The sequence below is a fragment of the Ammodytes marinus genome (genome assembly GCF_949987685.1).
Source record: "Ammodytes marinus genome assembly, chromosome: 2".
NCBI lineage: Eukaryota > Metazoa > Chordata > Actinopteri > Uranoscopiformes > Ammodytidae > Ammodytes > Ammodytes marinus.
The window spans coordinates 2,077,972-2,366,329 of NC_137231.1; the positions used below are offsets into that span (position 1 = coordinate 2,077,972).

At 42.0% G+C, this 288,358-nt stretch overlaps 6 protein-coding genes across 10 annotated transcripts; 3 read left to right on the forward strand and 3 right to left on the reverse strand.

The window, feature by feature from the left end:
* Positions 1 to 22,791: 22,791 nt before the first annotated feature.
* On the reverse strand, positions 22,792 to 58,776 carry ccdc125 (coiled-coil domain containing 125). 2 transcript variants are annotated; one of them, XM_080040320.1, is made up of 12 exons: positions 58,605 to 58,776; positions 55,547 to 55,781; positions 54,734 to 54,792; positions 54,556 to 54,642; positions 54,099 to 54,176; positions 50,311 to 50,396; positions 50,151 to 50,233; positions 49,919 to 50,028; positions 34,628 to 34,732; positions 29,242 to 29,392; positions 26,955 to 27,073; positions 22,792 to 24,232 (listed from the first exon to the last, which is right to left on the reverse strand). In XM_080040320.1, exons 2-12 carry the CDS (start codon positions 55,779 to 55,781, stop codon positions 23,846 to 23,848), a joined length of 1,500 nt encoding a protein of 499 aa, XP_079896446.1. In that variant the 5' UTR covers positions 58,605 to 58,776; the 3' UTR covers positions 22,792 to 23,845. The 2 variants fall into 2 exon arrangements, with proteins under 2 accessions (XP_079896446.1, XP_079896445.1); XM_080040319.1 differs by having other exon boundaries at positions 54,734 to 54,795.
* A 653-nt stretch (positions 58,777 to 59,429) lies between these two features.
* Positions 59,430 to 89,217, reverse strand: rad17 (RAD17 checkpoint clamp loader component). Of its 2 annotated transcripts, none has more exons than XM_080045334.1 (17): positions 89,035 to 89,217; positions 88,603 to 88,691; positions 88,018 to 88,236; positions 85,850 to 85,924; positions 82,062 to 82,200; positions 81,573 to 81,706; positions 77,098 to 77,150; positions 76,625 to 76,750; positions 75,121 to 75,190; positions 68,204 to 68,315; positions 67,869 to 68,063; positions 65,408 to 65,511; positions 64,420 to 64,566; positions 62,710 to 62,838; positions 62,135 to 62,255; positions 61,509 to 61,566; positions 59,430 to 61,291 (listed from the first exon to the last, which is right to left on the reverse strand). In XM_080045334.1, exons 2-17 carry the CDS (start codon positions 88,642 to 88,644, stop codon positions 61,108 to 61,110), a joined length of 1,908 nt encoding a protein of 635 aa, XP_079901460.1. In that variant the 5' UTR covers positions 88,645 to 88,691; positions 89,035 to 89,217; the 3' UTR covers positions 59,430 to 61,107. The 2 variants fall into 2 exon arrangements, with proteins under 2 accessions (XP_079901460.1, XP_079901459.1); XM_080045333.1 differs by having other exon boundaries at positions 68,204 to 68,318.
* Positions 89,218 to 89,283: 66 nt separating this feature from the next.
* Positions 89,284 to 107,082, forward strand: ak6 (adenylate kinase 6). Its single transcript, XM_080051069.1, has 6 exons — positions 89,284 to 89,387; positions 89,467 to 89,542; positions 97,755 to 97,847; positions 98,555 to 98,613; positions 102,203 to 102,348; positions 105,738 to 107,082. The coding sequence occupies exons 2-6, from the start codon at positions 89,506 to 89,508 to the stop codon at positions 105,925 to 105,927; spliced, it is 525 nt and encodes a 174-aa protein (XP_079907195.1). The 5' UTR covers positions 89,284 to 89,387; positions 89,467 to 89,505; the 3' UTR covers positions 105,928 to 107,082.
* Positions 107,083 to 107,463: 381 nt separating this feature from the next.
* On the forward strand, positions 107,464 to 186,432 carry ydjc (YdjC chitooligosaccharide deacetylase homolog). 3 transcript variants are annotated; one of them, XM_080051043.1, is made up of 6 exons: positions 107,464 to 107,580; positions 157,365 to 157,540; positions 159,083 to 159,242; positions 174,747 to 174,846; positions 182,960 to 183,137; positions 184,749 to 186,432. In XM_080051043.1, exons 2-6 carry the CDS (start codon positions 157,377 to 157,379, stop codon positions 185,047 to 185,049), a joined length of 903 nt encoding a protein of 300 aa, XP_079907169.1. In that variant the 5' UTR covers positions 107,464 to 107,580; positions 157,365 to 157,376; the 3' UTR covers positions 185,050 to 186,432. The 3 variants fall into 3 exon arrangements, with proteins under 3 accessions (XP_079907169.1, XP_079907168.1, XP_079907170.1); XM_080051042.1 differs by lacking the exon at positions 107,464 to 107,580 and adding an exon at positions 109,270 to 109,389; XM_080051044.1 differs by lacking the exon at positions 107,464 to 107,580 and adding an exon at positions 109,304 to 109,373.
* Positions 186,433 to 188,431: 1,999 nt separating this feature from the next.
* Positions 188,432 to 201,729, reverse strand: ube2l3b (ubiquitin-conjugating enzyme E2L 3b). The gene is made up of 4 exons (XM_080041041.1): positions 201,677 to 201,729; positions 193,045 to 193,140; positions 192,776 to 192,962; positions 188,432 to 189,749 (listed from the first exon to the last, which is right to left on the reverse strand). The coding sequence occupies exons 1-4, from the start codon at positions 201,701 to 201,703 to the stop codon at positions 189,595 to 189,597; spliced, it is 465 nt and encodes a 154-aa protein (XP_079897167.1). The 5' UTR covers positions 201,704 to 201,729; the 3' UTR covers positions 188,432 to 189,594.
* Positions 201,730 to 211,435: 9,706 nt separating this feature from the next.
* pias2 (protein inhibitor of activated STAT, 2) lies at positions 211,436 to 249,732 on the forward strand. The gene is made up of 14 exons (XM_080045352.1): positions 211,436 to 211,472; positions 226,945 to 227,116; positions 228,593 to 228,680; positions 228,797 to 228,847; positions 230,032 to 230,122; positions 230,198 to 230,332; positions 231,577 to 231,682; positions 239,494 to 239,567; positions 243,059 to 243,219; positions 243,559 to 243,692; positions 244,018 to 244,204; positions 244,481 to 244,617; positions 244,718 to 244,755; positions 245,541 to 249,732. The coding sequence occupies exons 2-14, from the start codon at positions 227,005 to 227,007 to the stop codon at positions 245,703 to 245,705; spliced, it is 1,479 nt and encodes a 492-aa protein (XP_079901478.1). The 5' UTR covers positions 211,436 to 211,472; positions 226,945 to 227,004; the 3' UTR covers positions 245,706 to 249,732.
* The last annotated feature ends 38,626 nt before the right edge of the window (positions 249,733 to 288,358 follow it).

Sequence of the window (288,358 nt, forward strand, 5' to 3'; positions counted from 1 at the left end):
AAGATGTTGTCTTATTTGATCTCCTCTTCTTTTAGGCTTTACTCCTATGTTATTATGAGTACTCTACCTTTTTCTTTTCATTGAGATTGTGCAGTTTCGGGATATCCATTCAGCAAACCGTTCCAGATGTTCGCTTTTGAAAGTGCATGTTCATTAGCTTAAGCCGATCACTTTTACAATGGTTTGTATTTCTTTACGGCAAGAAATGTGAGTGATATCACACACATCTCCTAACCAAATCAGTGGAGTGCTTTTAAGATATCGCCTTATTCTTTTCATGTGAAAGCAGCCTGCACTGTTTGGTATTGTGTCTGACTGTGCCCTCATGAGACATACAATGCTGTGAAAGTCCAGCTATTCGTAAGAAGGTAAAGCTCCTAGATAGAAATACCTCAATGCATTCTTGAAATACTGTGCTCACAATATTTGAGGTCACAGTGACCTTGACCTTTGAGTCAGAGTGGACATTTTAACAAAGAACAACAAGAAAATCCCTCAAAGCGTTCATGAGGTATTGCGTTCACAAGAATTTGGCCAATGGACAACCTGATAACATAATGTGTTATCAGGCGCCAAGGCATATAAATATAAGTTAGTCTTAAATTAAGTTAAATTAATAGGATGTCGAAATACATCAATAAGATCAAATCTAAAAAAAATCTGAGATCAATATAAATAAAATTATAAAATGAATAACTTCATTTAAAATATTGCATTACTATTAAAATCAAAATATATACAGTAAACATTTGAGGGATTTTTAAATATTTCATTGTAATTTTTGTTCAACAAATTTGTGCGTGTGTGTGTGGTGTGTGTGTTTGTGTGTGTTTTCTACACATCATGTTGGTTGAACTGCAGATTAGGGAGCTGCTCCCATTCCCATGTCCGATCTTAAGCAGCTATAAGAGGCCCCGGCAGCTATAAGTAGGGCCCTGTTAAAGTGGCCTGCTGATAATACAGTCAGTGTATAGCATGGAGCAAATCTTTCTATCTCCCTCCCCCCTTACACACACCCTCACACACAATCATACATGCGCCACACACCAGGCAGCAGCCATTTGTTGTTCAGGCTGCAGTGGCCAGCGCTCTCAGCTAACATCTTTATCCTTCCAGCTCAATCTGGCCTGCATCTGCCACGGGAGGAATTACACTGATCTACTGTGACACAGTCTCGCCTCCATCCCCTCCTCCACCCCACCCCCAACCCCCAACCCCCTATCCCCCTCACTCAAACCTCTCTCCCTGCTATTATAGCCAGAGAAAAACACTACTTAGAAAAGACGGAAAAGCCAGGTACATGCTTAATCACAATATACAACTAAATAAAGCTTTAACAATAGCCATGGGGGATCATTAACACATAACAACCAGTAGGATTAAATATAGAATTTAATAACATATAAAATAATAAAGCCAAACTCTGTGACCAACAAGTGTCACTTTAATATTTCATACTTCGAACAGAAGTGAGAAAAAAATGGACAAAAATATGAGTTGCATCAGGAAAGGAATGCAAAAGAAATATTGAATATAAATTGGTATTGTGTGAAAACACATGACAAACACATTTAATTTGATAGTAGATTTTTTTTTAAATAAACCTTCATGTACTCAACTTGTTTTGTTTTTTTAAACAAGTTAAGCATTATCTTCAGGGATGTAAACAATGGGAGAATATATGCAACAGCCATCTAGACTTAAGAAAGTGTTTGTGGTACTGGACAGAGACAGGGGAAAAGGTCTCACAAATTCAAAAAGAACATAAACAAACAGAGCTCAAAATGAAGATTAATTGAAAGGAAAATGAGGTATTTTACTAATCCTGTTAACATGTTAAAATAGAATGACTCATCTAGTGCTGAAGGCGGGGCTTAGTATTTGAAAGGGACACTGCTGTACCCATTTGACTCTGAACACAGCACATCTGATATTGGGCTTCCTGCCTGAAAACAAACCAGACCAATATTGAGCAATAGAGAGAAAGGAGTGTAGAATCAGAAAACAGAAGTATGCAAGGAGCACTAGTTGCTCACTCACACCTGAGCTAGCAGTACATATGGGAGCTCTTTTTGTATTATTCTATTGATTTATTGGACATTAGGATGTTATAACAAAAAATAAGTTAGAAAAAATGCGGTGGTAAGAAATAGTAAAAGGGTTCATATAACCCCAAAATAATTAGCAATACAAATATAACAGTTTGAGCACAAAAAACAATATATATATATATATATAGTTTTTATATATATATATATATATATATATATATATATATATATATATATAAACTATATATATATATATATATATATATATAAACTATATATATATATATATATATATATATATATATATGTATATATATATATATGTATATATATATATATATATATATATATATATATATATATATATATATATATATATATGTATATATATATATATGTATATATATATATATGTATATATATATATATGTATATATATATATGTATATATATATATATATATATATATATATATATATATATATATATATATATATATATATATATATATATATATATATAAGCCAACTATCAGTCCTAAATGATTCTCTCATGCATTCAGTGTCTGAACTTCTTAAGGATAAAGATAATGGCTGTTTTTTTGCAGGGGAAAAAGTAGAAGTGTGATTTTGATTGTGAGAGAATGTATCATGTCCAGATTGAGCCATCTGAGATGTGAGGGATTGGGGTTAGTTTTGAGGAGCTTTTCTTCCAGCCCGATATGAGCCGGGGATCAGGATAAATACATCCACACTTTCCCTCTTCGTCTCAGGCTGATAATGCACCAGCAGCTCAGCCATTTAGCAGCAGCACAGGACCTCTCAACCTGAGGACGCAACAGGGGGCACAGCACAGTGTGTGTGTGTGTGTGTGTGTGTGTGTGTGTGTGTGTGTGTGTGTGTGTGTGTGTGTGTGTGTGTGTGTGTGTGTGTGTGTGTGTGTGTGTGTGTGTGTGTGTGTGTGTGTGTGTGTGTGTGTGTGTGTGTGTCTGTAAGCAGGGGGAGGGGGGTAGTTGAACAGCTGCTTGTGGAACACGACTCCGCACGCACACACATGAACACATACACACACACACACACACACACACACACACACACCAGCCCCATATGGCAAGGGGCCAGATGACAAAACCTCAGCCAGGGTCACAGTGGATACTGACTGATCTGCTTTCAGTGGTCCACTCACCAAAGGATTAAGACCAAACTGTTTTGACAGTGTTTTTGTATTAAAGTGTTTTTTTTCTCTTTCAGTTTTGCCTGTTTGCCATTGGGTTACTTTAAATAAATAGAAAGAACAAATTAAGTCTTTGCCACCGAAAAATACAATTCCAAATGACCAAAAAAACTGTTACTCTATTCCTACTAGTAGCAAATGATTAAAATAAATGTCATTGATATAGGTTATGTTTCCTAATAGTTTACAGTAATGGGTGCATGTGTAAGTGTGAGCCCTGGTGGGTTATGTCTGGACGTCTGCTTTCAAAGCCAATGACGCACTGGGTCAAAGGACCACGCAACCCCTTCAATCAGCCTTCATTCTTTTAACGTCTTATTTCTTCTGTGATTAATTCATTGAAATGAAAAAAGTTATTTTGACAGCGGTGATATATATAAATAAATATATATACAGTATATGTATTATATTATAATCAATATAATATTAAAGCTCACAAGTGTTGAAGAGAGAGTGGGAGACAGAAGTATAGAAAGATTGCGTGACTTTAGTACATAAGATTCATACTCTGTTACTGCTCCAGTAAAACAGCCTATTACAATTACCGCTGGCCTTTGAGGATACGGTGCTATATGCAACAAGGCTTAGTTGCACATGAATGGAGCAATGTTGCACTGGGTTTTGAATATTCCCTCATTTAAATACATTCAAATGAGAGAGACGCTCACTCAGTCTGCTCACTGGGCAGTTTCAGTGCAGTCTGCGTGCATGTCTGCGTTCCGCCTTGGCCCGTCCTCTGTGGATAGGGCGCTATATTTTTATTATTTGTTATTTGCACCGGTTTAGCGTCAGCAAAAAGCGGCGCAATCCTTTAGTGGATGTGGCTCTTATTCTTCATGTTGACTCTGGCAGTATATGTGTAGACTTTACTAGGCTAGGCTCCTAGGCTTCACATCTTGCTTTCTTGAGCTGTTCTAATGTATTGTTGTATGTCTGGTTCGGTTGGTTAGCCAAAGACAACAAAGATATATTCTATTCTGTTTTATTGTTGGAAATGCTTTGCTGCTGTGTTATAGCTGAACATCACTAAGTGTTAAAGGAGCTTATCTTATCTTATAACATATTATGCAAAGAAATGTATTCTATTTTTTTTGGAAAAATGAGTCTCCGCTGTTTTTGGAACAAATGTCCAGTTTTTTACCGTTAGTTAACCCTGGAAAAATGTGATCGCGGCCATATCTTTCACGAATTTTGGATTCCATTAATCAGTTGCTTAGAGGAATTTTCTATAGTAGGTTGTCAACAATGATAAGGAAATTATGTTATGATTTCTAAATTTTTTTTTTGTTATTATTTTTTATTATTTTTATTATTATATTATTATTAGTATTATTATTATTATTATTATTATTATTATTATTATTATTATTATTATTATTATTATTATTATTATTATCATCATTATTATTTTTATTTTTTTGTCTTATCATTATAAGTAGTATTATTAGTATAGGATTGTTTTTCTTGCTTTTGTTGTTTTTTGATTGTGTGTTGTATATGTGCCTGCATGGCCTATGTAATGTTGGTGCAAGGAAGGGTTACATGAACATTATGTGATAAGTGTATTCATCAATGTATACCCATCCCAAATAAAAAGATGTTGAAAAAAAAGGAGCTTATCATGTAACCTTTATATTAATGTGTCTAAACCAGAGGATGTCTTCCCACATTGTGATGTTTGCGCTTTTTGACTATGTCTGAGTTCTGACAGAAACAGATCTAAATATCTCCTCTAACCCTGATCCCCTAAACACACAGTACACACCCCTGCATTTCTAAGGCAAAAGTTAGGCTGGTCTGTCAAATCAGTCCAGTAGCCACAAAACTGATCTGCTGATCCAACCTGGGATTTCATTTAGTTTGAACATTCACTGAATTCTTGCAACTTTAACATGGTCAAAAATATTTCAGAAACTGTGTATGTTTTTAGCATTATATCAGAAGATTGGAAATGTAGTGTTCCTTAACATCATTGAAAAACATGTCAGTCTTACTCCATTCCAATGCATTCCTGTGACATTATGTACTTGTAGTGAATTCAAGACTACAATTTATTTTTATTAAATACTTTCCTTTTTGAAGTTATTATTATTATTATTATTATTATTATTATTATTATTATTATTATTATTATTATTATTATTATTATTATTATTATTATTACATGGTGAAACATTTTTCTCTTTCCAGTATTTGTGACACTTCACCCTACTGTAACCACAGCATAGACATAGACAGCTTCAGTGCCCCTGACTCCTGGAACAGCACAAATTAAAATGAATACCATGATATCCTTTAACCAATTTAAACATACTATCTTAAATCTACCAAACTCTAACTGTAACTGTTTTAATTAGGCTGTATTGTACTTTTACCAATTTAATTAAATTTTCAGCCACTCTACACCTCTGTCTAAAATGTTTCTCTTTACCAGCTTATTGTGTAGGTCTATTTGCATTGTATATTGTGTATGTATTTAGTTGTTTTTGTTTCTCGACATCATTGCAAATGATGGTCACCCCTCAATGATATCTCCAGTATAAATAAAGGTTAAATAAATAAATAAATTGTATTTTGTGTATTAGCAATGTATTTGTCCACACATAAACAAGTAAGAGACAGTGTAAGACCTGGTGTCATCCAGAGTGCTATCAAAGCAGCTCTTCAGAGGAAGGACAACTTGTCAGTGTGAGCGGATGCTGTATTACTGGTCAGGAGGCTGAACAGAGCATGCTGCCTGTGGGCACAGTGCACTGGGAGTGCTGCCATCACTTTGATCTTACAGATAAGTCCTGGACAAAGAGCAGCCACCAGCAGCCACGTGTCCCTCCGTTATGACAGGCAGATTTCTATTGGGATTAATCACTGCCTGTTAGCGGTTTGAAGACAGACAGACAGACAGACAGACAGACAGACAGACAGACAGGCCCCGTTTGTCTCTGTGCAGGATATTACAGATTACGTCTACAACAATAAGAGATAAATACACACCATACATTAATTCATCTCAAGTTTCTATTGGAGTGTTTTCTGTACAATTGATAATATAACAATATTGACAATACAAGGAATCACTCACATTCTACATCTTGAAGGTGAAGTAAGCGGTTTATATATGTTAATATAAGTGTTAAATCGCTCTTTATTCATACAGTGATCACTTATATAGTGTGCGCGTTTCATAAAGACGAACTCTCAGTCACTCACTCTGCAGGTAATCGGCAAATACTTTTCGGGGAACCCGAAACTGGTATCCAATCAGAAGAGAGAACGCTACAAACCGGCACCCGTCTCACTGCCGGTGCACGTGCAGTGCGACAGATGGGTGAATGTGTATGCGCCTACAATGGCGGAGCAGGTAAAAATCCTTTCCCAATGTCTGTTTTGATGGTTTTTATCATGTTTTATCACACTTATGGATCTGAGATGATGCTAGATAACTCACTGCTTGAAGACCGCAGTGCATTAATGTGGTGACGTAGGGACGAGCGAGGGGACTGCTAACTGCAGTAACTGACAGGAAGTTAGCTAAAAGAACCATTCCGCTTACTGAACCTTTAAAGAATAAAAATATCCCAGTACAGGATGTTCTGGCCTGACTTGTCCTCTTCTTGGCATGTGTTTTTTTTTGTGTGAGTGGCTTCTTAAGTCTCTGTATGTGCTCTCTCTGTGAATGTTGTTGAACCTAAAAAAACAGCTGACTAGATTTTTCAAGGATTTCTTTGAAAAACAACAGCATTGGTGGGTTTGAATGTAAGATACACCACTATGACAAGCTATGAACACAATTAGTCAAGTAATGATATCTGGAAAAAAAGTTTAACTATAAAACAGAAATGTGTTGCTAACGGTCTCTGTTAACTTTCTGTAGTGAATAATTACTATCAAAACTCTCACATTTCCACTGTCAGGATGTTCAATGGAGCAGGGTTCTGATCCTATGTGCATAGGATATGTCACTGTGGTGGGTTAGACCACATCCCCTACTGCCAGATACTGTATATATTTCCAGACAGAGCATAACATGATTGCATGTTATGTGTTTTGAACTATGGAGAAATAAATTGTAAGGAATAGAACATTTGAATTCCAGTATAACTTGTGTTGTGACAAAGCAAAAGCTTGAATATTCAGTATAGATTCCTGGTAAAGGTCTCAGCAAGTCAGCAGTGCCAAGCAAAGGAAATACTTTTGCAAAATGCATAAATAGGAACTGTTGCTGGAGCTTTCATAAATAGACAGGGGTGCACTAATGGAAGTGTTGTTAGTCCTGCCACTTTTATTATTATTAAATTCCGTATATTATTATTTTCTTGTATTTAGGCAAGGTCTCAGGACACCCACCATTGATTGTATAAGCCAACATTATTATTAAGTGTACATCCATATTTGTTTATTAATTTTCATTCATTGGATTAATCCAGATTCAAAATGTTATCCCATGTTAATTATGACCACAACTGCTCTTTCACCACCTCTCCATCATGCTGCACAATGTGCTAGTTGTGTTTCTGAGGGATGTTGGTGGAGGAGCCTTGATGTGAGTCTGTCTAAGTGACTTCCAGTCAATCATTTCTGACCCTTAGGTTGCGTTCCGAATCGCATACTCTTTCTTTTTTCTATTCTACATACTACATCCGACGATAAAAATAATCTAGTTAGGATGCAGTAGGCATACTATTGGGACATACTTTACTCTCTTATTTCATCATAACATTGCGCCTTGATCTTGCCTCTTGCTTTTATATCCGTTGCATCCCCGTTTGTTTTCATATGGAGGCTTCGTCGATGTGACGTCACTTCACTTGCGCACTGGATTGTGGGTCAGAATCGCCCAAATAGGATGCACTTTTCAATAGTAACAATCTTGGCCGCATGAAGTAGGACATCCGGGTACTTCTAACCATCCTAAATCTGGCCACAAGAATCGGGACATCCTAAATCTTTTTTCTACATACTATATAGTAGAAAGTATGCGATTCGGAACACAACCTTTGTTTTTCCTGTGCTTCAAGCTTTTAGTAAAGTGCTAAAGTCCAAGGAGTCTTAAGTGGAAACAGGTGTACTGAAATGTACAATATTTTCATCTATTCAAAGAAACTGTATATAAAAAACCCTTTATAAGGACAGCTGTGGTTAACTGTCAAATCTGCCCACAGTGATATTACATGATTTGAAGAAAGTGATCAGAAATGATGGTGATTATTAAAAGATACACAAAATATAATAGTTTAAATACTGAGCATCACAGATAAAATAAAATTAAAATTAAAATGCGTATTTTGACATTGGAGTTGAGTTTTTATTAAATATTACTTTAATTGTTATTTGTTTATATATACATCTCTCTCTGAGGGTTTAATTGTTAACAGACCTTTCTATCAGCCTATTGTATAATAATAATAATAATAATAATAATACATTTTATTTATATAGCGCTCTTCTCTCACTCAGAGCACTAAAGTGTACACTGTGACTTGACAAAGAACCAACTGGGACTGGGATTTAAATGTTGTCCATTCAAATATATGAAGAGTTTGAGTTTTTATTCTTTCCTTTTCCCCTTTTATCCACCGAAAACTAGTAGTCTGTGTGTGTGTGTGTGTGTGTGTGTGTGTGTGTGTGTGTGTGTGTGTGTGTGTGTGTGTGTGTGTGTGTGTGTGTGTGTGTGTGTGTGTGTGTGTGTGTGTGTGTGTGTGTGTGTGTGTGTGTGTGTGTGTGTGCGTGTGCGTGTGCGTGTGCGTGTGTGTGTGTGTGTGTGTGTGTGTTCTTCGTTACACCAGAAGCTTCTGCAGGGATGAATAATCTCATCCTTTCACGACATGGACATTCTAAAAAGACATGCCTCCACGCCTCCGAGGGATATGTTTAAAATCCACTCAAACATACTCTGATACATTAGATGATAAACATGTGGCAACCATCTCTGTTCCGTGGCCTCTCAGTGTGTAGGCCTCATGTGACACCAGCCACTAGGAGCGTGGCTTGCTACTGCCCCCTCTTGGCTAAAGGTGCTCCTGTTCAAAAGGTGAGCCATTTGCTGCTGAACAAACAGCATGTTCCCAAATTGCACCTTCCCCCTGTATACATGTGCCACTTGGTTTCTCTAATTACTCTGTTTATTAGTTCTCTCGCTTCAGCTCTTCTGAAAGCTTCAACAACAGCAGGACATGTCAAGGAAAGGCACAGCCAAATAATCACTCAACACCAACTCCATTAAACGAATAACCAACGGAGCGTCTGGGCTCCGTAATGAGGGTACACAGGTACATGCAGGGGGCCGCCCTGTGTGTGTGTGTGTGTGTGTGTGTGTGTGTGTGTGTGTGTGTGTGTGTGTGTGTGTGTGTGTGTGTGTGTGTGTGTGTGTGTGTGTGTGTGTGTGTGTGTGTGTGTGTGTGTGTGTGTGTGTGTGTGTGTGTGTGTGTGTGTGTGTGTGTGTGTGTGTGTGTATTGAACTGTGGATGAGAATTTACCAGTTCAGCCCTATTTGGGTTAAAGTCTATTTGAGATGTGTCCGTTCAAACAATATCATCCAGACATTCATAATGCATATGGAGTTTCTGTAGATCATGGCAGTTTTCATTTCCGTAGGGCTTAAGACATATTTCTGGGCAGTGTTGATGTTAATGGTGCCAACGTTCCTAATTAAAAAGGTGATTGGGTCATACAGTACACTTCAATCTTATGTAAATCACACAGTGGTCGGGCCAAGTCCAACACAGTGCTCTAAACCCTGTGGTGATCCTTCATGTGCACACACACTGATGACATATGGACCTGTAACACTGCAGCCATCTTAATATTCAGTACTAGTCACCAGCTCTGTTTTCATTATGAACCAGAAGCAGCAGATGTTAAACAGTGCAGGGCTCCAGAATGCTCCTGTTTTGGGCACACACATGCGCCTAAATATCTGTGGAGCGCGCCAACTTCCGCCAAGATATTTGAACTGGTCGCACCAGTGCACCTGAAATTTATCACGTCATATCGAAAACGCTCCAGAGATAGATGCAGGATGTGTGTCCCGGGCCTTAGAGAGAGTCAAGTCTGAAGTAAGTCTCTCATTCACTTCAAAGGGCCACACACTGCCTTCATCTGCCATTTTAAAGCAGCAGAAATGACATTAAACCCACACATTAGAAGGAGGTTTTGGGAGATTTTCATTTAATTATGAGGTGAGAAAAGTTTTAGTGTTGGGGAATAACTGAAATACTGCAACTGGATCACATCAGGCTCTCTCTGGGTCACACTTCAATCTGAGAGTGTTTTGAAAATGTCTGTGTGTTGAACGTGTGTTTGGAGTTTGTAAAGAGATGAACATGATCAGAACATGTGTGAAAGAGCTGACAGACAATGATTACAGCTATTAAAGTCCTAGTTTAAATGGCCATAGACACTTAGGATACAATTAAGATGTCTGGGCTTGATAAAAGAGTATGCCAAGAATCAAATAAACTCAACATTCTCTGAGGAGCACAGTGGAGAGAGTGTGCTGACGTGTGGTGACAACGTCTATCCACCTCTCAAGCCTCTGGAGAGTCACGATTCTCTGTGGATTCTCTTTGACTCACTGGACTTCTCTGCCGCTCTTATTGATGTATTAATCACTCCACCAATGAACAAACAGATACTGACCTTTTCCTGTCCCAGCCCCCCCCCCTCTCTCACACACACACACACACACACGCCAAAGGGAAAAAGCAAACGCTGAATCGATCTTTTAATGGAACATCAAGGCCACAGTGGTTCTTTGTCAGCGTTTTGTCATGCATGCCTCCATATCTAGATATGTCAATACATTGACCTTCCCTAAGCAGTGTGTAAACAACAGCAGAATGCCAACATTAACCTCCGTCACCACATTTAAGAGCTATTTAGACTGTAAGCTAATGACATCAGACTGCCTAGGAGTGTTTCTGCTCCATTACTGTACAGCTGCCTTGGCTCTGTGAATATGGAACCACTTGGCAACATGTTTTTTTTACCCTCTCTCTATCTAAATATGTTATTGTTATTCCCCAAAACAAACACTACAGAAAATAGGTGCTCTCATATTTGAACTATATTGCTATTATATTTTCTTGCAAAATGGTTCGATACTAATTTGTGCATATTTCTCAAGAAACCTACTGACTCGGTTCTATCTTGCTATGATTACTTTAGATAACAAAGTTACTTTATTGGAAACGGCTTAAGAAATAAATTAAGAATGTATCAATAACAATACTGTCAGAATTATCCACATTCACTCAAGTTATGTTTCATGTGTTTTTTATAAGGTTGATTTTATTGTTTCCTAATTTCTCTTTTTTTGTAATAGTCAATTGTATTGAACATGTTGAAATAACACAGGATCTTCAGAATCCTCGGCAGCAAATAAATAACTCAAATAATATAGTTCATGTTCAATAGGGATAGGACCAAGTGAAAAACTTTTCTGGTCCTACCCCCTCTTATTTTAAAGAATTATTCATAGAAAATAAATAATACATTTGCCTCCATCAGTGTCCATGATTTATTAAAGATGGAGACAGAACAAGACAGACCACATAGGAAGTTCCATCTCATTTATTGCAGTTATTACATGCAGTTATTTAAACCCAGAGCACTTCACTTGAAAGAAAACTTAACCAAAGCTCAAATATATATGTATATATACACTATATATATTTGCCATTTACTTGAATGTATTTCTCTTTCCAATGAGATTAGTGATATGAGGCAGCAGGTGAGGCTGGGGACATCTCTGCTCTATTCTCTCTACTAACACTCTCTGTTAGGGGGGCTTTACATTTAAAACGGTAATGGCACAAGCGCAACAGTATTTTTACGTTTGTGTTATCATTCACATGATGACAGCGTTTGCAGTCTTGGAAACGTAAACTTTTGAAACCAGGTTCCAGAGTGGAATCTTTTCAAAACACAACTCCAGCGTCACCATGTGAATATCAATGCTGTTCACTGTGATAACGATGACATCACAGCTCCACTCTGCACATGCTGAAAATCACTGTATAGATCAGCGCGTAGTTACTGTTAATACAAACAGACAATTAAGGCTGTGGCTCAGGCCCGGTTCTAGACAGTTAGATTAGGGTGGGCCTGTAGAAATTTTAGGTGGGCACACTGGGCAGAGAGGAAGATGCGAGCGAGCGCTAAGCGTGCAAGCAATAATTTTTAGCCCTTGTAAGATCTCTGCGTCTGCTTTTTTGCACATTTACTGTGAATTGTGTAGAACACAATATGCGAATAAACTTTGAGTGTTGCTGTGTGGGAGATTTGATTCTTGCATGTTTTTTTTCCAAAATGTTTATGAATACCATATAATATACATTATATACAACATAATGTATCTTTTTTTATCGCAGTATTAACTGTAGGCAGCCTGAGCTGATAGAAGAGAAAGCCTCAGCACTTGTGGTCAGGGCGGAGAGACTGGAGGAGACGGCAGTCGCAGCCCTCGCTAGGGACTTTAACACTAGAACCGCCACGGTTCTATTCAATTTTACCCGTGGTGGTTTTTCATTTGCCCATAACAATACTTTTTTTTTAAATATTGAAGCCCCCCCCATTCTTTGACTTTTCCTAAAATGGTGTTGTGATGTCATCCTCATAGTTAAATAAAGTCACAATTAATCTGGATTAAAAAACAGGCAAAACCGGAAAGGGAAATATTTTCGAGCAAGTTGCTAGGCAACGGCATTGTTTGGGGTCCGCGATCTGACAACTTTACGTGCAGTCATTCATAAACACCATGATAAACAGTTACAATAGATAAGATATGAAGATAAATGCCGTACAACATTAGAGTTACTATGTGAAATGAGTGATGGGGAGTCTGATAGCGGGGACACAGAACTGATCGCTGTGTTCCACACACCGGCTCATCTGACAGCTGAGGTCTGTCAGATGAGCCGGGCAGAGAGCGTCGCAGGGATCCTTCGCCTCAAAACATGTAAACGTGTGGAAAAAATGAATTAATAATCAATTAGAACTTCCCTAAAAATAAGTGTGCTATGTTACCATTTATTGTATATAGGATCATTTGGTCACTGTTTTGACCGTCTGTTTTCATTGGCGATATTATATCTACTTTCAGTTTCATTGCGAGTCGCCACGGTTTGAGAGGTCAGCTACGGCCGGCGAGTAGAATTTTTAGCATTCGAGAATGTATGTCATCACCTCCTATCACCGTAGTCAGAGCGGGTCAGAGCCATATCCCGTCCGTTTACAACGGCGGAACTGAGTTCTTGAAATTGTGAGTAGCCTGGCTACACCAACTGCAGCAGTAGCCACTGAGTTGCAAGGTGAGATTGGAAGCTATTGGAATATTTCCCCGACACCGGAGCCCTCCCTTAAACGTTGCTGTTTAAAGCCCTGTATCAGTGACTGCTCTTGAGAAACAAGCCCAAAGTCGCTTATAAAAAGCGGACCTGGCAACGCTGACCTGCCCACCCAATTAAGCAATGCATGGTGATGGTATAGTATTCATTAATTGGCTGAATTTTATTTGCCATTTTCTTGGACAGCAAATGAACATTTCCGCCCGATAGTGGGTCTGGACTTAAAAAAAATAAAAAAATCTTCAATTTTGATTGGGTGGGCACAGCGCACATTTGGGTGGGCCGTGCGCACCCTTGCCTCTGGCTACCGCCGGCCCCGCTGTGGCTTCATATTAAAAGCATTTCACTGTGGGCGCTACAATGGCGTAGTGGATAAAGCGCATACCATATTGGCTCAGGCCTTGTTGCAGTGGTCGCGAGTACAAATCTGTCCTGTGGACCTTTACTGCAGGTCATCCCCCCTCTATCTCTGTCTCCCCATTTCAACTCTAAACATGGCCTTAGACTGCTTGTGGTTTAGGGTTAGGGTTAGGGTTAGGGTTAGGGTTAGGGTTAGGGTTAGGGTTAGGGTTAGGGTTAGGGTTAGGGTTAGGGTAAGGGTCCTTTAACAACTGCTCAAGACACATCTCCGGGCAACGAGTACAGTACATCAGCATCACATCACAGCCTGGACACAACCATAGATAGTATAATAAACACACAACCTGTTCCTGGTGCAACAGAGCGCTGTGGCAATCAGTCTGATCAACAGTTCCATCAGTCATACAGTGTCAATAACCTTCCAACATCAAAACGTCCACTGAGTGACATAATAGATTATATTGTTATTGTATAATTGCACTTCAAAATGCTTGCTGTTAAAACTATATATATACTTGATATGCTTATCTGTATATAATGATGCAATCCCATTATAGCCATTTAAAAGGCTTTTTTGTGGGCATTTTTTGTAATCATATATTACTGGTTTGCACATACTTGGTCAATAAAGCCAATTTTGATATGTTCTTTACTGTTGACTCTGAAGTTCCTTTCCCTTTGTGTCATGTTATTTGTCTTACAAAGTGTAAATATAACTACATTCAGCTCATATTATTCTCTCAACATGACATGAACAGTAAATCCTTTTCATAGAGGTAATCCAAGTCCATAGTGTCCTAAAAAAACAAAGTGGAAACAGGCCAGCTGGAGCTCACTGTGGAGCACAATGGCTGCTGTGAGGGCTTTCAGGTTGCAGCAGTATTGTCCCCCGATTACTGCAGGCATGAACTACACTGGATGCACAAGAAAAAGGAAAAGGGGGGGGGGGGGCTGGACACAAAACAACAATGTGGCTGGCTGTATCCTAGGACTAGCATGCCACGCTGCCCACTGTCAGACAGCACTGGCTTTCTCAATGGATGTCAGTCACTGCTCCACTAATGGCGGATGACATGGAGCATAATGCACCAACTAGAAACCGGGCCGGCAGGAGTAATAGCTCATAAATTCAGCGAGCCCTGGAGCATGGATCTGTCAAAACTCAGCAGAGCATTGTAGGTTAATGTTTTTCATACACCCTCCCCTCACCCGTCAGCCAATGCAGTGTGCTAATCAGCCTGTGTCAGTATGTGTGTGTGTGTGTGTGTGTGTGTGTGTGTGTGTGTGTGTGCGCGCATGAGTGTGTGTGTGTATTTGTCATAGATTTGTCTATGTGTAATACTGCCCCTCCCCCACCCCCTCTCACTGCGGCCGCCACTCTTCATGCAGCCAGCCATAGTAAAAACCATTTTCTTTTTAATTAATCACGCCAATACTATGGAGCAGCCTCAGTCAGGGTCCAGCTGTGAAGCTTAAGCTCCGATCAATGGCACAGGGCCCAAAGCTGAGGGAGTGTCAATATTTTCCAAAGTGCAAAAAAACAAAAGTCCCGGAGGCTCACACTGCCCCAAATAATGAGCCCCGGGGACGCAGGCGGCCCAAAAAGCCCATGACTTCAGCCTACATGGCCCAACATGCAACACTGCTCTTTTGTGCCTGTTAGCTGGGAGTAGTGGAGAGGGGCTGTGACCCCACAGAGCTGGACCAGGTCGGCCTGTGGCATGCCATCCAGTGTGTATATTTTATATACTATCTGTGGTATATACCCATCTGACACAAAGCACATGACAGAACACACCTTAAAAAGTTATTCACTTTCAATGATGATGCAGAATAATTCAACAAAAATTAAATGTCAAACTCTCAATTACAGCATTTCAAAAATTCATTAACAATACATGATTAAATGCCAACCTCGTAATTTGGGGTTGATGAGTAATTCTCTTTTTACTGATGGACTAATCAATACAAAAATCACAAATCATTATTTATTATATTATAGTATTTCATATATGTGTGTGAGTGTGTGTGTGTGTGTGTGTGTGTGTGTGTGTGTGTGTGTGTATAAATATATATATATAGTATATTTAAAATGATACTGCATGTATGTTAAGTAGGGGTAAAACCCTTTACCCTCAAGGTGTGGATGTAGTTTGCCCTATTTCGAGAAAGCTGAAGTACAGAAGTTGTATTCTCTTTAAACTGCAACATTAAATAGCTGCATATGTAACCGGTGTATAATTATATTTCACCAAAGCAGCAGCAGGCCGGCTACACATACACATTAATGTTCCAATAATTTAACAAATATTACAACCCCTATCACTAGACAAGAATCACGACAGTGCTCTATTATGGAAACCCAATGATAATGTTTAATGATAACGGGTTTCACAGTTCAAAATGAATATTTCCCAAGTGATTTATTCTTACAAAATGTGCACATTGAAATGAATGTATGGCTAGGGTTGGGAGTCTGGGACACCTGCTCTCTCTATCTTTTGACTACTTTCTTTAAAAAGAATGGAGAGAAAACTGAGAAAAAAATCTAATTCAACCATATGTTATTTTTGGTTACAATATAGCCACTGAGCGCTCAGTTTAAAAGAGGCATATGTTAAGGAAGGAGTGTTGATATGAGAGGTAGTCATTTCAAACTGATCAGATTAAAGCCCATATACCTGGTTATTATTACATTTTAACTTGGTATGAGCAGTCCTAAGTGCCGACTCCTAAAACGCTTCAGATTCATGTGATCATCAGCTATAGGCCTAATTATTTGTAACAAACAATTAAATAAAAAAGGTGTGACATAGATTAAGGGAAATGAGGCCTGCAGAGACTGGTTATGTAATGGGCCAAGAGTGTTGTGCTACGGCCCTGGATGAGAGTCAGAGCCACCACCATTTCCTGGGGATAAATAAAGTTTTCTTGAATCTTGAATTTCATTCTCCACAATCGTACATCTTATCACACGAAGTACACACAATTTTTAGAATAGGAATGTCCACATTTGTCCATAATAGTATTTAATTCATATTATAATCAATGGACGATCTTTCCAAAGATAACAAACACCAAATGTAAAAAAAATTAAAGTTGAGTTATAGATTTTTTTGTCTATTCTAATGTTGCTTTTTTTAACATATATCGCCCAGCTTTTCTGGTATTTCAGTGTATGTTCAAAACGAATAACAGGGTTCACTAAAGTTGGGATTCGGAATGTATAGGTTTGTGTTTTGTAATCTGTTTTTCTTACTTTAAAGCATCTAAAGGAGAAACCTAATGCAAAGCGGTTGGGATGGTTAAATGAAGGACTAAGGAAAGAGGTGGAGAACTACTTATAGTCCAGCCACATAGTGACTTGCAATGAAACACAGCTACTGATACGTTTTCCTCCTAAAGACATTAATGAATTTAAACTAACAATCATCACATCAGTCACTTCTACTTAGAGTAAGAAAAGTCCCTGAATGCTGCGACACTCTCAGCCCTGTTCCCATTGGACTAGATATTACTTGCACTGAGCATAAATTGCTATTTTAGAACCTGTTTGGTCACTGGCATAAGCTCTTATTGCTATTTAAACTTCCATTCCGTCTATCTGCTCGCTGTCAGTCCAATTCCCAAAATGCCCGCAATCAGTGATGCTTAGCGCTTCAAGGCCTAAAGATGCAAATTGATCAGATTGCTTGTGGGCCATCCGAAGTGTGAAAAGCTTTGCCATTATCTAAAGCTAATGGGGCAGATGTGAGCACTGAAAATGATACAGTGGCTCTGGTAATAGAGTTCAATTCCTGGTTATCAGTTAGGGAACTATGTAGCCACAAGCTGATTAAAGGAAGTAATTTCTTCTGGAACTGGTGACCTGTGATGACTGACATTTATCTTATTTACTGCACTAGCTGTAGCAGACGGCAGAGTAAATCACATATCTAGCTACAATTTATATTACAGCAATTGGTGTTTGATTGAGTAGCTTTTTTGTGATGTCTTAAGTAGAGGAAAGTCTGCTTGTAAAGAGTTCATCTGTTCAAATGTATAAACATGTCTAAGAACAACATGATGCTCAGAGATGGGAAGGGATTTCCATATTGTGAGTTGCAGATTTTTGCAATGCAGTTTGGAGTAGAGACAGATCTAACCATGGAATCACCCACAAGGATGTAATCGAGGAGTGGACAAATGAGGTGCTAAAATAAGCTGAATTAGGGCCCGCCTTCCAGAGGGGTCCTCCCTCTATCACTACTATATATTTATTTATAAGGCAATACTTGGTGTGCTACCTCACTACTTATGCTCCCTTACTACAAGGAAAAGTGCTGGTCAGTACTTCTTATGGTCACAAGACATAAAAATGTCTGTCCCACAGAACAGGAAAAAAAGGCTTTTGTTTAACCAATTTAAACATACTATCTTAAATCTACCAAACTCTAACTGTAACTGTTTTAATTAGGCCATATTGTACTTTTACCAATTTTATTGTATTTCCAGCCACTCTACACCTCTGTCTAAAATGTTTCTCTTTACCAGCTTGTTGTGTATTGTTGTTTTTGTTTCTTGACATCATTGTAAATGAAGGTCACCCCTCAATGATACCTCGAGTATAAATAAAGGTTAAATAAAATAGTTTATATAAATAAAAATGTAATAGTTTACTCTGACCCATCTGTATGGAAGACGCTGCAGAAAGACTTTAGACTTGTTGAATTAATGTTGTTAAATTCTTTTAAATCCAAAATGAAAGAAGGTGAAGCAGACTCTTTAAGAGTGTTTTTCAATATGTTTTTCCGGTCTTTTAAATTGATGTAATGTGAATAGATTTTCTTTATTTCAGTTCTATTAACTCTGTCCTTGTGTTTTTCATGTCTGTAACTATGTGTTCATTATACTGCTGCCAGGTCACCCTTGAAAAAGAGATTTTTAATCTCAATGAGTTTTCTCCTTTCCCCTCTCCTTGCCCTCCAGTCTCCTCTCCTCTGATTGGTCCGTTACCCTATCTTGTCCTCTGATTGGCTAATACATTTGAAGGAGCCAAAAAGACATATGGAAGAATAATAATAAGTCAAAGTGTTGAAGAAAGATTTGAAGAACAATAGTGTGAAGGCTGGAATGCATTCACCCTAAATATACAAATAACATTGACATTTTATAATACAAAATATTAGTAGACCGGAACATGTTCAAAGATCTTGAAAAGGGAAGAGGTTTAGGCGACCAATGTGCAGAAATCTGGTCTGTTAGCCTGTAGCTAATGCATGTAGCTAATGACTGCCATCTTGTGTGTATGCTCTTCTGATCAAACAGTATAGTGCTGAAGCAGTGATGTATGGCTGAATCACATAGGTCCACTGAATGGTCTGTGGTTGCTTAAGAAGGCCTTACATACTTCCCAGAGGAGAGTGTAAAATATGATAAGGCATGTTACTAGCACATGGAGGAAAGCTGGTGTGCTGTTTATATCTCAGCAGGACTTTCGTCAGGTTGATGTTTATAACATTTCTGTCCACAATAAAAGCAGCCTACAGCTCCAGCTAGCTCTCTTTAATGTCAAGTGGTGGAATGTACACAGCTGTGAGAATGAATGCTGCAAATTCCCTAGAGAAAACAAGGGCAGCATCTGATTAGGGTGCCATCATTTAAGATAACAGCCTGTTTAGCATCATGGATGGAGTCCCTCTGGAACATTGGTCTAGTCTGGGGTTGGGGGGGTTGAGCCAGGGCCTTACAGCTCTGTCTTTCATTGTCTTTTCAGTTTCCCAGGTCCTGCAACCAGTAATCCAAGTAATGGATATATTCCTGTATAGCTCATAGTAACACTACACCCTCAAAATATCGTAGACTCTTTTTTTTTTCAACTTTCTTACAGATTATGGCATAGCCTATGTGCACTGACTGCAACCATTCCGTTTGTGACAGGGATATGGGTAGATAAACACTGCCATCAGCTGGGCTCTTCCTGTGCAGCATGCTCTAATTCAACCTAACCATCATATAGTAAAATAACACAAACACAAGCCACATATTCTTCTCCAATATGATACAGGTGGATGAAATAAAGTGTATGCTAAATGTACACATACAATATATGCAAGAGCCCCATCTCCTTCCAAAAGCAATGCCCAAGTTACTCAACATGCTGGGAGCAACTGTCAATGGAAAATGTTTTACGTTACGTAAGAAAGTTGTTAAGATTACATTTTTTTTACAGAGAGATTGGAGTATTAACCAGAGTAATGGCTCTTGTTAGCGCTACATGACCAAAATGAGTGTTGCAATTGTATTTGATTTAAGACATTGAGGGGAAATTGTATTAATAATTTATTATATTAGAATACAAAAAGATACCGTCTAATTATTTCTGCAGTGTTTATACAAAGGTAACTTAGTTGATAACGTTTTAAGTTTTAGTGAACACATTCTAATGGTTTTTTTTGTTCTGAAATGCAAAGTTTGCTTAATTTATCCCAAATGCCTGAAAAAGGGGCATGGTGGAGTATTAAAGAAGTCTTTATTATTTTACATTTACAATGTTGTAGTTGACATAAAGTTATGTGCAGCTCCTTGTAGGATTATTAAAAACATGTGCACTGTAATACAGTGGTGGAATGTTATACTAAGTAGGCTACATTTACTCAATTAACTATTTGAATGTACTTGTCATTTTCATAATGTACTACTGTACTTAAAGGTGAAGTAAGCGGTTTATTTATGTTAATATAAGTGTTAAATCGCTCTATATTCATACAGTGATCACTTACATAATGTGCACGTTTCATAAAGCCGATCTCTCAGTCAGCTGCTCTGCATGTAATCGGCAAATAAACTTATTGGAGGATCCCGAAATTTTTATCCAATCACAAGAGAGAACGCTACAAACCGACACCCGTCTCACTCATGGTCTCACTGCCGGTGCACGCCAGAGCAACAGATGGGTGAATGTGTATGCGCCTACAATGGCGGAGCAGGTAAAAATCCTTCCCAATGTCTGTTTTATTTCTTGTGCATGCTTGTGCATGCTGCCCGCAAAAAGAAAACAGATTGTAGAATCCATTTGGTTCGTAGACGTTTTATGAGATGATGGGCCACTGGGTGCAGACTCTGAAAGGCCTCCCCCCCCCCCACTCCTACCTATCCAGTCAGGTACACTGACTTTTCCGCACATATACAATTAATGGTAAAAACATATTAAGGAAGTCAGTGTTTCCCACAGGATTTAGGGATACTGTGGGAGGGACCCTGGTCCTTGTTGGGGGGTCCGGGGGGATGCGAAGAAAATGTGTGCCTTTTGAATTAAAATGCATCAATCTGGTGCACTTTGAGGGGAACATTTTGAGGCTATATCAAATCCTGAGATGCAGAAGGAACATTATTTTTCAGATTTTTCAGGCAGCACTCTTTACTATGCAACTGGCCCCATTCAATTGAATGGGTTGAAACATAGCTAAGGCCGCTACTGCTTGTGATGGGTGTGGCTAAGGAAGTAGAGCAGGCCATCCATTGGCTGCAGTGTTGGCGGGTGGTTCCCCACCTTCGCCTGTTCACATGTTCACGTGCCATTGGGCAGAACAGTAAACCTTTAAAATAAAATAGCTCCCAATTGTTGGCTAACAGCTTGCTTGGTAGCTGCGATTGGTGGGATTATGTGCGTGCCTGGGTGAATGAGCAGCAAAAACCTTGTTAAAGCTGGGGTATATGATTTCTGATTGGTCAAAGTGAACATGAGCGGTACACTTTGACAAATCAGAGCGAGGCTCCGATTCTAAAAAAAGTTATAATAATCTGATTCTGTTCTTTTTGGCTGTTCAGACTGTCCATTCACTTTGGCACCGACGTTGTTGGTGTAGAGCGTGTCAGGGAGGGACCATAGGGGAGGGACCAAAGAGAACAAGTGGAGGTATTTGTATTCGAATCTCTATCCCAACTGCTATTTTCTCCCCACATCATATACCCCAGCTTTAAGTGTTTTGTATAAAAGTGCTATGTATAAGTGACCATTTACCATCACCCTTTAACTGTCCCTAGGTAGATACATGTTTGAATTGTTACACTAACTAATACAATAAAAATCTTGCTACATTTTGACAGGGCCTATTTTTGTGAGGCTGAGCTGGATATCCCAGGCATATCTCATCTAAAGGCATCACAGCTATGTGGAGCAGCGGGACCTGCACTAGAAGTATTGCTAGCCTTTCATTGAAACTGCCGTCTCCTATTGGATAATAACTTTGACTGACGTGTCTCATCAGCCAATCAGATTTTGATGTGTAGTGACAGCCCACCCCCAGAGCCCAGCAATATCTCAGCCGCTAGCCCCCCGTGATGTCATCAGCGAAGTTTGAAACTTCAGCGGGCTATTAGCATTGTGATGATGTGAGTGAACTACTATGGCCATCGCTTTCACACAACCTACTGCTCCCGCTGCCAATCTAGCGTGGCTATTTAAAGGTGATCGTTTAACATAGTTTAGATATAGTTTCGACAGGAATACTACACATAAGCTGGATGGGCTGGCAACGTTTTTTTGCGGCACTTCACTGACTGTAACTACGACGCTATGACTGGCTAACAGCTAGCACCGAGCGGGACAAGTTACCGGTACGTTGCTGGCTGTGTCTGCTTTTTAAACCTGTGAAGGAACATGGCACATCACGGATTTAGTAAACTTAAAACATGATATGCCTATTACTGTAATAGCCATATCATGTTTTAAGTGTACTAGTAAAGAACCCACATCTTCAAGTATTACTCTTTTATTTTTAAAGTTACAGTTCTGCATCAGCAAACAAGTTGTAGACAAACTATGCCAACACTTCTATGTACAATGTAGCATTTTCACGTACACAATTATTCAGTTTGATCAGTTATGCTTGCTAGTGTTTGCACACAGATTAGTATGTGCTCATTTTGGTGTAATGATGTATTGTTAAAATCAACTGGATGGTTATGATTTCTATATAAAAACAGTTTTAGCTGTGATTTATGAAAAGCTTTGTGAATGGTGATTTCCCAGAGACAGATGTTTCTATTTAAAAAACAAAGGCCACAAAGGTCATGGCTGGATTTTTTTTAAGTTTTCATGACTACAAAATATTTACATCATGATGTCTGTGTTTCTCCAGTTGAATTTGGTTACATAGGAAATGATTAAAGTTAAATCTAACTCTAAAGCAATGCAAAGTGTGTGTGTTTGTGTAAGTGTGTTGTATGAAGTTTTGCTATTTATATAAAGCTTTACGGTTTCCAGAATCTGCATTTTCAATTCAGACTGAAAGCAGGTGATATAAGTCTTTAAAAAAATGTAATGCTAGATATTAATTGTAGTACAAGCTAAATGAAAGCACAGACTGTCAGGCTAATAACTGAGAACAGTAAAATATCCAATATGCTGTACTTTATCACATGTACTTATCCTGTGTTATAAAATATTCTTCAACAATCAAATAGGGCTTTCACAATGTATATAGTCTGATTGTCATTCCGTTATGTGTATGCAGCAGGAGACAGGTCACTCAAAGATAAGTAATAATATCAACATCAAGTTATTTTAACTGTCAATTACTGAAAAACCAGCTGGGAATGTACATGTCTGTTCTTCTACCGCATGGAGTGCATTCACTTTGAGCATGCAACTGTTGACATTGTCTTTCTAACCGTTCCTTCATTAGGTTGTTCTGGCTCCAGTCTCTGTTGGAACAGCAGTGAGCAGTCAGTGCACATAGCACACTTTCATACCATTAAGTCAGATACAGCCCCTATGTGACATCACAGCTGCTACATCCACACCTGCCTACGCTCTTATAGAATCCAACAGTGACTGGTGTGTCTTTGACTCAGGCGCAAAGAACCTGGGGGGTGTCAGGAATCCGACTCTTCTGATTGGTGGTTTTGAGACTCATGCCTCTTGTGATTGGACAGTGACTGGATGTTGATCTGCTGTGGATGTGATAGCTGCTGTGGGTCAGTCCTGGGCTCAGGTTGTACTGGCTGTTGCTGTGCTTGGATGTTGGACTCTGGTAAAGCTTGTGGTTGTAGCTTAGACTCTGGTCTATCAGTTGTGTGCTGACACTGGCTCTGAGCCTCTAGTGGGTCTTGTGGTTTCATTGATGGGATCCTGGCCTCTGATTGGTCCGACGGACGACAGTGTGAATCTAGATGCAGCTGCCTCTGTAGCTCCTCTGCACTGTGGGCTAACATGATGCTAACCTTCCTCTGGTGGGCCAGGGCCTCCTCTTTATCGTTCAGCTGGAAGAGGCAAACAAAAGATGAATGAAAATCAATCATTCTAGAGACAAAGAACATTTAAATAACAGTGGCCCTCATTTACTGTACTGTACTCATTAAGTGCGTGGAAACGTTCTTACTTGCTGCAACAACAAAAAAATGTAGTACGCAATATCATCGTCGTATTTACGAAACGTGCGTACCAGCAGATTTAGTTCCTAAAGGACCATGAGTATGTTAGTAAATCAGAACCACTGACAGGCGTGTGCCTGCTCTCTGCTATCAGCCTACAGAAACAACCTCATTTCTCTTTATAAGGACATCAGTTTGCAGAGGTGTTGAGAGGAGCGCATGATCCCTACAGTTAAAAAGAAGCATTTCACGTCTGAAGAAAAAGACACAGCTGTGTCCGAGGTGGGAGACAGAAAAGGACTGAACTTTTCCCAGCGTTTCTGTGGGGATGACGATGGGGTGGGGGGGTTAATACCGGAGTTGGTAAACGTTAAACGTTGATTCGTCTGAGATATGTGGCTGAGGTGAAAAAGAAACTGTTCGATATCAAAAGCAAAAAAATAAACCAGTGGAGGACAGTTCAATGTGAAAGAATGACAATTTGACAGACGTCCATCAGTGGCACTTAAGGCTCATTTATGCTCCAATTCCGTGCGTAAATAGAGACGTACGTTTACAACGTTATATCCGTCACTGCCCTCATACTTCCATGCGTCCTTTATGTTGGAATGAACATTAAGCAAATCAACCGTTAGTGGGCAGCAGCGCCGCTCAGAGTAAAAAGTTACTCAAATAGGAAGAAGAAGAGTCAAACAGTCGAATCAACTAGAATAAATAGTTTATAATAGGTCCATGGAAGAAACAGCTTTAGGGATATAGGCCTACTACCGTAGCGATGGAAGAGGCTAAACTAGATGCTGTGTTATAGATAGCGGGGGTCTGTGAGGACATCACTTCTCTATTGCTGCCGTCAGCCTCCCGTCTAGCTGACATTCTTCCCCGTGCGATCCCCGCTCATGCTGCTCTGTTGTAGTTGTATGTCCCTGTGCCCCGGCCGTGTAACTTCATAGATAGATAAATGTATATGTAATTTCGTACCAACTCACACAAACCTCTCCTCAAAAGTTAAGACATTTTCTAAAGTATTATGTCTTTCGTTTATGTTTGTAAACCAATGTACAGTAAGTGAAAGTGAACTGTTGGCTATGCGCCCCCGTGATCTCCGGTAGTAATGCTCCGTTCTGTCCGTTTGGTACGCATCCGCAAGCTTGCAGGATACGTGCAGAATTACGGACGTAATGTACGCAGAGTACGGACAGAAGGCTCCATCCGTATCCGTATGCATATGTAACGTAGAGCATAAATGAGCCTTTAAAGGGAATTTATAGGGAATTATACTTTTCAATTACTTATGTTTTCTTAATGAAAAACCACAATGAAATCAGTAGGCTTACATTTTATTTGAAATAAAATAGCAATGCAAACAATAAAAAAAACGAAACTATACGGTTATATTTTAATGTGGAAATTCTCATAATTTAATTTAAAAAAAGTTAATTCGATATTCAGAGCGCAGGACTTCCTTTAGTTATTTGACCAGCTTTATTTGCTGATCTCGTCCCCCAATAACTCTAACTCCTAACTCTAAATGTGACGGTAAAGTTTTAAGGTTGCACAGTTGTCAGCCTGGTTCTCCAGCCGAGGCTGCTAGGTAAAAGTGTCCGAAAAAAGTGCCTCACTGGCGGACACAGGTCGCGACTAATGCCGCTCCTCCTGCGTCGTGTTTGGTGCTGGAGAGAGTGTGACAATGTTCACGTCATTTAGCTTGAGCCAACCCTTTAAGACTAGCGATAATATCAAACATGTTTGATAATGTCAGAACGTCAAGACGGGATGAAGACTGGCTGAAATCGGGTCAGAAGACCACCATACACCAAACGACTGAGATTACGGGCACGCGCCACAACTCCAGCAAGACTCCTCTTGATTTCAGTCCGACATTGGAAAATTGTCTGCGCCTGTCAAATCAAGTGAAAAGTTATGTATGTGTAAGCCCAGCATTAGCCATCAATTTGCCCAGGCTAAATTGAGCAAGTTGAAGAAAAGGCTGAGGAAACAGCTTGATCAGCTTTGGAGGGCTACACATGAGTTCCTGTCTGTTAACAAGCCCTTCCCTCTCTGTGATGACAGGATCGCCTTCAGGTGTGGCAAATAAAAACTCTTCTGACTTTAGATAGACAACATCCCTGAAACTGTTCCGAATCGCATACTCTTTCTTTTTTCTATTCTACATAGTACATCCGACGATAAAAATAATCTAGTTAGGATGCAGTAGGCATACTATTGGGACATACTTTTACTTATTTATTTCATCATAACATTGCGCTTTGATCTTGCCTCTTGCTTTTTTATCCGTCGCATCCCAGTTTGTTTTCATATGGAGGCTCCGTTGATGTGACGTCACTTCAGGTTCGCACTGGATTATGGGTCAGAATCTCCCAAATAGGATGCTGTTTTCAACACAAAAAATCTTGGCCGGATGTAGTAGACATCTTTCTAACCATCCTAAAGAATCGGGACATACTAAATCTTTTTTTCTACCATACTAAATAGTAGAAAGTATGCGATTCGGAACGCAGGGTGAGTGGGATGAACCTGTTTGTTTAAACACATTTGGAGTTGATGTCGACGACACAATGAAAGATCTACAAATCTATATGGAGATACTCACCAAGTCCAGCAGTCTGTAGAGAGTCTCTAAAAGATCATCTGATATGTTCTCCTCCAAACTGGAAGGCAACAGCCCTCTCAACCTCTGGCCTACGCTCATGAGAGGACTCCTGTTAGCACCTGGAAGGACAAAACGCATCATTTGGTAATGGTTCAAATACACGAGAAGTATACAAGATCTGAATCAACCAAGCATTGAATGTTGGGAACACATTTAAAAAAAGATGATTTAAGGGTCATCTAAATCCCTTTTCCTTTGTGTATATGCTAGTGACATATCTCAGTGATCCATTCACATTTGGTGACTAGAAAAAAAAAACGTTTTTACACTAGAAGAGTGATTTTTGAAGCACATTTTCTGAAACCATATACACTTGTATAACACACTTCTTGCATCAGTGGTTTAGTGTCAGGTTTTGAGGTTAGTGTGTGGAGTTTCTAATAATGGACAAAAGTTTCAAAGATAGTGCCTGAACAATCAAAGAAACCTGTAATAAATAAAATCCATTACATTTAGAGAACTTGGGTTTCAAGGGTGTGTTATATTGTGGTTAGTCTGAGATTTAAATAGAAATAAAAAATGTCTTCTCCCATCTGGAAGAATACCATGTTTCACAACAAACTACACAGCTCTAAAAACTACAACACAAAAAAAATCGACAACCTTAACATAGCTCTGTACTGGTACGGGTGCTACATCAGGTTTGGAAATTCACAAACTATGGGCAGGACCATAGATAGTAAATAATATGGATGTAGCATCCGGGCTGACCTCAGTTATTCACACGGCATCCAATAATCCTGGTTTGTGCGCGTCGCCATCTTGTGAGATTTTTACTCCGCCTCACTCCTCTTGCCGAAAAGGGGAATCGACGTCACGTCGGGGGGAGGGAGATAGCTGACGTATACCTCCGAGGCAAAGTGAGGGACAACGGGCGGAGAGCTGTCACTCAAGAGATCGCGCCAATACATTTTAACCTCCAAAAGAATAAAAACTAGCATGGGCCAAAAAAATTCACCCCCCCTCAGTGTTGTCATGGAGATATGACCTAAACATACAGACTAAAATGGTTTTGTGGCCCAGGCTGTAAATAGGTTTAATAAGACTTTGAAAACGGCCTATCTAACAAGTGAGTCAAAGAAAAACTGCTCGTCTTGGCGTCTCCATTCCAAAAAAATAAATAATTGACTGGCTCGTGATAGGCCCCTGACCCTTGCAAGGAGATCAGGGGCCTGCGCATGACTAAGGCATGTGTGCGGGAGAGTAAGCAGGAGCAAGCCAACATTGAATTGAACTGGTGGCGAAAATAAATGCAGCGATGTTTCTATGGGGATATTTAGCTGTACAGAAATAAGTGCTGGCAAAGCTAGATCAGTTTAAGACTCCACATCACTGTGGCAACACAACCTATCTATCCGCTCAGACAGCGCAAAGAAAAGTCTGATGAATACATGAGAGTGATGGCCCCTGCAAGTTTCAGTAAGTTTACAGAAGTGCCACACTGTTACTGTCTTTGAAATGCATTTAGACATTTTAAGGGGAAAACACATTGTATTTATTATTTCAACTATTGAGTTATTTGTAGAACAGCATGCTAGTGTAGGCCAAGAAGATTTATTTTATGAATTTTCAATGCTGCTTTATTTTTATGTTTTAAATTGGGAAAGACATGTTCCAAAACGACCTGTATTTAAAAAGAAATCAAGCTAATAATAACCATTAATGAATTACAGGCTATTGCATCACAGTAGGCCTATTGTCCACAATAATCACAGCCCCCCATCCATAAAGGAACTTTAAAAAGTTGAATTTGCACTTGATGTGCCTACACAAGTGTATGGTCTATTATTTGTATTTAGTGTGTCTGCATAGTATTGCACCATAACAGTAGAAGTTTTCTTTAATTGTGTTTTGTACTGTCTGTAAAATTATACTTGCGCATAGCAAACAAAATTGCACAACTGTATTCAAATAAACAGTTGCCCGGCGCCGCGCCTCCTGTGGCCCTGGCCAGTGACCACCTTGACTAAGACATATTATGGGGGAAACACCGGTAAAAGTAATGATTTGGTCATTCATCAAATGAAATATTGTGGAGTTGTCTGGCTCAGAGAGCCATGTGTAAGACCGCTTTTCAGGGGGCCCATCAGGACTTTTTGTATAGGGGCCCAGAATTTGGTGCTACGCCCCCGGACGAGCCAATACGTTTGTTTGAGTTGGATTGGAGTCTGCTCAGTGTGTTAACTTTGAGCATGTGTCTGTGCGTGGTCCTGGATGGAACACTTGCCTTCAGCTTTGCAGTGATGGGATTTCACCATGTTGGCCTCCGCCAGCAGCAGGAAGTGCTCACTGCGTTTCCTCAGCTGCTGTTCAAAAGCAATACGGAAAGCATCTCCCACCATCAAGGCCTCCTCTCTCCTCGAACGCTGAGCATCCAGCTGGAACACACGCACGCACGGACGCCCATACACACACACACACACACACACACACACACACACACACACACACACACACACACACACACACACACACACACACACACACACACACACACACACACACACACACACACACACACACACACACACACACACACACACACACACACACACACACACACACACACACACACACACACACACACACACACTTTAAAAACATTTTTATAAAGTAATAAAGTACATCATCAATCATAAAGCTATGGAACTCATCAGACCAGGGGTCTCTTACAGTCAAAATATATGCTCTCTCCCTGAGGGCAACTTGAAAACTTACAAGTTACAAAATAAAGCCACTGAAGCTGATCAACCTCTCCCTGTACCTCTCTTCAGACTGTATTCCTGGAGAAATCTCTTCCAGATCCGACTGTTAGTCACAAAACAAATTACAGACCACTTTATTAGGTAGACCAGTTCAATTTCTTTTTAGCACATATAACTTGTCAGCCAATCACATGGCAGCAACAAAATGGGTTTACAGAGAATGGTGTGAACAAAAGAAAAAATATCCAGTGAGCGGCAGTTGTGTGGACGGAAATGCCTTGTTGAAGTCAGAGGTCAGAGGAGGATGAGCAGACAGGCAACAGTAACTCAAATAACCACTCGTTGCAACCAAGGTATGCAGAATACCATCTCTGAACGCACAACACGACCAACCTTGAAGCAGATGGGCTGCAGCAGCAGAAGACCCCACCGGGTGCCACTCCTGTCTGCTAAGAACAGGAAACTGAGGCTACATTTCGCACTGGCTCACTAACATTGGGCAATAGAAGATTGGAAAAATCTTGCCTGGTCTGATGAATCTCGATTTAAATTGCGAAATGCAGATGGTAGGGTCAGCATTTGGTGTAAACAACATGAAAGCATGGATCCATCCTGCCTTGCATCGACGGTTCAGGCTGGTGGTGGTGGTGGTGTGGGGGATTATTTATTGGCACACTTTGGGCCCCTTAGTTAGCCTGGAAACTAACTCCTCCAGACCTACATCTAGAATGATATAGGGTATGGCCACGATCAATAGACCTTCCCAACTCAAATATTTAGTCAAATACGCGTGCATTTCAAATACCACTGCACGCAATTGGATAGCACTATGACCAATCAGAGCAATGAACAAGTTGACGTATTAAGCCCTTTTAGTTTAGCGAACAGCAAGATTAACTGGTAAATTAAACTTTTGCAATGGTCGGTCGGCAAAACAGAACATTCCTCTTTCTTGCTAATGAAAGATTTGAGTGCCGTCTTCCAAATTGTAAAGTAAAGTGTTGAGGCCAAAGTCGTCTCAAACACAAACAACATATCCGCATCCATCTTTGCTGTTTACTATCACAGCTTCGACGAAGCATGCCCAGCACTGTCGTCATCCGGTTACGTCCGCCCCTGTGCCCCATACCTAGGGCTCTGGTCCGGGAATACAGGAGAGGGCTCAGCACACAGCCCTGTGCTGAGGGTCAGGGTGGAGGAGCAGGTGGTGCCTACCTTAACAGTTTGAGGGCGGTCAGTCAGGAAGTTCTTGATACAGGCACAGATGGAGGGGGGGAGTGCGATGTTGGTCAGCTTGTCCACCAGGATAATAGGAGAATAGTAGCGAATCGATGGCGTCCTCTGTCGATCTGTTAGCTCTGTAGGCGAACTGATGTGGGTCCAGATTTGAGGGGAGACAGGTCTTGAAATGGTGCAGGATGAGCCTCTCAAAGCATTGCATCACTACTGATGTTAGGGCAATAGGCCTGTAGTCGTCAGGGCACTTTTGAGCAGGTGACTTTGGGACTGGGATGATGGTAGCTGACTTCAGGCACAGGGGGATGGTAGCCTGTGACACTGACAGGTTGAACAACCTGGTTAGGACTCCCACAAGCTGGTCAGCACAGGCGCAGAGCACTTTCCCCAGTACCGGCTGCTTTCCTGGTGTTCACAGTCTTCAGCACCTGCCACACCGGGTGTTCCTGGAGTGTGAGTGTGCTGTGACTGGAGGTCTGTAGTGGCCGTGCAGCTGTGTGTGGAGCCTCAGTCTCGAAGCGGGAAAAAAAATATAAAATTTGTCAGCGGTGGTGGTTTTGGGTTTGGAGCCTTTGTAGTTGGTGAAGCTCTGTAGCCCCTGTCCGGACATCTGAGCTCATCCATGGTTTTTGGTTGAGGTAAATCCGGATTTGCTTCTCCACAGTAACACTGTCAGTGCAGTTTTTAATGTAGAATAGAACAGTCTCCGTGTGCTCCTGTAGATCGAGATGTTCAAATATGCTCCACTCAGGGCGCTCAAAGCAATCTTGAAGCTGGGAGAGAGAGCTCCGTCAGGCCAGATTTTAATGTTCTTTGTTGAAGGTTTAGATTTCTTCCTGAGGGGGGTGTATGAGGGGACCAGGAGCAGTGAGAGATGGTCAGAGGCCTGTTTCAGGTAGCTGGTTTTGAGGCAACCCAGAGTTTGTTCGCTCCGAGTTAGTGGAAACTCTGGGCTTTCCGTTTCAGGTAGCAGGTTCAGCGCAACCGAGAGTCAGTTACTGCGGCAACATATGCCATGGCCTGCTCGGGAGGTGGTTAGACCTACCCTGAGTTTGTTTTCACTTTACGCTGCAGCTCCGACTGAAGAAAGAGTGTCACTGTCACACGCGTCCCTGTACAGTTTGAAGCAAAATCACTCCATAGAAATCTCCATCAGGATGTTTTTATCATGTACTGATGATTTTACGTTTGACCGATCATTTATCTGATCAGTAGCCTTGTTCTCAGCTCGGTCCGTTCATATGGCGGCCACCTTACACATCGTAACATGCTCTACATTCAGATTAATGAACCTATTTCTATTGTATGGTTTTTAACATCTGTGCCACTGAACAGATTTATGTCAGGTGGATTCATGTTACGCTGCGGCTGCACGCGATCGTTACTGTTCACTTTTGTCACTTCCGCATTGGATGCTGGTAGAACTCGCTGTGGTTGGGGCAGTGAAAAATATGTGAACACAACGATCGATTTTCGACTTGTGCTCAAGTCGACTCTAATAAAAGAAAAAAGAAAATCGGAAATTCGTGGCTTTTCACGTTTTCTTTTAACATTTTTAATGGAAATGGGAGATGCAACCTTAAATGCGAGTAAGCATCTGGTCGTAAGCACGCTGCAGGAGCTTCTCTTCTGCAATATGCGCGCATTTTAATAGGGCCGCTGTGGGATTTTTTACCAGAGGTGTGCAAAAAATAAAGAGCAATAAAGCACTCGTGTACCCGGATGTTAAATCACCTTAGAAACACTCAAAGCCTTTGTCTGAGCGAAGCAGCGCGTCACCCGGTGAAACGCTGTGATGTGACGTTCACAGTTAGGCCTTTCACACCGCCGCAAAATCGGAGCTAGTTCCGGGCTAGTTCGGAGCTAGAGCCAGTGTTTTGGTTTCACAACGCCAGATAGCAGGCTCCGGGCTGTAAAAACCGGTTCAACTCAAACCCCAGGATTGAGCAGGGTTTGAGGTAAGAACTGCTTGCGCCAGCGGCTGGGGGAGGGATTATCCTGACCAACCAGACCAACTCAAACCTCATGCCCGCCATATTTAAAAACACCGCTACTACGTGATGTAAACATAACATAATTACCGAACGTAGCGATCAAATTGACCGGCGAAAATACGCTGTATGGGTCCTGTTTGCAAAGTAGGGTGACCAGATCCCAATTCACCAGATGTGGGACAAAGACTACGTTTGTGCGGGACAATGTGCCGTTTTTTTTTTAGCAAAATAAACTTGTGTCACCACCGGTAATGCCAGAGACACGGCTTTCTATATTGAAAAACACTATCTTTAGATCAGCGCGCAGCAGTTAAGTTACAAATAGAGCATTAAGACTGCGGCTTCACATTAAAAGCATTTCACTGGCTTCACATTAGCATTTCTCTGGACAAACGTTAGTTGGCTTTTATTTTGAAGTAACATGAAAGTAAACACTGAAGCAGGCAGCACCTTCACAGCATGGACATATAAACACAGAGCCCACTGAGCCGAGCAGCGCGACAAACGGAGACACACACACACAGATAAAGTGAGAGCCAACACGTGTAAAAATAAGACGTATTCGCCGCTGTTGTTGTGCTTAAAGCTAGCGCTAGCTTTAGCGTTAGCCACGAGAGCAGCGGCGTCGGGCGACGTACACACACGTTTACAGTGACGTCATGACGTTGCTCTCTTGCCGGCTCCATGGCTGGCTCTGGTCGTTGTGAAACCAACCGGTTCATAACTGGGATAAGGCTGTAATCTGATGAGGCAGTTTAGAACTGGCCCCAGCACCAGCCCGGAACTGGCTCATGGTTCTTTTTTGTGTGAAAGGCCTAAGTGAGACCTTGTGAGCCGCCGTGCTGAAAAACTCTGTGGTTTAAGACTTAAATGATCACCAGGGATTCCTGCACGGTGTCGAGGGACAAAGGCTTCCGCGATCCGATTGCATGTCCTGAGCCTGGATACACACAGCCATCCGTTAGTTTATGTCAACAGCCGACAATGTTAATAGCCATCATCTGCGCATGGACAAATGATTACATCTGAACATTACGCAGTGGTGGTGCGTAAAAGGACAGCGCAGTTGGCAATCTCTCCTCAGCACAACATCTGCCGCAGCTAAAACGCCACAGTAAAAGTCGATCGCTTTGTCGATTTATGACACATGGACTCGCAAAATATGAGTCGAGCCCCCCCGGACCCTCCCCCGTATTTCGCACACTGCCCATAGCTACAGCTTGTCAACAATCAGCTCTAGTAAACAAAGGAATACAAAGAGGAAAGGACCCTAAACGTGCCCCGGTGCCCGTAACACAGTCTATATGTCCTTCAGAATGCATTTATCATAGTGTTTTTATCTAACATGGTAGGCCAACGTTGATGCATAAAGCAAATGGTAATACAAATCCTACATATGCTTCACAAAAGAACAGACAAAGCAGTTATCAAATCAAAGTTGTTTTTAAAAGTTTGCTTGAAGTGTATCTAAAAGAAAAAGATTTAGGCATTTTTTCAGTAGTTGGTTTGAATGCATACTATAGTTTACATACTCAACTGTACACGTGACCAAGCAAAGTAAAAAGACAGATCAGAAAAACAAGGAGTTATTTTACATCCGATGGACAACAATAAGGGTTTTATGTTAAAAGAAGGAGAACGAGTTCAAAGATTAAAAAGAAGAGGCTGGTGTAGTTACCTCCTGTTGGAGCTGGATGAGCTGTGTCCTGCTAGCAGCAGCAGTGCGACTGCATGGGCAGGCTTCAGGAACACCAATACACCTGCAGGCCCCCAACACTGCCAGCTGGGAAACACAAAGACATATGGGATAATAAACAGCTGAAAATGTTCACTCATTCTTACTTGTACACCCTAAAACTATACTGGTTTGTAAATCTAAACTATACGTTTGATAGAAATTATTATCGGGTGAATTAATCGCACAAATAAAACGCGCTCGGTGTGCAAAAGCCTTTACTGCCGCTGCTGTCTGTTTCTCTCTCCGGCCGTCCGGGCATGAGCTGCATTTCATTAGTAGTTAAGTACGGGCTCTCAATGTATTGAGGGCCCGTAATTATTACTCTCCACCATACTTATTCTTCTTACTTCTGCCGCAAATTTCGAGCTGCTACTCCTCCCACACCGTTTCACTTAGAAACGCAAAAATTTCACAGAACGTCCGTCCCTACCCCGAATGGTGTGCTATTATACAGTTTTTTGAATTTCCGCTAGGGGGCGCTGTTATTAAGCCCCGACTGAAGAAAGTTTGAGAGGCCACGCCCCTCACACCGTAACTCCGATTGACTTGAAATTTCTCACACAGGTGTATGTTAGGGTGCTCTACAAAAAAGCCTCTGGGAGCATATAAGTCCGCCAGGGAATATTTCCCGCTAATTAGCATAAACTGAAAAACAGGGTGTTATACCCTTTACCACGTTAGACTCCTCCCCTTTACAACATTAGGCTCCTCCCCTTTACCACATTAGGCTCCTCCCATTTACCACATTAGGCTCCTCCCATTTACCACAATAGGCTCCTCCCCTTTACCGCATTATGCTCCTCCCCTTTACCGTGTTAGGCTCCTCCCCTTTACCACGTTAGACTCCTCCCCTTTACATCATTAGGCTCCTCCCATTTATCCCGTTGGGCTCCTCCCCTTTACCACGTTAGGCTCCTCCCCTTTACCACATTAGACTCCTCCCCTTTACCACATTAGGCTCCTCCCATTTATCCTGTTAGACTCCTCCCCTTTACCACTTTAGGCCCCTCCCCTTTACCCCGTTAGACTCCTCCCCTTTACCACATTAGGCTCCTCCCATTCACCCCGTTAGGCTCCTCCCCTTACCCCGTTAGGCTCCTCCCCTTTACCACGTTAGGCTCCTCCCATTTACCCCATTAGACTCCTCCCCTTACCCCGTTATGCTCCTCCCCTTTACCCGTTAGACTCCTCCCCTTTACCACATTAGGCCCCCTCCCGTTACAGCATTAGACTCCTCCCCTTTACAGTGTTAGGCTCCTCCCCTTTACCACATTAGGCCCCTCCCCGTTACAGCATTAGGCCCCTCCCCTTTGTCCAGTTAGGCTCCTCCCCTTTACAGCATTAGGCTCCTCCCCTTTACATCATTTGACTCCTCCTCTTCACCGTGTTAGGCTCCTCCCCTTTACATCATTAGGCTCCTCCCATTTACCCTGTTAGACTCCTCCCCTTACCCCGTTAGGCTCCTCCCCTTTACCCTGTTAGACCCCTCCCCTTAACCGTGTTAGGCTCCTCCCCTTTACCCTGTTAGACTCCTCCCCTTTACCACGTTAGGCTCCTCCCCTTTACATCATTTGACTCCTCCCCTTTACCACTTTAGGCTCCTCCCCTTTACATCATTAGGCTCCTCCCATTTACCCCCTTTAGACTCCTCCCTTTACCCTGTTAGGCTCCTCCCCTTTACCGTGTTAGACTCCTCCCCTTTACCACGTTAGGCTCCTCCCCTTTACATCATTAGGCTCCTCCCATATACCCCATTAGACTCCTCCCCTGTCCCGTTAGGCTCCTCCCCTTTACCATGTTAGGCTCCTCCCCTTTACATCATTGGGCTCCTCCCATTTACCCCGTTATACTCCTCCCCTTACCCCGTTAGGCTCCTCCTCTTTACAGCATTAGGCTCCTCCCCTTGCAGTGTTAGGCTCCTCCCCCTTACCACATTATGCCCCTCCCCTTTACAGTGTTAGGCTCCTCCCTAAGCTCCTCCCCTTTGCCGCGTTAGGCTCCTCCCCTTTACCTTTATAGCCTCTCGGACCATAGGGGTCAGCCATGATTATTTTTTTCGCCGCCATTGCCCAAAATGTTTACGCAGGGGCGGGGCTTATTATCAAATTGGCCATAACTCCTTAACCATAGATCCTCATCATCATCAAACTTGCTGGGTATGTGCAGAAGTCATGTGGTAGCATGTCCCTTGAAGCTTATCGAGATTAACCCATAGGCGGCGCCACAAATGCCCCCCGACTCTGATTGCCCTGTATTACACTTGTACAGCTCATGGTGCTCTACAATATAGCCTCTCGGACAGTTTTTTGAATTTCCGCTAGGGGGCGCTGTTATTAAGCCCCAACTGAAGAAAGTTTGAGAGGCCACGCCCCTCACACCATAAATCCGATTCACTTGAAATTTCTCACAGAGGTGTATGTTAGGGTGCTCTACAAAAAAGCCTCTGGGACCATATAAATCCGCTTGGGAATATTTTCCGCTAATTAGCGTAAACTGAAAAACATGGTTTTAACCACAACTTTCTCAAATTTTTCTTTATCAACACCAAATTTCTCATGGAGCCTCGGGGGACTATGACACACATGCCCGTAAAAGATTAGTAAGAAAACTTGAAAAACATGGCCGCCATTGACCAAAACGTTTACACACAGGGGCGGGGCTTATTAGCAAATTGGCCATAACTCCTTAACCGTAGATCCTATCATCATCAAACTTGCAGGATATGTGCAGAAGTCATGTGGTAGCATGGCCCTCTAAGCTTGTCAAGATTAACCCATAGGGGGCGCCACAAATGCGAAAACCATAATTCAAAAATGCAATGTTTGACAGGCCACGCCCCTTTCCCACTGACTCTGATTGACTTGACATTTCTTACACATGCACAGCTCACGGTGCTCTACAATAAAGCCTCTTGGACCATAGGGGTCAGCCATGATTATTTTTTCTTCCCTAATTTACATGACCTGAAATTCAGTCAAGTGACATCTACTTTGTGGATTTCCCAACCTATCATCACCAAATTGTGTACACAGCATCAGGGGACCAACATACACGTGTGTATAACGTTTTAGCCAGATAGCTCAAAAAACACGGCCGCCCTTAACGAAAACGTCTTCGCTAAGAGCGGCCATTTTCCTGACGTTTTGCCACGATTGCGACCTTCGATCGGCCACAACTCGGGACTGCAGTTCGGAAAGCCCGCGGCGGAGGTTCGTAGAAGCTTTCGGGCCCGGCCGACGGGTGGGGCGCCGCCGACGCGGGGATTGGCGGCCTGCGCAGGGCTGCCCGTACTTTCAAAATCTCTGCGGGATTTTCTAGTTCCACTTACCCTCCTTCACTTACCCTCAGCCCTTGGTATGACGTAACAGCATACGTCGCACCGAGAGAACTTGGAGTGCGGAAGGAAAGTGGGCGGGGGAGGAGCGGGGATTTAAATGGAACCCACTTGCTCTTGTAGTCACAGTGGACCGTCAGTTACATAGGTAGTTCTGAATGCAAATAATACAGAATTATAACATTCCTCTACAGTAGCCTATATTGCAGAAAGCCATTTCCATAGCATAACAAACATTGAATTTCGACATGGTAACTCAGATTATCAAGATATTGTTACGACGCATTTTCTTATTTCTGTTAGTTTCAACCAAAAACATTTGTTTTAAAAAGTCCTGTAATTGGCAGCCATCGGTGTTATAACAGCAATGTGTAAACTGCAATACATTCACTGGATTGTTCCTATGGAAATAGGATAGGCTAATTGAGGCGTTTTGGAACATATTTCTATATTTGTCCTGTGGGTGGCTGCAATGTCCCTAAAGGCATACCGTCTACCGGAAAATAAAAGGAGAAGAAGAAGTAGATGAACTGCAATGCACTGTGGGTGATATCCACCTCTGAGTGACCATCTATGTTCACTCGATCACTCAGCCCTCCGAGGGTCTATCTCACCAAGATCACTTCAGTTTCCAGACAATTGGAACGACACTTGTGATGGCGGCGGGGATTCCCCCGAGGGCAAGTGAACGAGGGCATGTTGAACGAGTAATGGAACGCAGCGATGCTCTTCACGTTGACCAATTAGAAGCGCTGTGTCAGTGTTGTCTTCATATTGACCAATAAAAAGCGCTGTCAGTGTTGCTAGGATACTTCAGTGACACCACGACTTTTAAACATCACGGCTGACGCTCCGCCGGCAAAAAAGACAAAATGTCTGTGTAACCCAGGTTATGTTCTGTAGTTCCAAAGTTACAGGAATTCCCTAAAAGCATAATTTTCAGAAAATAATCAGTAGATACTGTAGTTTACGATGCCCCCTAAACGCATCACAGGCACATGAGCGGCAGACAGCCGATGACGCAGAACAGAGAAACTGCGAGACACACATGCAACTACTAGTGATTAGACTAAGATAACAATATTGATAAGATACCTAATGTGAGAAACTACATTTGAGACACTTTTGAGATAAGGAAAACTACAAGCGGTTGGTTCGGGAGAAAGCTCCGGAAGGGTGTTTTCAGAGTGAATTGACGATTTATCCTGGCTGGTTTTTTTCGAGGGACGAACTGTTTCAACTGGACTGATTCGACTGCTTTCACCATCATCGCTGTTACTGGATCCATCATCTCTCATCGGACATCGGTTGCATGCATGGACATTGTGCTCAAATCAAGGTGGTGGTAGGAACGAAATGAACAAAGCGGATTGAGGATTATTTTGTTTTGACACTTTTTCTTTATTCTACTCAGGGGTGTTGTTTTTTTCTTTTGGTTCTTGGGCCAAAGACTAAACTGACAAATTGATTATACAGTTGATAAGGTATATTTGAACACTGTTAAAGGTACAATTAGAAGGAACTAAGATTCCTAAGCAGTGATAATTTTGTGTTTTACTTTTTTCTAGTCCCATGCGGGATATATTTTATTTATGTTAAGTACTTAGTGCTGCTAAGGTACATTTTTATTTCACTTTTTGTTTCATTATTCTGGGTCAATATTTCTACTGTTTTTCTACATTGCTGAGAGAACAAGTGCAACTTAGTTTTTGAAGATATCTTTATAAATACAAAACTTTTATTCTCTCAAGTCGTGGTCACGTGTTATTGTGTGGGTTGGAGGTCTCATTAATCTTACAGTGTATTAAGCTACAATCAACCCCCTTACTAGGGTTGCAAAGGGGTGGAAAGTTTCCGGTAAATTACCGGAAACTTTCCGGAAACTTTCCACGGGAACTTTCGCTCGGGAATTTTGGGAATATTCGATTTTTGGGAATTGACTTGAAATTGGGGGAAATTTAATGGACTATCATATTCAAACTTAAATATTTACATTTTGCTGTGTCATAGGTAGTCATCCATGCAAATAATACACTTAAAAACCATTTAATTTCAACAGTGTAGAACTTTATTAAGTTTTAACAATTGTATTGAACAAATAAAAAAAAGAGCCCCCGCTTCCTCTTAAAAAGTCCCATTCTGAAACAAAGTCCCAATAACAAAAAGCATCTTCCCTCAAGGTTCTCAAGCCTAGCTTTTGACATTTTGCCAAACCCTTTCAGGCAATGGCCCCTTACTGGGCTTCCTCAACATCTTCCATGTTTTCTTCCTCCACATCCACATCCAACTCTGATTCGACCTCTTCAGTGTCGCTGTCCAGCCTTGTTGAGGATGACTCTGTGTCAGGCTCAAAGAGCCTTAGGTTTGCCCGAATTGCAACCAATTTTTCCACCCTCACATTTGTGAGCCTGTTGCGAACCTTTGTGTGAGTGTTCCCGAACAGTGACCAGTTGCGCTCGGAGGCAGCTGATGATGGTGGGATTTGAAGGATAATAGACGCTACAGGTGCAAGGGCCTCAGATCCACAAAGTCCCTTCCACCAAGTGGCTGCAGATATGTGCTGGCATGACTGCCAGATTCCATCCCCTTCCCAAAGGCCTTGCTTGGTTCTGTACTTTGCTAAACTGCCTAGAACTTTGCCTTTATCAAGGCCCAGGTGGTCAGACAGGGCTGTGATAACTGCATAGGCACCGAGAGTATGGCCCTGTCACATGTTGGATCTAGAATGTATGCTGCTGCATGCACAGGCTTCATGCAGAACTCGTGCCATTTTGCCAATGACTTCACCACAGCTGTTTCCTCTGCTTTGTGTAGTAGGGAAGCGGGTAGGACCGCCTGCATTACTTCCTTGAGGTCAGCAAAAAGACACTGGACGTCTGATAACATGGCATCATCACCCTCTATCTTGGCTATTGCTGCTGCAATTGGTTTGATGATTCTCAGACTGCTAGTCAGTTTCTCCCAGAACATATCTTCCAACAGGACTTTCTTGATGTCACTTTCGATGCCTGCAGTCTGGGATATGGCCATTTCTTGCAGAGACTCCTTTCCGGCCAGTAGACTGTCATACATGATGACAACGCCACCCCAGCGTGTGATGCTGGGGAGCTTAAGTGTGGTATTCTTGTTTTTTTCCTTTTGCTTTGAGAGATAGGTTGCTGAAGCTACTTGTTTGCCCTTCACAAACTTCACAACTTGCTTCGCTCTCTTGTATAGAGTGTCCATTGTCTTCAGTGTCATGATGTCTTTAAGGAGCAGATTAAGAGTATGGGCAGCACAGCCAATGCTTGTTATATGAGGGTAGGTCTCCTTCACTTGTGCCCAGGCAGCCTTCATGTTTGGTGCATTGTCAGTGACAAGTGCAAAAACCTTCTCTGGTCCATTTAACAGCTAGCTGATAGGTTAGCTTTCTACTGTAAATACATTTAAATGAGATATTTGGAAGTTAAACATTAATACCATACATCAAATATATTTACTCCGTCAACTATGGGGTAAATATATTGGCCATAATATCATCAAAACTTACCTCACTTTATGTAGTTCAAATGCTCAAATGTGTGTCTTAAAAAGTCTTGTACTCTGGGCTTAATGTAGCCTCAATGCTCCAGGGTTCTAGAAATCATCTGTGCATGTGATGGAGGAATGCACAGTGCATGCAGGGGGCGTGGCCTCAATACCAGTAAGCAGTGTGCTGTGTGCATGTGATTGAGGAAAAGCACATATTCTCAAGTGTGAGCATGAAAGCTGGTTTATTTAGTCAAGAATATGCTAAATATACATTTCCCCCAACTATATTTAAAATAACTGTTAAGGGCAAACCTTAAATTTGTTAAATTTTTGGTTTATTCCCGTTAATTCCCGTTAATTCCCAAAATTCCCATTAATTCCCGTTAATTCCCGTTAATTCCCTTGGAAAGTTTCCAACTTTGAAAATTCCCGGAATTTTGCAACCCTACCCCTTACCAATCGAATGTGAACTTAGAATCTTTAGTAACCTGATATAAACTTAGACATAGACATTTAGAATAGATACCCCACCTCTAGGGGTCACCAGAAGGCTACATCTGCAGAACTATAGATCAGAATGGCAAAAAGAAAACGAATGGCTGGTAAAAGTTGGAGATTATAAGGCTAACTGCACCATCTGCCACCGACAATTTTCCAACAGTCAAGGTGGAATGACCAATGTTAAACAACATGGATCAGGAGAGAATCACAAGAGGAACGAGAGGCTTAGGAGGAGCCAGGGAGCTGTCTCAAAGTTTTTTTGGTTAACCAGACCTCTCTGGAGGCTGATATGGTAGGTATTTAAAGGTACAGTGTGTAATATAGTAGTCTTTTGTCGCCATCTAGTGGCTGAAGTTTTAGATTGAAATCATACTACTAATGCCTCGTTTCCACCGAGTAGAGCGGGTCGGGTCGGAGCGGCTCAGAGTGGGACAGCTCACTTTTAAGGCCAGGACACACCGGCCCGATAATCGCCGTCGTAGAGTCGGGAGAGGGCGGGGACACGAATCTGTTTGGTGTGTGCCGTGAAATCGGTCATCGAAGATGTCGTCGGGCTTCTTTTGGCGGCGGGCAGTCTTTCAGTTGGAGCAATTTGATTTGTGGAGGGCTAGCGAATCAGTGAAGCCCGGAAGTGAGGCGGGTAGCACAAACAGCTAACAACAGTTAGCCATCGTTTTAATGTGTTTGTTTGTTTCGTTCAGCGAGTACTCACATGCATCAACCCTTGTTGACTGCTCGACACCATGCTCGACACTCTCTGCTAAAAATTGTGCTCTTTATGGTCCATAAATATAAATACGTATTTCTATCTATGTTTATGGTCTAGAGAGCCGTCCCATCATTTCCGGCTTCCGTATTTTTTCGGGCCACAATACAGATTAGCGCCGCCTGCTGTTATGGAGACATTACGTCCCGCGCAAGCGCAGAGCGTACGGAAAGTCAGCAGTCGGTTTGGTGTGTTCTTTGCACTTTTTCGGCCGCGACAGACTGAAGACTGAAGACTGGAGGTCCCTGAATCGGCAGTCTCCATTTTCGGGTAGTCGGACTGGTGTGTCCTGGCCTTTAAGAATCTAGGTGGTGTTTCCACCGCCGACCCTACCCTTACTGGTAGGGCGGGGTTTAGGCTGGACTGCGATAGCCGCCGCCAGAATGTGGGTCAAACTATCGGGCTGTGGAAAAACTGTGGTCAAGCCAGCGGTCTCTCGTTTTTGCTTGGTCAAACCAGACACTTTTATTATAAACAATTTATTAGTTTAATGACACAATTGAGAGTGCCCGCGATCGCTGCGGCATCGCCAGAGACACGGACGCCCAGACTCTCTTGAGATTTCCTTCCGTTGGACACTAGAAGCAACCTCCGTAAAACGGACACGAGTGACATATGTATGTGGAAACGAGGCGTTACACTTTGGCATCTTACAAGCAAGGGGTGTGTACGTGTAACCGTTTAGTATATAACCGTTTAGGAAAAATCAATAAACAAAAAACGTTTTTTTTTTTTTTTTTTTTTTTTTAAGTTTGGAAAATTATTATTTTTTCAATGAGTGGTGGGTGATGTGAGCTACTGTAGGCTACTAAGCAGATAAACAATACATTATTGTGTTTGGTTACAATATTTATTCATTCAACTTATTAACTGCTCCACCTTCAATTTCACTTTCCTTTTCATCTCCGTCTCAAACAGCTGATCCAATCAGCTGGTCGGCTCGCGAGCCCAACGGCCCCGACAGCGGGACTCAGTTTAATCACAGATGATCGCTAGGCAGTTATGATCACGTCGAAGTCCAAAAGCTAAATTATGAAATAAAGGCCTCTCTGCCTCTGTCTGTCTGTCTATCTGTCTGCCTGACTTTCTCACTGCACAGTCACTCCAACAGCATTGTCAAAAAAAAAATATTTTAAAATTAAAAATTGTTTCTCCTTTCATTAACAATCGTGCAAATCTCCTTCCAATTCCAATGACACAAACATGTTCAACTGTCATTATCACAAAAGAACACGCTCACAGATCAAAGTAATAATAACCACAACAATGTGTTATGCACAGGAGATGAACCAACCACCTGTTAAATGCTGCAAAAAATGTGGACGATCCCTGAAGGGACACAAGCTGCTGAGGAACCTCCAGGCTGGCCCTGGATGCAGCCTCAGAAATGGGACCAGACTCACAGTGGTCCAAATGATGGACAGGGCAGTGGAGTGCAAAGTCCATGTCGGCCCTAACAGGGGATTCCGGGTATTCCTTCCAAGGATACCGCATCATGACAGGGCCCAGGAGTTCCCCTTTACAGTGGTCCGCAGACAGTTCCCCCTTCGCCTGGCATTTGCTGTTACCATCAATAAAGGTGACATAAACTCCATTTTGCATTTCCACGTTTTCACTTTGCAATTTAATTTGATTAGTAATTACCTGAACCCATGTCTTCTGCAGGACAAGGACAGGAAAATGATAGAGTTGGAGTGTTCCTGCCCCAAAGTGTGTTCGCGCATGGCCAGCTCTACACTGCCTTCAGCAGAGGCAAGCGTGCCAGCGGTGTGAGGGTGTTCGTTGGAGACCACGAGGACGGCCTGACGGACAACATTGTGTATACAGAACAACTATAAGTCATGATGACACAATTAAGGCTGCTGGACTGATCATCAGTGTCCTACTCCCTTCCCTCCTGGACATCTACTGAATCCACATCACCCCCAAAGCAACCAGCATTGTGGGTTACCTCGGCCACTCCTCACACAGCCTCTGAAGTCTCCTGCCATCTGGGAGAAGGTACCAGAGCCTCCATAGGCTCCACCAGCCTGGTAAACAGCGTTTTCCACCAGCCTTTCAGGAAGCTCCACTATCTCTATTGATATATTGTTTTGTGTCATTGCTGTAAGTGTTTTTTAATGTGTGCTGTTGTATTTTAATGTATTTGTATTTTATGTAAAGCACTTTGGTGAATTTAGGTTCTTATAAGGTGCTATATAAATAAAAGTGACCTTGACCTTGACCTTGATCTCCCCTCTCTTCCTTCCCTCCCCACTGCCCCCACAAATTCTAGATTTTTAAACCCCCTCCCATTTGCCCCAAAGATTCCTGGACTCTGTACCTATTTATACTCAGTCTGAACATTGCAATACACATATAATGTACACTTTAGCTTTCCTCAGTTTACTGCATATTGCACATATTGTAAATAATGTTCATCATATTGCACATTTTAATTTATTTATTTAATTTGTAATGTGTTATACTGCCTTACCTTTTGCACTACTTAAAACTGTATTTATTGTATATTTCATCATCTCTTATTGCCACCTGGTAACTTGCACAACATGTTATTTCTTCATCGCGCAAACCGTATATATTCACGTGCTATAAAATAACTGAACTTTCACTACAGCATCACAGCTAGGTGATATTACCCTGTGAAAATTGTGCAATACAATGTTACCAATTCACTTATGTGTGGTTGGGTTTACTTTATTTTGTGCTTTTATCTCACACTTCATTGTTTGCGTACACTGAGAGGAGTTGCTATAGATTCCATTGTACATGTGCAAGGACAATAAATGGAATCTTAATCAAACTCCTGACACACTAGGCCCCAGGACCCGACGGCATCCCAGCAAGGGTGCTGAAGACCTGTGCCGCTGAGCTGGCTCCAATCGCCCACTTCCTCTTCTGTGAATCCTACTTTACAGCCACAATACCCCTCCTCTGGAAAAGTGCAACCATAATCCCGGTACCCAAAAAAACACGACCCACCGAACCAAATCACTACCGCCCCATCGCCCTCACACCCATAATCATGAAATGCTTCGAAAAACTGCTGCTCAGGACAATCCTCCCATTTGTCAAACCTCATCTGGACCCCCTTCAATTCGCCTACAGGGAAAAAAGGGGCACAGAGGACGCTGTCGCCTGCCTGCTGCATCTTCTCCTCCAGCACCTGGACTTCTCAGGCAATTTCGCCAGGATCTTATTTGTGGACTTCAGCTCCGCCTTCAACACCATCCAAAGACACCTGCTCATCCAGAAGCTTCACCACCTCAACACTCCACCCATCCTGATCCATCTCCTGCACAACTTCCTCAGCGACACACGGCAAACTGTTCGGGTAGGCACAACCACATCACCCACACTCACCACCAACACCGGAGCCCCTCAGGGCTGTGTGCTTAGCCCTTTCCTCTACACCCTTTACACTAATGACTGCACCAGCCCCTCCCACACCACCACCTACCTCAAATACTCTGACGACACTGCCATCCTCGCCCTCCTATCAGACAATAACTCTGTATCAGATTACCACAACACTATCACTCACTTCTCCCAATGGTGCACACAAAACTTCCTCCATCTCAATGTAGAAATACCAATAGGTACCCCATCAGCCCAGCCCCCCACTCTCATCAACAATGACACAGTAGAAACAGTTGACAGCTTTAAATACCTTGGACTCACACTGGACAATAAACTCACTTTCGACCAGCACACAACGGACATTCAAAAAAGGAGCCACCAAAGACTGTATGCCATCCGTAAACTCAAAGGACTCTATGTTGCCCCCCATCTCCTCCTTCTGTTATATCAAAGCATTGTCCAGCCCATTCTGCTCTACTGTTCCACCTGCTTCTTTAACATGCTCACTGTCAAAAACCGGGTCAAACTTACGCGTGTCACAAACATAGCTGCCAAATTAATCGGTCTCCCCACACCCACACTGTCAGAGCTCAATGTCAAGGCCATCACACACATCGCATCTACAATAGCCCAGGACAACACACACCCACTCAACTGCCACTTCACCATCATGCCCTCTGGACGCAGGTACAGGTCCCTGTTGTGCAGGAGGGCTCGCTATGGCAAAAGCCTGGTACCTGCAGCCATAGCAACACTTAACAGAAGGCCAAGATAAAACACCCCAGTCCCACTCTGTTTATATATTGTGTATGCATGTTTATTTTGTTGTGTTTGTTGTCCATCTGTCTACTGTCTGTCGGCGTGCAGCCCTTAAATGTAATATGAAGTGGAAAAGAATTTCCCCTTGGGGACAATAAAGTCTAAAAGTCTAAAGTCTAGAGGTAGAGCGCGCGCAACGCGTGCGCGAAAACTCTAGTCATATTAAACCCAAATCTGATTAATAGGCTAGCAGTGTGTGCTCCTGAGAGTATAGATAGCATGTTAAAGTTGAACCACAGAGCGGTCCACACCATCATGATAGACCTACTATTCATGGCAAGGCCTACTGCAACATGTTTAATTACATGAAGATCACTACTCCCCAGCACTGATACTGTGATTATTTTTACTATAACAGTTAAAGTAATATACTATACAGTGCTGCTTGAAAGTATGTGAACCCCTTGAACCTTTTGGAATTTTATTTATTTTAACCATTATTAATTAATTTTTCTCAATAATTTTTATCAAAATTTTTTTATATGAAATAACAAATGTTTGTTTATGAATTCAACATGTTTCTTTTCCGGAAGTCAATTGTTAAAACATATAAAACAAATTATTTGTGCAAAGGCTTGTTTTGTGAACCCTAAGCTGCATTGCTTAAATCGAGCAGGTAAACACAATAAGGTGGGCCAAATAGATTGATAAAATGGACCAATGTAATGAGAGATCTTTTTTTTTTTAAGATATTTTTTTTTTGCATTTTTATGCTTTATTGATAGTGTAGAGACAGAGGTGAAATGGGGCAGAGAGGGGAGTGACATGCAGAGCACGACCGCGGGCTGGAATCGAACCTGGGTCCGCTGCTGGCCGAGGCCCATGGGGGGGACGCCCTACCAACTGAGCTAAGGGCGCCCCCTATAATGAGAGATCTTTAGGGAAGAAATTGGGCCGAACTAGATAAAACAGAGACACAACCAGGTGAGTTTAGGCTCACCAAAGTGAACCCATACAGGTCAGACATGCCAAAAGGGAAAGAAAATCTCAGAGGATCTCAGAATAGAGATGTGATATTGCACATTTGTCTGGGGACAGCTATAAATTAATTTAAAAAAAAAAGTTTGAGCTCCATCATTCCACCGTGAGGCAAATCATCCACAAATGGAGAGCTTTACGAGTGACTGAACATCTGCCTAGAAGTGATCTTCTAGAATTGGACTTCCTTCAAAAATATCCACAAGCGCGACAAGAAAAGTGATCTTTCAGTTAAAAGCCAACCCAAACATTACATCTTGTGATTTGCAGACCTCTCTTGCAGCATCTGGGACAGATGTGAATGGTTCCACAATAAGAAGAAAACTCAGTCAACATGGCTTTCATGGGAGGGTTGCTGAAGAAGCCTCTGCTCTCAAAAAAGAACATAACTGCTTGTCACAACTTTGCCACAGAGCACCTGGAGATATCTGAAGTCTTCTGGAAGTCTATTCTGTGGACAGATTAGTCCAACATTTTACTGTTTGGTCATAACCAAAACCACCATGTTTGGCGAAAACGCAACTCTGCCTACCACCAAAAGAACCTTGTCCCAAGTGAAGAACGGTGGTGGCAAATGGTAAGCATTGGCAAATCTCCAGATGTAATGTTTGGGTTGGCCTTTACCAGAAAAATCCCTTTTCTTGTGGCGCTTGAGGATATTTTTGTCCTATAAGTCCACTCCTAGGCAGATGTTCAGTCACTCTTAAAGCTCTCCATTTGTAGATGATTTGCCTCACGGTGGACCGATGGAGCTCAAACTTTTTTTGAGCGATGGATCCATGCTTTTATGTTGTTTACGCAAAATTCTGATCCTACCATCTGAATGTCGCAACTGAAATCGAGACTTATCAGACCAGGCATGATTTTTCCAATTTCCTTCTATTGTCCAATTTTGGTGATCCTCTGTGAATTATAGCCAGTTTCCTGTTCTTAGGTGAAATGAGTGGCACCCTGTGGGATCTTCTGCTGCTGTAGCTCATCTGCTTCAAGGTTGGACGTGTTTTGCGTTCAGAGACGGTATTCTGCATACCCTGGTTGTAACGAGTGGTTATTTGAGTTACTGTTGCCTTTCTATCCGCTCGAATCAGTCTGCCCATCCTCCTCTGACATCAACAAGGCATTATCGTCCACATAAATGCCGTTCACTGGACATTTTTTCTTTTTCGGACCATTCTCTGTAAACCCTAGAGATGGGTGTGTGTGAAAATCCCAGTAGATCAGCAGTTTCTGAAATACTCAGACCAGCCCATCTGGCACCATCAACAATGCCACTTTCAAAGTCACTTAAAACCCCTTTCTTCCCCATTCTGTTGCTCTGTTAGAACTTCAACAAGTTGTCCCGTCCAGGTCTACATGCCTAAATGCGTTGAGTTGCTGCCATGTGATTGGCTGATTAATTATATGTGTTAACAAGAAATTGAGCTGGTGTACCTAATAAAGTGGCCGGTGAGTGTACATACTATGGCTATACAGGTAGTTTACTTACTTTTCTTTTTGTACAGGTGACTACTGCTGAGCTTGCACATGTCTACCATACTGTGAAACACAACCTTAGCTTCAACAGTTCTGACTGTGCCATGAAGCTGACTCTCCCAACACCGCTGACATCACTGAAACGTCAGCGGTGTAAGGAAGTACAAGCCATTCTGAAGGTCAGGCCCTGAAGCTCGGCCCCTTTCAAATGAGCAATATTGAAAAAAAAACATCTGGGATATAATGCTACACCAAAAATATTAGGGTATATGAGGTAAGGTGGAAAATTGGCGAAGGTTCCCTTTAACAATTAATACACAAAATTCATCTTGAATTGAGGAATCTGCCACTCCGCTCAGTGGAAATGAGGCATTACTTTGAAAGAAGGATATGCTTAGTGGTATGGACAATACACAGTTTATTCTTGATCCAACTTTAAATATCTCTCTCTCTCTCTATCTCTCTATAATGGTTACTGATGCTCACTCACCTCCAGAATACTGGCTTCTCTCTGGCTGGATTGAGGTTTGCTTCCTTGGTAGGCTCTTTGCTCTTTCACGTTCAACATGGAGATAAGCTCCAAGCACTGCTGACTTAGAGCTGAAAACACACGCGCACACACATGCACACACACACACGCACACATAAATCCACTTCAATTGAGGGATGTGGCTGATGTGTGCGGAAATGTCTGGGACATTTTTACATTATTCAGTATTTACCAGAATGTTCAGCTCGGAGCTGCTGGATTTCCTTCTCTCTCTCCTCCCGGTTGTCAGTCATAGTCTTGTTCTCACTCAGAATTCTGATAAAAAAACAACATAATGTTTACAATGCAGACCAATGAAAATACCACAAACCTTAATGTGAAGTAAATAAGACCTGTTGTATTTCTGCTCCCAGGAATGCTGAGACTTCTTCAGCTGGACCTGGTTGAAGCTGAGTTCCCACTGCAAGCTGTTCACTTCCTGCATGAAATGGAGGCAGCAGATGATGATACGCATTTTTAACTGACTTTTATAATTATCCAATTATCATGTAAGACCAAGCCACATGCATTTAGTTTTATAAAAGGTTAAGGGCCTTCCAGATGAATGCGTTAACGCAGGGTGATTCATTTCTGGAATTAATGCATACATTTTTTTAATGCAATCAACTTATGTTCAGAATGACCCGCCCAATATATCCCACCCGCTCTGCATTAGTAGTCGCTCTAATGTTATGGCTGACCTAGGATCAGCACTTTGCATGAAAGCGGTGCGCAGCGCCTGGACACAATGGCCATGTGCAGCGGCACGCAGCCAGCGGAACATAGCAGCACGTTATGTTTTGACTTGCTAGTGTCCACCTGTGTGTCGCGGGCGGCAGTTGCTGTCAGAAGCAACATGAGGAGCATCGTTGTCTGCTGTGTTCAGAGCTCGGGAGGACACAAACGTCTGCAGTTTTCAGAGATGTGTGTGATTAATACGGGACATCAACATAACGTCGGCTTTCTGGCACAATTGAACAGTCCCCTAGAACTTGGGTGCGCAAACACACGCATGTTAAATGTATATATCCACCTTCTGTCATGTATCTTTCTGTTCCTACAACAACATACAGAAAGAAAATAGAATTATTTGTGCTTATTTCGATTAATTGTGATTAATCCACAGCTACCCTGTGATTAATCTGATAAAAATGTTAATCCTTTGACAACCCTAAAAAGGTTATATACAAGCACGGATGTAAAGTCCTATGACTGATGATAGTTTCATGGCCAGACTATACATTGTTCTGTCACTGGTCTCTATTCTCATGTCTTTATCAAGCCAAACTAAAAGTTGACTGTTCATTCTTATGCAGCTACCTGGATCTTCACACATAGAAACCAGATACAAACGTAGTTCTAGATTGTTTCTTTGAAATAACTCCCTACTAGGGAGTTATTTCGTTCTCCCCTAGGGAGTCCCTAGGGGAGAACGGGGTAAGTAGGCACACTTTTTACTCTAGTGAGAATTGCTCATCACCTAAACATCTTTCAATAGTCATTCCTACATTAAATTGAAGCTTAAGGTGTTGGCTTGAAATGTGTACCCCTCACTTTTTCTATCTTATTGTAATAAAGAAGAAATTAATCGTCAAAGACACCCTTACACATTGTGACAACCAACCCCATCAAGGGGTCGGTTGTCACACACTATGGGGTTGTTTGTCACAATGTTATCTTAATGGGAATAATCTTAAAAAGAAGACGAGAAAGCAGAACTAAATTTGAACGTGTAATTGCATTGTCAAGTTGACAAATAGGCCTACATAACTTACTGTAGCCTTGGCAGCTGGTCTAGTTTGGGATGCACTGGGTTGTTTTGATTTTGTTGCCCTTTTTTCTTTTGCATGCTAGCTGCCTTTTCCTGCTCTATTCTCTCCTTCTCTGGGGTGTCAGTGAGGACACAGCTTGACAATTTCTTTCGTTATTGTGTTCCTTTTCTGGCTGCAGCTTTGGATAACATGTGACAACCAACCTCCCAAAAAATTTGACGACCAACCCCAACTTGAATTTCTTGCTAGCATCAAGGCCAACAACCATCTGACAACTAATTAGCTTGCTAACCACAATCTAAACTATAGTTTACCCTTCACACTTTTTATGGGTAACAAGTGTTTTGTTATAAACCCATTGTGTAAAAGCCTTGAAGAAAAATACTGAGGAGCTAAATATTTTCAATTTGACATGAAAAACACAAACAGTCCTCTTACCTCAAATTCAGCAGTCTAACTCCAAGGAAGACTATGTAGGTGACCTCTGACCCCAATTGTGGATATTTACATACCAAATTTTCACAGACAGCGCCTTCTGGTTCCGAGATATAACGATTGTGACAACCAACCCGTGTGACAAATTACCCCGTTCTCCCCTATACTATATACTGCACATACAGTCAAAACAGAAACTATTCATCCGTCTGGAATTCACCTCTGGCTCTGAACAGTTGAAATCAGTCAGAATGGGCCTCATTTATCAACCGTGCGTAGACCAGAATAGTGGGTGTACGCTCATTTAAACGCAAACCTCCGCATTTATCAATTTGGACGTGAGCGTAGGGTACGCTCAAATCCCACGCCAGCTCTCAGCTCGTGTACGCAAGTTTGTAAACAGCATGGACTCACAGTGCAGGCTGTGCCGGGTAGCCGATGACTTTGTTGGACAATTATTAGAAGATAATACAAATGCAGTGTTTGCTCAGACCGAAATAAAGAAATTAATCACTTAAAAATGTGCAGTTTATGGTGTGAAACTGCGTAGGACTGCTGATTCAATAGTGCGCACACCAGCCACTTAGGAGCGCTGCATGGGACTGCGTAAGGGCAGTTATCTCTGACTTGGAGCAGCTGGGGGAAACCTGAGGCACGGAGGCTGCATTCTTTCATCGCTTCTAAAATGTTAGCCTAAGTATTAAATATGTAGGCTATGCAAGTAGTACGCTGCTCTTGATGATAAAAATACAATGCACAACATTCAGCTTAACATTTTATTTATTTGACAAACTTTTGAGATTTTAGTTTCTCTTTTAATGTGTCATGTATCGCTAAAGTGAGCGATTTATTTCCATCATAAGCCGGCACGTTTCGGCTTGTTTTTCTGATCCTGGACCTCAGCAGTAATGGGTCCAGTGGGCGCTCTCACAGCTGGTGGTTACCGGGCCGGCTTGTGCAGCTGAGGGCTGACCTGTCTTGCCAAGCGCATCTGTCAACCCTTTAGAGTAGTCCTATCTGAAAGGGCCAATAGTTTCTAATCATTCAAATCTCTGCAGACGTGTATTTATTTCATGGGGGAAAAACAAGAAGTTAAAGGTTTAATATACCTAACGGACAGTTGGTGCGTCTTTTTCTCCTCCACCACTTATATTATGCCCGCACCTCCAGTTGGTGTTGCATTTCAGAGCAGCAACACGCTTTTTTTAGTGGCGATTTTTAAGTCAGAGCACTTTGTCTTCACCTAGGCTATGTAAAGAAATTGCGACATAAAATTGTATTTGCTATTTTATATCATTTGAGCGACAACACTGATGTAAACCTAAAATTCACAATCCTCAGCTGGAGATCGTGTGTCAACAACACCAACGCTGTTGACCGCAGCAGTTATTTCCTTCCTAACTGCTGCCTTCTGGCGTTCTGTGATATTGCTTTTAATGCTCCGAAATTAAACTTTATTACATTTTTTCTACTTTCGCTGTTATGCTGTCAATTTCTACTTCAGAGAAGTTCCTCTTCTGTGCCGTAATGCGCATATCCATGTTGTAAAACCTCTGGGCAAGGCCTCTAAACTGAGAAAATATAGGGGCGTGATATTCAAATTACGATTGTTTTCAGCCGCCGTATTTATCAATAGTGGTCTGGCGTACGCTGAGATTGGCGAGATACGACTGTTTGATCAATCCCACGCGATACCTGGCGTAGGGCTATATTTGCGCCAGAATCTGCACCAGTTTCCACGCAAGTTTGTTAAATGAGGCCCATTGTGTGTAAACAGAGAACATTTTCTTTTTTTTACCACCACATCTCATGGTATTATCATTTGCTAAATAGGACAAGACCAGTTAGTTCCTGACAGTTAAAAGCTGCAGTAGAATGTTAAAGCAAAGTGACCAAGCCCTCTCAGTACTTGAGCAGCCTGCACTTATGCTTACCTTCTCCAGAGCTTTGACCTTCTCCTCACTTTTCTGCAGCAGACTTTGAGTGTGGCTTGTGGCTTTGTCAAGAATTGCCTATGTGAAGAGGAGACATTTTTAGTTTGTCTGTTTTTTTCTAACCTGAAGCTCACTCTCACAGTTTTGTCCATTATCTCAATCATAAAGCTTTACTAACTCTCCTCTGACAGCAGAACACATAGAAGAAACATGATGGGGCAAGAGTGAAGGAGACGGCAGGAGAGAAAAAAGATGAAAAAGTGCATTTTGAATAATAGGTGACCTTAGAGGGTCACATGAGAAAAACATTGTCTTAGACCACTAGTTAATAAGGATGCACAAAGCATTCTTGATGGATACTTGCTTCATCTGCCGTCTGGTTACTCTTCGTGGTTCAAAGTGAACTGCAGAACAGTGAGGTGTAAGATGCATTCCTTCATTGTGTGTGTTGCTCTACCTTCCCTTGTAGGATCTTCAGGGCTTCATATTTGCCTTTAAGATAACGATGTGTCACTTCCAGCTCACAGCACAATACTTCTATCACCTGTCAACACAGGAGCATTAGTTAGAGTTTGCCTGGCTGAAGTCGAATGGACAAAGTTATATCAACTTTAGTTTGATTTGACTTGTCCTACCTCAGATGCTTCCAGTAGTCTGTCTCTCAGCTGCTCTTTGGACAGGTCCACCAGGGAGCCTGCTGATTGACAGAAAGTGTACTCTGTTGTGTACTTTAAAAATGCATTTAATTCTATTTGGCTCAACGGCCAATTTTACAATGTGATAAATCTAGTCTGCTTCTCTTGGAAGGCAGCTAAGTGAGTGACGGCTAATGCTGGAGTGCTAAGCATTAGATTTCATTATATCGAAGGATGGAATTCAGGGTAATGTTGATGAATTAGTCCATTTAAACTATGTTTACTGTAACTATGGCCTTATGATGTGATATTTATGCTGAACCCATTAATGCATAGAGGGTATTGGTAATTAAGCCATTAAAATCACAGCATTACACTGATACTTAATTTAAATTTTGTGCAAAATACTTGCATCAAAGTGAATCACAGCTTGATAGTAACATCTAATATGTCACCCAAACACAGGGTTTAAACATGTTGTAGGTCAAATGCATCGAGTTATCCCTCATGACAAAATCACATTCTTTAAGTGCTGCAGGTGGTTAAAACTTACATTTGAACTTTATTTTGTTCATGCTGGAGAGTCTGAATCAGTCAGGTCATATCACTGCTTTATAAAGTTGGTGTGGATAATGTGGACCAAGTCAGTTAAAAAAGATCTATTTTCATATTGTTGACATGGTAAAAATCACTTCCTGGCTTTAGATTAAAACACAAAATTGCTAAAGAATGTTGCTATGTATCTTGCCTTTATGACTGATTCTTGTTCAGCGACCTTGCTACAGTAACAGGTCAGTTGACAGACATTCTTACATGGCAGCTTCCAGCAGGCTCTTTGCTGTGTGTCTGCAGTGTTGAGTGTGGGGCTCCAGGCTGCCTCTCGGAGCGTGCTGCTCAGCCCGAGCCTCTCCGCTCTGGGCAGGGGGCTGTCGGTCACACCACCCCGGCTCTGGCTCTTCTTCCTGGAGGAGCTGGGTGCTGCTCCGTCTCCCAGGTCACCCTCCAGCATGTCATCCTCCACGGTGCAGGCCTCACTCACCTCCTGCATCTGTACAAGGTCAAACCTTATGTTACAATCACCACATTGTGCCTCTGTTCAACCTGCAAACTTCCAGATATTGATTTGCTCAGACTTAAAAGTTGAATCCAAAAACTAGTTAATAAATCATATAGGGGAGAGTGGGGTGAGTTGTGCCAGCGGGGAAGTAGTGCCACCCCTTGTTTCTAGAAAACCATAGAAGAAATTGGAATTGTGAATTGGAGTGCTTTAGTATGCTACACTATGAGTCTATACAGTTAGCACAATGTTAGCCCTGAACTGCTGCATCATGCTAGTTTTTCCAAAATGCTGGGGTTGAGTAGCCTGGAAATCCAGACCTGCCGCTAGGCGCTGGCAAATTAAATTTGTTGCTTTCAATAGCAAGTAAGAGGAATTCTTTGTTTTGCCGACCGACCACGCCAAAAGTTTAATTTAACAGTTAACCCGCTGTTCGCTAAACGAACGGGGCTTAATATGTCACCTTGTTTATTGCTCTGATTGGTCGTAGTGCTATCCAATTGCGTGCAGTGGCATTTGGAATGCTCGCGTAGGTGCCGCCCCTTGAGTTGGAAAGGTCTATTGATCGTGGCCAGACCCTGTATTTATAACACATTTATAACAGTTCGTACTGACCAAAGTGCTGTAGGCCTACATAGTGCATTCAGTAGGTAAAAAATTAAGGTAAAATAACAATAAGAAAATTAAAATAGAAGGCATAAAACCCAGACATCCACATATAAACAAAGATAGTAGTGCAAAGGTAAGATAGTTAATGGGGAGGAAAAGCCAGGGTGTACATATGGGTTTTGAGCCTTGATTTAAAGGCAGAAATTAAGGGGGCATCACGTATGGTTCCACAAGCACTGAGCAGCTAGTGCAAAGTAAATTTCTGAGAGTTGTGCCAGTGGCATGGCTGTATACGCTGGTCACCAAAAAGAAAGTGATTGTCTACTGTAGCTCAGAAGAGACCGACATCTCCATTCCACTTAACAACCCCACTGATGAGAGTTCAGATGACCAGAATGATGATGATAATGATTATGGTGACTTTGTCATTGTGAGCTTTGCAGGTAAAACCACCAAGACCTGCTAGGCCTTGTTTAAGAAAATTGACCTTCAATCTTTGTAAAATATTTACTTTACATAAACCTTAAATGAGTAATTTTCTAATGGATTTGTCTTGCTTTCATATAGCATTATATTTTATGAGATATATATCAATGGCCGAAATGTACCCCAAGGTATTCTCTCTCGCCACGAGACCACATTTTTACAGAAAGCAATAATTCTTAAACTGTTTATTTCAGATCCAAAGTTGTTGTTGCCGGGGATGCACCACATCCTGAAATATACATACATATTTTAATAGGAGACTTTAATGTCAAGGCCTCACTTTAAAGTCACTTAGAGTAAAAAGTGGTTTGAAGATTAGCTACAATTTCCTCATATATCTCTTCTTGAATTAGTGGACCAGTGTGGACAGGACTGCTTCATTATCCTGGCCTGGGTGAGACCAGTCTGATCTTACATGAGTTTCACATCTGTTTCTCTCTCGTAGATCAGTCTGGACTTTCTCCAATCTCCATGCGGAAGAACCCACCAAAAAACTGCTTCTGATTGGTTCATGAAGCGCTCCGTCTCCTTGTGAGAATAGCCATATCTCACATGCTCATTCGTAGATCTTGTTGATGTCACATCTACAATATTAACCAACCAGGGGCTGCCTTCCACTAACAGACGGGACCGGGCTCCTCCTCACGAATATTGGAGAAAGTCCAGACTGAGCTGTGGGAGAAACTAATGTGAAGATTGCGATAAATCAGGCTGGTCTCACTAGGCTACTGCTTCATGGCTGTATTTTATGCATTTAGCTTTGTTTACTGTCAATAACAATAAGACAGACCCTCATCAACACATGTAACACATGGACTTCTGGGCTCCCTGAGACCCCAAGAATAAACTACTGGAAACAACTATCATCTACCTACTCTAACATTATGAGTTATGTAACTAAAGTGTTCCATTGTGGCCTATCTCTGTAGAAAGCAGCAGATTATTAAGTTATAGTTCATTTGCACAATTGTGTAAAAACACTTTTTGATCTTATCTGTCTCTTGATACAACAATACATATGGACTTCGGTCTCAGTGTGGCACTCAAAATAAAGATTGAATAAATAAAATTCAACTTTAGATTTTTCAATCTCAACTCAATAGTTCCATTGATTCAAACTGCACAGGATGAATTGTGTGCTTTTGAATGACCCTAATACATTTTTTTTTTAAAGCACCAATTAAAAGATAAACAGAAAGCCAAGACAGGAAGTCATTTGGGACACAATGATCGACACCCTCAAAATGATAAAGCATTGAAGCATGAAAAAACACCTGTAAGATGTTTTCTAATAGACTATGTATTTCATGAGGTGAAATAGTTGTGAAATTTCAGGATGAGTGTCTCGTAGGCCTAGGTACATGTACAAGTGAAACATTGTATTGTTATTAAGTGCTGAAAACATTTAGAGATAAGATGTCACAATATTGCTCCACAGATTATAGCACCAAACCTCATACTGTCATAGCCTAGCCTACTATATGGAACAGTCTAATTTACCACACAAGTTTCCATTTGAAGCCATCATGTAGTGTTGCTGTCACCTGCTATGAAGTGACGTCTCTTCAGGTGAGAACACAGTCTGATATATTAAAAAAGCACAAAGCCTGAACTACAACATTTGATCGCAACACAAAGCTGCATGTCCCTTTAATGTTAATCCATTATTTTTTTTATTAATTAGCCTACTGTTTTTTTTTAATGGTTACTTCCTCTTACCTGCCAGAGTAGAAAGAGTAGCCTAGTAGTTAGGCTTATTCCTTTGCGCGTTACAGGCTCAAGCGACACGCAGACAGCTTTGTCAACTCTTATCAAAGTGTTACTAACGAACGGAGAGAGCAAGGACACGTTTCACAATGCTTTCGGTGCCACATTACCACCACTACTAGGATACTCCCTCCCTTCCTCCATCGACCGCGGAGACGTCAAAATCTCCAACAGGGTCAAGCTAACAGCGCTAATACCACTACTTCCGTCCATCACCCTCAAAAGAAAGTCCAGACTTACAGATCAACGCTAAAAACTTCTCATGTCCTCACCTTAACATAGCCTATTATTTTTTAAGTTAGGCTATCATAACTTAAAAAATAAAATAAAAAATCATGTAATGCAGAGGGTTTTTTCTTGTAAATTAAAATGATGTAGCCTAGCCTACTATTTGCCTGTCATTTAAAACTGCTCTGCCTTACTTGGTAGGCTATCAATAAATATACAGTTTCCGGTCATAGGCCGTTTAAAAACGTAATTCTTCTTTTATGAGTGCATTTGAGCGTTATTGGAACAGGACACCTAGTATTCAAGGTATCTAACGAAGAGTCATTGCTCGAATTTAATTTGAAAGTATTTCGGAGTTTGTGACAGTTAATGCGTCAGCGTCACCAGACGGAATATTTAAAAGAGCTTCATGTGAAACTGTTGAGTCAATATTGGATGAATGGGTGTGTGTCGGGAGAGTGTAGGAACAAGATATGTTCAAGGAAAGAAAGAGACTAGTAGTGATCTGCTTTTCAAGGATTATTTTTTATTCACATGTGTATAGGTTGAAACAATGTATTCCTCTATACTACTTCTTTAAAAAGCAGTCAGTTAAAGGCTGGCCTTGTTCCTGAACATCTTCATCCAAGTAACAGTTATTCAGCAAAACAAAAAGATGTGAAGTACAAAAAGTGCTAAACATGAACTTAAAAACAAATAAATAGACAGCATTTCAAATGGGAGACCTGGGGCCGTATTCACAAAACATTTTAAGGCTAAGAGTAGGTCCTAATGTGCTGATTTAGGAGTAACTCTCAAAAATAAGGGGCGTTTCACTCCTACTTTTAGGACCCCTAACTTTTTAAGATAAGTGTAATTCACAAAGCATTTTAGCGCTAAAACTAGCTCCTAAATCTATGAAAAGCTAGGAGTCCTAAGTCACTAAAAGTAAATTACAGACAACCATTTGATGGCATTTTAGAGAGATTTAATGCTAGTGAGCTTTACAAAAGGTACCTTAATAGCTGTAAGGGTTTAATGATCTTAGTAAAGCTATATTTAGAAAGTGACACATTTATATTTATATAAAAAAATATTTATTAAGTTCCTTTTCCTGCAGTTGCTTTGGGTTTACGATGCACTGAAAGTTACCGTTGGTGTCACGTTTGGGTTTAATTTGTTACTAGAGTATATCTCCTCCGTTCCACAGGTCTGCTACTGTATAGTTGCGCGTCTCGCCTTTTCCCTTCCGCATGCACTTTACGATTTCGCCGGCTGTTGTTTCTAAATTGTGAATTTCCTGGTTTGTCGCTGTCTGATTATTGCTGCATAGTCCGCCGTTAAGAGAAATACAGTGAGAGTGCATGTTGTGCAGCTGTTCAATGAGGATATTTTTTCCGATTCAAATCATTGTAAAATTTAAAATGAATAGACCTATGTAGCGCTATTGTAGGTTAATTGTGAACGAATGTGTGGGAAACCCTGCAGTATCTTGGTTTCATGTTAAATCAGTGTCACTTGTCAATAATTGTATATAAAACCTCTTTACTTTAATACAGCGACACGATATGGATATCTCCCACAGTGTTTCTATCATAAACTCACTCTTAGCTCTCATTCCCTCTCAGCCAATCACTGTGGGCATAGAAGGTATGAACATGACGTCATCCATAGCAACAGGGTCAACACCGCCCTCTAGTCTTAGTTTAGGAGTTCCTCCCATTCCTTAGTAAAAGTTGGTCTTATCAGCTTTGTGAGTAGGTTTTAAGAAATTACTCCTTACTAAGAACTTTTAGTGCTCCTTCGGAGTGCTCTTAGCGCTAAGATAAAATGTTTTGTGAATACGGCCCCTGATCTGGTAAGTCACTTTTATTACCATTGGTCTGTTTGGAGCAACAGATCACATTGAAGTCAGGGTCTACTAGGCTACCAACTTGGCTGACAAATGATCAAGTCTTGACACCTCAATGGGGCAAAATACTGGTAATACCAGAACTATTATCGCACTCATCAACATACTATGGAGGAGATATAAAATGTCCAAAATCATTTGAGTTCTGGGAACAATCTCACAATTGTGAAAAAAATTGAAATTCTCAAATGATTTAAATTAGAAATCTGTGGCCAAATTAAATGATAACAACTTTTTTAACAGTAAAAGTATGTCTTTCCTCACATGTCAAAATGGAATCTTAGAAGTCATTTAATTACTTGATGTTGTGCTAATCTTTTCCCCACCCCATGTGTGTCAGTCACTGGTATACTCCTCTATGGTCAGGTCCTCCTCTTCTAGAAGGACTTGGCTGGTCGTAGGTTGGGGCTGACTGGCTGGCAGACCCTCATCTACCCCACCTTCACCTTTCTCCTTCTCCTCTTCCTCCTCACTGTCCAGCTGGCCCGACTCTTTGTCCGTCAGAGCCTCCAGTTTTAATCTACACACAGACACACACAGAGAGGCAGACACCGACACACAGACAGACACAGACACACACACAAACACACACACACACACACACACACACACACACACACAAGTCGAAATGTAGAAAAGTACAAATGTAAGGTCTACTACAGTTTACACCTTTGCTGTGATCATGACAGGGCCTGCAGACTGTGGGGACTCATGATGGGATGGAGTGTGTGCTGTACCTGCCGGGGAACCTCCTCAGTGACATCTGACCCACGTCCTGGATGAAAGCAATCTGAGCTGGGAGGCAAAGTGGAGCACAGAACATCTCCATTAATCAAACTGTAGACATTTTGGAATGTAAGCGTCATAATAGCACAATCTTGTTTGACATACTGGAAGCAACGCAGAGCACACGTGTGTCAAATCCGTAAGCAATAAAGTTAGATAAAATATAGGCCTTGATATATTGCTTAGCAGGCTATGAGAATCTGTGATATATTTTGTAAGAATTACAACTGAAATAAGTTGTGTTTTTCATATTATTTTTCACTGGCTTTTTGTCCACAGTAACCATTCCACTTCAATCTGTTTTATGACCTCTCCTCTAAATACAGTGTCTGTCCCCTACTTTACAAAATGCTGGATTTTTTTGCAGGTGAGACTTGGAGTTTTGAAAGGATTTCTGGGGATTGCAGTAGGGAAAGACACAGCATTGGGGTCACAAAATACACTGGAAAAAGCAAAGGTTGCAGAATAAAGCTTTAATTATCATTCATAATCAAAGCCAGAAGCTTGTTTGTGTGTGTGTGTGTGTGTGTGTGTGTGTGTGCGTGCGTGTGTGTGTCCACGTGCGTGCGTGCGTTACCTGGGTTCCTCATTGGGTTGGTGAGTTTGGCCAGGTAGGGCAGCAGCTCAGTCTGCAGGCTGACTGGTGTGAGACAGAAGCTCCTGAACAGGGACTGTGCAGCCAGGCAGTTCTCCTTGTGCTGACAGGGACAACTATCGCATTATTTAAAATTGACTTCTACGCACAAGACACAAATAACAAGCTGAAAAACAACATGATCCACTCATGGTCAAACTGTCTAATCTGAGAAATGTTCTATATTTAAGGATGTTTAAAGTAATATTTTTTTTTTATTTACAAAGGACCTTTGTTGTTTTTGCTTTATTTGCCAATTTTTTGGCTAACAATAAAACCCGCTGGAGACTGATGAACATTAAAAACAGAAAGACAATCATGCCAAGACGGAAATAAAGGCATATACTACTTGCTTTGAGAGTTGATTTCTGTCTGGATTACAGTGGAGCCTGTTTGAGTTAGTCTGGCTGATATCAATGGACAATACTGACTTAACACAGTTCATCAACCTTGTTTGTCCCGCTTTGTCAGAATGGTCCTCTGTTTGCTGTTCTGTTTGAAAGAGCCTGAGATCTTACCTTCTTGCTGATCAGAAGCCAGTTGGGTTTGTGCAGCGGTCTGAAGCCAACAGAAAGCTGTGTAGAGTTGGAGTGAAGGAGCCCCCTGGTGGCCACTGAACACCCATAATCCCCCATGGTGCTGCGACTCTGTAAACAGCACAGCACCACTCCTTATACAGATGGCACAAATTAATGTTCACCATAGACCATTTTGTTAATACACAGGCCATATCAATAATTAACTGACTCTACCACTTACAATACACTACAGTACACCGGAAGTTGCTAGAACTATCAGCTACCAGCTAACATTGTTAACAGCACCAGTTCTTGGTTCATAATATTTGCTTAGATGTTTGTTGGTAGGGACATGAAACCGGTAGTAGGCCTGTGCTATACAGGGGTCATACAAGAGTCAAATGCAGCTTTTCCAGCACTGTCATAATAAAATAACTAGATTTGTACAGTCCTGTGTTCATCATCTGTGTTTCAGACCTCTTGTTTTATAATCTAAGTAGAACTATCTTTAAGAACACTAACCACGTTTCGTGGCTACTCAGTAATGAAACTGAAAGTAGATATATTATCGCTAATAGCCTTGAAATGAAAACAGGTCCAAATGAGCTAAAATCCTAAATACAATAAACAGTAAAATGGCACACTTATTTTTAGGTAAGCTCTAATTGATTATTTATTCATTTTTTCACACGTTTATGTTTTGGAGGCGGAGGATCCCTCCGACGCTCTCTGTCCGGCTCATCAGACAGCACTCATTTTAGTAACTCTAATGTTGTTAGGTATTTATCTGCATCTCTTATCTATGAATGACTGCACGTACAGTTGTCAGATCGGGGACCCCAAACAATGTCGTTGCCTAGCAACTTGCTCGAAAATATTTCATTTTCCTGTGCGGGTAGAATTGACCCAGTGCATTGTGGGGCGGTTGAGTAGGAAAAGTATTCAATCGATCCATACCCAAAATCTTCCCGGAAGTTAGTATTCATCCGGGAATTTCTCGCATACCCAAACTCGCATACCCAACCGTCACATACTCAAATTGAAGTCAAAATGAGTAGAACGTTAGTATGGCTTTCCGAACACAGCCAAACAGTCTGTGTACACCTGTGTGATGTCACATCCTGGCATTAAGGTGCTGGGAAGTGTAGTCACTAACATAACACTCATAAACATAGCTACAGCATGTCAACGATCACCCCTAGTAAACAAAAGAAAACAAACAGGAAAGGACCCTAAACGTGCCCCTAACATATTGAAAAACACATGGATTTTCCATAAAATGTGTTTCTCATTTGTGGCTGATTTTGAGTCAATGGGTCTAAAATAATGTGGAGGCTAATGAAGAAGCAATATTATTTTATTTGTTTAAATAAATGAAATATATAATTTTCAAAATGAGTGAGATAAATGAGTCGAATCAAGTATTTGTTATATTATAATTTTCAATGATAAGGCTGAGTTAGCATTAAGGTATTGGAAATGTTTTGTGTAAACTAGACATTACTTTATTGACTAAGTCAATCTGGTCAATATGGAGAAACTCTTCATGCACATCAACCTTGAATTTACAATTATGCATTTCCAAACTTTTCAGCCTCTGTACGAAACCAAGGGCTATATGAATGTGGCAGCTAGGGTACTGCTTTGGTTCAGATTATTCTACACATGAAATAATTCCTTTTAGGTTTGAGTGTTGAGTGACAGACTGACCGTCCAATCGGCAGTGAGGAGGTCAGCATCAGACAGATAGTCGCTGGCCCGCTCCACATCCTCCACCACAGAGAAGAAGTCAAGGTAGTTCTGGTGCAGGTACAGGCTGAAGAACTCACCAGACATGTGAGAGCGCTCAACAACCAACTGCACAAAGAGTCAAAGGGCCATTAGTGTTCTAAGTGTTCTCACAGACTAAAGAGGACATTTATTATACAGTGCATACAGAAAGTATTCACAGCGCTTCACTTTTTCCATATGTCGTTATGATACAGCATTGAATCACGCTGGATTGCATTTTTTTCCCCTCAAAATTCTACACATACCCCATAATGACAACTTGCAAAAAGTTTGTTTAAGATTTAGCAAATTTATTTAAAATAAAAAACTAAGAAAATCACTTATAGATATCAAAGGAGTGGCTTCAGGACAACTCTGTGAATGTCCTAGAGTGGCCCAGCCAGAGCCCACACTTGAATCCCATTGAACATCTCTGGAGGGATCTGAAAATGTCTGTGAACCAACACTACCCATCCAACCTGATAGAGCTTGAGAGGTTCTGTAAAGAGGAATGGGTGAAACTGACCAAACATAGGTGTGCCACGCTTGTAGCTTATTATTACTCTTCATCATTGTAAATAAGGGTCACCCCTCGAATGATCTTTCGAGGATAAATAAAGAAAAAAATTTAAAAAATATTCTCAAAGACTTGAGGCTGTAATTGGTGCCAAGGTGCCACAACAAGTATTGAGCAAAGGCTGTGAATACTTTTGTACATTTTGTATTTTAATTTTTTTAAATAAATTTGCAAAAACCTCAAAACAAACTTTTTTAAAGTTGTCATTATGGGGAATTATATGTAGAATTTAGAGGAAAAAAATTATAATTTAATAATTTATTCCAGGCTCTTACATAACGAAATATGAAAAAAGTGAAGCGCTGTGAATACTTTCCGCTCCCCGGTTAAAATAATAAGGCCTGTCTGTACCTCTGGGTCTTCTATTAGTGATTGTCTGAGATGGTGAGACAGGTGAGATGGTAGACTCAGTCCAGGGGAACGCTCCACTGCTTCAGCTCCTTCAGGATCCTCTCCTGTTGATGACACACACAAAGCAGACCCACCATCAGCCTCTGGGTCAGTTACTACTTACTAAGTCATCTTCTTCAGTGATCTGAAGCTTGCTGCTGTAAACTAGTCAGCAGCTCAACCAGCAATGAAGGAATGTGGAACCAGTGCTTCTTCTGCTCTTCATAATCTACATGGTGGAAGAAATAACTCTGCATGAATCTGGATCAACTTGATTTCCTCTTAAAAAAAAAAAATTCAAAACTAGAGTGGTCCTGTCACGCAAACAAGCGACATGTTGTAGATATATATATATCAGATACCTTTTCTTGCTTAGAGTTGACGGCCTGCTCTGAAACCAAGACTTCAAAGGATGAGACTATTATTATGCTATATTTTCTTTTTTAGTTAACAAATCCCATCAGAAGACGAAAGCAACAGTGCTAAGCCTTGTTTCCACTGAGCGGCAAGGTTCGGTTTGGGGGAGTGCGGTACGCATTTCCACTGTCAAAAGTTGGAAAGGTTACCAAAATGAGTGAACCGTGCCCTTCCATTGACGTACCAAATGCCCCAAAGGGTGCCAAAAGGATAGAAACGAAGTCTGTCCCTCACTTCTTTCTGAATTCTGTAGTCTGTCCGTGGCTCTTAGCCACACGTAGATTGGTTCCAAAACACTCTCACTGTCATATTATATACACTCACCGGCCACTTTATTAGGTACAGCGGTGTAGTGGCACTCTGTCTCGTTCTTCCTCCTGCGTACCACTTGTTGGAGTCAACTCACAGTATTTGCAACGCGAGCGAAAAGACGAGACAATGTTCTTTAGTTTTGAAATGTTTACTTGAAAGTCTTCAAAATAAAATGCCATGTCTTCACATGGTAAAATGGATCGTCTTACGCACGGTCTTACGTACAGTCAAAAAAACTGTGTAGCTTCCGTCAAAGTCAAACTCCAAACTGAATTACGTTACAGCAGTTACCGTTATAACTACACAGTGATGTCATCACGTAAAAATCCCAAAACATAGAAAATAACTTATTTAACATATTACATAATAAATTATGCATTTTAACAGTTGTTACACATTATGAATAATCATGAAATTATTGTTAGCAGTTTTTAACCATTTTAAACTAAATATTTATTCCAAACCAATTATTGGCATATTGGCTCTTACAAGCGGTTAATTTTCTTGTTAACCCATTTAACTAATCAGCCAATCACATGGCAGCAACTCAATACATTTAGGCATGTAGACCTGGACAGGACAACTTATTGAAGTTAAAACCGAGAAACAGAATGGGGAAGAAAGGGGGTTTAAGTTAATACGAACATGGCAATGTTGATAGTGCAAGGAGGGCTGGTCTGAGTATTTCAGAAACTGCTGATCTACTGGGATTTTCATGCACAACCATCTCTAGGGTTTACAGAAAATGGCCCGAAAAAGAAAAAATACCAAGTGAGCGGCATTTGAGTGGACGTAAAATGCCTTGTTGAAGTCTGAGGTCAGTGGAGGATGGGCATACTGGTTCGAGATGACAGTAAGGCAACAGTAACTCAAATAACCACTCGTTACAACCAGGGTATGCAGAATACCATCTCTGAACGCAAAACACGACCAACTTTGAAGCAGATGGACTACAGCAGCAGAAGACCCCACCGGGTGCCACTCCTGTCAGCTAAAAACAGGAAACTGAGGCTACAATTCTCATAGGATCACCAATATTGGACAATGGAAGATTAAAAAATCATGCCTGGTCTGATTAGTCTGGATTTCAGTTGCGACATTCAGATGGCAGGTTCAGAATTTGGCGTAAACGACATGAAAGTATGGATCCATCCTGCCGTGCACCATCAACCATGCCATGTTCAAAGTCACTTTAACCCCCTTTCTTCCCCATTCTGATGCTCGGTTTGACTTCAGTACATTGTCTTGACCACGTCTAAATGCATGGCTGATTAGCTTTTTGTTTTTCTAAGCCATTGAACAGGTGCACCTAATAAAGTGGCCGGTGAGTGTATATTATAGTTCCATTTAAAAAAGAAAAGAAAAGGGGGTCAGTATTTCCCTTAAACAGCTGGCTACTGTAGTTTTAACACTCAAACAGGAGGAAATAGTGCATTTGTTGAGGATTTTCTTTTTAAGAGATTGATGAATCCACTATGGTGCTGTAGTGAGTATTAGGGCAAGCAAGATGGTGTGTGTGTGTGTGTGTTTATGAGTGATGAAAGAACATGTCACAGTGCAACAGTGTGGCTAGTTGGTGTGTATTTAATGTCTATAAGAGGAATAGATATCAGGATTTGATACATTCATAGCTGATCGGGGTCTTTCCATTGGAAATATTGTAAAAAGAGACAGAGAGAGAGATAGGACTGACGTTTGCAGTAGAGGATCTTCCCCAGCGCTCTGAACAGAAAGAGAGAAGCATCTTTCCCTCCGATAGCCTTCTCCTCTCTCTGCTCCTTGGTGTGTCTGGCCTTCTTCCTCTGGTTGGGTTTGGAAGCAGCTTTACTCAGTGAGGCCAGTGCTGGCTCCTTCTTCATGCTCCACAGACCCTTCTCTGATGACGAGTCTGCAAAGGAACAATGATAGGAAGAGATGTTCTGAGGAACCATGGGGGCATTCAAATCCAATGGGATTGTATAGCAACATTTCATCGTATGCATGTAAACACCGCAGTGATGTGCTGTGATGTGTGGACTGATTCCTGACCTGGGTGGGAGGAGAACTGGAGGCTGTTGATGGCACTGCGAATATCTCCGGAGCTTCCTGAACACAGCGACTCCAACACTGCCTGGTCTGATAAGCACATCTTCCCACTTCCCTGCTTAGAACCAGGGGAACATATAGTGTGTAGAAAGCAACTCAACAACTTGTTCCAAAATAATAATAATAATAATTATGCATTTTATTTGGAGGCACATTTCAAAGCTCTCAAGGATCCCCGTACAATTCAAAAACATATACAGTTTAAAAGCAAGGCAGGTACACAAATATAATTAAAAACAGTTTAAAATAAGTACACAATGGGTGGTGAGGTGATGAGGAAGGTAGGTTCAGGTGGGGTATGCAGATTTAAAAAGGTGGGTTTTGAGTTTGGATTTGAACTGGGTTATGGATTCAGTGTTGCGGATGTCGGGGGGTAGTGCATTCCAGAGCAGGGGAGCAGAGCGGCTGAAGGCTCTGCTCCCCATCGTCTTGAGACGGGCAGAGGGGACAGTGAGGTGAACAGAGGAGGAGGAGCGGAGTGCACGGGAGGGAGTGGCAATTTGGATGAGGTCTGTTAGTTATGGGGGAGCAAGGTTATGGATGGTTTTGAAGGTATAGAGGAGGACCTTGAATTGAATGCGGAAGTGAACCGGGAGCTAATGAAGCTGGTGCAGGACAGGGGTGATGTGGTGAGAGGAGGGGGTTCTAGTGATGATTCTTGCTGCAGAGTTTTGGACCAGTTGTAGTTTGTGGAGGGTTTTTTGGGGGAGACCGAAGAGGAGGGAGTTGCAGTAGTCTAGTCTTGAGGTGACTAGACTGTGGACCAGGATGGCTGTGGAGTGAGGGGTGAGGGAGGGCCGGAGACGGTTGATATTGCAGAGGTGGAAATAGGCAGTGCGTGTTTAGTGTTTATGTGTGATTGAAAAGACAGTGTGCTATCGAGGATGACACCCAGAGTCTTAACCTGAGGGGAGGGGAAAACGGGAGTTTTATTGATGGGGATAGAGAAGCTGCTGAGTTTGGCGAGTGTGGATTTGGTACCAGTGAGAAGAAACTCAGTTTTATTGAAGTTGAGTTGCAGGAAATTGGAGGAAAACCAGGTTTTTAAATCGGAGAGACACAGAGAGGTGTGATGGTGGAAGGGCGGAGTCAGGTTTGGTGGAGAGGTAGAGCTGGGTGTCATCCGCATACAGGTGGAAGTGGACGTTGTAGTGACGGAATATATTGCCGATGGGGAGGAGGTAGATGATAAAAAGCAGGGGCCCCAGGACTGAGCCCTGGGGAACACCTGTGGTGACGGGGGAGGGTTGGGAAGTGAAGGACTTGAGTTTGATGAACTGAGTGCGGCCAGAGAGGTAGGATAGGAACCAGTTGAAGGTGGTGTGGTGAATGCCTATGGATGCCAGTCTATTGAGGAGTATGGTGTGGGAGATGGTGTCGAAGGCCGCAGTCAGATCTAACAGGATGAGGATGTTGAGGAGTCCGGAGTCAGCTGCCATGAGGAGTGCATCGGTGATCTTGAGGAGGGCTGTTTCAGTACTGTGGAGGGGGCGGAAACCAGATTGGAAGTGTTTAGGGCTGCAACAACGAATCGATAAAATCGATAAAAATCGATTACTAAAAGCGTTGGCAACGAATTTGGTCATCGATTCGTTGAGTCGCGCGATTAATACGTCACTCGTAGGCGCGGCACTGTTTACATCAAGCCGCTGACAGGTTCATGCACGCCCACAGCGAGCCTTCCGCACGTGAAGCGGTGCGAGAAAGCTATAGTGTGAGCGGCCACAGCTTGTATTTTGGTCATATCTAACACTGGACTGTAGGCCTATATAAAAGTGTTGTACCTTTGCTGTCTTTGGGTTAAAAAAAACTCCTTCAACTCAGTATCCGTCTAGTCCAAAAAAACTGTCAGCTGCTGCTGCTGCTGCAGACGGTGTGCAGACGGGCTCGGAGAGTCGGCATCGGCGCATCAACAGTCATTCAAAGCAGCGGCAGTAATCACACAACCGAACGGTGAAGAAAGTCCCGTCAGCTAAAAATAGTAATCCAGTTTTTAAATCCATGTTAAAATCGGAAGGATATAGAGCTAGCTAGCTTAAAAAAAAGTAGCAAACATGTCAAATGTGATATGTTCAGGCCGGCTCAGTAATATGATTGATGTGTTCAAATGCAACACAAAAAAAAAGAAATTTGATATTTTGGCGAATATAAAATAGATAGTAAAGATGGAATTATGACCTGTTTAATGTCCTATCTAGAGCTATGATCATATCGGCAATTAAAGCAATAATACAAGTTCTGTTTCAACAAAATAATAGAAAAGTATCAATAGTGATATCAATAAAGACCTGGATCGTTAAGGAGTCTCGAAAATGGTATCAATATCAATAAAATATATTAACGATCTCCTGTCATCTGAGAGAAATTAAGATGATTTAATTTTTTTAACCGTTAGTATTTACCGGTTAAAAATCTTATCGGTTGACTGGTTTACCATGGACATCCCTTATATACTGTATAAATGTTTATCATACATTGTATGTTTTTTTTGTGTTATCACAGTTAAGTTTATTTTAAATTTTTTATCATTTAATATTACTTTTAATAGTTCCGGGACGTTGGAGCAATAACCTGGTATTTTGACACTTCAGTCTGCACTGTGAATTTGAAGTAATGTTCAGTTTTTGAATAAAGATGCAGCATTTATAAATGTTTTTTTTTATCCGATTCATCGATTAATCAAAAAAATAATCGACCGATTAATCGATTATTAAAATAATCGTTAGTTGCAGCCCTAGAAGTGTTCATACAGATTGTGGTGGGATAGGTGGGAATGGAGCTGAGAGGCGACTATTTTTTCTAATATTTTGGAAATGAATGGAAGGTTGGAAATGGGACGGAAATTGTTGAGGTCGTTGGGGTCAGCTCCAGGTTTTTTAAGAATAGGGGTTATTGCAGCCGTTTTGAAGGGGGTGGGAACAATTCCAGTGGTGAGGGAGGAGTGAATGGTATCCGATATGAGGGGGAGCAGAGAGGGAAGGCAGGCTTTGACGAGGACTGTGGGGAGGGGGTCGAGGTGAAGATTTGGATTTATGAATGAGGTCCTTGATTTCAGAGGGAGACGGGAGTGTGAAGGCAGAGAGAGACTGGGTTGGCAGTTGGAAATCACAGGGTATGTGAGGGAGGGGGTTGGTGGCGAGGTGGGGGTCACTGGTGAGTTGGCGGTGGATGATGCTGATTTTGTTATTGAAAAATGTCATTAAAGAGTTGCAGAAGGAAGTACAGTAGAGATGGGGGGGGTAAGGAGTCCGGGGGTCTGAGAGTTGTGTTGACGAATTTGAATAGGAATTTAGAGTTTCCTTCTTGTGAGCTGATGATGGATGAAAAGTAGTTTGATTTGGTGTGGTTGATGGAGTCCTTGTAGAGTGTGATGTGGTTGTAGTACATGTCTTTGTGAATGGTTAATCCGGTTTTATTGTATAGACGTTCCAACTGCCGTGCTTTGGTTTTAATTTGCCTCAGTTCCGGGGTGTACCAGGGTGCAGAGTGGGTGAATGAGACAGTTTTTGTTATTTGAGGTGCAACAGTATTGAGTATAGTATGGAGACCGAGGTTGTAGTGGGAGATCAAATCATCAGTGTGTGAGAAGGTGTGTGGGTACAGAAGGCTATTGATATGTGAGGAGACAGTGTCTGGGTTGACATTCTTAATGTTGCGAAATATGATGGTGCGTGGATGTTGGTAATAGAAAGGGTGAGATTGACATGGAATGATAACAGGAAATGGTCAGAAAATGGCAGTTCAGCGGCGGAGAAATTGTGTGGGAGAAGACCAGAGCTTCAAACCAAGTCTAAAATATATCCTTTGGAATGAGTTGGAAAGTGGATGTGTTGTTGAAAACCAGCACTGTCCAGACAAGAGGTGAAGTTTTTGGTGAGTGGGTTGTTAATATTGTCCATGTGAATATTAAAATCTCCAAGAGTAATGATGTTGGGTGAGAGAGCAGTCAGATGAGAAAGGAAGGCAGCAAAGTCATTCATAAAATCAGGATTAGGCTTGGGGGGGCGATAGATGGTGGCAATGATAGTGGGAATAGGTCCAGAAAGTTGACAGACAGTGGATTCGAATGAACTGTAGACAGGGGCAGTCACAGGCTGAACTCTCCAGCTCTCGATCAGCGCTAGACCACCCCCACGGCCGGTGTCACGTGGTTTTGATTTGTAAACAAACCCGGGAGGAGTGGATGCGTTGAGTTGTGATGAATCGTTAGGCTGTTGCCACGTTTCGGATAAACATAAAAAGTCAAGCTTACGGTCTGAGATGAGATCCTGGATGAGTTTGCCCTTGTTGGTGAGAGATCGGACGTTCAGCAGAGCGAAGTGAGCGGTGGTGTCAGACTTAAGGCCAGGACACACCAGTCCGACTCGTTCCGACTACCCAAAAAATGGAGTTTCAGGAAGCTCCAGTCTTCCCGTCGCGGCCAAAAAACACACCGAGACGACTGCTTATTTTCCGTACGCTCTGCGCTTGCGCGAGACGTAATGTCTCCACAACAGCAGGCGGCGCTAATCTGTATTGTGGCCCGAAAAAATACGAACGCCGGAAATGATGGGACAGCTCTCTAGAGCATAAACATAGATAGAAATACGTATTTATATTTATGGATCAAAACAAGCCCGACGACCTCTACGTCGGCCGACGTCACGGCACACACCAAACAGATTCGTGTCCCGACCCCCTACCGACACTACGACGGCGATTATCTGGCCGGTGTGTCCTGGCCTTTAGCCGTAGCGTTAGCGGTAGCCCCACGGGCTAAGTTGGCTAGCACGCTGCGGTCCACAGCTCTGCTGGTGGTCCTGTTGGATCTGCGTGAAGTGGACCAGGATGACTTTATGGCAGGGTTTTTCCTGGCTCAGAATGGGCCTTTGGGGGGTCAGTACGCGACCGACTTTTTTTGGAGTCGCGACTATGTGCAACAGTAAAGGCAAACAGTTTATGTATTTTAAGAGGGTGTGGGGTTGGGAGAGGGGAGTTTCTGTCCAGCTCAAGAGCATTTCAGTCAGCCTGTCAATCACTGCATAACCATGGAGCTCACTGACTCTTGTGAAATCACAATAAACAACCTGTAGATATGAAGTCAAAATACTAATAATGACTAGGCCTACCTATTTAATAATTTAATTGTTTCTATTTGATCTAAACCATGGAAATTGCAAGAAGAAAGAAACAATCATAATCATGATTATTTTGAGAAATCACATTGCGTTATCACGATTATTAAAGACAGTAAATCATTGATTTAAGAACATTATGCATTTGTTTTACTTTTAACAATGTTTTTTTCTAATAACACCATGACTTTGGACTTTAAACAAAGGCCTAATTGAACTGAAAACAGGGAGAATAGAAATAGGCTAAATAAGTGAAAAATATTTTTAATAATTGAATAAAATAAATATGTCAAAATAAAAATAACCCATTGTAAATGGTGTTGATAGCATTAAATGTAAGGGCATGATTTATTTATGTCAAGGCAGTTGCATTGTAGTGTTGACAGTTGTGGTGGCAGGAGTCAAGGAGCTTTAAAAATCCTATGTTTTCTATTCATTGATTGCTTGGTCATAGACCACTATGATTCGACTTAAAGTGAATAAACAAATTGGTCGGGATGTTTAGAGGTGCAGATCAGGTCGTATACCTTTTTTTTTCTCTCTCGCGGTCGCGTATGTCACGTTACTCGCGTGTCCGCGCGTGACAAATCTTGCACATTATTTTAGTTTGTTGTGAATCTGAATAGTTTTCAGACAACACAATTAGTTTTACCTTTATTCTCGTCATCTAGATGTTTTTCAAAACAACCGGCAATGCGCAACATCTCCCTCGTACTCTCTGGATCAGCCGATATAACTATCAAGTGAGGGAGGAGCTTGAGATGAAACTCAAGTTATTGCCCAACCCCTCAAGAAGGATTACTTAAATTGGGCTGAAATTGGAGAGGTTTTAAATAGCTATATTTATTCTCAATCTTTATCATTTTGGCGCTCCTGATTTTCCTTTGGCGCTGGATAAATCCGCTTTGGCGGGCGCCAAAATTTTCTCTATGCAGGAAAAACCCTGCTTTATGGGTTTGGAGGAGTCAGTGTGATGAGTCCGGCGGGAACCACGGTGGATGTATCTGGGTGGAGGGATGTAGAGAATGCTCGGGTGGAGGAGAAGTCCTGATGGAGGATCTGACGGGCGAGACCGGAGCCGGAGGAGTTCTTCGGCGGAGTACTGGAACAGTCCAGCCACAGGTCGGAGAACAGCCGACAGAAGGATCCAGGCGAGCACCGACCAGAGGTAAATCCTTGTGGACCACATTGTGTCCCGTGGTCGGGAGGTTCAGACAGCGGCAAGACAGGTAATCCGTGCAGAGCCGCAGGCGAAATGTTTGTTATGTCAATTATGATGTAATGTGAGGCAGTCGACTTTACTCTTCGCCAGAGAGCAAGCTCAGAACCCAGATAAATAACGCAGATACAATATAAAACATTAAAAACAAGGTAAAAAGGTACAAAGGTACCGGTGAGCAGCGGCAGCCAGACGCGCCAGCGTTCACTCAACCGGACGTGTTGTAATCACTTGAGGTGCAGCATCACAAGACGTGGCTCTCAAACTCTGCTTCTCTTTACGACGGTAGTCATTCATCAGGAAGTGGCTTTGTTTTTCTATTTAGCAGGCTATGGAGTATAGGACACAGTCAGGTTCAGTAGTGTTATCTTCCATGAAGGGTTTTCACTGTCAAGCACATCCTTGTGCGTGCTCATACGCCTTCATTCATATCAGGCTGCTGGCGATCACATCAACGTTGACATGACTCAATCAGAAACAGCCGCGCAAAATCTAAGTGTTTTCAACAGGCAAGCTTTCCCACTCACCTTTCCTGCCTCCAGAGTTGAGATGCGAGTCAGGACCTTCATCATTGTGGTTGGAGCCACCGGGTTAAAACTGCAATCAGAACAAAACACATAAAACAATGTTCAGCCCCTGATTAGAGACCTTTAGTGATCCACAGAGGTCAACAGGGGTAGCAACAGCTACTCAATATCTGTTAAATCCATGGAGAAAAGCTAGGGAAAAGGAGCTCTTCTTTTAAGTGTTGGGTGGAAAAATATCTATGGAACAAAGTGCTCTTTGGTGCAGGGGTAATCCCATAGCAGCAGAACAGTGTGAACATCAAGGCACATGTTTGAAAAACCTTTATTAAAAAGGTGAAGTAAGCGGTTTATTTATGTTAATATAAGTGTAAAATCGCTCTTTATTTATTATGTCATGATGAAGCAAGGTAAACTTTGTTTTAGTACCGTTCATTCACTTAGGAGTAAACATAGGACCTATTATACCTTTTGACTTTTATGACCTATAAACGTTGTTATAATGATTTATAGTCATGTTTAACCATACTAGAGTATCAAATAATTACGTACATGCATTAAGATGTATTCCCTGCTGACCGTCTGGGGTGGCTGTGCAGAGCACTAAACACTAGGGCAGCCGGTCGAGAAGTCACGTGTTCAAAGCAGTTCAGAATTTCCGGACATTCTTTTCGTCACACGGACATTCTTTTCGTCACACAAGCGGATGTTTCCATGTATGGTAATGCTGCCACCTTCCTGCTCAAGTCTGCCTCGCGCCACTGAAAGTGTTCCGGAAGGAAGGTAACCAATCACAACGGAGTGGGGTTTGCAGGAGGGGGGGAGGGAGCGGAGAAGCACAAAGCTGAGTGTTGAGAGAGTCTGCAGTGCGCGCTAGGGTGAGAGGAAGAGTGTCCCGAAAATCTACATGGTTTTTTGTGATGTGATTCGTGTCAGGTTGCTCTATAGCAGTTGATAGGAGACGCCCTATCAACTGAGCTATGGGCGCCCCCCGACTTATTTCATTTGTAATTGAAGTGTATGTGGCTGCTTTTAGCTCAGCATTAACATCAAAGTAACCCAGACTTCTACCACCCCCTGCTGCTCTCTCTCTCCACACTCGCAGACTGTGGGTGTATTGTTCTGTTCGATTTTTTCTCTCAATGCTTGATTCCAAATCTTTATCACATCATAATTGTAAAGCATATTTTGAGTTTTTCAACCAGTAGAAGATGATGTTACACTGCCAGACGAAATATTTGGAGAAAAAAGATCACAGCACTATCATTTTGTTTTCTGAGTTTTGTGCCTATGAGCGCAACCAGGTTCAGCCCACAAGCTGAATAGTGTCTATAATGCTCTTATTTTCAGGTGCTCAATACATACAGATTGCAACCGCAAACTTGATGGAAAGTGCAATACACAATTGCAATATCCATATTTCTGCATAAATCTGTCCATTAAAGTACAATAATAAATCATCAGTATCTTAGATGGCTCTACAGTGTAGCAGTGTGTGTGTATGGACCTGATGCTGCCCATGTCCAGCTCCTCCTGGGTCTCTCTGGGAAAGAGGAAGCGTGAGCTGCTGTCTCCACTCTGACTGTCTGACACGATGAACACCAGAGGACATCGACTGGTCTTTACAAAGCGCCTGGAAGACACACCGCAGGGCACAATGTCACACAATGCACATAGAGTACTGGTACTGGCACTGATTCATGGACACATATAACACTGAACACAATGAATGAGCTCCCCATACACTGTACAGAGGGTTTCAGCAGGCACATCAGTTCCTGATGCTGGGGACCAAAGCAAGGACAGTTCCATGAGCGCTTTCTCTTTTACACAGACAGAGACACTCAAAGCTGCAAGGTTCAAATACAGGTGCTGGGACACTTCTGGCACCGTTTACAAATTGCAATGCTTCTGTCTTTACATTTAAATAGTGGCTTCATAGTAACTTTAGTGTGAAAGTGTGACCTAAACTGATCTTACCTTAGGATATCATGTAGGCTGCCAGGCTGCCTGTAGAACTGGTTTGGGAAATCCTAAGGAGTGACAAGTGATGATCAAATGTTAACTCAGATACATTTCAATAAAAAGGCAGCTTAAGACCAATGTAGCAGTTTGAAAAAAAATAAGTGGAGTCAGCGATTCTGGATAATGCTTGTTGTCAAAAATCACCTTTCGTCAAAATCTGAGAATATCTCCTCACGATCCGCTACCTGTCTGTGTGTGCACTGAAAATCCAGTGTTAATAACCTGCCTAGGCTCTGTAAACGGGTATGTTGCTAGCTACGATGGCCCACTTTGTTTACATTTACAGAGCATAGACTGTATTAACACTGGTGGGGTTTTTTTTCAGCGCACATACACTGCGGACAGGTTCACTGATTTTGACAAATCGTTCTACAGGATGATGACTCCACCTTTAAGTAAGAAAATAAACTGTGCATGTTTTTACACAGGAGTCTGTTTCAGTTGTATAGTGCAGTGTTTTTAATACAGAGGAACATGTCAGAAGAAGAGTCTAACGCGCCCCACACACATCCTGCGTCTACCTCTGGAGCGCGTCGCCTTACCTTACTGCTGCCTCTCTCGGACTTTTCTCGGACACACATGCAACGTCTCAGCAGCTGCTGCTGCTTGTTGGAAGTTTTATTTTGAAGGGGACACACCAGGAAATGGTGAAACTACAGCGAAAGCTGCCAGTATGAAGTCAATATGACTCTCAGCAGAGTATTTCAAAAATCACTTTACTGATTTATACGGGAGAGAGAGAGGGGGGTGTGGTCGGGGAAGAAGAAGGCCGTAGACACAGATAGAGCAACGGAAAACTGTTGCGCTCATCATGATCTTTTTTATTTCTTCACTATATTGGATCTCTATATGTGTCATTTATCCAAAAATGAAATGCCAGAACTAATTGAAAATTAGGTTTTGAATCCCTCGGATTTTGATTGCACAATTACATCGTGAAATAAAGGGATTATTTGCGTATACGACTGAGGGATGTTTTATTTTGAAATAAACACACCGGGTAAACGTGTAACTAGAGTGAATGCTGCTGGTATGACTGTCAGCAGAGTATTTCTCTATCAGTTAAAGCACAGAGACGCGAGAGAGACGCGCTGCTCTCAGAAAAAAATAGGCGAGCCTCCTGAGGTGAAGGGGAGCGGCGCTGCAGACGTGCCTCCGACGCGCCTCAGCAGTGCGTCTGAGGTTGGATGTGTGCTCGCTCTACGTTGATTTCACAGTCTGTGACCAAAAGTCAGACGCAGACGCGAGGTAGACGCGCAGTAGAGGTAGGATGTGTGTGGGGCGCGTAAGGGTGTATTCACACTGGGAAAGTCCGCTAGTTCACTTGCTTTGGTCCAGACCAAATAGAGTTTTGATTTTTTTTTGTTTGGTGTGGTCCACTTTCATATTGCCCCTTTTGCAAGTGAACCAGCATTACGAAGCAAAACCACACGTGAGCTGAGGTCATTCATTCATTGGACAGACATTCTGGGGTGGAGAGAAACAGGAAGCACGAAGTTAAAACTGCGAAATATACCATTTATATAATATGGGGTTAAAAATAATAAAAATGCCTACATCTAACCTATAAATAAAGAGGAAAAACATCAAATTATTGTTGTTTCATATGGTTATAATATGTAACCCTATGTCAATGCCACGTTATGTGGCTTGTAGCCTACGATATGAAACATAATTTTTACTGTATTTTTGGTGCTGGACGTGCGGCTCGCGAGAAGAATAGGCTCAAGCTGACACTCAGCTGATTAAGCTGTGTATCAGCTGGGTCGGCGCAGTTCAGCTCCAAACTGACACGGGGATAGTATTGACGGTCCCGTACATGAGAAGCAAAATAAAAACACACACTTCTTGCGCAGCGTGAACCTGTTGGCACTGTGCGGGAGACGCTCCCCTCTCCTTCATCTGATCACTGAACACATTCAGCATTTTTACGCGGCCTCTCGATCAAATGTAATATAGGCTTTTGTTCTGGGCTCCCGGTCAAACCACAACTAATCTTCCTAACAATGGCGACAACAACACTTTCCCATAATGTGAAGCTGACTGCAATTTACTAAAAAAGAAAAGAAAGAAAAGGCACAGTGCCTCCTGCATTTGGGTCGGATCGAGTTCGGACAAATTCACACCACAAACGAACTGCAGCAGAGTGCGTTTCGAAGCGCATCGAGACCACCTCTTCAGCTGGGTCTCGGAGCGTTTGTTTGGTCCGCCCCCGAGTGCGATTGCTGTATTCACACATGCCTGAAAGATGCGCACCGAAGGCGGAAGTGCATCTGAGTTCGTGTCAACCGAACTAAACACGGCATGTGTGAATACACCCTTAGTCCATTTTCAATTTCTTTTTTTGACATTTGTTCAGTAGAGTGACTCCATAAAGCCTGGTGAAAGCTGTTCTCCTGATGATGATTACAGCAGCAGTATAGTATCTCAACCATTCTCAATCACTTTCTCTTTTGGTTCAGGCTCTATCTTCATTCCTTAAACCTATACGAAACTTTAGGCTGTGCAACCGTGTTGTATGTAGTTCAGTCACAGATTCAGTTCTAAGGGCGGACTCACACTCAGACCTGCAAACTCATAGGAAGTGAAAAAGGTGACAAACACCCGACCCTTCTAGGGGGGTCCGGGTGTTTGCGCTATCCAAATTATTGACTATTGTTAAATATCATTCACACAACCAGAGTTTTCCACTATTGCCTCCAATGTCCAGCTAGGTGAAAATAGTGGCCAGCTGAGATCCCAACCCTCCTTGGAGGGTCCGGGGGTATGCCCCCCCGGGAGATTTTTTTTTACTTTTTAAAGTGAAATGCATGAATCTGGTGCACTTTGAGAGGAAAATTAAGAGGCTAAATCTGAGGAAATTTGTGTGAACAAATAAGTTGGAGACACTGGGTCGGATGAATTAGAAGCTATTGAAGAAAGACACATGGATTTTCCATAAAAATATTAATTTAAAATAAAATATTATGCAGGGTCCTCTGGGTTGGGCTCGGTGCTCTTTTTCTTTTACGGGACATATTTCTCTGTAATATAATGAATTCATTTAAATGCAGTGAGAGGAACGAAGCAGAAGAACTCTGTTGTCCAGTTATCTGTCTGTGGACAGGTGTTGTAAACTAGCATTTATGCTAACACACTGTAAACAATGCATCTGGTTCGTCCAATGACATTGTCATGTCCATGTCCAAATAAAAACCTACTATCTTTTTTTCCACAGACAAGGCTGAATTAGGCTATACAGTGCATGGGCATCTGAGGGCAGCCCCATTTCCAAATGTTTTTAAATAAACTCAATACACACTGTGCATGGACGTGAACGTGATCAGTTAAACTCAGATTACCTCCCAGATGAACTGAATACATTATTGGGCTATTAACTATCTAGATCAAAACATTGTATTTTTTTTGTATGATATAATAATATGATGTTAATATCAAACACACACAAAAGTTGTTATCATTAAACTGTCAGCTTCACTTAAGAGTCCTGTGTGGGTCAACAGTGCAGTGCAAAATATGCAGCATAACGTTATAACATTCGTCTACGACCGTGATGTTAAATCACCTTCACACAAAGCCTCCACCCGAGCAAAGCAGCGAGTCGATCGATGTGACGGTGAAAATCACCGGGAGACCTCGCCAGTGTGAGCGAGTGAGTGAGCCGCCGCTCAGAAAAAAACTCAGTGGTTTGATGGATAAAATTATAGTCGGGGTCGGGGATATCCTGCCCGTTAACGTTGTCTTCGGGAACGGTTTCTGCGATCTGTTTATGTGTCTCGAGCAAGGGACTGTACAGTGAGCTGCGTCCCTCCGTTAGTTTCTGTTTTCAGCCGAGTAAGTTACATTCACCTCCGACGCATTGACAGCGTTTAATCAAAGCCTCTAATTTTTTTATTATCAAAAAGGCTTTGATTGAGACTTTTAGCCAATTCTAAAGTCTGAACACACACAGCGGCAGCAGTGATGCTTTACGGTGCCAAATCTTAACGCTGATTGGACAATACTCATGACATCTACCAAAGATGTTTTATTGCCAAGATAACGCTATTCCCTTGTCGGTAACTCGCCCACACAGTCCAGTCTTGGAAGTGCTGGCTGACTTCTCTGGCAGCTGCCGCAGGTATGCACACTAGGCCCAGTTGCCCCGTACCGTACCTAAGCAATTTCTTATAGTCATTTAAAAGAGTAGAAGTGTTTGAGATCAAGCTTCCCACAGCTGTAAACCAACCCTTCTCAGTGGGCCAACTCAGGGCTAGGTGGTCGCAGCTTAAATGGACTGGGCTCATTCAAATGAATGAGAGAAACCTGGGTTTTCTTGGCAACGCCTGATTTGGTGTGAATGCAGCCTCACATCCAGACAATCTTCTATTACACTGTACTATTAAAAAGGAATAGGACTGAGAGATCGGGGCGATGACACTAGTACAAACCTCCACCAGTATGAGCTTCCTGTGTGAAGCCTCTCCATCCCCTGCCATCTGCAGACAGTTGTACTTGTTGGCTCTGAGGAGAAAGTCCTGGAACTGGGCTACCTGGCTGCAGGCTGGGCCATTCATCCTCCAGTCTGACAAAGCACCAGGAATAAGAGAAAGATGAAACACACAGTGTGAAGAACTCACTGTAAACACTCACATGATAGGGATGTGGGTACTAGGTACCAGAGCTTTATTTATATTACAATGCAACTGTTAAAACTACCCAGAAAAATACTCATCCTCATTACAAATGGAGAAAATATTAGAAACACATGAGCAAATAAAGCAATCCAATACTCATTTTGTTGTTCCAAATGTTCTGGTTGCTTGGGGGACATTTTCCATCAAAAAGGCAATTCTGATTTATGTTAATCATAAGAAATTAATTCCCAATGGTTAGTTTGACAGTGGCACTGATAGGTATAAGGCAGGTAGGATATTCACCTTGCGGGCTGCTGCTCCATGGCTCCAGGTTGGTTGGGTTGGTCCACTCCTGAACTTTGACCCCCAGCTGCAGAGACAAAACCTGGATGGTGGCCGTCTTTCCACAGCCTGATGGTCCCGTCAGCAGCAAGATGCCCCCCTGTAGAGGACAACAGCCGGCCTCAACCTACAGCTTCACTTAGAAGTCAGTCAGTCATTCTGGAGAACACTTGTCTGTACGTCTAAGACAAATCTCCTTCGGGACAAAATAAAGTAATCTTGAATCTTGTCAAAATTGTTTCCATCCCCTTTGTTAACATGCCAGTTTACAGAGCCTAGGCTGTGTATTAACACTAAGCATGGGCCGGTATGATTTCTGTCGGAATGATAACCTTAAAGAATAACACCAGGGTTTCACGGCATATCACGGTATGATTACAGCCCTCAAATGTGTTATTTTGAAATGTCTGGTAAAACACTTATTTTTATGGCTTACCACAACATGTTTTTATTTGTATGGCTTGTGTGTGTGTGTGTGGGGGGGGGGATATAACAGATAGCAGATCTAGAGGAGATAATCACCGAATTTGACAGAAAGTGATTTTGTCAACAAGCGTTCTCCAGAATCACTGACTCCACCTGCACAGACAGCCAACAAAGACTATAGTTTAAGGTGAACAAAGCACAAGACTATAGGCTCTAGACAGATCGTGATCTCCAAACAGGACCCATTACATGACTGGAAGCAGAGGTGTGGACTCGAGTCACATGACTTGGACTCGAGTCAGACTCGAGTCATGAATTTGATGACTTGAGAGTCGACTTGACAAAATGTAAAGAGACTTGCAACTTGACTTGGACTTTAACATCAATGACTCGTGACTTGACTTGGACTTGAGCCTTTTGACTTGACAAGACTTGCTACTTTCCCCAAAACACAAAGATTAAAAAGTATATTTTTAAGTAGGCCTACCGCTCTGTACAGGGTTCGTACAGCTTTTTAAGAGTAAAATTCAAGCACTTTTCCAGCACTTTCAAGATACAATGTCAACTTTTTCAAGGAAGCCGAAGCTTTAAATATATACAGTATATAAATAAATGCTTATGATTTCATACATTGCCTTATCTGTAAAATGGGAGTGTTCATAATATAATGTGTATGGACAATCACCAAATTGCAGTATGGCCCTAAGGAGACCTTTATCAGTTTAGTTCATATGCCAAAAATGACCATCTATCAGGTTAATAACAACATGACTATACTTGAGCAATATCACATGAGATGGAGCATATTGTCACTCTATATCAGTGCTGCTGCAGTGTCCTCTCTCCCAGCCAATTATTTTTGCTAGTGTCCTGCAAGTTTACATATTGTTTATAATAAATCAGAAATAAAGACAATTGGAAAATGTGATAAAACATCAAAAATCTTATTAAAATAAACTAATTCATGAATTGCAAAGTCGTAGGACAGGTTTTAAGTAAACATTGGGTGTGGACACATTAGAAGTGGAGGTCTGGGGGTCCCCCCCAAAAATCTTTGAGCATTAAACACTTAATTTCCTGCATTCTGGTGAATTTTTATGAAGCAATGTGTGCCTTTTCTGCATTCATTTTAATGAAAAAAAGGAGAACATTCACGGTTCCGCTGACACAAATTTAATTGAATAGCCTACAATGCATGTGTAGTGCTTTCAAATATCTCCTGTAGCCTATTGTTAAAACATTTGGTTAAACTGTAATAAAGGTAATTATTCTATATCATGTCTACTATTGAGGGTTGAGTGGCTGGTGGTATTTTACTAGCAGCATTAGGCTTTATTCAAAGAAGAAAACAAGTAGTGAACAGTTCAACACCAATGCAAACCAACCTACTAAAATAAAAACATCTGGGGACCAACCCAGATATTTTATTTTAGTAGGCTCCCTCCTCTATGCTACCTTAATTTGTGTTATGAAAAGTGCTATAAATGTGCAATACATAGGATACAGTTAATTACACAGAAGAATAAAAGCATTTTTATTGGCGGATGAGCCATTAATAACTTTGCAAACCTAATTTTCAAACAAATGTACCAAAAACAATGTACAAAACGATCCAAAGAACTTCTGAATGTACTAGAGTGAAATTGAAGCGTTAATATGTTTGATGCATGCGCGATTGCGCGCTCACCGGCCGGCGGGGACACAATTCTTATCAGCGGAAACTTGGCACGCTATCAACACACATAGAGAAGGTGCAGGGAGGGGGCTCGCCTCACGCTTCGAATGCACAGTGCACATCAAAGTATAACCTTAATGCGCGTTCAGAAAGAGGAAGTCACGGCACTCATGCCCGTATCTCACTGGGCTGCGACTGTTTGCGACAAGTTGGAGACTGCAGTCGCGAGGGAGTCTCTAAACTGTCTCCAAACGTTCGCGGAGGTCTCAATTTCCTCGCATGAGTGTAACATCACGTTACAATGAAGTAACCCCCAAGCTTACGTTATCTAGCTAACAACATGAATTTGGAGCAATACATTATTGAAAACTAGCTGGTCAGCTAATTGCTAACGGTGTTGAGCATCAATTTAGCATGCTATTTATTTGTATCAACAAGTCAATTACACATACAAACTCGGGATTTGGTGTAACTTGCAAAGAAGAACATGATTGAACAGTCAACCAGAGTGACATAGTCCGATACGTTTTAACGAAAAAAAATTCTCAACTGATTTACCTTTGGCAGGAACTCTAAGTGCCGATTCCCCCATTGTGTACAGCTGGAGGTACTTTAAGCAGACCGTACAGTAGCCTATGCCTGTCGGTTATTAGGGCCTCGTCATAACCAAATGGAAACGGATATCTGATATGGAAGTATCGGGAGCAATAGGTCCATGAGCAGCGACTCGTGGTTCTGGATAATTCCTGGAGCGATCGCCAGGTGTGGCGCGTGTCCCAGGAAAGAAAACACGGGGAGCAACTGCACTCGTGCATACAAGACGGCGGCGAAGAAAACATTGCGACAGATTTTTTTTTTAATTTACAGAATAAAAAAATGAAAGAATTTGATGAATTACGACACTGGTCAATAAAGAGAAAATCCAGCATTTTCCAGCACAGTGTTCAGATTTCAAGCACATTTCAAACCTTGAAAACACTCGATTGAAAATCAAGCATTTTCCAGACTTTCAAGCATCTGTACGAACCCTGTCTGTATCTTTCATCATGTAGCCTAGTGTAGCGGAGGAAACTGGTGGATGTACCGGTGCCGCGCTGATCTGCTTATCACTGGCTTCACTTCAGAGGTGTTGGCCAGAACACCACTTATGGCCAAAAACGTCAGACTATAAGCATGAGACTAGGAGAGGAGGAGTAGGGTTCATCCGCTCTTTATTTTCCTTCTTTCACAGGCACAGCAGCATAGATCGCAGGAAAATAACAAAAGCTTACATTCCGCTCGTGAGGAGACGTTAGAACAGCTGTTGCGACCGGCGAGTCGCGGCCGTTAATAATATCCATAAACTGTAACTTATAACAGCGATCGGGACTGCATGTACTTACTCACACACGGGTGATTCACATAAACTCAAATAAACACGTTTCAACTGAAATGATCGACTACTGCGGCAACATGCTCACACACCTGACCGAGGGAGAAGAGAAAGGAAACTTACTAAACAGACTCTCCGGCCGACTGACGTCACTGCCACTAACTGACAGCTATACTGTCATCCACACTGAACAAAACACATCTTAACACACTGTACACTGACAGAGGTAAAGCCCGGTAGACAAGCTTTAGTGAGTAAAATGCTCTGAAGAAGTACCTGTGATGTGGTTGTGTGAACTCTCATCCAGTTCTCCACTTCCTCTATCTTCTTCTTGTGGACAGCTAGCTCCGTCTACACACACACACACACACACACACACACACACACACACACACACACACACACACACACACACACACACACACACACACACACACACACACACACACACACACACACACACACACACACACACACACACACACACACACACACACACACACACACACACACACACACACACACACACACACACACACACACACACACACACACACACAAACACACACACACACACACACACACACACACACAAACACACACACACACACACACACACACACACACACACACACACACACACACACACACACACACACAAACAAACCATTACTACATACTTGAAGGTTCAAGCTTCAACCCTTACCACTGCTAAAAACACACAAGAAAATTGTTAAAATGACATATTGTTAAAAGTAAACCCAAATGACGGACATACATTCAAATCAAGCATTATTATGCTACATAATTCTATGTTAAAGCAAATTTACCAAGAAATCAGAGATCTTTGGTTGCTCGTTCGAGGACAGGAATCCTTCCTCTGTCCCTTAAAGTCAGCAGATTTAAACAAATACCTCAGGAACAGGGACTGTGTGAACTTTGTTATTTAGGAGAAGAATCTGCCTATTTTAAATTAAATGTCTGCTCAAAACCCTGAAATGTTTTGGTGCAATCAATAAATGGCTGTGTAAAAGGGGCTATTGAAGTCAGGATGGAATGGCTGTTTACTGTAAATATTTTATCCAAAAAAAGTCACACAAGCTTTATTGGTTGCTTAGAACCTAGACCTGAAGCAACCCCAGATCCTACTGTACACTGCCACACAGGCTTGTACAGTTAATGCAGTGCCACCTGAGGTCATGGGCATGACATCGTAATTTTGTTATTTATTAAATAAGTCAAAACGGATTAGGAAATGATCACATTCTGTTTTATTTACATTTTAATGTCCCAACTAGGGTTGCAAAATTTCGGGAATTTTCAAAGTTGGAAAGTTTCCATGGGAATTAACGGGAATTTTGGGAACTAACGGGAATAAACTGGAATTTACTAAATTGAAAGCAAACCAAATGCACTAAATCCTTCCAACTATGTTATTTCAGTCCTGGCAAACGTTCTAGACTGTAAAAAACAGTGTTTTCAACTAAGTTTTATAATATTTATGAACATTTAATTTCAAATCAGATTTTTTTTAAAGCTTATTGAGACACTCAACTTGATATCATATATTGCTTTTTACTAGACCAGGTTTACAAAGGCTTAAACAGTGATTTTAGGGGGCGCATTTAGCTCAGTCGGTAAGGCGTCCCCCTCCCGGGCCGGGCCCAGCAGCAGACCCGGGTTCGATTCCCGCCCGCGGTCGTTCTCTGCATGTCACTCCCCTCTCTGCCCCATTTCACCTCTGTCTCTCTGCACTATCAATAAAGCATAAAAATGCCCAAAAAATATCTTAAAAAAAAAAAAAAAAAAAAAGTGATTTTAAATATAGTTGGGGAAAATATGTTTTAGCATAATCTTGACTAAAGCCACCAGATTTCATGCAAGTACACTTGGCAAGTTGCACATAGGCTATAGCACAATGCTTACTGCAGGGGTACTGAGGCCACGACCCCTACATGCACTGTGCATTCCTCCATCACAATGGGGGGTAATTTACTTAATTTATTGAATGGGTTGGGTCAGACAGTAATATTTTACTCAACATTCATCTTTTTATTGTTCAGTGAAATTATTGATTGTTCATAAAATAATCAAAACTTGATAAAGTTCTACTTACAAATAAATCTGTTCAAATGTAATGTGTTTTTTATTGTATAAGTTTGCGTGGATGTCTGCCAATGACAAAACATAATGTTTATATGTTTAGATTAATGTTTGGATATGAAAAAAAAACATTTAATTGACCGCCATTTAGTTAATTCCTATAATTCTCAATTTGGAATATTCCCAAAATTTCCGAGCGAAAGTTCCCGTGGAAAGTTTCCGGAAAGTTACCGGAAACTTTCCACCCCTTTGCAACCCTAGTCCCAACTTTTTTCGGAATTGGGGTTTTATATCAAGGCCTGATATTGTATGCATGGAAACCATAATAGTATGATTCTGACCTGTGATCGGGGTGAGTGTCTGTCCACCCAGGGCTCATCCTGGTCCCTCTGGTCCCTGGGGGCTGTGTGAGCAGCAGAGCTGCCTGCCTCTCCCCTCCTCTTCCTGGGCCTCTTGCCCTCAGTGCTGGGGCCTGACACCTGGCTGCCCCTTCTCCGGCCACACACAGAAAGGCTTTCTCCTGGAAGATCAGCGAAGGCTGGATCCACCCAGCAGTTCAGCTGTTGGAAACACAGGCAAACAAGAATGATTCAAGAGTCGGGACAATTGAATGAGGATATCTCATATAAGTTTATAAATAAGTACAATTTAAAAGGGATTTCTAGAAAGAACCCAATGTTAAATGTGATTTACAGGAGGAAACAGAGTTCCTTGTGTGCTCAAAGAAGAACTGGTACTTTAGTACTAAGGTATAGCAGTAAGATTTAAAAAAAAGGAAAACCATCAGTAATATATATCAGTAAATTATATAGAATACTTTGACATATCAAATACATTATATATTACATAGGTGGTTACATGGTCTTGCCAATCTAAACACACTTATCATGTAATTATTTCCATAAAGGCTCCTTAGGAGAACTTGCCCTGCTCGGAGCAGCTTTATCTCCCATAGAAAGCTTCTTCATCCTTCACCGTGTTCACATTGAGGGGAGACCTTCAACTCAATGGAGACCTGCAAACAAGTGGTAGGTGGTGATGCTGCTAACACATGGTAGCAACAACAACAGGGCACACTTTTAGCAGACAGTCTAAAAGGCTGGCCGGGTACTTAGGGTTTTAAACTCTATTATTTAACTTAACTTTACTTTCAGTTTTTACTGTACTGCCAAAAGTGTATAAAGCTATCCCACACTACATATACCCGACAACTTTGACGAGTCAAATAAAAGTACACTTGGATCAATGTCAGTGTCTCTGAACGGCTAGATATTGTTTAACTACATTCGCTTGACTGTAGAATGGTGGAATGGGTTAACTAGTTTGTGTACAGCTAATTGATATCTCCATCAACTTACCTCCTTGTTCCACCATTTATGTCAGTACTAGCACACTTGGCGTTGCCGTCACTTCAAAACTCTTGTTCGGTGAAATGAGAACCAATGTTTGAATTAAAGAGGCTGTTACGTCTGTGTAACGAAAGCGTTAAACAAGATATGGGGCAAAGTGAAGTTTACCTTTTTAAACTATGGACGTTTTTGAACTCAGTATGTGTGTCGCAAAGAGAACATTAATTGACGTAAAAGTGACGTGAAGCTCGCGTTTACGGCAGTGTTTATAAGTGGAGGGCTCCTCATGCTGGTGTGATAGCAAAGGACTAGCTAGCTAGCTACCCGAGTGTTCCGTATCGTCAACTTGCGGTTTTGTTCAGGTTTGTTTCTTGACATTGAGCGTAGAGATGAAGGTGTCCGTATAGAATAACTAGATAAAAAAGCCATTCTGTGTTTCAGGTTGCCGTCATCAAGTCACGTGTTGGCTGCTAGCAAGCTATGAAGATGAAGAAGCAACCCAACATTCTGTTAACAGGTAATAACAGGTGATATCACATACTTGTGTTGCGTGTCTTGGTGAGGTCTCGGGCTCTAGAAGACTTTCAACAGTCTAGTTAATATACAATTATATACCTGAACTGACTGAACATCTTCCTAGAATAGGACTTTCTTCAAACATATCCACACGCGCCACAAGAAAAGTGATTTTTCTGGTAAAGGCCAACCCAAACATTACATCTGGAGATTTGCCAATGCATACCATTTGCCACCGCCATTCTTCACTTGGGAGAAGGTTCTTTTGGTGGTAGGCAGAGTTGCTTTTTTGCCCAAACATGGCAGTTTTGGTTTTATATACTATCTATGGTTAGGACCAAACAGTTAAATTTTGGACATATCTGTCCACAGAATAGACTTCCAGAAGACTTCAGGAATCTCCAGGTGGTCTCTGGCAAAGTTGTGACAAGCAGTGTTGTTCTTTATTGAGAGCAGAGGCTTTTTCAAGATGGCATGAATGCCATCTTAAAGCTCTCCATTTGTAGATTATTTGATTTGCCTCACGGTGGACCGATGGAGATCAAACTTTTGTTTTAAATTAATTTATATCTGACAAATGTGCACCATCACAGCTCTATTCCTGAGATCCTCCGAGATTTTCCTTCCCTTTTGGCATGTCTGGCTTGTATGGGTTCACTTTGGTTCACAAACTTTTGCACATACAAAAGTGGGTAAATCATTTGTTCATCATCTGTTTTAACAATTGTTTGCCGGAAAAGAAACATGTTGAATTGATAAACATCTGTTATTCCTTATAAAAATGCTGGTATTGATTAAAATGAATTAATAATGGTTAAAATAAATAAAATTTGAATAGGCTTAAGGGGTTCACATACTTTCAAGCAGCACTGTACGTAACTCTACGTTCTATTTCATCCTTACTGACCGCCAGAGGCGGTGCTTAAAGCACTGGATGACCTATACCAGTGGTATTCACAATTTTTTTCAGGAGAGCCGCACTGACAGGACAAAGTCAGCAGGAGAGCCATTTTTGCCGCAAAGTATCAAAAGCTATAAATCCAGTCATACATAAGCATGCCTGCTTATTAATATGTAATTCTTGAACCAGTGTTTCCCACAGTATTTTGTGAAACTGAGGGAACCCAGTCCTTAGGGGGGTCCGGGGGCATGCTCCCCCGGAAGAAAATTTGGTACCTTTCAACCCAGAATGCATCAATCTGGTGCACTTTTGGAGGAAAATTAAGAGTTGTGTGACTGTGTACTATTATCTGGAATAATTTGGAGACACTGGGGTCACATAACATCAAAGCTATTGAAGAATAAATTATTATCCTACTTTTTATTCAAATATTTGTTAAAACAAATTTATGAATGACATATTATCAATCAAAATGGGTGTGTTCATATAATACCCCCCTGGAATACATTTTTTTTACCTTTCAAAAGGTAAATTCATCAATCTGGTGCACTATGAGAGGAAAATTAAGAGGCTAATTCAACTGTGTCCTATGTGAGCTGTTTAGCAGCCTATTATTTTTCTGGAATAATTCAGAGACATTGGGAACCCTGCCTGATCAAAGTGAACATACAATATGCAGTTTAGCCAAAACACTTCATTTTCCTCGTTTGTGGAGTTTTTCATCTGTCCACCTGGTGCCCAACTGGTTCTGAATAGACATCTATCAATGTACCAGTAACCAGCATGAAATGTTGAAATCGCATCCAAGCTAGCATTGTTGCGGTACCGTGCGTGTGGTTGCCAGGTTGTTAAGTGTTCTCCAATTTAAATGTCCAACTTAGCGATATGAAACGAGATCTATTTTTTTGCAAATGATTTAATATATTCCATGTTCGTGAGCATGCCTGTGATAGACGGTATGCATAACATATTTTTATTGACCGTGAGTTAGTTTTTTCCGCCACAGCCCAATCTATCCAAGAGCACATTCTCCCTTGTAATGCATGAAAACCGCAAATCTGGCAACCCCGTTGTCAGTCAGCGTACGGCTGAGCAAGTTTAAATATATTATTTTCTAGTCTGTATTTCCACCTTGTAATGCCATTGTTGACTTATTCTTTTATTACTTATTTGTATGAGAGCAGCCACGTTAGTTTAACAGGTTTGATGTTATAGATCTGCTTGTTTTTAATGGTTTTATGAAATATCTGTGCATGATCATATCACAGTATTTTTTTATTGCCATGCGAGCCGCACATAGAAGCTTGGCGAGCCGCAAGCGGCTCGCGAGCCGCGCTATGAGTAACGCTGACCTATACCAATAAGGTCACCAAGAATCCAAGCACCCACCTCACTGGTTGGAGACAGCAGAGCTTGGCATCAGGACCACACCCATTGGATGGGGTGGAGACGTTGACACGGTACAACCTGGAGAATGTGCTAGGAGTTGCACACGATGCCCTGGCACAGATGGTCGCAGGGGCAGCCCTCGCTTACTCAGTGTAGTCCAATACAAACACTGAGTAAGTGCATTGAGAAAATCAGTGATTGGATGTGCCAACATGTTCTTCAATTAAACAACAACAAAACTGAAGCAATTGTCTTTGGCCAAAGAGGACTAAAACCTTAAAACATATCAAGAATTAAAGGGCTTATGTCTCAGCAGGATTTAAAAAAACTTGTCCATGCGTTCATCTTTACTAGACTTGACTACTGTAACAGTAGCCCCTTTTACACAGAGATTGCGGCATATTGACGGAACAACATCACTCCAAAATGCCGGCTTTGCTTGCTTCTGTGTTATTTACACAGAACCAAGCAACGCCGGCCTGCTGGCGCATCAGTAGCCCCTTTTACACAGCGCTCCGGAATGAAAGAGGTGCTTGTGAACAGCGTCAGGTGTGACGTAAACATTTAGCGCCGCGCCGGTCAGCTGCTTTACAACAACACTGGCCGGTGAATTGAGAGCAGAAGTGCTGGAGCTTGCAGTAAGAGGGCCGTATTTTACTGTCCCCACGATGTGCCAGTTGATCTCGCTACGCGCTGAGTCCAACATCACTGGGACAGTTAACCAAACTGACTAAATCAATCCGACCGCTTCACCTCTGTGTGTGTGTGTGTGTGTGTGTGTGTGTGTGTGTGTGTGTGTGTGTGTGTGTGTGTGTGTGTGTGTGTGTGTGTGTGTGTGTGTGTGTGTGTGTGTGTGTGTGTGTGTGTGTGTGTGTGTGTGTGTGTGTGTGTGTGTGTGTGTGTGTGTGTGTGTGTGTGTGTGTGTGTGTGTGTGTGTGACAGGTTGGTTGTAAGCGAGTCTCTTTGTGAGGGCAGAGATCTGCCAATCAGACATAAACATACACATACACACAGTGTGTGAAGTCACGTTACTGTAGACAGAAATGAAGTGTGGATATACGCTCAGACTTAGGATAATAATAGCGGCGGCGGAATGTGTTGTGCTGAGCCGGAGCCTTCAGTCAGCTGAAGCAGACAGTCTAGCGGGGCGAGCAGACTATTCCCCCGTTACTAGGTCGACATTCAAGCTGAACAAGAGCCCTCCGCTGCGCGTCGGGCTTCTGCTTCAGCTTGTCGGTCTTTATTTCTAGCAAGTGACCCGTTCGCTATACTTTATCCCTTAGCCTAGCTTTCCCATTGTACAACTTCTCCTGGGCAGAAATAGACTCATACACTCTGCAAAATGAAGCGCGGGGGTTTGGATTGAGCAACGGACTTTATGATCAGCTAGATTATACACCGTTCCTTTTATTTGGTGATTTTTACGGGACATCAGGCCGCCGTGATTAATGTTAAACACACGTCCTTCAACTGCTAACATGGTCGCATGTTTAGAACATAGACTATGGAACGTCAAACGCCTCCCTGTTCCGCAACAACAAGCTGGCCGCATTTAAACAGTTTAAACAGAGATGCAGAACTGATTGTGTCGGGAATCTTACTACCCCCCGAGGTAGTAAAATTCCCGGAACAATCTTTCGCACCTTTCTTCCCTCGTTCCGCAACTGTCGCATTTATACAGCAGGGCGGAGGGCCGAAAGGCCGGCATATTCCCGGCTTTCACTGGCTGTGTAAAAGGGGCTAGTGTCTTTGCAGGCCTTCCTAAAAAATCAATCAGCTAATTCTGAACACTGCTGCTCGAGTCCTCACTAGGACCAAAAAAGCGGATCACATTACCCCAGTTCTGAGGTCTTTACACTGGCTTCCTGTCAATCAAAGAATTGATTTTAGAATATTAATGTTAGTTTTTAAGGCACTAAATGGTGTAGGGCCAAAAGACATTCAGGCATGCAAACTCGTCACCTTTCGGCGAAATTCGCCGTTTTGGAAACAAAATTGGCCATCTATGTGATTCGTGGAGATCCGTTGAGAAAATATTTTTTGGAGGGGGGGGGGGGGTCTGATGGCCAGGTGTGTGTGTGTGTGGAGAGCGGAGCATGGACATGGAGTGACCATAGTGACTAACTATGATTGACGGATGTTAACTCCTATCATATGAGCTTTGACGGTCATTTGGCCAATCAGAAACAGTGTTTGTCATTGAGGGGCGGTGACATCAGTCAGTCAGAGCGTCTTTTTTTTTTTTTTTTTTAACCTTTATTTATACAGGTAAATCCCATTGAGACCGAAGACTCTTTTGCAAGGGAGACCTGTTTTCCTTTCCCACCTTACCATTCCCACACTCATTCATACACCGATAGCAGGCTAACTATCAACATTCACACGTCTGCAGGAAAGTTAAATTTTTTTTCTCTCCGAGTCATCAGAGCGTTCAAGTAGCCGCAGTACTAGTATTTTACCGTGTTAATGTGCCTACTAGTGTTGCCACCCGTCCCGTTTTTCCCAGAATTGTTCTCTTTTTTCACCAGCTGTCCCGGGAAAAAATAAATCTCTCCCGGGACACAATTTGTCCCGTTTTTTGGGGGAAATGCCAAAACCTCATTTGATTTCCTTCGTTCAGTAGTTAAGGCCGTTTCATACGGGCCGAGGCATTTGTTGCGCCAACTAATGCATTCTCAATGGAGAGGCGAGCGGGGCCGGGCAGAGAGAAAGCGCAGCGTTCCGTTTTCAGGCGGCACGACAAGCGGGCAGGGGCGGTCTCAACGATCTCGGGGCCCGTTTCAAGACCCAGTGTGGGACCCCCCTAGCCTGGCTCCGCCCGCCCGCCTACTTCCGGCCAAATTTAATTTTCCCTTCAGTAGTCAGTCTGGGTGTACAGCGCATTTCCCAGATTCTCCGGAGAATCTACAATCGTCCAATCAGCGAACAGAGCGAGTGGCTGAGAACACTCCAGTTTCAGTTGAATGCTGCGTTCCTTTATACTCGGAAGAAGGAGATTTCCGACTTGGTAGTTCCGAGTTCCGACCTGTCTGTGTTCCAGTGCATCTGCTCGCGAAAGTATGGACGCCTAAAACCTTTCTCGTCCAAATAACTAAACGTTAGGCTCTAACAAGTTACTGTTGCCAGGTACCGGTAGATTCATAGACTACAATATGTAGTGAAGTCGGAAATTTCCGAGTTCCCTGTCCAACTTGAACGCATCGTCAGAAGCCGTCTCATGACGCACGTGTTGACCAAACGTGATGCGATTGGTTGGCTAATCCAGAGTGGCACTGGGCAGATCCAATAGTTTTAAACTTCGACAGACACCCGCCTCCAAGTGAGTGAACGTTTGCCAATTACAGCACTTCCAGACCTTCTGTACAAATGAAATGAAGTATGATGGTCTGGTTGGACCAGGCTAGGGCCCCCCACTTTTTTTTGTTTATTTTTATTTTTTTTAATAAATAATGTTTGTGCATGCTCCCGGCGAAAATAGAAAAAAATATTGTGGAAACCATTTGGTTCATATACGGATTATGAGATTATGGGCCCATGGGCCCAGACTCTTAAAGCCAGTGGCGGAGCCAGGGGTGGCCCCCCCCCCCCCCCCCGCAGAATCTCGGCCACCCCAACCCCAAGCGCAATATCACAGCCGTCAATAGTTTTGACGGCTGTGGAAAAATGCGGAACCTTTCTTACACCGCTAGTAGCCTACACTGTCAGACCTTTTAGCCGCACCTACACATCATGTATTTGAATTTAACAGCTCAAGCCTGAATGCCTGTTACTACCATGGTTACTACAGACCTGACGCTTCGACTGGCAAGTAAGCAAACCCTTCCATCTCTACTAGTGCGCCCCACTCTGCCCCGCCCCCGCCTGAACTATTTCGCTTTCAGCGATTGCAGTGCAATGGTTATTCAGCATAAAGTTAAAACACTCGCTCGCCTAAGACTGATGTTAAACCGAAACACAAAAGCCTTGCGCGAGCGAAGCAGTGATTCACCCGGTGAAACATGGGGTGAGACTGTGACTGTGGGTAACGGTGTCATCACCTTGCCGGTTAGAAAAGCTCTGTGGCTTAACGGCTAAAATGATAACCTGCCGCCTGGGATATCATGTCCGCTAACGTTGTTCAGGGGAGGCTTCCGCGATCGGATTGCATTTCACGAGCATGAAAACACAGAGCCATGTAGGCATTGCAAACTGACAGCGCAACAAGAGGATAGGCCTATAGAGTGAGCCGCCTCCCTCCGTTAGTTTCAGTACAGCCGAAAAAAATACAATCACCACCTAAACATAGACATAGGACTATGGACATAGTTTAAATAAAGCATCTTGTTTCTATGTTCATTAGGGCTTTGATGCAAATTCTGAAGTCTGAACATTTCAGTGGCAGCTGTGGTGCAGTTTTTTTCAGCAACTCACAGACACATGCTTGCCCATAGGCGTAGATTTGGGGAGGTGGGGCGGGGGAAAGGGCACAGGGGATGTCCCCCCCCACCCCAATAATCAGAAGAGATACAGTCCCCTCCAATAGTATCGGAACAGTGAGGCCAATTCCTTTATTTTTGCTGTAGACTGGAAACATTTGGGTTTGACACCAAAAGATGAATATGAGACAATAGCTCAAAATTTCAGCTTTAATTTCCAGGTATTCACATCTGGATCCGATACACAACTGAGAAGATATCATTATTTGTAAAGGAACACCACATTTTTAGGCGAGCAGAAGTATTGGAACAGATAGACTTTAAATAAATTAAAGTGAATAAAACATAATATTTTGTCACAAATACTTTTCTTGCAATAACTGCATCAAGCCTGTGACCCATTGACATCACAAAATGTTTGAATTCTTCTTTTGTGATGCTTTTCCAGGCTTTCAACACATCCTCATTCAGTTGCTGTTTGTTTTGGGGGGTTACTCCCTTCGGTCTCCTCTTTAGCAGGTAAAATTCATGCTCTATAGCGTTTAAGTCTGGAGATTGACTTGGCCAGTCTAAAACCTTCCATTTCTTGCCCCTGATGAACTCCTTTTTTGTTTTTGGATCATTATCTTGCTGCATGATGGAGCATCTTCCAATCAGTTTGGTTGCATCTTTCTTTAAATTGGCAGACCGAATGTTTCTGTAGACTTCTAAGTTAATTTAGCTGTTGCCATCATGTGTTACTGTGTTGTTGTTAAGATGAACCTTTACCAAAGTGATGGAAAGGCTAAAATTTGGAGAAAGAAAGGATCTACTGATGATCCCAAACATACAGGCTCATCTGTGAAACACGGTGGAGGCAATGTCATGGCTTGGGCTTGCATGGCTTCTTCTGGGACGGGCTCATTATTCTTCATTGATGATGGTAACACATGATGGCAAAATTAACTCAGAAGTTTACACAAACATTTTGTCTGCCAATTTAAGGAAAGATGCAACCAAACTGATTGGAAGATCCTTCATCATGCAGCAAGATAATGATCCAAAAATTTGGATCGCAAGGCGGTACTCCTGCGCTGAGAGAAGATGAAAAGGAACAGATCCTCTGTCGTCACCAGAGTATATAGCCTTCCAGTGGGGTCACAGGTGACATTGTTGGTATAGGTACTTGAATTGTGCATGCACGAGACGGATGTATCCAGTGCAACAACTCGGCATTACACCGGAACCACAGCAGTTTGATCATTCATTAATATAGTCAGTCATTAGTTGAAGCCCAAGATGAGTTAATACATCAAACAACATGTTCAGCACTTACCATGGGCCAATGTGGCATCAGAGGCACAGTCCCCTGTTCCTCTGGGTTCCTGAGCATAAATGAAGACACTTCATGTAGGGATAGGATTCAGCATATTGACTGCAGAGTCACTGGTCCTGCTCAACATCCTGATCAGATGATGGAGTGAAATAGAAATATATAGGCTGTTGAATGTCCTTTCTCTGTCCCACAGGAACCCCTGGTGTTGGGAAGAGCACGTTAGGAAAGGAGCTGGCCCAGCGCACAGGCCTCACCTATGTTAACATAGGAGACCTGGCACAGGAAGGTAAACACTGAAACAAACACCTGACACTGATTGAAATTCCTTAAAGGTGGAACATCCTTTATCCTTCTGTTTAATCCTTAATTTAAAGGTGAAGTAAGCGATTTATTTATGTTAATATAAGTGTTAAATCGCTCTTTATTCGTACAGTGATCACTTATTTAGTGTGCACGTTCCATAAAGCCGATCTCTGTCACTCGCTCTGCATGTAATCGGCAAATAAACTTTTCGGGGATCCCACTACTGATAACCAATCAGAAGAGAGAACGCTACAAACCGGCACCCGTCTCACTGCCGGTGCACGTGCAGAGCGACAGATAGGTGAATGTGTATGCGCCTACTATGGCAGAGCAGGTAAAAATCCTTACCAATGTCTGTTTTGATGGTTTTTATCATGTTTTATCCTACTTACGGATCTGAGATGATGCTTGATAACTCGCTGCTTGAAGACCGCAGTGCATTAATGTGGTAACGTAGGGACGAGGGAGGGGACTGTTAACTGCAGTCACTGACAGGAAGTTAGCTAAACTGACCATTCCACTTACTGAACCTTTAACTGGACATGAAAAGCCATCAGCTCAACCTTGTGCTGTGGTAGCTGGCCCTGCTTTGAGGATTCACCAAGGACTCCAATGGTTTGCATTTAGACTTGGTATGCAGATAGACAGGAGAGCCATACTGTTCTAACAATCCTGATTTTATTTCCCCAGGACAACTGTATGACGGCTTTGACGAGGAGTACCAGTGCCCCATTCTAGATGAAGACAGGGTGAGTTAGATATCACCTCTGAGTTTTGAACCTGGGTCTGATGTGCTGATTTATACTTCACAAAGATGAAAAAAAGGAGTGTACAATTGGCAGTGATTTGAAACCCCTGCAACTCTTCCTTACTGTATGTCCAGGCGACATATGGGATGACAGTTATGACACTGAGTCTCTGTGTGGGGAGGATCTAATGCGACCACAGTGATAAACTCTAGTTCTGTCTTCCCAAGGCTAGGACACACCAGTCTGACTACCCGAAAATGGAGACTGCCGATTCAGGGAGCTCCAGTCTTCCCGTCGCGGCCGAAAAAGTGCAAAGAACACACCAAACCGACTGCTGACTTTCCGTACGCTATGCGCTTGCGCGGGACGTAATGTCTCCATAACAGCAGGCGGCGCTAATCTGTATTGTGGCCCGAAAAAATACGGAAGCCGAAGATGATGGGACGGCTCTCTAGACCATAAACATAGATAGAAATACGTATTTATATTTATGGACCATAAAGAGCACCATTTTTAGCAGAGAGTGAGCTTCACTGATTCGCTAGCCCTCCACAAATCAAATTGCTCCAACTGAAAGTCTGCCCGCCGCCGATTGAACGAAGCCCGACGACATCTTCGACGACCGATTTCACGGCACACACCAAACAGATTCGTGTGCCCGCCCCCTCAGGACTCTACTACGGCGATTATCGGTCCGTTGTGTCCTGGCCTTCACAGCTTTGAAGTGTTGGCATGTCCACAATGCTCTTCTATGGTGTTTGATGTGACACATCAGCGCCACCTACTGACATGGTATCACTGTTTTGCTTTTATCCTGTTTTTATTGTGATGCAAATGTTCTTACAAAAAAAACAAAAAATGTTGACCTGCAAAAATGTATGTCGACTGTCAGGGTTCAATATCATGATTGGAATCATGAGCTTTAAGGGGGGCAGTGACATCTCTTTATTTATTGGATCCAGCAACAACCATTAATCTATATTGTTAACTGTGCTGTTGCTCCCCAAGCATTGATTGGAGGAGATTCTGTGTTGTGTCTGTGTTTTCTACCCACAGGCTGAATGCTCTCAGAGGGTGTTGTTGGGGCAGCCTACACTGAAAAAAATAAACATTGGATGAACTTTATAAAATGTAAGTAATCTGTCACACCTAATAGTTTATCTTTGATTCAATGTTAAACAATTAATTTCAGGTTACACCAAATGAATGTTTTACATTGAATCAAAGCTGAAATATTTGGTGTGACAGATTACTAATGGCGCTTTTCCACCGCATGGTATCAGCTCAACTCGACTCGACTCAACTCGCATTTTTGGCGTTTCCACCGCAATTTCATGGTACCTGGTACCTGGTAGCGGCTGCTTTTTTGGTATCGCCTCGCTCTAGGTTCCAAGCGAGCTGAGCCGATGCTAAAAGGTGACGTCGGCAGACGGCTGGCCACTGATTGGCCAGAGACTATTGTCTGGCCAATCAGTGGCCGGTCGTCTGCCGACGCTTCTGATTGGCCAGAGACTACCGGCTTCATTCTGTTGTTTATTCTCCCCAACTCTCCGGGACTTTTGAGTGTATTTACGCCGCGTGCAGCCTACTCTGGCTCTCTTTCATTTGATTTGCATCACAGATCCGAATTTTTTTTCCATATATTCGCTAAGCTCATCCAGTGTTGGTTGTTGGGGAAGTTACTTTTAACATATGAGAAGAGACATGTAGGGCAGCTAGCAGCTAGGCTAAATAGAATATAGTAGCCAGCTGGGACAGACATGATAGCGAGCGATTACATTACAAGCCTCGGACTGAACTGATCACCTCAATAAAATATTCGGGCTGAGACACGACTTGCATTTGAAAACACGTATCCTGAAACAAGCACTAAACAGTCAACTTTATCATGCCCGTGTTTATGTGCATAGGGATGTAGGGGAGAACGGGGTAAGTAGGCACACTTTTTACTCTAGTGAGAATTGCTTATCACCTAAACATCTTTCAATAGTCATTCCTACATTAAATTGAAGCTTAAGGTGTTGGCTTGAAATATGTACCCCTCACTTTTTTTCTTATTGTAATAAAGAAGAAATTAATAATCAAAGACACCCTTACACATTGTGACAACCAACCCCATCAAGGGGTCGGTTGTCAAACACTATGGGGTTGTTTGTCACAATGTTATCTTAATGGGAATAATCTTAAAAAGAAGGCAAGAAAGTATAACTAAATTTGAAAGTTTAATTGCATTGTCAAGTTGACAAATAGGCCTCCATAACTTACTGTAGCCTTGGCAGCTGGTCTAGTTTGGGATGCACTGGGTTGTTTTGATTTTGTTGCCCTTTTTCTCTTTTGCATGCTAGCTGCCTTTTCCTGCTCTATTATTTCCTTCTCTGGGGTGTCAGTGAGGATACAGCTTGACAATTTCTTTCATTATTGGGTTCCTTTTCTGGCTGCAGCCTTGAGATAACATGTGACAACCAACCCCCCAAAAAATGTGACGACCAACCCCAACTTGAATTTCTTGCTAGCATCAAGGCCAACAATCATCTGACAACTAATTAGCTTGCTAACCACAATCTAAAATATAGTTTACCCTTCACACTTTTTTAGGGTAACAAGTGTTTTGTTATAAACCCATTGTGTAAAAGCCTAGAAGAAAAATACCGAGGAGCTAAATATTTTCAATTTGACATGAAAAACACGAACAGTCATCTCACCTCAAATTCAGCAGTCTAACTCCAAGGAAGACTATGTAGGTGACCTCTGATCCCAATTCTGGATATTTACATACCAACATTTCATAGACAGCGCCTTCTGGTTCCGAGATATAACGATTGTGACAACCAACCCGTGTGACAAATTACTCCGTTCTCCCCTACGTGACGCATCCCTACAGCTGACTGTGTGGCAGAGTCACACATCGGGACAACAACCCTCCCTTTTAATGGCCCGTAGCAATATTCTTCTACTTTTTTTTTTTTTTTTTTTTTTTAAGATATTTTTTTTTATGCTTTATTGATAGTGCAGAGAGACAGAGGTGAAATGGGGCAGAGAGGGGAGTGACATGCAGAGAACGACCGCGGGTGGGAATCGAACCCGGGTCTGCTGCTGGGCCCGGCCCAGGAGGGGGACGCCTTACCAACTGAGCTAAAGGCGCCCCCTCTTCTACTTCTTTTAGCAAACAGATACAAGGGGGGTATTTCTTATACATTTTTCATCCGTGTTTTTGGCGGTTGGTTCAGTTAATAGTGCAACACCTGCTCGTAATTTCTGCTTTGCTACGTTGCTCCGGAGTAGGCTTTCAGCCCCTTATGAAAACCCCGCCCACGTTCAGGAGGTGCTATTTGCGGTGGAAAACGACCCGTGCTGCTACCAAACCAAGTTGAACCGAGTCGAGTTGAGTCGAGTCGAGCTACATGTGCGGTGGAAAAGCGCCATTACATTTTTTAAAGTTCATCCAATGTTTATTTTTTTCAGTGTAGTCCCTCTGTGAGCTGAGCAGTGTTTCATGTGACATTGTCAAACCAACGTGAAGTAAATGATCACTCCAGTTGCATTGCGTCCGCTGGATGTCTAATGTAAATCTGGTGACTTGTTGTTGCAGGTGGTGGATGAGCTGGATGATCAGATGGTGGAGGGAGGTGTGATCGTGGACTACCATGGCTGTGACTTGTTCCCCGAACGCTGGTTCCATATCGTCTTTGTCCTGCGCACAGACAACACCCAGCTCTACACGCGGCTGGAGAGCAGGTAACTCCCACCACACTTCTGGATAGAAACCTGTGACTTCAACATCCGTGGACCTTTCAACATTGTCAGTATGATTGTGGTTTCCATTTTTGTATATTTCAAATGCTTTTAACTAAGGATGCACATGACTAGTCGTTTAAGCGTTAAAACGTCCGCTGCCTCACAAGTCGGATATCTTAGTAAGTGAGTTAAAGGTGCCTTCATGGATCGTGGATGTTTTTTTTCAGAGCACAGACAATCCTCTACCAGTATTGTGCTACACGATTTGGGGACATTGAGCGATTGCGATTATAGTGGCCAATATATTGCAATTTGTGATTGCGATATATTAAATAAATTGTATTATGAGTCTACTTGCTTTGGTTTTCAAGGAAATTAGAGATAATTGATAGTTTTGAAATAGGTATTTCTCAATTTAGAACAATAATATTAAAGGTCTCATATTATACACTTTTCTGTCAATATTATATGGTCTTAGAGGTCCCTTATACGTTTTTCTTTAGTTGTTTGCTGAAAAAAACGTTCAGATAATTTATTGTAGTATGCCTCTATACCCTGATTTTCAGCTAATCTCACGATGGCCTATTTTTGAAACCGAGCTGCAGCTCCCCTCGTAAATATACAATCTATGAGCTCCCCCCGCCCCTGTCTGGAAGCGAAGCCATTGGCGTCTGCCCATAGGTCCATAGCTTGCCGTGCCTGTACTGCATGTTACCACGGTTAGGTTTACCCATGAGAAGAACCATGTCTAGTGCTAGTAACGCAGGAGCTCACCCGCACTTTGAACAGTTTGACATGACCGATCCTTGTCGACATGAAAGACTATGTTCATACAGATGCACTGACAGCCACAAGCTAATGGAAACGGCATGTTCACAATAAAAATGCAGCAAAAGATGGAGGCTACTGCGAAGCTAGCTCGGCTAAAAATATCACTAAAATCAGTGAAAAAATTAGCCTCAAAGTTAGACTTCGACTCTATTACCTTCCTATGCTTTGTCTTGCTAAAAACGAGGCATTGTCAGACTGCTGTGGGGAATCTAAATGGGTTATTATGATTAAAAGCTGGATGCTTGACCCAAAGCCAATAGCTATACACCAGTTAGGCAAAAATACCAATAAAAACTATTCTTTTAGTTTCACCGTTTAAAAAAAAGCACAAGTAGCTTCCTATCCGTTGTGTTATTAAAAACGAGGCATTGTTGACTGCTGTGGTTAAGATAAATTAGTGGTGTATGAGCAAAAAGCATTCTGTGTTGGTGTATGTAACATTCAGCATGCTTTGCTGTACTACGGCATCTTGTCGCAAAGCGGGGAAAACAACATGGCTGTCGGAATCTTTTCCAGAGGATCTCGGGGCCGTGGACCAATAAGAAATGGGGGGGTGGGGTTATCATAGAATACTGCACGGTGGAAGTTTCTGGTTACTAATGTGGGGGGGAAGCATGGACATATAAAGAAAATATGGGGAAGTGGCTGTGCCGACTGTGACGTTACAGTCGGCGAGAATTCTGACTGGAGTATATTGGAGAGGGTGAGGAAAGGAGAGATTTCTTTATATATTTTTTTAAACTTTGGCAGTCCCTAGGCACACCGTGGACCCATAGTTATGTTCCAACACATTTAAAAAGTGTGTTTTGCATAATATGTGACCTTTTTAAGAAGAAAATAAAATAAAGAACACTAGCCCAATGTTTTCTAAATAAAAAATAAACGTAAAAGATAAAAAATGTAATACAATTTTATATTTTTTTTTACCCCCTTGAAAATAAATGTATTCCTCTAAAGGTCAAAGACAGTAGCAGTGTGGCACTTCTGTAAACTTGTGTGGGCCTTCACCATTGTTGCCAAGCCGCTTTTTAAAGGCTGTTTGTTTTATTAAGTCACTTACAAATATTGGTTGCTGGTTTTTGGGCTTGCTTCTAAAGGCCTGGACACACCAATCCGACTACCCGAAAATCGCGACTGCCGATCCAGGGAGCTCCAATCTTCCCGTCGCAGCCGAAAAAGTGCAAAGAACACACCAAACCGACTGCTGACTTTCCGTACGCTCTGCGCTTGCGCGGGACATAATGTCTCCATAACAGCAGGCGGCGCTAATCTGTATTGTGGCCCGAAAAAATACGGAAGCCGGAAATGATGGGACTGCTCTCTAGACCATACACATAGATATAAATACGTATTTATATTTATGGACCATAAAGAGCACCATTTTTAGCAGAGAGTGTCGAGCATGGTGTCGAGCAGTCAACAAGGGTTGATGCATGTGAGTACTCGCTGAACGAAACAAACAAACACATTAAAACGATGGCTAACTGTTGTTAGCTGTTTGTGCTACCCGCCTCACTTCCGGGCTTCACTGATTCGTTAGCCCTCCACAAATCAAATTGCTCCAACTGAAAGACTGTCCGCCGCAAAAGAAGCCCGACGACATCTACTACGACCGATTTCACGGCACACACCAAACAGATTCGTGTCTCCGACCCCTCTCGACTCTACGACGGCGATTATCGGGCCGGTGTGCAGTCGCTTATTTGGGCTTGCTGCCACAGTTTAATTGAGCTTCACCTGTTGGTTTTGATAGGCTAGATATTCAAATGAAAAACGCTCATTCATGTGAGCTGCGGCTTGCCCCGGGGACATTTGTGCGATTGCGATTAGATTAATCATGCAGAACTATACCTGTATGTAGTGTGTGAGCGTTGAAAAAGAATCCAGAGTTATTACAAATATATGGCTCTGTTAACAGGCATGTTACGGTGGGCGCCCTTTGTTTACTTCAAAGTTAGTTAACAGAGCCTGAGCTTTGTATTAACAGAACTGGATTTCTTTTTAATGCACATGCAATAGGTTAAAGTAGCAGATCATGAGGAGATACTCACTACTAGTATTGAGAAAGTGATTTTGACAACAAGCATTCTCCAGAATCACCGACTCCACCTTTTAACTGTCATGAACTGGTGGTATGCCACCTCTATTTCACGGTCTTAATAGATTTTTAGGAGCTTTTGGTCCTCCAAACAGATACCACCCCTACCAGCATATACTGAGTCCTTCTGGCAATGCATTTAGATATTGTACCCAGTGACCTTGTAATAGTTGTAACTTATCTAATGAGTGGCATATGGAGAGACTGCACCAAAACCTGTCTGGGATGAATGGAGTATTGACCTGTCTAAATGTTATGATTCTGTAATTGAAACATAGTCCACACATAAAAACCCAATATACTAGCAACCGCAGTCTAATATTTATCCTAACTATGGCTAGCCCCGATAGCTTATTGCATTAGCATTAGCACGATAGTAATATATTTGATCAGGAAGAGGAGTAATAAATGAGTTGTTTGTCTCCTGTCTAAGTGAGTTGTGTGATCTATTGATTGACAGGGGCTACACAGAGAAGAAGCTGCAGAGCAACGTGCAGTGTGAGATCTTCCAGACCATCTACGAGGAGGCCATGGAGGCCTACAGCCAGGAGATAGTCCACCAGCTGCCCAGCAACAGCCCTGAAGACCTGGAGAGGAACCTGGAGCAGATAGTGCAGTGGACTGAGCAGTGGATGAAGGACCATAACTAGACACCCACAGCTCTGCCTGGCAGCGTCCACTAGCAGGGCTGTCCGCTACACTGATTTGGACAATAAAAGAAGAATTGTAGTTATTTTCTAATGCATTTATTTTCATAGTTACCTGTAATAAAGACTGGTGATATGTTGGCCTGCCTCTAGTTTGCAGGGAGTGCTGTTGGGCCAACAGGCTCTCAAATGATTGAACATTAAAGAAACACACACCAACCAATCAACCCCCAGGCCCTTCTGCACCAACTGCCTGATATGCATTGCCTGAATTTGAACTAGTAAAAACTAGTGTCAAGTCAGTGCGTGTGTACTGCTGCATTCATGTTATACTTGTTTAGAAATAAAAGGCTCTTGGGGAAACAGCATTCTCACCAGTGCATATTACAAAGACAATATGGATAGATTTCCAACCCCACTGAGTATTGGCTGCTGTCACTTAACAATAATGAAAGTGAACCAACGAATGTCAGATAAGATGTGCTCCAGCCCCCCATAACTCTGAATATTGATAGATTTATTGAACGTTGTATGTGATAAAAATTTATAAAAATGAGACGCTAAAAAGCAGTGATAACTAGGTAAGAAAGTATACGTTGTATATTCAGTATATTTAACATCAATCTGCCAAAGGGACTAAAGTTGTACTTAGCCACTGGCTATAATCTTGCATGATTATTAAAATGTTCAATATGCACTGTCCATATAAAATAAATAAATACATCTCAAATCTGGATGTGATCAAATAAGAGGGAATAGTATAAGCTAACTATGAATTGATTTAAAAGAAGTCACTGACATGCAGTGCTCCTCAGGTAGTTAGTTGATGCTGTTTAGCCCTCACTCTGCTTGAGGATCACACCGTGCTGATTCCTGTGCACTTCACAGTTTAGTCATGTAACAAGGTGCTGGGATGTGCAATGCTTTCAACGTGAGAAATAAAAATTATTTTAAAACGTCCAGGCAGCTTGTGTACAAAGTAAGGCTAAAGTAAGGGGTGATGTGATCCAATCTGTGAGTTGAAGTTAGAAAAGAAGCAGCTGAGGTGTGAGTTCTACCTGCTAGGGGTTTTCTGATTAAATTCAGTAGCCTCATCACGATCAGATTAGATGAAGTCTTGTTTGATCATGGTGTCTTTAAAATATGTCAAATCTTTTTTTTCCCCAATTGAAATCTAATTAAATAATTGAGGTATTTCTTTGAATAACTGCCTGCATGTCTTTGTTTAAAGAATGAACAAACATATCTCTGTAGTCTGATTATACAATACTAACAGGTGTTTGCTTGAAGCAAACACTTGTTAGAGTTGTATAATCAGACAGATATGGCTTCACGTCCGGGATCTAGTGTGAACAGGCTTTATAAGCGCGACGTGCGTAACCTTGACGGAATTGTGAAGAAAGCCACCTGTCTGCACAGGTAACACGCCAGCACTACTTTGGCCATTTGGCACCTTGGCGCAAGACCCTAAATTGTGTATTCTTTCCATTGCGCCAAACCACCTGTCCTGCATTTAATTAATTTCCTCTTATTTATATGGCTACAACTTTACAGCAGTTTTTCTTTAAGTCGATGTTCCTGTCGTTGGAAGACCCAGACTGTTGGAGCTTTGGTTCATCATCATTTAAGGTCTTAATTATTGGACTCTGTTGAAAGGTAGGCGTTCTGAAAACTATTCTCGCCAGTGTTGATAGATTGTTGATATAAAGCTTTCTGTTGCTGACATGTTTACATTGACGTAGGCTATAGGTCTATTCGACTGGAAAATGTGGTGGCTAACGTTACACCCAATAACCTACGTCCATGCGCTAACCACAATATCCTGTAAAGGATCAATTTTATTACCCTCTGACACTTATGGGAAAAAAGATGACGCGTTCTATGTTCCATTACAACATTTTCATATTAAAGGTATGTTTCAGTGTCATGTTTATTTTTCTCTTTTCCTTTTTCTTAACATTGTATGAATTCATCACAAATGACATTGAGTCAAGAAGACATACAAATATAAAATACAATTTCAGAGCAAAGATATTTTACATAAAATAAACGTAAGGAACAAATATAGGCCTTCATTTAGTTTACTATTTTCCTATTCTAATAATCGTCAACACGAAAATAAAAATAAACGTAAAAATTAGGGATGAAAAAAATCATAAAAATAAAAACATAGGCTACATTTTTATAAGTATACAGCGAAACTCAAACTACAAAAAGGGTACATTTGCTATCAGTATAAAATAGCTGATGTGCTGTCAAGGAAGCTTATCAAATACATTTTTGTAACAGTCTGTAGGCCTACATACATCTCAATTATTTATCAGGGAAAGGGGTTTTAGAAGCGACTTAAATTCCACTAAATAATCTTAGAACCTAAGAATAGTTGCTTATGAATAAAGAAAATTCCAATTAAAATTAAAAAAGTTAGCCACATAAATTAGAGGCTTATCCGATCATCTTAACCCATTGATGCCTGATGCTGCGGGATGCAACATGTAGGCCTATCTCCTGTCTGTCTGCAGCATCAGGCATCAATGGGATAGTAGGCCTACAACCTTTTATAGCCTATTATCTATGAATACAACGTACCATATTAGGCTCCTTTTTAAACAGCTCAATCATGAGTGACTTTGGGGGGATGGAAAATGTAAAACAATTTAAATCAGACCAAAGTTTCTTTGTAGATTCACGTGAAAATAAAGATGTATAGCCTACATTTTTCATCAGCTCTTCCACACTGAAGCAGGAGCTATCAACATCCATTTGGATATTATATAATTTACTGGATAGATGTTAAAATTATTGTTAGAAATACATGTAGGCTATCCTTAAAATGTGAAACTTTCCTCTTGGAATATGCCTACCTTTGTTTTTACATTGCAAAGTATGACGAATAAATCTCTGCCTATTAAATGTTTAACTACCATTCAAAGACAACAGCCTACAGTAGGTAGAGCATATGAGGTATACTTAATTAAAACAAACATGACTTACTTAAATGAGTCAATCCTGAAGGAATGGCTTTTCAAGGATCATTTAAAAAAATGTCAACGTGACGTACTGTGTTGGATTAGAAGTAGGCCTACATGTTTTTAACACAAAAAACGGAAAGGCAATCATATTACCCTACCAAGGGGGAAAAAATCTATGTATAAAATATACATATTAATATAAAAATACCTTTTAAATGTTTTTAGGCATATCGGTTAGTTTTTAGCATAGATAGTAGTATCGATTTCAATTTGAAAACACTGTGGAAGCCTTATTTTGAAGGTTTGAAGCTAGCTGTTTGCTTCCGACTGGTTACGTCATGTTTCCTGCGGGTTTTCTCCAAAAGTGGGCGTGGTATTCTCATTAGTCTGTGGGTATTCTAGGAAAGTGTGTTGCTGCTAGCCGGTAGAACAGTTTATTTCCACCTTGCCTCAGTGGCCTCAGACCTATGGATAAAGGTGTGTAATACAATGGGTAAGACTACGTTTTATATAATAATAAGCTAGGTCGTGTAGAGTGCTCTCGGACTTAGCCACCACTGCTAACCATCTTGTGCCAACTTGTCCGTTGTGTTATACAGCTACATAACAAATAAGGAAATCTAAGAAAGAGTGTCCTCTTAAAATATCCAGGTTTGAACTTGAAAGGATTGGTATTGCTTTTGTCGGGAGATGTGTTCAGTATTTATGTAGGCTAGTGTACAAACGGAATGACCAAATATATTAATAGGCTAATGGACTTCAGTACAAGTTTAATGAACGGTATGGTACACAGGCACACACTGCAGGGGTGTTACACTAAAGTTTCTGTCTCATTATCTTGTTTGACTGGGATATACTGTATTTTGACCAAATTGCTTTATTTCTGGTCTTGTTCTGTAACGTTAAGTCACTCTGTCACTGCTGTGTGACTCATGTTGAATGAGTCAAAGTCACACAATTATTTCAAGAATGAAAGGCATTTCCTCTGGTATGGCTCGTTCCAGCGCACTGTAACTATTTCTGCTGGCGTCTCTCCCCCATACCAGTGTAACCTACTGTCCCGAGTCCTTAATGTTGTCAGGCAGGAGGGGCAGGTGCGCACTCTAGGCGCACAGAATGAAGCCAAACAAGGCTTTTAAAGTAGCCAACTAAGTGGTTCCCTATTTATTAAATTGCTAGCTAAGGCAGTGCTTTATCTTGTGACTTTCCTCACACACACACACACACACACACACACACACACACACACACACACACACACACACACACACACACACACACACACACACACACACACACACACACACACACACACACACACACACACACACACACACACACCTTGTCTTTGTTTTCCTTGTTCACACCTTTTTCACATTCAGTTGTTTTGGACACTGGGGACATTCTGTTTTAGAGTGGAGAGGAAAACATATGTATTATGTAATTGGCGTAGTGTTATGACAAAAATATTTCTAGCTGTTGTTCAATATATTTACACCTGACTGTATGGGTAGGGGAGACCGGGGTAAGTAGGCACACTTTTTACTCTAGTGAGAATTGCCCATCACCTAAACATCTTTCAATAGTCATTCCTACATTAAATTGAAGCTTAAGGTGTTGGCTTGAACCCCTCACTTTTTCTAACTTATTGTAATAAAGAAGAAATTTACCATCAAAGACACTCTAACACATTGTGACAACCAACCCCATCAAGGGGTCGGTTGTCACACACTATGGGGTTGTTTGTCACAATGTTATCTTTATGGGAAAAATCTTAAAAAGAAGGCAAGAAAGCAGAACTACATTTGAAAGTTTAATTTCATTGTCAAGTTGAAAAATAGGCCTACATAACTGTATGCATTTTAACACAAAATGAGCAAGGAATTAACAAAAAGGAAATCCATATTAAGACCAACCTACTCTATGTAACAACATAAAGAACAAAACAAATAGGTCTAACAATAATAGCCTACTCAACTAGGATACACACATTCACTATCTGAGTTACAGTGATGGCAAATGTAGGGTCTGCTCACTCTAACTAAGCAGAGATTGTGTGCCCACTGGTTGCACATACAACACTTCTCCTGTACCTCCCCTGAACGGGTGCTGGAGAACGTTTCCATACAAACCAAACACAAACTATCCTCTTCATCTGATGAAGATTCCCCCTCCTGTCTCTTTCTCTTCTGTTTCTTCTTCCCCAGCTGGGGTGGAGTGCACTGGGGTGTAGTAGCCTTGGCAACTGGCCTAGTTTGGGATGCACTGGGTCGTTTTGATTTTGTTGCCCTTTTTCTCTTTTGCATGCTAGCTGCCTTTCCTGCTCAATTCTCTCCTTCTCTGGGGTGTCAGTGAAGATACAGCTTGACATTTTCTTTTGTTATTGGGTTCCTTACCTGGCTGCACCCTTTGGATAACATGTGACAACCAACCCCCCAAAAAATGTGACAACCAACCCCAACTGGAATTTATTGCTAGCATCAAGGCCAACAACCATCTGACAACTAATTAGCTTGCTAAAAACAATCTAAACTATAGCTTACCCTTCACACTTTTTTAGGGTAACAAGTGTTTTGTTATAAACCCATTGTGTAAAAGCCTAGGAGAAAAATACTGAGGAGCTAAATATTTTCAATTTGACATGAAAAACACAAACAGTCCTCTCACGTCAAATGCAGCAGTTTAACTCCAATGAAGACTATGTAGGTGACCTCTGATCCCAATTCTGGATATTTACATACCAAAATTTAACAGACAGCGCCTTCTAGTTCCGAGATATAACGATTGTGACAACCTACCCGTGTGACAAATTACCCCGTTCTCCCCTACATTATTAGTAGCCTCCTGAGAGTCCAGACCCATTACATTTAGCTCATTGGTTTGTGTAAGACATTTCCCAAGCAGCATCCTGTAATCATTTTATTTCCATCCATTCAGTTAGTTGAGTATCTTCATTGGGTTGAACCAGTTGGCAGTGTGGAGAAATGTCTGCTTGTGTGCAAAATAATTAGGAATGCACCGAAATAAATTCTTGGCCGAAACCGAATAAAAAGAAACAGTTGGCCGAAAGGCCGAAACTGAATACCGAAAGAGGCTTTTGCAGTTTTGTTTATTTATTTAGCCAATTCTTTCAACATTGCATACATGAACTCCCAAATGTTCTCCTCAAACAGCCTACAACTACAGTGCGTTCCAAATTATAATGCAAATGATATTTTTCTCAGATTTTCCTAAATAGTCGATGCAAATGACAGTCAGTATAATTTTCAAGTCATCAACCGTTAGAGTGTGATTAAAATTTTATTGAACAAACCTCCAAATAATAAAAGTATTTTTTTTCAAAAATAAAAAACTCAAAATGCACCGTTCCAAATTATTATGCACAACAGAGTTGTAAAACATTGTATAGGTTGTAAAGAACTAAAAATGGTCATTTGTTGAATTTGCAGAATGTGGAGGTCACATTTAGTGAAATCAAAAGCTATTTCAATCAAAAACATCTTAACAGACCAAGTTACATGTCAACATAGGACCCCCTCTTTGATATCACCTTCACAATTCTTGCATCCATTGAACTTGTGAGTTTTTGGAGAGTTTCTGCTTGAATACAGTCCCCTCCAATAGTATTGGAACAGTTAGGCTAATTCCTTTATTTTTGCTGTAGACGGGGAAAAATTTGGGTTTGACACCAAAATATGAATATGAGAAAATAGATCAACATTTCAGCTTTCATTTCCAGGTATTTACATCTGGATCTGATACACAACTGTGAAGAAAGCATTATTTGTAAAGGACCACCACATTTTTAGGTGAGCAAAAGTATTGGAACCGATAGACTTAAAATAAATGAGGTGAATAAGACTTGAACAGCAAAATGAACTCAGAAGTTTACAGAAACATTTTGTCTGCCAATTTAAAGAAAGATGCAACCAAACTGATTGGAAGATCCTTCATTGTGCAGCAATATAATGACCCAAAACACACTGCAAAAACTAAAAAAGGAGTTTATCAGGGGCAAGAAATGGAAGGTTTCAGACTGGCCAAGTCTATCTCCAGAGTTAAACCCTATGGAGAATTAATTTTACCTGCTAAAGACGAGACTGAAGAGAGTAAACAAACAACAACTGAACGAGGCTGCAGTGAAAGCCTGGAAAAGCATCACAAAAGAAGAATGCAAAAGTTATGTGATGTCAATGGGTCACAGGCTATGCAGTTATTGCACGGAAAGGATTCGCAACAAAACATTAAGTTTTATTCACTTTAATTTATTTTAAGTGTATCTGTTCAAATACTTTTGCTCACCTAAAAATTAGGGCTGGCCCGAATGCCATTTTTCAGGCTTCGAATATTCGTTTGTTTTTCCGAGCGAATATTCGAATATTCGTTCCAGAAAAACACACCATCAAAAACAACATAAAAAAATAAAATAAAAAAAAACGTTAATAATCCCTATATACTCCCTGGAACCGATTTTGACAGTATCTGCATATTTTGTTGAAGATTTACGTGCTCGGAGGTGAAGTAATGGATGCGCTATGACACTTAGTGATGTAATATCCTCCTAAATGAGCAATACTACTACTACTACTACTACTACTACAATATTACTGACTTTTATATCAAAATATAAAATTATTTGATGACATTATATTGCAGTACTAGCTTCTTGCAAATTATTTTTTTGAAATATATACAGTGTCGTGCGAAAGTTTGTGAACCCCTTAAGCCTTTTGGAATTGTATTTATGTTAACTATTATTAATTAATTTTTTTCAATACCAGTATTTTTTATATGAAATAACAGATGTTTGTTTATCAATTCAACATTTTTCTTTTCCAGAAATCAATTGTTAAAATAGATAAAACAAATTATTTGACAATAGTTGTATGTGCAAAAGTTTGTGAACCCTAAGATGCATTGCTTAAATCGAGCAAGGTAAACACGGATAAAACCAGGTCAGTTTAGGCCCACCAAACTGAACCCATACAGGTCAGACATGCTAAAAGGGAAAAAAATCTCAGAAGATCTCAGGAATAGAGTTGTGATGCTGCACATTTGTCTGGGGACAGCTATAAATTAATTCAAAAAAAGTTTGAGCTCCATCGGTCCACCGTGAGGCAAATCATCTACAAATGGAGAGCTTTAAGAGTGACTGAACATCTGCCTAGAAGTGGACTTCCTTCAAAAATATCTTCAAGCGCCACAAGAAAAGTATTTTTTTAGTTAAAAGCCAACCCACACATTACATCTAGTGATTTGCAGACCTCTCTTGCAACATCTGGGACAGATGTGCATGGTTCCACAATAAGAAGAAAACTCAGTCAACATGGCTTTCAAGGGAGGGTTGCTGAAGAAGCCTCTGCTCTCAAAAAAGAACAAAACTGCTTGTCACAGCTTTGCCAGAGAGCACCTGGAGATACCAGAAGTCTTATTCTGTGGACAGATTAGTCCAAAATTGATCTGTTTGGTCATAACCAAAACCGCCATGTTTGGGCAAAAACGCAACTCTGCCTACCACCAACAGAACCTTCTCCCAAGTGAAGAATGGTGATGGCAAATGGTCTGCAAATCTCCAGATGTAATGCGTGGGTTGGCTTTTACCTTTTCTTGTGGTGCTTGAAGATATTTTTGAAGGAAGTCCACTTCTAGGCAGATGTTAAGTCACTCTTAAAGCTCTCCATTTGTAGATGATTTGCCTCACGGTGGGCCGATGGAGCTCAAACTTTTTTATACGAATGTATAGCTGTCCCCAGACAAATGTGCAACATCAAAACTCTATTCCTGAGATCCTCTGAGATTGTTTCCCCTTTGAGCATGTCTGACCTGTATGGGTTCAGTTTGGTGAGCCAAAACTGACCTGGTTTTATCTTTGTTTTATCTAGTGGCGCCCAATTTCTTCCCTAAAGATCTCTCACTACATTGGTCTATTTCATCAATCAGTTTGGCCCACCTGATTGTGTTTACCTTGCTCGATTTAAGCAATGCAGCTTAGGGTTCACAAACTTTTGCACATACAACATTTGTCAAATAATTTCTTTTTCTTTTATCTATTTTAACAATTGATTTCTGGAAAAGAAAAATGTTGAATTGATAAACAAACATCTGTTATTTCATATAAAAAATACTGGTATTGAATTTTTTTTATTAATAATGGTTAAAATAAATACAATTCCAAAAGGCTCAAGGGGTTCACAAACTTTCGCACGACACTGTATATATAAAAAAAAAAAAAAAACAAAGCTCCGAATACTAATTTAAGCTCCGAATACTAATTTTCCGAACGAGTATTCGAATATTCGAATAATTCGGGCCAGCCCTACTAAAAATGTGGTGTTCCTTTACAAATAATGATATCTTCTCAGTTGTGTATCAGATCCAGATGTTACAAATACCTGGAAATGAAAGCTTAAATGTTGATTTATTGTCTCATATTCATATTTTGGTGTCAAACCCAAATGTTTCCAGTCTACAGCAAAAATAAAGGAATTGGCCTCACTGTTCCAATACTTTTGTAGGGGACTGTATCTTTGCAGGATACCAGAATAGCCTACCATAACAGCTGTTTTGATGTGAACTGCCTCCCAAACTCATAGATGTTTTGCCTGAGGATGCTCCAAAGGTTCTCAATAGGGTTGAGGTCAGGGGAAGATTGGGGCCATACCTAGCCTGGCATTCCCAGACCTGCCACTAGGCGCTGGCAAATTAAATTTGCTGCGCCTGGTGGTCTGGCCACGCTCCGTTGAAGCTTTATCAAGAAGACCAGAAATCTGGGTCTCACGTTTCAATTGGTTCTATCTAATATGGGCGCGCCAGAGCCCTTTATATGGTACTCTGGGGAGGACGTAACCGGATGACGACAGTGATGTGCATGCGACGTCGAAGCCGTGATAGTAAACATCAAAGATGGCTGCGGATATGTTGTGTGAGTTTGAGACTGCTTTGGCCTCGACCCTTAAAGGCCTACTTCACCGGTTTGAATATGAAGGTGTATTGAATTCTGAGATCCTATGTAGTATAAATGTGCGAAAAAAATTGAAATCGGTTCATCCTAGCCTGAGAAAAGGCCTTCTCGTGACATCACAGAAAGAGAAATATAGGGTTAAAAAAAAAAAAACTTACTTTGTAAATATTACTGTGATGTCTTTTACTGTGACATCACAGTAATATTTACAAGTACGTTTTTTTTAACCCTATATTTCTCTTTCTGTGATGTCACGAGAAGGAGAAATATAGGGTTAAAAAAAACACTCTTTCTGCCTTTTCTCAGGCTAGGATGAACCGATTTTAATTTTTTTTGCACATTTATACTACATAGGATCTCAGAATTCAATTCACCTTCATATTCAAACCGGTGAAGTAGGCCTTTAACGATAAACTCAACATACTTTGCAGAGGTAATTTTCACACCGTCAGGGACCCTGAAGGTGCCAACCAGCTCTCTCCCCATGATTCCATCCCAAAACATGACTCCGCCACCTCCTGTCTGCCGTCGCAGCCTTGTTGGGACATGGTGGCCATTCACCAACCATCCACTACTCCATCCATCTGGACCATCCAGGGCTGCACAGCACTCATCAGTAAACAAGACTGTTTGAAAATTAGTCTTCATGTATTTCTGAGCCCAGTGCAACTGTTTCAGCTTGTGAGCATTGTTTAGGGGTGGCCGAATAATAGGGTTATGCACAGCTGCAAACCTCTGGAGTATCCTGCACCTTGAGGTCTGATTCGCGGGACTCCAGCGGCACCAGCGGCTTCAAATACCTGTCTGCTGCTTTGTAATGGCATTTTAGCAGCTGCTCTCCTAATCCAATGAATTTGTCTGGCAGAAACCTTCCTCATTATACCTTTATCTCCACGAACCCGTCTGTGCTCTGAATCAGCCACAAATCTCTTCACAGTACGATGATCACGCTTCAGTTTCTTTGAAATATCTAATGTTTTCATACCTTGTCCAAGGTATTGCACTATTTGATGCTTTTCGTCAGCAGAGAGATCCTTTTTCTTTCCCATAGTGCTTGAAACATGTGGCCTGCTTAATAATGTGGAACATCCTTCTTAAGTAGATTTCCTTTGATTGGGATCACATGGCAAACTAATTATCACAGGTGTATGAGATTGATTTCAATGATCCAATGCGTCCTGAGACACAATACCATCCATGAGTTTAATTGAAAAACCAAACATTAAATGTTTATAACACTTCAATCCAATTTGCATAATAATTTGGAACACGGTGTAAAAAGCAACCCTAAACAAATAAAGAAACAGTAAAACCTTCAAATTTTAGAGTAAAACTAACATTTTACTTGGAATTTAATTGTGAACCACTCATTGATTTGTACCATTGACTTATATGAGGATGAATCTACAAAAATATCGACTTATTGCCTTTTTTAAATTTTTTGCAGGGCAGTGCAGGTTGAGTTGCTCTAAAAAAAAAAAGTTCTCCACAGCTCCCACCGTAATGTTAAGACTTCAGAATTTGCATCAAAGCCCTAATCATCATAACAATGAGAGGCTTTAAACGATGTCCATGCTTAGGAGGTGATAATAACTTTTTCGGCAGTAGACTGAAACTAACGGGGGGAGGCGGCTCACTGGACATATTAGCTGTATTCCATTACAGAGACCGCATCCTTGGAAGGACGCGGTCTGAAGGCCATAGCCTGTGAAGGCCGATTCCAAGGCCAACGAGCGTTGTTAAACGAGACGGTCTCCGCAGGTCTCCGTTTCGCTCTGTTTACGAGCATTTCCGGTTTGCGTAACAAGCCGTTACCTTGCGTGACGACTCGCCGCTCCTGTGCTGCCTAGCAACCCTGATTGCTGCCAACGGAAACAGCCTTGTCAACGGAGGAAAAAAGAAAAAGAAGTTGCCTACCAGACGAAAAGAAAAAAAAGTACAAGAAAAAAAGAAAGGAAGATAAAAGTTAAGAAGATGGAGCAACACGTTGCTGTTTTGTTATTTTTTATTTTATGCCATCTCTGAAAAAACGCAATGAATCTTGGGATATGTTGGGCCGCGAAGGATACATCTGATGCAATCTTCAAAACCGTGAAACGAAGGCTGCATTTCTCGGCCGCATATGAGGAGCCTTGCAAGGAGCCTTGCAAATGGAACAACCTTTGCGCGCCGCTATGACGCAATCAGTCTTCAAATGCAGCCTTCGTAGACCACAACCCCTGTATTGAGATTCACCCATTCTTTAGTCGCGCAGTCAGTTTGCCGACATGGCTCTGTGTACTCAGGCTCAAGAAATGCAATCAGATCGTAGGAGCCTTTCCAGTTTATCCAGTTTGAAAAAATGCTCCCACACTGGACTCTTACATTTTCATGCAAGCACCTTACAGACTGCTCCTGCTGCGCGCTCACGAAGGGACGTGGACTCGCATACACGGTTACGTCTCTCTTTACTTCCATTTCCTGGTTTACAAGCGTGCAGCTCTTTTAAATAAATATTTCCTTATTGTCATTTAGTTCGTCAATATTCAGTCATTTTGTTCGGCCTTTTAACTGTTTCGGGCCAAAACCGAAAATGACTTATTCTGCCATTTTCGGCCGAACATTTTCGGTGGCCGAATGTTCGGTGCATCCCTAAAAAGAATATGAACACCAGCAGCTTTATCATCACAATAGCACTGCTCTAGGGGCGCTGTACTATGGCTGAACCTGTGTGAGGACCCCCTCTGGAGTGTGCTGTCTTGAGAGGGGAGATGCAAAAAGACACATTTCAATGTGCCTTGTGTTAACAAATAATGGTACTTATGTGTGTGTGATAGGGCCGATCCGATCCAGTATCAGTATCGGGTCCGATATGGCTGCATTGACGCATAGGATATCAGACTGACCCTTTTTTAAAAAAAATCTAAATGATAGAATTTTTTGCTAAACTAAACCTCCCTAAGCTTTCGGAGGAGAACATGAGGAATCTGGAGCGACCAATTGAGGAACTAAATAAAACAATCAAACTGTTACCAAGTGGGAAGACCCCGGGTGTGGACGGAATTCCTAGTGAATGTTATAAGAAGTTTGTAGAGGAACTTAGTCCCGAAATTCTAAAAACATTCAATGCAACTATAGATGCAGGGAAACTCCCGACCTCAATGACGATTCAATAATTAGTCTTATATTAAAAAAAGGGAAAGACCCCCTAGAATGTGGAAGTTATCGACCCATTAGCCTTCTGTGTTGTGATGGCAAGCTCTTTACAAAGATTTTTGCATTGAGAGTCAATAATGTGATAAGAACAACTAGAAAATCCCGCGGAGATTTTGAAAGTACGGGCAGCCCTGCGCAGGCCGCCAATCCCCGCTTCGGCGGGCCATGCTACCACATGTCTTCTGCACATATCCTGCAAGTTTCATGATGATAGGACCTATGGTCAATTAGTTATGGCCAATTTGTTATTAAGCCCTGCCCCTGCATAAACGTTTTAAGCTATCCTACTAATATTTTTCGGAGACATGCGTCATAGTCCCCCGGGGCTTCGTGAGACATTTGGTGTTGATAAAGTAAAACTTGAGAAAGTTGTGGATAAAACCCTGTTTTTCAGTTTATGCTAATTAGCCGAAAATATTTCCAGGTTGACTTTAATGATCCAAGAGGCTTTTTTGTAGAGCACCCTAAAATACACCTGTGGGAGATATTTCAAGTCAATCGGACTTACGGTGTGCGGGGCGTGGCCTCTCAAACTTTCTTCAGTCGGGGCTTAATAACAGCGCCCCCTAGCGGAAATTCAAAAAACTGTCCGAGAGGCTGTATTGTACAGCACCATGAGCTGTACAAGTGTAATACAGGTCAATCAGAGTGAGTGTCCTAATGTGGTAAAGGGGAGGAGCCTAACATGCTAAATGGGAGGAGCTTAATGTGGTAAAGGGGAGGAGCCTAATGTGGTAAAGGGGAGGAGCTTAATGTTGTAAAGGGGAGGATCATATTGTGGTAAAGGGGAGGATCCTAACGTGGTAAAGGGGAGGAGCTTTATGTTATAAAGGGGAGGGGCCTAACGTGGTAAAGGGGAGGAGTCTAATGTGGTAAAGAGGAGGAGCTTAATGTTGTAAAGGGGAGGAGCCTAACATGGTAAATGGGAGGGGCCTAACATGGTAAAGGGGAGGAGCTTAATGGTGTAAAGGGGAGGAGCCTAACATGTTGTAAAGGGGAGGAGCCTAACATGTTGTAAAGGGGAGGAGCTTAATGTTGTAAAGGGGAGGAGTCTGATGTGGTAAAGGGGAGGAGCCTAATGTGGTAAAGGGGAGGAGCCTAACATGTGAAATGGGAGGGGCCTAGCATGGTAAAGGGGAGGAGCTTAATGTTGTAAAGGGGAGGAGCCTAACATGGTAAATGGGAGGGGCCTAACATGGTAAAGGGGAGGGGCTTAATGTTGTAAAGGGGAGGAGCCTAATGTTGTAAAGGGGAGGGGCCTAACATGGTCAAGGGGAGGAGTCTGATGTGGTAAATGGGAGGAGTCTGATGTGGTAAAGGGGAGGAGCCTAACGTGGTAAAGGGGAGGAGTCTGATGTGGTAAATGGGAGGAGCCTAACGTGGGAAATGGGAGGGGCCTAACATGGTAAAGGGGAGGAGCTTAATGTTGTAAAGGGGAGGAGCCTAATGTTGTAAAGGGGAGGAGCTTAATGTTGTAAAGGGGAGGGGCCTAACATGGTAAAGGGGAGGAGTCTGATGTGGTAAATGGGAGGAGTCTGATGTGGTAAAGGGGAGGAGCCTAACGTGGTAAAGGGGAGGAGTCTGATGTGGTAAAGGGGAGGAGCCTAACGTGGTAAAGGGGAGGAGCCTAACGTGGTAAAGGGGAGGAGCCTAACATGGGAAATGGGAGGGGCCTAACATGGTAAAGGGGAGGAGCTTAATGTTGTAAAGGGGAGGAGCTTAATGTTGTAAAGGGGAGGGGCCTAACATGGTAAGCCCTACTAAAAATGTGGTGTTTCTTTACAAATAATGATATCTTCTCAGTTGTGTATCAGATCCAGATGTTACAAATACCTGGAAATGAAAGCTTAAATGTTGATTTATTGTCTCATATTCATATTTTGGTGTCAAACCCAAATGTTTCCAGTCTACAGCAAAAATAAAGGAATTGGCCTCACTGTTCCAATACTTTTGTAGGGGACTGTATCTTTGCAGGATACCAGAATAGCCTACCATAACAGCTGTTTTGATGTGAACTGCCTCCCAAACTCATAGATGTTTTGCCTGAGGATGCTCCAAAGGTTCTCAATAGGGTTGAGGTCAGGGGAAGATTGGGGCCATACCTAGCCTGGCATTCCCAGACCTGCCACTAGGCGCTGGCAAATTAAATTTGCTGCGCCTGGTGGTCTGGCCACGCTCCGTTGAAGCTTTATCAAGAAGACCAGAAATCTGGGTCTCACGTTTCAATTGGTTCTATCTAATATGGGCGCGCCAGAGCCCTTTATATGGTACTCTGGGGAGGACGTAACCGGATGACGACAGTGACGTGCATGCGACGTCGAAGCCGTGATAGTAAACATCAAAGATGGCTGCGGATATGTTGTGTGAGTTTGAGACTGCTTTGGCCTCGACCCTTAACGATAAACTCAACATACTTTGCAGAGGTAATTTTCACACCGTCAGGGACCCTGAAGGTGCCAACCAGCTCTCTCCCCATGATTCCATCCCAAAACATGACTCCGCCACCTCCTGTCTGCCGTCGCAGCCTTGTTGGGACATGGTGGCCATTCACCAACCATCCACTACTCCATCCATCTGGACCATCCAGGGCTGCACAGCACTCATCAGTAAACAAGACTGTTTGAAAATTAGTCTTCATGTATTTCTGAGCCCAGTGCAACTGTTTCAGCTTGTGAGCATTGTTTAGGGGTGGCCGAATAATAGGGTTATGCACAGCTGCAAACCTCTGGAGTATCCTGCACCTTGAGGTCTGATTCGCGGGACTCCAGCGGCACCAGCGGCTTCAAATACCTGTCTGCTGCTTTGTAATGGCATTTTAGCAGCTGCTCTCCTAATCCAATGAATTTGTCTGGCAGAAACCTTCCTCATTATACCTTTATCTCCACAAACCCGTCTGTGCTCTGAATCAGCCACAAATCTCTTCACAGTACGATGATCACGCTTCAGTTTCTTTGAAATATCTAATGTTTTCATACTTTGTCCAAGGTATTGCACTATTTGATGCTTTTCGTCAGCAGAGAGATCCTTTTTCTTTCCCATAGTGCTTGAAACATGTGGCCTGCTTAATAATGTGGAACATCCTTCTTAAGTAGATTTCCTTTGATTGGGATCACATGGCAAACTAATTATCACAGGTGTATGAGATTGATTTCAATGATCCAATGCGTCCTGAGACACAATACCATCCATGAGTTTAATTGAAAAACCAAACATTAAATGTTTATGACACTTCAATCCAATTTGCATAATAATTTGGAACACGGTGTAAAAAGCAACCCTAAACAAATAAAGAAACAGTAAAACCTTCAAATTTTAGAGTAAAACTAACATTTTACTTGGAATTTAATTGTGAACCACTCATTGATTTGTACCATTGACTTATATGAGGATGAATCTACAAAAATATCGACTTATTGCCTTTTTTAAATTTTTTGCAGTGCAGTGCAGGTTGAGTTGCTCTAAAAAAAAAAAGTTCTCCACAGCTCCCACCGTAATGTTAAGACTTCAGAATTTGCATCAAAGCCCTAATCATCATAACAATGAGAGGCTTTAAACGATGTCCATGCTTAGGAGGTGATAATAACTTTTTCGGCAGTAGACTGAAACTAACGGGGGGAGGCGGCTCACTGGACATATTAGCTGTATTCCATTACAGAGACCGCATCCTTGGAAGGACGCGGTCTCGCGGTCTGAAGGCCATAGCCTGTGAAGGCCGATTCCAAGGCCAACGAGCGTTGTTAAACGAGACGGTCTCCGCAGGTCTCCGTTTCGCTCTGTTTACGAGCATTTCCGGTTTGCGTAACAAGCCGTTACCTTGCGTGACGACTCGCCGCTCCTGTGCTGCCTAGCAACCCTGATTGCTGCCAACGGAAACAGCCTTGTCAACGGAGGAAAAAAGAAAAAGAAGTTGCCTACCAGACGAAAAGAAAAAAAAGTACAAGAAAAAAAGAAAGGAAGATAAAAGTTAAGAAGATGGAGCAACACGTTGCTGTTTTGTTATTTTTTATTTTATGCCATCTCTGAAAAAACGCAATGAATCTTGGGATATGTTGGGCCGCGAAGGATACATCTGATGCAGCCTTCAAAACCGTGAAACGAAGGCTGCATTTCTCGGCCGCATATGAGGAGCCTTGCAAGGAGCCTTGCAAATGGAACAACCTTTGCGCGCCGCTATGACGCAATCAGTCTTCAAATGCAGCCTTCGTAGACCACAACCCCTGTATTGAGATTCACCCATTCTTTAGTCGCGCAGTCAGTTTGCCGACATGGCTCTGTGTACTCAGGCTCGAGAAATGCAATCAGATCGTAGGAGCCTTTCCAGTTTATCCAGTTTGAAAAAATGCTCCCACACTGGACTCTTACATTTTCATGCAAGCACCTTACAGACTGCTCCTGCTGCGCGCTCACGAAGGGACGTGGACTCGCATACATGGTTACGTCTCTCTTTACTTCCATTTCCTGGTTTACAAGCGTGCAGCTCTTTTAAATAAATATTTCCTTATTGTCATTTAGTTCGTCAATATTCAGTCATTTTGTTCGGCCTTTTAACTGTTTCGGGCCAAAACCGAAAATGACTTATTCTGCCATTTTCGGCCGAACATTTTCGGTGGCCGAATGTTCGGTGCATCCCTAAAAAGAATATGAACACCAGCAGCTTTATCATCACAATAGCACTGCTCTAGGGGCGCTGTACTATGGCTGAACCTGTGTGAGGACCCCCTCTGGAGTGTGCTGTCTTGAGAGGGGAGATGCAAAAAGACACATTTCAATGTGCCTTGTGTTAACAAATAATGGTACTTATGTGTGTGTGATAGGGCCGATCCGATCCAGTATCAGTATCGGGTCCGATATGGCTGCATTGACGCATAGGATATCAGACTGACCCTTTTTAAAAAAAAATCTAAATGATAGAATTTTTTGCTAAACTAAACCTCCCTAAGCTTTCGGAGGAGAACATGAGGAATCTGGAGCGACCAATTGAGGAACTAAATAAAACAATCAAACTGTTACCAAGTGGGAAGACCCCGGGTGTGGACGGAATTCCTAGTGAATGTTATAAGAAGTTTGTAGAGGAACTTAGTCCCGAAATTCTAAAAACATTCAATGCAACTATAGATACAGGGAAACTCCCGACCTCAATGACCGATTCAATAATTAGTCTTATATTAAAAAAAGGGAAAGACCCCCTAGAATGTGGAAGTTATCGACCCATTAGCCTTCTGTGTTGTGATGGCAAGCTCTTTACAAAGATTTTTGCATTGAGAGTCAATAATGTGATAAGAACAACTAGAAAATCCTGCAGAGATTTTGAAAGTACGGGCAGCCCTGCGCAGGCCGCCAATCCCCGCTTCGGCGGGCCATGCTACCACATGTCTTCTGCACATATCCTGCAAGTTTCATGATGATAGGACCTATGGTCAATTAGTTATGGCCAATTTGTTATTAAGCCCTGCCCCTGCATAAACGTTTTCCAAGCTATCCTACTAATATTTTTCGGAGACATGCGTCATAGTCCCCCAGGGCTTCGTGAGACATTTGGTGTTGATAAAGTAAAACTTGAGAAAGTTGTGGATAAAACCCTGTTTTTCAGTTTATGCTAATTAGCCGAAAATATTTCCAGGTTGACTTTAATGATCCAAGAGGCTTTTTTGTAGAGCACCCTAAAATACACCTGTGGGAGATATTTCAAGTCAATCGGACTTACGGTGTGCGGGGCGTGGCCTCTCAAACTTTCTTCAGTCGGGGCTTAATAACAGCGCCCCCTAGCGGAAATTCAAAAAACTGTCCGAGAGGCTGTATTGTACAGCACCATGAGCTGTACAAGTGTAATACAGGTCAATCAGAGTCAGTGTCCTAATGTGGTAAAGGGGAGGAGCCTAACATGCTAAATGGGAGGAGCTTAATATGGTAAAGGGGAGGAGCCTAATGTGGTAAAGGGGAGGAGCTTAATGTTGTAAAGGGGAGGATCATATTGTGGTAAAGGGGAGGATCCTAATGTGGTAAAGGGGAGGAGCTTTATGTTATAAAGGGGAGGGGCCTAACGTGGTAAAGGGGAGGAGTCTAATGTGGTAAAGAGGAGGAGCCTAACATGGTAAAGGGGAGGAGTCTAATGTGGTAAAGAGGAGGAGCCTAACATGGTAAAGGGGAGGAGCTTAATGTTGTAAAGGGGAGGAGCCTAACATGGTAAATGGGAGGGGCCTAACATGGTAAAGGGGAGGAGCTTAATGGTGTAAAGGGGAGGAGCCTAATGGTGTAAAGGGGAGGAGCCTAACTTGGTAAAGGGGAGGAGCCTAACATGTTGTAAAGGGGAGGAGCCTAACATGTTGCAAAGGGGAGGAGCTTACTGTTGTAAATGGGAGGGGCCTAACATGGTCAAGGGGAGGAGTCTGATGTGGTAAATGGGAGGGGCCTAATGTGGTAAAGGGGAGGAGCCTAACGTGGTAAAGGGGAGGAGTCTGATGTGGTAAAGGGGAGGAGTCTGATGTGGTAAAGGGGAGGAGCCTAACATGTGAAATGGGAGGGGCCTAACATGGTAAAGGGGAGGAGCTTAATGTTGTAAAGGGGAGGAGCCTAACATGGTAAATGGGAGGGGCCTAACATGGTAAAGGGGAGGAGCTTAATGGTGTAAAGGGGAGGAGCTTAATGGTGTAAAGGGGAGGAGCCTAATGGTGTAAAGGGGAGGAGCCTAACATGTTGTAAATGGGAGGAGCTTAATGTTGTAAAGGGGAGGGGCCTAACATGGTAAAGGGGAGGAGTCTAATGTGGTAAATGGGAGGGACCTAATGTGGGAAATGGGAGGGGCCTAACATGGTAAAGGGGAGGAGCTTAATGTTGTAAAGGGGAGGAGCCTAATGTTGTAAAGGGGAGGAGCTTAATGTTGTAAAGGGGAGGGGCCTAACATGGTAAAGGGGAGGAGTCTGATGTGGTAAATGGGAGGGGCCTAACGTGGTAAAGGGGAGGAGCCTAACGTGGTAAAGGGGAGGAGCCTAACATGGGAAATGGGAGGGGCCTAACATGGTAAAGGGGAGGAGCTTAATGTTGTAAAGGGGAGGAGCTTAATGTTGTAAAGGGGTGGGGGCTAACATGGTAAGCCCTACTAAAAATGTGGTGTTTCTTTACAAATAATGATATCTTCTCAGTTGTGTATCAGATCCAGATGTTACAAATACCTGGAAATGAAAGCTTAAATGTTGATTTATTGTCTCATATTCATATTTTGGTGTCAAACCCAAATGTTTCCAGTCTACAGCAAAAATAAAGGAATTGGCCTCACTGTTCCAATACTTTTGTAGGGGACTGTATCTTTGCAGGATACCAGAATAGCCTACCATAACAGCTGTTTTGATGTGAACTGCCTCCCAAACTCATAGATGTTTTGCCTGAGGATGCTCCAAAGGTTCTCAATAGGGTTGAGGTCAGGGGAAGATTTGGGCCATACCTAGCCTGGCATTCCCAGACCTGCCACTAGGCGCTGGCAAATTAAATTTGCTGCGCCTGGTGGTCTGGCCACGCTCCGTTGAAGCTTTATCAAGAAGACCAGAAATCTGGGTCTCACGTTTCAATTGGTTCTATCTAATATGGGCGCGCCAGAGCCCTTTATATGGTACTCTGGGGAGGACGTAACCGGATGACGACAGTGACGTGCATGCGACGTCGAAGCCGTGATAGTAAACATCAAAGATGGCTGCGGATATGTTGTGTGAGTTTGAGACTGCTTTGGCCTCGACCCTTAACGATAAACTCAACATACTTTGCAGAGGTAATTTTCACACCGTCAGGGACCCTGAAGGTGCCAACCAGCTCTCTCCCCATGATTCCATCCCAAAACATGACTCCGCCACCTCCTGTCTGCCGTCGCAGCCTTGTTGGGACATGGTGGCCATTCACCAACCATCCACTACTCCATCCATCTGGACCATCCAGGGCTGCACAGCACTCATCAGTAAACAAGACTGTTTGAAAATTAGTCTTCATGTATTTCTGAGCCCAGTGCAACTGTTTCAGCTTGTGAGCATTGTTTAGGGGTGGCCGAATAATAGGGTTATGCACAGCTGCAAACCTCTGGAGTATCCTGCACCTTGAGGTCTGATTCGCGGGACTCCAGCGGCACCAGCGGCTTCAAATACCTGTCTGCTGCTTTGTAATGGCATTTTAGCAGCTGCTCTCCTAATCCAATGAATTTGTCTGGCAGAAACCTTCCTCATTATACCTTTATCTCCACGAACCCGTCTGTGCTCTGAATCAGCCACAAATCTCTTCACAGTACGATGATCACGCTTCAGTTTCTTTGAAATATCTAATGTTTTCATACCTTGTCCAAGGTATTGCACTATTTGATGCTTTTCGTCAGCAGAGAGATCCTTTTTCTTTCCCATAGTGCTTGAAACATGTGGCCTGCTTAATAATGTGGAACATCCTTCTTAAGTAGATTTCCTTTGATTGGGATCACATGGCAAACTAATTATCACAGGTGTATGAGATTGATTTCAATGATCCAATGCGTCCTGAGACACAATACCATCCATGAGTTTAATTGAAAAACCAAACATTAAATGTTTATGACACTTCAATCCAATTTGCATAATACTTTGGAACACGGTGTAAAAAGCAACCCTAAACAAATAAAGAAACAGTAAAACCTTCAAATTTTAGAGTAAAACTAACATTTTACTTGGAATTTAATTGTGAACCACTCATTGATTTGTACCATTGACTTATATGAGGATGAATCTACAAAAATATCGACTTATTGCCTTTTTTAAATTTTTTGCAGTGCAGGTTGAGTTGCTCTAAAAAAAAAAAGTTCTCCACAGCTCCCACCGTAATGTTAAGACTTCAGAATTTGCATCAAAGCCCTAATCATCATAACAATGAGAGGCTTTAAACGATGTCCATGCTTAGGAGGTGATAATAACTTTTTCGGCAGTAGACTGAAACTAACGGGGGGAGGCGGCTCACTGGACATATTAGCTGTATTCCATTACAGAGACCGCATCCTTGGAAGGACGCGGTCTCGCGGTCTGAAGGCCATAGCCTGTGAAGGCCGATTCCAAGGCCAACGAGCGTTGTTAAACGAGACGGTCTCCGCAGGTCTCCGTTTCGCTCTGTTTACGAGCATTTCCGGTTTGCGTAACAAGCCGTTACCTTGCGTGACGACTCGCCGCTCCTGTGCTGCCTAGCAACCCTGATTGCTGCCAACGGAAACAGCCTTGTCAACGGAGGAAAAAAGAAAAAGAAGTTGCCTACCAGACGAAAAGAAAAAAAAGTACAAGAAAAAAAGAAAGGAAGATAAAAGTTAAGAAGATGGAGCAACACGTTGCTGTTTTGTTATTTTTTATTTTATGCCATCTCTGAAAAAACGCAATGAATCTTGGGATATGTTGGGCCGCGAAGGATACATCTGATGCAGCCTTCAAAACCGTGAAACGAAGGCTGCATTTCTCGGCCGCATATGAGGAGCCTTGCAAGGAGCCTTGCAAATGGAACAACCTTTGCGCGCCGCTATGACGCAATCAGTCTTCAAATGCAGCCTTCGTAGACCACAACCCCTGTATTGAGATTCACCCATTCTTTAGTCGCGCAGTCAGTTTGCCGACATGGCTCTGTGTACTCAGGCTCGAGAAATGCAATCAGATCGTAGGAGCCTTTCCAGTTTATCCAGTTTGAAAAAATGCTCCCACACTGGACTCTTACATTTTCATGCAAGCACCTTACAGACTGCTCCTGCTGCGCGCTCACGAAGGGACGTGGACTCGCATACACGGTTACGTCTCTCTTTACTTCCATTTCCTGGTTTACAAGCGTGCAGCTCTTTTAAATAAATATTTCCTTATTGTCATTTAGTTCGTCAATATTCAGTCATTTTGTTCGGCCTTTTAACTGTTTCGGGCCAAAACCGAAAATGACTTATTCTGCCATTTTCGGCCGAACATTTTCGGTGGCCGAATGTTCGGTGCATCCCTAAAAAGAATATGAACACCAGCAGCTTTATCATCACAATAGCACTGCTCTAGGGGCGCTGTACTATGGCTGAACCTGTGTGAGGACCCCCTCTGGAGTGTGCTGTCTTGAGAGGGGAGATGCAAAAAGACACATTTCAATGTGCCTTGTGTTAACAAATAATGGTACTTATGTGTGTGTGATAGGGCCGATCCGATCCAGTATCAGTATCGGGTCCGATATGGCTGCATTGACGCATAGGATATCAGACTGACCCTTTTTTAAAAAAAATCTAAATGATAGAATTTTTTGCTAAACTAAACCTCCCTAAGCTTTCGGAGGAGAACATGAGGAATCTGGAGCGACCAATTGAGGAACTAAATAAAACAATCAAACTGTTACCAAGTGGGAAGACCCCGGGTGTGGACGGAATTCCTAGTGAATGTTATAAGAAGTTTGTAGAGGAACTTAGTCCCGAAATTCTAAAAACATTCAATGCAACTATAGATACAGGGAAACTCCCGACCTCAATGACCGATTCAATAATTAGTCTTATATTAAAAAAAGGGAAAGACCCCCTAGAATGTGGAAGTTATCGACCCATTAGCCTTCTGTGTTGTGATGGCAAGCTCTTTACAAAGATTTTTGCATTGAGAGTCAATAATGTGATAAGAACAACTAGAAAATCCTGCGGAGATTTTGAAAGTACGGGCAGCCCTGCGCAGGCCGCCAATCCCCGCTTCGGCGGGCCATGCTACCACATGTCTTCTGCACATATCCTGCAAGTTTCATGATGATAGGACCTATGGTCAATTAGTTATGGCCAATTTGTTATTAAGCCCTGCCCCTGCATAAACGTTTTCCAAGCTATCCTACTAATATTTTTCGGAGACATGCGTCATAGTCCCCCAGGGCTTCGTGAGACATTTGGTGTTGATAAAGTAAAACTTGAGAAAGTTGTGGATAAAACCCTGTTTTTCAGTTTATGCTAATTAGCCGAAAATATTTCCAGGTTGACTTTAATGATCCAAGAGGCTTTTTTGTAGAGCACCCTAAAATACACCTGTGGGAGATATTTCAAGTCAATCGGACTTACGGTGTGCGGGGCGTGGCCTCTCAAACTTTCTTCAGTCGGGGCTTAATAACAGCGCCCCCTAGCGGAAATTCAAAAAACTGTCCGAGAGGCTGTATTGTACAGCACCATGAGCTGTACAAGTGTAATACAGGTCAATCAGAGTCAGTGTCCTAATGTGGTAAAGGGGAGGAGCCTAACATGCTAAATGGGAGGAGCTTAATGTGGTAAAGGGGAGGAGCCTAATGTGGTAAAGGGGAGGAGCCTAATGTGGTAAAGGGGAGGAGCTTAATGTTGTAAAGGGGAGGATCATATTGTGGTAAAGGGGAGGATCCTAATGTGGTAAAGGGGAGGAGCTTTATGTTATAAAGGGGAGGGGCCTAACGTGGTAAAGGGGAGGAGTCTAATGTGGTAAAGAGGAGGAGCCTAACATGGTAAAGGGGAGGAGTCTAATGTGGTAAAGAGGAGGAGCCTAACATGGTAAAGGGGAGGAGCTTAATGTTGTAAAGGGGAGGAGCCTAACATGGTAAATGGGAGGGGTCTAACATGGTAAAGGGGAGGAGCTTAATGGTGTAAAGGGGAGGAGCTTAATGGTGTAAAGGGGAGGGGCCTAATGGTGTAAAGGGGAGGAGCCTAACTTGGTAAAGGGGAGGAGCCTAACATGTTGTAAAGGGGAGGAGCCTAACATGTTGTAAAGGGGAGGAGCTTACTGTTGTAAATGGGAGGGGCCTAACATGGTCAAGGGGAGGAGTCTGATGTGGTAAATGGGAGGGGCCTAATGTGGTAAAGGGGAGGAGCCTAACGTGGTAAAGGGGAGGAGTCTGATGTGGTAAAGGGGAGGAGTCTGATGTGGTAAAGGGGAGGAGCCTAACATGTGAAATGGGAGGGGCCTAACATGGTAAAGGGGAGGAGCTTAATGTTGTAAAGGGGAGGAGCCTAACATGGTAAATGGGAGGGGCCTAACATGGTAAAGGGGAGGAGCTTAATGGTGTAAAGGGGAGGAGCTTAATGGTGTAAAGGGGAGGAGCTTAATGTTGTAAAGGGGAGGGGCCTAACATGGTAAAGGGGAGGAGTCTAATGTGGTAAATGGGAGGGACCTAATGTGGGAAATGGGAGGGGCCTAACATGGTAAAGGGGAGGAGCTTAATGTTGTAAAGGGGAGGAGCCTAATGTTGTAAAGGGGAGGAGCTTAATGTTGTAAAGGGGAGGGGCCTAACATGGTAAAGGGGAGGAGTCTGATGTGGTAAATGGGAGGGGCCTAACGTGGTAAAGGGGAGGAGCCTAACGTGGTAAAGGGGAGGAGCCTAACATGGGAAATGGGAGGGGCCTAACATGGTAAAGGGGAGGAGCTTAATGTTGTAAAGGGGAGGAGCTTAATGTTGTAAAGGGGTGGGGGCTAACATGGTAAGCCCTACTAAAAATGTGGTGTTTCTTTACAAATAATGATATCTTCTCAGTTGTGTATCAGATCCAGATGTTACAAATACCTGGAAATGAAAGCTTAAATGTTGATTTATTGTCTCATATTCATATTTTGGTGTCAAACCCAAATGTTTCCAGTCTACAGCAAAAATAAAGGAATTGGCCTCACTGTTCCAATACTTTTGTAGGGGACTGTATCTTTGCAGGATACCAGAATAGCCTACCATAACAGCTGTTTTGATGTGAACTGCCTCCCAAACTCATAGATGTTTTGCCTGAGGATGCTCCAAAGGTTCTCAATAGGGTTGAGGTCAGGGGAAGATTTGGGCCATACCTAGCCTGGCATTCCCAGACCTGCCACTAGGCGCTGGCAAATTAAATTTGCTGCGCCTGGTGGTCTGGCCACGCTCCGTTGAAGCTTTATCAAGAAGACCAGAAATCTGGGTCTCACGTTTCAATTGGTTCTATCTAATATGGGCGCGCCAGAGCCCTTTATATGGTACTCTGGGGAGGACGTAACCGGATGACGACAGTGACGTGCATGCGACGTCGAAGCCGTGATAGTAAACATCAAAGATGGCTGCGGATATGTTGTGTGAGTTTGAGACTGCTTTGGCCTCGACCCTTAACGATAAACTCAACATACTTTGCAGAGGTAATTTTCACACCGTCAGGGACCCTGAAGGTGCCAACCAGCTCTCTCCCCATGATTCCATCCCAAAACATGACTCCGCCACCTCCTGTCTGCCGTCGCAGCCTTGTTGGGACATGGTGGCCATTCACCAACCATCCACTACTCCATCCATCTGGACCATCCAGGGCTGCACAGCACTCATCAGTAAACAAGACTGTTTGAAAATTAGTCTTCATGTATTTCTGAGCCCAGTGCAACTGTTTCAGCTTGTGAGCATTGTTTAGGGGTGGCCGAATAATAGGGTTATGCACAGCTGCAAACCTCTGGAGTATCCTGCACCTTGAGGTCTGATTCGCGGGACTCCAGCGGCACCAGCGGCTTCAAATACCTGTCTGCTGCTTTGTAATGGCATTTTAGCAGCTGCTCTCCTAATCCAATGAATTTGTCTGGCAGAAACCTTCCTCATTATACCTTTATCTCCACGAACCCGTCTGTGCTCTGAATCAGCCACAAATCTCTTCACAGTACGATGATCACGCTTCAGTTTCTTTGAAATATCTAATGTTTTCATACCTTGTCCAAGGTATTGCACTATTTGATGCTTTTCGTCAGCAGAGAGATCCTTTTTCTTTCCCATAGTGCTTGAAACATGTGGCCTGCTTAATAATGTGGAACATCCTTCTTAAGTAGATTTCCTTTGATTGGGATCACATGGCAAACTAATTATCACAGGTGTATGAGATTGATTTCAATGATCCAATGCGTCCTGAGACACAATACCATCCATGAGTTTAATTGAAAAACCAAACATTAAATGTTTATGACACTTCAATCCAATTTGCATAATACTTTGGAACACGGTGTAAAAAGCAACCCTAAACAAATAAAGAAACAGTAAAACCTTCAAATTTTAGAGTAAAACTAACATTTTACTTGGAATTTAATTGTGAACCACTCATTGATTTGTACCATTGACTTATATGAGGATGAATCTACAAAAATATCGACTTATTGCCTTTTTTAAATTTTTTGCAGTGCAGGTTGAGTTGCTCTAAAAAAAAAAAGTTCTCCACAGCTCCCACCGTAATGTTAAGACTTCAGAATTTGCATCAAAGCCCTAATCATCATAACAATGAGAGGCTTTAAACGATGTCCATGCTTAGGAGGTGATAATAACTTTTTCGGCAGTAGACTGAAACTAACGGGGGGAGGCGGCTCACTGGACATATTAGCTGTATTCCATTACAGAGACCGCATCCTTGGAAGGACGCGGTCTCGCGGTCTGAAGGCCATAGCCTGTGAAGGCCGATTCCAAGGCCAACGAGCGTTGTTAAACGAGACGGTCTCCGCAGGTCTCCGTTTCGCTCTGTTTACGAGCATTTCCGGTTTGCGTAACAAGCCGTTACCTTGCGTGACGACTCGCCGCTCCTGTGCTGCCTAGCAACCCTGATTGCTGCCAACGGAAACAGCCTTGTCAACGGAGGAAAAAAGAAAAAGAAGTTGCCTACCAGACGAAAAGAAAAAAAAGTACAAGAAAAAAAGAAAGGAAGATAAAAGTTAAGAAGATGGAGCAACACGTTGCTGTTTTGTTATTTTTTATTTTATGCCATCTCTGAAAAAACGCAATGAATCTTGGGATATGTTGGGCCGCGAAGGATACATCTGATGCAGCCTTCAAAACCGTGAAACGAAGGCTGCATTTCTCGGCCGCATATGAGGAGCCTTGCAAGGAGCCTTGCAAATGGAACAACCTTTGCGCGCCGCTATGACGCAATCAGTCTTCAAATGCAGCCTTCGTAGACCACAACCCCTGTATTGAGATTCACCCATTCTTTAGTCGCGCAGTCAGTTTGCCGACATGGCTCTGTGTACTCAGGCTCGAGAAATGCAATCAGATCGTAGGAGCCTTTCCAGTTTATCCAGTTTGAAAAAATGCTCCCACACTGGACTCTTACATTTTCATGCAAGCACCTTACAGACTGCTCCTGCTGCGCGCTCACGAAGGGACGTGGACTCGCATACACGGTTACGTCTCTCTTTACTTCCATTTCCTGGTTTACAAGCGTGCAGCTCTTTTAAATAAATATTTCCTTATTGTCATTTAGTTCGTCAATATTCAGTCATTTTGTTCGGCCTTTTAACTGTTTCGGGCCAAAACCGAAAATGACTTATTCTGCCATTTTCGGCCGAACATTTTCGGTGGCCGAATGTTCGGTGCATCCCTAAAAAGAATATGAACACCAGCAGCTTTATCATCACAATAGCACTGCTCTAGGGGCGCTGTACTATGGCTGAACCTGTGTGAGGACCCCCTCTGGAGTGTGCTGTCTTGAGAGGGGAGATGCAAAAAGACACATTTCAATGTGCCTTGTGTTAACAAATAATGGTACTTATGTGTGTGTGATAGGGCCGATCCGATCCAGTATCAGTATCGGGTCCGATATGGCTGCATTGACGCATAGGATATCAGACTGACCCTTTTTAAAAAAAAATCTAAATGATAGAATTTTTTGCTAAACTAAACCTCCCTAAGCTTTCGGAGGAGAACATGAGGAATCTGGAGCGACCAATTGAGGAACTAAATAAAACAATCAAACTGTTACCAAGTGGGAAGACCCCGGGTGTGGACGGAATTCCTAGTGAATGTTATAAGAAGTTTGTAGAGGAACTTAGTCCCGAAATTCTAAAAACATTCAATGCAACTATAGATACAGGGAAACTCCCGACCTCAATGACCGATTCAATAATTAGTCTTATATTAAAAAAAGGGAAAGACCCCCTAGAATGTGGAAGTTATCGACCCATTAGCCTTCTGTGTTGTGATGGCAAGCTCTTTACAAAGATTTTTGCATTGAGAGTCAATAATGTGATAAGAACAACTAGAAAATCCTGCAGAGATTTTGAAAGTACGGGCAGCCCTGCGCAGGCCGCCAATCCCCGCTTCGGCGGGCCATGCTACCACATGTCTTCTGCACATATCCTGCAAGTTTCATGATGATAGGACCTATGGTCAATTAGTTATGGCCAATTTGTTATTAAGCCCTGCCCCTGCATAAACGTTTTCCAAGCTATCCTACTAATATTTTTCGGAGACATGCGTCATAGTCCCCCAGGGCTTCGTGAGACATTTGGTGTTGATAAAGTAAAACTTGAGAAAGTTGTGGATAAAACCCTGTTTTTCAGTTTATGCTAATTAGCCGAAAATATTTCCAGGTTGACTTTAATGATCCAAGAGGCTTTTTTGTAGAGCACCCTAAAATACACCTGTGGGAGATATTTCAAGTCAATCGGACTTACGGTGTGCGGGGCGTGGCCTCTCAAACTTTCTTCAGTCGGGGCTTAATAACAGCGCCCCCTAGCGGAAATTCAAAAAACTGTCCGAGAGGCTGTATTGTACAGCACCATGAGCTGTACAAGTGTAATACAGGTCAATCAGAGTCAGTGTCCTAATGTGGTAAAGGGGAGGAGCCTAACATGCTAAATGGGAGGAGCTTAATGTGGTAAAGGGGAGGAGCCTAATGTGGTAAAGGGGAGGAGCTTAATGTTGTAAAGGGGAGGATCATATTGTGGTAAAGGGGAGGATCCTAATGTGGTAAAGGGGAGGAGCTTTATGTTATAAAGGGGAGGGGCCTAACGTGGTAAAGGGGAGGAGTCTAATGTGGTAAAGAGGAGGAGCCTAACATGGTAAAGGGGAGGAGTCTAATGTGGTAAAGAGGAGGAGCCTAACATGGTAAAGGGGAGGAGCTTAATGTTGTAAAGGGGAGGAGCCTAACATGGTAAATGGGAGGGGCCTAACATGGTAAAGGGGAGGAGCTTAATGGTGTAAAGGGGAGGAGCCTAACTTGGTAAAGGGGAGGAGCCTAACTTGGTAAAGGGGAGGAGCCTAACATGTTGTAAAGGGGAGGAGCCTAACATGTTGTAAAGGGGAGGAGCTTACTGTTGTAAATGGGAGGGGCCTAACATGGTCAAGGGGAGGAGTCTGATGTGGTAAATGGGAGGGGCCTAATGTGGTAAAGGGGAGGAGCCTAACGTGGTAAAGGGGAGGAGTCTGATGTGGTAAAGGGGAGGAGCCTAACATGTGAAATGGGAGGGGCCTAACATGGTAAAGGGGAGGAGCTTAATGTTGTAAAGGGGAGGAGCCTAACATGGTAAATGGGAGGGGCCTAACATGGTAAAGGGGAGGAGCTTAATGGTGTAAAGGGGAGGAGCTTAATGTTGTAAAGGGGAGGGGCCTAACATGGTAAAGGGGAGGAGTCTAATGTGGTAAATGGGAGGGACCTAATGTGGGAAATGGGAGGGGCCTAACATGGTAAAGGGGAGGAGCTTAATGTTGTAAAGGGGAGGAGCCTTAATGTTGTAAAGGGGAGGGGCCTAACATGGTAAAGGGGAGGAGTCTGATGTGGTAAATGGGAGGGGCCTAACGTGGTAAAGGGGAGGAGCCTAACGTGGTAAAGGGGAGGAGCCTAACATGGGAAATGGGAGGGGCCTAACATGGTAAAGGGGAGGAGCTTAATGTTGTAAAGGGGAGGAGCTTAATGTTGTAAAGGGGTGGGGGCTAACATGGTAAGCCCTACTAAAAATGTGGTGTTTCTTTACAAATAATGATATCTTCTCAGTTGTGTATCAGATCCAGATGTTACAAATACCTGGAAATGAAAGCTTAAATGTTGATTTATTGTCTCATATTCATATTTTGGTGTCAAACCCAAATGTTTCCAGTCTACAGCAAAAATAAAGGAATTGGCCTCACTGTTCCAATACTTTTGTAGGGGACTGTATCTTTGCAGGATACCAGAATAGCCTACCATAACAGCTGTTTTGATGTGAACTGCCTCCCAAACTCATAGATGTTTTGCCTGAGGATGCTCCAAAGGTTCTCAATAGGGTTGAGGTCAGGGGAAGATTTGGGCCATACCTAGCCTGGCATTCCCAGACCTGCCACTAGGCGCTGGCAAATTAAATTTGCTGCGCCTGGTGGTCTGGCCACGCTCCGTTGAAGCTTTATCAAGAAGACCAGAAATCTGGGTCTCACGTTTCAATTGGTTCTATCTAATATGGGCGCGCCAGAGCCCTTTATATGGTACTCTGGGGAGGACGTAACCGGATGACGACAGTGACGTGCATGCGACGTCGAAGCCGTGATAGTAAACATCAAAGATGGCTGCGGATATGTTGTGTGAGTTTGAGACTGCTTTGGCCTCGACCCTTAACGATAAACTCAACATACTTTGCAGAGGTAATTTTCACACCGTCAGGGACCCTGAAGGTGCCAACCAGCTCTCTCCCCATGATTCCATCCCAAAACATGACTCCGCCACCTCCTGTCTGCCGTCGCAGCCTTGTTGGGACATGGTGGCCATTCACCAACCATCCACTACTCCATCCATCTGGACCATCCAGGGCTGCACAGCACTCATCAGTAAACAAGACTGTTTGAAAATTAGTCTTCATGTATTTCTGAGCCCAGTGCAACTGTTTCAGCTTGTGAGCATTGTTTAGGGGTGGCCGAATAATAGGGTTATGCACAGCTGCAAACCTCTGGAGTATCCTGCACCTTGAGGTCTGATTCGCGGGACTCCAGCGGCACCAGCGGCTTCAAATACCTGTCTGCTGCTTTGTAATGGCATTTTAGCAGCTGCTCTCCTAATCCAATGAATTTGTCTGGCAGAAACCTTCCTCATTATACCTTTATCTCCACGAACCCGTCTGTGCTCTGAATCAGCCACAAATCTCTTCACAGTACGATGATCACGCTTCAGTTTCTTTGAAATATCTAATGTTTTCATACCTTGTCCAAGGTATTGCACTATTTGATGCTTTTCGTCAGCAGAGAGATCCTTTTTCTTTCCCATAGTGCTTGAAACATGTGGCCTGCTTAATAATGTGGAACATCCTTCTTAAGTAGATTTCCTTTGATTGGGATCACATGGCAAACTAATTATCACAGGTGTATGAGATTGATTTCAATGATCCAATGCGTCCTGAGACACAATACCATCCATGAGTTTAATTGAAAAACCAAACATTAAATGTTTATGACACTTCAATCCAATTTGCATAATACTTTGGAACACGGTGTAAAAAGCAACCCTAAACAAATAAAGAAACAGTAAAACCTTCAAATTTTAGAGTAAAACTAACATTTTACTTGGAATTTAATTGTGAACCACTCATTGATTTGTACCATTGACTTATATGAGGATGAATCTACAAAAATATCGACTTATTGCCTTTTTTAAATTTTTTGCAGTGCAGGTTGAGTTGCTCTAAAAAAAAAAAGTTCTCCACAGCTCCCACCGTAATGTTAAGACTTCAGAATTTGCATCAAAGCCCTAATCATCATAACAATGAGAGGCTTTAAACGATGTCCATGCTTAGGAGGTGATAATAACTTTTTCGGCAGTAGACTGAAACTAACGGGGGGAGGCGGCTCACTGGACATATTAGCTGTATTCCATTACAGAGACCGCATCCTTGGAAGGACGCGGTCTCGCGGTCTGAAGGCCATAGCCTGTGAAGGCCGATTCCAAGGCCAACGAGCGTTGTTAAACGAGACGGTCTCCGCAGGTCTCCGTTTCGCTCTGTTTACGAGCATTTCCGATACAGGGAAACTCCCGACCTCAATGACCGATTCAATAATTAGTCTTATATTAAAAAAAGGGAAAGACCCCCTAGAATGTGGAAGTTATCGACCCATTAGCCTTCTGTGTTGTGATGGCAAGCTCTTTACAAAGATTTTTGCATTGAGAGTCAATAATGTGATAAGAACAACTAGAAAATCCTGCGGAGATTTTGAAAGTACGGGCAGCCCTGCGCAGGCCGTCAATCCCCGCTTCGGCGGGCCATGCTACCACATGTCTTCTGCACATATCCTGCAAGTTTCATGATGATAGGACCTATGGTCAATTAGTTATGGCCAATTTGTTATTAAGCCCTGCCCCTGCATAAACGTTTTCCAAGCTATCCTACTAATATTTTTCGGAGACATGCGTCATAGTCCCCCAGGGCTTCGTGAGACATTTGGTGTTGATAAAGTAAAACTTGAGAAAGTTGTGGATAAAACCCTGTTTTTCAGTTTATGCTAATTAGCCGAAAATATTTCCAGGTTGACTTTAATGATCCAAGAGGCTTTTTTGTAGAGCACCCTAAAATACACCTGTGGGAGATATTTCAAGTCAATCGGACTTACGGTGTGCGGGGCGTGGCCTCTCAAACTTTCTTCAGTCGGGGCTTAATAACAGCGCCCCCTAGCGGAAATTCAAAAAACTGTCCGAGAGGCTGTATTGTACAGCACCATGAGCTGTACAAGTGTAATACAGGTCAATCAGAGTCAGTGTCCTAATGTGGTAAAGGGGAGGAGCCTAACATGCTAAATGGGAGGAGCTTAATGTGGTAAAGGGGAGGAGCCTAATGTGGTAAAGGGGAGGAGCTTAATGTTGTAAAGGGGAGGATCATATTGTGGTAAAGGGGAGGATCCTAATGTGGTAAAGGGGAGGAGCTTTATGTTATAAAGGGGAGGGGCCTAACGTGGTAAAGGGGAGGAGTCTAATGTGGTAAAGAGGAGGAGCCTAACATGGTAAAGGGGAGGAGTCTAATGTGGTAAAGAGGAGGAGCCTAACATGGTAAAGGGGAGGAGCTTAATGTTGTAAAGGGGAGGAGCCTAACATGGTAAATGGGAGGGGCCTAACATGGTAAAGGGGAGGAGCTTAATGGTGTAAAGGGGAGGAGCTTAATGGTGTAAAGGGGAGGAGCCTAACTTGGTAAAGGGGAGGAGCCTAACTTGGTAAAGGGGAGGAGCCTAACATGGTAAAGGGGAGGAGCTTACTGTTGTAAAGGGGAGGGGCCTAACATGGTAAATGGGAGGGGCCTAACATGGTAAAGGGGAGGAGCTTAATGGTGTAAAGGGGGGAGCTTAATGGTGTAAAGGGGAGGAGCCTAATGGTGTAAAGGGGAGGAGCCTAACATGTTGTAAAGGGGAGGAGCCTAACATGTTGTAAATGGGAGGAGCTTAATGTTGTAAAGGGGAGGGGCCTAACATGGTAAAGGGGAGGAGTCTAATGTGGTAAATGGGAGGGACCTAATGTGGGAAATGGGAGGGGCCTAACATGGTAAAGGGGAGGAGCTTAATGTTGTAAAGGGGAGGAGCTTAATGTTGTAAAGGGGAGGGGCCTAACATGGTAAAGGGGAGGAGTCTGATGTGGTAAATGGGAGGGGCCTAACGTGGTAAAGGGGAGGAGCCTAACGTGGTAAAGGGGAGGAGCCTAACATGGGAAATGGGAGGGGCCTAACATGGTAAATGGGAGGAGCTTAATGTTGTAAAGGGGAGGGGCTTAATGTTGTAAAGGGGGGGGGCCTAACATGGTAAGCCCTACTAAAAATGTGGTGTTTCTTTACAAATAATGATATCTTCTCAGTTGTGTATCAGATCCAGATGTTACAAATACCTGGAAATGAAAGCTTAAATGTTGATTTATTGTCTCATATTCATATTTTGGTGTCAAACCCAAATGTTTCCAGTCTACAGCAAAAATAAAGGAATTGGCCTCACTGTTCCAATACTTTTGTAGGGGACTGTATCTTTGCAGGATACCAGAATAGCCTACCATAACAGCTGTTTTGATGTGAACTGCCTCCCAAACTCATAGATGTTTTGCCTGAGGATGCTCCAAAGGTTCTCAATAGGGTTGAGGTCAGGGGAAGATTTGGGCCATACCTAGCCTGGCATTCCCAGACCTGCCACTAGGCGCTGGCAAATTAAATTTGCTGCGCCTGGTGGTCTGGCCACGCTCCGTTGAAGCTTTATCAAGAAGACCAGAAATCTGGGTCTCACGTTTCAATTGGTTCTATCTAATATGGGCGTGCCAGAGCCCTTTATATGGTACTCTGGGGAGGACGTAACCGGATGACGACAGTGACGTGCATGCGACGTCGAAGCCGTGATAGTAAACATCAAAGATGGCTGCGGATATGTTGTGTGAGTTTGAGACTGCTTTGGCCTCGACCCTTAACGATAAACTCAACATACTTTGCAGAGGTAATTTTCACACCGTCAGGGACCCTGAAGGTGCCAACCAGCTCTCTCCCCATGATTCCATCCCAAAACATGACTCCGGCACCTCCTGTCTGCCGTCGCAGCCTTGTTGGGACATGGTGGCCATTCACCAACCATCCACTACTCCATCCATCTGGACCATCCAGGGCTGCACAGCACTCATCAGTAAACAAGACTGTTTGAAAATTAGTCTTCATGTATTTCTGAGCCCAGTGCAACTGTTTCAGCTTGTGAGCATTGTTTAGGGGTGGCCGAATAATAGGGTTATGCACAGCTGCAAACCTCTGGAGTATCCTGCACCTTGAGGTCTGATTCGCGGGACTCCAGCGGCACCAGCGGCTTCAAATACCTGTCTGCTGCTTTGTAATGGCATTTTAGCAGCTGCTCTCCTAATCCAATGAATTTGTCTGGCAGAAACCTTCCTCATTATACCTTTATCTCCACAAACCCGTCTGTGCTCTGAATCAGCCACAAATCTCTTCACAGTACGATGATCACGCTTCAGTTTCTTTGAAATATCTAATGTTTTCATACCTTGTCCAAGGTATTGCACTATTTGATGCTTTTCGTCAGCAGAGAGATCCTTTTTCTTTCCCATAGTGCTTGAAACATGTGGCCTGCTTAATAATGTGGAACATCCTTCTTAAGTAGATTTCCTTTGATTGGGATCACATGGCAAACTAATTATCACAGGTGTATGAGATTGATTTCAATGATCCAATGCGTCCTGAGACACAATACCATCCATGAGTTTAATTGAAAAACCAAACATTAAATGTTTATGACACTTCAATCCAATTTGCATAATACTTTGGAACACGGTGTAAAAAGCAACCCTAAACAAATAAAGAAACAGTAAAACCTTCAAATTTTAGAGTAAAACTAACATTTTACTTGGAATTTAATTGTGAACCACTCATTGATTTGTACCATTGACTTATATGAGGATGAATCTACAAAAATATCGACTTATTGCCTTTTTTAAATTTTTTGCAGTGCAGTGCAGGTTGAGTTGCTCTAAAAAAAAAAAGTTCTCCACAGCTCCCACCGTAATGTTAAGACTTCAGAATTTGCATCAAAGCCCTAATCATCATAACAATGAGAGGCTTTAAACGATGTCCATGCTTAGGAGGTGATAATAACTTTTTCGGCAGTAGACTGAAACTAACGGGGGGAGGCGGCTCACTGGACATATTAGCTGTATTCCATTACAGAGACCGCATCCTTGGAAGGACGCGGTCTCGCGGTCTGAAGGCCATAGCCTGTGAAGGCCGATTCCAAGGCCAACGAGCGTTGTTAAACGAGACGGTCTCCGCAGGTCTCCGTTTCGCTCTGTTTACGAGCATTTCCGGTTTGCGTAACAAGCCGTTACCTTGCGTGACGACTCGCCGCTCCTGTGCTGCCTAGCAACCCTGATTGCTGCCAACGGAAACAGCCTTGTCAACGGAGGAAAAAAGAAAAAGAAGTTGCCTACCAGACGAAAAGAAAAAAAAGTACAAGAAAAAAAGAAAGGAAGATAAAAGTTAAGAAGATGGAGCAACACGTTGCTGTTTTGTTATTTTTTATTTTATGCCATCTCTGAAAAAACGCAATGAATCTTGGGATATGTTGGGCCGCGAAGGATACATCTGATGCAGCCTTCAAAACCGTGAAACGAAGGCTGCATTTCTCGGCCGCATATGAGGAGCCTTGCAAGGAGCCTTGCAAATGGAACAACCTTTGCGCGCCGCTATGACGCAATCAGTCTTCAAATGCAGCCTTCGTAGACCACAACCCCTGTATTGAGATTCACCCATTCTTTAGTCGCGCAGTCAGTTTGCCGACATGGCTCTGTGTACTCAGGCTCGAGAAATGCAATCAGATCGTAGGAGCCTTTCCAGTTTATCCAGTTTGAAAAAATGCTCCCACACTGGACTCTTACATTTTCATGCAAGCACCTTACAGACTGCTCCTGCTGCGCGCTCACGAAGGGACGTGGACTCGCATACACGGTTACGTCTCTCTTTACTTCCATTTCCTGGTTTACAAGCGTGCAGCTCTTTTAAATAAATATTTCCTTATTGTCATTTAGTTCGTCAATATTCAGTCATTTTGTTCGGCCTTTTAACTGTTTCGGGCCAAAACCGAAAATGACTTATTCTGCCATTTTCGGCCGAACATTTTCGGTGGCCGAATGTTCGGTGCATCCCTAAAAAGAATATGAACACCAGCAGCTTTATCATCACAATAGCACTGCTCTAGGGGCGCTGTACTATGGCTGAACCTGTGTGAGGACCCCCTCTGGAGTGTGCTGTCTTGAGAGGGGAGATGCAAAAAGACACATTTCAATGTGCCTTGTGTTAACAAATAATGGTACTTATGTGTGTGTGATAGGGCCGATCCGATCCAGTATCAGTATCGGGTCCGATATGGCTGCATTGACGCATAGGATATCAGACTGACCCTTTTTAAAAAAAAATCTAAATGATAGAATTTTTTGCTAAACTAAACCTCCCTAAGCTTTCGGAGGAGAACATGAGGAATCTGGAGCGACCAATTGAGGAACTAAATAAAACAATCAAACTGTTACCAAGTGGGAAGACCCCGGGTGTGGACGGAATTCCTAGTGAATGTTATAAGAAGTTTGTAGAGGAACTTAGTCCCGAAATTCTAAAAACATTCAATGCAACTATAGATGCAGGGAAACTCCCGACCTCAATGACCGATTCAATAATTAGTCTTATATTAAAAAAAGGGAAAGACCCCCTAGAATGTGGAAGTTATCGACCCATTAGCCTTCTGTGTTGTGATGGCAAGCTCTTTACAAAGATTTTTGCATTGAGAGTCAATAATGTGATAAGAACAACTAGAAAATCCTGCGGAGATTTTGAAAGTACGGGCAGCCCTGCGCAGGCCGTCAATCCCCGCTTCGGCGGGCCATGCTACCACATGTCTTCTGCACATATCCTGCAAGTTTCATGATGATAGGACCTATGGTCAATTAGTTATGGCCAATTTGTTATTAAGCCCTGCCCCTGCATAAACGTTTTCCAAGCTATCCTACTAATATTTTTCGGAGACATGCGTCATAGTCCCCCAGGGCTTCGTGAGACATTTGGTGTTGATAAAGTAAAACTTGAGAAAGTTGTGGATAAAACCCTGTTTTTCAGTTTATGCTAATTAGCCGAAAATATTTCCAGGTTGACTTTAATGATCCAAGAGGCTTTTTTGTAGAGCACCCTAAAATACACCTGTGGGAGATATTTCAAGTCAATCGGACTTACGGTGTGCGGGGCGTGGCCTCTCAAACTTTCTTCAGTCGGGGCTTAATAACAGCGCCCCCTAGCGGAAATTCAAAAAACTGTCCGAGAGGCTGTATTGTACAGCACCATGAGCTGTACAAGTGTAATACAGGTCAATCAGAGTCAGTGTCCTAATGTGGTAAAGGGGAGGAGCCTAACATGCTAAATGGGAGGAGCTTAATGTGGTAAAGGGGAGGAGCCTAATGTGGTAAAGGGGAGGAGCTTAATGTTGTAAAGGGGAGGATCATATTGTGGTAAAGGGGAGGATCCTAATGTGGTAAAGGGGAGGAGCTTTATGTTATAAAGGGGAGGGGCCTAACGTGGTAAAGGGGAGGAGTCTAATGTGGTAAAGAGGAGGAGCCTAACATGGTAAAGGGGAGGAGTCTAATGTGGTAAAGAGGAGGAGCCTAACATGGTAAAGGGGAGGAGCTTAATGTTGTAAAGGGGAGGAGCCTAACATGGTAAATGGGAGGGGCCTAACATGGTAAAGGGGAGGAGCTTAATGTTGTAAAGGGGAGGAGCCTAACATGGTAAATGGGAGGGGCCTAACATGGTAAAGGGGAGGAGCTTAATGGTGTAAAGGGGAGGAGCTTAATGGTGTAAAGGGGAGGAGCCTAACTTGGTAAAGGGGAGGAGCCTAACTTGGTAAAGGGGAGGAGCCTAACATGGTAAAGGGGAGGAGCTTACTGTTGTAAAGGGGAGGGGCCTAACATGGTAAATGGGAGGGGCCTAACATGGTAAAGGGGAGGAGCTTAATGGTGTAAAGGGGGGGAGCTTAATGGTGTAAAGGGGAGGAGCCTAATGGTGTAAAGGGGAGGAGCCTAACATGTTGTAAAGAGGAGGAGCCTAACATGGTAAAGGGGAGGAGTCTAATGTGGTAAAGAGGAGGAGCCTAACATGGTAAATGGGAGGAGCTTAATGGTGTAAAGGGGAGGAGCTTAATGGTGTAAAGGGGAGGAGCCTAATGGTGTAAAGGGGAGGAGCCTAACATGTTGTAAAGGGGAGGAGCCTAACATGTTGTAAATGGGAGGAGCTTAATGTTGTAAAGGGGAGGGGCCTAACATGGTAAAGGGGAGGAGTCTAATGTGGTAAATGGGAGGGACCTAATGTGGGAAATGGGAGGGGCCTAACATGGTAAAGGGGAGGAGCTTAATGTTGTAAAGGGGAGGAGCTTAATGTTGTAAAGGGGAGGGGCCTAACATGGTAAAGGGGAGGAGTCTGATGTGGTAAATGGGAGGGGCCTAACGTGGTAAAGGGGAGGAGCCTAACGTGGTAAAGGGGAGGAGCCTAACATGGGAAATGGGAGGGGCCTAACATGGTAAATGGGAGGAGCTTAATGTTGTAAAGGGGAGGGGCTTAATGTTGTAAAGGGGGGGGGCCTAACATGGTAAGCCCTACTAAAAATGTGGTGTTTCTTTACAAATAATGATATCTTCTCAGTTGTGTATCAGATCCAGATGTTACAAATACCTGGAAATGAAAGCTTAAATGTTGATTTATTGTCTCATATTCATATTTTGGTGTCAAACCCAAATGTTTCCAGTCTACAGCAAAAATAAAGGAATTGGCCTCACTGTTCCAATACTTTTGTAGGGGACTGTATCTTTGCAGGATACCAGAATAGCCTACCATAACAGCTGTTTTGATGTGAACTGCCTCCCAAACTCATAGATGTTTTGCCTGAGGATGCTCCAAAGGTTCTCAATAGGGTTGAGGTCAGGGGAAGATTTGGGCCATACCTAGCCTGGCATTCCCAGACCTGCCACTAGGCGCTGGCAAATTAAATTTGCTGCGCCTGGTGGTCTGGCCACGCTCCGTTGAAGCTTTATCAAGAAGACCAGAAATCTGGGTCTCACGTTTCAATTGGTTCTATCTAATATGGGCGCGCCAGAGCCCTTTATATGGTACTCTGGGGAGGACGTAACCGGATGACGACAGTGACGTGCATGCGACGTCGAAGCCGTGATAGTAAACATCAAAGATGGCTGCGGATATGTTGTGTGAGTTTGAGACTGCTTTGGCCTCGACCCTTAACGATAAACTCAACATACTTTGCAGAGGTAATTTTCACACCGTCAGGGACCCTGAAGGTGCCAACCAGCTCTCTCCCCATGATTCCATCCCAAAACATGACTCCGCCACCTCCTGTCTGCCGTCGCAGCCTTGTTGGGACATGGTGGCCATTCACCAACCATCCACTACTCCATCCATCTGGACCATCCAGGGCTGCACAGCACTCATCAGTAAACAAGACTGTTTGAAAATTAGTCTTCATGTATTTCTGAGCCCAGTGCAACTGTTTCAGCTTGTGAGCATTGTTTAGGGGTGGCCGAATAATAGGGTTATGCACAGCTGCAAACCTCTGGAGTATCCTGCACCTTGAGGTCTGATTCGCGGGACTCCAGCGGCACCAGCGGCTTCAAATACCTGTCTGCTGCTTTGTAATGGCATTTTAGCAGCTGCTCTCCTAATCCAATGAATTTGTCTGGCAGAAACCTTCCTCATTATACCTTTATCTCCACGAACCCGTCTGTGCTCTGAATCAGCCACAAATCTCTTCACAGTACGATGATCACGCTTCAGTTTCTTTGAAATATCTAATGTTTTCATACCTTGTCCAAGGTATTGCACTATTTGATGCTTTTCGTCAGCAGAGAGATCCTTTTTCTTTCCCATAGTGCTTGAAACATGTGGCCTGCTTAATAATGTGGAACATCCTTCTTAAGTAGATTTCCTTTGATTGGGATCACATGGCAAACTAATTATCACAGGTGTATGAGATTGATTTCAATGATCCAATGCGTCCTGAGACACAATACCATCCATGAGTTTAATTGAAAAACCAAACATTAAATGTTTATGACACTTCAATCCAATTTGCATAATACTTTGGAACACGGTGTAAAAAGCAACCCTAAACAAATAAAGAAACAGTAAAACCTTCAAATTTTAGAGTAAAACTAACATTTTACTTGGAATTTAATTGTGAACCACTCATTGATTTGTACCATTGACTTATATGAGGATGAATCTACAAAAATATCGACTTATTGCCTTTTTTAAATTTTTTGCAGTGCAGGTTGAGTTGCTCTAAAAAAAAAAAGTTCTCCACAGCTCCCACCGTAATGTTAAGACTTCAGAATTTGCATCAAAGCCCTAATCATCATAACAATGAGAGGCTTTAAACGATGTCCATGCTTAGGAGGTGATAATAACTTTTTCGGCAGTAGACTGAAACTAACGGGGGGAGGCGGCTCACTGGACATATTAGCTGTATTCCATTACAGAGACCGCATCCTTGGAAGGACGCGGTCTCGCGGTCTGAAGGCCATAGCCTGTGAAGGCCGATTCCAAGGCCAACGAGCGTTGTTAAACGAGACGGTCTCCGCAGGTCTCCGTTTCGCTCTGTTTACGAGCATTTCCGGTTTGCGTAACAAGCCGTTACCTTGCGTGACGACTCGCCGCTCCTGTGCTGCCTAGCAACCCTGATTGCTGCCAACGGAAACAGCCTTGTCAACGGAGGAAAAAAGAAAAAGAAGTTGCCTACCAGACGAAAAGAAAAAAAAGTACAAGAAAAAAAGAAAGGAAGATAAAAGTTAAGAATATGGAGCAACACGTTGCTGTTTTGTTATTTTTTATTTTATGCCATCTCTGAAAAAACGCAATGAATCTTGGGATATGTTGGGCCGCGAAGGATACATCTGATGCAGCCTTCAAAACCGTGAAACGAAGGCTGCATTTCTCGGCCGCATATGAGGAGCCTTGCAAGGAGCCTTGCAAATGGAACAACCTTTGCGCGCCGCTATGACGCAATCAGTCTTCAAATGCAGCCTTCGTAGACCACAACCCCTGTATTGAGATTCACCCATTCTTTAGTCGCGCAGTCAGTTTGCCGACATGGCTCTGTGTACTCAGGCTCGAGAAATGCAATCAGATCGTAGGAGCCTTTCCAGTTTATCCAGTTTGAAAAAATGCTCCCACACTGGACTCTTACATTTTCATGCAAGCACCTTACAGACTGCTCCTGCTGCGCGCTCACGAAGGGACGTGGACTCGCATACACGGTTACGTCTCTCTTTACTTCCATTTCCTGGTTTACAAGCGTGCAGCTCTTTTAAATAAATATTTCCTTATTGTCATTTAGTTCGTCAATATTCAGTCATTTTGTTCGGCCTTTTAACTGTTTCGGGCCAAAACCGAAAATGACTTATTCTGCCATTTTCGGCCGAACATTTTCGGTGGCCGAATGTTCGGTGCATCCCTAAAAAGAATATGAACACCAGCAGCTTTATCATCACAATAGCACTGCTCTAGGGGCGCTGTACTATGGCTGAACCTGTGTGAGGACCCCCTCTGGAGTGTGCTGTCTTGAGAGGGGAGATGCAAAAAGACACATTTCAATGTGCCTTGTGTTAACAAATAATGGTACTTATGTGTGTGTGATAGGGCCGATCCGATCCAGTATCAGTATCGGGTCCGATATGGCTGCATTGACGCATAGGATATCAGACTGACCCTTTTTAAAAAAAAATCTAAATGATAGAATTTTTTGCTAAACTAAACCTCCCTAAGCTTTCGGAGGAGAACATGAGGAATCTGGAGCGACCAATTGAGGAACTAAATAAAACAATCAAACTGTTACCAAGTGGGAAGACCCCGGGTGTGGACGGAATTCCTAGTGAATGTTATAAGAAGTTTGTAGAGGAACTTAGTCCCGAAATTCTAAAAACATTCAATGCAACTATAGATGCAAGGAAACTCCCGACCTCAATGACCGATTCAATAATTAGTCTTATATTAAAAAAAGGGAAAGACCCCCTAGAATGTGGAAGTTATCGACCCATTAGCCTTCTGTGTTGTGATGGCAAGCTCTTTACAAAGATTTTTGCATTGAGAGTCAATAATGTGATAAGAACAACTAGAAAATCCCGCGGAGATTTTGAAAGTACGGGCAGCCCTGCGCAGGCCGCCAATTCCCGCTTCGGCGGGCCATGCTACCACATGTCTTCTGCACATATCCTGCAAGTTTCATGATGATAGGACCTATGGTCAATTAGTTATGGCCAATTTGTTATTAAGCCCTGCCCCTGCATAAACGTTTTCCAAGCTATCCTACTAATATTTTTCGGAGACATGCGTCATAGTCCCCCAGGGCTTCGTGAGACATTTGGTGTTGATAAAGTAAAACTTGAGAAAGTTGTGGATAAAACCCTGTTTTTCAGTTTATGCTAATTAGCCGAAAATATTTCCAGGTTGACTTTAATGATCCAAGAGGCTTTTTTGTAGAGCACCCTAAAATACACCTGTGGGAGATATTTCAAGTCAATCGGACTTACGGTGTGCGGGGCGTGGCCTCTCAAACTTTCTTCAGTCGGGGCTTAATAACAGCGCCCCCTAGCGGAAATTCAAAAAACTGTCCGAGAGGCTGTATTGTACAGCACCATGAGCTGTACAAGTGTAATACAGGTCAATCAGAGTCAGTGTCCTAATGTGGTAAAGGGGAGGAGCCTAACATGCTAAATGGGAGGAGCTTAATGTGGTAAAGGGGAGGAGCCTAATGTGGTAAAGGGGAGGAGCTCAATGTTGTAAAGGGGAGGATCATATTGTGGTAAAGGGGAGGATCCTAACGTGGTAAAGGGGAGGAGCTTTATGTTATAAAGGGGAGGGGCCTAACGTGGTAAAGGGGAGGAGTCTAATGTGGTAAAGAGGAGGAGCTTAATGTTGTAAAGGGGAGGAGCCTAACATGGTAAATGGGAGGGGCCTAACATGGTAAAGGGGAGGAGCTTAATGGTGTAAAGGGGAGGAGCTTAATGGTGTAAAGGGGAGGAGCCTAACATGTTGTAAAGGGGAGGAGCCTAACATGTTGTAAAGGGGAGGAGCTTAATGTTGTAAAGGGGAGGGGCCTAACATGGTAAAGGGGAGGAGTCTGATGTGGTAAATGGGAGGGGCCTAATGTGGTAAAGGGGAGGAGTCTGATGTGGTAAAGGGGAGGAGCCTAATGTGGTAAAGGGGAGGGGCCTAGCATGGTAAAGGGGAGGAGCTTAATGTTGTAAAGGGGAGGAGCCTAACATGGTAAATGGGAGGGGCCTAACATGGTAAAGGGGAGGAGCTTAATGTTGTAAAGGGGAGGGGCCTAACATGGTCAAGGGGAGGAGTCTGATGTGGTAAATGGGAGGAGTCTGATGTGGTAAAGGGGAGGAGCCTAACGTGGTAAAGGGGAGGAGTCTGATGTGGTAAAGGGGAGGAGCCTAACGTGGGAAATGGGAGGGGCCTAACATGGTAAAGGGGAGGAGCTTAATGTTGTAAAGGGGGGGAGCCTAATGTTGTAAAGGGGAGGAGCTTAATGTTGTAAAGGGGAGGGGCCTAACATGGTAAAGGGGAGGAGTCTGATGTGGTAAATGGGAGGAGTCTGATGTGGTAAAGGGGAGGAGCCTAACGTGGTAAAGGGGAGGAGTCTGATGTGGTAAAGGGGAGGAGCCTAACATGGGAAATGGGAGGGGCCTAACATGGTAAAGGGGAGGAGCTTAATGTTGTAAAGGGGAGGAGCTTAATGTTGTAAAGGGGAGGGGCCTAACATGGTAAGCCCTACTAAAAATGTGGTGTTTCTTTACAAATAATGATATCTTCTCAGTTGTGTATCAGATCCAGATGTTACAAATACCTGGAAATGAAAGCTTAAATGTTGATATATTGTCTCATATTCATATTTTGGTGTCAAACCCAAATGTTTCCAGTCTACAGCAAAAATAAAGGAATTGGCCTCACTGTTCCAATACTTTTGTAGGGGACTGTATCTTTGCAGGATACCAGAATAGCCTACCATAACAGCTGTTTTGATGTGAACTGCCTCCCAAACTCATAGATGTTTTGCCTGAGGATGCTCCAAAGGTTCTCAATAGGGTTGAGGTCAGGGGAAGATTGGGGCCATACCTAGCCTGGCATTCCCAGACCTGCCACTAGGCGCTGGCAAATTAAATTTGCTGCGCCTGGTGGTCTGGCCACGCTCCGTTGAAGCTTTATCAAGAAGACCAGAAATCTGGGTCTCACGTTTCAATTGGTTCTATCTAATATGGGCGCGCCAGAGCCCTTTATATGGTACTCTGGAGAGGACGTAACCGGATGACGACAGTGACGTGCATGCGACGTCGAAGCCGTGATAGTAAACATCAAAGATGGCTGCGGATATGTTGTGTGAGTTTGAGACTGCTTTGGCCTCGACCCTTAACGATAAACTCAACATACTTTGCAGAGGTAATTTTCACACCGTCAGGGACCCTGAAGGTGCCAACCAGCTCTCTCCCCATGATTCCATCCCAAAACATGACTCCGCCACCTCCTGTCTGCCGTCGCAGCCTTGTTGGGACATGGTGGCCATTCACCAACCATCCACTACTCCATCCATCTGGACCATCCAGGGCTGCACAGCACTCATCAGTAAACAAGACTGTTTGAAAATTAGTCTTCATGTATTTCTGAGCCCAGTGCAACTGTTTCAGCTTGTGAGCATTGTTTAGGGGTGGCCGAATAATAGGGTTATGCACAGCTGCAAACCTCTGGAGTATCCTGCACCTTGAGGTCTGATTCGCGGGACTCCAGCGGCACCAGCGGCTTCAAATACCTGTCTGCTGCTTTGTAATGGCATTTTAGCAGCTGCTCTCCTAATCCAATGAATTTGTCTGGCAGAAACCTTCCTCATATTACCTTTATCTCCACGAACCCGTCTGTGCTCTGAATCAGCCACAAATCTCTTCACAGTACGATGATCACGCTTCAGTTTCTTTGAAATATCTAATGTTTTCATACCTTGTCCAAGGTATTGCACTATTTGATGCTTTTCGTCAGCAGAGAGATCCTTTTTCTTTCCCATAGTGCTTGAAACATGTGGCCTGCTTAATAATGTGGAACATCCTTCTTAAGTAGATTTCCTTTGATTGGGATCACATGGCAAACTAATTATCACAGGTGTATGAGATTGATTTCAATGATCCAATGCGTCCTGAGACACAATACCATCCATGAGTTTAATTGAAAAACCAAACATTAAATGTTTATGACACTTCAATCCAATTTGCATAATAATTTGGAACACGGTGTAAAAAGCAACCCTAAACAAATAAAGAAACAGTAAAACCTTCAAATTTTAGAGTAAAACTAACATTTTACTTGGAATTTAATTGTGAACCACTCATTGATTTGTACCATTGACTTATATGAGGATGAATCTACAAAAATATCGACTTATTGCCTTTTTTAAATTTTTTGCAGTGCAGTGCAGGTTGAGTTGCTCTAAAAAAAAAAAGTTCTCCACAGCTCCCACCGTAATGTTAAGACTTCAGAATTTGCATCAAAGCCCTAATCATCATAACAATGAGAGGCTTTAAACGATGTCCATGCTTAGGAGGTGATAATAACTTTTTCGGCAGTAGACTGAAACTAACGGGGGGAGGCGGCTCACTGGACATATTAGCTGTATTCCATTACAGAGACCGCATCCTTGGAAGGACGCGGTCTCGCGGTCTGAAGGCCATAGCCTGTGAAGGCCGATTCCAAGGCCAACGAGCGTTGTTAAACGAGACGGTCTCCGCAGGTCTCCGTTTCGCTCTGTTTACGAGCATTTCCGGTTTGCGTAACAAGCCGTTACCTTGCGTGACGACTCGCCGCTCCTGTGCTGCCTAGCAACCCTGATTGCTGCCAACGGAAACAGCCTTGTCAACGGAGGAAAAAAGAAAAAGAAGTTGCCTACCAGACGAAAAGAAAAAAAAGTACAAGAAAAAAAGAAAGGAAGATAAAAGTTAAGAAGATGGAGCAACACGTTGCTGTTTTGTTATTTTTTATTTTATGCCATCTCTGAAAAAACGCAATGAATCTTGGGATATGTTGGGCCGCGAAGGATACATCTGATGCAGCCTTCAAAACCGTGAAACGAAGGCTGCATTTCTCGGCCGCATATGAGGAGCCTTGCAAGGAGCCTTGCAAATGGAACAACCTTTGCGCGCCGCTATGACGCAATCAGTCTTCAAATGCAGCCTTCGTAGACCACAACCCCTGTATTGAGATTCACCCATTCTTTAGTCGCGCAGTCAGTTTGCCGACATGGCTCTGTGTACTCAGGCTCGAGAAATGCAATCAGATCGTAGGAGCCTTTCCAGTTTATCCAGTTTGAAAAAATGCTCCCACACTGGACTCTTACATTTTCATGCAAGCACCTTACAGACTGCTCCTGCTGCGCGCTCACGAAGGGACGTGGACTCGCATACACGGTTACGTCTCTCTTTACTTCCATTTCCTGGTTTACAAGCGTGCAGCTCTTTTAAATAAATATTTCCTTATTGTCATTTAGTTCGTCAATATTCAGTCATTTTGTTCGGCCTTTTAACTGTTTCGGGCCAAAACCGAAAATGACTTATTCTGCCATTTTCGGCCGAACATTTTCGGTGGCCGAATGTTCGGTGCATCCCTAAAAAGAATATGAACACCAGCAGCTTTATCATCACAATAGCACTGCTCTAGGGGCGCTGTACTATGGCTGAACCTGTGTGAGGACCCCCTCTGGAGTGTGCTGTCTTGAGAGGGGAGATGCAAAAAGACACATTTCAATGTGCCTTGTGTTAACAAATAATGGTACTTATGTGTGTGTGATAGGGCCGATCCGATCCAGTATCAGTATCGGGTCCGATATGGCTGCATTGACGCATAGGATATCAGACTGACCCTTTTTAAAAAAAAATCTAAATGATAGAATTTTTTGCTAAACTAAACCTCCCTAAGCTTTCGGAGGAGAACATGAGGAATCTGGAGCGACCAATTGAGGAACTAAATAAAACAATCAAACTGTTACCAAGTGGGAAGACCCCGGGTGTGGACGGAATTCCTAGTGAATGTTATAAGAAGTTTGTAGAGGAACTTAGTCCCGAAATTCTAAAAACATTCAATGCAACTATAGATGCAGGGAAACTCCCGACCTCAATGACCGATTCAATAATTAGTCTTATATTAAAAAAAGGGAAAGACCCCCTAGAATGTGGAAGTTATCGACCCATTAGCCTTCTGTGTTGTGATGGCAAGCTCTTTACAAAGATTTTTGCATTGAGAGTCAATAATGTGATAAGAACAACTAGAAAATCCCGCGGAGATTTTGAAAGTACGGGCAGCCCTGCGCAGGCCGCCAATCCCCGCTTCGGCGGGCCATGCTACCACATGTCTTCTGCACATATCCTGCAAGTTTCATGATGATAGGACCTATGGTCAATTAGTTATGGCCAATTTGTTATTAAGCCCTGCCCCTGCATAAACGTTTTAAGCTATCCTACTAATATTTTTCGGAGACATGCGTCATAGTCCCCCGGGGCTTCGTGAGACATTTGGTGTTGATAAAGTAAAACTTGAGAAAGTTGTGGATAAAACCCTGTTTTTCAGTTTATGCTAATTAGCCGAAAATATTTCCAGGTTGACTTTAATGATCCAAGAGGCTTTTTTGTAGAGCACCCTAAAATACACCTGTGGGAGATATTTCAAGTCAATCGGACTTACGGTGTGCGGGGCGTGGCCTCTCAAACTTTCTTCAGTCGGGGCTTAATAACAGCGCCCCCTAGCGGAAATTCAAAAAACTGTCCGAGAGGCTGTATTGTACAGCACCATGAGCTGTACAAGTGTAATACAGGTCAATCAGAGTCAGTGTCCTAATGTGGTAAAGGGGAGGAGCCTAACATGCTCAATGGGAGGAGCTTAATGTGGTAAAGGGGAGGAGCCTAATGTGGTAAAGGGGAGGAGCTTAATGTTGTAAAGGGGAGGATCATATTGTGGTAAAGGGGAGGAGCCTAATGTGGTAAAGGGGAGGGGCCTAACGTGGTAAAGGGGAGGAGTCTAATGTGGTAAAGAGGAGGAGCCTAACATGGTAAAGGGGAGGAGCTTAATGTTGTAAAGGGGAGGAGCCTAACATGGTAAATGGGAGGGGCCTAACATGGTAAATGAGAGGAGCTTAATGGTGTAAAGGGGAGGAGCTTAATGTTGTAAAGGGGAGGAGCCTAACATGTTGTAAAGGGGAGGAGCTTAATGCTGTAAATGGGAGGGGCCTAATGTGGTAAAGGGGAGGAGTCTGATGTGGTAAAGGGGAGGAGCCTAATGGTGTAAAGGGGAGGAGCCTAACTTGGTAAAGGGGAGGGGCTTAATGTTGTAAAGGGGAGGAGCTTAATGCTGTAAAGGGGAGGGGCCTAACATGGTAAAGGGGAGGAGTCTGAGGTGGTAAATGGGAGGAGCCTAACATGGTAAAGGGGGGGAGCCTAATGGTGTAAAGGGGAGGAGCCTAACATGGTAAAGGGGAGGAGTCTGAGGTGGTTGAGGAGTTATGGCCACTTTGTGGATAGGCCCCGCCCCTGCGTAAACTCCATAAAATTGGTGGATTGGTGCATAGTGGATATGTGCCTTTTCATGTAGTGCCCCTAATTCATGGAATGCTCTTCCTACTTTTGGTTTATTAAAATCTATGATTTCTAGGGGTGGGTAAAAATATCGATTCTCCGATGCATTGCGATTCTCTCTCGAACGATTCCGAATCGATTCATAAAACTTAATAATCAATTCATTAAAAAAAAAAAAAAGTAGTATTAATATTAGTATTTCCTGCGCCACTGCGCATGCACACCACACAAGTGTGAGTTGTTAAAAGTGGCGACAAAAGGGCAGAGAGCAGCAAACCCATATGACCTGCACTGGCTTTGTGTCTGTTTACGTTTTTGTATGAGAGCTGAATTCCAATACAGAACTTTTTTTCACTTTTGTACACCTTATACTGGTATTGTGCTAATGTTTTATTTGTTACCAGAAATGAAGGCACCTGGTTCTTATGTGTTATTATTGTTCAAAGATGTCATGTGAGAAAGAAAGAAATACTATACATGATTTAAATACATTACATTTAATACAGCACTGTCAATTGTGCTGATGTTATGTTACAATTTCCAAGAGGAGAGAGTTATACCATGGCTGTTTGTTCACAAGACATAAAATTAAATAGATAATTATTTAAATTAAATTTATTATTTTACTCTTTCTTGTGTATTTCTACTTGATACTGAATCGATATCGAAGCATTTCAATCAATATCGATTCGAAATCGATATCGAATCGAATCGTGACTTAATGAATCGAAATCGAATCGAATCGTGAGATTCTTGACAATACCCAGCCCTAATGATTTCTGAATTTTACACATCTGACTGTAACTGTTTTAGCTGAATTCATTGGTCATTTAGTATTTAATTTTATTTTATTCTTTCTCTTTTTTGTATTTTATATACTTTATTTAAATTAATACATATTAATCTTTATCCTATTTTATATCCATTATATGTTATCCTTGTGATTGTGTTTATTGGGTATGCTCGTCATCTCTGTAAATGAGGGAAATCTCAGTGTCTTTCGATTGAAAATAAAGGTTATTGATTGATTTATTGATCTTGTGTGTGTAGCACAGGCAGGTGGTTATTAATATAATGGGGGAAAAATAATAATTTATGCAGTGCTTTTATCCAAACTGCTGTCGAGTTAGTGAAAAATAGACAAAAACACTCAAACACTGATAGCGGTGAGCTACAATTGAAGCAATGGATTGATCTCTGGGAGCAATAACCAGTGTTTGGCTCAAGGAAGATTTCCTTGCAGTGATATTGTTGGGACGTACCTTCCTTATGGGGACTTAATGAGAGTCCCCATTAAGTAATAATTACATGTTAGGGGGAAGACTTGCTTTAAGGTAAGGGTAGACTTAGGTTAAGGTTAGGCAAGAAGTGGTTATGGTTTAGGTCAAGTGTCCAGGAAATGTCCTCCAAAGTGATGAAACACAACCTCTGTGTGTGTGTGTGTGTGTGTGTGTGTGTGTGTCTGTGTCTGTGTCTGTGTCTGTATCCTCCACAGAGAGCAGCAGTAATGCCACACCCCAGAATGATGCTGGTGGTGACAGGAGATGATTTTGGCTACTGCCCCAGGAGGAACCAGGGGATTGTGGACTGCTTCCAGGCTGGAGGCATTTCTAATGTGTCACTGCTGGTTAACGCCTCTGCTGCCAAAGATGCAGCCAATCTTGCTAAAAGGTAAGTATAATGTAGGTTAAAACACGAAGAGGGCGCACGCCAATTTCTAAGCAAACATTGGGATTTATAAAAAGCAAACTTGACGGGAAGATGTGCGGTCCTCCACGCAAACTCTGACCCATGCGTACGCACAGAAAGTGGAGAAAGAAGAAACGGCGACTCCGTCGGCACATGTATGAAGTGCGAGAATGAATGTGTTTGTGTAAAATGAATCCAGATATAGGCCTATTATAAACCATGTAGGTCTATCATATATGGAGTTCCTTTGCAAAACAGATGAAGCCATTCTTACAACTAATAAAAAAATGCGGATTTTTCCATGGAGTGATACCAACAAAAAACTAAACGAATTAGGATCTTAAATAGCCTACAAACGGAGATATATGTGTGCAAATCAAAAAACAAAAAACACTTTTGAATAAGCTCTATGTTATTAAAGAATAACCTATCTGCATGTTATTGGATTCATTCTGATAATATCGAGGTGGAAAACCTATTACTTTTACACTGACGCTGTTCTCGATGCCTCAGTCAGGCAGACAGGAGTGCACTGTTTCATACACTAATCATAAGCCTACTGTACATCACATACTGTGATAATTTTTCACGGCTTTTAGTCCGTATTATCTATGTGTTTTTCTTTGTGTTTAAGCACGTCGTAACTGTGTTTTGAAAGGGACTGTGAAGTTTATTATTAACCCTCTGCCACCCGTCACTGCACCAGGATGAATTCTCCGAATCTGTATCTCATGGGGGGTCTCAGTGTCCCCCGCTCGTGGCACAAACACTGCTGTGTGAAGATATGCACTTTTTTGCGTCCACTTTTATGTTGGATCGCTTCTTTTTATTTCGGCCACAGCGTTCACAGAGATCGCCACAGGCTGCACTATGACGCCTTTACCCTCACACTGTGCCACCAAACTAGATTTTCCCTGGTCGCCACTTCTCCAACGGGCACTTCAGCATGACCGCAGTGATCCACACCGTGTGGAGTCTATTTTTCCATTTCCCTTTCAGTCGGCGATTGCCACTACCGCCTTCATGCACTCAGTAAATGATATTAATTTGGGCATGTCAATGACTATGTATGGGTAAATATGGGCGTTATGTGAAGCTCGCAAAGGCTGCGCCACATTTAGAGTTGATTGTGATTTATAAAGGGAAACAGGCGTAGGACGTGAGTGCGCACTGTTTTATAAATACGAATATTTTTGTTCGCACGTACATCCTACATTTCTTCCGTACGCCAGCTTCCACGTGAATCCCACACAAAGCTTTATAAATGAGGTCCCTGGACACTTGAAAGCCTGGTAAAATAGGTTTTGGAGGGATGTTGCATTAAAAAACTTAATTTTTATTATTATTATTTTTCATCTTTTTAATTTAAAAATATTTCTGAAGGGATTATTGAAGTGGCAGTGATGACTTAAACATATGGCATTAGTTGAATCTATTATCAATGTATTCTTCCTCTTCTTATACTGTTCAGTGTAAGAGAATTTCATCCAACATGACTTGACCTGATGTGACTTCTCCTTTCAGGCATAACATCCCCATTGGCCTCCATGCTAACCTGTCAGAGGGCCGCCCAGTGTGTGAGAGCCTCCAGCAGGCCTCCACACTCATCAACCAGCGGGGATTCTTCCATGGGAAGATGGGTCTGCGTCAGGCGCTGGACAGAGGCCAGCTCAGCATCAAGGAGGTACACTAGTCATGTAGTATGCATGCATGACCTGCTAGATTTGGAATTCACATAATTCATCCACACTACAATGAGAGGGGCGATACACTGGACATGTACACCTGGAAATCCAATGGAAATGTTTTCACTTGCAGTCTGTCCAAAAAGGAAAACACAAGTAAAGTTAAAAAACAGTTTGAGCCAATAACATGCAAAAGAGTCAAACTGTTAGTGACAATCCAAGCACACCTAATGCTGGGCTTACACTACAAGACTTTTCACGCAATTTGACAGTCACAGACAATCTTTTAAGATCGTACTGAAATCACGGGAGTCTTGCTGGAGTTGTGGCGCGTGCCCGTAATCTCAGTCGTTTGGTGTATGGTGGTCTTCTGACCCGATTTCAGCCAGTCTTCTCCCCGTCTTGACGTTCCGACATTATCAAACAGGTTTGATATTATCGTTAGTCTTAAGGGGTTGGCTCAAGCGAAATGACGTAAACACTCACACTCTCTCCAGCACCAAACACGACGCAGGAGGAGCGGCATTAGTCGCGACCTGTGTCCAGCTGTGAGGCACTTTTTCCGGACACTTTCACGTAGCAGCCTCGGCTTGAGAACCAGGTTGTCACGCACAACCTTAACACTTTACCGTCAAATACAGGTTTAGGAGTGAGAGTTATTTGGGGACGATATCAGCATATACATTTGGTCAAATAACTACAGGATGTCCCCCGCTCGGAATATTGAATTAACTTTTTTTTTTATTAAATATAATCACAATCGCGTTTGCAGTTTTAAACGTGATCATACATGACACAAAGCCTACGTGATAAGGGCATATAGTTGTGTATACACCCAGTCCATTTTACCTGCTAAAAAAAAACGTTTTATTTAACTGAAATCACTTTTAATCCCCCGTAGCAGGATTGGAAATTATATCAATTTCAAAATGAATCTAGTTGTAGTCTTGCAATATGAGACCCCCAGTCTTTTCAAAATCTCACTCTGTGACTGAAAACTCTAAAAATGACTAATTGTCTTCAGGTGTGAGTTGATTGTCTTTAGATGTAAGGGGCACTTTACACTGTGAAGTTTTTGGTTTAAAAAAAAAACCCGTTCAGACACAATTTATCTGACATCTTCACCCGTACACAAGTTTTCAGAGGAAACGGGCCGAAATCGCTGTAGCAGCAGTGCCAAGCCAATAGTCAGCAGTGACACAGCCTAGTACAGGGGTGGCCAACCAGTCAGAGACAAAGAGCCACATTTTTTACTGTGTTACTGCAAAGAGCCACATCGTGCACACGGGTACACACAGTGGCGATTCCAGGACATTTTGACTGGGGGTGGCCAAGGTGGGCCACAGAGTTAGAGTGGGGTGGCCATCGCACCCCTGAATGAATAGCATGTGATATGCTGTACAACCAATTCAAAGATGATTTATAATCCCAAATGCCCAAATCATGTTAGTATCCATTGTAATGTTTGTCAGAAAACTAAACCCCTGAAGGGGGGTCTGGGGGCATCCCCCCCAAAAGATTTTTTTTGTGTTTTTAACATGTAATCTAAGCATTCTGGTGCATTCTGGCAAAGATAATAAAGGAAAAAGTCAATATTTATTTCAGCTCAGATGAATAGTAAAATTAGTAAGACAACATAACTTGCTAGCAGCCAGATGCCTAACAACTGCACAGAGGGACGGATGACCACTAGCTTTTGACCAAATATCTTGCTAAAAAAATAAACCTTTATTTATGAAAGTCTGCCCTTGCTAAGAACATGTTACACTCGCTAACTACAAACTTTAATTTTTTTATTCAGATTTCAAAAATCTGCTGGGACACGTGCCTATACACATGCATGTCACAAGCACACTTATGCTGTTTTCAAGACCTTTGCTGACCAGAGACCAGTTCTAATGGCCACAGTCCTACCATTAATTTAGTAATTGAAAATTGCAAACTGATCTCATATCAGTGGATTGGAGTGTTTGTGATTAACTTGGCAACTACCTATCAAAAAAAGTTAAGAAAGAAAAAAAAATACATATCATCTCCGAACTAGGATACATATCAGGAAAAAAAATTTATTAAAAAAATAAAATGAAAATAAAAAATAACATTTGAACTGGGGGGGGGCACTGGGGTGGCCAGTAAGATTTCAGGGGGGAGGGGGCGTTTTTATTTTCGCGGGGAGCTTGCACATGCATGCACAAGCATTATTTATTAAAAAAAAAAAAAAAAAAAAAAAACAGGGGGCCCCACACTAGGATTTGAAACGGGCCCCCAGATCGTTAAGGCCGCCCCTGTGATAATGACAGGACTGGACTCCTACAGTACTAAAGACGACAGGGCAGTCATTTTCAACAATGAACATTGTGTGCACTGCCTCACACACAAACTCTCAGTTCAACCAAGTCCACAAACAAAAATATAACAATTTAAAATAGCGTTTTTCTCTTACTATGCATGTTGCTTTGTGGGACTTACTTTTAGCATGGAGAGAGCTGAAGTGGCGCCGAAGATTTGAAGCCTTGAAATGCGCAAATGACACCTGGCATATAAGGCAGAATGGCCTGCCATAACGTTCAACAAAAAATATAAACTCTCCCACTCTGTTTCGGAGCGAACTTGACACAAATAGTTTACTCACGGAAAACCTCCCTCTAAGCTGAGCGGGCAGTTTTATGTTGCGTCCGCACCAAACGTTTGCGAACGTTATGTTGCGTCCTCAATTAAACATTTGCGAACAGGCATACACATAGGGCCTACACATTAATAAAATAAAAAATGAAATAATAGACAACATGTAAAACGAACGTAAGAGCCGCATGAAACGTTTGCGAACATGCACACACATAGGCCCACACAAAAAAAAAAGTATAAAAAAAAAAAAAAATTATAATCACATAATTTGATATGAACTGAAGAGCCGCATGCGGCTCGCGAGCCGCGGGTTGGCCACCCCTGGCCTAGTAGATAGCTCTTCCGGTACAATTTGATGCATAAAACCTTACTGTAACCGAAAATTAATGCCACTAACGTTCATAAAGCGGTTGGTGTAAGCTTGGGGTTACAAATATTGTAAAAGACAAGCTTTCTGTCCTTTTATTTCACCGCATTGAACTTGTGAAAACAGAAGACTTGCTGATAGTGAAGGGGCTTCGTGAGCGGATACCTTCCTGTTAGGCGTACTTCAAAATAAAAGTCAACTCACGTGTGTCCAGTGAAATGCTATTAATGTTTAGCCAGTGAAATGCTTTTACTTTGAAGCCGTAGCCTTAATGCTCCTTTTGTTGAACAGTAGCCGCTAGCTTAACCGCTGCACGCTGATAGTGTTTTTAATGTAGAGAGAGCCGTGTCCCTGGCATAGATGTGACACACGTTTATTTAGCTAGAAAAACAGGCAGAGCACAAATCTTTCCCCAGCCAAAGTGGCGGGTGGTCTCAATAACTTACCGCGGTAATCGCTTGGACTAAATTGGCGAGTGTTAGCCTATATTTTAGCGCTGTACGACACTCTCCGCTGATCACAGTGATGGTGCCGTGGAGACACCATTCATGTTGTCTTCTAACTTTATAACTCGCTTGTGTTGTGGGTATTTTGACAGCAAATGTTATAGACTACGCATGTGCGAGGGTGGAGCCGTGACGTCAGCGTTATCAGGGGAAATGGTTTCGGTGTTTACAGGAAACCAAAACCGTTAAGTTTTCCAAAAAATCCTCCCTGGGAGGTGATCTCAAAAACCTGCGGGAATTTTTCCGCGTTTGCACCGTTTCGTGTTGTCGTGTAAAGTGCCCCTAATAGGGTGTCAGTCTTCAGTCTTTTCAAAGTCTTTTAAAAGGCCTTTAGTGTAAACCCAGCATAAGAAGTCCTTTATGGATCCAGTGTAGTGTCTACTAAATGTTTGTGCGTATTGAAACGTGTGCAAACAGGATTTCACCCGCAAAAAAACATTCAAGCTGATCTACTAACGTTAGCTCTCTGAGGATTGTGTGTCAAATAACACGCGCTGTCCATTTAATACGTGTGCCTGAATGAATATGCAAAATCAGGCGTTTCTTCCCGAGTGCCCAAAATATGGGAGAAGCAGATGCAAAAAGGTTTATTTAGCACACACGCTGTGATTTACAAAGCCTGAAAAGAATGGCGTCGTTTTGATTGCGTCTATATTTAATACGTTTGTAAAGCAGGTGTTCAAGTGTTGCACACAGACGGCTGGTGAGGAGGAAACATAAAAGACAACTGATGAAGGGGGTTTTTCTGCTCGTTTGGATTGACAGAAACACAAATAACCCAGACATACCGTCCATCCAGCAATGACTTTGGAGCTTTTGGATGAGCTAGGGGCTTATTTGTAGCCACTCACAAGAAACAGTCACACAATACCTGCCGTGACAAAAGGCATTCCCTCTCGTATTCCAGCGCACTGTAACTCTTTCTTCTGCCATCTCCCCCAGTAGTTGTATGATGTCACCTTCTGTCCCAAGTCCTTAAAGGCCTACTTCACCGGTTGGAATATGAAGGTGTATTGAACTCGGAGATCCTATGAAGTATAAATGTGCAAAAATTTTTTAAATTGGATCATCCTAGCCTGAGAAAAGGCAGAAAGAGTGTTTTATGGTCTCACTGTCTAACCCTACATTTCTCTTTCTGTGACATCACATACGTGTGTGTGTGTGTGTGTGTGTGTGTGTGTGTGTGTGTGTGTGTGTGTGTGTGTGTGTGTGTGAGCGAGCAACTTTTGGCATCAGAACATGTTTGTAGTAGGGCTGGGCAATAATTCGATTTCGATTAGTAATTGCGATAAAACTCACAGCGATTACGTCGATAAGCATAAGACATAAATGCTCGATATGGAAAAAAATTATAATAAAAAAATTATGGATTTACCTAATAGCCAATCACACAGCAGAAATACTCGCAACAGCCAGTCAGATGGCAGTGTTTGCCGTTCATGTCGAAGTACACGCCCATTTTCTGGTGCATGTTTGAGCTTTGAGCACCGCGGAAAGGAGAGGAGAGTGGAGCGGAGAGGAGTGTTGCAGGTAGTGTTGTTTTTGTCAACGAAATATATGACAAAATATCATCGTCGACGAACCTTTATCACGTGACAGAAACGAGACGAGACTCAACGTAAATGGTGGTCATGTGACGAAGACTATAATCAAATATATAATGCTTTATTGTTGACGAATAAAAACGGGACTAAATGTAGTTTACAAAAACTCTGCTAAAATATCTTTTCATGTTCATTGACAAAAACGAGAGGATACGAAATGTTATAAGGCTATTTTGTCTCGACATTATTATTATTTTGGAATATTTCTGTTTCCTGAGTCTCGGGGCTGCAAACAGGCTACGGCTTCAGATTAAAAGCATTTCACTGGTTTAACATGAGCATTTAACTAGACAAATGTGTGTTGGCTTTTATTTTGAAATAGCAGGAAGTTAGCAGGTGACGTTACTTCCTCAATCCCCACTCGCGGCAATATAGAAGCTAACAAAGCATTATCCCCCAAAATCAATAACACAGAGAAAATTACTGCTGAACATTTACATTGCGGGCTGCAGCCTGAAGTTAGGCTAACTGTCAATATGCGGCCAAACATACTCACGTCGTCTTGACTGGATTCCTGTCGGACATTAACCATGACTCCTGTGTTCCCTGCTCTCCTGATACATGCAAAGTCATGTTGAAAAAGTATTCCATTGTTTTCTGAAGGAGTCGTAGCCCTGTTTGCGGACGTCTATCCATCAAAACTATGATGTAGGTCCTTAGCAACGGTCATTATACCCTTGACAGCGGTCTTGCTGTAAATAACAGACCTGTAGAATGCCGTGATTTACATAGGATTTTCAAAGTGCCATGTATTAAGTTCTGTCAACAAATTCCACTGTATGTCGTCTGTGCTACCAATCGCATGGTTCAAACCATTTGTGTTATATCTTGTAATACAAAATCTGACTTCAGTTTACAAGCAATACAAGTCATACACAAACATTTTATTTGCACTTTGTTATTATGTTATTGTAGCTCTAGCATTCAAGCACCTCGTTTCTCTTAATTAAACTTGAATGTAATGTCAATTTTTTGCTGGCATTGTTATTTGAAGCTATTTTATTTAGGCCTATTTATCTTATATAAATGTACGACATTAGACAGGAGATTTTGAAACACAAAGAGAAGCTGTCCGAGCTCCACCAGACTGCTGTTCAGGTTGAGGAATCCGGCATTCTTTCATGTTTGGTAGCTCAAATAAATATGATGTAAATTAAATCAGAGCGTCTTCCGTGTCTGGAATTGCATGTATTCTTGAGTCTATAAGGTAAAAATAATATAATAAGATAAGATAACCTTGTTTGACTTGTGAAATGGGGGACTTAAAGAACATTTTGATTTTGTCTGTACTATACTAGGTAATTGTACTATATTAACTGGGTATAATTGCATTACTAAAAAGACTAAAATACAAATGTCATTGACTAAGACTAGACTTAAATGTCATCAACTTTTGTTGACTAAGACTAGACGAAAATAGTCCCAGATAATTCTGACTAAGAGAAGACTAAAATGCTCAGACTTTGTCTTGTCAACTGAAACTTGACTAGACTAAAAAGAGTTTAAACGTGACTAAGACCAATAAAAACTAAAATGACAATTTGACACAAAGACTGGACTAAAACTAAACTTAAAACAGGCCGCCAAAAACAACACTAGTTGCAAGGATATTAATTAACATCCGCCACACGCCATGCGGGCAGATTTGCGTGCTGGCGTGTAAATTCTGTCACTTCACCCGCCATTGTGTCGGGTAATACTTTCCAGTCAGGTCCGATCGAATTTGCATATTTAATACATTCGTCATATGCAGGCCTGCCCACACAAATGGCTGGGCCCCTGAAAACCTCCAGTCAATGGGCCCCCCTTACCCATGCTTTACTCGTATCAATGTGTGCGAGTGCACTCATCCCTCAATAAACACATACATTTTTAGAGACTAACTATCTTAACAACTTGCAGGGACAGTTTGGGGAGCATTATTATTTTAAAATAGTAGCACATTTCTGACTTAGCCCAGCATACCTATCAATTTATTTTGATACCCTTACACTCACACAATGTTTAACAGATCAACAGATCTCAACAAAATAATCAGTTCACACAGAGACATTGTTCTTCTTTAGTATTCACTAAAGCAAACAGTGTTTTCACAATTTGCACATTTTCTATGCTTCTAGTTTTCTGGTATATAAGCTACATTTACACTAATTGACTGCACCAAAAATTGCACTTTTTGTATTTCTGCACATGACAATAAATAATTTGAAATCTTTTGGTGGTATTGGTGAAATAAATAACACTTGAAAATCACCAAAATCCTTCACACATACAGAAAGCAGGACCTTGGTGGTTACGGCAAAAATTCAAACAGGATGATGCTGCTCGTCAGCTTCATTGTGATAGGACCCGGCTGGTTGGTCAATTGGCCAGGTTTGTGAAAAACTGGTCAGAACTGGCTGGCGAGAGAGAATTTAAACCTGTTTGTAGACCCAGGAAAATTACAGAGTAACTAGCCTGTCCTCTTTATAAGAATGTAGAAGAACTACAAAAGGTACCCAACCTGTTTTTTCATGGGGTCCAAATACTTTTCACAGCCACACCGTTTTTCCGTGAGCAGGAACAATAACAAATGTAATCCAGCCAAAACTGTTTAATATCAAAACCCAATCTTGTCACCAAAGGGTTTATAGGATGGATTCTGTTTGAAACAGTTACACGCGGCTGTGCTCAATTTGAAAAATGTTGAACATTTCTGCTTTTCTACTGATTATCTGAGTTTGATGCTTCCACAGATATTGTCCGAGTACAGTCAAGTAAAGTAATGCATCGTTTTATTAAAGAACTACATCTAATATATGGAGACACCTGAATTAATCAAACAAATAATTTTACTATTACTCAAACTTAAAAAAGCTATTCAAGACTAGATTATTTTTTGAGAGTTCAAATTAAATGGATGCAGGGCTCAAAGATCCTACATTTTCTGGGAGAACAAATGTTTATAGCCCAGCTTTTTGCATGTCTCTACTGGTATTTTTGCCCATTCATCTTCAGCAATGAGCTTGAACTCTTTCAGTTTGGAGGGTCTCACTGCCATCACCCTGATCTTTAGCTCCCTCCACAGATTCTCAATTGGATTCAAGTCAGGACTCTGGCTGGGCCACTGTAAACGTTAATGTGTTTGTCCGTTAACCATTTCTTTACCACTTTTGCTGTGTGCTTTGGGTTGTTCTGCTGAAATGTCCACTGGTGCCCAAGGCCAAGTGTCTCTGCCAACTGCCTGATGTTGTTGTTGAGAATCTTGATGTATTGCTCTTTTTTCATGGTGCTGTTTAGTGTGATTAGGTTCCCTGGTCCATTGGCTGAAAAACACCCCTTAAAGCATTAGGTTCCCACCACCATGTTTGACAGTGGGGATGATGTTCTTAGGGTTGAAGTCTTCTCCTTTTTTATGCCAAATGAAGGATACATCATTGTGGCCAAACAATAAAATTTTGACCAGAAGTCCTTCTTCTTTGTCCAGATGAGCATTTGCAAAGGCCAAGCGGGACTTTGGGTGCCTTATCTGGAGAAGTGGTATCCTCCTTGGCCTGCGTCCAATGAACCCAGCAGTGTGCAGTGTCCTTTGGTTTGTCTCCCATGAGACGTGGCCTCCAGCAGAGCCAAGATTAACCAGGATGGCCTTGGTGGTGATCCTGGGATTATTTGTTTACGTCTCTCACTATCCTCCTGAGGGGTATACTACGAAGCGAGATTAAGGGCTGAGCGAGGTCTGTTGAGTCTAAAGCGGTCTAAAGCCAGAATTTTCAGTATCACGAAAGGTGGCTCTCTTTTTACCTGGCTAGATCAGCGTGGTAACAGAGGCTGCACGGCTAACCTGCTCAGAGCAGTTTTTGTTTCAGAGTTTGAGCTTAAATTCGGCTCTTAGAGCGCTGCCCTTCAAGGAAACTTCACATTTAGAAATGATTTTACCTGGCGATCTACACACACTGGCTCTTAATAAAGCGTTCTATAAAATCACAGGTTGCAACATTATTTCACTGTGGGCTTCTTTCTTTTCATCAGTAGCGATTACAGTTGGGACGTGACAGGTGACAGCTGTCACAGTTCGGACATCGCTGCAGACTCGCAGGTTAAGCTTCTCACAGTAGATTCATATTTGTCCGAAAAATCCAGACTACAGGTTTTTTAATGTAGGTCTATTGGTATTTGTAAGATTCAAATAAAAGACTAATAGTCTAAATCAAAATTGTATTCATTATGATGTGGCCCAAAACTAAATGATTTTCCATAGGCTATTCATTTGGGGACAGTGTCAGACTTAAATTACATTCTTAAGTGTGGGACTATAGGTGTAGTGCTATAAATATAGCAAAGTAGCCTATTTAGCCTATATTAGGCTAAATGGTATAGTGTTTAAATCCGAGTTCAACGTTTCATTGTTTTATAATGTCACGTTACGCACTGCGAGAACGATCGGCAAGATAAATAAATAATTTCCATGCTGGCAGCATTCCACTCTCCTTAGCCTATTTGCAGTAAGAGTTTTTTTCGGCTCTCTGTTTTCTGCTGTAATAATTCAGACTGACAAACTCTTCCTCTTGAATGAAGTTGGCGACACACTTTTGTTTTACTCAGCTGCTCACAATCAGTCCGTTTGTGTAAAGTTAGAGGCACAAGATCAGTCCAGTCCGTGCGGAAGCAGTCAAATGATGGTCAAACCCCCCATTTTATGGGGACGCGCACAGAGCCTGAAGCTGAAACCCTCGTTCAACATAAGAGGTTGATAACTTCCTTCGTGATACCGGTTAGCTCTGAGCGAGGGTATGTGTTATGTTGAACCAGATCAAAAAAAGAGAGCCGGGCTCTGTTGAGTTTGCTTTGTAGTATACCCCTCTGGCCAGCACAAGAGTAACTTTTGGCTTCCATCCACTTCTTTTGAGATTTCCCACCATGCAGAACGTCCTGTATTTTTTAATAATACGACAACGACCCAAAACAAACAGCAAAAGTGGTGAAGAAATGGTTAGCGAACAAAAACATTAAAGTTTTAAAGTGGCCCAGCCAGAGTCCTGACTTGAATCCAATTGAGAATCAGTGGAGAGAGCTAAAGATCAGGGTGATGGGAGGGAGACCCTCAAACCTGAAAGAATTGGAGCTCATTGCTAAAAATGAATGGCCAGCAATTATAGGAAGTGTTTGATTGCTGTAATAGCCAATAAAGGCGTTTTCTATTGATTATTGAGAAGGGTATGAATAATTTTGGACATGCCACTTTTTGTTCAAATGTAAATCAAAGCTGAAATAATTTTTTTTCTCCACAATGATACCTCTTGCATCGTCTTATTATCTTCTGGGAGACGCCTGTGTCATTTACAATCAAGAAAAACACTTGCTGGTTGAATTAAAGTAACTTTAAGTCAAAATTTGCCAAGGGTATGAATAATTTCGGGCTTGACTGTATAAATTATGGTCCAGAATACCATCAATGGTAGACTGGACCAACTTAAAATTATCTTCCACAACACATGGTCTCCAGTCCAGAGTCAGCACAAAATGTACTTTATTATACTTCATTTAGACCGTTTTGAGGTCCATCGACTATTTGCTGCCAATCGCTGGGCTGTCGACCAACCCGTAACGGATTCAAGGCCTGCAAAATCCAGATTTTCCACCCCGTGCCCACAAAAATGTGCATTAAGGTATGTTGTTTTAAAGGCATATAGGTAACTTTCAGCGAATAACCGCTGACCGCGTTAATGACGCTCAGAGTGGTGCCCCGCCCACCCTGTTCCCAGAAAAGTCAATCTGTGACGTTCTGGGCCAGGCTTTTGAAATGGCCGTAAGCGGAGCCGCGGCTCTGTGTAAACACCCAACTATGAATAGATATTGACATAAATATCTAAAAATAAAGATTAGCTTAGTTAGATTCTTGGCTTCCAAAGACCATGGGCCCCCCAAGTGGCTAGGCCCTAGAAAGCCTTCCCACTTTCTACCCCTTATGGGCGGCCCTGGTCATACGCATGATGACAGTGCGCTGCACAGTCCCACAGTTTGTTTTTGCCTTTCTTGTTGAACTGAACTACGGCGCGATCCGCTCCGCGAGGAAACGTTTTCTCCGAGTTGACGTGTGGAGGCATGAGTTGACAAATCAATCGACTTACTTTCCCCCCCTTTTTTCCCTCCCACGGCAGAGGTTGAGGTGGTGAAAACAAGTGAAAACTGCGCTTTTCCTTTAGGCATCAGAGCTGCCGCTGTTATGTTACAGTATTTACATCAAAGCCCTAATACAAATGAGATGTTTTTTTAATGCTGCCCATGCTCAGCAGGTGATTGTAATTTTGTCGGCTGTAGACAGAAACTAACGGAGGGGAGCGGCTCACTGTACAGTCCCTTTAGTCGCGCAGGAGGCTCGAGACATACAAACCAAACAGATCGCATACAAACAGATCGCAGAAGACTTTCCCATCGACATCTCTAACCGGGAGAATATCCCCGGTTATTATTTTAGCCTCAAACCACAGAGTTCTTTTGCGCGGCGGCTCACTCGCTCACTGGCGAGATCTCACAGTCAGTGAAACGCTGCTTTGCTTGGAATAATCTTTGTGTGTTTCTAAGGTGATTTAACATCATAGTCTTCGACAAGCATTTAATTTATGCAGCATATTTTGCACTGCATTGTTTTTTTTATCAACAGTGGAAAAAATGGTCCCACACCGGACTCTTATGTGAAGCTGACACTTCATGCAGAAGTGACGCTCCTGCAGCGCGCTCACGACCAGACGTGAACTCATACATGGTTATAATAAAACGGCATAACCACCTGATTTTCGGATTTCTAATTTTAAAGTCGACTTGAGCATGAGTGGAAAACCGGTCATTGGGTCGACACATTTACATCTGCCTACCTCAACACAGGCTCAGACTGATCAGACCTTCATCTCTTATTTTTTTAATGTTTGACCATGACTTCTTCTGTTAAACTATTCATTTACCAGCAAATTCATTATATCCCAAATTCAAGAATAAAATCAATCGTCAAACTACTGCACTTTCAATTACTGGCCCACTCCTTCCACATACTTTCAGTTGTAGGCTTCAAATTCAATATGTTTGCTTAGTTATGTGCTGTCTCTGTCTATCCTTGAGACTCTCTGTGCATATTCCTCCGAATACCTAAATTATGGATCTGATCAACTGGGGTCTCTCTGCAATAGATCAAATTTTCTCAACGAGAAAAGTGGGCTCAGGAGAAGCCCGCTGTCCTGATGGAACCTTTGCTGCCGGATACAGCTGGGACGCATGGAGTAGTTGGAACCCGATGTGTTTGGCAACACTTTCCATCGAGGATGCTGAAGATATCTACATAATTGGGCTTTTGGTAACAGGGTTCCTGCTGTTTGGTGTTGGCGGGTTCCTGTTCTACCGCAAAGTTAAGAAGGCGTTGGCAGCACATCAGGCCATTGACAAGCTGCCCGTCTTTCAGGGCTTGTGCCAGGCTGTTAACGTACAGACTCAAGTATTAAGCGAAGTGAACCGCAAGCTGGAGGTGCTTTACGGACTTAATCGAAAAGTGGATGCGATCTGGGTGAGCGTTAACAGTCCGTAGGCACGGAAAATGGCCACTGGATTTTGGAATATTTCGGATTTACCTAACCAGTGACTTTAAGACAGGCTCCACATTCCAGCGCCTCGTCTCTTCAAAACAAATTCACTATCTCGATTCGGCTCCCCACACCGTCCTTGGAGGTGCTATCTCTTCTCTGTCCGGGATGTTTATGCAGAAAGACGCTCTACCCCCACTCCTGACCCAATCTCCTGTGAACTCTATCTCTGGCTGGCCTCGAGGTTGTCTCCTGGACTCGCTATACCATCTGGCGCCTGAAGACTCCCGTTATGTCTGGACAGATTTAGATAAACGGAACACACATACACACACACATAGACACATAGCACACACGACCCCTGACCACATAAGCCTTCTTCTCTCCTTACCCCCTCTCCCTCCCTCGTTGCAGAATGGATGCCGCGGGCGGGGCGCCTGCCGGCTGCGTACGCCCCCTGGTGCCTGGGCTGTGACACCTACCGTCCCATAAACCCCTAACCCGTACCTTTGTGCTTATCAACGTGTTCTATTTGTCTGTGGCGTTATCATGTGCTTATTATGCCAAGGTGGTTTTTGTACTAATCACACACTTTGCACCCATAAGGAGCAGAGTGTGAGAGTAGCATTTTTTTAACCTGTCTTTCCCTGATGTTCTCTTTATCCTTTCCTACTTTAAGGGGCGCAGCGCACGCTAGACGACTCTTCAGTGTATCCCTCCTGTCTCCCATGTTTGGTTACCGTCACTCTATAGCCCCTTTTACACAGCCAGTGAAAGCCGGGAATATGCCGGCCTTTCGGCCCTCCGCCCTGCTGTTTAAATGCGACAGTTGCGGAACGAGGGAAGAAAGGTGCGAGAGATTGTTCTGGGAATTTTACTACCTCGGGGGGTAGTAAGATTCCCGACACAATCAGTTCCGCCTCCCTGTTTAAATGCTCCAGCTTGTTGTTGCGGAACAGGGGAGCGTTTGACGTTCCATAGTCTACGTTCTAAACATGTGACCATGTTAGCAGTTGAAGGACGTGTGTTTAACATTAATCACGGCGGCCTGATGTCCCGTAAAAATCACCAAATAAAAGGAACGGCGTATAATCTATCTGATCATGAGGTCCGTTGCTCAATCCAAACCCCCGCGCTTCATTTTGCAGAGTGTATGAGTCTATTTCTGCCCAGGAGAAGTTGTACAATGGGAAAGCTAGGCTAGGCTAAGTAAGGGATAAAGTATAGCGAACGGGTATAGCGAACGGGTCAAGCTGAACAAGAGCTTCAGCTTGTCGGTCTTTATTTCTTGCAAGTGACCCGTTCGCTATAGACCCCTTATCTGTTTATCAACACGGCGGATGCGCGCGATGCATAGCTGCAGAAAGAAAAATTTAGCATTATCCCGCTTATTAGGCTACATGGCTACTACAAAAAATAAAGCAATTGTTGTTTTAACAGCCAACAGCCGCTACACAGTCGGAACTCACTCAGTAGCAACGGTTACTATGTCAAGCTGCGGCCAGCAGTACGCCAGTAAATAGGAACGACCAAGGATACGACCTAGTAACGGGGGAATAGTCTACTCGCCCCGTCTGCTTCAGCTGACTGAAGGCTCCGGCTCAGCTGTTAGCCACAGAGCTACTGTTTTGCTAACACAACTCAAGACGTGAAGAGGTGAAGCGGATTGATTTTGTCAGTTTGGTTAACAGTCCCAGTGATGTTGGACTCAGCGCGTAGCGAGATCAACTGGCACATCGTGGGGACAGTAAAATACGGCCCTCTTACTGCAAGCTCCAGCACTTCTGCTCTCAATTCACCTGCCAGTGTTGTTGTTGTAAAGCAGCTGACCGGCGCGGCGCTAAATGTTTACGTCACACCTTACGCTGTTTACAAGCACCTCTTTCATTCCGGAACGCTGTGTAAAAGGAGCTACTGATGCGCCAGCAGGCTGGCGTTGCTTGGTTCTGTGTAAATAACACAGAAGCAAGCAAAGCCGGCATTTTGGAGTGATGTTGTTCCGTCAATATGCCACAATCTCTGTGTAAAAGGGGCTTATGTCTCTTGGCGGGGTATAACTGTAAACAGATTATCGTTGTTCTGAAACATGTACAATGACAAAATAAATCATCTTGAATCTTGAATCTTGAATCTAGTTTTAAAACGTGTACTATGCGCAATATCAACATTTCATATCATCATCTAAAAGAAGAAAAAAGATCTAAAGGGAACTTCAATACTGTATTAAAAAAAGTTCTGTTGAACCCTGAGTATGTCTATGAAGTTCACTTATTAAATGTTTTGAAATAAACATGACTAATTAGCATGGTAGATAGATGTATATTGTTTATCATATGCAGTAAGACCATTTGCAACTCAGTTCCTTGGTAGCTCCTACTTACTTACTATTATATTGTTTAACATTAACACGTATTAAAAAAATATTGCTTATAAAAAGTGGCTGGTTAAAAAGTGGAGTGGCTGGTGGATTTTTAAATCCACTTTAAGATGTTTTCTGCAACCCTGCCAAAGGAGTTTTTAATGTGAAAGAAGTTAGAGCTTTTTTTTTTATTTACATTATTTTAAATAATTCAAGCTATCTTATATTGTTTTGTTAGGGGCAGATAAAACATGTTTGTGAAATTAAATGTTTATATTTAAATGTGATTCAATGTTCCCTCATCATAAATATGCTAATAAACAATGATTTTGTTGTTGCTGCAGCGTGAACTATTGAAGGGTATAGGCCCAAGGCCTAATGCATTTGTTCGCCCCCCCCCCCCTCCCCCCTCCCCTCCACCCATTATCACCACCAGCCGCTACTGCATATACATGCAGCTTTGCTGGAAGTAAAGTGTGTGTTTGTTCCTCCCAGGTGGAGCTGGAGTTGAGAGCTCAGGTGTGTCTGTTCAGGGAGCTGACCGGTCACCTACCTCAACACATGGACGGACACCAACATGTCCATGTGCTGCCAGGTAATGCACAGTGTTTCTGAGTGATGGAAATAATAGTTTACAATTGTTCATGTGCTAAAATAACCAAATGATTAAAGTCATGATATTAAGTTGAGACAGATTCAATGTTCTCCCGTCCAGACGAGTCTTGGCTCAATCAATATTATTACCAATATGTAAATGGTGAATAAAAGTGGGCCTAATACAGAACCCTGGGGTACACCCTTACAGATTGGTAAATTGTTTGAGTAGAGACCGTCATGTTTAATGCACTGGGTCCTATCACTGAGGTAGTTTTGGAACCAAGAGACTGCTTGCTCTGATAGTCCTGAGTTGAGGAGCCTGCTTTTTAGAACATCATGATCTACTGTGTCGAAAGCTTTGGACAAATCAATAAACAGTGATGCACAGTGTTGTTTCTTATCACGTGCTACAGAGATGTCATTTATCACCTTCAGTGCAGCTGTGGTGGTGCTATGTTTTTTTCCTAAAACCTGATTGAAATGTAGACATAATGGCATTGGTCTGAAGAAAATCTTTGAGTTGGTCATTTACCAGAGATTCTAGAATGTTTGCCAATACTGACAGATTGGATATTGGCCTGTAGCTGTTTAGCTTGGATGGGTCACCTCCTTTTAATAAAGAGAGAACAAATGCAGATTTCCATATGCCAGGAATTTCATTATTTATCAACGTGAGGTTAAAAAGATAAGTGAGAGGGCCTGCTATAAAATCAGCTGCAATCTTTAAAAAGTATTGCTCATTAAGATCAGGTCCTGGAGGTTTTCCAGGATTTAAGCCTGCAGTGTGTAGAATTTTGGGAATTTTGAGAATTTTTTTCATAGCAGACTTGGTAGAAAATAATTATAATATCCATAAGTACGTTTAATTTAGTGCATAATAGCTGAATGTTTTATTTAGAATTATTATTTTTTCCTGCGCCGCCATTTTGGAAGCGTCATACACTCAACAAAAATATAAACGCAACACTTTTGTTTTTGCTCCCATTTTTCATGAGATGGACTTAAAGATCTAAAATTCATTCCAGATACACAATATTACCATTTCTCTCAAACATTGTTCACAAATCTGTCTAAATGTGTGATAGTGAGCACTTCTGCTTTGCTGAGATAATCCATCCCACCTCACAGGTGTGCCACATCAAGATGCTGATCTGACATCATGATTAGTGCACAGGTGTGCCTTAGACTTTGTGACCCCTGAACTTTCCAGGGGCAATACCTCATCAAGACCACGCAAAAAGTGAAAAAAGAAGATATATCTTGAAGAATGTTCCCTGTTAACATTATGTGAAAGGAATCAAGGCTATTTATGTAAGCGTTTTAAACAATCCACTGAAACTTGTCCTTAGTCATGTAAAGGCAAATATCATGCATTTCATTATTACTTTTGACTGGGTCCACATCCAACATGTGTAACTAAAGAACCTAAACCCACACATTCAACAAACATACAGATCAAATGCAGCTGGTCAATGTATTCTGATAAACCGAAGTGATGCTACTATAAACCCAACACTGAGACAGGACCCTCTAAACCATAAGGACCTCCTAAGTTATATTTGAGTCAGATCACTGCTTTACACACATACACTGAGATACTATAATGGCTTACACTTTGAAAAGCATTTTAGGATAAAGTCCTTACATACCATTGTCCATATAGACCATAGCACAGTCATAGGACTTCACACACACACCCTAGCCCACTTTGTGTTGGTCCATCACATAAAATCCCAACCCAACACTGAGACAGGACCCTCTAAACCATAATGACCTCCTAAGTTATATTTGAGTCAGATCACTGCTTTACACACATACACTGAGATATTATAATGACTTACACTTTGAAAAGCATTTTAGGATAAAGTCCTTACATACCATTGTCGATATAGAGCATAGCACAGTCATGGGACTTACACACACACCCTAGCCCACTTTGTGTTGGTCCATCACATAAAATCCCAATGAAATACATTAACGTGCGTGGTTGTTAAGTGACAAAATGTGGAAAAGTTCAAGGGGTAATAATACTTTAGGGTTAGAAATGAGAAAAAATTAGAATGGAGAGGATTTGCATGGAAATCGTGGTAAAGGTTGGTAAATTATGACCTCATCCTAAGAGTAAGTCCACCAAACACAAATAGCATTTAGGCCCCTATACAATCCACTGGTCCTCACCAACAATACAAGTCCTGCGCTTGTTCCAACCAACAGGAGTTTAATTCTACAACCTGCCGTTTAAAAGGGATTTGTCAGTAGTGGACAACACATCTTCCTCAAGCTCTGCCACTGCATGAGGGATGGAGCCCACAAGGACTGTATTAGTCTGAAACTTGCTAAACAACTGCATGTGAACCAGTAAATTTAGCCTGAAAGTTTGTTGTTTTGGTTTAATGTGGCTCAGACTTCTTCCAATCGTCCTTCAAAACAGCCAAAGGGCCACGCACTGTGTCCAAACACCAGATCGTTTGGGCTAAAGCCTGTACTTTCCTGACTTCACTCCTTAGCCCCCAGCATCAACCAGGGTCAACCCTCTTCCCAGTCTCCATCTAACTGTGTACAGTATGTACGGAGTAAAGACTCCAACGTGGCGTGGAACCTCTCAAGAGCCCCTTGGCTACATGGTAGGCTGATGCTGAAACAGATGAAAAGTTAGAACCTTGGTCTTACTGAAAGATTTAGGGGATTTCAAATATAGAGATAAACTGAGTCAGGGCGCGCACTACAGATTAAGTGGTGATGGTGCGTAATGGGTATGCTGCTGGATACCTAGTGCTCTGGCACATCACCGTCAACAAATAGATTGCACCCGAACGAGAACGAGGGAGGGGACCAACACAGTCAAAAATGAAATGTTCAAACGGTTGACTAAATGCCGGAATTGGACAGAGAGGAACTGGCTCTGTTTCGGTTTTCCGGTCAACTGACACTTATGACACATTTTAATGTATGATGCAACATCTCTCTTTAGAGGAGACCAAAAAAAGAATAGAAAATGCGATCATGTTTTACGGACACCCATATGTCCACACTAGTCATGTGACACTTGCAAAAACAAACTACGAAATTTGGAACGCACAAAAATCTGGAAAATAGGATCTCCAACAAAATCAGGACCATGTGGCACCCATGTGCGTCTTCAAAGCAAGATATTGACTTTTCATGTATCGCTAATGAAAGCCTTCCTATATCGCGCAGCTTTTGTCTGATGTAGTCGTGTTTATTTTGATTTCTTCCGTATTCTACAAACAGTCCAGGAGAGGTCCTGGGCTATGTGTGTCCCAGTGAATTTGAAGGACACCCGCTGAACACAGTCCCCGTTGATGCTCAGTTGGGCTGGTTCCCCCTTGTGTTCCCTGAAGTCTATGATCATCTCCTTGGTTTTGCTAGTGTTGAGCAGCAGGTTGTGTTCCGATCACCAACGTGCAAGCCTTTGTGTGCTCCAGGGCATCTTGCTCAGAAGTCAGTTCCCGATTTTCCATAAAAGCTTTGCTTCAATATCCCAAATTGTAAGTAGGGATGCACCGAAATGAAAATTATTGGCCGAAACCGAAAAGAAAGAGGCTTTTGCAGTTTTGTTTGTTATTTAGTCAATTATTTCAACATTGCATACATGAACTCCCACATGTTCCTCCTCAAACACAGGTTGAGTTGCTTTAAAAAAACTGCACCACAGCTGCCACCGTAATGTTCAGACTTCAGAATTTGCATTATAGCCCTGATTATAACAATGAGAGGCTTTAAAAGATGTCCATGCTATGTGATTGTAACATTTTCGTCTGTAGACTGAAACTAACGGGGGGAGGCGGCTCACTGGACATAGTATATTTAGTCGCGCTGTCAGTTTGCCGACATGGCTCTGTGTATTCAGGCTTGAGAAATGCAATCAGATCGTAGGAGCCTTTTCCCCCAACAGCGCTAACGGACAGGATATCTCTGGTTATCATTTTAGCTGTCAAACTAAAAAAAAAATGCGCGGCAGCCCTCACCAGCGAGGTGTCACTGTGAATGACACCATTACCAACTGTCAGAGTTTCACCGGGTGAATCGCTGCTTCGCTCGCGCAAGGCTTTTGTGTTTCTAAGGTGATTAAACATCAGTCTTGGACTAGAGTTTTAACTTTATGCTGCATAAAGCGTTGCACTGTCTGCGCCGTGTTTCATCCAGTTTGAAAAAATGCTCCCACACTGGACTCTGACAGTTTCATGCATGCACCAAACTGCTCCTGCTGCGCACTCACAAACAAACGTGGACTCGCATACACGGTTACGTCTCTCTTTACTGTCATTTCCTGGTTTACAGGAAGCTCTTTTAAAAACATATTTCCTTAGTGTCATTTAGTTCGTAAATTTTCAGTAATTTTGTTCGGCCTTTTAACTGTTTCGGGCCAAAACCGAAAATGACTTATTTTGCCATTTTCGGTGGCCGAATGTTCGGTGCATCCCTAATTGTAAGTAGGAAGAGTTGAATGGGTAGCAAAAACACAAGCAGACATTTTTCGTCTCTTCTGTTCTTCAATGAATTATTGTTATTGTTGTTCACTAAAGCTCACTAAAGTGTGTCTTCATATTTGTAACATATCTGATTCACATCTCACGTCTCACTTCCTCTGTGATACAGTCATATGAAAAAGTTTGGGAACCCCTCTCAGCCGGCATTATAATTGACTCTGCTTTCACAAAAAAAATATAAAAGTGGTATGTCTTTAATTTACCAGGAACAGCTAAGTACTGGGATGTTTTCCAAACAAAGATTTTTTGAAAAGCAGTATTTGGTTGTATGAAATAAAATAAAATGTGAAAAACTGGCTGTGCAAAAATATGGGTACCCTTGTGGTTTTCTTGATTTTAATGCCTGTAACAGCATGTAAAACTGATGAATTTAAACACGAAGTTGGTTGGATTATGTTGTTAAGCCTTGAACCTCATAGAAATGTCTGTTTAATCATGAGAAAATGTATTTTAGGTGCCTAAATGCAAGTTGCACTTCTCTTTGACTCTCTGCTGAAGTGAGACAGAATGGGATCATCAAAACTGCTCCCAAAAGATCTTAAAAACAAAGATTGTTCATTGTCATGGTTTAGGGGAAGGCTACAAGAAGCTTTCCCAAAGGTTTCAATTGTCAATTTCTACTGTAAGGAACGTTGTCAGGGAATGGAAGGACACAGGCACAGTTGCAGTTAAACCCAGGTCTAGCAGACCAAGAAAAGTACAAGAGCGGCATATGCGGCGGATTGTGAGAATGGTTGCACACAACCCAAAGATCACCTCCAAAGACCTGCAAAGAACATCTGGCTGCAGATTGTGTATCTGTACATGGTTCAACAAATCAGTGCAATTTGCACCAAAACATCTGCATGGCCGGGTGATGAGAAGGAAGACCTTTCTGCGCCCACGCCACAGATATAGTTGCATGGAGTATGCAAAAGCTCATTTAGACAAGCCAGCTTCATATTGGAAGAAAATGTTTTGGACTGATGAGACAAAAATTAAGTTATTTGGTCTTTATAAAAAGCAGATGTTTTGGTGCAAATTGCGCTGAATTGTTGAACGATGTACAGATACACAATCTGCAGCCAGATGTTCTTGCAGGTCTTTGGAGGTGATCTGTGGGTTGTGTGCAACCATTCTCACAATCCTCCACCTATGCCGCTCCTGTTTTTTTCTTGGTCTGCCATGCCTGGGTTTAACTGCCACTATGCCTGTGTCCTTCCATTTCCTGACAACGTTCCCTATAGTCGAAATTGACAATTGAAACCTTTGGGAAAGCTTCTTGTAGCCTTCCCCTAAACCATGACAATGAACAATCTTTGTTTTTGAGATCTTTTGGGAGCAGTTTTGATGATCCCATTCTGTCTCACTTCAGCAGAGAGTCAAAGAGAAGTGCAACTTGCATTTAGGCACCTAAAATACATTTTCTCATGATTAAACAGACATTTCTATGAGGTTCAAGGCTTAACAACATAATCCAACCAACTTTGTGTTTAAATTCATCAGTTTTACATGCTGTTACAGGCATTAAAATCAAGAAAACCACAAGGGTACCCATATTTTTGCACAGCCAGTTTTTCACATTTTATTTTATTTCATACAACCAAATACTGCTTTTCAAAAAATCTTTGTTTGGAAAACATCCCAGTACTTAGCTGTTCCTGGTAAATTAAAGACATACCACTTTTATATTTTTTTTGTGAAAGCAGAGTCAATTATAATGCCGGCTGAGAGGGGTTCCCAAACTTTTTCATATGATTGTATTTATACTCTGAGGATTATCATTAATCTGTGATGTCATTTGACCGACAATCAATCAGACATATTTTGTGTAGTGGTTATTCCTATGCCTTAAGTTTTTTTTTATACAGCCACCATGATATAAACATGTCTTTTTAGATTAAGTACTAAAGCAATGAGAATTATTTTTCAAATTCATGACACTTGTATTATGTGATAGGATGTTGTCCAGCAGTTACAGGCCGTGATCTACCTTTTGTTACAATTGTGACATTTAAGATTAATTCTAATAAAAATGGAAAATGATCATTATAATTTAAACAATTTATTTGGCTTTGAAAAAAGGTTCATATTTAGATGGATGAAACATAAAAATAAAAAGGCTTAATGCAAGATTAGAGTGTAAAATTATACAAAGAGGCAGACTAAAGCTAATTGTGTTCATGGTCATGGCACTTGTGTTGTGTGAAAGGCTGAATTCTGACTGTTACAAGGTTTCAAATGTATCAACAATGTAACAACTCATAATGACTGTCCCAATAATGCTGTGTGCTGTCAGGTGTATTTATGTTAATGAGGGGGCGTTTTCAAAAGTGACATCATTGTCACGATAATGTTTTTTAGGTCCTTATAAGTCACATATTTGTCAGAAAGGGAAATGTCTGCATATACCATATACGTGCGTGCGTGCAGGTGGACAAATGCGCAGTAGAGAATGAGTGATAGATCCAGAGGATTGTTTAATCCCAATCACATAATCCAATAAAAAATATATCCTTACATTTTGCATACAATTAGGATGGCAAAGAAATTATTTGCTTTACTTCAGGACAAGTTTAAAAAGGTAAAAACGTGTTAGTAAAAAACAGACAACGCTGTCGTGGACTGGCATGCTGCCATCTTGGATCACTGAGTGATTGCTTTTGTGGATATTTTTGTAGATGATTTGCCTCACGGTGGACCGATGGAGTTTAAACTTTTTGAGATTAATTTATAGCTGTCCCCAGACAAATGTGCAACATCACAACTCTATTCTGAGATCCTCTGAGATTTCCTTTCCTCTTGGCATGTCTGACCTGTATGGGTTCACTTTGGTGAGCCTAAACTGACCTGGTTTGATCTCTGTTTAATCTAGTGCCGCCCAATTTCTTCCCTAAAGATCTCTCATCACATTGGTCCCATCTGATTGTGTTTACCTGCTCGGGGTTCACTAACTTTTGCACAGACTAAAATAATTTGTATTATTTTAGTCTGTTGACTACACTGATTTCTGGAAAAATGTATGTGGAATTGATAAACACACACCTGTTATTTAATATAAAAATGACTGGTATTGATCAAATTAATTAATAATGGTTAAACTAAATAAAACTCCAAAAGGCTCAAGGGGTTCACATACTTTCCAGCAGCACTGTAGGTTGTGATTTATTTTGACAAGGCGCAGTTCATTACAGTTTTTTCTTTCTTGCGACAAAGCGACCAATTAAATCAGGTAGTAATGACTTTTCTGGTCTCCAAACGTTTGGTGGAGCGTAAGGGGGCAGTCCTAGTAAAAGGCTAAATGTGCAACAGTCCAAAACCCAAAGATGTTGAGTTGAAAAGTATCTCATGAGACAGAAGCACAGAATCTAACAGCAGCTGGTACTAGACAATATATAGTAAAACATCTAAAACTATACTAAACCCTACACAATATGCTTCAGTCCATTGATGTTTTATCTCTATAGTTGACATTTAATATATGACTAGTTCTGCATTAATTGTTGGCCATGATGATGATGATGATGAATACATTAAGTTGATGAGATAGTAGCTTAAAAAATAGGCTCCAGGGACATGTAAGCTTCCAAACTAGTGATGATGTTGTACTGTGTGTTGCAGAGGTGCGTGAGGTGTTTGCACAGGTGCTGTCTGATCTCAGTATTCCATACACTCGTGTTCCAGTGGAGCCGGGGTTCCACAGCTGCTCCTGGCTGCCAGCTCACCTCCAGAGGTTCTACACACAGGTGGAGAAGGACGCCCGGGAGTCCATCCCCGTCTTCACACGCTACGGAATCAGGTCTGTCCTAGAGTGTATAAAACATTCACAAACTGGAACAGTGTTCTTTTAGTGTGAAATAAGGTTGATTGGATGTTAATGTACTAATGGGGCCAAATATCAAGTCAATTGAACCATTTGGTGTCATAGTATAGCAACATGGCCCCATACTAGGGCCACTTGGTGAGGCACCTTGTCATTTGAGTCTTATAGACAATTATTATTTATTTTAATTGTTTTCTTGACATGCTTTGTTGTAACTAAGTTTTAAGTAGAGCTTCAAAATGAAATCAGTAGCAAAAGACAAAAAACTAATTATGCAATTTATTGAAAACTGAATTTAAACTGAATGTAAACTCAAACAGGCTGTTCATCATCTGATGAAGTCCAGTTGTGTATAACGGCCTCCACACACATCCTACCTCTACTGCGCGTCTACCTGGCGTCTGCGTCTGACTTTGTCACTGACCGTGTAATCAACCTAGAGCGGGCACACATCCAACCTCAGACGCACTGCAGACGCCCGTCAGAGGCCCGTCTACAGCGACGCTCCCCTTTACCTCAGGAGGCGGAGCCTATTTTATTCTGAGAGCCGCGCGTCTCTCTCGGGTCTCTCTGCTTTAACTGATAGAGAAATACTCTGCTGAGAGTCATATTGACTTCATACCGGCAGCTTTCACTGTAGTTTCACCATTTCCTGGTGTTTCCCTTTCAACATAAAACTTCCAACAAGTGAAAATGTGACAAAAAAAAAACGGCAATGGGGCGCACGGATTACTGTCCAGACTCAATATAAATCATATGCATCATAAATGACAGGAAAGAACTTAATTTTTAATGGAAATTATCTATGAAAACTCTATGTAGAAAGATAGGGCTTTTAGAAGCAGCGCTGCAGCAGCAGCAGCTGCTGAGACGTTCCATGTGTGTCCGAGAAAAGCACGAGAGAGGCAGCAGTAAGGTAAGGCGACGCGCTCCAGAGGTAGAGGTAAGATGTGTGTGGAGGCCGTTAGACAACCTGCTGCTCATTGCATTGGTGGGATTAATAAAGTTGTTTAAATTGAATGGAATGGTGTGTTATATGTCACTTTTCTGGCACAACACATGTTTTGACTGATTGTGTATGACTGGACATATGTATTCCCATTAGCTGGAAGAGACAACACTGAGGTTGTGCTGTCACAGAGAGGGAGGGGAAGTTAACATGTTGGCATCATGGTAAGACTTTGACAACTGCCTATTCCCACCATGCTGCTAGACATGTTATATGTGAATATGCAGAACTGAGCCTTTACTAGGCCACCTCCCAAACACACAGGCTGGCCACAGTGCAGAGTAGGACAGGCCCTGGCAGAAGTCAACACTTTATTGGTCAAGCTCTATTGATTCCTATGGAGAACTGTTACATTTAAACTTTTTTCTCAAGCTTTTATCGTTGACTCATTAGTAGAAATGGTCAAACGGTGGAATAGTGAAACTCATTACCCAGATATTTCTTTCTCTGTCCAAAACCTCAAAAGTCAAAGCCTGAGAAGTGTAAGATGTGGATGTATGGTGGATAAGGTTATGTGGACATCCTCATACCCAGTCACAGCGCGGTAAAGCCTTTCTAAACCTCTTCCATGTCCACAGGTGGCCAGACGTTTACCTGGGCCTGAGCACCATGGGCCTGAACATGTCCATCCCCAACCTGCAGAGGGCGCTCACACAGGCTGTGTCTGCAGGCTCCAGCAGCCAGGCCGTGGTCACTGCAGAGCTCATGGTCCACCCAGGTTACCCCAGCCTGCCCCAGGAGGGGGGCTGTGGAGAGGGACCAGACCACTTCTCTCAGTCCACTGACAGACAGCACGAGCTCACTGTGCTCACACACCCTGCACAGCTGGCCCTCTACAGCCAGGAGAGAGTCCAGCTCTGTGCCTTCAAAGACCTCTGAGCACCGCTGTCTTAACATCACTCACGTAGAGTAATATATACTGGACTGCGCCAGAGTCAAACAAACGTGGTAAGAAGTAAATAAAATAAACATTATTTAGAGTCCTATTGACAACTAATACAATAAATGACTATACATCTCCTCTACAAATGGATGGGGAGGTTTTAATAATAACACATTATTGTTAATAACACATTAAATATTATAACATTTAAACTCAGACACATTTCACTTTTTCATAATGACAGATGAATAACTGTAAATGACAGATAGGGCTGTCATTACACTGCTCTTAATCTCTAGTGAGTGTTAAGCACAGAAGCACTACGTTCCCTCATAGGACCACACACTGGAATGTTCTATTCTCCTTGGAAATGAGAGAACTACATACTAAAGTACAGAACAGTTTAAGGGCCATAGGAGAGAGAAAAAAAAATCAGACGAGGAAGATTTTTTTTTCATTATGTCAAGAAATGTCAAGAATAAAGATGAATACTCCAAAATGCTATTGGAGTTAGTGTATTAGCATTTATGTATTTTCAGCATACTACAATTGTCTTGCATGTATTGGGACATCCTCAATCTTCTGGCATACTAAATAGTAGGGAAGTATGGGTATTGGAATGCAGGGTTTGTTTCCAGCTGGACAGTTCTCTCTGGCTCTGTGTTCAGACTTAACACAGAGAAGAAGAAACTCAATGGGCTAGTAGCAACAACAGCCAGAGTAGTTCTGTCAGAATCTTGACTCAAACTAAAAGAAACGGTGCAACAAAACTGACCTCATCCATCATTAGAACCACTCAGTCACACCGTCTGCTGTCTCACTGTGTTTGCTCTCTCCAACGCAAAAGCAGTAAAATCATTGTTTTGAGTTCCTCTAATGCTGCTGCCCTAACTCTAAATGACACTGTCCACACCAGACTGGAAGAAGATATGCACAATGTTGTTGCACACATTAAAGGGACCAAGCTTCTTAACTAAGCATATTAGTCTGAGTCTGTATATGATCGTATCCCATCATAGAAAAACTCATTGCACATCACTGCACAGGGTGAAATAGTAGAGGGGTAATAGGAACCCATCAGCATATTTCTATTTTAGGAACTTCTGACGGATAAATGAAGCCATTTCGTCAGGAGTTTGTATGTACTATGCTGGAGGGCTGATTTCCAATGATCTCAGGTCTGTACATCACCTGCCAAGACTGTGTCTTTAAATCTCCTGTAACAATACAGTATGTTTGTAATATGTATAGCTGTTGTCTGGGTATTTGAAATGTTATATTTTGATAAAAGTTTCTGTGGAAACTTTTTAATGCATTGACATATTTGAATTGATTGAACAGCTTAAAAATCCAACAATGTGAGCTAATAAATGATGTCAACCTGGTGTTTCTTTGTCATTTGACTTATTTTAAAATCTTTCACAGGATCGTTAAAGGTGCTGTAGGCGGAATGGTTCTTTTAGCTAACTTCCTGTCAGTTACTGCAGTTAGCAGTCCCCTCGCTCGTCCCTACGTCACCACATCAATGCATTGTGGTCTTCAAGCAGCGAGTTATCTAGCATCATCTCAGATCTCAGAAGTGTGATAAAACATGATAAAAACCATCAAAACAGACATTGGGAAGGATTTTTACCTGCTCCGCCATTGTAGGCGCATACACATTCACCCATCTGTCGCTCTGGCGTGCACCGGCAGTGAGACCATGAGTGAGACGGGTGTCGGTTTGTAGCGTTCTCTCTTGTGATTGGATATTAATTTTGGGATCCCCGCAAAAGTTTATTTGCCGATTACATGCAGAGCAGCTGACTGAGAGATCGGCTTTATGAAACGTGCACATTATGTAAGTGATCACTGTAATAAAGAGCGATTTAACACTTATATTAACATAAATAAACCGCTTACTTCACCTTTAACATATTAATGTTTTAAGTGAGCACACACAAACACCCATTGCACCGTCTGTTCCTAATATCCATATTGGCATGATATCTGTCAAAAATATGACTCATAACTCCTAACTTTTTTGTCTTTATTGAAGCTTCCTTCATGTTTGCCTTTGTGCGCTAGACGAGAGGCAGAAAGGTATAATGAAGGTCCCTTCATACAGGTGGATAAGCTGCAGTGTTGCATGTAGCTCTTTTACTAAAACAGTTGATGTTAATTTCCTCCTTTGCCAGTATTTGTATCATGTATCATCGGTACTTTTAGGTCACACACATAAAAAAACCTTCCATCTTTGACAAACCCAGGTGTTTGAATGGTGACTGTCAGATGAGTGACCAAGCCTCTACAGACTGCTGCTCAAAGGGCACAATAAACATTTGTATATGGAACCATATATATATATCAAGTATTTTGACATTGTAACTTTTACCTAATGATCTTTTCATTTTTACTACCTATTGGTCAGTTTGAAGTGGTTATATGGATAATGCTTCTGGACTTTTACAAACTACTTAGTAACTTTGTGATGAATCAGTTCAACACGTGGTATGTGCCTTGTGTGTTAGAGGGCAAATGTATTTGTAACCATCGTATTGATCTGTTTTTTTATATGTTTATCACATCAGTTTAACACATGTGCATTTCCTCTAAGAAATGTGCTGACAACAGTTGCTTAAACTAATTTAAGGTTTATTGTGGCTGACCACAATAAACCACAATGACCTGTTTGACCATCTGTTAGTTGACATCTGTCAGTTGACACCCCCGTTCAAAAATCCCTGTCTGACCAAAAGATAGTGTCAGTCCCGTCGGGGGCTGACCATGCAGGTTGGAACTTTACTCTGTTTTATCTACTTTTATTAAATTGTTTATATTGAGAAGTTTCAGTTCATTTATTCCCACAAGGTTTAACTGATTAAAAAACTTCCACGCCACTGGTCCTGGTTACACAGTAACAGCCTTTAACCCTAAACTGTGCTTTTTAGTCAAGTCAAGTCACTTTATTTATATAGCACATTTAAAAACATAAGTTAGCCGCAAAGTGCATCAGTCCGTGTTCCACATTAAATGTGGTTCTGAGTTCTATTTATGGATACTCTGGACAACAATCATGTTAAGTCAATGATTTTTAGTGAATGGGATTGAGCATGGAAAGGGAAAGTTAATCTTACTAGCTTTTTCAGATGTAAACCATAAATGACCATGTTGGAGTCTCACTGTGGCTGCTGTTAAGGCTGACCAGGAGACTGGGAGGTGATATTTGCTGTCACACTATGGAAGCGGCTCTATAATCATGATATTAACTAATAATAGCTTTAACTGTTGGTTGATTATGTCTCTAAATCCAAGTCTAGCATATTGATGGGTTTGGATCAGTTCTGTTCCTCTAGTGAGCAAAAGCTGAATGTGCAACATCCAATTGACTACCAGGCAGACAGTGAGGCCAAATGGTTAGCCATCTTTATTATGAAACAATATTGGGACCAGATCAAACAGCGGTTACATGGTGGGGTTTCGTTTGGCCACTGCAGTCCCTTCCCATGTCCTGACAGCCAGCCCTCTGCCGGCTGCCTTCAAGGTGCTTGTTCCTAGGAGCACCTCCAGGAGACCCAGCTTCGCCCTCCTTTAGGTCCCTCTCAGCTGGGCAGCTGGCAGCACATCTGCTGCTGGATCAAATGTCTCAGTGTGGGTAAAGGGCTCTGTGTCTAGTATGACAGGTGAGTAAACTTGGGTGCCCAATAGTGGGAGAAGAAGCATGCTTGGAAGATGCAAGTTAACCAGACAGGTTCTTCCCAAGTTGCCAGTTTTATCAATATCAAGTGCCAATCAAAATAATTTAAAGTGGAGAAAGTAAATTATTATCATTAATTAAGGGGGAAACAAATCACGGAAGCCATTTGTAACACAACAGCATGGTCTGACAGTGCAACTCATCTAATTGGGTGTAGATCTGAGAAAAGGTGGGGGTAGTGCTGTTCAATTGGTCTTTAAGGGCCCTGCTGAAGAGAAGTAGGTGTTTGGAGTGTTTGGAAACCAATGACTCTTCCTTTAATACACAATAACCTTCTGTAGCATTGACACACTGTGGTGAAGGAGGTGTAGAGAGCAGGAAACATCTCAGCAAGCACACCTCCAGCTCCGCACTACACTCAACCTTTGTTCCTTCAGATATTATCGATGGGCCAAAAGAAGAAAATAACAGTAATCAACCAGTTTTCCTGCTTTGCAAAAAATAAAATACTTCAGAAAAGAATCATGTCTAAATGAGCTTCTATTGAACACATGAGTTGTTTATATAGAGGAAACAGCAACAGAAAATGAACACATGAATCTGAGTTTTTCCATCCAACTCTTCATCCAAACATCATGTTCCCTTAGCATTTCTTTTCCCATTTTTCACATTAAGAAAAAGAGTAGAAAGTTAGAAATGGATCGGGAGATTTTATGGCCAAGGTGGAAGAGGGGGAGGAAGCTGTCTGATCCACAGAGAGTCCTGGATGGGAGGGAGGCTGTGGCTGCAGAGGGGAGGGGGGATAGAATGAGAGGAGGAAAGAGAGAGAGAGAGAGGGAGGGAGGGCTACACGCTCGTCAGATGATCAGTCCCCTGGCCGCTTTTCGGCGTGTTTCTTTGTAAACTCTTCAGCGTTCTTCACGAATTTTTTACGGTCCTTTGAGTATTCTTCTGCTAGGTCTGCCCTCAGGGGATGCTCCGGCTGGGGGTCGTTCACCAGCGCAATGAGGGACTGGATTACTGCAAGACACAGACCAAAGAGATCCAGTTAGATATGGACAAAACTATTGCTGAACAGAGGTGTGTATGTGCTCTCATTAAAAGAACCATACCACTTGTTTTAACCAACCCGGTAAATCCAATCATGATATATGGTGTTACAGTCTTTCCAGCACATAGGCTCTACTTATCCGTGACTCTGAGTCCCTCACCATCTTCCAGTCCCACCTCAAGACCCATCTCTTGTCCTCTGCCTACCCCTAGATCACCCACCAACCCAAGCCCCATCAACTTATATTCCTTTTGTTTGTTTATGTAAAGTGCTTTGACTGCGCTATATAAATGAAATATATTATTATTATTACTTGGGCAGGTAAATTGAGAGCCGCCCAGGTAGATATAACCCATATTCGATTATTTAAAAAAGAAAGAAAGAAAAAAAGGCTATATTAGTAAGTGCGAGTGTTATCGTGGTGCAGCCATGTCAGCGGCCGATGCTGTAGGCCTATGTCAATGCCACGTTATGTGGCTTGTAGCCTACGAAGCGAAACATCATTTTTACTGTATTTTTGCTGCTGGGCTCACAAGAAGAACAGGCTCAAGCTGACACTCAGCTGATTTAGCTGTGTATCAGCTGGGTGTCAGTTTGGCACCGAACCGACACAAGGACAGTAATCACGGCCTCAGCCGTTAACATGGGAAGATAAATAAAAACACGCAAAGCACAGCGTGAACCTGTTGGCACTGTGCGGGAGACGCACTGAACATATCAGCATGTTTACTCGTCCCCTATCAAATGTAATATATTGGCTCAGGGCTCCCGGTCAAACCACAACTAATCTTCTTAACACTGGTGACAACAACACTTTCCCATAATGTGAAGCTGACGCCGATTTATTAAAACAGGAAAGAAAGAAAAGGCACAGTGATTCCTGCATTTGGGCCGGATCGAGTCCGGACAAATTCACACCACAAACAAACTGCAGCAGAGTGCGTTTGGAAGCGCACTGAGACTACCTCTTCAGCTGGGTCTCGGAGCGCTTGTTTGGTCCGCCCTCGAAACTGCCTGAAAGATGCGCACCGAAGGCGGAAGTGCACCCGAGTTTGTTTCAACCGAACTTAACACGGCATGTGTGAATTCACCCTAACGGCCTCCACACACATCCTGCGTCTACCTCTGAAGCGCGTCGCCTTACCTTACTGCTGCGTCTCTCGGACACACATGGAACGTCTCAACTGCTGCTGCTGCTGCAGCGCTGCTTCTAAAAGCCCTATCTTTCTACATAGAGTTTTCATAGATAATTCCCATTAAAAATGAAGTTCTTTCATGTCATTTATGATGCATATGATTTATATTGAGTCTAATATTGAGTCTGGACTGTAATCCGTGCGCCCCATTGCCCTTTTTTTTGTGCCACATTTCCGCTTGTTGGAAGTTTTATTTTGAAAGGGACACACCAGGAAATGGTGAAACTACAGTGAAAGCTGCCGGTATGAAGTCAATATGACTCTCAGCAGAGTATTTCTCTATCAGTTAAAGCAGAGAGACGCGCGGCTCTCAGAATAAAATAGGCTCCTCCTCCTGAGGTAAAGGGGAGCGTCGCTGCAGACGTGCCTCCGACGGGCGTCTGCAGTGCGTCTGAGGTTGGATGTGTGCCCGCTCCACGTTGATTACACGGTCAGTGACAAAAAGTCAGACGCAGACGCCAGGTAGACGCGCAGTAGAGGTAGGATGTGTGCAGAGGCCGTTAGTGTAGCCTTGAGTCGGATAAAAGTAACGCCTCGCTACTTCATTCCTCTGCAAGTTGATCGGGCAGCCAAAGCTAGTTAGCTTAGCCAAGCCAACACATGGGCACTTGTCAAAACACGCAGCCAACTAAAGTTCGGGCCAAGAAGCTGACGGATAACAGAACTCATGTGAGTAATCTAGGCTACCCTTAATTTGATATATTGGATATCGCCCAGCCGTATAGTCTGGTCTGTTTAAAAGACTATTTAAATAGGTAATCCTTTCTAAATTATTTAACGTCATTGAATCATTGTTTATCTATGCCAGAGACCTCGCCAGTGTCGTTGTCTAGGGGAACGGCTTCCGCGATCTGCCTGTCTCAAGCCTGAATACACAGAGCCATGTCGGCAAACTGACAGCGCGACTGAAGGGACTGTAGGAAGCCGCCTCCCTCCATTTCAGATGGGTAAGTTACATTCACCTCCAACTAGGGGTGTGAACGTTTACAAACACACTTTTTTTTGCCGATGCTGTTGGAGTGACAGTGTGCAGTGAGAAAGACATGCAGACAGATAGACAAAGAGAGGCAGAGAGGCCTTTATTTCATAATTTAGCTTTTGTCTTAAAAGTGATCAAAACTAGCCTGTTATTAGACTGACTACCGCTGTCGGGGCCGTTGGGCTCACGAGCCGACCAGCTGTTTGAATCAGAGATGAAAACAAAAGTGAAACTGAAGGTGGAGCACTTAAATAGTTAAAGTGTGTTGTGTTATCTGCTTTAGTAGACTACAGTAGCACTTGTCGCCCCCCACTCCTGGAAATAAATTAAGTATTTTTCGAAAAAATAAAACGGTTTTCGTTTTTTGAATTTTCCTTAACGGCTACACGTGCACACCCCTACCTCCAACGCATGGACAGCGTTTAATTAAAGCCTCTCATTTCTATTATAAAAAAGGCTTTGATGCAAATGAAGTCTGAACACACACAGCGGGCAGCAGCAGTGTTGCTGCTGCCCACACAGGAAAGTGCAGTTGCTCATTCTTATCAGCACCACAACTGCGTGCTGCTGCCGCAAAAAAAGGCACTTTTTTTTTTTTTTTTTTTTTATCTGTGCCTCCAACACGTCGACACGCAAATAATGAGTCGTTTCTCATCCCTAGTTTTTATTACACATTTTTGAGGGATACAGAATATCGCCGTTATCGTTATCTGCAAAAAATCGCACACATTTTTAATATCGCACACCCCTAAAAACTTAAAAGATTGTGTACCATCATCAGTTTACCTACAGGGGCGTTCTGTGACACAAACACACCCACCTTGGTCAGTTTTGGTGGCAGGCTTCCAATTCTCTGCACTGATCACAGGCAAGCACACCTGGCCCTTCTCATCGATGTTGGGGTGATAGATCTTTGTCTTGAATGTGATCTTGGGAGGCTTGAAGGGGTACTCAGTGGGGAAAATTATTTCGATTCTGAACGCACCTTTGTCATAAGGAGGGTTGTCCTGGAAGTAAACAAAGGAGGTTAGTCAAGGAAACAAATGGGTCAACTTATGTCAGAGCAGAGCAAAAAGAATGGCTACTTACAGGAACAATGAGCCCTTGCCATGACAATAGGTTTGACTCATCAACTTGAATGTGGCTGAAGTTTTTCATTCCAGACTTGCGAATCTCGTCAAGTTCCTGAAAGAAGCGTCATATTATTACAAGCCAAACAATATCAAAATGTCATTATGATGAGAAGGTGACTGACACAAGTGAAACTTTACTCCTTACTCCACTCCATAATGGTACAACCCGTTTTCAATTGAAACCACTTTCAAGTGTGTGACAAAGGATTTCTTAAGAAACATGCTTTATTACATTTCAATTTCACTAAATATTTAAGCTCTACAGTTTCTTCCTGGTTATGTCAATGCATGTATGGCATTTAACAGTGTAACAGAAGTTCAGGCTTTCCCCCAGTGTAATGCAGGCATGGTGGCCCACCATTTTGAGGGATGCAACTTGCTGGTTGAATAAACTTTAAGTCAAAATTTGCCAGGGGTATAAATAATTTTGGGCATGACTGTATGTGTATTTGCACACGCACCTTCACAGTAGGGCTGCTCGATTATGGCAAAAATGATAAACACGATTATTTTGATTGATATTGTAATCACGGTTATTAAAGACGATTATTCATTGTAGGGATGCACCAAAATGAAAATTCAGCCAATTCTTTCAACATTACATAAACAAAACACCCAATTGTGCTCCTCAAACATAGCCTACAACTAACAAGCCACACAAAATAAATAATCAGTAAAACCTTTGAATCTAAGAGTAAAATTAATATTTTACTAGGAATGTGATTGTGAACCATTCATTGATTTGTACTTCGACTTATAAGAGGAGGTAGGCTATGAATCTACAAAAAGATCGACTTATTGCCTTCTTTTTTTTGCAGTGCACGTTGAGTTGCTGTAAAAAAAACTACACCACAGCTGACACCGTAATGTTCAGACTTCAGAATTTGCATCAGAGCGCTGATCATAAAAATTAGACGCTTTATTTAAACGAAGTCCATGCTTAGGTGCTGGTTGTAACTTTTCGTCTGTAGACTGAAACTAACGGAGGGGGTGCGTCTCACTGTATATTTGCTCTTGTTGCGCAGATAGTTTGCCGACATGGCACAATATATTCAGGCTCGAGAAATGCAATCAGAAAGCGGAAGCCTTTCCCCTCAACAACGTTAACGTGCAGGAATCCCCGACTATCATTTTACCCGTAAAGCCACAGAGCTTTTCTGCGCGGCGGCTCACACCGGCAAGTTCTCACAGTGAATGACACCGTTACCCACCGCCATCACAGTGTCTCACTCACACCATGTTTCACCGAGTGAAACGCTGCTTCAATCGCGCAAGGCTTTTGTGTTTCGGTGTAACATCCTGGACGAGCGTTTTAACTTTATGCTGAATAAACAATTGCACTGGAATCGCTGAAAGCGACAGTGTTTGGGCGGGGGCGGAGCGCAGGTGGAGACAGAAGGGTGCGCTGCATTTACTACACATGACCCGGCGTGCCGCACAATAACCGTTTTATTACGATTATCTTGTTTTCATGATCGAGGGAAGCCAAAATTGTAACCGAAATCGAAATTCAATTAATCGCCCAGCCCTAGTCTATAGCCCCTTTTACACAGCCAGTGAAAGCCGGGAATATGCCGGCCTTTCGGCCCTCCGTCCTGCTGTTTAAATGCGACCGTTGCGGAGCGAGGGAAGAAAGGTGCGAGTGATTGTTCCGGGAATTTTACTACCTCGGGGGGTAGTAAGATTTCCGACAAAATCAGTTCCGCCTCTCTGTTTAAATGCTCCAGCTTGTTGTTGCGGAACAGGGGGGCGTTTGACGTTCCATAGCCCTACGTTCTAAACATGCGACCATGTTAGCAGTTGAAGGACGTGTGTTTAACATTAATCACGGCGGCCTGATGTCCCGTAAAAATCACCAAATAAAAGGAACGGCGTATAATCTAGCTGATCATAAGGTCCGTTGCTCAATCCAAACCCCCGCGCTTCATTTTGCAGAGTGTATGAGTCTATTTCTGCCCATGGAAAAGCTAGGCTAGGCTAAGCTAGGCTAAGCGGCTGCTACCAGATCGCCGCCACTATTATTATTATTCTAAGTCTGAGCGTATATCCACACTTTATTTCTGCCTACAGTAACGTGACTTCACACACTGTGTGTATGTGTGTCTGATTGGCAGATCTCTGCTCTCACAAAGAGACTCGCTTACAGCCAACCTGTCACACAAACACACACACACACAGAGGTGAAGCAGATTGATTTTGTCAGTTTTGACGTGTGTTTATCATTAATCACGGCGGCCTGATGTCCCGTAAAAATCACCAAATAAAAGGAACGGCGTATAATCTAGCTGGTCATAAGGTCCGCTGCTCAATCCAAACCCCCGCGCTTCATTTTGCAGAGTGTATGAGTCTATTTCTGCAGGGGAAGTTGTACAATGGGAAAGCTAGGCTAGGCTAAGCCACACACACACACACACACACACACACACACACACACACAGGTGAAGTGGATTGATTTTGTCAGTTTGGTTAACAGTCCCAGTGATGTTGGACTTAGCGCGTAGCTCCAGCACTCATCTGCTCTCAATTCACCGGTCAGTGTTGTTGTTGTAAAGCAGCTGACCGGCACGGCGCTAAATGTTTACGTCACACCTGATGCTGTTTACAAGCACCTCTTTCATTCCAGAGCGCTGTGTAAAAGGAGCTACTGATGCGCCAGCAGGCCGGCGTTGCTTGGTTCTGTGTAAATAACACAGAAGCAAGCAAAGCCGGCATATTGGAGTGATGTTGTTCCGTCAATATGCCACAATCTCTGTGTAAAAGGGGCTTATGAGTACTGCAAATCAAAATGTTATACAGTGCTTTCGAACAGAGAGCGAACTGCATGGCAAAAGACAACAGGAAACCGGAGCTTGCAGGCGCCCCCCTGTCATTCAAATCCCGTTTGAGGGATAAATTCGGATTCCAGGTGAATTATGAAAACAGTGATAGACGTGTGGAACAATGTCGGCACACAGGTTATTGTTTCACCGCGATCGCTTATGTAGGAGGCAACACGTCGAACATGCATGCACATTTGAAAAGGCACCATCCAGGTGTTTGGCTACTATCACCATTACTGTGAAGAAAAACGAGCTGGGCAAAACCCAGACATTATTTTCTTTTTTATACTGAAAATAAACAAGCTGTCATTTAATTAATGCTGCAGTAGCAAATTAACAATTTGATAATTGTTATATTTTTAAGAGCACTTTAGAGTTTAAGAGAGCTGCAGCAATATTTTCTTTTTTTAAAGTCAAAAAGACCCTTAAAGATGACATACCCTTTGTTTACACCAGCTTACAGAGCCTGCTGAGCATTAACAGTATATGTTTTCATTGCAATTTTAGTTTATGCTGCACATTCACTAGTATTTAATAAGTATTTTATTTATTGGAGAATTGCAGCAGTATTTTTATATTTGTTATGCATTTTATTTGTATGTTACATACTGTCAGCTAGTTACTGACAGCTAAAGCTGTTCATTCTCCGTTAACTATGAACCGTACTGTACCTTCAAAACCGAAGTACGTACCGAACCGTGACTTTAGTGTACCGTTACTCCCCTACTATCAACACATGAGACAGCAATAATCTCTGAAATGCTGCCATAACGTTCACAAAGCTTTTATTATGAGCCCAAAGGGATAAGTATTGCAAGTTTTCTGTGCTACTCTTTCAGCGAGTAGGCTCCAACACCCACACTGGAGACATGATGCTAGTGACTGAAGCACAGGGCTCAGGCTGTTCAGCGCTACCTGCGTCTTCCTGTCTGTTTCAAAATAAAATTAAACTCACGTTACGCCAGTTAAATGCATAGACTGTATCACGATTATGGCCAAAATGATTATCAAGATTATTTTGATCAATATTGAGAACACAATTTTTTAACCGCGATTATTCATTGATTTTAGTAGGGATGGGCATTTTAAGAAATTCAATTGATCGATCATCGGGAAAATTAACGAGCAATTATCGAGCAATCGTTATCTTTTTTTACATATTCAAAAATGCCAACAGAACATCCAAAATACAGCGTTTTTACCATAGAATGTATACAAGAGGTTTTTACTCAATTACATCTTTATTCCAAGATCTTCCAGGCAAACAACAATCTATTAAGACAAGGCAACTTTTTAAAATAAAATAATAATAAAATGTGGCGCTGGTGAAAATGGTGACTAAAATATTTTAGTCCGTTCATTGTACCTGCATGATGGATCTGTATAAAACTTGATTTTGAACTAAATAAAATTATGCCCAAAATGGATAACTAAAAAAATTATATTGTCAAAATGAATCACAACCTATATGGCTGTACCATGTCAGAATTGAATTTGAAAGGACAGACACAGGAAGTGGCGACAACACTCAGCAGCAGTCCACGTTAGTTAACTTTGCTGCCTCATGCAAACGTGAGGTTTCATCTTCGCTTCAGGTTGTGTGTACGCCGGTCAAACAGAGCCACTGACTCAGTGTTTTCCGTAAGCGCCGGCCGAATGGCCGTACATGAAGGCATTTCCAGCCGGCTACTCTTCCACCTCACCTCCACACAAAACCTTTCCACTTAGGTCTTTCGCTTAAACGTTGAACTGAGTTCTTGTGTTATACTGTTAAATAAAGTCAGTTAAACGTAGAGAGTTCAAGATCTTAGCAGACCCCCGCCCACACGTCTCTGAATAATCTGCCTGCTCCATGCGGCGCTGTGTGTGTGTGTCTCACTCTCAGCAGTGCACAAATACACAAGCATGCACAGGGTTCAACATAACTTTTTTTTCCTACTGGCCCGCCGGGCCAGTGGATCTGAGTTTTACTGGCCCCTTGTATATTTTCACTGGCCCTGCACACACTTTTTTTTTCTTCATAATTTAGTGTCAATAATTATAATACCTGTATTAGAAAAATAAAGAAAGATAACCAGATCTAAAGGGAATATCTATACTGTAACAGTATAGATATTCCCTTTAGATTTGGTTATTTTTATTTTAGTTAATTATATGAAATGTTGATATTGCTCATACACATAATATAAAACCAGGCAAACATATTGAATTAGAAGCCTACAACTGAAAGTATGTTGAAAGAGTCGGCCAGTATTTTAAAGTCCAGTAGTTTGATTTTATGATTTTTGATTGTTTTTATTCTTGAATTTGGGCAGTTTAATGAATAGTTCACCTGCAGAAGTCATGTTCAAACATAAAAAAAAATAAGAGATGAAGGTCTGATCATTCTTTGTGGTGTGGTAGGCTGTTTTTTACTTTCTCTATATGCATTAGGGATGTGAATGTGTCGACCGAATGACCGGTTTTCCACTTGCGCTCAAGTTGACTTTAAAAATAGAATAGAAATACGAAAATCAGGGGGTTATGCCGTTTTTTTAATGGGAGATTTCACCGTGTATGTGAGTTCACGTCTGGTCGTGAGCGCGCTGCAGGAGTGTCACTTCTCCATGAAGTGTCAGCTTCACATAAGAGTCCGGTGTGGGACCATTTTTTCAAACTATTGATAAAAAACAATGCAGTGCAAAATATGCAGCATAAGTTAAACGCTCGTCTGAGACTATGACGTTAAATCACCTTAGAAACACACAATGCGTTCGTCCGATCACAGCAGCGTTTCACCGTGTGATCTCGCCAGCGAGTGAGCCGCCGCGCAGATGAACTGTGGTTTGTGGCTAAAATAATAACCGGGGATATTCTCCCCGTTAGCGATTTCAATGGGAAAGACTTCCGCGATTTGATTGAATGTCTCGAGCCTGAAAACACAGTGCCAAACTGCGCGACTATAGGAACTGTACAGTGAGCGGAGTCCCTCCGTTCGTTTCTGTCTACAACCGACACAATCGCCGGAGACGCATTCACAGCGTTTAAATAACGCCTCTCATTTGTATTACCATTGGGGCTTGTATGCAAATACTGTAACATTACGGTGGCAGATAAAGGAAAAGCGCAGTTATCACTTTCTGCACCTCAACCTCTGCTGTGGGAAGAAAGAAAGGGGGCAAAGCAAGTCGATTGATTTGTCGACTCGCAGGCGGACGGTAGGCAGCTCTGCCAACGGAGCGAGAGTGCACCCGCTTCTTGCTCCACCTGTCAAAACGCCCACGCATCGGTTGTCCATTAAAAAATATATTTAATATTAGGTTTATTATATTGAGTCTTAAATAAACACTGCTTTCATTACGACTCTCAACGCGCATTTCAATGAACCATGATAGTCTACAAAAAAGGTAGTCTACAAAAAGATACTGAACTGTGATTGGCCAGTCACTGGCCCGGGCGGGACAGTGACTGGCCAATCAACTTGCCCTGCATATGATTTTACTGGCCCCGGGCCATCGGGCTATACGTTATGTCGAACCCTGATGCACTCACGGTGCATCTCTCACGGCGGACGAGCGTTTCGGTGAAATACGCCAATAACGTTAGGACCAGAATTGACATGAATTACGCTTGTTGTTACTGCAAGTGAAATCAAACACAAGTTATAAGCCCAACATTGTCCAATCAGTAGGCTACACCTGTTCTACCTGCATTTATCGTGAACACGCGATATTTCAATCTGTTCTGTCGGTCTATAGCCTATTTCAGCCTCATCTGTGAAAAAAAGGTAGCTAGAAAACAGAGTTCTTGGTTTCTTTAAAGAAGAGAGAATAATATAGAAAGATTACAACATTGTTGATGTTTATTTGCATAATAATCTATTTTATATTAATATTTTTATGGTAAATCCATGTGTCTTTCTTCAATATCTTCTAATTCATCAGAACCTTTGTCTCCAAGTTATTCCAAAAATAAGTAGGCAACTACACAGAAAACAGTTCACACAAAATTAATTCTCATCTCAAAGTGCACCAGATTCATGCATTTCACTTTAAAAAAGGTAAAAAAAAAAAATCTCCCGGTGAGGACATACCCCCGGACCCTCCTAGGAGAGGCGGGATTTCGGCTGGCTACTATTTTCACCCAGGTTGACATTGGAGGCACAAGCTTAAAACACTGCCTGTATAGAGTTATTATTGGGTTATATTTGGTAGAAATTGTGTCAGTAGTTTATAGAATAAAATCAAAATGTTCATTTTAATCAAACATATGCCTCTAAAGAGTAAAACAAGAGACAATGAACATTTGGAGTGGTCTCTTTTCCAGCTGTAGATTGCCTGACAAAACAAAAACGTCACACAAAACATTCTACATTGTGTACTATTAGCACTGCATTGGAAATAATATTTTAGAAAAAAATACACTGAATTACAAGGGTGTAGAGAACAGTACGCTATTGTAGACTAACATAATAAGGTTGTAATTAGGCCTACATTATTTAGTTGGACGGTCGTAAAGTGAGCATTTTTTGTTCCAGTTTGAAAAAAAGAAGAAAATAATCGATTAAGTGTAAATAATTCCTATTTGTCGAGTATATGATTAAAAATATTATAAGACCTTGTCATGTGTAATTTATATGAAATATTCATTAATTGAATTTATAGAAAATATGCTATATCAAATATCGTTATCAGGATATGAAATGACCTGTATCGGGATAAGAGATGTTGGTCATATCGCATAGCCCTAATTTGTATTGTATGAAGTCTCAAACAGTACACTGACTAATAAAGCAATATCTACTTTGTCTTGACACAATAAAGGTCCGGACAAGTGTTGCTTCTTCTGGCTCTTCAGAATCCTGAGTAACGACCTTAACATTTTCAGCTATGCAATTATGGATAAGCAAAAGAGGGCTAGTTAATGTATAACTCTTTATTGGCTAACAGCATTGACATTTTAATTTTACTTTCATTTGTAAGCTTCCTCGTGCAGTGAACAGAAGATTGTGACATAAGGGTACACACCTTAATAGCTCACAATTTCACATGCTTGGCTAATTTACGTATGGACATTTATTTGGATTGGGAAAGACCATACAAAAACACAACTTTAATCACAAAAAAATTGACAATATAGACCTTGCGTAATGTAGCCTACTACCGTCACCACTTATTTTAACGACAACGGCACTAAACTGACTATTACCGTAATGTAGAAAGCAAAGTCTGACGCTTTCGCGTAGCAGCTATTAAACCCGTTAGCTGTGAATGTACACTAAATTATTCCATACCATCCCATAATCAAGAACTCTGGAACATGGCTAATTGTGAGTTTTGCTGTTGCTAGCTGGCTAGCAAGCTGGGTCTAAGGCTAGCCAGTTAGCTTATTAGCAAACGCTTTATGCAGCGGAGATTTGCTTACGGTCTTACGTTGGTCAAACCGAAACCCCTCTCCCCAAGTCATACATCCTTTAGCCGCATAAAAGCATATATTGTACAGTTAAGGAGACAATGGCGTCCTGGTTGTCTTCCGAAGGCTATTTCTCTCTCTCTCCGGCCTAACTTGCCGGTGCTTCGCAGCCTAACGGCAATATGTGTTCGGCTGGGTGGCTAGTGACCTTTCGCTTTTAAGTTTACAGCTGAGATCGTGCAGTTAATGTGTCTTCACATAGCAATGTTATCTTGTATGAGTTTAGGCGAATAAATAATGTCTACACTAACCGCCAATGCTGCGTTTAAATGACACACATTACATACGATATGAAAATAACGGGATCGGGAGATTTACCTTGGCCAGCCTCCTGCTCGCCGCCATCTTGAAACTACTGTGTTTTCCCAGGATACACAGCGCGGCGAATATGGTCCGTCTGATCCTGTTCCATGCTCTGTTCCTGGAGTCGAAGATCAATCTGTTCACTACATTTGTCAAATCAAATCTTAAAGTGAAATCACCAATATCATGTCCTGTTCATATGGCTCACAGATCACACACTTGAAAATGTACTTTATTACCGTTAGCTGGATAAGGCTTCTTATTGCCAGTTGTTACCCACATATGCCTCTAGACCAGGGGTGTCAAACATACGGCCCGCGGGCCGGATCCGGCCCGCGAGATGATTTGATCAGGCCCGTGACCTGTAGAGCATAAATTTCTGAGTATGTCAAAAAAAAAAGTAAGTCTCTAGCCCATTCCTGTGAGGAGTTATGAATTTTTAAAGAAATAACCGAAATGCTCACTCCTGCCGCTAGGGGGCAGCCTAAATAAAAAAAAGCACATTTTAGCAACGTGGGAAATGGTAAATGGCAATCCTGCTTCACCGCTATTAATGTTTCCTACAGTGCTTTATGGCAAAGTAAAAACCAAAAAAAAAAAAAAAAATTATTTTTAGTACATTTATTTTATTACTTTTTTATAAAAATAAAACTATTTTTATTTTTAGTGCTGAACAATTAATGTACTAGCAAGCGTGGTGTGTCTGCGGCTCTGTGTGCGCAAAACGAGCAGGAGCATGCTAGTGTAGGCCTACAAGATTTATTTCCTAATTTTCAATGCTGCTTTATTTTTATGTTTTAAATTGGGAAAAACGAATTCCAAAACAACCAATAACCTCTGTATTTAAAAATAAATCAAAACAGTAGAAGTTGCACTTTTATTTAATTGTATTTTGTACAGTCTGCATGTTTGCACAAAATGTGTCCCTGTACATATAGTAAACAAAATTGGACAACTGTAAGGTCAGTGCCTGTTGTATTTGTGTATTCAAATAAACAGTTGTTTATTTCATTAGTGCACATTGGCATCTTTGAGCAAAATACCCCCAAAATTTTTGCTGCGGCGCTCAGCGCCGCACCTCCTATTCCCATGGCCGGCAGCAACCTTTACTAAGACATCTCCTGGGGGGTACAGAGATCCCTTGTGATCTGTGATAATGTAGGTTACAAATGTAGGCTGAGTGATAAAGCATATTACTGAAAAACAAAGTTAGGGATTTGGAGTTATTTTGCCATTATTTTACTAGTCCGGCCCACCTGAGATCAGAGAGGCTGTATGTGGCCCTCGAACCAAAATGAGTTTGACACCCCTGCTCTAGACATAGCAGCTAGGCCATGGACATATAAAGAGCTAGGCCTATATCAACATGCTGTGTAGGCTACTGTAGGTCACCCAATAAAGCCCTATGGTCTACGTATAAAAACATTTATAATGTTTTGCATTCATTATAATGGAGATATTTAAGTTGATGGAGAACATTATTAAACATGGTTGGGGCCACACTTCCCTAATAGTCCATAACCTATAGGCCTAAGTAACCTAAGTTTAAAAACTCAACACAAGGTTATGCAATATAGGCTGCAATATGATGAAATCACAGCAAGGTGTTCGGATAGGCCTACTGGAATTTCATTTTCGCAAATGAGATGTAGCCTAATGTTTGGGTTGGCTTTTAACTGAAAAATCACTTTTCTTGTGTCGCTATTTTTAAAGGAATTCAAGTCCACTTCTCGGCAGATGTTCACTCTTAAAGCTCCCAATTTAGATGATTTGCCTCACGGTGGACCGATGGACCTCAAACTTTTTTTAAGATAGCTGTCCCAAGACAAATGTGCAATATCACAACTCTATTCCTGAGATCCTCTGAGATTTTCTACCCTTTTTTCATGTCTGACCTGTAAAAAACTGACCTGGTTTGATCTATGTTTTATCAAGTGCTGCCCAATTTCTTCACTAAAGATCTCTCATTACATTGGTCCATTTCATCACTCAATTTGGCCCAACTGATTGTGTTTACCTGCTCGATTTAAAGCTGGGGTATATGATTTCTGATTGGTCAAAGTTAACATGAGCTGTACACTTTGACGAATCAGAGCAAGGCTCCGATTCTCTGTTCTTATTGGCTGTTGGGACTGTCCATTCACTATGGCACTACTTTGTTGGTGTAGAGCAGGGGTGTCCAAACTTTTTTCACTGAGGGCCACATACAGAAAAATCTACGAAGGGCCGGGCCACTTTGCAAAAATAACACATTTATCAGGACATGTAGCTGCTCTGACGTTTAGTTTCATAGTGACTTCGTAAATTGTAATCCTTCTTCACGGCAACACTTTCCTTGCACATTAAACAGACACATTTCCCCTCTTGTTAAATGGCAATGATACACCCAGTGTTTTCTGCTTTTGCGTCCAATGTCCAGCTGGGTGAAAATAGTAGCCAGCCGAGATCCCGATCCTCCTAGGGCAGGGGTCCTCAAACTTTTTTCCCAAAGGTCCATATTTTTTCTCCAATGAAAGTCAAAGGTCCGGATAAATTGCAAGAACGTTTATTACAGTGAAACGATCAATGTGATCAACCATTTTAGTATGTAACATTAACATAATATATTAACTTGAGTCTTTGAACTCAACAGCTCCAAATGAAAATGATGAAAAATGAAAATCAGCACTCATCAGCACCAAGTGAAGAAATACTATTATGGCTCCTTTAACAATCCTGACTAGTGAGACGCATGGCACTGTCTGTCAGCGACCAATTGCTTGAACCTTGGTACAAAAGGTGTAATTGCCAGTCGGAGACACTGATCAAGGTGTTGATCTGTCAACCTGCTGCGGAATGAGTCTTTAACCTTCTTCATGGTGGAAAATGCAGACTCACACCTATATGTGGAGCCAAACATGGTTAGCACAAATATGGCAACTTTGTGAAGGTTGGGCAAATCTCCTGCTGTAACCATCTTGGTCCAGAAGGTCACAGGGTCACAATTGGCTTCACTCAAAGCCACATTTTCTTGCAGGTCTATGAGCTCTGTTTGCAGAGCTGCAGGACTTGCCCATGGGAAGATGCTGTTGGCCTCTTTTGCAAACTGCTCAATCTGCTTCACTTGGCAAGGTTGTCCAACGAAGAGTAGTACTTGCTTGCCTATGTTGAAGCTGTCAAAGCGCCCTTTGAAATTTTCAGCCAACTTCTCCAAGAAGGCCCCATGGTTGTGACTGTGTTTGCCCTTTGTGTGCTCCAGAAGAGAGGGAAAGTGGAGATGTGCCTCTCTGATGTCACTACTGAAGATCTCCAGACGTCTTTGGAATGAGCGTACTGCTGCCATCAATTCACACACAGTATTATCTTTCCCTTGAAGTTTGAGGTTCAGCTCATTTAGGTGAGAGGTTATGTCCACTAAAAAAGCTACAAGCTCCATTTTGTCAGCATCCTGCAGAAAGTCCAAGTACTGTTGGGCTTTGGTGTTATTTTGCTCTGACAAAAAAACCTCAATCTCCTTTCTCACTGCCCAAATTCTCTCCAAGACTCTCCCCTTACTCAGCCATCTCACATTATTGTGGAGAAGTAAATCGTCATACTCAGCATTGGCCTGTAGAGGGAGACAGAAAAGATAGCATACCTTGAGTGACTTCTAAACACAGCCCTACATAGCCTACTACAGCACTTCTGGTACCTGATTTTAATTTATTGTTTAATATCATAATGGTAGGCCTAAATGTATTATGTATAATTAATTTGCAAATAATGCCTAAAATACAACAACATGCAATAGCCTACTATACAGAAAATAAAGCTAGAAATTCAAATGAAAACCTCACCTCAGTCAAGAAAGTTCGCAAAAGCCTGTGCTGAAGGGCAGATGAGGCTCTTAAGTAATTCACAAGCTTCATGACATTCTCCATGACATCTGCATATTCTTTTCCAAGAGAGGCGCAAAGCACAGACTGGTGTATAATGCAGTGGTATGCCAGCATGCCTGGGTGATGCTCTTTCAGACGTTTTACAGCTCCCTTTGTCTTTCCAGTCATGGATGGGGCACCATCAGTTGCAATTGATACGACTGTCTTGATATCAATTCCCCTCTCATTAAGCATCTGCATTATGGCTTTAGATACGTCATCTCCAGTGGTGTGGCCAAGAAGAGGTGCCACACCCAGTATGTCTTCACAGAATACCCCCTTTGAACTGCTGAGGTATCTCACAAAGACACATAGCTGTGCTTTATCTGTGCGGTCTGTGGACTCGTCCGCAGCAAGTGAGATGCATTGCGCATTTTTCAAGTCCTCAGTTAATTGCTGCACTATGTCGTGTGCAAGTACTTCCACTCTTTTGACTGCGGTGGAGTCAGATAGTGGTATCTTATCAAACATATCTGACAGTTTATCCTTCTCATTTCCCTCAAACATTGCCTCAACAACCTCGTTGATACACTCCTTCACTATTTCTGCATCAGAGAAGGGCTTCTTATGTTTGGCCAGCACCCAAACCACTCGAAATGATGCTTCAGTTACTCTTTCTTGCAGTGTCAGTGTTTTTCGAAACAGTGAATGTGTCCCCTCATATGATGATTTTAACTGGTTGACTTTCGTGGTCCTTACCTCAGAATTTTGTGGGAACTGAGCCTCGAAATATGCGTGCTTTGTGTCATAATGCCTTTTCACATTCGCGCTCTTCACTAAAGCGACGGTCTCCGTACAAATGAGACACATCGGCCTTGTGCTGGATTTGGGCAGAATGAACGCATACTTTTCTGTCCATTCCGCTTTAAATTCTCTATTTTCTTCGTCAACTTTTCTCTTCTTTTGGCACTTTGACAGAGACATGACGGTGCTCGCTGAAACAGGTTTGCGGCTTGCTAACGGCTCGTCAGGTTCGCGCATGCGGCTTGCGAACAGGTTTCACCGAGGTGTTTCCCCAAATGCCCGCCCTATTTCACTTCTGATTGGCTAAAACGTAAATCGCTTTGAGTGATAGGCTCATATTCCCTGTCATCAAGCCCTCTCGTCTTGAATGTCTCCTGGCAGTGTTTAGTTTCACAGAGCCGACTGGCAGACACGGACACAAACACAGATGATTTTGTCACTTGGACAAGGTGGCTACACGAGTAAAACAAAGCTAGATTGCCATGAATGATATTTGGTGACACTTTATTTCACATTAGAAATTATTTTTGACGCATTAAAATAATTTTGAAAATACATTGCAATTACGTTGCCTAATTCAAAATCTAAATGGGTCCGGACAGACATGCCCCGCGGTCCGCCGGCGGACCGGAGTCCGGAGTTTGAGTACCTCTGTCCTAGGGGGTTCCGGGGGTATGCCCCCCCCCCCGGGAGATTTTTTAAAGTGTTAAAAGCAGTGTTGGGAATAACGCCGTTTAAAATAACGGCGTTAGGTAACGGCGTTCTTTTTTCAGTAACAGGGTAATCTAACTAATTACTTTTTCCGTTGTTACAACGCTGTTATCGTTACTGAACGTTAAATGCGTTTCGTTACTATGAATTGATTGAATACACTGTGTAATCCGAACGCACCCCTGGCTCCATACTAAACAAACTGCTAGTGAGGAGACCGGTGTGTTTTAAGTTGAGTTTTATTCAGTGTGGATGACATTATAACTGTCAGTTAGCGCCGTCACGTCAGTCAGCCCGTTTAGTGAAGTTTCTTTTTCTTTCTCTCTCTGTTGTGTGAGCGTGCACGTTCCCGCAGTAACCACTTATCATTCCACGGTTGAAACGTGCTTTCCCTGAGTTTGTTTGCATCGCCCTTGTGAGTAAGTGCATGGAGTTTCCCGATCTCTATAAATTATAATTTATGCACGTTATTAAACGGCCGCGATTCGCCGGTTGCAACAGCTGTTTAGCGTGTCATCACGAGCCAAATATTGCTATTGTTCTTTTCCTGGGCTCCGTATGCTGCTGTGCATGTTAAAGAAGGAAATAAACAGCGGATAAATCCTTACTCCTCCTCTCATCGTCTCATGCTTCATAGTCTGACGTTTTTGGCCTTAAGGCCAGGACACACCGGCCCGATAATTGCCGTCGTAGAGTCGGGAGGGGGCGGGGACACAAATCTGTTTGGTGTGTGCCGTGAAATCGGTCGACGTAGATGTCGTCGGGCTTCTTTTGAGCCGATTGAACATGTTTAATCGGCGGTGGGCAGACTTTCAGTTGGAGCAATTTGATTTGTGGAGGGCTAGCGAAGCAGTGAAGCCCATAGTGAGGCGGGTAGCACAAACAGCTAACAACAGTTAGCCATCGTTTTAATGTGTTTGTTTGTTTCTTTCAGCGAGTACTCACATGCATCAACCCTTGTTGACTGCTCGACACCATGCTCGACACTCTCTGCTAAAAATGGTGCTCTTTATGGTCCATAAATATAAATACGTATTTCTATCTATGTTTATGGTCTCCATTTTCGGGTAGTCGGACTGGTGTTTAAGCCGACACCCCTGAAGTGAATCCAGTGATATAGCAGATCAGCACGGTACATTCAGAACACATATTGAACAGTAAGAATCCTGAAAGCTAGCCACACATTCCAGAACTAATGTCGGACTAGTTAAAGAATGATGGGGTTTGGTCAATTAAGCAAAGCAAATTTTCTAAACACTTGAAAGTAACTCTGAACAAAATACAAAATCAAATACAAGACCCAGGAGAAGACCCAACTGGATTATAACATCAGCCTGTCATACTCTACAACTAGGCCTACTCTACATTCCAGCCCTGAAGGTTACAGGGAAAGATGAGTAGGTGCTCTTTCTGTGTGGTTGCCCCAAGTCGTCTTCCTGGTGTATTTCCTTGGCATGATGGCTTTTCCACAATGTGTATGACATTAAAATAAAGCATATGTCATGTAATATTACATTAAAATATGTTTAAGACTAAACTTAACTTGTGCCTTATGGTGGGGGAAAGTGAGACAGAGGCCCACTTTCCCCCACAGCATTTGGCTCACTTTCCCCCACCACCATAATTTGAGAAAAAACTACCTCTCTTAGCATTTCAGGCTAATATTCAGTTATCAGCATCACATGGTTTCATATGTTGGTAGTTCATCAACACGTATGATAGAAGTTTTTCTACGTGAATACATTTGCTTTGGCACAACAGTTGATTAAGTTGACAGCAAGAAAATTTACTTTTACATGCTAAATACCTATTTAGGTGAAAAAAACATGCTTACCACAGCACCATGAGGTCCTCTCTTTCAGGGCCAAGGGGAAATGAGAGGGGCTTGAAAACATATATCTCACATGACCACAAATGTTTTCCGTTGCCTAGATACAGGGGGTGGCTCACATTACCCGATGCCTCAGATTCCCCCGTTCTCCCCTACAATGTTTTGGTAAATAGTTAATAGCTTAATAATTGAATCAGTTCATCTGGGAGGTAATCCGAGGTTAACTGATCACGTCACGTTCAAGTCCATGGCATGCACAGTGTGTATTGAGTTTATTTTAAAATATTTGAAAATGGGGCTGCCTTCAGTTGCCCATGCACTGTGTATAGTCTATAGCCTATTTCAGCCTCGTCTGTGGAAAAAAAGATAACTGGACAACAGAGTTCTTCTGCTTCGTTCCTCTCACTGCATTTAAATGAATTCATTATATTTCAGAAAAATATGTCCCGTAAAAGAAAAAGAGCACCAAGCCCATCCCAGAGGACCCTGCATAATATTTTATTTCAAATTTATATTTCTATGGAAAATCCATGTGTCTTTCTTCAATAGCTTCTAATTCATCCGACCCAGTGTCTCCAAATTATTTGTTCACACAAAATTCCTCAGATTTAGCCTCTTAATATTCCTCTCAAAGTGCACCAGATTCATAGCCTGGCATTCCCAGACCTGCCACTAGGCGCTGGCAAATTAAATTTGCTGCACCTGTTGGTCTGGACACTCTCCATTGAAGCTTTTTCAGAAAGTCGAGAAATCCCGACTCACGTTTCAATTGGTTCTATCTAATATGGGTGGCGCGCCAGAGCCCTTTGTATTGTGCTCTGGGGCGGACGTAAACGGATGACGACAGTGACGTGCATGCAACGTCGAAGCCGTGATAGTAAACATCAAAGATGGCTGCGGATATGTTGTGTGAGTTTGAGACTGCTTTGGCCTCGACCCTTTACGATTTGGAAGACGGCACTCAAATCTTTCATTAGCAAGTAAGTGGAATGTTCTATTTTGCCGACCGACAACGGCAAAAGTTTGATTTAACAGTTTAACAGCTGTTCGCTAAACGAACGGGGCTTAATACGTCACCTTGTGCATCGCTCTGATTGGTTGTAGTGCTATCCAACTGCATGCAGTGGCATTTGAAATGCACGAGTAGGAGCCGCCCCTTGAGTTGGAAATTACTATTGATCGTGGCCAGACCCTCTATCGTTCAAGATATCAGGGTCTGGATTTCCAGGCTACCAGATTCATGCATTTCACTTTAAAAAGGTAAAAAAAAATCTCCCGGGGGGGCATACCCCAGGACCCCCCTGGCAGGGTTGTGACCTCGGCTAGCTACTATTTTTACCCAGCTGGACATCGGAGGGAATAGTGGAAAGACTATATATCTATATAGTGTGTATAGTATATAGCTCTGGACTACCACCATCCAGGTTGCCCAGTCCCAGCTTTCTCTTCAATCAGCTCAGGCTGCCTACAGTTAATACTGCGATTTAAAAAAATGTATACATTATGTTCTATATAATGTATATTATATGTTATTCATAAACATTTGGGGAAAAAAAACATGCAAGAATCAAATCTCCCACACAGCAACACTCAAAGTTTATTTGCATATTGTGTTCTACACAATTCACAGTAAATGTGCCAAAAAGCAGACGCAGAGATCTTACAAGCGCACGCTCGCATCTTCGGTCTCTCTGCCCAGTGTGCCCACCTAAAATTTCTACAGGCCCACCCTAATCTAACTGTCTAGAACCGGGCCTGGACACCCCTGGTGTAGAGCATGTCAGGGAGGGACCATAGGGGAGGGACCAAAGAGAACAAGTGGAGCGGTTGAGGTATTTGAATTCGAATCTCTATACCAACTGCCATTTTCTCCACAAATCCTCCACCCCAGCTTGAGCAATACAAAAGTTGGCAAATCATGGAGGGAAAGGGTTGTTGTGTCTAGTGTACAGTATATGGGGAGCATAACTGCTAGACTTCAGCTAAAATTGGACATTTTCACAGTTAAATGGTCTCCAATAATCCTACAGCTTTCAAAGCTGCAACAATATGAGAAATGGTTGGCATTGGGGGATTAACATGCTAATGTTACAAACCATCGATCAGTGATTTCTGTGTGTCTCCTGTCTTTGGGGGTTCAATGTGTGGTCTCTGAGAGGGTGGGGGGAGACGGAGTGGAGTGAGCACCTGCAATGTATCTTTAATATGTGATGTAGCCTAATGATTGTGAGTGCACCTTGAGAACAATAATAAAAAAGTAAAAAAAAAGTGAAAAAATAAAATGGCAAATCATTTGTTTTAATTGTTTTAACAATTGATTTCTGTTCAATAAAAAAATGTGTAATTGATAAACACACCTGTTATTTAATATAAATACTGGTAGCCCACAAGTTACATTGCTTTGTGGTCCTAGTAGAGTCTCGTCGTGCTGGACCTCCACTCATGGACCTATTATCAATAGCCTCCATAGCCATATCTTTCTTTATAGGTCCACGATAGATATGAACCATGAACAGGCACATGCAATGCCACTGCCCAACTGAGGCGTCACCTGGAAGTAGTCACGGCTGTCACGCGCGCCGGGCGGGATGACCGGAACAACAAGATGGCGGAGAATGATGTCTTTCGGGTAGGCGAAAAGAACAACAACCATTATGTCTTACTTATGTCAATAATGCAACATGTAACGATAGTTTGTAACCGATAAAGTGGTCGATATGAGATGCCCCTGGGTGTCGATGTGAGGTTATAGGGCACTGCTAGGAAGGAATGTGCGTCTTTAGATCTGATCGTTTGTTTCGGTCGTTAGCTTTAATGCTAATGGTTTATCTCGAGCCAGTCGTCAATAGGTCCCTTGTTTGCTCGCTTCAACTAGCTGAAACCACACTGAAATATATACTTGTTATAATGGCGTCTAGTGACGAATGCATTTTTCTAAGGGTGGTGTTTAAAGCTGTTAAGTAACATTTTTGTAAGACATCGATATCATGTAGATTTTGCAACGAAGAGTGAGCTAAAGTTACGTTAAGGCTGTAACCTACTGTCTGAAATATCTTAATCTTATGTAACTAATGTTGACGTTTCACAAATATTAGCATAGGCCTACGTTTTGTAACGGATCACACATGTTCTGTTTATGTTGTATTGTTGTGCCTGAACACCAGTTTTTAATGTGATCAACTTTAACCAAACAAAAAGTGGATTAGATTGTTGTGACCAGGGACGTTGGAACTACTTTCTTAGGGGGGGTGCTGTAAATTGGCCGAGGTGCAGCGCTATCAGACAAAGCAGTACTATACTACTGGTAAAATTAGCAATCTACAGTATAACCATGATAAAATAGCCAATTTTTATCTAAAATAATTTGATTAGAATTAAGCTATTAAAACAAACTATAAAAGCAAATAACATTTAAGAGTTTTCCAAAGTATCCTTATAGCCTTTTTCTTTTAATCCTGAATTTGAAGGACGTATGTTTTGATTAAACATTGGGTTGTTACAATTTATAAGTGGGGGTCTTGGGGTTGTCCCCCAGAATTGTTTGAGCATTAAATGCTTAATTTCCTGCATTCTGGTGAATTTTTATTCACCAATTTGTTCCTTTTCAGCATACATTTGTATTCTTGAGATCGGTGAATGATAACCGGGGCAGTGCACGTCACGCTGTCGAGGGGAAGGCTTCCGCGATCTCCGTTAGTTTCAGTTTACAGCCGACAAAGTTAAAATCACAACGACCGCATAGACAGCGTTTTAATGAAGCCTCTCATTCTTATTATCATAAGGGCGTTGAAGCAAATTATATCTAAACATTACGGCGGCCCTGGCGGTGCGTAAAAGGACAGCGCAGTTGGCAATCTCTCCTCAGCAGTGCAAGCCACAGTAAAAGTCCATCGCACAGCCGATTCCTGCCTCTGATACGTTGACTCGCAACATAATGACTCGAGGCTTTGCATTGGCTTTGGCGATTTCCCGTGCCTCTTGTTTTCTCTCCACACAAAGCGTTCTCTCTCCCATTGCACACACGCATGCCCTGGCCGCTTCTGAGAGCACAGTCAGTGTTGGTTCCACCCGAAAAAATTAAATAAACACAACTTGGACACAGGCCCTGAAGCTGAATGACCGCTCTGGTAACGGGCAGTCCATTACTGGACGCCGAATACTAGACCCCGAATATAAGACGACCCGACTTTTTTACGACCTTATGAAGTGTAATATGTTCGCCTTTACTTGATGCATGCGCGCTCACCGGCCGGCGGGGACACAATTCTTATCAGCGGTAACTTGGCACGATACCGGCACACACCTTGGAGGAGCAGGTGCGCAGGTGAACGTTGCATCCTGTCAGCGCGTCTCTCTCTCTTTCTTTCTCTCTCCCCCTGTGGTAGGGCGCTTAGCAGACTGGATTTTTAATGATAACCTATAACCTAATGCTCATTAGTGCGCGCCCTTCAGCACTCTGACTCTACTGAAGTGCGCACGGGGCACAACCGTAATCTCGTCCTGGGCACGGTGAAGAAATGCGACAGGCATATGTAATCTAGCCTATATAGTATACTGTATAGCCTATAAACTATATATATTATAGTGTTATGCTCTGTCAAGTTGATGTGAGGGAGCAGGAGATGGGAAAGAGGACTTAGGCTATGAGATTGTTTACAGAGCAATCGCGGGAGCACAGGGCAAAGTGTAGGGGGGCGGAGAGGGGGTGCAGCCGCACCCCCCGCACCCTTACTTCCAACGTCCATGGTTGTGACGCTTATTATTTCTTATGATGACCAACACATTCTGTGTTTTGGCCATGAACACAATTTCTGCAGTAGGCCTACGTAGCTTCCAATGTATTTCGGTGTTTGAGACGGTGGTAAAAGAGGTGTCTAAGTCTACGAACACCGGTTCTAAATGTACTAAAGTAGACTGCTCAGTGCGACCCTTCCCTAGCTTCTCTCCTCCAAGATAGATTATTTCTTCTTCTTATGTTTAAATACACACTTCTTTCTACACACTTGAACGATGTCTTTGGGATGTTCAGTTTAACGTTCTCATTAGCCAAGGGGTAGGCTATTTTATCTACTGGCAACTTAGATTAGGATGCTTCTTCTTCATGTTGACAAAGATAAACTGTTGATTCCATGAGTTGTAGTCATTGTGCTGCCAACACCTCAATGCAGCTGTATTAGCCGGATGCCATCATCATCCTCTCCTTTCTGTGTATGAATAGCACAGTGGTAGACACTGGTTTGATCCGTGTATGGACAGAAAACCAAGGGAACCTGGTCTATGAGAAAAACGTATCCTTTCAGCCATTCATTTTACTCCTAAACCGTTTTTTGCATATAGTGTGTGATTAGACTGTAAAAGTGGTAAGGTGGGCTGAGACTGTTGGCGACAATGTGCGAGCTGCTTTCGCCAGAGAGTTTCCAAACTGTTTCTAAAAGTTTGCGAGGGTTCACAATTTCCTGGCGTGAGTCGCAGAGCCTTGCTCTTGTGTCGCATTCATTTTGAACATGTTCAAAAAATTCGAGCAACAAATCTACTCTCAAAATAATCTCAGTCGTCGCTTTTCCACTGCATGGTATCAGCTCATATCAGCTCGCATTTTTGGCGTTTCCACCGCGAAAACATGGTACTTGCAGCGGCTGCTTTTTTTGGTATCGCCTCGCTCTAGGTTCCAAGCGAGCTGAGCCGATGCTAAAAGGTGACGTCGGCAGACGGCCGGCCGCTGATTGGTCAGACGGTAGTCTCTGGTCAATCAGTGGCCTGCCGTCTGCCGACGCTTCTGATTGGCCAGAGACTAACGGCTTCATTCTGTTGTTTATTCTCCCCAACTCTCCGAGGGCCTATTGCATAAAAATGGAATGAAAATATCCAGGATGATTGATAAAGCCAGTCGTGACAAAGTCTAGCCTGGGCACTTTGGATTAGTCAGTTGTATACGCCAATCCAGGAGGAAAAGGGGCCGCTTTGTCAAGCCAGGTGTAAGTAATTCTGTTAAGTGCCAGCCCACAGCTTTCAGAGGTAGACCCAGAGATCGAACACAGATTTAATGATGGAAAGATGGAAAAGACGGCCCATTTTCCCACAATGCCTTGTAGTTTTTAAAACCAGGGGGTAGTTAATTTCATACAGCAGATGTATTCTCTGCTGACTGATCTTGATGTCCCTGCATTGTTTTATGATAAAATAGTTGACAGTGTGCTGGTGCATTTAAAAAAATAGAATATCATGGAAAGTCCATTACTCAAAGGGAAATATGTCAGGCCTTTTTTTTTGGATGATTGATTGATCATGGAATAAAAAATCCAGTATTTCAAAATATTTGAATATTGCATACAGCCAATCCGAAAAATTATTTATAATACAGAAATGTTGACCTTCTGAAAAGTATGTTTATTCTAGATAGGGATGCACCGAATATTCGGCCACCGAAAAAGTTTGGCCGGAAATGGCAAAATAAGTCATTTTCGGTTTCGGCCCGAAACAGTTAAAAAGCCGAATAACATTACCGAAAATTTGCGAACTAAATGACACTAAGGAAATATGTTTTTAAAAGAGCTGCGCGCTTGTAAACCAGGAAATGGCAGTAAAGAGAGACGTAACCGTGTATGCGAGTCCACGTCTGTTTGTGAGTGCGCAGCAGGAGCAGTTTGGTGCATGCATGAAACTGTCAGAGTCCAGTGTGGGAGCATTTTTTCAAACTGGATGAAACACGGCGCAGACAGTGCAACGCTTTATGCAGCATAAAGTTAAAACTCTAGTCCAAGACTGATGTTTTATCACCTTAGAAACACAAAAGCCTTGCGCGAGCGAAGCAGCGATTCACCCGGTGAAACTCTGACAGTTGGTAATGGTGTCATTCACAGTGACACCTCGCCGGTGAGGGCTGCCGCGCAATTTTTTTTTAGTTTGACAGCTAAAATGATAACCGGAGATATCCTGTCCGTTAGCGCTGTTGGGGGAAAAGGCTCCTACGATCTGATTGCATTTCTCAAGCCTGAATACACAGAGCCATGTCGGCAAACTGACAGCGCAACTAAATATACTATGTCCAGTGAGCCGCCTCCCCCCGTTAGTTTCAGTCTACAGACGAAAATGTTACAATCACATAGCATGGACATCTTTTAAAGCCTCTCATTGTTATAATCAGGGCTATAATGCAAATTCTGAAGTCTGAACATTACGGTGGCAGCTGTGGTGCAGTTTTTTTAAAGCAACTCAACCTGTGTTTGAGGAGAAACATGTGGGAGTTCATGTATGCAATGTTGAAATAATTGACTAAATAACAAACAAAACTGCAAAAGCCTCTTTCTTTTCGGTTTCGGCCAATAATTTTCATTTCGGTGCATCCCTACTTACAATTTGGGATATTGAAGCAAAGCTTTTATGGAAAATCGGGAACTGACTTCTGAGCAAGATGCCCTGGAGCACACAAAGGCTTGCACGTTGGTGATCGGAACACAACCTGCTGCTCAACACTAGCAACACCAAGGAGATGATCATAGACTTCAGGGAACACAAGGGGGAACCAGCCCAACTGAGCATCAACGGGGACTGTGTTCAGCGGGTGTCCTTCAAATTCACTGGGACACACATAGCCCAGGACCTCTCCTGGACTGTTTGTAGAATACGGAAGAAATCAAAATAAACACGACTACATCAGACAAAAGCTGCGCGATATAGGAAGGCTTTCATTAGCGATACATGAAAAGTCAATATCTTGCTTTGAAGATGCACATGGGTGCCACATGGTCCTGATTTTGTTGGAGATCCTATTTTCCAGATTTTTGTGCGTTCCAAATTTCGTAGTTTGCTTTTGCAAGTGTCACATGACTAGTGTGGACATATGGGTGTCCGTAAAACATGATCGCATTTTGTATTCTTTTTTTGGTCTCCTCTAAAGAGAGATGTTGCATCATACATTAAAATGTGTCATAAGTGTCAGTTGACCGGAAAACCGAAACAGAGCCAGTTCCTCTCTGTCCAATTTTCCCACAATGCCTTGTAGTTTTTAAAACCAGGGGGTAGTTAATTTCATACAGCAGATGTATTCTCTGCCGACTGATCTTGATGTCCCTGCATTGTTTTATGATAAAATAGTTGACAGTGTGCTGGTGCATTTAAAAAAATAGAATATCATGGAAAGTCCATTACTCAAAGGGAAATATGTCAGGCCTTTTTTTTTGGATGATTGATTGATCATGGAATAAAAAATCCAGTATTTCAAAATATTTGAATATTGCATACAGCCAATCCGAAAAATTATTTATAATACAGAAATGTTGACCTTCTGAAAAGTATGTTTATTTCTAGATTAATTTCACTTAATGTGTAATGAATCTATATTTAAGTTTCACTTTTTGAATTAAAAAAAATTAAATTTTAATTGATTTTTAATTGTTTCAGATGCACCTCGATATAGTTATAAGTACAAAGTGAATTTATTTGACCCACATTTGCAACGTCATCTGCCATCGATAATCAATTGTATAAATATAGCCCGAATTATGAACAGACTATCACATAAATTATTATACTTTTTATCATTTCATCATCTTTTTTTTTTTTTTTTTCCAAAGGTTTTTTTATTAAATGTCAGTAACAACGGAATTGTAGCACAATGAGTACAAATTTTTTCCCCTTTTTTTCCCGAACATACCCCACCCACATCCCACCCTCACACCCAACAACACGAATTATCATTTCATCTTAATCTAATTATAATTAAGTTCAGGGCTGTACAGTGCTACAGTTTTGATCGCATTTGCTACCGAAATTGATCACGTGCGATGATGAATACAAGTCCACTCGCACTAGTGCTAATGAGGAGAGGCTGTCTGTGCTCGTGTAGCGATTCTACCGTAAAACTTCACCAACGGTAATAACCGGAAGGAGACGGCACATTACCGCAGTTAAGTTAGCGCGTGTGCAAACAGAACATCTCCTGTGCGCCTTCACATTAAAAGCCTATTACTAGCCAAACGTGAGTTGACTTTTATTTTGAAGCCGGTAAGAACAGGAAATTAGTGCTTTACAGCACTGTAGTGCTCTAGCTTGAAAGGCAACTCATTCAGCTGCAAAGAGCAGTCAACAATAAACAAACAGTTTTAAATAAGCCACTGAAAAGCTACTCCCAACACATTCACAACAACCTATTTAATTTATCCTAAATTGTACCAATATGTATACTTATTTATTTAATAGGCTATGTTTAATGTTTTAAAGTTTGGTTTTAATTTAACAGAAGGACATTTTCAAAAAATTATTATTATAAATATAATAATTATATGTATATACAAAAAATATATAGATATAGATATTATTTTTATATTTTTACGGGGAGAAATAATTCTGAATCAGCAAAAAATTTCAATTGGCAGGTTAGATTATTTTGTCTAAATTGCAATCAGTGCACCCCTATTAATTTTTCTATAATTATTACTGCACACACTAGGATATAATATTAATTGAGAATCTCAAATGAGACCAAGATGACATGCTCAAAGGTAATTAGAGCGAAATGCAAGGGTTAAGGTTATGCAAGTTTTCGATCATAGCCTACTTTGTGTGCTACCAAATTTATTTTTGTGCTACTGAATTTTTTTGCTTGCTAGCACCAGTGCTACCACCTAAAAAAATAAGCGTACAGCCCTGATTAAGTTAAATATAAATGACAATCCAGTCTTTTATGTGGTAGCCTACCTTAAAACAGGCTAATGAAAATAAAGCAGTACACAGAAGATCATGGAATAACTGTTAAACACCTTGATTTCAGATCGGAGTGACAGCTGACTGAGCCAATCAGGCAACAGAATAAGTTTATCCTTTACGTTTAGCCTAGTAACTTATGTCCCTCCGCTTTTATGCAACCGGATCGAGGTTAACTCAAGCCAGGATAACCAAAATATCCTAGGTTAATCCCTTATCTTGGTTTTATGCAACAGGCCCCTGGACTTTTGAGTGTATTTACGCCGCGTGCAGCCTTCTCTGGCTCTCTTTCATTTGATTTGCATCACAGATCTGATTTTTTTTTCCATGCATATATTCGCTAAGCTCACCCAGTTGTGTTGGTTGTTGGGGAAGTTACTTTAAACATACGAGAGGAGACATGTAGGGCAGCTAGCAGCTAGCCTATAGTAGCCAGCTGGGACAGAAATTATAGCGAACGATTACATTACAAGCCTCGGACTGAACTGATTACCTCAATAAATTATTCCGACTGAGACACGGCTTGCATTTGACAACACGTATCCTGAAACAAGCACTAAACAGTCAACTTTATGATGCCAGTGATTACGTGCGTTGGGATGTACGTGATGCATCCCTACAGCTGACTGAGTGGCAGAGTCACACATCGGGATACCAACCCTCCCTTTTAATGGGCCCGTAGCAATATTATTCTACTTCTTTTAGCAAACAGATACAAGGGGGGTATTTCTCAAAAATTTTCATCCGTGTTTTTGGCGGTTGGTTCAGTTAAAAGTGCAACAACTGCTCGTAATTTCTGCTTTGCTACTTTGCTCCAGAGTCGGCTTTCAGCCCCTTTGTATGACGACCCCGCCCACGTTCAGGAGGTACTATTTGCAGTGGAAAACGACCCGTGCTGTTACCAAACCAAGTTGAACTGAGTCGAGTTGAGTTGAGTCGAGTCGAGCTACATGTGCTGACAGCAGCCGGGCAGCGTGCGTCCGATCCTCCGCCTCAAAACATGTAAACATGTGAAAAAATGTATTAATAATCAATTAAAGCTTACCTTAAAATAAGTGTGCCATGTTACTGTTTATTGTATGTTGGATTTTAGCTCATTTGGACGCTGTTTTGGCCATCTGTTTTTGTTGATATAGGCTATTGGCAATATTATATCTACTTTCAGTTTCCTTATAGCCTGGCATTCCCAGACCTGCCACTAGGCGCTGGCAAATTAAATTTCCTGCGCGTGTTGTTCTGGACACGCTCCGTTGAAGCTTTATCAAGAAAGCCAGAAATCTGGCTGGTGGTTTCAATTGGTTCTATCTAATATGGGCGCGCCAGAGCCCTTTATATGGTGCTCTGGGGAGGACGTAACCGGATGACGACAGTGACGTGTGTGCGACGTCGAAGCCGTGATAGTAAACATCAAAGATGGCTGCGGATATGTTGTGTGAGTTTGAGACTGCTTTGGCCTCGACCCTTAACGATTTGGAAGACGGCACTCAAATCTTTCATTAGCAAGTAAGTGGAATGTTCTATTTTGCCGACCGACAACGGCAAACGTTTAATTTAACAGTTTAACAGCTGTTTGCTAAACGAAAGGGGCTTACGTCGCCTTGTGCATTGCTCTGATTGGTTGTAGTGCTATCCAACTGCGTGTAGTGGCATTTGAAATGCACGAGTAGGAGCCGCCCCTTGAGTTGGAAATTACTATTGATCGTGGCCAGACCCTCTATCGTTCAAGATATCAGGGTCTGGATTTCCAGGCTAGTTTCCTTACTGACCCACCACGAAACGTGATTAGTGTTCTTAAAGATACTTAGATTATAAAACAAGAGGTCCAAAACACAGATGATGATTAAACAAACTAATGTATGACTTTATAGGGCTGGGCAATATGACGATAGCATATCGTGGACGATATAAAAGTGTCTACCGGGAGAGATTTGGCCATACCGTTTATACCGCGGAGAAAAAAAGTTCATGTGGCGGGAGCATAGATAGAGCGGGAGGCAGCTGTCCCTCCGAGTCCCTACAGTTACACTGCAGTTACACCGCCGCGCCACACGGGGGCTCTGCAGCAGAGTTCTGGGCTGTAATACAGCTTCTCTACCCTCCACAGTAGAAGCCTCATCTGTTGCTCTAGCTGTCTAGCTCTGGTGCGCCATCACTACAGTTAATAGGCCATAAGGTGAACCCGTTTTTCGTTTCATCTCGTTCCCATGTCTGGGCACTAAATAAATTTTGGTTCTTTAAAAAGATATATTGGTTTTGAATGACAAAAAAAAAGTTCTCCACTTGAAATCCTGCAGTATTTTTTAAATTAGTGTTTAAAGTCGGGACTATTTCTTGCTTAGCGGAACAATATTTCGTTCCAAATGGTGACGTTTTTGTCACGTGCTTCACATTCGACCAATCAGGCAGCCGCATAAATCCAAGATGGCGATGTCAACAACAACAAACGACCATAGCGAAGACGAGGAATATGCTGAAAAACATCTTAAAAAGTGCGAAAAACGGATCATAAAATATGCTATATGTATCTCACGGCTGTAAGAAGTAAAGAGGTAAACGATTTTACTCTCCCAAGGTGGGATACTTTCAGAAACTGTGTAAAACGGTGGCTTTGCTCGCATTGCAAGAGTCAAAATGTAGCAGAGACATTCAACCGCTGTATAGATATTGGATATGAAAATGTTCCCGAAGACGTTTCACCCGTCTTGCTACCGCCGTTTCATTGACAAAAGGCTTGTGTATTTTGCCGAGAAACGAGCCATTTGGTTGACTGGAGTTCAAGATGCACACGGGGCGAGGCTGTGCCATCGGACAACAGTGTGTCAGGCTCTACAACTCCTAAAAAAAAAACTTCGATCCAAGGTGGGCCTGCCGATAGTTTCTGCTGGACCTGAGCTCCCTGCCTTGTGTATCATTTTTAAGAAAAGGGACAAGATCATCTGTGGGAGGCAAACACCAAAAGGACCATCTGTCGTTTTCAGCAGGTAACCACACACACACACACACACACACACACACACACACACACACACACACACACAGCACTTACACAACATACAAACCATTTAATTATCTTTTATTTTTAGACCAGTAGATGAACGCTGCCAGGATAAAACAATATAGCAGCATGCTCTTGCATATTCAAGACAAATAAACTCTGTGGCCATGGGGGTGCAGTACCACTAGTCCTGTCACAGACAGTACACCAGGTTCCTGACAAAGTCTACTGTACAGTTACTGGGACCTGTGAGTTATTATATTGCAATTGCATTATCAATTTTATACATTTTACATTATATACATTATACAATTAATATTCTAGATTCATGCCACATACAGTGTGTGATGCTTCAAACTACAGGTAATTGAGCAAGCTTCTTTGGTATCGATGTAAAAAACGTTTATGCAGGAAAATATCAAAATATAATATAATAAATAATTGAAATGCATAAAAAAAGGCTTTGATAGTATATTTAAACTAAATTCATTTTCAGTATGAATATGTTTTTATTTACACCCTTGTGCTCATCTTTCCCTGTGTTCTTATGTTGCAGGCTGCTGGCAGGATAAATTGAAGAGAAGGTTGACCCTGGACTTTCCCTAGCTGGTGTTTCACTGCCCCGGCAAGCGCAACATCTGACTGACATGTGAACTGGTTTTTGTTGGGACATTCGCTACGTTTCAAAAGTAGTTCCACTTCTCCTCAGCCCTTGGTTTGACGTAACAGCATACGTCGCACAGAGGGCACTTAGAGCGCGGAGGGAGAGTGGGCGGGGGAGGACCGGGGGATTTAGGGCACACTCACATTAGGCAAAGTTCTCCCGTTCTCCAGCACGATTGCTTAATTCTCACACGCTATATTCAAGTCCAAGTGATGGGCAATTCTGGTGCAGTAAGGCAGCGGAAGTTTAACCGACTATGCATCCTTAATAAATTCACGTCAGGAACGCCGCCTGGGCGCTTGCTTTTGCGCGTGTCATCTCATTAGCATCTGTACCGTGCCCAGGCCCACCTCTCCCAAGCGTGCCGTGGCAAAGGAAGTGTTCCGTGCTGGAGTACGGATGGCGTGCTCACACTAGCCAAATGTGCTCGGGCACGGAACAGATGGCTTAGTGTGAGTGCGCCCTTAAATGGAACACACGCCATTGGTTTTAATTACATGCTGAGATTTAATATTGCACTCCTCCGCTACTTAGGCCACTGCAGGCCACAAGCGGTTTCCCTCTCTCTATACAGCTGTTTCTAAACAGGCATAAAAGTGTGATATAGGTATGCGATTAATTAATCACAGAGCCTGTAATTAATTAGATTCATTTTTTTAATCGCTTGACAGCCCTAGTATATATGTGTTTTTCGCAACAAGTTTATGTGTGTGTCCGTGTGTGTAACCAAATTTATATACTATCTATGATCCAAACAAATAAGCTGAAATTCACATAGAGTAAAACTGCTCAATGTAAATCCATAAAAACAGCACGTCACGTTTTGATCCCATGGTCAATTGAGGTTAAATACATGAATGTGGTAATATTAGACTTTCATCCTGTTCTTCTACCTTGAAATTATACATTTTTACTTTTTTACAGATGATGCGTGAATTTCATCCTTATAGGCGATACCCCTGGTGGAAACGAGGGAACTGTGATACATTTTCTATTGTTATTAGTTGTAAAGGCCATAGGCAAGGACACAATTCATGAAACATCTTAAAAAACATAAACAGATGACATTTCAAGTTATAAGAGCAGGTTGAATGTGTAATATTACAACAATCATGAACTTATCCTCTATTAACCATGGGATCAAAACATGCTGTTTTCACAGATTTACATTGAGCTGTATTTCTCTGTGAATTTCACTGTCTGTTATTGGATACAGACACAGGCACACAGACATATTTGTCGAAATACACATATACACTACTCTTTGCTATTATGATGAACCTAGACAGCATTTCATCTTAAATTAAGATGAGAAAGAAAGTTAGAAAAACAAATTGGGGGAATAATAAATTCATGGTATTCTTATTTACACATCATTTCTCAAGGTACCGCAAACGGCCTTAAGGCCTTTGCACACCGGGCGCGTTTTATTCGTGCGATTAATCCGTTAATTAACGAACGTATACAGAGTCAATACAAGCTTCCACACCAGCGCCGTCATTTCGCATTGCGAATTTGCCTTTTTAATTTTTTAGAACTGAGTTCGATTTTTCTGGGACGTCGCTTCTAAAGTGGGACGCCTCAAAATTCACATTTCAAAACATTCTCTTTTACGTTGCGTTTATTTGCGTCGCGCCCGGTGTGCAAAGGCCTTTAGAGTGTGAGTTTTTTAAGGGATGCACCAAAGGTTAAGTTAAATACTAAAATTATAAACAAAACATGAGGTTACAGTGCGCTTGACCTTCAAAATACTGTATACTCAGTTCATCCTCTAATCAAAGTGTGAGTTTGTGCCAAATTTGAGGAAAATGTATCAAAGCATTCTTGAGATATGGCTTTAACAATATGCAAAGTTAGTAAATAGTAATAAAAAAAATACAAAAAAAAAACTCAAGACCTGCTGTGACATCAACACATTGTTTTGTTCATGTAAATATTGTTTTATACCATATTGTGTACACATTGTGAACTGTAATGCAGTTTTTGTTGTATTATCAATTTTTTTGCATTATTCGATATTTTGATTGATGTCAGCCATTTTGGGCCAAAGTGTTCTTTATTTTATTTATTTTTTTACTTCCTCTTATAACACAGTATCTACTGAAATTTTTAATGCATAAAACATCATTGTTTAGCAAAATGTACCATGTGTATGTTCAATTGTACAGGTTGCTATTCACTTATTTTGAAGCGTTTTTTTTTTTCTTGTATATTTCATGGTTTAAATTCAAATTAAAGTATACTAATGTTAAAATACTTCTCTCAAATGTTAGGTATATGTATTAATGTCAATTTGTGAGAGAGATTTTGTTTCCAGAATGAATGTAAATACATTTACAAGAAAAAACAGCTGCATAAGATTTTCGTTTTTTTGTAATTCCTATTTTTATACATTTATGGCTCTTAAAAAAATACTGCAGGATATTTTGCGGAGAACTTTTAACCTAATGTCCACAATGGCATTTTCTATGCAAAAATGCAAAAAAAGAGTAGTGCCCAGACGTGGGAACGAAAATCACTTTCTAGGCACTTTTTCCTGGTTCACCTTATGGCCTATAACAAACCAACTCCGTGTCACGGTGGCAGAGCAGCTGGTATTAACGGTCAAAAATGTCATTGAGCAAAGGAAACTTGCTTGCTGCTTCAGCGTGCTGTTGCCGTGATGCAGAGTTGGCTTGTTTTAAGCCGCAAACTACATGGGTTAGCTCTCGTGAGCTAGCTGGCTAATAATGACATCTTTAGCCTACTCGGGGCTTCACCCCCGTGCGGTTAATGTTGGAGACAGCCAGCAGCAAGGCTGCTTTTATGTAACTTTAAAACATGTCAAACTTGAAAATATCATTTTTGTTGGAGCTGGAGTTAAAGTATTACCAGACATTTGCTCATTAGTTAATTTTGACAGCTTTTTTAAATGAAGATGAGCAAATACTGCAGGAAAATTCAAGTCTTTCATTATTTTGATATAGGCTACTATCAATTGGAAAATGTAGGCTATTTGGTTGATGCTGTCATTTTTATTTTGCACTGACTGACTAAAGCCAGACTGGTGTGGTATTTTGCACCAGTTTTTCTTTTGTATGTATGCAAATTTAAGTTCCAAGCAAAAGATGAAAATAATCTAATGTGATTAAAGTTCAGTACGGTTATTGTAATCCATTGAATTTAAAGGAAAAATACTATACCGTGATATATATCCATATCGTGATATAAAATTACCTATATCGTGATATAGGTAAGATTTGGTCCATATCGCCCAGCCCTATGACTTTATATTAAACTAGAAATGCACGGGTAAATTTGATTAAGCAGCATATAAAGAGAACGCTGGCGCTTCTAGTGTTAAATAAATGTTTCGGCCTAGAAGGATTTCTAGCAATCTTTTATCCGCAAAGACTGCAATACGTTTTATAATATAGCCTAGTGCTGTCATGCAGCTGCGCATGAAATGAGCAGGAAATGGAAAATCGAACTCTGAGCAATCGATTTCAGCAGTGTACGAACGACGTAAGGAGTGTTTCTCCTAAGGGGCCACTCGCACTAGTGCCGCGGCCCCGTGCCAAAGCTCATTAGCATACTAAAGTCTAGAACGTTTGGCTAGTGTGACCACACCAACTGTATTCCAGCACGGAACAGCCCCTTGGCCACGGCACACCTGGGAGAGGTGTGCCGTGGCCAAAGTACAGATGCTACTGAGATGACACGCGCACAAGCAAGCGCACAGGCGGCGTTCCTGACGTGAATTTATTAAGGATGCATTGTCAGTTAACGTCCGCTGCCTTACTAGTCGGCACCAGAATTGCCCACCACTTGGACTTGTAGCTATAATGTGTGAGAATTAACGTGTGTGTAAGCCTAGGTGTGGGCTAATAAAAGAGGGAGAGAGCTAATTAGGTCGGCTCAGAAAGCACAGCAAAAAGGTTTTCGTGTTTACTCACGTTCGTCAGATGATTTTTTTTCTTTTTCCTCCCGTCAGCTGTCATAACTGCATTTACGCATGGCGGTGGAGACGCACCCAAAACAACACACCGCGGCCCGGTGATAAGGAAACAGTAGCCTACACTAAGGTTTAACAAGAAACTTTATAAAGACACTTAAAAAAACGATCTCTGCCCATACAAAAAGTTCTGACTTGGATTTGATGGAGCGATCAATGTGTACAAAACCATCTGGATACATATGGTCTGATGACGGGCCGTTATATTAATAATAAACAGCGTGCTGCACAAATATGAGACTGTCCACCGTGACCTATTACGTCAAGGCTACATTTAAAAAAAAACAATAGCTTAAGGATTCTCGTTGCTCTAATGTGGAAGTGGAATATTTGATGCAAATTTGGCCGGATGAAAATATTCACAAACAGTCGTATAGCCTACAAGTAGACTAAGCTCCAAATCCTAAACGCGCACGGTGACGTAGGCAAGGTGCAAGTGTGCCCAGGCCACGAGCAGTGTGAGCACGGGCCTGCGGGGGGAGTGGGGAGGGGGGGGAATCGTGCTGAATCGTGCTGAGCACGGAACAGGCAAACGGCACTAGTGTGAGTGCGCCCTAAGAGACCGTTCGGGAACCATGACTACAGAGGTAAACAACTTTGGTAAGTCATAACGTAGGAGTCTTCGTAGCTCGCTAAGAGAGGACGTTATCGGGAAACCGGCCCCTAGTCTATGATCATAAGAGACACCCTGTTGTCCTCTGCTGAGAGAAGGGACCTGTAGTGAACACTGCTATCTCTGTTAACAGGAGCCAGTTCTGTAACGCAGCCTTCAGCCTGTTGACTTGTGAACCAACCCTGGAAGCAGCATGGACCTCCAGCAGCCGGCCCCTCTCATCCCCCCCGTCCACCCTGATGTGCAGATGAAGCCCCTGCCCTTCTATGATGTGCTTGATGTCCTAATCAAACCTTCAAGTCTAGGTCTGTGTTCTTTTCTCTTTTTAGTTTAAATGATACTGGATCACTTAGGCCATGTTTATACGGTAACGATTTCGACACAAACACAAAGGCATTTTTTCACCATGTGAATATCAATGCTGTTCACTGTGATAACGATGACATCACAGCTCCACTCTGCACATGCATAGTCTATTACATTTGCTGTCAAATAGCCACATGTGAGTTATAAAGTTATAAGACAACATGCACGGTGTCTCCACTGAACCATCACTGTGATCAGCAAAGAATCTCGTGCAGGGCTCAAATATAACACTCGCCAAATGCAGGTAAATGTTGTCTAAGAGAGTAGTAGGTTATTGAGACCACCCTGCATTTTGACAGGTGAAAGATATGTGCTCTGCCGGTTTTTCTAGCGACTAATAAACTTGTGTCTCCACCGGTAATGCCCGGGACATGGGCTTGTACATTAAAACACTATATATAGTGCATAGCAGTTAAGTTACTGTTCAAACAGCATTTCCTGCTGCGTCTTCACATTAAAACATTTCACTGGCCAAATGTGGGTTGACTTTTATTTTGAAACGGGAAGGTTGCGCTGACACTTCACAGCCCAGCAGCGCTCCAGTGACTAGCAGCATTTATTTTTACTAGCTCTACGCGGTGAAATAAGAGGACAGAAAGCTTGTCATTTGCAATACTTGTAACCCTAAACTCACACCAAAAGCTTCATGAACATTAGTGTCATTCATTTTTGGTTACGGTGAACTGATTTTTTAATTGCCAAATTGCACCGGAGCCATCTACTAGGATACAAGTGTCGCCGCCAACTACTGGCAGTGGCTTGGCATGCGTACTACAGTGATTCGGCCCCTTTTTCCGAAGCCATGTGCATGAAGAAAGTTTTTTTTGCATCTGTACGATGAAACTTTTGAAAATGCAAAGGACCAGTCAGGGCTCCATGCTAAGGTTTTTTTTTCACCTGCCCGATTGGGCAAGTGGTTCTGTCACTTTCTCCTCCATTCTAAACAATCATGCACCACTTAACAAGTACAGGGTAAAAAATAAACTACACTCCTGGTTCACAAATGAACTGTCCGATTTATTTGCAGAGAGAAATAAAGCCTGGTCTCTAGCCAGACGCTCTGGAAATAATTGGACTGTTTTCAGACAACTCAGAAATAGATGCACAACCATGGTTAGGAAAGCTAAATCTGAGTACCACCTTGAATTAATCTCCAACTGCTACTCTAACCCTGCGCTATTTTGGAAGGCTGTGGATGTGGATGTTGGCCATGATCATTACGAAAAAATACAGTACACCAAATAAGACGACATGTATTGCCAATCTGGATAAAGTAAAGACCATTGTTTTAGTGCATTTTAAGCCGAATTTTCTTCTGAGTATTTCCTGGATGGGAATTTATGGACAAGTTTTGTATTACTGTAGTGGAAACTATTGAGACAGAAACTAAAGTGTGTCATCACTGTTGTTTTCAGGAGCGAGTACTGCACAGAGGTACCACCAAGAAAAATATTTTATCTTTGCCTTGACACCACAGCAAGTTCGAGAAGTATGCATATCCAGGTAGGTGTGTGTGTAGTGCACTTCTCCACACTTACTGAGAAACACCTGTGTGTGTGTGTGTGTGTGCGTGCCTTTGATGTAAATGATAACCTTTGTTTAACCTTGTTTGTTTACAGGGACTTCTTACCGGGTGGCAGAAGGGACTATATGGTGCAAATTCAACTGAGGTGAGAATTACTTTTTAAACAAAGAATTATTGACCTCAGAAAAGTCAGCAAAATGGCACAAAGTAAACCACTTTTAAAAATGATATTGCATATACTGAAAACACTACGAATACGGTAAATGGAACATGTGCTACAATATCCATCCATCCATTTTTTGCTGAACATGATAATAACTAATTTCACTTGAGAGGAATTCTTTTTCTATGGTGGTATAAAGTCTGCCTATCAGAAATATTTATCAACGATGGGCGTGAGTAATCGATTCCTCAAGTAGTCCTTGTTTCAATAAAACAAAAACAAAAAAACTTTTCTCCATTTGTATAGGGGGATGTACAGGGCTCCAGACTGCGACCAAATGCTGGCATTTTGCGAGACAGTGGGAGTACTTTTTTTTTTACAACTAGAGGCACACACGCAACCAATTCGCCGACATTTAATAATAATAATCATTATTATTATTAGTGCTTTCTGTGTGAGAAAGAGAGACAGACAGACAGAGAGGAGAGCGAGAAGGGAAAGCCAAGATCAACTGCGCATACACGTCACCTACTTTCATCGCAGTGTCTCACTGTCGTCACGTCTTTAACATATTGCCGACTTAGTGGCGATATTTGCTGACTTTCCGCCATAGCGATATAATTGGGCAAGTTCCTTGAGGAATGGCTGAAGGAGTTCACATGGCTTTAAAAAAAAACATTGAACTGTATCATCTGTTGCCAGTTAACTTTGTTGAACAAACAGGACCCATACAGCGTATTTTCGCCGGTCAATTTGATTGCTACGTTCGGTGATTATGTTGTGTTTACCTCTCGTAGTAGAGGTGTTTTTAAATATGGCGGGCATGAGGTTTGAGTTGGTGTGGTTGGTCAGGATAATCCCTCCCCCGGCCCTTGACGTAGGTGGTTCACTTTTTCTAGCCCACCTGGGCTTACACCATTTTTCCAGCCTGGAGTGGGCTCTCTGGCGGTGTACAACCAAAAAACTGTCTCTTAACTGCGCTCTAGCTCCGAACTAGCTCCGATTTTGCGTCGGTGTCAAAGGGGCATCAGATGTCCTTCTACTATGTAAACTCTGAGGTCTCTGTAGCACACCTTTAGCGTCCTGCAGCTACCTACCTGCTGCACCATGCTCAAACCACCTGGACTATTATATTCAGATTCTTCTATGTTTCATTGTGTTTTCAGGTTTTGTTTGTCAGAGACAAGTTGCCCTCAAGAGGATAATTATCCAAACAGCCTTTGTATAAAGGTCAACGGGAAACTCTTTCCTTTGCCAGTAAGTGCTTCGTTTTCCAAACCATTCCAAAGTATTCTGCTATGAGGATGCTAAAGATGCATTTTATTCCTGTAGGGTTATGCACCTCCACCAAAGAATGGGGTGGAGCAGAAGAGGCCAGGGCGACCTCTCAACATCACGTCCCTCGTCCGACTCTCCTCTGCGGTGCCCAATCAGATCTCTGTCACCTGGGCACCTGAGATAGGAAAAGTAAGATAAACATAAAAGTGATGGAAATAGCCCTTTTTGTGTTTGCTGTTGCATGGGTTGACACTAAGGTTTCAAAAGCACTTGCCCATAGGGCAAGTACAGGTAATGTTTTACTTGCCCGAATGTCGTGTTCACTTGCCCATAAAAACTGTTAAACAATGATATATATATATATATAGGCTAATTAAATTATACATTTTAGCGAACCGTATCTCTTAAATGCAAACACAGCTTACTAGTCTCATCCTGACCACATTTAACCAACAACAATTCATATAAGACCTGTGCCTAATAATCATTTTACTGAGCCGACCTAAACACATCACATTTGAACCGTTTTTAAAGCCAACTAGTTCTTATCCTGCAGATTTTAATAAGGATTTAAAAACGATCAAATTTTTTAACTGCGGGACTTGCTACACAGTCTCTCGTTTGCGTTTGTTGATCACCGCTGCTTTGAATGAATGATGAGACGGTGCCGAGCCCGTCTGCAGCATGGTCTGCAGCGGCAGCGGCTCAGAGGACAGATTTATTTTTTATTTTTTTGGAGACAGAGTTGAAGCGGGTTGAAGGAGTTTCTTCAAGACAGTCGAAGGTACAACACTTTTACAGTCTATGATGCAGACCAGTGATGGAATAATTCGCCAAAGTAGGCCTAATTAGTTGAAGATGACCCGACTCTACTCGATATTTAAAATTACATCATGTGACCTACTGGACTCCATAGCGGTATCGATAAGCTCAAACGTTATTGATTTCTGGGGTTTGAATATAGCAGAACCAGGTCCGTAGCCTAGAGCCGGCTTTCGGAACGTAGACAGCGAAACTGCGCGCACACAGGCTGGTGTGTGTGTGTGTGTGTGTGTGTGTGTGTGTGTGTGTGTGTGTGTGTGTGTGTGTGTGTGTGAGTGTGAGAGAGTGTGAGAGCATGATGCTGCTGGCTGCCGCGTGCAGCTGCTCAATAGTAAATATATCCGATCTATTTTGTGTGAGTTAGCGGGGAAAAAATTGTTTTGCGGACTCTAAAACACATGAATAAATAGGTTAGACTACTGACAACTCATCTAAAATCCACTTGCCCGGTCGGGCAACCAAAAAGCAATATCAACTTGCCCGAACATTATTTTCACTTGCCCCGGGCAAGCGTTAGTGTCAACCACTGACTGTTGTTTCTGTTCTCACTATGCTAGGGGACAGTAACAGCAAGTTCTCTGTTAAGGTTGTCTGCTCATCTTGTTTTCCAGACGTATTCTATGTCTGTGTACCTGGTGAGACAGCTGACATCACCACTGCTCCTCCAGAGGCTGAGGATGAAGGGCATCAGAAACCCAGACCACTCCAGAGCTCTCAGTAAGGTCCTATTCAGTGTTTCTCCCAGAAGATGTCTTAGTCAAGGAGGTGCGGCGAAAATTTTGGGGGCATTTTGCTCAAAGATGCCAATGCGCAGTAAAGAAATAAACAACTGTTTATTTGAATACATGCAGACAGTACAACACACAATTAAAGAAAGATACTACTGTTTTGGTGCAATACCATGCAGACACACCAAATACTAATAATGGACCATACAATTTTTTTTAGGCCCGGTGGTAAGAGCTGATGAAGAGTATGCGCGCCGCGTGCGTACCAAATTTCTAGAAGGAATTGACCAAAACGAACCCCATTTGGGATGAGCTTCTTTTGACAGCCGTACGTTTGTACATGTGGTGTTTCCCACAGGATTTTTAGATCCTGCTGGGTGAGAATGGACCCTCTAGTAGGGTCTGGGGGAAGAAAACTTTATCCTTTTAAAGTTAAATACATCAATCTGGTGCACTTTGAGAGGCGAAATCTGATTAATGTTGTGCTCTGTAAACAACTGTCATATGTCCTGCCTATAACCATTCCCTGTAATAATTTGGAGACACAAGCCATGTAAGCTATTGAAGAAAAACACATGGATTTCAATAAAAAAGAATAAACACTAAGATCTAATATAGACAGGTCCTGTCTAGTACTCATTTCTGGAATAATCTGAATCACCTAACCTTGAAGCTAGCCTACTGAAACATATATATATATATATTTTTTAGGCAAATAGCCTTGTTGAAAATAAACTAATTAACATAGGCTACACATCATGATTAGCCTATCAACATGTATGCTACATAAGGCAAATTCCCTATTCCGACCATTATATTTCATCTAGCCTTTTTCTCAATTTAAAACATAAAAATAAAGTAGCATTGAAAATACAAAAAAATTAAGCTTGTAGGCCTACAATAGCCTTCTGTTTTCAAGATAACCTAACAGTTTAAATAATAAATTAATATGTCCCTTGAAAATAAATTAACTTTTCTGAGAATGTCAAAGGCAGTAGCAGTGTGGCACTTCTGTAAACTTACTGAAACGAGCGCATGCCGTTTTTTTCTGCGCTGTCTCTGCTGTTGATACAGATTGGTTGTGTTGCCACGGCGACATAGCGATTTTAACTTTCTAAGTTTTGCTCAGCACTTTTTCCTATTCAACGTCCCTGTTACTGAGTCCTAAAACTATGACGTAGATCCTTAGCAACGGTCATTATACCCTTGACAGCGGTCTGTCTTGCTGGAAATAACAGACCTGTAGAATTCTGTGATTTACATAGGATTCTCAAAGTGCCATGTAATAAGCTAGGCGGCGACCGGATCGCCGCCGCTATTATTATCCTAAGTCTGAGCGTATATCCACACTTTATTTCTGCCTACAGTAACATGACTTCACACACTGGCCCTCATTTATCAATCTTGCGTAGACCAGAAAAATGGGTGTACGTACATTTCCACGCAAATCTCGGCATTTATCAATATGGACGTGAGCGTAGGGTACGCTCAAATCCCACGCCAGCTCTCAGCTCGTGTACGCAAATTTGAAAACAGCTTGGACTCGCAGTGCAGGCTGTGCCGGGTAGCCGATGACTTTGTTGGACAATTATTAGAAGATAATACAAATGCAGTGTTTGCTCAGACCGAAATAAAGATATTAATCACTTAAAAATGAGCAGCTTATGGTGTGCAATTGAGTAGGAGAGCTGATTCAATAGTGCGCACACCGGCCACTTAGGAGCGCTGCATGGGACTGTGTAAGGGCAGTTGTCTCCGTCTTGGAGCAGCTGGAGGGACACTGAGGCACGGGGGCTGCATTCATTCAAAATGTTAGCCTAAGTATTAAATATGTAGTAGACATACACTGCTCTTTATGATACAAAAAAATACACGGCACAACATTCAGCTTAACATTTTATTTATTTGACGCACTTTGTAGATGTTAGTTCCTCTTTTAATGTGTCATTAATGCTAAAGCGAGCGATTTATTTCCACCGTTAACCGGCACGTTGTTCCTATCTGCTGGTGGAGCAGGACGGTGGGCGCTCTCACAGCTGATCGCTGCCGGGTCGGCTTGTGCAGCTGACGGCCGGGCTGACCACTCGTGCCAAGCGCATGCTGTCATACAGTAAAACGCTAAATGTGTTATTTTTTGTTTTTAAAACCCTTTTGAATACAAAAGGGCCAATACATTCTAATCATTCAAATCTCTGCAGACGTGTATTATGGGGACCATTATCGGACAGTTGGTGCGTCTTTTTCTCCTCCACCACTTATATTATGCCCGCAGCCCCGCACCCCCAGTTGGTTGCATTTCAGAACAGCAACACGCTTTTTTTAGTGGCGATTTTGAGTCAACACCAACGCTGTTGACCGCAGCAGTTATTTCCTTCCTAACTGCTGCCTTCTGTCGTTCTTTGATGCTGCTTGTAGGCTAATGCTCCGAAATGAAACTCTTTTTTTTTCTACTTTCGCTGTTATTCTGTCAATTTCTACTTTAGGGAAGTGCCGTATTGCGCATATCCATGTCGTAAAACCTCTGGGCGAGGCCTCTAAACTGAGAAAATATAGGGGCGTGATACGCTCGTTTTCATCCGCCGCATTTATCAATAATGGCCTGGCGTACGCTGAGATTGGCGAGATACGCCTGCTTGATAAATCCCACGCGATACCTGGCGTAGGGAGGTATTTGCGCCAGAATCTGCACCAGTTTCCACGCAAGTTTGATAAATGAGGGCCACTGTGTGTATGTTTATGTCTGATTGGCAGATCTCTGCCCTCACAAAGAGACTCGCTCACAACCAACCTGTCACACAAACACACACACACACACAGACACAGAGGTGAAGCGGATTGATTTAGTCAGTTTGGTTAACTGTCCCAGTGATGTTGGACTCAGCGCGTAGCGAGATCAACTGGCACATCGTGGGGACAGTAAAATACAGCCCTCTTACTGCAAGCTCCAGCACTTCTGCTCTCAATTCACCGGCCAGTGTTGTTGTTGTAAAGCAGCTGACCGGCGCGGCGCTAAATGTTTACGTCACACCTGACGCTGTTTACAAGCACCTCTTTCATTCCGGAACGCTGTGTAAAAGGAGCTACTGATGCGCCAGCAGGCCGGCGTTGCTTGGTTCTGTGTAAATAACACAGAAGCAAGCAAAGCCGGCATTTTGGAGTGATGTTGTTCCGTCAATATGCCGCAATCTCTGTGTAAAAGGGGCTAATGAAAGATTGATTTAAAAAAAAATTTAAATTATTATTTTAAGTCAGGCTGTTGTTGGCCTGGCGGGGGGTCTCGTTGGCCTGGCGGCCCCGCCAGGCCTGTATAATGGTAGGGGAAACACTTAACATGTGTATGTATATCAAAGTGCAAATTTAACTTTTTAAAGTTCCTTTTTGGATGGGGGGCTGTTGTGCGATTATTGTGGACAATAGGCCTACTGTAATGTGATAGCCTATGATTCATTAATGGTTATTATTAGCCTACTTGCTTGATTTCTTTTTAAATACAGAGGTTATTGGTCGTTTTGGAACATGTATTTCCCAATTTAAAACATAAAAATAAAGCAGCATTGAAAATTCAGAAAATAAATCTTCTTGGCCTACACTAGCATGCTGTTTTACAAATAACTCAATAGTTGAAATAATAAATACAATGTGTTTTCCCCTTAAAATGTCTAAATGCATTTCAAAGACAGTAACAGTGTGGTATATATACACTAATGCCGCTCACTGTTTTTCTGTAAACCCTAGAGATAGTTGTGAGTGAAAATCCCAGTAAATCAGCAGTTTCTGAAATACTCAGACCAGCCCTTCTGGCACCATCAACATTGCCATGTTCAAAGTCACTTAAACCCACTTTCTTCCACATTCTGATGGCCGGTTTTAACTTCAATAAGTTGTCCTGTCCAGGGGCCGTATTCACAAAACATTTTATCTTAGCGCTAAGAGTACTAAGGAGCACTAAAAGTTCTTAGTAAGGAGTCATTTCTTAAAACCTATTCACAAAGCTGATAAGACCAACTTTTACTAAGGAATGGGAGGGACTCCTAAGCTAAGACTAGAGGGCGGTGTTGACCCTGTTGCTATGGATGATGTCATGTTCATACCTTCTATGCCCACAGTGATTGGCTGAGAGGGAATGAGAGCTAAGAGTGAATTTATGATAGAAACACTGTGGGAGATATCCATATCGTGTCGCTGTATTAAAGTAAAGAGTTTTTATATACAATTAATGACAAGTGACACTGATTTAACATGAAACCAAGATACTGCAGGGTTTCCCACACATTTGTTCACAATTAACCTACAATAGCGCTACATAGGTCTATTAATTTTAAATTTTACAATGATTTGAATCGGAAAAAATATCCTCATTGAACAGCTGCACGCCATGCACTCTCACTGTATTTCCCTCAACGGCGGACTATGCAGCAATAATCAGACAGCGACAAACCAGGAAATTCAAAACAACAGCTGGCGATATCGTAAAGTGCATGAGGAAGGAAAAAGGCGAGACGCGCAACTATACAGTAGCAGACCTGTGGAACGGAGGAGATGGTGCGACGCGCCACATATAGGCCTCTAGTAACAAATTAAACCCAAATGTGACACCAACAGTAACTTTCAGTGCATCGTAAACCCAAAGCAACTGCAGGAAAAGGAACTTAATAAATATTTTTCTTATATAAATATAATAAATATAAATGTGTCTATACTTTCTAAATATAGCTTTACTAAGATCATTAAACCCTTACAGCTATTAAGGTACCTTTTGTAAAGCTCACTAGCATTACATCTCTCCAAAATGCCATCAAATGGTTGTCTGTGATTTACTCTTAGTGACTTAGGAGTCCTCTCGAGGAAGCTTTTCATAGATTTAGGAGCTAGTTTTAGCGCTAAAATGCTTTGTGAATTACACTTATCTTAAAAAGTTAGGAGTCCTAAAATTAGGAGTGAAACGCGAGTTACTCCTAAATCAGCACGTTAGGACCTACTCTTAGCCTTAAAATGTTTTGTGAATACGGCCCCAGGTCTACATGCCTAAATGCATTGAGTTGCTGCCATGTGATTGGCTGATAAGTTATATGTGTTAACAAGAAAATTAACCGCTGTACCTAATTAAAGTGGCCGGTGAGTGTATACAGTCCCCTCCAAAAGTATTGGAACAGTGAGGCCAATTCCTTTATTTTTGCTGTAGACTGGAAACATTTGGGTTTGACACCAACATGTGAATATGAGACAATAGATCAACATTTCAGCTTTCATTTCCAGGTATTCACATCTGGATCTGGGGCCGTATTCACAAAACATTTTAAGGCTAAGAGTAGGTCCTAACGTGCTGATTTAGGAGTAACTCTCAAAAATAAGGGGCGTTTCACTCCTAATTTTAGGACTCCTAACTTTTTAAGATAAGTGTAATTCACAAAGCATTTTAGCGCTAAAACTAGCTCCTAAATCTATGAAAAGCTAGGAGTCCTCGAGAGGACTCCTAAGTCACTAAGAGTAAATCACAGACACTCATTTGATGGCATTTTGGAGAGATTTAATGCTAGTGAGCTTTACAAAAGGTACCTTAATAGCTGTAAGGGTTTAATGATCTTAGTAAAGCTATGTTTAGAAAGTATAGACACATTTATATTTATTATATTTATATAAAAAATTATGTATTAAGTTCCTTTTCCTGCAGTTGCTTTGGGTTTACGATGCACTGAAAGTTACTGTTGGTGTCACGTTTGGGTTTAATTTGTTACTAGAGTAGGCCCATATGTGGCGCTTCCAACTCCTCCATTCCACAGGTCCGCTACTGTATAGTTGCGCGTCTCGCCTTTTTCCTTCCGCATGCACTTTACGATTTCGCCAGTTGTTGTTTCTAAATTGCGAATTTCCTGGTTTGCCGCTGTCTGACTATTGCGGCATAGTCCGCCGTTGAGGGAAATACAGTGAGAGTGCATGGCGTGCAGCTGTTCAATGAGGATATTTTTTCCGATTCAAATCATTGTAACATTTTAAATTAATAGACCTATGTAGCGCTATTGTAGGTTAATTGTGAACGAATGTGTGGGAAACCCTGCAGTATCTTGGTTTCATGTTAAATCAGTGTCACTTGTCATTAATTGTATATAAAAACTCTTCACTTTAATACAGCGACACGATATGGATATCTCCACAGTGTTTCTATCATAAACTCACTCTTAGCTCTCATTCCCTCTCAGCCAATCACTGTGGGCATAGAAGGTATGAACATGACATCATCCATAGCAACAGGGTCAACACCGCCCTCTATTCTCAGCTTAGGAGTTCCTCCCATTCCTTAGTAAAAGTTGATCTTATCAGCTTTGTGAATAGGTTTTAAGAAATTACTCCTTACTAAGAACTTTTAGTGCTCCTTAGGAGTACTCTTAGCGCTAAGATAAAATGTTTTGTGAATACGGCCCCTGATACACAACTGAGAAGATAGCATTATTTGTAAAGGAACACCACATTTTTAGGTGGGTATTGGAACAGATACACTTAAAATAAATTAAAGTAAATAAGACTTAATATTTTGTTGCAAATCCTTTGCTTGCAATAACTGCTTCAAGCCTGTGACCCATTGACATCACCAAACTTTTGCATTCTTCTTTTGTGATGCTTTTCCAGGCTTTCACTGCAGCCTCTTTCAGTTGCTGTTTGTTTTGGGGGGTTACTCCCTTCAGTCTCCTCTTTAGCAGGTAAAATGCATTCTCCATAGGGTTTAACTCTGTAGATAGACTTGGCCAGTCTGAAACCTTCCATTGCTTGCCCCTGATTAACTCCTTTGTTGTTTTTGCAGTGTGATATGGGTCATTATATTGCTGCACAATGAAGGATCTTCCAATCAGTTTGGTTGCATCTTTCTTTAAATTGGCAGACAAAATGTTTCTGTAGACTTCTGAGTTCATTTTGCTGTTGCCATCATGTGTTACATCATCAATGAAGATTAATGAGCCCATCCCAGAAGAAGCCATGCAAGCCCAAGCCATGACATTGCCTCCACCGTTTTTCACAGATGAGCTTGTATGTTTTGGATCATAAGCAGATCCTTTCTTTCTCCAAACTTTAGCCTTTCCATCACTTTGGTAAAGGTTCATCTTGACAACAACACAGTAACACATGATGGCAACAGCAAAATGAACTTAGAAGTCTACAGAAACATTCGGTCTGCCAATTTAAAGAAAGATGCAACCAAACTGATTGGAAGATCCTTCATCATGCAGCAAGATAATGATCCAAAAAAACTGCAAAAACAACAAAGGAGTTCATCAGGGGCAAGAAATAGAAGGTTTTAGACTGGCTAAGTCAATCTCCAGACTTAAAGAGACCGAAGAGAGTAACCCCCCAAAACAAACAGCAACTGAATGAGGCTGCGGTGAAAGCCTGGAAAAGCATCACAAAAGAATAATGCAAAAGTTTTATGATGTCAATGGGTCACAGGCTTGATGCAGTTATTGCAAGCAAAGGATTTACAACAAAACATTAAGTCTTATTCACTTAAATTAATTTAAAGTCTATCTGTTCCAATACTTTTGCCCACCTAAAAATGTGGTGTTCCTTTACAAATAATGCTTTCTTCACAGTTGTGTATCAGATCCAGATGTTAATACCTGGAAATGAAAGCTAAAATGTTGATCTATTGTCTCATATTAATATTTTGGTGTCAAACCCAAATGTTTCCAGTCTACAGCAAAAATAAAGGAATTGGCCTCACCGTTCCAATACTATTGGAGGGGACTGTATGTCTTTTTAAAATATTTTTCTATTTTCCTATGCACTCTTCCTGTCCACTCTGTGTTCTAGTTAAAGAGAAGCTGACAGCAGATCCAGACAGTGAGATTGCTACAACAAGCCTTCGAGTGTCACTCATGTGCCCGGTAAATCTATCTTCTGTGTATAATGTTTATGTGATAACTGCATCTTTCAAATGATTCTGACTGCATTGATAATAGTTTTCTATTGAAATTAAAAATGGTTGCGCTGTAAATGTTGATCATGGATGAGGTGATGGTACAGGTGGTGTCACAGCATGCTCAACTTTCTTCCACGTACCCTGCGTTCCAATCCCCATACTTCTCTACTATTTAGTATGCCAGAAAAAGATTTAGGATGTCCCAATTCATGCACGTCAATTGTAGTATGCTGAAAATACATAAATGCCCCACTAACTCCAATAGTATTTGACATTTCTCGACATAATGAAAAAAAAAAAACTTCTTTATCTGATTTTTTTTTCTCCCGTGGCCCTAAAACTCTTCTGTACTTTAGTATGTTGTGTAGTAAAAAGAAAAAGTATGTGATTTGGAATGCAGGGATGTTCTCTTTTGAAACTAGCGCCGGGGATCACTGACGTCCGTATGCAGAACACACCTCCATATTTAAAAGTCACTGAAACTGGTGACCACGCACTTCTATTGTGCAAAATGAATAACTGGGAGCTCACACCAGACTTCATTAGCTGCTATGACATTATCACTTCGGCACAGTTGTTGGCCATGTGGTTGTTGTTGTGCCGCCATGCACTGTTGCAGTTGTGCCCGGTCTGATCTCAGCAATGGTTGATTAGGGGAAATAAGACAGCGGAAGAATAGAATAGAATAGAAAGCTTTATTTGTCGTTATACTTTACAGTACAATGAGATTCAGAGAGCAGCTCCTTAAAAGTGCATACAGTTATCACAATATAAAAATACATTAAAATACACACTAAAGAACCACAAACAACAACAACACATAGAATGAGAGGTAGGATATGTCTGTAGGATATGTCTGGTGGTGCAGTGGTCAGTGGAAATATATACAGTGCAGTTGTATTAGTGCAAATTGGAGTTCAATATGGTGACAGCTTTGGGAAAGAAGCTGTCCCTGAGTCTATTTGTTCTGGCCTGTATGGACCTGAAGCGCCTGCCAGAGGGCAACAGGTTGGAGAGATGGAAGCCAGGGTGGGTGGTGTCTTTCAGGATGTTTCTGGCCCTGCTGAGACAGCGGGAGTTGTGGATGGTGCTTTGGGAAGGCAGAGGGCAGCCAATGATATTTTGTGCGATGTTTGCCACCCTCTGCAGTCTCTTCCAGTCGGCCTCCGTGCAGCAGGAGTGCCACAAAGGGAAGCTATGCGCCCAACGCGATGGACCAAAACGGACCAAAATATGATCAAGTGGCACATTAGGCCTTTACACTTTCATTTGGTTCATCTTATACCTTGAATTACAAGTCATCAGTATTGTGCAGATATGCTTCCCTAGTTTTGATTGTGTGTGTCAACGCTCAGCGGTTAAACATGGTTGGTTCTTGGAATGCATAAAAAACTTCTAGCAATGATAAATAATAGTATGTTGTGTTTGGCTGTCATATACCACTTCTTACCTGCCTGTAGTGTACAGCTTCTTGTAGACATACAGGTGCGTCTCATATCATTAGAATATCATGGAAAAGCTCATTTTGTCCCGTAGTTTAATTCAGAAAGGGAAAGTTTCATATATTCTAAATCAATTTGATCTAAAGTGACATATTGAAGGCATTTTTTCTGTACTTTTGCGGATTCTGGCTCATGAGAATCAAAACTCCAGCATATCAAAATATTAAGATATTCTAAATGGCCGATCAAAAAAATTATTTATAATACAGACATGTTGACCTTTTGAAAAGTATGTTTGTTCATCCACTCAATACTTGGTCTGGAATCTTATTTTGCATGTATTATTGCATTAATGCGGCATGGCATGGAGGCGATCAGTCTGTGGCACTGCTGAGGTGTTATGAAGCCCAGGTTGCTTTGATAGTGGCCTTCAGCTCGTCTTAGGGATGGTCATTTAGAATTTTTTCTTTAACCGGTTAACCACAAGAATTAACGGTTATTAACCGTTAAGATTTAATGTAGCCTATTTATAGTGAAATACATGAAGCATTATAGCAGGGCTCCCGACCTTTTTTGTTCAAAGGACCGGCATATTAATTTAAAAACAATTCAGGGACCAGTAGCCAATTTTAATGCATGCATTTTGACATTCACACGGCACCTTTGTCTGTTGTGAGAAGAGGTCTAGTATGTGAATGTAGGAGCGGAAAGTGCAAGAAGTGACTGAAAAGGGACATTTACACACACACACACACACACACACACACACACACACACACACACACACACACACACACAGGCTTAGGGATGGGTAGCCTACTGAAACCCGGTGCTAAGTGTTGCTTAGCACGGGGCAACATTTTGAAAGACTGTAGTATTGATAAGCTCCGCCGTTATCAGTACTGAATAACGGTACTTTACGCTTTTTTTATGACGGATTTTCGCTATTGATCCTGGCACACAAGCATGGCAGACCTCTCTGTGTCTGTGCAGGGGGCGGGCACTCACTGCCTGGCTGTCACTCCCTCACACTCACTGAGACGGTGATAGATGCAGGACAGCATCCACCTCAAGAAGGCTAATGCTAGCGCTATGTTAAGCTAGCAGGAGCCCACGCTGTTAATTAAATTATACAAACACATGGCAGGGGAGTGTTGTGACCATAAATTGTGACTGGGAGCGTACCATGGACCTATTATAAAGTTGAGCGTAGCCTACACTACTTGTTTCATTCTTTGCCGACAGTTTGCATTCTTACATCCGGTTTAGCGATATCAAAATAGGAGTCCGGATTTGAGAGAAATTAAGATTATTATTATTATTTTAACCGTATAACCTTTAGTATTAACCGGTTAAAGATCTTCTTAACGGTTAACCAGTTAACCATGGACATCCCTAGCTCGTCTGTATTCTTGGGTCTGTTGGGTCTCATCTTCCCCTTGACAATGTCAAGCACAGTAATACCGTGGTCAGCCAACCAGTTACTAGTGATAGTTGTAGGTTCCATGTCATCTGCTGGTGTTGGTCCACTGTCTTACTGTAACAAGTCCAAAGTCAACAAAGCCTACCAGAAGATTTTAGCACTTCACTTTATGCTTCTGTCTGCTGACAAGCTTTATGGAGAATCTGATTTACTTTTCCAGCAAGACTTGACACCTGCCCAAAGTGCCAGAAACCACTAGTAACTGGTTTTCTGTCCATGGTATTACTGAGCTGGATTGGCCAGACAACTCTCCTGACCTGAACCCCATAGAGAAACTATGGGCTATTGTCAAAAGGAATATGAGACACACCAGACCCAACAATACAGACGAGCTGAAGGCTGCTATCAAAGCAACCTGAACTGACCGGAACTATTTGGTCTGAAAACGCCTTTCTGGAACGCAAGAACTCTGTACTAAATGTGACCTTATGAATATGAATGAATGGAACTCAAATGGACGGTGCTCATTTAGTAAACCAAGCATTTTGTGCATTGATGGATTTTGGCTGAGCTCAGTGTTTTGTGCTACAGCTGGGTAAGATGCGCCTGACGGTGCCGTGCCGGGCGGTCACCTGCTCTCACCTGCAGTGTTTCGACGCTGCCCTCTACCTGCAGATGAATGAGAAGAAACCCACCTGGATCTGCCCTGTGTGCGACAAAAAGGCTGCCTATGAGACGCTCATCATCGATGGGTGAGCTCCACACAAGCATCCCCTGCTGTTGCTGAGCCCGTGTAGTCTGATGCAATGTTTGAAATACTTCTTTGTGTTAATAATCTATGTTTCACTTCTCTTCATCCTTATAGTTTAGCGTTGACTACATGTCTCTTACTGTAGCGATTTGGGAGTTTTTTTTATAATGTATTATTTTTATCTGGGAAATCTCCTGGACATATCCTAAGTATCAGGGCCAGTCCGTGCATTTTTTAAATGAGATCGTATCGGCTTAAATAGTGGTATACTAGTCTGCTTCTGTGACTAGTTCTATTAGAATGATTTATTGGTGATTTCAGTGATTTCTTCTTTGTTCAGTCTCTTCTTGGAGATCCTGAACGACTGCTCAGACGTGGATGAGATCAAGTTCCAGGAGGATGGAACATGGTGTCCCATGAGACCAAAGAAAGAGGCCGTCAAGTTGTCCTCTCAGACCATCTCAAAGATTGAGAGTAAGTACATCCTCTTCACGTCAGGGCACATTTTCGAGTGTGTTTCAAACCCTGAGGTGTCTCCTCCTCTGTGCTGTAGACATTAAAACAGACCAACTCACCACATTCCTTCATCACCATGAACACACACGCTCAAGTTTATCATGACACCACACACAGCGTCCTGCTGCCCCAAATACTCACTAGAGCACCAAAGATGTCACTAAGTCCCCAACAAATGCCATATTTCCCCCTGTCTGAGGAACAAGAGTATTATTGTTCTTTTCATGTGATTGGTTGACGGTACATTTTCAGCAGTCCCATCCTTTGAACCTGTGTGTTTTAGCCTCAGCTCCCGTGCGCCAGTCTTCAGTCATCCCCCATTCCACTGAGCCAGGTTCCACCAAGAAGGCTGACGTCATCGACCTGACCCTGGAGAGCTCCTCTTCCTCTGAGGAGGAGGAGGACGAGGACCCTCCCCTGAAGAAACGCTGCATGTACATCTCCAAGACTGAGGACATGCATTCAAAGGGGTGAGCAAGCCTTTCTTTGCTTTTCTAGAACCATAGAGAGACCTGTGTGTACTGACAGAATATTTTCTTTTGCCATATCGTTAGCCTCATAGCATAATTGCCTAAATCATATTTACTCTACTCTACTTTTACTCTACATCTACTCTATTCTACATCTACTCTACTTCTACTTTACCCTATAACCCTTAAAATATGACTTAGGCAATTATGCTATGAGGCTAACGATATAGTGATATGATACGGTTGTGTTCATAAAGCATGTCTGTCCGTCCCCAGAGTGTTGAGCTACCAGCCCACTGTGCGTGTTCCAAACGTCCAGAGCTTGGAGCCTTCGTACCTGAGCTCCACGCTGGCTGACTATGCAGTCCCCTTCCACCCCTCTACTCTGGCCTCCATCCCCACTGATATGCAGAGTGAGTCAGCTGGATGGGGTGGCCAAAGGAGCACTATAACTGCCGCCATCTTATACTGTTTAAAATATCTATTTTTTTTTATATATCTCTTTAACTATAGGTCTGGATTTGTTTTCCTTAATTCAAGCAGATTCCCAGGTATGTTTGCCACAGTTCTTTCTGCTTTTAATTAAAAGCTGCTCTATGCATGATTTCTAGATTGTCCTGTCTAAAACCACTTGACTTGCAGAAGTAACAAAGTTAAACCCTATTGCTACAGCTAGAAGCTATATGATTTAACTTCCTAGAGTGTATACTGGTTTAAGGACAGCTAATGGAAATGTAAAAGTGACACCAGGGGAAAGTATAATCAAAGGTGCTAACTTCCAAAATGATTTTTGGAATTGAATTACACTTAGAAATCCAGAAAAGATGTTGGTTTGTGAATGTTCCCTTTTAGCACCATAGAGCTGCATCTATGAGTGGGTCCCTGGTTTTGCGCAGGAAGGCAGACATTATTTGTCCTGGCTTTTGTATCCTACATACAGCATGCACTACTTACTGCATACCGTCACCTCCAGGAATATTGGAGGGGCGGGACCTGATAAGCCTTTGGCTTCTTCCGTCTCCCTTCGGACAACACAAAGTATGATGTATGAATATTTGCAAGAGAAAATTGTGTATTGTGTGGAATTGTCCGAAAGAATAATAAATAAATAAATATTGATCTTTCAATCTTTCAAATGAAATTAAAAAAAAAATTCCTCCTACATTAAACCACAAAAGGCTGAAACCTCCATGTACCCATAGCTGATACTATTGTAAAACTGGTAGCTGTTGCAATGTGAAGAGAATGCCCATAGGAGGAGCTGTCTTCTAGCGGCTCATCTTTACTAAATGCCTGCAAGCTTTCCCTTAGAGCTGACCTTGTGTTCTCTGCTCAGCATTACAGGCCCCAGATGTTCCTGAGCAGCAGCCTGCAGAGTGCAGCCAGCACCAGCTCAGCCCTGGTCTCCTCCTCCAGCGCTCACTATGACAATGACAGCCGGGTCATCTCGGGGGGCGGGGTTTCTGACAGCAGCCTATCAGATATCATTTCACTAGACTGAGCCACACAGCCAGCCTATCAGATATTGTTTTACTAGACTGAGCCACAGCCAGCCCACTGGACCTTTTCAGGCCTGCTTTCTGTGACCCTTTGACTCCAAGCAATGTGCACAAGACATGTGGAGTTTTGCACAAAAGCACCCATATTGTTAAACACAAATTGAATATCTGCTTTGGTCTGCCACCTCCTTAGGAATAGCTGGACGCCTAGATGACTGCAGCTGTGTGCCATGCCAGCAGCATAGGCTCAGTGGAACATTCACTTCATATAAAGACTAAAGCTTAAGGAACTTTACCAGAGAGTCTTTTGGCCTGGATTTCCTGGCAAGAAGATACATGTCTGTAATCCTTTTTTTAACAGTTGCCCCCAGTGTTCAGAATATGGACAACATTGAACCTGTTGTTTATACCAAGTTGTTTTCTTGCCCATACGTGTTAATCAGACTTGAACCTGGTTGATCTGAACGGTGTGCCTCATTGCATGGAACAGAGTCAGGGTGGGCGTGACTCACTGTCCTCAACAAGACTGTTTTTCACCTGACATCATGCGTGGAAGTGCGTGAATGGTTGGAAGTAGGAAGCTGCTCTGTGGACTGATAAAGCGACTGTACTGGATCAGAGCTGGCTTGCTAAGGCCTCATTTTGCCTTTCATTCACACTCATGTAAACATGAAAGGCGGGTAAGCCATTCAAATGTTTTTATTGGTTTTAACAGTTGTCACTCAGTATGTTGATCAGGTTTATTACATGGCAGCTTTCATATCGTACTGACGTAAAATGTTCCTTTTTATTTTAGTCAGAGCAATAATAGTTCAGCAAGTGTTCAGTTAATAAAAGTTGTTAACGTAGTTCAGACACTCAATACAGGATTCCAGCTGGTCCATACCACTCTGCCCTTCTGCTTTACAAACTGTTTGCTCATTTAACTTGCTTATTAAAGTTGGAAAACATGATTTTGTTTTGTTAGAAAGCAACAATAGAAAAAGAAGAGGACGTAAAGGAATAGTTCAAAATGTAGGCTTATTTGCTTTCAGAGGGAAATGTTCATATTGATGTCAATCTGATGTCGGTGATTTAAGTACAGACCTGGAGCCTGGCTTATCAGGAAGACTAAAGCAGGGGAATGGCAACCCTGACTCTCTTAAAAGTTTCAAACAGTCTAAAAGTCACTTCTGAATTTGTACCTCATTTATTTGAAGGTATTATGTCGTTATGCTAAGGTAGGTTAACCATGTTTCAACTCTAGCTCTGTGTTTAACACAGACATCAAATTGATATTCACATTTCCTAAAATGGACTGTTCCTTCAACCTTTTGAGATGATGTGAAGGAGTTTATATTCCTCTTAAGATGGTGGAAAACCTCTGACAAGTTCATGTTGCCAAAACATCCCTTCATTTAACATTTAAAAGTCAACTGTGTATTTCTTCTGAACTGTGACCTCTGTGCTGTTTTTGGATTTTCTTGTATGCAGATGATGCTATGTTGTACGTATGGGATGGGGGGGACTTGGAATTAACATTTGCTCAGTGTTAACACCTACACTCACCGGCCACTTTATAAGGTACACCTGTTCAGTTGCTTGTAAAAAAAATAGCTTATCAGCCAATCATATGGCAGCAATTCAATGCATTTAGGCATTTAGACGTATTCAAGACAAGAACTTCGCAGCTGAAATCAAGACTCATCAGACCAGGCAGTATTTTTCCAATCTTCTATTGTCCAATTTTGGTGAGCCTGTGTGAATTGTAGCCTCAGTTTCCTGTTCTTAGCTGACAGGAGTGGCACCCGGTGGGGTCTTCTGTTGCTGTAGCCCATCTGCTTCAAGGTTGGTCGTGTTGTGCATTCAGAGATGGTATTCTGCATACCCTGGTTGTAACAAATAGTTATTTGAGTTAATGTTGCCTTTCTATCATCTCAAACCAGTCTGCCCATCCTCCACTGACTTCTGACTTCAACAAGGTATTTTCGCCTACACCACTGCCGCTCACTGGATATTTTTTCTTATTCGGGCCATTCTCTGTAAACCCTAGAGATGGTTGCGAGTGAAAATCTCAGTAAATCAGCAGTTTCTGAAATACTCAGACCAGCCTGTATGGAACCCTCGACATTACTATGTTCAAAGTCACTTAATCCCCCCTTCTTCCCAATTCTGTTGCTCGCTTTTAACTTCAATAAGTTGTCCTGTCCAGGTCTACATGCCTTAATGCATTGAGTTGCTGCCATGTGATTGGCTGATACGTTATATGTGTTAACAAGAAATTGAACCTCTGTACCTAATAAAGTGTCCGCTGAGTGTATATGCGAGACCACTTTCTCACAGTTAACAGCAAGCAATCACAAAAATGGATTATCGGGCAGCTACTGTAACATATAGGTGAAACTCGAAAAATTTGAATATTGTGCAAAAGTTCATTTATTTCAGTAATTCAACTTTATAGGTGAAAATAATATCTTATAGAGACTCATTACATGCAAAGTGAGATATGTGAAGCCTTTAACTTTTATAATTGTGATTATTATGGCTTACAGTTAGAGGAAGAGTGGGGGCACAAAATCCAAGGGGCTTGAAGACCACTGTCAAGTTTCAACAGTCAGTGATGATCTTAGGCACCATGTCATCTGATGGTGTTGGTCCACTGTGTTATCAAGTCCAAAGTCACCACAGCTGTCTACCACTGGGGCGGCAGTGGCGAAGTGGGTAGGGAGTTCGCCTCTGTTGTGCAGGGTCGGAGGTTCGATCCCCCATCTCCCCGCCACATGTCGAAGTGTCCCTGGGCAAGACACTGAACCCCGAATTGCTCCCGATAGTTAGCTTAGTTAGCTTAGCACCCTAGTGCTAAGCCTACCCTGTGTGGTAGCTGCTGCTATCGGTGTATGAATGTGTGTGTGACTGGGTGAATGTGTACAAAAAAACAATGTAAAGCGCTTTGAGTCTGTGATAAACTGAGATATAGCGCTATACAAGTCCATTTACCATACCAGAAGATTTTAGAGCACTTAATGCTCCTGTCTGTTGACAAGCTTTATGGAGATGCTGAATTACTTTTTCCAGCAAGACTTGACACCTGTCCACAGTGCCAAAACCACAAGTAACTGGTTGACTGACCATGGTATTACTGTGTTGATTGGCCAGACAACTATCCTGACCTGAACCCAATAGAGACACTACGGACTATTGTCAAGAGGAAGATGATACACACCAGACCCAACAATACAGACGAGCTGAAGGCCACTATCAAAGCAACCTGGGCTTCCATAACACCTCAGCAGTGTCACAGACTGATAGCATCCATGCCACGCCGCATTTAGGCAATAATTCGTGCAAAAGGGGCCCAAACCAAGTACTTAGTACATATGCATGATTATACTTTCTAGAGGGCCGACATTTCTGTATTTAAAATTCTTTTTTTTTATTGTTTTTATGTAATATTCTAATTTTCTGAGATTTTGAATTTGGGGTTTTCATAAACTGTAAGCCATAATAATCACAATTATAACAAATAAAGGCTTGAAATATCTCACTTTGAATGTAATGAGTCTATATAATATATTAGTTTCACCATTTAGGTTGAATTACTTAAATAAATGAACTTTTGCACGATATTCAAATTTTTCGAGTGTACCTCCATTATCCGGATTGCTTGCTGTTCCTCCCAGCCATCAGGAGCTCAGTCTCGGGGACCTACACTCCATTCTTCTGGGCTTGATGGACTAAGTGGATTCAAATACCGACACATAAGAACAGCACTGTCAGCATCTCTACCTGAATTACAGATGCTTATGGAAAAGTAAGGCTAATTTTTTAATATCGTTTAGGTCGGGGCTATTGGTTTATTCACAAATGAAGCTAATGAATGTTGACGGATGTGTTAAGTTGTTACAAGGGTCTATTCATCCAAATTAGAAAAATACAGCCCCACTTAGCCTTAATGATATCTTGGTATAGGGATGTTTTTGGTTTAATGTGAACAGGTTTTGAGATTGGAGTCTTTATGCTATTGAGTTGTGCTATGAAAAATGACATTTAAAAAAAATTAAATTAAAACTTGTGCATTGAGCGATACCAAATTTAGACTAAACCTTGTGCATTGAGCGATACCATTAGAGGTAGGGGAGAACACCTGTTTGTTATTTTCTAGATCCAACCCTTGGTAATTTAGAATATCAAGTAAAAAGATACAACATGCAATATCAATTACACAAACAATTTCCCCATTTTGTTCACACAGCAACAACAAAAACAACTATCATGCTATTTAGTATGTGCTATTTAGTATGTGCTAAGTCCCAACATGTCACTTGGTACCATCTGGGTGGGCAAATTATGGTTGGGATTTCTATACATCCTTAGAAGATGTTCTGATGTGATAGACCTTTTATATTGGTAGCATTTTAGTGGTTATTCCCTCTTAAAGTATAGGCTACTGTAATGGAGGTGAGACACTGCAGGTGAATAGGGTAAAATCTTAACTTATAGATATCATGAAACTTTGCCAGTTGATTACATACATTAAAACAATTATTTTTATATTACAATTTTGTCAAAGGTTTGAATAAATATGCAAATTTGGCAATATCTAACTAATGCGAAAATTAGCCTTTTGAAAAAAAAATAAAAAAGTGTTTTTATTATTATTTCATTTTAACAACTTGTATGTGTCCACAGATTTGACAGAACAGATACAGCCTTTTTTCATTTTATCAACACAAAAACACAGATCAAAAAACAGTGTTGTCTTTTCCACATGTTTTAAAGAAGAGAATGTCTCATAAATAAACATGCGAAGCATATATATCAACTACCCTTTCCATAATCATTCCCAGCACTATTCTGAGGGTTATTACTGAAGGATGTGTTCATATGTTGTAAATTTGTCTGATTTATGATACATTTTCTTAAAAACATGCCGAAAAGGCAACACTATTTTTTGATATTTTTATTTTATTTATAAAATGAACAAAAGGCTGTATCCATATTCTGTTCTGTAAAATCTGTAGACACATATAAGTTGCAAAAATGAAATAATGATTTAAAAATACCTAGTTTTGGGGCTTTAAAAAAAATTCAATTGTATGTATATTTAGGTGGATATTACCAAATTACATTGGTTAATTACATTACATTATTCAAACATTTCTGAAAAATGTGTAATGTAAACAATAATTGTTTTAATGTCAGTAATCAACTGGCAAAGTTTCATGATATCTAGAAGTAAAAAATGTTAGCCTATTCACCTGCAGTGTCTCACCTCCATTACAGTAGCCTTTACTTTAAGAGGGGATAACCACTAAAAAGCTACCAATATAAAAGGTCTATCACATCAAAACCTCTTCTAGGGATGTATAGGACATAAACAATCACAACTAGAATTAGTGGGAAGTGTCTGCATAGAGGTCATTGTTTTGGAAAAGTATAGGCCTACATAAGTTTTTTTTCTATTTAGATGCTGACAGTTGATGGTAATTACTAATGTGACTGTGTGGGATTCCATGTAATGCTTTTCTGTATTCATTGTTCATACATACTGGACTTGGAGTTACTACAGAAGCATAATCCAGCTCCGGCCTCAAACACACTGGCCGCGGGAGCGCCCCTATTTGCCCCTGGGCGCCTGTGCTCTGGGGTAGTTTGACTTGGTTCCGTCTGGACAGATCTGTCTGTGTGCATACTATCTATGGTCTGTTCTCACCAGACGAACCGCGCTGCACAGGGAGGCCCGGCACTCCTTGCGCGCAGCACCCATCGTTTCGGCGTATGCTCCATTTTTTCCGCGAGCAAATGGGACAGACACCACATTAAAACCCCCATTAAACTGGATAAACAAACACGATATTGAGGTTTGTATGTGTTAAATGAAGCATGGAAAGAGCAGGGTCTCTCCCCCTAAAAAGATAAATAAAAAAAATATCACGACTAGGACCCACGGGTGTACTGTGGACACACGCACAGTAGGCCTGGTTTTCTAACTAATACATTTGTTACTCATGAGGTTGCTACTAACACATGGTAAGACCAGCGCTTTCAGAGCAGACGGGAGATTCTCTCCTGGTTTGTAGAAAATCATGTTTGGACAGTGTGTTTGAGGAACAAGACTGTGTCCAGTGTGTTTGAGGCCTCACTTGGAAATTTCTCACCATGTCAGCAGACTCTGAGAAAAGGTACAAATTCACAAGGTTTTTCACAGGATGGTGAATTACAAACGTGTCCGTTATAACTTTATCTGTAAACTTTTGAATTGTGGTATCATGTGTGGGTGTCTTTATGATTAAAAGTTTTCTTTTTTTATTCAGTTCTCTTGGAAGTTGGAAGTAGGCCTAGTCCAAAATGTTCTTCTGCTCAAATGATGGTATTCCAAAGTAAAATGCATTTTACTGATATTATTTATATACACATACATATGCTGTTTTCAGCTGTCTCACATGGGAAAAAAATGCTTAAATTCTTTGTGGCATACTTTCAACACGGTGTTGGAAACATTCCTCAGAGGTTTTTGTCCATATTGACATGATAGCATCACACAGTTGCTGCAGATCTGGCGGCTGCACATCCATGATGTGATGAGTCGTTTCCACAGAGTAGAGCGGGTCGGATCGGAGCGGTTCGGTCCGGGTAGTTTGGCTTTTCATTTGCCAAAAGTTGGGTAGGGTACGGTTTAGGCGCACCTAACCGCTCTAAACCGCTCCTAATCGCAGTACTCCTCCGTAGGGGTACTAGCCGCTTGAAAGGGTGCCGAAAAGGCCGAGCTACACACTGCTGTCATTTGATTGGTCAAAAGAATAATTTCCGCCATGTGTAGTCATCTCGGCAAGAGTGAAGAGAGTCTTGTGTTTTGGCGAAAATGTGAGCACAGCACTGTTTATTGTGTGGTGTTTTTCCTCGTCAATAAATTAATCAGTTGGTTACACTGTGTCCCCACTGCTAGTCACGTAGCTGCCGCAGCCAGCGCTGTTCGCTCACTGTCTCTATGAGTTGCACCGAGCCGTCTCTGTGTGTTTAAGCCATAGATAGTAGTAAATACTAGGGGTGGGAAAAAAAATCGATTTTCCGATTAATATCGATTCTCTCTCGGACGATTCTGAATCGATTCAGAAAAGTTAATAATCGATTTTTTTTTTTTTGTAAATACTAATACTTCCTGCGCCATTACACCACACATGTGCGAGTTGTTTCCAAAGTGGCTTCAAAAGGGCTGAGAGCAGCAAACCCATGTGACCTGCACCGGCTTTATCTCTGTTTACGTTTTTGTATGAGAGCTGAATTCCAAGCCATACTTTTTGTACAATGTGTTGAAATGACAGAAAATAATAGATAATAGAATAGAAAGCCTTTAGAAGCATGATTTACGAGATTAGAAATAAAATAAAACAAAATAAAACTGAATCGGTTTAGTTTTTACATACTTCCATATTGTGTTGAAATGCAAGCTGCATTGATTATTGCACTGTTCATAGAAAGTCATATTTGTGACAAGAAAAGCCTTTTCTCTAATACAATATTAGAGAAGGCAATTCATCTGTTGATTGTCTTTAATGATCACCACAAAAGTAGGAAGTGATTAGCAAACTCCGAGTAGCAAACTCAGATTTGCATATAAATATATTTTTGAAATTCACACATGGGTATGTACGTAAAAAATGTTTTTCATTGAGATGCATTGAAAATCGATTTTGAATCGAATCGTTGACCTCTGAATCGGAATCGAATCGAATCGTGAGGTGCCAAGAGATTCCCACCCCTAGTAAATACACGCTCACAACAACACGGGGAATAAATAAAGAAGCGGCTGGTTTGACCAAGCAAAAACGAGAGACCGCTGGCTTGACCACAGTTGGTCGAAAGAATAATTTCCGCCGTGTGTAGTCACCTCGGCTAGAGTGAAGAGAGTCTTGTGTTTTGGCGAAAATGTGAGCGCAGCACTGTTTTATTTATTGTGTGGTGTTTTTCCTCGTCATTAAATGAATCAGTTGGCTACACTGTGTCCCACTGCTATGATGTCACGAAGCTGCTGCAGCCAGCGCTGTTCGCATTCAGTTGCACGAGCCGTCTCTGTGCTCACAACAACACGGGGGCAATAAATAAAGAAGCGGCTGGTTTGACCAAGCAAAAACGAGTTCAATCGGCGGCGGACAGTCTTTCAGTTTGAGCAATTTGATTTGTGGAGGGCTAGCGAATCAGTGAAGCCCGGAAGTGAGGCGGGTAGCACAAACAGCTAACAACAGTTAGCCATCGTTTTAATGTGTTTGTTTGTTTCGTTCAGCGAGTACTCACATGCATCAACCCTTGTTGACTGCTCGACACCATGCTCGACACTCTTTGCTAAAAGTGGTGCTCTTTATGGTCCATAAATATAAATACGTATTTCTATCTATGTTTATGGTCTAGAGAGCTGTCCCATCATTTCCGGCTTCCGTATTTTTTCGGGGCACAATACAGATTAGCGCCGCCTGCTGTTATGGAGACATTACGTCCCGCGCAAGTGCAGAGCGTACGGAAAGGCAACAGTCGGTTTGGTGTGTTCTTTGCACTTTTTCGGCCGCGACGGGAAGACTGGAGCTCCCTGAATCGGCAGTCACCATTTTCGGGTAGTCGGACTGGTGTGTCCTGGCCTTAAAAGTGAGCTGTCCCGCTCTGAGCCGCTCCGACCCGACCCGCTCTACTCGGTGAAAACGAGGCATCATGAATCTCTGGTTCCACCACATCCCAAAGGGGCTCTATTGGGTTGAGATCTGGTGACTGTGCAGGCCATTGGAGTACAGTCACCTCATTGTCATGTTCAAGAAACCAGTTTGAGATGATTTGAGCTTTGTGACATGGTGCATTATCCTGCTGGAAGTAGCCAGATCTGCAGAAATTTCTTCAGTCGGAGCTGCAGCGTAAAGTGAAACCAAACTCACAGTAGGTCAAATCACCTATCCAGCAGGTTAGACCCACGGCGTATGTTGCCGCAGTAACTGACTGAGGTGCGCCGAACCTGCTACCTGAAACAGAAAACCCAGAGTTTCCACTAACTCAGAGCGAACAAACTCTGAGTTGCCTCAAAAACCGCTTTCTGAAACACCCCCCATATCTCATAGGGTATGTATACAAAACCATAAGGTAAACAGGGATCTCTGTTTTCACAATGTGTTTTTGGTTTTAGAATGTTACTATTGTGCAACCATTAAGGGCCATACATTTAAGTAGGCAATTTTTTTCGGCTGACCAGACTGCTGAAAATTTGTATTGATAGGAAGGCATTTCAACAGAGAAGAAAAACGCTCCTCTGCTTTGCCACAGGAGGGCAGTACAACCTCAACCAGTAACACAGGCCAGATTGAATGGGATGCCCTCTGAATTTTGTTTTATCGAGACCACAATCTGGTCATTTTAAATAGTCATTTAAAGGCCTATTTGCAAATTATCCTACAAAGGAACGTGCAAATAATTGGGTTTTTATCTTTAAGTTCATATTCCCTTTGAGACACCAGCAAAGCTTGACTGACATCGTTCTCTGCCAGAAAAACTGTGCTATAATTGTTTAAAGGGACTCTTACCTTTGTTGCATTTTTAAACTTTTTTTGGATTAGGTTAAAATGGTATTAATAAGGTAATTACACTCTAAAATGCAAGACAGACCCACCAGAAGTAAAAACAAACAATGATTTCAATCTCATAATATTATTAAAAATATATATAAAATTCAACCAATCAAATCGTTCGGTCCGAACAAATTGATTGGCCGACAGACCTGTCTGTTTGCGGTCTGCTTCTGTATTGCGCATTCTCAACTAGAGGGTTTGTTTTGATTCCACGGCAGACAGTAGCGAGTAGCGACCATTGTAGAAAAGGCCCCAACGTTCATAAGTTACAGTGTTGTTATTTCTTACAGTGTGTTAAGATGTGTTTTGTTCAGTGTGGATAGCAGTCAGTTAGGGCCGTGACGTCAGTCGGACAGAGAGCCTGTTTACTTTCCGTTCTCTTCTCCCTCGGTCAGATGTGTGAGCTTTGCCGCAGTAAGCGATCATTCCACATGGAAACGTGTTTATCTGAGTTTAAATGTGAATCACCCGTGTGTGAGTATGTACATGCAGTCCCGATCGCTGTTATAATATAGTTTGCATGTTATTAACGGCTGCGATTCGCGGGTCGCAACAGCTGTTGTAACGTCTCCTCACGAGCGGAGTTTAAACCTTTGTTCTTTTCCCGCGATCTATATGCGACTGTGCCTGTGAACGAAGGAAAATAAAGAGCGGATAAAACCCTACTCCTCCTCTCCTAGTCTCATGCTTATAGTCTGACGCCTTTGGCCATAAGTGGTATTCTGGCCGACACCTCTGAAGTGAAACCAGTGATACAAGCATGGAACGAGGGTGTGGGGGCATTGGAGGGAGGCGGGATGGTATGATAGTGCTGTAATTCTCAATTGCAAGAGTCCCTTTAAAGAAAATAATCGATAACTTAAAAGTTTTGAATTTGCAAAATTGATCCTCAACTCAACTCCAATTGTTTTTTTTATTTGAAATGAGTCGTAAGGCTTCAAATCTGGGAGAAACGCAACACTGGCATTTCCCCCACAATGACCCCCTGTCAACTGCAGGGCGATGCTATTTTTAATCTTTGTGAAATGGTGAGCCCACAAGGCCAAATTAATCATTGTACACTCAACACGTCAGGTCACAGGATGACAGGAGAGCTGGCACGGGAAAGTATGGGCAGAAAGGGGCTAAAGTCAGCCTGGGAAATCAAGTATGGACTCAGTGAAGGTCAGAGCCATAGTCAGGTGTATGTTCGCTAGCTGTCAAACAGAAAACACCACAAAAAGACCCAAGTAGTATACAAGAATTCACTAACATGTAGAAATGAGATAACATACTTTACATACATAAAAACATAGCAGGAATAGAATTCAGATTATGTTAGGGAACAATTACTTTAATAAGGTGGGGGAATGTTCGAAGGTTTGTCTATACTAAACAAAAATAAAAGGAAGGTATAGGACACATCCCAGTGAGAGGTGCCAGCCGATGTAGTGCTTTATGCAGAGGGCCAGGGTATGTTTTTAAGTCTCTTTTTCAATATGCAAACTTTTATACCTCAACCAACACATGTCATGTACGTTATTTAGAATTGTTGTGCAAACTAAAAGATAAAGTTACATATGTAGGGGAGACCAGGGCATCTTGTTGCTCTCACTTACATTTCTCAGCTTCAATACAGCAGCCATTCATTTTCTACATTAAATTAAATATTTACTTCTTGGGAACAAATGTATAATTGTAAGATTTACATTCTCACTTCAATAATGATTTATAAATGCTTAAATGTGTTCAAACAATTGCCTTTTTTGTATTATCTATTTTTATTGGTGAATCGATGCTTTGGTTATAAAATGTCATGAAAACGTAATATTTTCGCATCACATTTTCCTTCAGACCAAGTGATTTTAAGTTTATTTTTTTGTACTAACAAGTCAATTTAAAGTTTGTTAAACATTTAAAGGCATTAAGACCGGGAACACAAGGCAACCTTAAAATATGATTCAAAAGAGTAAAATATAAGACAATAATAATAAAGATTACAGTGCAGTGTAAGATCCAAATCTAGTTCATTTGTTTCTAGTGGATCAATTGGTTGTGCAGCAAAAGACACAGACAATAATTACAGTATATACAGTAATATTGTCTGAAAAAGTTACATTTTCTACGACCATTGACTTTAAGTATATATTACTTCTTACATACAAGTCATTTCAAAGTGCCTTACATAGACCGAAAGGCATTAAGACAATAAACATGCTGCAGCTGACCAAAAGTATGTATTGTAGTTTACATGCAATGCAATATGCTACAATTTGGACATACTTATACTGGTATATTTTGTTATTACGTTGCGCCTTGAAATTGCCTCTTGCTTATAGAGTATATCCGTCTCATAACCGTATTTTTTCACTAGGAGGCTCAGTCCATGTGACCTAACTTCTGCTGCAGTGGATTGTGGGTCAGAATCGCCCAACAATTTGCTGATTTAAAGGTGGAGTCAGTAGCTGCATTCCAATAGTAGTTGCACTTCCCCTCGTTCATTTACCCTCAGCCCTTGGTATGACGTAACAGCATACGTTGCACGGAGGGAACTTGGAGAGCGGAGGGAAAGTGGGCGGGGGAGGAGCGGGGATTTAAATGGAACCCACTTGCCCACTTGCCCTTGTAGTCGCAATGGACCGTCAGTTACATAGCATAGGTAAATCTGAATGCAAATAATACAGAATTATAACATTCTGCTAAGGTAGCCTATGTTGCAGAAAGCCATTTCCATAGCATAACAAACATTGAATTTCGACATGGTAACTCAGATTATCAAGATATTGTTACTTACACATGTAAATTGTTTGCTCCGACATATTTTCTTATTTATGTTAGTTTCAACCAAAAACATTTGTTTTAAATAGTCCTCTAATTGGCAGCCATCTGTGTTATAGCAGCAATGTGTAAACTGCAATACATTCACTGGATTGTTCCTATGGGAATAGGATAGCCTAATTGAGGCGTTTTGGAATATATTTATATATATATATATTTGTCCTGCGGGTGGCCGCGATATATCCACCTCGGAGTGACCATGGATGTTCACTTGATCACTCAGCCCTCCGAGGGTCTATATCACGAAGTTCACTTCAATTTCCAGACAATTGGAACGACACTTAAGATGGAGGCGGGGATTCCCCCGAGGGCAAGTGCCTAGGTCAAGTGAACGAGGGCATGTTGAACGGGTATTGGAAAGCAGGGAGTGATTCTGGAGAACACTTGAGAAAATCACTTTTTGTCAAAACAAGTGAATGTCTCCATGATTACCTGTCTGGTGTTAATACACAGCCTTGGATCTGTTAACTGGTATGTTGTACACAAAGGGTATGTAATTATGATAATAATAATAATATATTCGATTTATATAGCGCTTTTATTGCACTCAAAGCGCTGTAAAAAAACGGGGCCTAGCAACATGCAAGTTCACAGAGCGTTGGCTGTGTATTACCCCCCAAAAAATGTCAACGCACACACAGTACATAGGCTAGGGTGGTAGTAAAACTAGTGGTGGCTGGTATTACGTCTAGGGTGCCCACCATCTCTACCATTGAGTCCTTGAGCAAGACACTTAACCCCAAACTGCTCCAGGGGCGCTGTACTATGGCTGACCCTGCGGTCTGACCCCCTGCCCCCCGAAGTGTGGTAACTTGAGAGGGGATCACGGAAAGCCAAATTTCAATGTAACCATAGACTAATAAAGTAACCTTTTTTCTTTTCTTTTTTAAAGATATTTATTTGGCATTGTTATGCTTTATTAATAGTGTAGAGAGTGAGACAGAGTTGAAAATGGGGCAGAGAGGGGAGTGACATGCAAAGATAGACCGCGGGCTGGAATCAAACCCGGGTCCGCTGCTGGCCGAGGCCCATGGGGGGGGACGCCCTACCAACTGAGCTAAGGGGCCCCCTACTAATAAACTATCTTCACTAGCCTTTAGGTTGCGGATCGTGAGGAGATATTCACTGATTTTGACAAAGAAAATTAATAATTGACAAACATTCTTCAGAATCTCTGACTCCACCTTTTAACCACAGGACTGGAAGGTGTCTCCCTCCTACAGACGACAGAGACACTGAGGAACCAGACAATAACCCAAACCCAGGGTCAGGGCTGTACGCTTATTTTTTAAAGTGGTAGCACTGGTGCTAGCAAGCAAAAAAAATCAGTAGCACAAAAATAAATTTGTTAGCACACAAAGTATGATCGAAAACTTGCATAACCTTAACCCTTGCATTTCGCTCTAATTACCTTTGAGCATGTCATCTTGGTCTCATTTGAGATTCTCAATTAATATTATTTCCTAGTGTGCAGTAATAATTGTAGAAAAATTAATAGGGGTGCACTGATTGCAATTTAGACAAAATAATCTAACCTGCCAATTGCAATTTGGCAGGCTGTCGCACTAGTTAGGGTTGCCACCTTGGATTTAGGAAAAAAAGGGACACTTGAATGTTTGGGGCGGAGGGCTCGGCCATTATTAGGCTACCAGTTCAGACTGACCAGTGTAATGACCTATAATAACCATACACACCTACAGTGCTTTTTACAGTATAGGCTAAATAGGGAGACTGAGGTGGGTGGGGACCCTGGACCTTGTAGGGGGGCCCCGGAAGAAAAAAATGCAACCTTTTAAAGTAAAATTCATCAATCTGGTGCACTTTGAGAATAATATTGCATGCAACCATGCCCAGGGGCCCAAGGGCTCGGGGGGGGGGGGGGGGCCTAAGCCAGAAATACTGATAGTAACTTTAAATGTTGCATTGTCAAAGAGCTCAGTCACTCATGTCAATAACAGGGTCCAACAAGGAATAGCCTAAATATAAGGAAATAAATCATCATGGCCCCAACTAGGTGACAAATAGAAAAGCAAGTGCAAAACAAAAGCATTATTAGCTCTGTCTAAGGGGCTTCATGAGGGACAGCTAAGCCCCCCACACACAAACAGGAATAAGCTTGCTATGTGTAAATTCTATACTGTTCATGAAAAGTAGCTTTCCACCCTGTATATGTTGCAATGGGCCCCTCCATCATATAACATGAGTCTGCAGACCAATCTACCGTACTGTTTTCACAGTTGCAGAGTAAAGAGTGCCTGTTTAAGAAAAATAATGTTCCTTCTGCAGCTCAAGATTTGATTAAAATGTTCCTCTGCTCTGATGCATTTAACTTTAAAACGGTACAAAGAGTCTGGGCCCATTATCTCATAATCCGTCTATGAACCAACTGGTTTCCACAATCTTTTTTATTTTCGCGGGCAGCATGCACAAGCATTATTTATTAAAAAAAAAAAAAAAAAAAAAGTGTGGGGCCCCACACAGGGTCTTGAAACGGGCCCCGAGATCGTTAAGACCGCCCCTGCCCGCCCGCCTCTCCGATGCAATAGCGGGCGCAACAAACTCCTCGGCCAGTGTGAGACGGCCTTAACTACTGAACGAAGGAAGGAAATCAAATGAGGTTTTGGCATTTTCCCCAAAAAACGGGTCACAGCTGGTGAAAAAAAGAGAACAATTCTGGGAAAAACGGGACGGGTGGCAACACTAGCACGAGTGCGATTGGAGTTGTATTCATCATCGCACGTGATCAATTTCAGTAGCAAATGCGATCAAAACTGTCGCACTGTACAGCCCTGCCCAGGGTAAAGAGGTTCGGTGAATGTGGTGTTGAAGGTGTGGAGGTGGATCAGTGAGTCAGAAGACACTCTGTAGAGAAGGACAGAGAGCCAGCAGGACAGTCCACATACGCTGCTACTCTGTGAGAGACAGTGGAGGAGGAGATGGATGTTTCAATGTCATTGTGACGGAGAGAGTAACCACCATACGAGCAGAACAGACTCCAGGACTGATCATTCCCTCCAAACCCACAGTCTTCACTGTCTCCTTTCCTCTTGATTCCTCTGTAACTCACTGATATATAAACCGCTCCGCTCTACTCGACCTCCCAGTAACAGCAACCAGTCAGACCATTACTACACAGCAGCTGAGGCCTATGGTCAAATCTCTCTAGATGATCAGGATATGGCTGCTCCTCTCCCACCCATGTCACCTTCCTGTTGTTGTCAGACAGTTTGAGTTTTCTGTTCACTGTGTTTGTGTCCAGTGTGAGTTCACATGCCCCTGATGGAGAGAAAAAGACACAACCCAGCAGCAGTTTATCATCAGACACCTGAAGGGTTTATTCTCTGATTATGTCCTGAGTCCCCACCAATATGAACATCAAAGTTACGACACTGTACTCGCCATATCAAAATGACACAGCTGAACGAAACTGGAGAACACTATTTGACATGGCCATGTGTTTGCTATTGGACAGTAAGCTACCTAAAGAGCTGTGGACGTACGCAGTCCAGACAGCTGCTGTAGTGAGGAACAGATGTTTTAACAACCACACAAAGCAGACACCTTACTTACTGCTTAAAGGGAAACCACCTAACTTGTCCAGGATGCAAAAGTTTGGTTCAGAGTGTTATGCTTACAAACAGGACAAGAGAAAATTAGACTCAAGGTGTGAAAAGGGTTAGGGATAGAACAGTCCAGCCTATATGATTTATCTTCCTGACACTGGAAAAGTGCAGAAGCATAGACTGGTAGACTGGTGAAGTTTGTCAAGAAAACAAACAGAGAGGCAGACACAGACTGACATGACACCTGTCAATAATGATGCCAGTTACTATGCCTGAAGTACACAGCCACACACAGACACTTGAGCAAAAGCGATACCCTTCAAGAGAGAGGAAGAAACCAGATTACTTGAGTGAATATGTGTCAGGCAACATTGAGGGATGATCAAGTACTCACTAACATAGATTATTGTTACAGAGTAGCGTCTAACATACCCTTAACATTCAGAGAAGCTGTAATCTCACCCCACTCAAAAGAATGGGTTAATGCGATGGATGAGGAGATATAATCATTAAAAGAAAATGACACATATACCCTTACAAACTTGCCCGAGGACAAGAAAGCAGTGTGGAGGACTGGGGGTAGATGGGTGTATGCTATTAAAAACAATGCAGATGGATCAGAAAAGTACAAATCACACTGTAGGAGCCATATTCTGTTTATTCATATCTCGTGTGCAATATTTGTTTTTTGGCGACCTCTACAGGTCTTGAGTGCCTATAGGTAGGCCTATATAAGCCAGATGGGCAGATGCCAGGTGTGGCTGATTAGACCAGCAAAACGTTTTCTAGAAGGAAGAAAGAAAGAAGGAAGAAAGAAAGAAAGAAGGAAGAAAGAAAGAATGTCTTAGTCCACATCTTGCTCTTTTGTTTGTCAGTTTTCTTTAATTTTTGTACAAAATAAACCCAATACTTTTTTGCCAACTCAACAACACCTCTGGACATTATATTTTTTGGACTCAAGCCTTGTCAGAATCTAGCTATCAGTCAGTCACCAGTGACGTTTTATTGGAACCAACAAAAGTGAGAAACGTCATTACAAAGGTAGAAAACTTTCTACTAAATGGATTAATGGAAACCTGGACATGGAGAAAGGAACAAAGGATCTCTGCTCCATGAGGAACCAGCATGAGGCCCAGTAGCCAAGGAGTGGTATGTAGAACAAAGGATTGAAAGGAAGGACTATCCTGCTCATTTAAACTGTGGAATTGGAAAATGTAACTGTGCATTGGAAAGCATAATGAAAACTTCAGGATTGAAAGTCTGCTAGTGGAGTGGAACCTTTTGAAATGGATGAAGTTGACTGGAACAAACAAAGGAATGTTAAATGAGTAAGGACCTTGATTCTTTGATTCTTAACCTTGGTTCCTGTGAAAAGAGAACAGTCACTTATGTTATATGTTAAAGAGGACCTATGATGCTTTTTGACTTTTATGACCTATAAACGTTGTTATGATGATTCATAGTCATGCTTAACCATACTAAATTATCAAATAATGACTTACATGCATTTTGACGTATTCCCTGCTGACCGTCTGGGGTGTCTGTGCAGAGCACTAAACACTATTCTAGCCAGTCGAGAAGTCACGTCTTCAAAGCGGTCTACCCTTTCATAATTCGTGACGTCGCATAAAAATTTGTGACGTGACCACGCGGATGTTTCCATGTATGGTAATGCTGTCACTTCCCTGTTCGCGTCTGCCTCGCGCCATTATAGGTCCATGCTCGCGCTATTATAGGTCCATGCTCGCGCTTCCCGCCACTGAAAGTGTTACGGAAGGAAGGTAACCAATCACAACGGAGTGGGGTTTGCAAGAGGGGGGGGAGGGTAGCGGAGATGGCCGATGCACAGGCGGAGGGAGCGGAGATTGCCGAAGCACACACACTCAAGTGTTGACAGGACGTGCTGGATCGCCAAAATAAGAGAAAGAGCTTCCCGAAAATCTACATAGTTTTTTGTGATGTGATTCGTGTCAGGTTGCTCTATAGCAGTGTAAAACAAGAAATTAAGACCAGAAAAGTAGTATAATAGGTCCTCTTTAAACATGGCTGAATAATCTGACAAAATGGCTTCTCAGCCAGAAAAGGATGTCCTTGGATCTTTTGAAAAAAGCCCATTAGAATTAGTAGCTTCCAAACTACTTACAAGCAGGAAGTCTAAACTGTGCCAAGTTACAAGACGAATGAACATTATACATGAATTGATGACAGACCTTTCAAACCTAGAAGAGGTCACTGAAAATATGACAAAATATGGACAACTTGTTGAAGAGTTTAATAACACTCATACAGCATACCAGCTTCTATTGTCAAGGGAAGAATGCAAAGTGGATACTGAGAAGTGGTATGTGTTAAAGGTTGCTGATATGACTGCATTCATGGCATCTGTGACACAATGGAAAAATGCTATCAGCCAAGGTGAAATTGATCAAGACAGTATTGGACTAAATGTTGATAATGTGGCACCCGAGGACAGTATCTCTGCAGTGTTAAGTCGCAGGTCAAGTCGCTCAGCCACATCCTCCACGTCATCAGCCAGGATCCGAGCTGAAGCTGAAAAGGCAGCTATTCAAACAAGAATTCAAGCACTGAAGCAAAAGCATGCTCTGGAGGAAAAGGAGGAAGAATTAAATGTGCAAAAGGAACAATTAAGGAAACAAAGAGAGACACTTGAGTTGCACACAGAATTAGCAGCTACAACAGCAAAGCTCACTGTGTTTAAATCTGCAGGGGAACAAATAGACTCAACTTCAATGGATGGCATGAATGCTTATTATGACGGCATGGTTGACAGGTATGGACCCAAAGGAATGGACCTTCTTGTGAGTGACACAGTGCAAGAGCCCATTGATGAAATGCCAAGTGTGCGTCCAAAGCCAGGAGTTAAATTCCAACCTCCCATCCTGCTCAGTAGGCCTCATATCTCAACTCAAACAGCTGGTTGGGACTATGAGATAACTCCAACACAAAATATGAGCCCTGTAACCCAAGTACTCTCCTCTCCCCAACAAACCCAAGGTATACAGACGTCCTCTCCTAGACAAACCCAAAGTATGCAGACCTCCTCTCCTAGACAAACCCAAGGTATACAGACCTCCTCTCCCAGACAAACCCAAAGTATGCAGACTACAACACAATCACAAGATGGCGAAAGTAATGTATGCAGTATTCTCCAAAGGCAAAATGATATAACCAGTGTTCTTGTTAGACAGCAACAACTCTCTTTATTGCCCCAAAAAGACATTGCCATTTTTGATGGTGACGTATTACAGTTCCAGTCTTTTATACTGTCATTCAAACATGCTATTGAGTCTAAAACTGATAACAACAGAGACAGGCTGCATTTCCTCCAACAGTACACTAAAGGTCCGGCACAAGACCTTGTGAGAAGTTGCCAACTTATGAGTGAACAGAGGGGATATCCTAAAGCAAAAAGTCTGCTGCATGAACATTATGGTAATGAGTACAAAGTTGCCAGTGCTTATATTGACAAGGCGCTCTCATGGTCTAACATCAAGTCTGAAGACCCAAAGGCATTGCAAACATTCACTTTATTCCTCAGAAGTTGCTGCAATGTCATGGAAGAAATGAACTTCATGGAAGAACTGAATCTGGGCTCAAATATAAAAGCAATAATCATGAAACTTCCGTACAAAATGCGGGAAAGATGGAGAAGCATAGTCTGTGAGCTACAGGAGAAGCGGAGCAGTAGAGCAACACTAGTGGATCTGGTCAAATTCCTGGAAAAGCATGTCAGAATATCCACTGATCCAGTATTTGGCAACATTCAAGATCAAACCACCGACAGAGCTAAAGGCAAGGTAAAACCCCCCCTTGAAATTAAAAGCAACAGGTAGTTTTGCAACACATACTGACACCATTGAACCAAAATTCACCTCCAAAATCCCCAACCAGTCACAAGGCCTTTGTCTCTTTTGTAACCGAAGTGGCCACACATTAGAATCATGCTATGCTCTGAAGAAAAGGCCACACAGAGACAAAATTGGCTTCTTAAAGGAAAAAGGAATATGTTTTGGCTGTCTTATAAAAGGACATATGAGTAAAGACTGCAGAAGGCGTCTAATCTGTAATGTATGTGACAAAAACCACCCTGGACTCCTCCACATTATAAGAGAAGAAAATGGCAAACCAAGGGAGCAGTCGTCAGAGGAAATAGTGAGCTCTCTTCAGGCATGTGGTCACATTGGGGCCGGTAGTGATGAGTGTAAACTATCTATTGTGCCAGTCAAAATTAAAAGTAACACAAGTGACAAAACCATAGAGACATATGCCTTCCTTGACAATGGAAGTACTGCCACATTTTGTACCGAAGGGTTAATGGAACAACTCAACATCAATGGCAAAAGAACTCGCATTCTACTTCGCACCATGGGCCAAGATAAGTGTGTTTCATCCCATATCATAACAGGATTAGAAGTCTCAGGACTTGAACAAGAAAAATTCATCCCCCTGCCAAAAGTATTCACACAGAAAACTATACCAGTGACAAAGAATAACATTCCAAAACAGGAGGACTTGGCAAAATGGCCTCACTTGGATAAAGTGCATATTCCAGCTATTGAGGCCAAAGTGGAGCTGCTGATTGGGACCAATGTTCCAAAGGCTATGGAACCCTGGGAAGTGATCCATAGCGCTGAAGAGGGACCCTATGCTGTGAAAACCATGTTGGGCTGGGTAATTAATGGTCCACTAGGTGTCAGCGACAACAGCGACATGTATGTAGCCAAGGGATACAGTCAGAGGGAGGGTGTGGATTATGAGGAGACTTTTTCTCCTACTGCTAACCAGCCTAGTATCAGAGTCTTGATGCAAAAAGCGTTGCAAGAAAACGTAATCAGATGGATGTCAAACCAGCGTACCTACATGCACCAATAGATTTTGATATGTATGTGGGACAGCAAGAATGTTATTAGGTGAATCTGGCACAGATACAAAGTTGGTATGCAAGCTGAAGAGGTCGCTGTATGGACTTAAACAATCAGGCAGGAATTGGAACAAGTTACTGCACAAGTATTTGAGTGAAAACAAAATCCTGCTAATCAGAAAAAGAAAAGGTGATCATCTATGGGTAGATGACATAATCATTGGTGCCAGTGATGAAAACGCACTGAAGGTTGTGAAGGAGATGCTCTCAGCACGATTCGAGAGAAAAGACTTGGGAAAACCCAGACATTTTCTGGGTATTGTTTTTGACCAAAGTGATGGATGTGTGAAATTGTCACAAAAGAGATACAGTCATATGAAAAAGTTTGGGAACCCCTCTCAGCCGGCATTATAATTGACTCTGCTTTCACAAAAAAAATATAAAAGTGGTATGTCTTTAATTTACCAGGAACAGCTAAGTACTGGGATGTTTTCCAAACAAAGATTTTTTGAAAAGCAGTATTTGGTTGTATGAAATAAAATAAAATGTGAAAAACTGGCTGTGCAAAAATGTGGGTACCCTTGTGGTTTTGTTGATTTTAATGCCTGTAACAGCATGTAAAACTGATGACTTTAAACACAAAGTTGGTTGGATTGTGTTGTTAAGCCTTGAACCTCATAGAAATGTCTGTTTAATCATGAGAAAATGTATTTTAGGTGCCTAAATGCAAGTTGCACTTCTCTTTGACTCTCTGCTGAAGTGAGACAGAATGGGATCATCAAAACAGCTCCCAAAAGATCTGAAAAACAAAGATTGTTTATTGTCATGGTTTAGGGGAAGGCTACAAGAAGCTTTCCCAAAGGTTTCAATTGTCAATTTCGACTGTAGGGAACGTTGTCAGGAAATGGAAGGACACAGGCTCAGTGGCAGTTAAACCCAGGCATGGCATACCAAGAAAAAAACAGGAGCGGCATAGGTGGAGGATTGTGAGAATGGTTGCACACAACCCACAGATCACCTCCAAAGACCTGCAAGAACATCTGGCTGCAGATTGTGTATCTGTACATCGTTCAACAATTCAGCGCAATTTGCACCAAAACATCTGCTTTTTATAAAGACCAGATAACTTAATTTTTGTCTCATCAGTCCAAAGCATTTTCTTCCAATATGAATCTGGCTTGTCTAAATGAGCTTTTGCATACTCCATGCAACTGTATCTGTGGCGTGGGCGCAGAAAGGGCTTCCTTCTCATCACCCGGCCATACAGATGTTTTGGTGCAAATTGCACTGAATTGTTGAACCATGTACAGATACACAATCTGCAGCCAGATGTTCTTGCAGGTCTTTGGAGGTGATCTTTGGGTTGTGTGCAACCATTCTCACAATCCGCCGCATATGCCGCTCTTGTACTTTTCTTGGTCTGCTAGACCTGGGTTTAACTGCAACTGTGCCTGTGTCCTTCCATTCCCTGACAACGTTCCTTACAGTAGAAATTGACAATTGAAACCTTTGGGAAAGCTTCTTGTAGCCTTCCCCTAAACCATGACAATGAATAATCTTTGTTTTTAAGATATTTTGGGAGCAGTTGTGATGATCCCATTCTGTCTCACTTCAGCAGAGAGTCAAAGAGAAGTGCAACTTGCATTTAGGCACCTAAAATACATTTTCTCATGATTAAACAGACATTTCTATGAGGTTCAAGGCTTAACAACATAATCAAACCAACTTTGTGTTTAAATTCATCAGTTTTACATACTGTTACAGGCATTAAAATCAACAAAACCACAAGGGTACCCATATTTTTGCACAGCCAGTTTTTCTCATTTTATTTTATTTCATACAACCAAATACTGCTTTTCAAAAAATCTTTGTTTGGAAAACATCCCAGTACTTAGCTGTTCCTGGTAAATTAAAGACATACCACTTTTATATTTTTTTTGTGAAAGCAGAGTCAATTATAATGCCGGCTGAGAGGGGTTCCCAAACTTTTTCATATGATTGTATGTGGAAAACACACTAGAGAGGTTTAACATGCAAGACTGTAAACCTAGGGCGACACCTTGTGAACAAAAGTTAAACTACACTAATGATGCTCAAGTGATGAGTGATGTCAAAAAATACAGAGAGGCTGTTGGAAGCCTGATTTATTTGACTACATGCACAAGACCCGATCTGAGTTTTGTTGTAAGTTAACTGTCACAGTACTTAACTGAGCCGACAGAAGAGCAGTGGACTACTGTTAAACATGTAATGACATATCTGAAAGGCACAAGTGAAAAAGAAATGTGCCTCACAAAAAGTCCCAATGAAAAACTGCAGCTACACGCCTACAGTGATGCAGATTGGGCAGCTGACACAACTGACAGACGTAGTACCAAAGGGTATTGTGTAAGCTTAAATGAAAATGGACCTTTGATCTCATGGAAAACCAAAAAGCAGCCCACTGTTGCACTGTCGACTTGTGAGGCGGAGTATAGTGTTAGCGTCTACTACACAAGAGGTATTGTACCTACTATAGCTCAGCAGCTAGACTGCATTGATAGACATCAATTCCCAGCACCTAAGGTGTATGAGGATAACCAAGGTACAATAGGGCTAGCAAAAAATCCTGTGAACAAACAGAGGTGTAAGCATGTTGACATAACAATGATTCTTGAGAACCGGGACAAAAGGCCGAATTTCTTATGTAACTGCTGTTATCTTAAAAAATAAAAATATTTAAAATTGTAGATGTTATTAGGGATTAAGAATAGAATGTCTGGAGCACAATTATGCGCTTAAATTAAATGTTATAATTATTATGTCAAATATATGACACTTGTTATCTTCTCACAAATTCCAAAACAGTGTGTTCACAGAGAGGGTTTCAATCTTTCATATGCAATAAAACCTATTAAAAATGTACTTTAATTATTAAAAAGTGATTTTTTTTCATCAAAAGCAACACTAAATAATCTCTCATATCAATAAAAACTGTTTTTCTTCAACACATCATGTTTTATAAGGTTTCAAAGTGGTGGGACACTTTTTGTCAACACCGTCAGACAGTGGCGTAACTTTGATGTTCATATTGGTGGGGACACATATTGGCGAAACGTCACACAATCGCCCCAGACCCAGCATCCAACCACAGGAAGCTTGAATAATAGCCTACAGTTTGGGTAAAAAAACTTGTTTTCCCAGCAATATAAACTAAATAGTAGGCCTAAATATGGAATTATGACATGCTTAAAGTCCTATCCTGAACTCTGCTCATCTTATAAGCAATTAAAGCAATAATACCAGTTCTCTTTAAACAAAATAATAGAAAATTATCGATAAAGATTTGGATTGTGGAGTCTTTATAATGGTATCAATATGAATAGAAATTAATGATCCCCCTCCTTATTACAGTGTAACTGGGCAATAGCTTTAACATGGTGGACTTTAATCATTTTATGGCACACAATCACTTTTTGGCACAATGTGACCGTTTTAAATAAGTAAAATAAGTAAAATTTTTCTGAGGAAGCTAACATTCAGCTTGACTCTGAGCTAGACTGAGTTTTCTGAGCCCCTGGGCAAAGTGCATGGCAAAAAGAGTCCCTTTCACGATGCTGCAGCAGGACCAAGCGCTTGGTGTTGTGTGATGTCATGATATAGGCTTATATGAATTGTTGTTCGTTTTATGTGGTCAGGATGAGACTAGTAAGCAGTGTTTGCATTTAAGAGATACAGTTCGCTAAAATGTATAATTTAATTAGCCTATACTGTATATATCATTGTTTAACAGTTTTTTTGTTTTTTTTGGGCAAGTGAACACAACATTCGGGCAAGTAAAACATTACCTGTACTTGCCCTATGGGCAAGTGCATTTGAAACCTTAGTGTCAACCCCTGTAGACAACTGGATGGAGCCTCTCAATTTTTGTTATTGCTGTATGACTGCATTAGCAGCCAGTAATCAGGCACACGAGCAGCTCTTCACCCAGAAAGGTACAACACAAGCAGCACTGATTCAACACAGAAAGAGGGCTGCCAGTGCCTACCAAGCTAGCCAAAGCTAGATGATGGTTGCAGCCCCTGATCTCCCATCACCAGTTGACTGGGAGTGGAAGTGGAAGGCCACAGGTGGATGGGAACTTCACCGGGCCGCACTACCAGGATCGATCCAGGCCTGTTTTGAACTCCTCTGCTGTGGATTCACAAAGGGGTGCAGTGGACAGGGCAATGCCCTCTGCCACTGACGTGGGCTGTTTTTTCAAAAATAATTATAAATCTGTCAATTACTGTATAGTTATTGAATTCCTTATATGCCAGATATATGTTTGTATGTAGTTATTAGCATATTGTCCATAGAACCTCTGCATTCCTCATTCTTGTAAAAGTAGGATTAGGTCCATTTTAAATTTTTATGCAAATGTATTTGGGGTATTACCTAAAACTTTATGTGAGTAAAGGTTTCTGCTTGCGACTTACCTTGCCTGATACTGGAAAATATGTAAAATTACGCTAATATTTGATGGTTTTACCATAATTTTGTTCCCTGAATGCCATGTACATGTACTTCAGTAGTTTCCAGCATGTTTTAGATAGTGCCACTGTCTTCCTCATCCTTAAAAATGTAGGATTAACCACCAGAACCAAGATCCTAGGTGGTCTAGAACCTAAGCTACATGTAAAATAACAACCGTCGGCGGTCATTTTTAAAATGGCCGCCACTGGTGCCTTAGGAAAAATTGGTGATGGCCCTATAGCCAGAAATCTTCCTTAAGGCATGCTTTAACAGTGTGCCAAAGCTCATATTTGTATCATCAAAAGCACAATTCCTTCATATATTGCACCTATCTGCTGGACTATATGGCAGGCCCAAGACTCTAAATTTGAACTACATATACCTATTCCCTGGACTGTAGGGAGTAGGAATATGTAGTTCTTATCAAAATTCTAGGTTAGTTAGTTAGTTTAGTAGTTAGGAACTGCTAAACAGTTAAATTTTTACTACATTTATTAGTTTATTTAATAATAATATAAGAACATATAGATGTAATACATTTTTTTGCTGTTTTTCGCTGTTTTTGTCCGCTGTGTGTTATTTCTACTTTTATTATTTTCAGCCTAGCACTGGGTATGCACGTCAGGATCCTTTAGCAAACCATCTGCTAATAATGCATTTGAAAGTTCAAGAACACATTGATTTGTGCGGCTTTATGGTTTCTATCAAACGGTTAGAGAGAATGGTTCTACTTCCTATAGCCTACAAAAAGAATATCCTCAACAATACAAGCAACATATTTTAGTGGTTACCCAATGATGCTATTATCCTAGTTCCAGCTGGGGTTTTACCGGTATGTAAGTGTGACTGTGAACAGGGAAGTGTGTGTGTGGATGCTCCTCTGTCTAAATGAAATGTACACAATTCATTTAAAGGAGAAGTAGGTGATATTTTTTGATAATAAAAGTGTTAAATCTCTCTATATTTGCACAGCAATAACTTAAACAGTATACGCAGTTCATAACACAAGTCTCCCAGTCATTCAGCTTTGCCAGTTGATGGTGATTGCCAGTTAAAATGTTGAGTATCCAGCTTGTTTTATCCAATCAGGAGACAGAGCGCTATAAAGAGGCCCATGAACGATGACTCGCTGCTCTCCATTGCCGCACTATTTCACGAAGACGGCTGCGCTTTCATCTGGTCATGATTTAGGGACAAGGGAGGAGACTGCTAACTGCAGTCCCTGACAGGAAGTTAGCTAAAAGGACCATATCACTTACTTCTCCTTTCTTTCAAAGGTTTTTTTTATTCGAAAAAAGATTTGCGAAGCAATTACAGTACAATGATTAAGTTTTTTCCCCTTTTTTCTTCCCCCGAACACACCCCGCCCATATCCCACCCCCAACTACAAACAATCCTGCATTAAAAAAAAAAAAACACTGTTAAAAATGACATAAACGAAATACACGCTACAAGAAACAAAAATAAACAATCAATATGAAAAAAAAACAAAAAAAAACTAAACCTAAAGAAATAAAATTAAATCAAATAAAAGAGGGGAGGAGGTAGCTACTCTTCAATTATTGTGGTCGGTTTCTTAAAATAGTTTAGGAAGGGGCGCCATATTTTATGAAATTTAGTCTCAGATCTCTGGGTAGTGCAACAAATTTTCTCCAGATTCATACATGACATAATGTCTATAATCCAATGTGAGTGGGAAGGAGGAGCAGGATCTTTCCATTTAAGTAAGATAGCCCTACGAGCAAGTAAAGAGGTGAAGGCCAGTACCTTTAGCTTCACTTTAGGCAAGCCTGAATTGGGAGCGATGCCAAAAATTGCAGTGAAAGGGTTCGGCTCAATTTGATGCTGAAGTACTTCAGAAATTGTTTGAAAAACTGATGTCCAGAACTCAGTCAAGGTGGGGCACAACCAGTACATGTGAAAGAGTGATGCCGGTGCGCTCTTACAGCTATCACAGGTCGGGTCTACATGGGGGAACATACAAGCTAATTTAGTTTTAGATATGTGGATACGATGTACTACTTTAAATTGCACAAGAGCATGTCGGGCGCACATGGAGGTAGAGTGTATCCGATCCAGGACTGAATCCCACATGTGATCTGTGAAGGCGGAATCTAGGTCCTGCTCCCACAGGGTTTTTATAGCTGCTAATGAAGGGCTGTGCAACTTCGAAATAAGGTTGAAAAACACAGAAATTGAGCCTTTTAATGTGGGGTTTACAGAAAGAAACAAATCGACATGATTGGCTGGCGGTTTATAAGGGAATTGGGGAATTAACTTCTGCGTAAAATGCCTGATTTGCAGAAATCGGAAAAAATTTGTCTTTTTGATACCAAAATCAGTCAATTGAGAAAAACTAGCAAATAGATCATTAATAAATAAATCACCGATGCATTTTTTAAGCCTTTGTTATGCCAGATCTTGAATGCACCATCCACCGTCAAGGGAGTAAACAAATGATTAGCTGCAATTGGGCTGAAAAGTGAAAAATTCTGCATTCCAAAATTCTTCCTAAATTGGGTCCAAATTCGAAGGGAGTGCTTAATCACGGGACTACTGTTGGGAATAGCCGAAGAGAGTGGAAGTGCGGCGCTTAAGAGGGCAGATAGAGACAATGGGCTAATAGCGCTGGACTCCATTGTTACCCAGACTGGGGCTGAGTCGTCAAGGTGAAAATGCGCCCAATACACTAAAGAACGGATATTAGCAGCCCAGTAATAGTATTGGAAATTAGGGAGGGCCATTCCACCTGTTTGTTTGGGTCTTTGAAGAAAAGCTTTCCGTAACCGAGGGTGTTTACCATTCCAAATATAATTTATCATTAAAGAGTCAAGGGCCTGAAAAAAGGATTTGGGGAGAAAGATGGGGAGACATTGGAATAGATATAGGAACTTTGGGGGTAATGTCATTTTAATTGAATTTATTCTACCTATGAGAGAAAAAGCCAGAGGAGACCACTTCGATAGTATTTGCTTCGCCTGATCCAATAATTTGAGGAAGTTCGATTTAAATAGGTTTTTAAAATTTCTGGTAAAACATACCCCAAGGTAACTCAGCTGATCTGTCACCACTTTGAGTGGGAGAGCTGTATAATCAAGTTTAAGAGCTTCTTTATTAATCGGAAAGAGTTCGCTCTTACTCAGGTTAAGTTTATAGCCAGAAAACTAACTAAAGACCTCCAACACAGAAAGTGCCTCCGGTAAAGAGGTGGCTGGCTTGGCGACAAACAAAAGTAAATCATCGGCGTATAATGATACCTTATGTTCAATTCCTCCTCTCCATATCCCCTGAATCTGTTTGTTACCGCGAATGGCAATCGCAAGTGGTTCGATTGCAATAGCAAAAAGGAGCGGGCTCAAAGGACAACCCTGCCGGGTCCCACGGTGCCAATCAAAACTACTTGAGTAACGGCTGTTTGTTAATACTGAGGCAGAAGGGCATGCATATAATAATTTAACCCAAGAAGTGAAAACAGGACCCAAGCATGGACGTTGGAAGTAGGGGTGCGGGGGGTGCGGCCGCACCCCCCCTCTCACGACCGCCCGCACCCCCTCTCCGCACCCCCTACACTTTGCCTTGCGCTCTCGCGATTTGCTCTAACTTGCATAGCCTATGTCCTCTGTTTCCTATCTCCTGCTGCATCAACTTCACATTGGTTATTATATTATATATTATTATATATTATATGACATTGATTTTATATTATATAGGCAGACCTGCAGACCATTTATTCACCGTGCCCAGGACAAGATTACGTTTATAGTGCCCCGCCTTCCCATGCGCACTTCGGTAGAGAAGAGTGCTGAGGGTGCGGAGGACTAATGAGCATTACCAAGAGGTTATCATAAGAAATCCAATCAAAACTTAACTGTATGCTTTACCAAAATAAAATAAATGTTCTATTGGAAAACAGTTTTTGTGTGACGTTGTTTTAACTAAAGCCAAGGGACATAATAACTGGTTAATGCGCGCATTGTTTTTGTTTGTGCCGCTCTCTCTCTCCCCTCCCTCCCTTTTTTCAGTTGATCCAAATGAGGGACGTGACTTTATTTAGTTTCATTTTATTTCTTAGGCCAAGAGCAAGTTGATTAAAGAAACAGACAGCCTCTTTTTTTCTCTTGAAAAGACGACAATACGGCCACTTGCAACAATTGTAAAGTTTCCATTTCGTCAAATGACACGCGCGCAAGCGAGCAGACGGCGATCCTGACGGTTAAACTTTTGAATGTCCGCTGCCTGTCTAGTCGACACCAGAATTGCCCATTGGACTTGTACATACAATGTGTGAGAATTAACGTGTGTGGGCTAATAAAAGAGGGAGAGAGATAAAAAGGTGAGAGCAGCATAAAGCAAAGCAAAAAGGTTTTCTTGACCGCTGCCTTAAGGCCCACTGTGTTTACTCACGTTCATCAGCTGGTTTGTTTCTTATTCCTTCCGTCAGCTGTTCTGCTGCCTTTACGCACGGTGGGTCGAGACGAACCCAAAACAACAAACAGCGGAACTCGGCGGTGATAAGGAAACAATAGTCTACACTTAAGTTTAACAATAAACTTCATAAAGACACACTTAAAATAACGATCTCTGCCCATACAAAAAAAAAGACTTGGATTACTTGAGGAGCGACCGATGTGCAAATGTGTCTGTCTGATGACGGGCCATTATATTAATAATAAACAGCGCGCTTCACATTAGAACAGCATGTTCATTAAATATCTCGTATCCTTCCTGAGAGGGCATACATGATATTTTTTCTGCAAACAAATGGTTAATTTGCCAAAGTTGATAGTTGGTCTTATCTTTACAGAAGACTTCTTTGTATTTTTTATGTCAGTTGAATTTTGTTTCAAGTTGAATGCAAATGAGCACTGTTAATATTCCAAAAGGCACAAGCTCTTCCTTGACTGTTTTCAGTCTGTGTTTTTAGTTTTTAGGGCACATAATGGCATTTGGGCTTAAAAAGGCAAAAATTTTTTTTTTGTCCGGACCAATTAATGTGAAAATTGACAATTTCCTAATCCTAAAGTACTCTTGATAATTTTTGCACACACTAGACACACTTCTGATCAGATATTTAAGCAGGTTAATACAAATAAACACATTTGTACTTGTTTTCTCACACAATGAGAATCGATAAGAGAATCGATAAGAGAATCGATAAGGAATCGGATCGATAAGCAGAATCGGAATCAGAATCGTTAAATTCTTATCAATTCCCATCCCTAGTAGAGAGGCACATGGCTAATTTAAATCAAAGTTGCTTTATTGCCATTTTCAAAATAGATAATGTGCCAGACATATAGGAATCAAAATTAACTTGGAACCATGGAACAATGCAAAAGGATATAAAATTAAATAAGATAAAAATAACTTAAGTAATATTTACAATGAATGTATTCTTAAAAATAAATAAGCGACAAACCAGAGGCATGCTGGAGGTGAAAAGGCTGTTGAAGCAATGTCTGTCGCTCCCAATATCTGTTGCTGCATGATTATATAGAGTGTTAAGTCCATAGTGGTATAAAGTGACTTTTTCCAGATTAAAAAAGTGTCTGGAAGAGGGAGCTGCAGGAGGTTGCCAGGGAAGTGCGCCTTGTTGCCGACACCCTTAACTTTGTGCGTGAGGTCACAGTGATGATCAACGAGTCCGCCAAGAGGAAGTCCCTGTACACCTCCCTATTTGGGTCTGGGGATGTAATCATCCTGCTCGCCCTTTGTCCAACGCAATGGTGCGTCAGGGTTGTGGCGCTGTCCCGTCTGCTTGCAGGGTATGGTGAAATGCTGGAGACCTTCAGAACCATGGAGAGTGACACAACGGTAAAGGGGGAGACGCGTGCTAAAGTGGCAGGGCTCCTCAATGTAGCCACCAAAACACGCACGGTGTTTGGGTTGCTTCTATGTGTAACTGTCTTCACACCATGCGAAGCAGTAGCCCGTACTCTGCAAGGAACAAAAGTTACTGCCCTTGGGTCAGTTGAATCCGCAAAGTTGCTTTGCCAGCGACTGAGCACTCTGCGCCAGGATGTCACCTTCGAGGACCTAGTCACCAAAACACGCTGTCCTGATGAGCTGATTATTGGAAGGATCTGAAAGGAAACAAACATTTAAATGTTTATTTATTCCATTATTTACAATATGTGGAATATGAAATTAGAAATTAAAAGTGTACATTAGAATTAGAAGAGCCTTTTGAGATGTGCACCAGCTTCTCACTCACCAGCGTTTCATTCGAAGTCTCTCTCGGGAGCAGCACCATCATCGAAGTGCAGTGGGGGTTTAAGAGTGGGGACTCTCCGGAAACCAATAACAACCTCCTTGCCTTGGTCTTGGGTTTGGGACGGGTGGTTGATCAGAATTGCTCTACAAAGTATATAGGAGAAGGAGGCCCCCAGGTTCCAGTGTTAAAACATTTGCAAATAAAAAAGGAAAATGTTTTATGCCAGTTACATGTTTTTAAAAGTGGCCTTGGCCCTTCACTTTAACATGACAAAAACTTTGAGCAAGGCGCGCAGAGTCATAGCGCAGTGGTCATCATTAAGTTCGAACCCGTTACCATTGCTAGCTACGCCGGTTGAATGAAAAAAAAACACAGTAAGAAAAATAGTTGATTTTACATATAGACTAGCATATATATATATTTAAATAGGGCCTATTTGTTTTTAGTTTGTTTAGTTGTTGTTGTTTGTTTGTTTTGTTAGTTCAGTGACAGTGACAGTGATTGCAGGCATTTTGCCATTCATCCGCCGGCATTCATTAGCATATTGACGGAATCGTTAGCTAAGCGCTATATTATTTTCTTGGCGGCAATCATGTCGCAAAAGAGAATATTTGATTTTTTCTCTCAAACTTCCTCTGGGGCTGCTAAACGCCCCAGAGAGACACAAACTGATACAGAAGACAATGGGACAGTACCTTCACAACCTGCTCCAGCTCCTCCCAGATGTGCGCTGCCGCCGGTAGAGGGACAGCAGCAGCTAGTGGGTCCGCACGGAGTCGTGAGTAGTAGGCCTACTCTTCCCTCAACGAGTCCTGAGCCCGATCGAACGGCAGAGGCTTTCAGACCACCAGCGAACTATGTCTTCCCTGCCAAAAAAATCCCTGGGGAGAGCTTCACTCGCTCCTGTAGGGCCACCTGGTTCCAACAGTGGCAGTGGTTGGAGTACAATGCAGAATGCGACAGCATTGTTTGCGGTGTGTGCATGTTAGCGGCCAAGAGCAAGTTGATTAAAGAAACGGACAGCCTCTTTTTGAAGGAAAAGGGGTTTTCTAACTGGAGGAAGGCCACTGAGAAAATAAAAGAGCATGAACGTTCCCGCACCCACTCCGATGCGACACAGAGGTTGGCTGCACTTCTGCAGACCCCCATCAATGCGCTGCTCTCTGAAGCCACCGCCAAAGAGCAGCGAACCGCCCGTCAGGTCCTGGAGCTTATGTTTAGCTCCATTCGTTTCTTGGGGCGCCAGGGACTCCCATTGAGAGGGGCAGCATCCCGGGATGGAGTGTTGTGGCAGCTGATGGCCGAAAGAGTGAGGCATGAGCCCATCATGGAGTCCTGGTTGCAGAGGAGAGACAACTGGATGTCTAATAATGTCCAAAATGAGATCCTTGAGCTTTTTGCCCATGAAATCCAGCGAAATATTGCAGCCCAAGCCATGTCAAGTCCCTTTTTTGGATTAACGGCTGACGGTACAACCGATGTAACCGGGAAAGAGCAGTTTTCGTGCAACATACAATTTGCAGACGAAAACCTGCACGTTCAAAACTTCTTTCTCGGGTTCTACAACGCGCCTGACACCACAGCAAATATGCTGTTTTTGTGCATCAAAGATGTACTGGTTCGCCTCAATATCCCGATCGAAAAATTTAAAGGCTATTGTTTTGATGGAGCCAGCAACATGTCGGGGAGATTCAAGGGGGTGCATGCCAGGCTAAGGAAGTGTGTCCCGACTCGGTATATGTGCACTGCGCCAACCACTCACTGGATTTAGTGCTGCAGGAGGTTGCCAGGGAAGTGCGCCTTGTTGCCGACACCCTTAACTTTGTGCGTGAGGTCACAGTGATGATCAACGAGTCCGCCAAGAGGAAGTCCCTGTACACCTCCCTATTTGGGTCTGGGGATGTAATCAACCTGCTCGCCCTTTGTCCAACGCAATGGTGCGTCAGGGTTGTGGCGCTGTCCCGTCTGCTTGCAGGGTACGGTGAAATGCTGGAGACCTTCAGAACCATGGAGAGTGACACAACGGTAAAGGGGGAGACGCGTTCTAAAGTGGCAGGGCTCCTCAATGTAGCCACCAAAACACGCACGGTGTTTGGGTTGCTTCTATGTGTAACCGTCTTCACACCATGCGAAGCAGTAGCCCGTACTCTGCAAGGAACAAAAGTTACTGCCCTTGGGTCAGTTGAATCCGCAAAGTTGCTTTGCCAGCGACTGAGCACTCTGCGCCAGGATGTCACCTTCGAGGACCTAGTCGCCAAGACGAAGGACTACAAGGAACGCTTCAGTCTAAAGCCGCCACATCCACCGCGAGTAACCAAAACCCCGGCCCGCTTTCGATATACCGAAGTGGAGGAAGAGCAGGTGTTGGGCAGCGGTGCATCAGGTAAATAATTTAAACATTATTTGATGTAAAAATTTTGTTTGCTAGCTACCACAACTCTTGTAGCCTTCTCTCCGGGCACGCAGCTCGCGACAGCCCTTGTAATAGATTCATGCGCAACTGAATTTTCCCGCCGTTCCTTTTATAGGCAGCCAGCGGAGGGACTACTTTTTCGAGTCGGGCCGAACAACGCCCCTTAACTGTGATGATGTAATGAGCACGTGCCAGACAGTCTGGCATATTCGAAGGCGATCAATCAGAATGAAAAAAGAAAAAAAAACGGATCAGTCCAAGTTGGGAGGGGCTGCTCGCATCCGTCACTTTATAGAATGTGTAGGCCTGTAACAGTTCCCCCTCTCAACATTGATATCATTAAATTGGCCCAGTGAGTCTTATGGCCAGAACTCATGTTATACTTTTACGCAGGAATAATGAAAGGATCAGAATCAGACCCTTTATTCTCATTGCATTTGTCTCCTTGTAAAAATAACTGCATCAGTCATCAGTCAATCACACATTCACATCACATTTTAACACTCCCTCCCTCCCTCCCTCCCTCCCTCCCCTTAACTGGCACACACACTCTCACACAAACAATTATTATATAAAGTGTTAAGTGCCAGGTATAAAGTGACTTTTTCCAGATTAAAAAAGTGTCAATTATAGAAAATAAAAATGGAAAAAGTTAAGTATAAAAAATGACAAGCATAAAAAGACTATGGCATTCAGTCAATCATTTTATTGTGATGTCATGGGGAGAGAGGGGGGGGTGTTAAGGGGAGACAGAGTTCAGCTCAACTACTGCTAGTGCTATAGGGATGAAACTGTTCCTGAATATGGCAGTGTGCCTAAATCATAAAACATATTTTGCTTGTCTGGCTCCTTGTTACAGAGTATCCAAATGTCTGGAAGAGGGAGCTTTTTGAGACCCTAGACCTGGTTCGCTCAGAGGTGGAGCGGCGTTTTGACCAGGAGGGGCTCCAAGTGGCTGCACAAAGAGAGCAGGCTGTGATAAGGGCAGCTCAGGGGAAAGAAGTTGATGTTGGGGGCTCTCCGGAACTCAAAATATTTGCACCAGAGCAGTTAAGCTTGGAGTTGGCTATGCTCGGCGATCTATGTAGGGGGCGGGATGTCACTACTGTACAAGACGTGGCGTCTATCCTAAGGGAACTTCAGCCACAAACCAGAGGCATGCTGTTGGAGGTGGAAAGGCTGCTGAAGCTATGTCTGTCGCTCCCAATTTCTGTTGCTGCATCTGAGCGCTCTTTCTCGGCCCTACGCCGACTGAAGACATGGCTGCGCAACAATATGACACAGAAGAGACTCACACACTTGTCAGTCATCAATGCACACTGTGACATTTTGGATGGCATTGACATTCCCAAGCTGATGACTGTCTTTATTAGAAGGACGACAGAGAGAAGGTCCACATTTGGCAATGTGTGATTGATTCAAAGATAAAGATAGAGAAAAATAATTGGAAAAAAAAATAAAAAATAATGCACATCCTGGTTTTATAGTTTTTCTAGATTTAGCCAATAGTTTATTGTTGTGTTTCCAGTTTGGGGAAATAGTTTGATTGGCTATACAGTAAATTATATGAGAATTAAAGTTTGGAGATTTAAAGGAGAGATAAAAGAGTGATGTTGTTAATGAGTTTCTATTGAATTGCTTGTATGTTTTGTTTGTTAACAGACACTATTCAATTATTTTGTGTCAGAAAATAAATGTTTGGTAAAAATGTTTTATGTTTATTATTTGATTTTCTATTTCATTTTATAAAGTTTATTCCTCTTTAATTATTTTCCATTAAAGTAGCTGGCGGTGCTTATTAATTGCTCATTTTAACCCATTGATGACTGTGGCAATCTATGATACATGTCCTTATCTCCTGATAGTTTTCTGAAAAAATACTACAAATTGTCAGCGTCTACCAACACCTTAATATCTAAGCCTGTGTAGCACATAGAAACATGAAATAAAATACATTTAAAAAGGTAAGGTTCACAGGTTTTATTTACATGCTCCCTTAGCGCTTACATACTAACACATTTTTCTAAAAATCGTCAAAATTATATGGGGGGAAAATTAATAAATATATAATATATAACAATAAATTATATAAAATATTTAAAAATAATGTGCTAAATGAGGTTATAATCCTGCTTCCTTTAAGCATGGATAGTAGTGACTGAGTGTGCAGTGGATAGAGAAAGATAGGCAGATAGAGGGAGGAAGAGATAGCTTTATTTGATCATTTAGTTCAGTTATAAACCGACTTCCCGGTACAACTGGAACGCAGACTGACTCGCTGTCGGGAGCCGATCAGCTGGTCCAAACGGCTGTAACGCGGAGATGAAAACGAAACTGACACTTAACTATCGCCTGGCTGGGCTGACCTGAGTTGGAGCATCCAACTATAGCCTAAATTAATAAATATTGTTACTAAATACTAAACAGAAGTTATGTGTTGTGTGATTTTCGTCAGAGTATAGCCTACAGTAGACCTAGATTATGCGCTCTGAACGCAACTAACTGTTCTGTAATACACTATCGCCGATCACATCACACACAGCTGGCTTGTTTTTTCATGTGTATTTGAACCAGGGCTGGACTGGGCCAAAAAATCGGCCCTGGCATTTTTGGCCATGGCAGCCCACCATGATTATTTATACAATATGTGGAGGCAGGGGCGTTGCTCCAAATTCTGGGCCCCTATACAGGAAGTCCTGATGGGCCCTCTGAGAGGCGGTCTTACAATACAAACATGTAAAAGCTATGTTTGTCTATAGTCCAAAACGTATGAGTGACTGGTCCCTCTCTGAGCCAGATAACAACACAATGTTTCTATTGATGAATGACCAAATCATTACGCGTACTTGAACACAACCCCTGGTCTAATGACTCTTAATAACCATGCACACACACAGTGTTTCTCACAGGTATTTGGTAGACTATGTCGTGGACCCTCGACCTTCTAGGGGGGTCCGGGGGAAAATTTTCCCCCAGAAGATTTTTTTTCAAATGTTAAAGTAAAATTCATCAATCTGGTGCACTTTGAGGAGAAAACTAAGGCTAAATCAACTGTTTCCTATGTAAACTATTTAGTACTATTTGCTGGAATAATTTATAGACACAGAATGACCAAAAAGCAGAAAGAAGAAATGTACATGTTTAAAAAATCCAGTCAGCTTCAGGAATTTTTTTCCTTCGTTTGTATTTTTTAATGGCCCAATATAGGCCACTGATCTTCGTAGCCCCGAACAATGTTATTTAAAAAATAACAAAAATGTACTGACGAATGAAAGGCTCATGAAATATTTTTTTTCCCCTAAATAAAGTTTTTCTGGGCCTTCAAAGATCAGGGGCCTATATTGAGCCAGTAAAAAAATAAATAAAAAAATGTTTTGATTTTTTTGGGTGCAGCCCCCCTCTGCCTTGGGCCCCCCAAGCCTGTCCGCAGTCCGACGGCCCTGAACGTAACTGACCATCGTCAGATGCTCATAATTACCGAGTAGAAGTTTAATGCATGATAATACAATTCAATGCAGCCTCTGAATGGGCGGCCCTCTGCTGTGTGTGTGATTGGGCCAGGCCCAGCCTAGAACCAATCATAACGAGTAATGGCCTGGGACAAAGTTTTATTTAACCTTCAGGTTAAGTTGACAGCCTGAACGCACAATTATATGTCCATGGCACTCCCGAGAGGGAAGGGACCTCGGCTGTGTGACTTGGCCGGGCCGGGCCGGGCCGGGCCGAGCCGAGTCACACAGCCGAGGGTCCATAAAAAAAAAAAAAAAGAAGATTTTTAATCTTTTTTTTTTTTTTTTTATAAATGGACCCGGCCCGGCCCAAAATGCCTGCCGGCCCACCGGGCATTTGCCCGGTACGCCCGATGGCCAGTCCAGCCCTGATTTGAACCAATGACAGTGCATTCTATTTCTATGCTTCGCACGCCATGAAAATTAGATAAAACAACATTGTATCTCCAGCAATGTTACAATTGTCGCGCAGCGTCCGGTATGAAATCAATGGGTTAACCTATATGATTCTAACCAATTCTACTGCTGTGTTGGATAGTGCTGCACCGCTGGCCATTTCCAGCCCCCCCCCCCCCCCCCCCACCCCTCAAAAAACATAGTTCCAACGTCCCTGGACCCAAGCCGAATTTTTCAAGGGTGCAAAACAAATAATTCCATTCTACTCTATCAAATGCTTTTTCAGCATCCATAGAAGCGAGGCATTCTGATTCAGTATTTCTGGGGGAATATAAAATGTTCATTAGCCGGCGGATATTATAAAATGATTGGCGTCCCTTTATAAACCCAGTTTGGTCGGGGGATATGATAGAGGGGAGAACATCCTCCAATCTGTGGGCGAGAATTTTAGCAAGTATCTTCACATCTGTATTTAATAGTGAAATTGGTCGGTATGATGCACAATCTAGAGGATCTTTATCCTTTTTTAACAACAGGGAAATACAGGCCTGATAGAACGAAGGTGGGAGTTTACCTGAGTCAAATGAGTCTGAGAATACTGAACATAAAAAAGGCGACAATTCGGCTGAAAATTTCTTGAAAAAGTCAGATGGAAGTCCGTCTGGACCAGGAGATTTGCCTGATTGCATAGATGTTATTGCTGCAATAATATCCTTCTGAGTAATAGGTGCCTCAAGGCTATGTCTCAGGTCTTGAGAAAGGGAAGGCATGTTTAGGTTACTGAAAAAGGTTTCCATCACCGTTGCGTCTACTGTACAATCAGAACTATACAAATTTGAATAGAATGTTTTGAACTTTTCGTTTATCAATTTCTGATCTGATGTTGTACACCCACTATCTGTCCGTATTCCAGGGATGAGTTGCTTCGCTCTAAATCCGCGCAGTTGATTGGCCAGGAGTTTGCCAATCTTGTCACCATGCTCGTAAAAAGTACTTCTGCTCCTAAGCAACTGGTCTGCAACCTGACGAGAGGAAAGAAGGTTGAATTATGTCTGAAGTTTTAAACGGTCTTTGTAAAGTTCAGATGAAGGTGAATTAGCATATTGTCTGTCTATGTTCAGAATCTGATCAGCAATTTCAGTTTGTTTCTGTTTTGTACACTTATTTTTGTATGCTGCAAATGATATAATTTCACCTCTCAAATAGGCTTTCAGGGCTTCCCAAATTGTTGCATTGGACACATCTGGTGTTTTATTTATACTCAAAAAAGTTTTAATATGTGTAGAGATGTGTGAAAGAAAACTCTCATCTGTGAGCAACAATGGATCCAGTCTCCACTGCCTTCTTGTATACTCAGCGTCAGGGAAAGCCAGTTGAAGGAGCAGAGGAGCGTGATCTGAGATCACAATACTTTCATAACTACATGACTTTAGGTCCGACATCAATGAATTATCAACAAAAAAATAATCAATTCAGGTGTAAGTGTGGTGGACATGTGAAAAGAATGAATATTCTCTTCCTGTGGGGTATAAAAACCTGTATGGATCAGAGAGGCTAAAATCAGCAAGAAATTATTTGATATAGCCTGCAGATCTGCTAAGAGTGACAGGTTTGGGGGAAGAGCAATCTAAGACTGGATCTAGATAACAATTAAAATCCCCACCAAGAATAAGAGAATGGGAATTGAGTTCAGGGAGTTGAGAAAAAAATCTCTTAAAGAATTCTACATCATCGACGTTAGGCGCGTAGACGTTGGCCAAGATGACTGACTTATTGTAAAGTTTGCCTGAAACAATAATAAAACGTCCATTTTTATCTGATATAATGTGTGAGGACTCAAAAGGAATATTACTATCAATAAGGATAGCTGTGCCCCTAGCCTTACCCCTGAAATTAGAATGAAAAAATTGTCCACGCCAGCATTTACTTAATCACCCATGGTCAGAGTCATGTAAGTGGGTTTCTTGAAGGAAAACTATTCCAGCCCTGAGCCGTTTTAGGTGGGTTAAGACCTTACTTCTCCTTTAAACAAGTTTAATTTATGTCTGGTGAAAGATGCAAACTATATGGCAGAGCCGGCCCGAGGCATAAGCGAACTAAGCGGCCGCTTAGGGCCCCCGACTGCCCTGGGGGGCCCCCTCCAAAAAAAAAATATATATATATATTTTTATTTTTTTAAGTTTGTGTGTTTGATATTAACATCATATTATGCAAATGTCAGTTATCATACAAAAAAAGGAATAAAATGTTTTGGTCTAGATAATTAATAGCCTAAAAATGTAATCAGTTCATCTGGGAGGAAATCCAAAATTATCTGATCATGTCACGTTCACATCCATGCACAGTGTGTATTGAGTTTATTTAAAAACAATTGGAAATGGGGCTGCCCTCAGTTGCCCATGCACTGTGTATAGTCTATAGCCTATTTCAGCCTTGTCTGTGGAAAAAAAGATACAGTAGCTGGACAACAGAGTTCTTCTGCTTAGTTCCTCACACTGCATTTAAATGCATTCACTATATTAGAGAAATATGTCCCGTAAAAGAAAAAGAGCTCCAAGCCCAACCCAGAGGACCCTCCATAATGTTTTATTTTATATTAATATTTTTATGGAAAATCCATGTGACCTTCTTCAATAGCTTCTAATTCATCTGACCCAGTGTCTCCAAATTATTTGTTCACACAAAATTTCTCAGATTTAACCTCTTAATTTTCCTCTCAAAGTGCACCAGATTCATGCATTTCACTTTAAAAAGGTTAAAAAAATCTGAATCTGGGTCTGAATCTCGGCTGTCTAATACTTTCGCACAGCCGCACAGTGGAGGCACTAGCGGAAAACACTGGGTGTGTGAATGATATTTAACAAACATCTATAGTTTCAGCAGCGCTAACATTGGAGGGGGCCCCCCGAATCATATTTCGCTTAGGGCCCCCTGAAGGCTTGGGCCGGCTCTGCTATATGGTATTACATTTCCACATGACTCCTGTCAGAAGAAAGGACATTGTGCAAAAAGCCAAAATCAAAGAAATACTTCAACCTGTCGGCTCATTAATCGTCCCTCTGCACCAAATTAACTTCCACTCAGTGCTAGTCATTCCAGGAGCTTTCCAGAATGTCTGCCTATTAATTATGTTGGATATTATTATATTAACAATGGGTGGAACATTCATTTATTCAACCCTGTGGTCTGTTTCAGGCTGTATACCTGCCGTGACATCCATAGATAGCATTACATCACACAAAACAAACAATATACAGTAGGTGTGTGAAACAGGACATGTATGTTCTAACCTGCACATAGATGGTCCAGCACTGTATTTAACATTCTTATGTCTTGCTTTGCATTACAAATCTTAGAAGGAGCTCTCACCACAACAGCTGTTCAGTGGTATTCACTATTTTTTTCAGGAGAGCCACACTGACAGGACAAAGTCAACAGGAGAGCCATTTTTACCGCAGAGTATCAAAAGCTAGAAATCCATTCATACATAAGCAAGCCTGCTAATTAATATGTAATTCATGAACCAGTGTTTCCCACAGAAGTTTGTGAGACATAGGGAACCCAGTCCTTAGGGAGGTCCAGGGGCATGCTCCCCCGGAAGAACATGTGGTACTTTTTAACCCAGAATGCATCAATCTAGTGCACTTTTGGAGGAAAATTAAGAACTGAGTGACTGTGTACTATTATCTGGAATAATTTGGAGACACTGGGTCACATAACATGGAAGCTATTGAAAAATAAATGATTATCCTACTTTTTATTCAAATATTTGTAAAAAAAAAAATTATGAATGACATGTTATCAATCAAAATGGGTGTGTTCATATAATACCCCCCTGGAATACATTTTTTTTTAGAGGAAAATTAAGAGGCTAATTCAACTGTGTCCTATGTGAGCTATTTAGCAGCCTATTATTTTTCTGGAATAATTCAGAGACATTGGGAACCCTGCCTGATCAAAGTGAACATACAATATGCAGTTTAGCCAAAACACTTCATTTTCCTTGTTTGTGGAGCTTTGTATCTGTTCACCTGGTGCCCAACTGGTAATGACTAGAAATCGATACATTTTCAGTCAATCTTAGTCCTTATAACACCAGTTAAATAGCCAGCATGAAATCGCATCCAAGCTAGCGTTGTTGCGGTACCGTGCGTATGGTTGCCAGGTTGTTAGTATCCTCCAATTTAAATGTCCAATTTAGCTATATAAAACGAGATCTATTTTTTGCAAATTATTTAATATACTCCATATTCGTGAGCATGCTTGTGATAACATATTTTTATTGGCCGCAAGTTTTTTTTTTGCCCACAGTAGCCCAATCCATCCAGGAGCACGTTCTCCCTTGTAATGCATGAAAACCGAAAATCTGGCAACGCCGCTGTCAGTCTAACACTGTGTTAGATGAATGTTTGAGGATAGGCAGAGCTCCTAAGTGAAGAGCTGTGCACTGTGTGCACCTGCCAGTGTGTCTGCTGGACTAAAGGTTATGGAACATTTAATATGCAAATATACTAACAACACACAAAGGGCCAACAGGGGCCTGGTTCTTATGAGTGTCTCTCCAGGTAAACTTTAGACAGCCTAACAAACACAGCTGTGGCTCTGCTTTGCCTGACAAATACATGGAGACAGCCTGGTCATGGTTGCTGCTATTCTACTACACAATGCACAATGAGAGGGGACAAACAGTCCTCCCTGATCAATAGTGTCTCTCCATTCTGTCTAGCCTCTGCGCTGGCTCTGTGCTTCTCTGTGCTAGATGACACCAAACACTTTCTAAAACAGA

What these genes read in the sequence shown, in the direction of transcription:
- ccdc125 (XM_080040319.1), bottom strand. Translation starts at nt 55,781, where the DNA reads ATGCAGGAGGTGAGTGAGGCCTGCACCGTGGAGGATGACATGCTGGAG. An exon ending in AGGTCAAAGCTCTGGAGAAG is followed by an intron (nt 50,397 to 54,098) that starts GTAAGCATAAGT and finishes CATTTCATGCAG; the next exon opens with GAAGTGAACAGCTTGCAGTG. An exon ending in TCTACAGACTGCTGGACTTG is followed by an intron (nt 24,233 to 26,954) that starts GTGAGTATCTCC and finishes TGCCTCTTCCAG; the next exon opens with CTGAACGATAAAGAGGAGGC.
- rad17 (XM_080045333.1), bottom strand. Translation starts at nt 88,644, where the DNA reads ATGAAGAAGCTTTCTATGGGAGATAAAGCTGCTCCGAGCAGG. An exon ending in TTCACACAACCACATCACAG is followed by an intron (nt 82,201 to 85,849) that starts GTACTTCTTCAG and finishes TGTCCTCTACAG; the next exon opens with GGGGGCATCTTGCTGCTGAC. An exon ending in CTGGACATGGGCAGCATCAG is followed by an intron (nt 75,191 to 76,624) that starts GTCCATACACAC and finishes TTCTGATTGCAG; the next exon opens with TTTTAACCCGGTGGCTCCAA.
- ak6 (XM_080051069.1), top strand. Translation starts at nt 89,506, where the DNA reads ATGAAGATGAAGAAGCAACCCAACATTCTGTTAACAG. An exon ending in ACCCAACATTCTGTTAACAG is followed by an intron (nt 89,543 to 97,754) that starts GTAATAACAGGT and finishes TCTGTCCCACAG; the next exon opens with GAACCCCTGGTGTTGGGAAG. An exon ending in TACACGCGGCTGGAGAGCAG is followed by an intron (nt 102,349 to 105,737) that starts GTAACTCCCACC and finishes ATTGATTGACAG; the next exon opens with GGGCTACACAGAGAAGAAGC.
- ydjc (XM_080051043.1), top strand. Translation starts at nt 157,377, where the DNA reads ATGCCACACCCCAGAATGATGCTGGTGGTGACAGGAGATGATTTTGGC. An exon ending in GCCAGCTCAGCATCAAGGAG is followed by an intron (nt 159,243 to 174,746) that starts GTACACTAGTCA and finishes TGTTCCTCCCAG; the next exon opens with GTGGAGCTGGAGTTGAGAGC. An exon ending in ACATGTCCATGTGCTGCCAG is followed by an intron (nt 174,847 to 182,959) that starts GTAATGCACAGT and finishes TGTGTGTTGCAG; the next exon opens with AGGTGCGTGAGGTGTTTGCA.
- ube2l3b (XM_080041041.1), bottom strand. Translation starts at nt 201,703, where the DNA reads ATGGCGGCGAGCAGGAGGCTGGCCAAG. An exon ending in CGAGCAGGAGGCTGGCCAAG is followed by an intron (nt 193,141 to 201,676) that starts GTAAATCTCCCG and finishes CGCTTCTTTCAG; the next exon opens with GAACTTGACGAGATTCGCAA. An exon ending in TGCCACCAAAACTGACCAAG is followed by an intron (nt 189,750 to 192,775) that starts GTGGGTGTGTTT and finishes TGTGTCTTGCAG; the next exon opens with TAATCCAGTCCCTCATTGCG.
- pias2 (XM_080045352.1), top strand. Translation starts at nt 227,005, where the DNA reads ATGGACCTCCAGCAGCCGGCCCCTCTCATCCCCCCCGTCCACCCTGAT. An exon ending in AATCAAACCTTCAAGTCTAG is followed by an intron (nt 227,117 to 228,592) that starts GTCTGTGTTCTT and finishes TGTTGTTTTCAG; the next exon opens with GAGCGAGTACTGCACAGAGG. An exon ending in ATGGTGCAAATTCAACTGAG is followed by an intron (nt 228,848 to 230,031) that starts GTGAGAATTACT and finishes TTGTGTTTTCAG; the next exon opens with GTTTTGTTTGTCAGAGACAA.